We start from the raw sequence: 285410 nt of genomic DNA on the forward strand, positions 1-285410 counted from the left end.
CAACCAGCTTGGGTGACCTTGGCAGGTGGAGAGGGCTGCCCGCTCTCTGCTCAGATTCCCAAGCACCAGAGCCCACATAGGACTTTTCCTCTGCTTCCAAAGGGTCCCCTAAGCACAAATCAGGGCGTGAGTGGTCAGGGCTCAGGAAAATAGACAGACCAACAGCCTCCATGTAATGTGGCCCATCTAAAAGCTGCAAGGACTTGTGGTTACTGCTGTCCTTCCAATCACCTGACATCTGTAATGGCAACTGTGGGCGCGGAGCACAAGACTTAGTGTCTGGCTAGGGGCTGGCCTCAGTTTTCTTATCTGAATAATGGGCTTGATAGTAATCCAGTTCCCGAAATACACTGTAACCCTCCATGAGTGACAGCTGTTGGGTGTTATTTTATCCGTGTAAACAAGATCAGGAGAGCCCTTGAGAGCTCTAATTTTTTTATTTGGTGTGAGGCTGAGTCTCATATAGCCCAGGTGGATTTCAAACTTGCTCAGTAGTGACCTTGACCTTGACCTTGACCTTGACCTTACGCTCCTTTGCTCCTTCGCTCCTTCAGCATCCCCCTGCCTCAGGGTTGAGCCTCCAGGTGTCTGTGGCCACTGCAGTTCAGATGGCTTTGGGTGGAAACCTTCGAGTGCAAGGTGAGCACTCTACCAATTAAACCACATTCCCAGATCAAGAAAAACTATTTTCCCCCAAAAAATACTTTCAATATTTTGGGGATTCTGTGGGCTAGGGTGAATCCTGAGTCCAAGAGGACTCAGAGAACTGTCTGGGGGAGACGAGAGTACTGAATTAGTAGTATCTTCCAACACATATAGAGACCCAGAAACTGTCTAGAAATGTGTCCTCCTTCCCAACTTCTCTCTGTGAGCAGCTTTTCCTCATCTTTGTTACCGTCAGCCTACAAACCCCCCAATATCTTCTCATTCCCGGTTTAGTCCATTTCTACCACATCAAAGTGCAGTGGTAGAAATGGGCAGCAGAGGGCGTCGAAACCCACGAGGATTCGGCTCTCCGCTCTCGGCTCTCAGGACTGTAGCCTGGAACCCGGAAGCAGGAAGAGAGCGAGCTGCCTGTCACCTGTGCCCTCCTCGCCCAGTCTAACACGGAGCCCTAGTACCCTGGGTTCTTCTTGCTGATGCAGAAGAACAGTTGGAAGCCCCTGCACCTTTCCTGATCCTGACCCAAAGCGGTCCCTGACCTCTGGAGGTCTGTCTGGGTCATACCCTGCCGCAGGGCAGCCATGACCACGGTGAAGGGAAATTGCTCGAAGGAAGCTGCTTCTATAAATATTGCTTGATAAGAACTTCTGTGATGGGAGAGGTTGGAATGTTGCAGGTCCAAGGCCAGATTATCAAGGGCCATCTTTAGGCAGTCATAGCCATTTATTGTCCTCCTCTGGTAATTAGTTAAGTCGTTTGGAATGCATAAAGAGACCCCCTACCTCCTGACAACCCCAAAGCTAAGAATGAGATCAGCTAACATCTGGCGCCTCTTATAGACATGTCCCTGCATTGCGGGAACCCACTCAACCTGGTGTCTCCCGCAAAGTATTTGAAACATCGATCTGTGATTCTCCTTGTTCTGTTACCATAATAGCTTCAAGAAGCAGTTCCTGCCCTGCAAAATGGAATTTGGGTACCTTGAGTCTGCAATGCAGGCTCACTCAATTTTTTTTCCCCCAGAAATAAACAATTTTTCATTCCTCTTAAGGTGAAGGCTATATTTTTGATGTAGACACTACATAATAGATGTTCTTTTAAAAAATACTAGATTTATTAATTTTATTTTGAGTATATGAATGTCAGGCTGGAGAGATGGCTCAGCCATTGCGAGCACTGGTTGTTCTTTTCAGATGTCCTGAGTTCAATTCCCAGCAACCACACAGAAGCTCCCAACCATCTATAATGGATCGCTGAGAGGACAACATACAATGAATAAATCTTTTTTTTTTAACAGTATATGGGGGTCTGGAGAGATGGCTCAGTGGTTAAGAGCACTAACTGCTCCTCCAGAAGTCCTGAGTTCAATTCCCAGCAACCACATGGTGGCTTACAACCATCTGTAATGGGATCAGATGCCCTCTTCTGCTGTGTTGGAAGACAGCTACAGTGTGATATATATAGATATAGATATAGATATAGATATAGATATAGATATAGATATAGATATAGATATAGATATAGATATAGATATAGATATAGATAGATATATATAATGTGTATGTATATATTTTAAAAATGTTTTAATAAGTATATGAATGTCTCACCTAAGTGTATGTATGTGCACTGCATGAGTGAGGGGTACCCATGGAGGTGAGAAAAGGGTGTTGGATCCCCTAGAAGTGATGTTATGAATGGTTACAAGCTGCCTGCCATGTAGAGGAATAAACGCAGGTCCTCTACATTAGCAAGTACTCTTAATCATGGTGCCCCCCAACCCCCGTGAACATTCTTGGCTGTGCCCATCCGGTCAGTGTCAGCTGCGTTCGACTTGCAACATCCTCAGGTTTGAATCCGAAGTGGAGGCAGAGCAGCAAGACCAAGAGCCCGAGAGAATGTTGTAAGAAGTCCAGAGTCAGTGAAGTGTGCCAGACTCTCTGTGGTAGAGCTGGTGGGTGGGACAGGTCAGTGATGCTTCCGCAAGCTCTAGGCAGTGGAGGTCCTGGAGGAGTTAGTCACTCACACTCCTGGCAGAGTGACTTGGGTAGATTCAAGCTCAAAGTCTGATCACCCATAATGCTTCCCCACCTGGCTCGAAACTCTTCAGCCTGGATTTTTCTTTTCTTTCTTTTCTTTTTTTTTTAAATGATTTATTTATTTTATGTATATGAGTACACTGTTGCTGTCTTCAGACCAGAAGAGAGCATCAGATCCTATTACAGATGGTTGTGAGCCACCATGTGGTTGCTGGGATTTGAACTCAGAACCTCTGGAAGAGCAATCAGTGCTCTTAACCATCACTGAGCCATCTGAGCCATCACTGTAGCCCATGGATTGTTCTTCATTCAGCATTCACATGTCAACCTAGATGGGTTCTCACAGGACAAAGGTGCCCACTAAGTGTCCATCTGGAAGGGTGGGATGACCCCGGACCTTCTCCACTTATCCTATGCCCTGTTTGTATTTCTTATAGTCATGTCTCCATTGTGCCTGGGTTCAGTGTTCACTCCATTCCAGCCCTGGCTCAACTCAGTGCGAAAACCATTCCCTTGGTCTCCTAACTCCACACGTTGCCTTTCTGCTGCAGGCTGAATTCTCCAGGATATCATTCACCTGCCTAGCTCCATCGTTTCAGAAGCAGTGTCACACGATAACGCCAAAGAGAGCTAAACGGAAGGTGGGTCGCTATAAAACCCCACATAAGGCATCAAGTATCCTCCCACACACGAAGCAGAACTCAGATGCTCACCCTTTTTGAAGCTCCCCCGGGAAGGCAGCCACAGGTGTGCCCTGTGTGTGATTCAGACAGCAGAAGCAGAGAGGCCATCGGTGACGTAGATTTTCTAAAAAAGGTCACATCCAAATTCTCGGAGCCACATTCCCTCCCTGTACATGGTGACTGTACTGTAAAACTCAGAGTCACTCTTACAAAGGAGTGGGAAAAGAAAGCACATTTGTGTATAAAATGAGGTTGAGTTTTAGATGAGGGCCATGTCAAGTAGGTAGGGCTTGTGCCCACATGAACAGACGAACATCAATGTCCTAGAGGACTGTCCTACACAGCCCAGAATGTCTGGCCTTCCTGCCCACTGATCCCACCAAATGCCAAAAGCTCCCACACTTGTTCATGGTCGGGATAAATTTTCAGTGCCAAAAGGGATGATCTTGCCCCCAGGATGACAAGGGATTATTGGGTCAGGCACACTTCCAGCCTACCGCCTTCATGAGGTCTACACACAGTGTTCTCTTTCTTGGTTTCCAGTGGGCTGTTTCCTCTTTCCTCAGGTTTGGTGCATTCTTGTTTCCCAAGTTACATAAGCAGACTACTGGGGACCTGCCCACTGGCTCTGGTTGAGTACCCTGCAGGACAGAGCTGTGCTTGGGCATCTAGCTGGTTCAGTCTCCTGAGACCACAGCCTGTTCACTGTCTGAGAGGCTGGAAGTGAGTCATGATATGGATAGGTGCTGATATCCCAGGGCAGGCTCCCCCGCACCACAGGCAGGCAACATTGTAACTACTGATGTCCTGCTATCTGGAAAGTTGGTGGGAATCCCTGTGTACCAACCTTTTTTTGCACCACACACAAAAGATCGGCATTTGGTGCCTGGCTTCAGAACATTTAAGCACGAAGTTTCTAGTACTTGGGCAAGAACCTGGAGGCAGGAGCTGATGCAGAGGTCACGGAGGAATGGTGCTTCCTGGTTTGCTCAACCTGCTTTCTTATAGAACCCTGGACTACCAGCCCAGGGTTAATCCTACCCACAAGGTGGAGGCCCTCCCCATCAATCACTAATTAAGAAAATGCCCTACAGGCTTTCCTATAGCCCCATGTTATGGAGGCATTTTCCCAACTGAGGTTCTGGCCTCTCAGATGACTACACCTTGTGTCAAGTTGACATAAAACAAGCCAGCACAGTTAGGAATTCCTGTCTCAGAATTATTGCTTAATGTTTATCTTTTCATTTAAAAAACAAAATCAAGCTATAACATATAGACTACAGAGCCAAGGAGCCAGCTCTGTGAATGTCTGCATGTATTTACTTTGAGAGTCAAGCATTCAGATACAGTCAGAGAACTTGATTCCCAAAACTGAGTCTGAAGGAGTATATCCGTGAGGTAATGGTAGAAGAATCAGGAGATCAAAGCCACCCTTTGCTATATGATGAACCAAGCTGGGGTTCCATTTGAGACTTGTCTCATAAAAACGAAGGGGGTGGAGGGAGGAGGTAGGATTGCTTAGTGGTTAGAGTTCTGGCTGCCCTTGCAGAAGTCCCACACAGCAGCTCATAGTCAATTGAAATTCCAATTCCAGGGGATCTGGCACCGTCCTCTGGTCTTCAAGACCACTGGGTAGGAAACAGTGCACAGACATACATACACAGAAAATAAAAGTCAATAAAACTTGTTGTAAAAGTAGTGTTGGGTGAATGGAGGAGGGGAAGGAAGAAAGGAGCAGAGGGAAAGGAAAAGAGAGAAACAAAGGAAGAAGCTGGTTTAGCCCAACAGTGCCTCTGTTCTGATCTCCAGCGCTATAGCCTAGTCTTAGACTTCAGGCAAAGGGAATCGCACTGAGTGTCTCTTTGAGGTCTGCCATCCTCCCCTTGGCAACCAAGCCTCTGTAAAAACTGTCCCTGCTGAGCCAGGCAGTGGTGGCATATTATCTTTAACCCTAGTACTTGGGAGGCAGAGGCAGGTGGGTCTTTATGGGCCAGCCTGGTCAATACAGCCAGTTCCAAGACAGAGAGGGCTACATGGAGAAACCTTGTTTCAAAAAACAAACAAACAAAAAATAACAAAAACAGAAACCATCCCTGCCCATGTATCCATGTCTGTTCAGTTTTATTTTCATTCATTTTGAAATATGGCCATATAAAACAGCCCTAGGGGTTGGGGATTTAGCTCAGTGGTAGAGCGCTTGCCTAGGAAGCGCAAGGCCCTGGGTTCAGTCCCCAGCTCCGGAAAAAAAAAAAAAGAAGAAAAAAAAAAACAGCCCTAGCTGGCCTAGAACTTGAGCTCTTCCTGCCTCAGTTTCCCCAGTGCTGATGCTGTAGGCGTGCACCTTCACAACTGGCTAGTTTGCTTATTTATTTATTTTGGAGACAGGGTTTCTCTGTATAGCCCTGGCTGTCCTCAAACTCAGAGATTTGCCTGCCTCCCAACCGCTAGGAGTAAAGGCATGTGCAGCCAGCGCTGGGCTAGTGTGCTTGTCCGTATTGTATGTATTGTTGGGAGTGGCACTCCATCCCACTGCATGACCACTGATCTGTTCTATTCTGCTGGTGACAGAAGTATCCAGGCTCTTTCCAACCTGGGGAGATTATGAACAAAGCTACTGTGAGTGTCCTGGTGGACATTAAATTTACCCAGCAGAGATAGTAAAGTCATATGTTACCAACCACACCCAAATCTCCTAGAGCAACTCAAACACATTGTCACAAACTAGATGGTTTAGAACTGTAACAATTCGGGGTTGGGGATTTAGCTCAGTGGTAGAGCGCTTGCCTAGAGCGCTTGCCTAGCAAGCGCAAGGCCCTGGGTTCGGTCCCCAGCTCCGAAAAAAAAAAGAAAAGAAAAGAAAAGAAAAAAAAAAGAACTGTAACAATTCATCCTCTCTTTATCCCGCAGGTCAGGAACCCAAGATCAAGGTGTCTGAGGGCCATACATACCCTCTATTCTCTGAGTATTTTTTTTAGGGGGAGGGACTTACTGCTACCACTTCTGGTTTGGATTCTAGTGTCCCTTAGCTTGTGGCTGTAGCACCCCAAACCTTGCACTGGTTTGCATAGCTTCTCTTTTTCTCTCCATCTTTTTTATTTGATGCTTATTTTTTTTTTTTTTTTTTTTTTTTTTTTTTAGGGGTAGGGGATAGGGGACAGGGCTTCTCTGTGTAGTCCTAGCTTCCTGAAACTACCTCTGTAGACCAGGCTGGCCTTGAACTCAGAGCTCTCCCTGCCTCTGCCTCCCGAGTCTTGGGATTAAAGGGACCCAAACCATGGTAGCCTGTGGTAGTAACCATGTCTAGTCTGTGATAATAGTTGTTGTTTTTACGTTTTAGATGCATTTATTTATCAGCAAATGCTTTGCCAGCTTGTCTGTACACCACATGTATCTGGTTGCCTGCAGAGGTCAGAAAAAGGCATCAGATCCTTTCAAGCTGGAGTTACAGATGGTTGGGAGCCATCTGTGGGTGCTGGGACTTGAACCCAGGTTCGCTGCAAGAACAATGATTACTCTACACCACTTTATGATGTCTACAGTCACTCCCCATCTTTTGAGACCCAAGGCCAGCCTGAAATTCTCTGTGTAACCAAGGGTGACCTTGAACACCTAATCCCCGTGCCTTTAGCCTCCCTGAGTATTAGAACTGCAGGCATGTACCTGGTTTATGCAGTTCTGTAGTCAAACTAGGGCACTTCCTCTGTGGTAGGCAAGCATTCTATCTACTGAGCCACATCCTCAGCCCTCCCGCTGTGTCTCTGAGGATGGCTACAGGTCTTGAGTCATGGATGACTAGTATAGCCCAGCAGAACTGTCAGTGAAGGATCTTGGCCCTTCACATATCCTAGAACTAGGGGTTCCTGGGTGCCTACGTTTGGACCTTCCATATGGGATGTGCATACCACTCAATAGTTTCTCACCGGATTAATGGGTGACTCAGCTCCTGTTTATCTCTAAATTCTCACTGCTCAATCCCACAGAGGAGGCTGATGGTGCGCGTCCAGAATCCCAGCATCTGGGAGGCAGAAGTGGGAACCATCTTAACTTTGAAGCTAGCTTCATGGTACTGAAACCATGGCTCAAAACAAACAAGTGAGTGAACAGTAACAAAACTATTAGTAACAAAGGGCAAAACCAAGCAACAATGAAATCCCAACCCAGGTCTTCCCACTTTGTAGCAAGGTGTAAAAAAAAAACACCGGAAATAGTCTCGCAAGGGTGTCTCACGTTTAATCCCAGCACTGGGGACATAGAGGCAGGCAGATCTCTGTGACTTAGAGGTTAGCCTGGTCTACACGGAGAGTTCCAGGACAGACAGGCCAGAAACCCTAACTTGAAAAACAACAAACGAAAACTGGAAATAGCATAAAATGATTCTTCAATCCCCGTCCCTCTAAGCACTCACAGCTAGTCTTTGAGATCATAACCCAGGAACCCCTGGTGTCCTCATGTGTCCTTGAACCTTCTTTGGTCTGGTCTCACATTGCACTCTAGGCTCCTGGTCCCCTCTCGCTCATGGGGCTCCCCCATCTCAGTGGCAGGCTCAGGGGCTCAGGTAGGAGCCCCACACAGTTCTCTCTGATGTGTTGGCGCAGGAGGTTGGACGGTAATTTGTTTACCTTTTCGACTGCTGTTTGTTTCTTGGTGCTGGGCTCTGTACACCTTTCTGCAGACCACGGTGTTTGGCTGTCAGCTTCTTTCTGGGGCTTTTCTGTTCCTTTCTGCTGCTATAACATGAAAGATGGATCTGAATTCTCTGGTTCTTTATGAAACAGAAAATAGGGAGAGAAAATTACTATGTTGTGTTCTCTTTGAAGTTTGTGTGTGTGCGCGCGCGCGTGTGTGCGGGCGCATGCACACTTTCTAGAAAACACTGACAAATTGCTTTCTGTCCTTCTGTGCATGGAGAAATCACGTGATGTTTTCTCAGAGGGAGGAGAGTGAAGAACACTAGAAGGTGGCTAAGGAAACCTTAAAGTCAGTGTGGGGACGTGGCTCAACTGGTAAGGTGCTTGTCTAGCGTGCATGAAGAAGTCCTGGGTTCGGTTCTCATTAGCACATAACGGGTCTTATAATCCCATTACTTGGGAAGTGGAGGCTGGAGGATCAGGAAGTTAGGGTCATCCTTAGCTGTGTAGAGAGTTCAAAGCAGCCTGAGGTGCAAGAGACCCGGTTTCAAACTCTTTTTAACCTCTTCCTCCAGAAGAAGGAGGAGGAGGAGGAAGAGGAGGAGGAGAAGGAGAAAGAGGAGGAGGGAGAGGAGGAGGAAGAGGAGGAGGAAGAGGGAGAAGAGAAGAAAAGGAAGATGTATTAACCAGACTTTCTTAGACTCAATGTTGCAGGCTCTGCCCCTACTCAGTAGTCACTAAATATGTGCTGACTGGATGGATTATTTTACCTTTTGTGTATATATGTGGTGCTAGGACTTGAACCCATGGCCCTTCCACTTATTGTTGTTATTTGGGACGAGACTTATATAGCCCAGGCTACCCTCTAACTCTGTATGAATCCATGACTGGCTTTGAACTGAAAGCCCTGCCTCAACGGCGCCTGGAACTCACTATGTAGACCAGGCTGTCCTAGAACTCAGATATCCAACTGACTCTGTCTCTTGAGTGCTGGGATTAAAGATGTCGTTACCTGGCTTTCAGCAAGTCCTCTTAGCCAGTTTGGGACTGGCTATCTCTCCAGCCCATATGATTATAAAATTTGCATAAACACAAGAAATGTTGCAATTTACACTTGCTACTCTTCTCATCCCTGTGACAACCGGCCTGACAGAAGCCACTTTAGGGAGGAAAGACTATTTTTTTTTCTTTTTTCTTTTTTTCGGAGCTGGGGACCGAACCGAGGGCCTTGCGCTTGCTAGGCAAGCCAAGCGCTCTACCACTGAGCTAAATCCCCAACCCGAAAAGACTACTTTTGACTCACCCTCACCGTTAGGGCCCATGTTGGCGGGAGAGGGACTGGCTGTGGGTGTGCAAGCGAGGTTACTCCTCACAACTTGTCTTATCAGGAAGCAGAGAGGAAATTATCAGAAGGGCCAGTTTGCAGACATGACTCTGGGCAGTCATTGTGCCCAAAAGTTAGATCCTGTCTCCGGGGGTGAGGGGATGGGGGGTGAGAAACAAAAAAAGAGAACTGAAAGAATGAAAGAAAAAAAAAGAGAAGAGAGACAAAAGACATGAATGAAGGAAGGGGTAGTAGGGGTGTCCAGGGGGAATAAGCGACAGGGTTGGGGGTAAGTAGGATCAAGATACATTATATCCATATATGAAATTGTCAAAGAATAAATAAAAAGATACAGGAAGGGGAGAAAAAGAGGAAGAGGAGGGGGAGGGAGAGGCAGGCAACAGCTCTCAAGGCTGCCTCTGGTAGCCATTGTCTGAGTTTTCCTTCCCAGACCTCCACAGCATCGCTCCCAGCTAGGGACCAAGTGTTCTCACACATGGAGCTTGTGGGGACAGTTCAGATTCAAACCACAGCAGGAGGGGAGCCAAGACAAGGCTGTCTGCCACGTCCCCCCCCCCCCCAAGCTGGGGACCGAACCCAGGGCCTCAAGCGCTCTACCACTGAGCTAAATCCCCAACCCCGTCTGCCACGTTTCTTATGCACTTCAGACACCTCTCCTGAAGATAACCTCATCTAGTATTTTAATAACTGCTTGAAAGATTCACAATGTAGCATGATGTCAGTGATCGGAGGTTTGGAGAATTAGGATTTAGCATTGACACCGGTCACCTTGGGCGACTGCTTGGTGTTTCCAAAACGTGAATGAGATGTGCAAAGCTCCAGACTTCAGGTAAGTACATCCAGGAATTTGTCCCTCTTATAAGGATACTAACTGGGAGGCAGAGGCAGGTGGATCTGTGAGTTCAAGGCCAGCCTGGTCTACAAAGCCAGTTCCAGGACAGCCGGTGTTACACAGAGAAACCTTGTTTCAAAAATCAATCAAACAAACAAACAAAAAAACCAAAACCACAAAAGGACAGCGGTCTTATTGTACAAGAGCCCACCCACAGTCACTCCAACCTAACTGTCTGTAAAGATATTACATTTACATAAAGATGTGACTTCGGAGATTCAGGATTAAGCTTGCAATATCCTACACGGAACATAATTTAGCCCCTCCCAAAGACTGGTTGGATGGCTTCTGGTTTCTGATCAGCGGAGAGGATGCTCCCATGGCTGCACTCAACTGCCTCCTAGTTCAGCAGCAGCTCTCAAAGCATGAACCCAGGTCAGCAGCAGCAACACCAGCCGGGAGAAAAGAATGGCCCAGAGGTTGGAGTTGTAGCTCGGTTTCTTGAGTGCTAGCTTAGCATGCACCAAGCCCTAGGTTCCATCCCAGCTCTGCACAAACTAGATGCGCGTGGTGGCTCCCGATGGCAATCCCAGCACTTGGGAGGTGGAGGCAGAAGGTTCAGAAGTTCAAGGCTATTCTTTGCTACATAGAGCAGTCAAGACCAATGGGCAACATGAGACCCTATTTCAAAACAAGAATGGCAATCACGATGGAAAAACAAAACAAATAAAAAACAGGCATCCGCCAGTGCTTCCTAATCTGGTTTTCCCAATATCCATCAGCCAAGAGGGTCCTGGTCCTCCTCCTCTCAGTCGGTCTTGCCTGACTTACGTTCTTTCCTTTTCTGGCAGTTTGATGGAAGCACAGTGGCATGCCCTTGCTTGACTTGTATCCTCTCCCCAAATTTGTGTGTGTGGCACGTGTCCACATGCATGGCAGTATGTGCACGTGTGATGTGAACATCTGGCTATGCATGCATATGAATGTGTATGCCAATGAGTGACTGAGGACCATCTCCTATGGTCTTGTTTCGGCTCTGGGAAATCCTCGCCAACTTACTTGTCCATTTCACAGATAGAACAGACAGCCGACCTCATTATCCACTCCAGGTAAATCCTGGGTGCTCGCCCACACAGCACGATCTTCTGCTGGTCTTCAGCTCGTCTGCCTACTTGTTTATGGAATCCTGTGAGCCTCAGAGGCTTTTCTTTTTCTTTTTTTTTTTTTTAAGCTTCAAGATGCAAGGCTTATCTTGTAGAAGCTACCCTGTCCTACCCCAAGGTTATGAAAATACTGTCTTATATTTGCAACTAAATATTTTCAAGTTCTGTTTCGCCCATGCTGGCCTCTGGCCATCTGGAATTTGTTTGTGTGTGCCATGCATGAGAAGAATTTTAGTTTCCCAACTCCAAGAGCCAGTGGCTGCCCCCACCCCACTTCATGTTGGACAGAACCACACACCGCCTATCCCCCAGAGGTTCCCTTTGAGGGTGGGTCTTCCAACACAATGAAGCATCTGCTTGCCCCAGTGATGCATCCAGCTGCCCATTGTGGCTATGACCTTCTAGAAGGGGCCAAAGGATGGATGTTAGATTCCTGTGCCTACTGAAATACATTCTGCAATGTGTGTGTGTGTGTGTGTGTGTGTGTGTGTGTGTGTGTCTGTGTCTGTGTGTCTGTGTATTTGTGCGAGCTTATCTGGAATTTGTGTGTAATGTGTATTTGAATGTGTGTTTGTGTATGCATACATGTGTGTGAACAGGTTATGTGAGGCTCTTCTGGAATGACAATGGACAGTCTACACACACACACACTATTCACCATTCACCCTGGTTAAGGAACCCATTTCAAATCAAAGTAATGATCACACAAAAGCCCAAAATGGTGAGCCTGTTTACTGGAGTTCCCTACAGAAGGTTGGGCAAATCAAAGGTGACTGCATCTTCAATAGCTCACCCCAGCATGGCTAACAAAGGTGGGACCCTGGAGCTCTGTGTGTGATGGGCAGGCTGCTAACTTCTCTCCTTGGCAACTGCTGGCCAGAGTCTCCCCTCCCACCTCATTACCGCTTCTCTACGGGGTGTGGGGGGGGGGGGACTGTAGTGAATCTCCTCTGTTTCAGCTTTCCTGATGTGAAGCTCACTTCCTGAGCTTCATGATGCCTTCCCCCAGGACAGAATGTCACCATGAGGAGAGCGTTCCTGTATAGCAGCATATGTGTGCACGCCTGAGATCTTGTGTGTGGAAGCCAGAGGTCTCTCTCCTCTCTCCCCACTTGATTTTTTTTTTCATGATAAGTTTTCTACTCATGCTCAGAGTCCACTCATTGACTAGACTATTGGCCAGTGAGCTCTAGGGATTGGCCTACTCTTACTTCCAAGCACTGGCATTACAAGCAAGCCTGGCTTAGCACAGAGGTGCTGGGGATCGGACCTAAGGTCCTCACGCTGCACAACAAGCCCTTTACCAACTGGGCTGCCTTGCCAACTACCACCCTTTCTTTATTTGAAATTGGGTCACTGTCATAGTTAGGATTTTAGTGCTGCGAAGAGACATCATGGCCAAGGCAACACTTATAAGGACAATATTCCATTGGGGCTGGCTTACGGGTTCAGAGGTTCGGTCCATCATCATCATGGCGGGAAGCATGGCAGTGTGCAGGCAGACGTGGTGTTGAAGAAGTAGCTGAGAGCTCTACATCTTCATCTGAAGGCAGCAGGGAGAGACTGTGTGCCACACTGGGTATAGTTTGAACATAGGAGACCTCAAATCCCTTCTCCACAGTGACACACTTCTTCCAGCAAGGCCACACCTACTTCAACAAGACCACACCTCCTAATAGTGCCACTCCCTATAGGCCAAGCATTCAAACCTATGAATCTATGGGGCCATTTCTATTCAAACTTCCACAGTATCACATAGCCCAGGCTGACCTCAAACTTCCCGTGGAGGAGAGGAGGACCTCGAACTCCTGCTCCTCCTCCCTTTACTTTTCAAGGGCTAGGATTACAAACACGCACCACCACACCTGGTTACTTGATCCTGAGGACAGAACCCAGGGCTTCATGGATGATAGGCTAGTGTCTTGTCAAGATGGCCTGGTACTCTATGACAGGGTGACTTAAGCATCTCGGTAACCTTAACATCATCTTTTATTTAAAAAGATTTAGGGGCTGGAGAGATGGCTCAGCGATTAAGAGCACTGACTGCTCTTCCAGAGGTTCTGAGTTCAATTCCCAGCAACCACATGGTGGCTCACAGCCATCTGTAATGGGATCTGATGCCCTCTTCTGTATGTCTGAAGACAGCTACAGTGTACTCACTCACATACATTAAATAAATAAATCTTTTTTTTTTTAAAGGCTCATGATACCTGGGCTGGTGGCAGAGTGCTTGTCTGGCTTTTGTCAAGCTCTGGGCTCTCCCTTCAACATAAAACTGGGCATGATGCCGCATGGCTATAATCACAGCACTTGGGAAGCATAGACAGGAGGATCAGAAGTTCAGGGTCATCTTTTGCTACATAGGCTACCTGAGACACTGTTTCCAAAAATAGTTTCTTCAGTTTCTTTTTTTTTCCTTTACAATTCATTTATTCACTTGGGGTGTGTGTGTGTGTGAGTGTGTGTGTTAGCCCATGTGCAGAGGTCAGAGGTCAGAGGACAACTTGTGGAAGTGAGCTCTCTCTCCTTCCATCCTGTGGGTGCCAAGGATTAAATTCAGGCTATCAGGCTTGGCATCGGACACGTTTACGTTCGGACCTATTTTCCTGACTCCACAAAATGAGTATTTTTGGAGTGACAGTGACATTGGCTATTAGCCAGCCAGCCAGGGACCAAGGAGTCAATCTTTGCTGCTTGCCGGGCCTACCTGTTCAGTTAGTTATCCAAGGGACTTGGCAACCCTGAACGTTTATTTGAAGGTGGCAGGGCAGGGTTGTTGTGGTGAGAACCCAAGCACAGTCATGGCAGAGGCGGGACCCCTAGACTTCTCTGGGGCTCCAGATGGTGAGACCATCGGAGAGAACCCCCAAAATACAGGTCGAGAGAGCAGAAGCGCCAGCGTACCTCATCACAGAGAGAGAGAGAGAGAGAGAGAGAGAGAGAGAGAGAGAGAGAGAGAACAGCAGGGTCTCCAGGGTCTGAGGCAGATGGAACCAGGATAAGGTGAGCCTCCCCAAGGGACTGTCATCACTGACTTGGACAACAAGCAGACAGGTGAGAAATGCACAGGTTGCTGGTATAACCTCAGTGAAGCCAGAGGAAAAGACAGGAGACTGGAGAGTTTTTGAAGCAGGGATGCCAGGCTTCCCGTTTCTACCCATTACTAGAGGGTGTTGTTATCTTCTTCTCACTGATGAGACTTAATTTCCCCATTTGCAAAGTAGAAGAGATGAACCAGATTGCCCTCTGGTGTGTTCCCTCCCCAGCAAAGCTAATGTTCCATATCAGTGGCTGCTCTCTGAGAGGAAATGAAGGCAACATGTCTATTGGGATTTAGACGTGTCGATGGTGTCTGTGATCGATTGTTGATGTCTGCCCTGGCTGAAGACTAGGTGAGTCAGCTTCTGCCACCTTCACCAAGACTGGTGGTAGATTTGTCTTTAGGTAAAATCTGTTTGAAGTTTTTAGCCAAAAGAAAGAGAAAAATGAATAAGTATAGAAAGAGAAAAATTGGGCTGGAGAGATGGCTCAGCGGTTAAGAGCGCCCAACTGCTCTTCCAGAGGTCATGAATTCAATTCCCAGCAACCACATGGTGGCTCACAACCATCTGTAAAGAGATCTGATGCCCTCTTCTGGTGTATCTGAAGACAGCTACAGTGTACTTATATATAATAAATAAATAAATCTTTAAAAAAAAAAAGAAAGAGAAAAATTAATAAATATAGGGAAAAAGTGGGGCCAGGGACATGGCTCACTGGTTAAAAGTACCTGATGCTCTTGCAGAGGACCTAAGTTGGGTTCCCAGCACCTATGTGAGGTGGCTCACAACTGCCCATAACTCTAGCTCAGTGGGGTCCAACGCCCTCTCCTGGCCCTTGTGAGTACTGCATTCCCATGCGCATACATTCTTGTACATAGAAAACCACACATATACTTTTTAAAAAAAACAAATATTACAAAAAGAAATAAACTAGGGCTGAAGGGATGGCTCGGTAGTTAAGAGTGCTTGATGGTTTTGCTTGAGCACCAGATTTCGGATCCCAGCACCCATGGTGGGTGGCTTACAAATGCCTCTAAGTCCAGACCCAAGAGACCTAACAAGTCTTCTCTTCTCTCCTCTTCTCTTCTCTCTCTCTCTCTCTCTCTCTCTCTCTCTCTCTCTCTCTTTCTCTCTCACACACACACAGACACACACACACACTAACCCTCTCCCCCTCCCTCTTTCCCTTTTTCCCTCACTCCCACAAGTCTTTACATCTTTAGACATAAACTACCATATGACTCTCTGGTACAGACCCTACCTATCTGTCAGCCACAACTGCTGTCTAAAATTTATAGGGTCACTATTGCCCAAACTGAGTGAAATTTATTAATTCATTGTGAGCACTTCAGGTTCAAGTGCCTTTAAAATTGTCCTGTGAACTAGGCAGTGGTGGCACATGCCTTTAAGCCCAGCACTTGGTAGGGCAAAGGCAGGCAGATCTCTGAGTTTGAAGCTAGCCTCATCTACAGAGCGAGTTCCAGGACAGACAGAGCCACACAGAGAAGTCCTGTCTCAGAAAATGCTCACACAAACAAACAGTCCTGTGAAACCAGAGCATGGTAAAGACTAAACACAGTCAATGACTGTCCATCCTGATAAAGCCTTCCAGTGCTGAATCAGGAATTGAGTGACCTTCTACCAGGGGCCTCCCCGTGAGCCTAGGAAAGCATGAGTTTGCCCCGAGAGTGTTCTTCAGTGAGACTGGAGAGAGTAGGGCAGGCTGTGTCCATGCAGAGAACATCCAGGAGTGAAGTCCCTCAGACCAGGAAGATGCTGAGGGGATTGGTCTCTGCTCCCATTGAACTGTGCCCATCCCTAGAAGACATAACCCCCAGCACCTCTGAATGTGACCTTATTTGGAAGTGGGTTGCTACAGATGTCATAAGTCCATGAAGTCATCCTGGGTGGGGAGGAATCTTTTTTTCTTTTTTCTTTTTCTTTTTTTTTCTTTTCTTTTTTTTTTTCCGGAGCTGGGGACTGAACCCAAGGCCTTGTGCTTGCTAGGCAAGCGCTCTACCACTGAGCTAAATCCCCACCCCCACCCCCCCACCCCGCCAAGGAATCTTTATAAAAAGGGGAAGGTGGGACAGGGAGGATGCCTTGAATGTGAAGGCTGAGATGGGGTGAGGCTTCTGTGTACAAGCCAAGCCACAGGAAGCATTGGCAGCCGAGGCCTGAAACAGGTCCTTCCGGGGAAGGAATTATGCCACAGACACCTTGATGTTGATGTCAAGCGTGTAGTCTCTGTAACAAGGGTTTTCTGTGTAGGGTACCCTCACACCCGAGTGCAAAGTCCTTTGTTAGAGGAAAAATTAGGGAAGCACCTGAGGCAGGGGATGGCTAGAATGAGGGGGAGGTGGGGAGGGGGAGAGACTTGGCCTTCTTTGAACCTAAGTGACCAAAGTCTTAGTCAGGGGTCTGAGTGGATGGATGGATGTGAACAGGTGCATTCAGTTTCTAATCTGGTTGCCTGGAGGTGGGGACCACTTTGTCTGTGGAAGCAGAGCTGAGTTTGAGCAGAGCAAGCTGCCAGCCCAGACTTGGCAGAAGAGGGGAATGTGGCCCTGCCCCAGGCAGAATTCTCCTCAGAGCCTGGAGTTTTGGAATTCTCATCATCTACATTGTTATCTGTCTATCTCTAAGTATCACGTGTGCAGCCCCTCCCTTCTCCGTCTCCTCCCCTCCCTCTTCTCACACATCCCAGGATAACCTTGAACTCCTGACCCTTGTGCTTCTGCCTCCTGAGTGCTGGGATTACAGGCAGTGCTGGGGCTTGAACTCTGGACTTTATGTATGCAAGGCAAGCACCCAACCAGGAAAGCTACTTGTGCTATGACCTCTTTGTGTGTCTCTTGACCCCAAGGTGGTCTTGTGCTGTGGCTCTCTCAGTGATCTGAAGCCAAATTATGTGCAACTAGGCTTCATGTGACTGGCCCAGTGTCTTCCTCAATTCCTGGTCTAAATGAAAAGCAGCAAGGATGGGTGGCAAAAGATCCCAGGCTTTGTCCATTCTTGGGTGGGAAATGTCAGATCTCAAATTCTTTCACCATCTTCGCAATTTAAAAAAAAACATTTATTTTAATCGCTTTTATTTTAATTTTTTGAGACAAGGACTCATTGTAGTCCAGGGTGACCTCAGTCTCACTATGGAAACCAAGGATGACCCTGAACTCCCGATCATCCTGTCTCTGCCTCTCAAGTGCTAAAATGACAGATGTCTAAGCCTCCCCTCATGCTGCCCTTAGTCTGTGCTAGGGACTGAGTCCCAGACCTCGCTAGAGCTAAGCAAGCTCTCTCCCAAAGGAGCTACCTCCCAAAGCAATCCTTTTTCTCATTTTGAAAGGAAAACTATGGGGCTGGAGAGATGGCTCAGCGGTTAAGAGCACTCACTGGCTGCTCTTCCAGAAAACTCGGGGTTCAGTTTCCAGCACCCACATGAGGACTCATAACTTTCTATGATTCCACTTCCAGGTCTTCTGACACCCTCACACAGATATACATATGGGCAAAACAGCAATGCACACAATATAAAAATAAGTTATATATTAAAAGAAAAGAACTCTATTTTAAAGAAAGAAAAACAAATTAGAAAGGAAAAGACTGAAGTTAAAATAAGGCAAGCATAGGGGCTGGGGATTTAGCTCAGTGGTAGAGCGCTTACCTAGGAAGCGCAAGGCCCTGGGTTCGGTCCCCAGCTCTGAAAAAAAGAACAAAAAAAAAAAAAAAAAAAAAATAAGGCAAGCTGATGTGGTCATTATAAGAGAGGGTCTGAAACCAGTTTGGTCAAATTCAAGCTGTTTAGCCTCTTTTTGCCTCAGTTTCCTCATCTGTACAACGGTCATATTTTTCATTGAGTTTGTAGGGATTATTTAATTAGTGAGTGAATATATGCAAGTAATTACCCAGTGCATGGTAATTACTAGGCCAGTCTGAGTTCTATTAACAATATGGCGAAGCTGGTGGCATACTCCTGTAATCTCTTCACTTGAGAGGTGGAAGAAGGTAGATCTTGGGTTTGGTGCCACCCTAGGGGCCCTGTGCATTAGCGGCTTTTCCTCTTGCTTCCTGTTGCTGAGACAAAGTAACCAACGAAGCTAAGCAGGGAAGAGTTTATCTGGCTTACAGTCAGAGAGGATAACTGGCCAACTATGCAGGAAGGGCCTGGCTACAGAAGTGTGCAGCCACTGCTCACATTGTATCCATGGCTAGGGAGGAGGGGTGGAGGGGGGAAGGGGGTGGGGGATGGGGGGAAAACAGAGAGACTGAGAGACAGAGACAGAAAGACAGAGACAGAAACAGAGAAAGAGACAGACACACACAGAGACAGACAAAGAGAGTGATACACACATAGAGAGACAGAGATACAGGGATACAGAGAGAGATACAGAGATACAGGGAGAGAGACAGAGACAGAAAGACAGAAATAGAGAGACAGACAGATACACACAGAGAGAGAGAGAGAGAGAGAGAGAGAGAGAGAGAGAGAGAGAAGAGAGAGAGAGAGAGATCAGTTTACTTTTTCCCCTTTTTATTCAAACCAGCATCTTAGCCCCCGGGGGTTGGTGGTGCTCTCACATTCAGGACATATCATCCTGACGTAGTTAACTGAATTTAGAAACCCCCTCACAGACATTCTGGGAAGTGATTCTAGATGCTCCAATTTGGTAATCAACACACAAACACACACTTGCACAGATACTCATACACACACAAACACTCACACACACTCACATACTCTCACACACACACTCACACACACTCACACACACGGACTCACATAGATGCACACTCACATATGCACACACACACTCACACACACACAGTTGGGAATGTATCCCCCCCCTTGTCAGCAATTTTATTGGCCTGTTCTCATGATGTCTTAGCTCACATAGGGAAAGCCAGATGCGGGACTGTATCTCATGGTAGAATACTTGCCAAGCATGGGCAAGGCCCTGCATTCAGCCCCCAGCATTATTAAATTAAGTAAACTAACAAAGGAATAAAATAAAAGCATGCACAAGACTGGATCGCAGGAAGGAAGAAGTAGCTACTGTCTGTATTTGTAAACCTCTTTGGGGGTTTCGGGTCTACCCAGCTCACAGTGACTCACCTCCAGAGGACAGTCACCACCAACCATACACACTTCCACAATGAAGCTCAGACACTGACTGGAGTGGGTATTTGCTCCAAGCCGAACCAAGCAAATCCTTTCCTTGGAACTGAGCCAAAAGTACCCTAGGTCAGTTTGAACTCCTCTGTAGAATGCCAAGGCCACACTGCAGGGAAGGCCAGTCAGACAGGGAGACAGAAGGAAGGCCCCTTGATCTGTGATTCTGGCCACTGAGGCTCTGTGAGATACCTCAGGCTGGGTAAGCCATGCCTTCCCTTTGTTAAAGCTGCTCTGATTGGTTTCTGTTGTACTATGTGTCACAACCTCTTGGTCTTTGGGGCTCTGGTCTTCTCTATATCCCTGTATCTAGAGGCAAGGCTCCTCAGAGCTACAAAAAAAAATATTGTCTTCTTTCTCCCCCTTGCTGGGCACATGTTCATGAAGGTGAAAGAGAGCAGGGCTTGAGACCCCACACACTTTGCACATTTATTAAGCACCTACTAACACCCAAGTCTTGTCTTGAGCTCCTAAACACATTGTCTCTTGTCACAGAGCCTCGTTTCAGAGACATAGAAAGACTGGTTGCTTCTATCCATCTAAGGAGTGTGGAGAGAGAACTTCACCTCCTTTCGAAGTTCTTGCTAACCTTGTCTCCCGGATGGACTTCCTCTACTCTCTTGAATACTTAAGCTTCTTTTTTCTTTCTTTTTTTGGTTCTTTTTTTTTTTTTCTTTTTTTTCCGGAGCTGGGGACTGAACCCAGGGCCTTGCGCTTCCTAGGTAAGCGCTCTACCACTGAGCTAAATCCCCAGCCCCAAGCTTCTTTTTTCTAAAGTAGCCCAGGCTGGCCCTCAAACTTCCTACATAGCTGAGGTCGTTTTGGATGTTTTTGTTTGCATGCAGATGGTGAGGGTTGAACGTCTCATCCACCTGTGTTCATTTCCTGAGCGCTTAGAATACAGACACGCGTGTCTCTACCAAGTCTACAAAATACTTGGAATCAAATCTAGGGCTTCCTGTACGGTGGCAATCTCCAGACCTTGCCTCAGGTGCTGCTTTTACTGCTGCTGCTTCCTCTTCCTCCTCCTCCCCTTCCTTCTCCTCTTCCTCCTCCCCTTCTTCCTTTTCTTCTTCGTCTCCTCCTCTTAATTATTATTCTTATTAATTTGTTTTGTTGTTTGTTGTTTGTTTGTTTTTCCTGAGGCAGAGTTTCTCTGTGTAGCCCTGGCTATCCTGGAACTTGCTGACCTCAAACTCAGAGATTTACCTCCCTCTGCCTCCCCAGTGCTGGGTGGGATACAAGGTGACTGCCAGGTGCTTTAGCTTCTTAATATGCAAAATGAGTTCACAGCGTTCCCCTTGCTCATCTAAAGACTGTCTAGAGGGGTCGATGGAAGAGTAGGGTGAGTTTGGAAAAACAGCACACTTACCCTTCCGACCTTCCTTTCCTTACCCCTTAGCGACTGACTCAGAGGGGATGGAGGTGGAAAGGAAGTCACAACGTGATAAGGAGATGTCATTAATGTGAGGCACACAGAGGTCTTAAAAAAAATAAAATAGGGGCTGGGGGTCCCCAGCTCCGAAAAAAAAAAAAAATAAAATAAGCAAGCTGGGTTATGGTGTTGGCGGCGGCGGCAGCATACCCTTAATCCTAGCACTTGGGAGGCAGAGGCAGGCAGATCTCTGTGAGTTTAAACCCAGCTTCACTTACAAAAAAGAGTTCCGGGGTTGGGGATTTAGCTCAGTGGTAGAGCGCTTGCCTAGGAAGTGCAAGACCCTGGGTTCGGTCCGGGGGGAAAAAAAGAACCCAAAAAAAAAAAAAAAAAAAAAAAAAAAAAGAGTTCCAAGACAGCCAAGGCTACACAGTGAAATCCTGTCTTGAAAAAACAGATCTATATCTATCTATAGATAGATAGATAGATAGATAGATAGATAGATAGATAGATAGATAGGCAGGCAGACAGGCAGACAAGCAGACAGACAGATGTTACACGCGTTGAAGAGGTTGGGTGGTGGTGGATCAAACAATTGGGAGGCAGAGGTAGGCAGATCTCTGAGTTTGAGGCCAGCCTGGTCTGCAGAGCAAGTTCCATGACAGCCAGGACTACACAGAGAAACCCTGCCTCAGAAAGAAAAAATCACCGGTGACTGGTGTTTGTACTCTGTTCAAGAAATACCTGGAGTTAAAATGGGGAAAGGAGGGAGGGAAGAAATGAGAGAAGGAAGGAAAAGAAAAGGAGGGAGAGAGATGAGACAAGAAGGAAGAAGGGAGGGAAGGAGGGAGGGAAGGAGGGAGGGAGGGAGGGAGGGAGGGAGAGAGTATAGACTCCCTGGTATCCAGAAGGTCAGATGACACTGGGGCCGGCAAGCTCCATCTCTATTCTGAGACAAAGTCAGAGGAGGTGCCTGTTGGCGCTGTCTGTAGTGCATTTGAGAAATGGAAGATCCCACTGTAGTGATGGAAGGTAGATCAGGGACTGCTTGAGCCAGGAAGGGGTGGTTGGGGTCAGCTGTACAGGAGGCAGAGAAGCTTCCCTGGGGTGTGGGGTGCTGGCTGCATATCTGTATCTCAACTGAGGTCACGGTCACACGACTGAGGAGTCACCCAACTTAACCTGTCCTTTCAAAGGAGCTTTATCCCACGTGAAATTAGGTTTCAAGGGCTGTGGGTACGAGCTTAGTGTTAGGGTGTGTAAAGTCCTGGGTTCACTCCTCAGCACTGGGAGCAAAAGAAACAAACAAAACACTCCAGGAACATTTATATTTCTACTGTTTTTAATTTTTTTTTCTTTTTTTCTTTTTTTTTTTTTCCCAGAGCTGGGGACCGAACCCAAGACCTTGTGCTTGCTAGGCAAGCGCTCTACCACTGAGCTAAATCCCCAACCCCTTTAATTTTTTTTTAACTCGTGTGTGTGTGTGTGTGTGTGTGTGTGTGTGTGTGTGAATCAGTCAATCTATCTATTGATTGTAAGCCATGTGAATTCCAAGGCAAGAGTCAATCTTGTGTAATGTTTTTTCTTTAAGTCCACAGACGTCATTATGTGGGGAAGGGTTGGCCTCTTGGTCCCTGAAACCTGAGAAGGTGAGGAGGGATGCAGTGTAGTCAACATTCCGTTCACAGTCACGGGCACAGGTCGATACATATGAAATCATGCTCCCACCCCTTCCTGTCCTCTCTGTCCACTGATGTCACCTTGAAAATGACATGGGCCTCCCAGCAGCTCAGGAAAAGCAGGGAGGAGGAGATCCAGGCTCCAGGAAGCAAATGGACCTCTGCTATACTGGGGGAGCAAATAGGTGTATTTTGTTATCCAATAAGTAGATTAAATGCCATGGACACGGAGTGTGCGTTCTGTTAAGTGGGTGTCTGATGCTTGTGAGAAACGAGATTCTGGAACGGTGTGCCGGCTGATGCAATTTTGGTGAGAAACTTTTCAGACAAGGTTTCCAGAGAATTCCACCAAAGCCAGAGCACTGTGGGTACCTAGAAACTGAAACCACTTTGGGACACACATCTCATTGCCTGCATTCAGTGCCTGGTCTTTTTTATGCTGCTGCTAGCCAAACAAGACACCCAAACATGGCCTCATTCATGCCGCATGTTATGACATCCTGTGGCCCCCACGTTCGTCAACACTGAGGTAAATTTGACTGTGAGGACGTTTGCTCCCAGCTCTTCTATGTGGCTTCCTCTATGAGGAAGTTACCACAGCGTGAGTATGATTCCTCAGCCTGTGACCCACAAAATGGCTGAACAGAAGGTTGCTGGCCACCCTGAGGAGAGCTACGGGAACATCTGCCTTTAAGCCGGGTGTGAATTTTGCCCCTACCCCGCAGCAGGTGACATTTAGAAATGCCTGGGACCTCCTTTTGTTTGTCACAACTTGGGGGTGCTGGTGACACTCAAGAGGCAGAGGCCATGAGTGAAACAGAGCAGTTGCTTGCCCATCACAAAGAAGATCTATCCCGAATGTTCGGAATGATCAGAATCTGTTCCAGTTCTATGGAGATGCTGCGTCTAGAGGGTCAGCACCCCAGGTGAAGGGAGATGGATGGGATTCGGGAAATGGGGTTAGAGTACAAGGACATTCTAAGGACTGTGTCAATATGGCGTCTAAAACAAAAGCAGGGGCTGGGGTGGGGGAGGGGGCAGCCAAGATGACTCACTGAGTAGAGGACGGTGCAATGGAGCTCGATGGCTTGAGTTAGGTCCCCAGAACCCACATGGTCACGTCCATACGTCCATATACAGAAGCAACCAAATAAAGAAGTGTAAAGAATTAAAACAGACCAACTAGGGGGAACGAGAAAGGGCTAGTTCGTTTTGGGGACGCCAATGAACTCAACATGAGGTCGCAACGGAGTTTCTGTCTCCCAGGAGAAAGATGCGGTGGCCACCCTGCTCTTTGGTTCATCTACCTACGGCAGAGGCCAGGAGACACAAGGATTTGGTTTCTTCCTGGAAGGCTCTAGGGTCTAGTTTCCCACAGGTAACTGTGAATTCGACTGGTAATAGCACTCGGGAGGTGGAGAAAGGGCTGGGAGCTCAATGCCATCTTCAGTTACACACGACAAAAATAGGAATCTAATGAAATCAAATGAATGAATGAATAAAAGAAAGAGAGAGATCAACTTAACACTTGCTGTGGGCCAGAGGCATCAGACACCCTTGGAGAGCTGGAGTTGCAGGCAGCTGTGAACCTTCCAATGTGGGTGCTGGGGATGGAACTCCGACCCTGGGCAAGAGCAACATGTGCTCCTAACTATCAAGCCCTCCTTCCCGCCCCAAATGTTACCCTCTTTTTGCTTGTTCATTTCGGAAGAAGGTTTCTCCATGTTGTCCTGTCTGCTGGAGCTTGCTATGTAGACCAGGTTGGATTTGAACTCGCAAAGGTCCTCCTACCTCTGCCTCCTGAGGGCGGGGGTTAAAGAGTGCACCTTGTTACAATTTTTGTTTGTTTGCTTCTCATTCCAACGACTGAACTCATCCTGAATTATTTGTGTTCATGGTAGGGCTCACCAAGCTTTCTCCGTAGAAACTCCAGATGTGGTGGTCCACATGCTGGGTTTGCTATGTTTGGCCGAGCCCTGGTCCACTGTATACATTAGAATAGGGTGCATCTCTATCTGTTGCTTTCATTGTGATACTGGGGGATTGTGTGTGCCCTGCGAACGTTCTACCACGGAACTACAGCCCCAGCTCTTTTTATTTTGAAACAGAGCCATGCGACACGATCCAGGCAAGCCTTGAACTCTTGGCGCTGTCCACGCAGGTCTCAAACCCCTAGTCTTCCCGGCTCTGCCTTACAGACTTGTGCCATCACACCTGGCCATGGGGGTGCATCACTTCTGAACTTCCTGCTTAGCAATGAGCTCAATAGCTCCTAATGGGTCTCACCGGGAGTACTCACACCAGGGGAGTTGTCGCTGCGAACCGGGACTTTCTTTTATTTTTAGCAAGCTCGCTTGTTTGAACGCTGCGCGCGTACCAGTGGATGCAAAGGGAAACCTCTCCAGAAGGAACCCTGACTGCCTGGTCTGCCTCAGGATTTGCATGTCATTTCATGAGTCCTGCAAAAGAGATTGCCACTGGACATGGCCCAGAGCTTCATGTTCCCTTCCCTGGCAGGGACTTTACCACTTCACCAAAGTCCTTAGTAGAGTGGAGGATGCACACTCTTCTGTTTCTTATGTGGTCTCTACAGCGCTCGAAGTCAATGCAGGAAGGGAGACTCTTTGGGGTGTCTGTCCAGAGGAAACTCTGGAATCTTTTTATTTCATTTTATTTTTAATTTTTTAGTTTTTCGACACAGGGTTTCCTCTGTGTAACAGCTCTGGCTGTTCTGAAACGCACTCTGTAGACCAGGCTGGCCCAGAACTCACAGAGAATCTGCCTGCCTCTGCTCCCGAGTGCTGGGACCAAAGATCTGAGTCGTCGTCACACCCGGCACTTTTAAAATTATTATTATTATTATTATTTTTTTTGGTTCTTTTTTTCGGAGCTGGGGACTGAACCCAGGGCCTTGCGCTTCCTAGGTAAGCGCTCTACCACTGAGCTAAATCCCCAGCCCCTTAAAATTATTTTTGAAGACAAGGTCTCATGCAATTCAAGCCATACCGGAACTCACTATATAGCCAAGGATGACTCAGAAGTCAAGATGATTCTGGTTCCGCCTCCCAAGAGCCAGGATCACAGGTATGTGTTACTCTATTTCACTTCCTTGCAATGCCGTGAGCCTCTACCTCACTGATTCTAACTAAAACCAAAGGGTAGCATTACCTCAAGATGACAGAGCTAGGATTGGGAGTTTTCTGAGAGCTGTCCAGGAAAGCATAAAGGGCGTCTGTGATGGCTCTCAGCATGCCCAGAGGACTTGAGGAGCAACGCAGAAGCACAGAGCAAGTCGATCTCGAGTTACGCTTCGCTTCTCCATTTTTTCTTTTCTTTTTTTTTTTTTTTCCGGAGCTGGGGACCGAACCCAGGGCCTTACGCTTGCTAGGCAAGTGCTCTACCACTTAGCTAAATCCCCAAACCCTCATTTTTTCTTTTAATACTTATTTTATTTCACACGTGAGTGTTCTGCCTGCATGTACGCCTGTGCACCCCATAAGTGCCTGGAGCCCTTGGAGGAGGCCAGAAGAGGAGCTCCTCCAGTTATGCAGTTACAGACGCTTGTGAGCTTTCAAGTGGGTGACAGGAACCGAACCTAGGTTCTCTGTAAGAACATGCTGAGCCATCTCTCTACCCTCTCCCAGTCTCATGTAGCCCAAGCTGGCCTTGAACTTCTGACCCACACAAGGGTGGCTTCGATTTCTGGTCCTCCTGTCTCCGTGTCTCTTGTGCGGGGATTACAGACAGCTCTACCACCACGCATAGCTGATGTGGTGCTGGAGACGGGACCCAGGGTCTCCTCGTGTAAACCAGGGAAACACTGAGCTATAGCCCCAGTATTCAATTTTAGGTTTGAATCCTGGCTGGCCCTCTCCAGTTCATCAACTGACTCACTGTGAGCCCTAACTTCCTCTCTCTAAAGATGACTGCTTTCTGGGCTGACTGGGAGAACAAACCAACCGAAACCAACAGGATGTCTAAATACAGGACCTGCTGCTGGGCACCGGTTTGCTGCTGTCTTGACGTTTCTGCTTAATGTTTAAGGTATCAACCCAGTGACTACACTGAGCCTGTCTGGGCTAAATTCAGCTTAGTCACCTTTCTGTTGGAGCACAGAATCAGTAGAGGAAGTCTTCAGCTGTCCCAGACACAAAGAGCAGTTCTGTTTACACAGACGAACCCACCCGGTGATTTGGAGTTGGACCATCTTGCCTTCCCACCAGAGTGCCCTTGACAGATTCTTTGCTGGGCTCCTCCCGGCCAGGTTATGTGGCTGCTACCCTCAGCCACATCATGCTATAGCCGCTGACCTTGTGAAAACGCCACATGCAATTCACTCTGCTCTGTGCCTACTCCATGAGGTCACTCTCCACTACTCCAGTTTCCGGGCTTGCATTTCAGGGGACTGGCCACACACCTCATAGGCTTCTGCCCACTGCCTCTGCCTTTTTTTTTTTTTTTTCTTTTGGAGCTGGGGACCGAACCCAGGGCCTTGTGCTTGCTAGGCAAGCGTTCTACCACTGAGCTAAATCCCCAACTCCTGCCTCTGCCTTTTTTTAAGAAAATGTATTATTTTCAATGATGTGTGTGTGTGTGTGTGTGTGTGTGTGTGTGTACTGTGCATTTGAGTGCAGGCACTCTTTGAGTCCAGTAGAGGGCTGTGGCTTTCCCAAAGCTGGAGTGACAGATGGGTGTTTTTTTTTTTTTTTGTTTTGTTTTTTTTTCTTTTTTTCGGAGCTGGGGACTGAACCCCAGATGGGTGGTTTTGAGCTGCCTTATGTGGGTTCAGGAACCAAACTCTGCAAAACCAGAAAGTATTCTTTTTGTTTGTTTTGTTCGTTTTTTTTGTTTTTTTTTTTTTTTTTTTCGAAACGGGGTTTCTCTGTGTAGCCTTGGCTGTCCTGGAACTCGCTCTGTACAGCAGGCTAGCCTTGAACTCACACAGATCCGCTTGCTTCTGCCTCCCGATGGTTGGGAATAAAGACGTGTAGCATCACCGCTTTGCCAGAAACCATTCTCGACTACTGAGTACCTCTTGAGTCTCTTCATCCGACTTCTAAAGCTCTCTTGGAGCAGGGACACATGCCCCAGTGTCGTACTTACTCTATTTACCTGGGTTAGCTGCTCCTCTTTTATCCAGCCCCAAGCACAATGTGGTCACTGTCTGATGTTTGCAGGGCTCCTGGGCTCTGAGCCCATCCTGACTTAGCTGAGGGCCTCGACAGGCCTTTCAATCACTCCGTGTCCTTATCTGCAGGAATGCATGCTGAGAGTATCCTCGCAGATCTCAGGAGGTTAGGGGCCACTGTGACCGACAATAACAGCTACTAATAACCCATTACCTGGCTTAGGCTCACAGATAGCAAGAACTCAAAAGAGGCTTGCATGGACCTAACCCCACCTCTAAAACGGCTGGCGGGTGGTTCTTGATCACCACTGCCCATGTTCATATCAGGGGTTTGGGGCTAGGGTTTGCTCTTATTGGTCAATGGTTTCTACAAGCCTGTTGAAGTTTGACACTTGAATAAAATGCCCGACTAATAGTATCACCCTTGGGGCACAGGGAAAACTTTCGCCTATCTCCAGCACAGACAGATTGGGAGTTTTTTTAGAAGACATGTAGCCCACAGAGAAACCTTGTCTCCATAAATAAAACAGGAAGATAGAATACATAGCTTAGGTTGGCTTGTAACCCATGGTGCTCCAGCCTCAGCCTTCCTAAGTGCTGGGCTCACAAACTGGTGCTATTGGTGTTTTGCTTAGTGAGGGAGGCAGGCTGAGACCTGCTGCCTCCTTTTCCAAGCCCTTGATGGATGTTCTTAGTGTGCATTCAAGAGCCAGTGTGCTCAAACAGTTGCATCTCAGGGATTCTAAGAACTTTCTATGTCACTCACTATATACTTGAACATAGGTCAAACACACTTGTATTCATTACTGGGGCATTTGCTACACATAGGAGGCAGAGAGAGCGGCTGCGGCTCCTATGTGAGCATAGTACACTTGTGTGCATGTTCACGTGTGAATGCACGCGTGTGCATGCCTCAGCACTTGGGTAGGGGTCAAAGCACGATCTTGGGTGTTTTTGTTTCTCACCTTGTTTAACGCAAGGTCTCTGTGTACCTCAAGCTAGCTGGCCCATGGTCTTATGGGGAATTTTTTCTTTTCTCTGCTCCCATTTTGCAGCAGGAGCGCCGGGATTATAGTCACACGCCACTGACCTAGTGTTTGTGAATTCTGGGGATTTGAACTTGTGTCTTCATACTCTGCACAGCAAACAATTTTACCATCTTCAGAGCCCGGCTGCAGGTGTTAGAGGTTTGACTTGGGGAAGACTAGAGATGAAGCAGAGCCCCTCCCCAGCAGTGCCAGAAAGGGGCTTTTAAAAAACTGTCTCCAAGCTGTCACGCTGGCCCATTTGATGTGAGTCTCTCCTAGATAGGCATGGGAACTCAAGGCCAGGGTTGACCAGGTTTAGTCTGATACTCTGGAGTGGCCTGTGGTGTGGGGGGAACCTAAGGCAGCTGGATCACTCAGGGGGAGAGTTGTCACCTGAGGTCCCAGGAGTGGCTCTCCTCAGGATACTGAGGGTTTGTGTCTCCCAGAACAGCCCCCGCAAAAGCAAAGTCCGGGAAGTGTCAAAGACCAGAGGAGAGGCCTTCAGTGAGGCTATTTCAGAAGAGGGGGGGGATCTTTTCTTAAAAATTTATTAAGATTTTTTTTTTTTAAAACATATACTACAAGTTGGCTTTGAACGCCCAGTCAAAGATGACCTTGAATTCAAGTCTGCTTGTCTCTACTTCCTTAGTGCTTGTGGGGTTAGGGAGTGATGTAGTTACGACTCAGGAACCAATCTAGGGTTTTGTGCATGCCAGACACTCTGACAACTGGAGATACACACCAGTCCTATTTATTTATATTTTTACTTATTTCGTTTTTAAAAACAGGGTCTTCTGTCTTGACTGGCCTGAAACTCACTGTGTAGCTCAAACTGGCCTCATGCTCACAGCAATCCTCCTGCTTCAGCCCCCTGAGTACTTACTGGGCTTTGTAGTGGTGAGCAACCATTAATAACTCTATGGGAGGAACAATTTCAATCTCAAGAAACTGTTTTACGGACCAATCTGGCCAACCTTGAGGAAGCAGCTTGGGTTGGAGAGGCGGTGTCTGGGGTGCAGCGGGCAGAACCCCAGCTTTCAGCCCAGCCTTGTACTAGGAAGGGGAAGTGACAGTCGGCATCCTCTTGGTCATGGACAGACTTTATTTCCCAAGCCCGGCCCAGGATGGCGTGGTGGCTAGGGGCGCAGGGCTAGGGTTCAGCTGTGCACCCTCGGGGGCGCGGCCCGCGTGACGTCCCCTCGAACACTACCCACATTCCGGGGCGCGGCGCGGGGACTGTCGGCGCTTGCCCAACCCCGGCCCCCTCCCCAGAGGCTGCCCCTCCCGTCGGGCCGCGCCCGCCTCCACCAAGTCCCCGCCCGGGGCCCGGCCCATCCCCGACTCCGCCCGCCCCGGGCAGGCCGAAGCCGCTGTTGCCGCCATTGACGTCAGAGGGCGGGCACATGACCCCGCGGGGACCAATCGCGCGCGCCAGCCTCCCGCAATCTCCCCGGCAGCCGGCGCGGCCCCCGCCCGCAGCACACACTCGCGGACGGACGCGGACACACGCACCGCACAGCGCGCCCGCGCGAGGCCGAGACACGCCCGCGCCCGCCGTCCCCGGCGCCGCCCCCGCCCCCCCGAGGACCCGATCCTCTCTGCGCCCCGCGATCGCCCGCCGCCCTCGCCGCAGTCGCTAACCCCGTTCGCGCCGGCATGCGCCCCAGCAGCTAGAAGGAAGCAGCCCAGGAAGCGCCCCGCGCGCACCCGCCCGCCCCCGCGCGCTCCCGTCCGTCCCCGCGGGGCGCCCCCAGCCCACGCCCCCCCACCTTCCCGGCGGTGGGGGGGTGCGGGCCCTCCGCGGGGGCCACGCCGGCCCGGCCCCACGCCAGCCGCGATCGCGCGCGCGGCCCCCGCCCCGGCGCGGCCATGGATGTGACGAGCAGCTCGGGCGGCGGCGACCCCCGGCAGATCGAGGAGACCAAGCCGCTGCTAGGGAGCGACGTGTCGGCCCCCGAGGGCACCAAGGTGATGGGCGCCGTGCCTTGCCGCCGGGCCCTGCTGCTTTGCAACGGGATGAGGTACAAGCTGCTGCAGGAGGGCGACATTCAAGTCTGTGTCATCCGGCACCCTCGGACCTTTCTCAGCAAGATCCTCACCTCCAAATTCCTGAGGCGTTGGGAGCCGCACCACCTAACGCTGGCCGACAACAGCTTGGCATCCGCCACGGTGAGTGGCCCTGCGTGGCCGTAGGGCTCCCCAAGCTGGGGTCCCCCGGGACCGAGGCGCCCTGCTGGTTGTCCCCGAGAGCGCGCCCCCCTAGTCCCGGCCTGCGCCCGGACCTGGGCTGGAACATCTAGACTTGATCCTCCAAGGCAGGCTATGGGAGTCCTCCTTCGTGTCCTGGACACTTAGCCCACCCGGGCTGAGTGCTTGGGGACTTTTGCCTAAGCGCCTGCGTTTCCGATGGCTGGGACCCTGGTGAACCCTAGACTGGGCCTTGAGGATAGTGGTGTGTTGTTCCTTTTCTGAACTCGTTGCCCATCTGGATCTGTGCTACAGGAGAAAACAAAACGCAACCCTCTCCTCCATAAAAAACCGTAAACTCCCCCCTGCCCCCCAGCGCCAACAATATCCAGAAAGCAACTCCTGCGCTTGCTTTAGCCTGCCTTTCTTTTTTTCTGCCGGGCCTGGAAAGGCAAAACCGGGTGCCTGCCCTTTCTAAAAATCTCCTTCGCAGGTTAGGAGGTTGGAGGGTGGGGGGAAGGGGGGTCTAGGTCCTGGACCCGCTCAGACCCTGGGATAGTCAAGTTCTCTGGGTAGAAGAAGCTGGGCTGCCCAGCCTGCCCTTGCGTTGTCTGTGGAGCGTGTGTAAGCATGTTTTGTGGCTGCGTCCTGTTTTGTTACAGTTCTTTTTTTTTTTTTTTTTTTTTTTTTTTTGCTGTGTGGCCAGGGCCAGGTCAGCTGGATGAGATGGAGAAAGGAGGGTCTTACTAGTTGCTTTCGGAAATCGAATCTGCAAATGGTGGCCTTCTTCCTCCTGGGGACAGACAGCTGTGGTGGGGTCGAGGAGGGGGAGTGGGGGCGGTGGGCAGGGCCTAAACAGGATGCTTTGTGTTTTCCAACAAGGGCAGTTTCAAATACAGGCTCTGGCTGGGCCTTAGCCTGGCGCTTGGGGACCTATCTTTGTTGGGGCCCCCCTTCTTGTCTAGAACGCGCCGTACCCCCCATGGTAGGCTCCGTGGTGTTTACTAAACATCATGGGAGAGGGCAGAATGCACCGCTGTGCTCACACCTGTGCCAAGAAAGCCCAGCCAGGAAACAGGGTGTTGCTTACATGCATGCCACAAATGTGTAGCGTGTGTAGACACTGCTCGGCATCCGTGTTCCCTTGGTGGTGTGTCACGGACTGTGACACATGCTCCTAGGAATGGGGAGGGGGGAAAAAGTTAGCCTAGACACCCTACTCCTCGAGTCTACTTCCCCTACCCCTTTGTGCTACAGGAAGACGTTTATTCTGAATTTTGGCTCTGATGTACTCAAAGCACCTATTTTTTTTCTAGGCTGTGGGCATGTTGGTGCAGTAACTGCAGACTTTGTCCCCAGGAGGATTGAGGGTTGCCGGGAGGCGGCCGGGTCTTCTCCCAGACTGTTGTGTGTTCTTAAACCTGCCTTGAGTCATAGGCCTCGGCCTTGATCTCCATTTGATTGGCCAGTACCGAGGGTTTCAGGTCTCAGAGGTGCCCGGTAACCTTCCCTGGGCTTTGGAGACCCTGAGTTTGGCATTCGCATTAGTACCTGGCTGAGTTGGGGGGTGGGGGAGTGTCCTTTTAGGCTCTGTTCTTTTTCCTACCATCCCTCAAAATGTCAAGGGGTTGTCAGCAAAGCACAGTAGTTGTGAGGGACGGACAGTGACCCGCTATAGAAAGGAGAGGACATTCCTTGACCCTCTGGGGCACAATCACTGTGTGGCTAGCTGATCTTGGGCCTCTGGAGGTCCCCTAGTTTCCCTCAAGAGGTCTGTCTGTTGGGAGAGAGCAGAAAGGAATCAGCCCAGGGAGTCTCAAGCAGCTGGAACCCCTTGCCCATCCATGCCGGCTGAGGTGTGTGTGGGATACCTCGGAGGAACACCTGAGTCCCGTGTGTGGCCCCGGGTTATCTGAGGTGCAAGTCTGGTCTTGGTGGAGCCTTGTTGTGTATTAGAAAATAAGGGAAAAGGAACTGGAAACCAGGCCGGTGTAATCCTCCGGCCTTTCTCCTTCCTCACCTGGCATGAGGGAATTCCGTCAGTGTAACTCGTGCTTTGTGGGGGTGTCTGGCGGGGGAGGGGGGCTCCAGTGGAGGCCTCTAGTGGAGGTGTGGGGCTCCCCCAACCCCCAGGGCCTTTGTGGATGGAGGTGTGGCCACCAGGGCCTCTAGGGTCTGGAGCAGTGGCCTCCAGGCCAGAGGTGGGGTTGGGGTTTGCTGCTGGGATCTTGTCCCATGTCGAGATATTTGCTTTGTGTCCACTCCCTGGGAAGTGGAGGAGCCTCCTTGGGGTTCCCTTAGGCCTGGGCATTATGTAACCTGTCTGCATTTTATAGTGCGGCCCAACCACTGTATTGAGAAATATTTGCTCAAATGAAACAAAGGTGAATTTGAGTGCAGTTCATTCCCAGAAAACCATCTGTAGCCCCTGGCCCAGTCTTGAGTTGCCCATGTAGAAGTGTGTCTCACAGAGGGGTGAGGTGTACGTTGCCTATAAGAAGCTCATTTTAGAATTGCCCGGGGGTTATCCAGTTAATGGGGTGAACTTCAGGATCAGGACCCAGAGTGACTGGTCTGGATTTAAATCTGTCAACAAACAATCCACTCCTTTGCCCAAACCATCCACTGAGTCAGCTGTCTACACCTGAATCGTGAGGGACAGAGAGGCTTCCTGGACCCCAGCTGACCTGTGCTGGGGTGTAAGCCAAGTTTCTGGGGTCCTTCAGACCCTTCTGCAATGGCTTTCCAGCTGGTGACACACTGAGTGTGGAAGTCTCTTGGTTCCCTGGGGACGGGAGACCTAAAAGGGAGTCTGATGTCACCAGACCTGACACCCCTCCCCTGACCTGGCTGTAAACTTTGCCCTCCGTGGGGTCAGGTCAGAGCTTGCCTTGTGCTGTCTACTGCTTCGGTTACTGATTAAACCCTTGCAGAAGCAAGGCCAGGTTTGATGGACGTAAGAGACTTTGGATCCTTTGGAACCAAAATGCTTGTCAACAAAGAGGTCTCCAGCATCTCTAGGGGGTCACTCCTGAGGGACAGAGGCTAGACCTTTTTTGAGGAAGGGCCTGCCCGCCCCGGTGGTTTCTCACTCCTCACTTGTACTTGCCCATTCCTGGGCCTTCCTGGGCTCAGCGTGTCTGCCTACCTCCACATAGGTTGGAACCTACAACGAGCCCAGGTTTTTGTAGAAGTGTCCTCGTGGGAGAGGACAGGCATCCATCTTGCCGTTGGCTGCTCGGCTACATTTGATCACCTGCTAGATATGTTCGTCTTTTGTCTCCAGCCTTTGTTTCCACTGCACCGAAGAGGTACAAAAGGAGAATAAAAAAAAAAAAAAGCACCCCTACCTTTCATTCATCTTGCCCGTTGAAAACAAACCGGAACAAAACACAAACCAAACAAGCGGTTTCAGAATGGTGGGTCTGATCCCCAAAGCCCTTCCCCAAAGCCCTTTCTCCGTTCGCCGAGCCGGGATTCGGACACAAGGGATAGGAGGCGTCTTTATTCTCCAGTCTTGTTCCTCCAGGGCTGCCGGTCGGTCCGTTCTCTGCACTGCTGCTTGGCTCCTACATCTCTGGGAATCTGGTTGTTCCCGGCCATGGCTCTTTTCCCTCCAGGGAACTTGGGATTTTGTTTCAGCAAAACATGCTTCTGAGATCTACTATGTGGCCCCCTTTTCTAGCTAAGTGTCACCTCCAGGTGCTGGGTTTTTTTTTTCCTTGAGAATGAAAAACCCCTTCAGCCCCCAGGGATCCCATCTCTGTACACAGGAACGCTGGAGTGAGTATGAGCTAATGTTTTTCTATTTTGCCACGTAGGTCCCTCCTCTGTCCGCCCATCCTTTCCTCCTTTTATGATTCTGCCATTTAGTAAGCACTTTTTTTTTAAATGTCACGAGGTAGATAGCGGAGTACATCAAATTTGTTTCCTAGGTAGTTGTTGTGTGTTCAGAAATGGGGGGGGGGCAGGGACGGATAGGACGGAGCGAGCATACAGCGTTCTCTGTGGCCAGGCAGCGTGGCCTGCCTTCCACAGGCTGTAGGAAGCCAGTGCATTTTAAGAACCGCTCAAGCCACCGGTGCCCTTCCTGGTAGAAGGTGTTTTGCTGGGTGCTCTCCCGCAGGACTACAGGGGAGCCTTGTGCTTTTGGGACCCCTGGTGGCTTGTGTGTGGTCCGGTTTGCTCACTTGCTAGAGGGAAGGGACTTTCTGGGCATTTTGTGGGGAGCACAGGAGCTGAATTTTTCCAAAGGCAGAGTGCCCCAGGGTACCCACCACCGGCCACTTCTCCCTCACCTCTCTCCAAGGGGACCAGCCTGGCATTTCATTGGAATGGATATTTGAGATGGTCTAGTTACGCCCTTGATTAAAGGATTAAAGGAGCTCTTGCAGGGTAGCTAGCCTTGCAGTGCCCCCACAGTGGGGCAGAACAAACTTGGGTTTTATTGTAGTCACGTGAACCAGGGCTGGAGCCTGAGGTGGTAACTTCCTGACTGTGTAACTTTGTCCCCTGTGCAGGGTGACAGTTCACCTCATTGTTATGGTGGTCATTCAGATGTCGACACTGGTTCTGGTAGTAGGACAGCCAGCACACAGTCAGGGACAGGTTTCATGAGAGCCTCCTGAATGAGCTCTGTGGAAATGGAAGAATTATGGGCAGTCAAGATGGCTCAGCACTTGGTTGCTGCCAAGCCCTACTACCCGACTATGGTTCTTGGGACCACACGGTGGAAGGAGAGACTCCTGCAAGTTTTCTTGACCTCCACACACATAAACTTGTCTCCTACTCCCTCGCACCAAAAAACATTTTTATTTATTTTTTTGCTTGCTGTTTAAAGAGGGGACAGTCACCTGAGGTACACGGAGTACTTGGGAAAGTTAGGGGTCATTGCTGAACTCCTGTGTTGAGGCCGTAAGATTTTTTCCAAAGAATTTCTCCAGGGGTACTTTAAAAAGGATCATCTCTATGAGAGAGAGAGAGGGAGAGAGAGAGAGAATGAGAGAGAGAGAGAGAGAGAGAGAGTGTGAGTGTCTGTGTGTGTGTGTGTGTGTGTGTGTGTGTCTGTGTGTGTAGTTGAATCAGCGAGTACATTACCAAATGCATCCGAGATGCAGGAAAAGGCTGCAGCTTTACCTCATGCTTCTAGAGTCCTCAGTGGTCATCTTTCAAGGCCAACTCTGTGTTTTCTTGGGTTTCCTTGCAGGGCACTCTCTCGACATGAGCACACAATTCTGCCTGGTTCCTAGACTCTGTGTTTGGAGTTCACTTTAGATCCACGTATGTGTGACTGCCCTCTTCTCTTCGCCCTGCTATGTAATTTCCCCATCTTGAAGTGTATTGTACTAATGTCATGGGCAGATCAGTGTCGCCCCCCTCCCCACGCCTCCCCCTCTCCCACTCCCCGTCCCCTTCCCCGGTCGTTGGGCATTTAGCTTCCTCTCAGTTGTTGGCAATGCCCATTTTTATCAGCGCAGTTTGTAACTGTTTTAACAGTTTAAATGTTTGCCTGCTTTCTTGGGGGCGGGGCGGGGCATGCTTCAGTCTGGCAGAATGTCACCAGGAAGTGAGTTCCCACAGGGGTCTGTCTGCCAGCCCTGCCACCAGGAGCTGAGGGAAGGAAGATACTCTTGACAGCTACCTGCATCTTCACTCTGAGGATCAGAGTCTGGGCTGCTTAAACCGAGAGCCCCATTTTCTTCTGCCTTCCTGTTTTCCTCAGGATGAAAGTCAGTCAGGTGGCTAAGCCCTATGAGAGAGAAAGCGGGAGTGAGAATTTCTCTTCCTTTCTCCTCTCTCTGGTGAACACGTAGCTGGTGTATCACCAGGTGGTCTAGGAAGGGGCACACCTTTAAAAAGGACTCTCTCTCTCTCTCTCTCTCTCTCTGCTTTGTGTGTGTGTGTGTGTGTGTGTGTGTGTGTGTGTGTGTAGCCCCAGACTGAGGCGGGTGTTGAAGCAAAGGCTTCTGGGATTGAAGTTGTTCCTGTCTTAAGGATCCACCTCCTCACCTCTGCCATGTGTAAGCTATGCTGTGCATGGTAAGAGAGCTAGGAGATCAGACTCTCTGTGTGAACACAGACTTGACATCAGACAGGTGATCCGGAATCCTGCCTCTGCAGCTTCCCAGATGACTGCCTGCCTTATCTGTAGCGGGAGGATTGTGAGGACTTCCTTTCAGCCTTGATGTCTGGGGTTAAGGGAGGCAATTCAGCAGATAAATGCCACCGTTCTGGATTCTTGGGAGACGGCAAACAGTAAGGCCAGTAAGCTGGTGGCTTAAGGGAGTCTGTATGTCAGAGAAGGTGTGGCATGGCTCTCTGGGGGAAGGGCTCTTCAGGCAGAGGGACTGGACAGATGCAAAAGTCCCCTGAGGCCAGAGGGAATTTATAAATTACCCGGCTGGTATTTAATAACCACGCAGTGTTCACTTTTCCCTCTTCTCCTGGGGCCTGTTGTTTGTTTGTTTTTTCAAAACAGGGTTTCTCTGTGCGTACCAGACTGGCCTCGAACTCGTAGAGATCTGCCTGCCTCTGCCTCCTCAGTGCTGGGATTAAAGGCGTGCTGTGCACCATACCTAATTATTGTTTAGTTATTAAATCTTGTAATCTTAACACTTAAGGGAGTGAGACAGGAGGATTCACATCAATTTTGGGGTTAGCCTGGGTTACATAATGAGACCCTGTCTCCTCATCCCTCACCCTAATTTTTTTTCTTTTTTCAGCAAGCATCTAGAGTATTCTTGGGTATAGCCTGTTGCTTGTTCCAGGAAGTTTCAGTCTAGTTTTCCTCTCTCCTTTCCTCTTTCCCCACCTCCCCTCCTCTCTGTTTCCTCTTTGAGAGCTCGGCTCCTTCCCAGTAAAGACTGGAGAATAGCTTTGCGGCTTGGTAGTATTTTTGTTGAAAGGGTCTTAAATTACCCAGCCTGGCAGAATGTTTTTTCCTTTTTCAATTTAAGATTTATTTAATGTATACGAGTACACCGTCACTGTCTTCAGACACACCAGAAGAGGGCATCAGATCTCATTACAGATGGTTGTGAGCCACCATGTGGTTGCTGGGAATTGAACTCAGGACCTCTGGAAGAGCAGTCAGTGCTCTTAACCCCTGAGCCATCTCTCCAGCCCTCTGGCAGAGTGTTTTCTAAAGCCAACTCTGTTAGTGAATAACCAGCTTTCAAGAACCCCAGGTTCTAGTCTCCTCTGATTTAACGCTGGCTTCACAGGTGGGGAGGGGCTGATGGGAAGGAGGTGGTCCAAAGACCCTTGCAATGGTTCAGAACTGGGGGTGCCCCACACAGTTGCCTCCCGTCTTGGCCTTGGTCCCTGTTTTCCTGGTTGTTATCAGCAGGGAGAATGAGGTTGTGGAACTTGGCCGGTGAGTTGCCTCCTTCAGTCTGCTGGTGGGCGGGCCTGTAGGAATCAGGTTGGGAAGCAGGTGCTCGCTGGGGCTGGGCTCGCCGGGTCCAGCTCAGGAGAGGTCACCCGTGGGGAACAAGCACCTGGACTTCTGTTGGTTTTCTTGGAAGTCCTGAGACTGTCCTGGACTCTTGAGAGATCAAGAGTAGTTGAAGATAGCAGGTCTGGATTCTCTGTTTCTCACGTTAGCTCCCTGGCTGGGCTAAGTGAATAAACTTATTTGATCCAGGCCCACCTGGAGGATGTGTCAGCCAGGGCTGACCAGCCGTGTAACAAATACCCCCCACTCCTGCCCAGAGGCCTGCTGACTTCAGTGTTTTGTTTTGTTTTCTATTCTCTTTGTTCATCACGATTCCAGAGGAATCTTTGTTGGGCACTGTCCCATTTATCGCTTGGGTACCTGGCCTCCTTTGTCCTTTGCTCCAGCTTGGGCCTCCTCTAGGTCCTCTGTGGGGATGGTGGGGCAAGAGGAAAGGACCACACCTGAGCCCAGGTGAGGCTGGGAAATGGGAGTTAGAGGTGTGTCTTGGAGCTGCTGTGATGGAGTACACCTGTGGTCTCAGCACTTGGGGAGTCTGAGGCAGGAGGATCACCAGTTGGAGGCCAGCCTAGGCTACACAAGGGAGTTCTAGGTTAGCCTGAGCTACAGAGAGATCTAACTCAGATAAACAAATAAACCAAAATAGATGACAACTCAGGAAGAGGGGAGCCCCGGAGGAGTTGTGGCTCACCCACCTTGGCGTGCAGCAGTGGCCTTGAGGTCGTCCCAAAGGCACTGACAGCACAGCCACTTGGAATGGAAGGGTACTGGTCTCTCAGGAGGCCACCGGCAGGCTCGAAATTTGCTCTTCTTTGGTACTGAACAGTGGAGGGGAAGAAGCCTGCTCAGGGACGGGGCACAGTTGTCACTTCCCTCATGAGTGCAGGCACGGTGCTCCCTGGTTTTCAGAGTGACCCTGTGGAGGTGGTGATCACCAGAGATGGGAAGTCAGAGATGGCAAGAGGCAAGATAGGTGTGATTTCGTTAACGGATTGCCAGGTACCGAGAGTGTTGTATTTGGCGTGAGTACTTGAGACACACACTTGCGGGTGGGTGCTCCGGGGACGGTGCTTGCAGGGAGGAGGTATCCCAGGGACGGTGCTGGCGGTGAGTACCCCAGAGAAGGCCATCGTAGTCTCCTCTCCAGAGGGCTGCATGTGCCATGAACTATAGTGATCAGAGCGCATGGTCTCAGGTTTGTGTGTCCTCTAGCTATTTGGGGGATAGCGTTTCTGCCCTGCAATTAGGTGGCTTTAGGGAAACCCTTCGTTTAGTTAATCAAATATTTCCCGCTTTTAAAAAAAATTATTTTTTCTTGAGACGGGGCTTCTCTGTGTAGCCCTGGCTGCCCTGGAACTCACTCCTTAGACCAGGCTGGCCTCAGAGATTGGTTTTCCTCTGCCACCCGGGTGCTGGGATTAAATGCGTGCACCACTATTGCCTGTCTCTAAAATTTATTAATAATGATTATTGTGTCTGCCTGTGCGCGTGTGCGTGCATGTGTGTGTGTGTGTGTGTGTGTGTGTGCGCGCGCTCGTGTGAGCGCATAGGCTGTGGCACGTGTGTGGTGAGAAGACAACCTCTTTTACAGGTTGGTTTGCTCCTTTATCTTGTTTCTGAGGCAGGATCTGCACACTTGGGGTGGCTGGCCTGCAGGTTTCCAGGTGGTTCTCCCCGGATCACAGATGCACACTGCCGGCCGCATCCAGCTTTCTTCATGTAGGTTCTGGGGACCAAAGTCAGGCTATCAGGCTTATGAGCCAAGCGATTTTCCTCAACGAGCCACTTTGCCAGCCCTTAGGAAGGCCTTCATGGTAGGATTAGAAGTGGTAGAGAAAGGATGCTGGGTTTTGGGTGTGAGAGGACAGAAAGGAGGACAGGTGAGCCAAGGGCAAAGGTTGGAGGGGCAGGGGTTCATTTTAGGGGGCTGCGTGGTTCTGGATACCACTGTCCCACCATAAGTACAAGTGTGAGAGACAGACGGACAGACGCAGTGCGGTGTGAGCAAAGTCCACCAGGGTGGGTAGTCCCTGTGTGTGTTAGAGCAGGGGAGCCCTGATGCCCACTTTATGGGGCATGTAGGGTTTCACCAAAGAGAGATTGAGGACTCCAGGCATGTCTGAGTCACCAGGGTCAGGAAGTTAGTCACCACAGTGACAGGGCAGAGGCCACTCAACATGGCCAGCCCTTAATGACTCTCACAGCTCTGTCAGTTACAGTCACTCTCTCCATTTTACAGCTGGGGAAACTGAGGCAGCACTTCCCAGCCGACTTCCTTCCTACGGATGGGTGAATGGATGAATTGGTGGGTGGGTGGGTGTGTGGATGAAAGAATGCATGAGTGAAGCTGCTTACTCCCTAGCTGAGAGTCCTCTCCTGTTGAAAGAGGGTGGCCACACATGAGGAATGTGTTTGCTGTGTTTGCACCTCTAGCTCTCCACAGCCCTGCTGGCCTTGGGCCTCTATGGTCCTAGGATATCTGGGCCCTAGGGAGTAGCTGGGCAGTTCTGGAGATCACAGCCTTCTGTCTAAAGTGGGCTTAAAGAGTCCCCCTCACAGTGTGAGGCACCATATATAGCTCCCAAGCACCCATTCCTGTCCACTTTTAAGGCCTGGAAGAAGGGGAGGCCTAGGTCAGCCATGTTGGGTCGTGTCGGAAGCAGTTTGCAGGTGACTAAGGGTGTCTCTGCTTTGGGTGTGCAGTGGAGGAAGTTACAGGGGGTGGCTGGAGGTGGGGGGCAGGGCTGCCTGTTAGAAAGGGGAACAAGGACTTGTTTTGCTCCGTCTTGGTTCATCAGAATTCACCCATCTGCCGCTGAGGCTCTCTTCAGCGTTGGGCAAATGGTAACTGGCTGCTGGTTGGGGATCCGGTAAGCCAGGCAGATCCCAGAACGTACGAGCACACTCAAGATATCAGTGACCGAGGTATCAATACTTCTTCTAGCTACGCTGTGTCTCTTGGTCCCGTTTGGGCGTTTAATTTTGCATCAGTCCCAAAGGCAATAGGAGGAACTCGAGTGAGTGCCTCAGATACTGTGCTCGCAGAGTGAGTACCTCAGGTAATGTGCTCGCAGAGTGAGTACCTCAGGCACTGTGCTCACAGTGAGCACTCCAAGTACTGTGCTCCCAGGGTGTCTGTCTCTTGAGAGATTAAGGTTATAATCAGGCCACATGGCTTCAAAATCAGTGCTTCCATGACTCCACAGGAGCCAAAGTAGTTTTGTGGTTCGGGGTAGGGGCGGGGGTTCACAGCCTAGGGAGCTGTATTAAAAGGTCGCAGCATCAGGATGGTGGAGAACCGCTGCTCTGTAGGTTAAGCACGGAATGTAAGGTGGGCTCCTGGTCTTCGTGCTGCCAAGAGGATTATGTGGTAGGACAGGTGGACACCTGGATGATGTGGCTTGGGTGGAGAGGGACACCTGGGACCTCAGAGACTGCATCTGCCACCCAGACATCTCTCTGCAAACCTGTCTCAGTACAGTCATGGAGGAGGCTTGCATCTTTTGTCTCTCGCTGCTCTTGGGATAGCTACTCCGCCTCTTAGAGCCTCAGTTTGCCACCTGAATTGGTCAGCGGCCCCGTAATATGGAGCCAAGAGCCCCAGATGGAATCCAGGCTGGCCAGGGTGTTAGCAGGCAACTCCTACCTTGGCTGACGACTCAGGACTTTTTAGAGATGGAGAGTTGAAGAAGAGAGTTACATCATTGCCGCCAAAAAGGTGACCAAGGGCAGGGTGATGTGCGGCGACAAGATGGCAGACAAAGGGAAAAAGAAGAAAGAAAGCATCTTGGATGTGCCCAAGTACATTGATAAGATCATCCGAGTGAAGTTCCAGGGTGGCCGGGAAGCCAGTGGCATCTCGAAAGGGTTTGACTCACTGCTCAACTTGGTGCTGGATGGAACCATTGAGTACAGGTGAGACCCTGATGACCAGCACAAGCTGACGGAGGACGCTCGGCAGCTCGGGCTCATAGTGTGTCCTGGCACCTCGGTGGTGCTCATCTGCCCTCAGGATGCCATGGAGGCCCTCCCTTTGTGCAGCAGCAGGACACTTAGCAGCCGTGGAGGGCGGCCTGGCCTCAGTAGCCTTCCTTCTATAGGGTGAACTTCTTTTTGATGTTTTGGTCTTTGTTTGTTTGTTTGTTTGTTTTGTTTTTTAATAAAATTGCCCACGTGAGCATCCCTGTCCTTTACCCCCCACCCCCCCAAAAAAGGTGACCAAGAAGAATTTGCATTAGAGGGGCTAGAGGGATGGTTCAGTGGTTAGGAACACTTCCTGTTCCTCCGGAGGACCTGGGTTTGATTCTGGGTATATACACAGTGGTTCACAACTATCTGTAACTCCCGGGGATCTGACACTCTCTGCTGGGCTCCACAGGCACCAGACACATACATGTGGTGCACAGACATGTAGGTGAAACACCCATTCCCATAACATTAAAAAAAAATAGCATTAGAAAGTTTACCGTAAGGAAAATATCTTGATCTGCTTCTTGCCTTTTGAATCAGATTGGTGTGCGTGCATATGTGTGAATACGTGTGCATGTGTGTGTTTTGTGTGTCAGTTATGTGTATACCAATGGGAGTGGGTGCGTGTGTGTAGTGTGGTGGTGGTGATGGTGGCAGAGGAGTGAGGAGGAGAGGGAGTAGCCAGGGCGGGTGGCCTAGCTTCTCTCCTTCTCCAAAATCATCATAAGTTAGAATGGGATGGTGTAGGCTGCTCTTCCTAGCTACTCTAGAGGCTGGGGCAGGAGAGTGAAAAGTTCAAGGCTACCCCGTCAACTTAGTGAGACCCTGTTCTATTAACAACCCAAAACAAAAGGCCAGGGCTAGAACTCAGTTGGTGAAACATTTGCCACCCATGCGTGGGGCCCTGGGTTTCTCCTTAGTACCATGTAAACACCAGGAGTCATGATCTACAGCCACAGTCCCGGAGCTTGGGAGGCAGAGGCCTGAGGCTCAGAAGGTAAGGTCATTTATTCTCTACTACACAGCAAGCAGGAGGTCAGTCCCGGCCATAGGAGACTTTGCTTCAGCCAAACGAGTAGCAGTTAGGGAGGGAGTGGTCGAGAACTTGCCTAGCATGTCGGAGGCCCTCTATCCTTCGTACAGCTGTTGGCTCTAAGCTCTAACCCCTGCCGAGGTGGCAGAGAGTCCTACATCTTTGAAGGATAAACTGAACATGGAGGAAAGACAGCAAAAGGGAGATTCTGGAGTTGTGGGAAGGTCCCGTCAGCAGGCTCCATTACAGAATGAGGGGGTCTTAGTCCAGGGGGGGCAAGCTGGGGCTCTTCTGGTGTAGTCCTGGGCTACTTCGTGGCCAGGAGAACTACCACCCACCCCTGCTTGCTTATGGCTACTTGCTCTGCCCAGGCAGAGCAGCCTTGCATGAAGATAACGCTGGACCTCGGTCCTCTGGATATGATGTGACCCTTCCCATCTTACCAGGGAAGCGTGGTTACCTGGAGGAGACTCCTATAAGATCTGCTTATTAGCATTCCCCTTCGGAGGGAGTTGGGGGTTGCCGCCATCCTTCACGTGAGAGTCTAGCCATCGCTCCTCCGCTCCCTGACTGCACAGGGTCTCTGAGGTGGTAGCCTGTGGGACATTGACTGTAAGTCTTCATCTACACAGTCTTGCGGAAGTCATCCATGCCGGGGTGGGACTTTTTGGTGATGCAGCTGTTTCTCTCGGGGGGTTGGGGGGCAGTTGCCTGTAGCGCCTCAAAGGAAGGACAGCTGGCCCGTGGGTCATCGAGCTAGACTTGGAAGGGTTTGTGACTTTGGTCTGTCCATTGGTGGCCTCACCTGAGGTGAATTGACATCTATGCATCTGTTCCTAACAGCCGGGCTTTCTTCTGGGTATGTGGTCCGGGTGCCCAGAGAAGTGTTAGACACAATGTACGCTCGAGCTAGGGTGGAGGAAGGGTTCTAGTGCTGACGTTATCTTCCTGCCTTTGTATCATTGGCTCTTTTTTTTTTTTTTTTCTTTTCTTTTTTTTCGGAGCTGGGGACCGAACCCAGGGCCTTGCGCTTGCTAGGCAAGCGCTCTACCTCTGAGCTAAATCCCCAACCCCTTATCATTGGCTCTTCTCACTCTAAAGGAACCTGCTCTGATTTCCCTCACCCCCAGCAGTGGTGGAGGGTGGATCACCTCCCAGGGTTGGGAGAGTAAGGGCCAGTGGTCAGTGCTTCTTAAGGGTGTACCACGGTCACTCCAGCCTGTGCCGTGGATGATCCCTTCTGCCGTACTGCCAGCCTACCATGTTCTGTGGGTTGGTGAACTTGAAGGCAGTTTTGGGGTCCTTTCCTCTGTGGATGCCAGGGTCAGTCCAGGCCTTTGAACCCATGTAGTTATTTGTCAGGGGTTCATGTTGTGAAGGGATAGAAAAACTCCAGTTTTCTTAGAGGGTCCCACCCTGTCTGGCGGCTTTGGGGCCAAAAGACTCCGGTAGAGTATGCACGTGAGACCGTGCTGGGACCCCAGGCTCCTAGGATCTGGTCTGAGCCCCTGTTCCAGGTTCCTATCTCTACCCACCAAGTCTCCAGCTGGAGCAGCATGGAGTCTGAGGGTTAAGATGTCTCCACCTTAGCTTTCAGCGGCAGTGCTTGGTAAATAAGATTTTGATCTCAGAAAATACGATTTAAAAAAAAAAAACAGAATTGAAAGTTGTTTTTATTTTCTAAATGGTATTGCTTGTGACACCTGTGTTGGATCAGAGCAGTGGCCTCAGTCGGGGAGCATATGAACAGGAGAAAGCTGCTCAAGGCCCCATCATGCACCTGGGTCTCTTTGGCGCGCTGACTGGCCCCATGGAGAAGGCACTCTGCTCTTTGGATGACCCACCTGGAGCTGCTGTGTCCAGACCACCTGCCTCTATCCAACAGGGGCCCTTGGGAAGCTATTTCCACCGCCAACCGTGTGTGTGTGTGTGTGTGTGTGTGTGTGTGTGTGTGTGTGTGTGTGTACACACCTCTGCCTTACTTGGTGTTGGTGTCACTGCCAGGTACAGGAGACTGCTTTGTGAACCCGTCAACCCCACAATCCAAATTCAGTAGGCTTGGTGGATTCATAGAACTCTTGAGTCCAGCACACCAGTCATATCCGGTGGCCTCTTCCTTCAGGGAGGGAAGATTTTCTTCTTCCTGTTGGATGAGGGCTGAGGGCTGAGTCCCTTCTGAGCCTTGCCGAGGAGCCTCCTCACAGGTGAGACCCTGACCTCATCTGTCCCTGACACTACATCCTCTGTTCTCCCTGTCTGCCCTCCCAGGAGCTGCTCCCTCTGAGGCCTTCCATAGCTCCTAGGTTCTGGGACCACTCTCGGTTTCCCCACTGGGTCTCTCATGTCCCAGGAAACTCTGTCCTTGGCAAACAGCCATGGCTCATCTACCTAGGCAGAAGGACATCTCTGCCCCCACCCCTCCCTTCCACCCACACATTCAGGTCTCTTGTCCTTTGGTTTAAACATCTTTAAATGACACCATTTGGTGTCCACACTCTGTTTCCTCCCAGGACCCTGGGGACACCAGGAGCTCACAGAACATGTTGTTTCAGCTCCCTTCTGGTTAGAGTGCACGGCCACTGAACCAGTACGCAGTGTGTCCTGGGCTCACTCGAACATTACCTCTCTGAAGAAAAATGGTAGTGTTGGTGGCAGTGACAGGAACAGTAGCCCTCATTTGTTGGGACCGTCCGATGTCCTCTTGCATCGAGATGACTGTTATTGTCCTGGCAGGACTTTCTGGGCTGTGGGAAGCAGAGGTTCAGGTTGGGCAAGATGTCTGGCCAGGGTAGATCCAAAGATCTTTCCCGAAAGGTTTGTGCACTTACCGATGGGATGTCAGATAGCCAGAGCCACCTCAGGCCATCTGTGCATTTGCCGTGTCTGGGTGTCTTTCTGGGTATGAGGACAGTAGATGTGTGCAGGCATCCTGTGTTGGAAAGTGTTCATCTGTTTTCTGTCCCCTCCCCCCACTCCTCATTGGTAGGATCAGAGTCAAAGCTGGTCCGTATTGGAAAAGAACTCTGGAGTGGTACACGCATCACGCATACTGCCGCTTCTTGTCCCTTGGCCTTTGCTAATCAATTCTGATGCATTCAGTCTTCCCACGGAGCTCAGAGCTAGGCACTACTAATCAGTATAGGTAAAGCGTCCCGCCTCTTACTATGTGGACTAAAAACCCATTACTCAGAGTAGGCAAATGACCCACGGGGCGGCACAGACTTCTCCCCTGCCAGGAGGCCGGTTGCTAAGATGGGCCCTGGAGTTTTGGTGTTGGGCTGGTGAGATAGCGTCAGTTGGCAGTGTGATTGGTGTGCAAGGATGAGGACCTGGGTTGGAGCCCCAGCACCCACATGCAAAAGCCTGAGCCTGGCATCTGTAATCCCAGCACCAGGAGGAAACAGGGAGATCCTTGAGGCTCTCTTGGCCAGCTGGTCTACCAGATTGCTTCAATGAGAGACCTTACCTCAAAAAAAAAAAAAAAAAAAAAAAAAAAGAGTGAGAAGGGCTTGTGGAATGCACCTGGTATTGACCTCTGACCTCTACCGGCACGCAGACGCAGACGCACCTGCATGCGTGCACACCCACACACGTACGCATACTTGAATATCTGTATACATGCAAATGGTTTTCAGTCCGATGTCTAAGGGAGGGTGGTGTGGCATTCAGGACTGCACTGCACAGATCCCGGTTTAAATCCTACTTGTATCACTTCCTGGTTCTAACTAGGGTCAAATGACATGACTTCCCTGAGCTTCTGCCCAACTGGGAATGACCAACCCCCCATCCCTCCATGCCAGGCTGTGGGGGATACATGATACCTGGCAAGTATTTCATGCTAGGTACCACATATGTCCTCAGACAAAAGGAGGGGAGGAAGATGAGGCTGTATATATACACACACACATATACTACACACACACACCACATATACACACATACCACACACACACACACACACACACACACACCACACAGACACAAGCACAAGCACACATATACCACACACACACACACACACAGATACACACTTACCATACATATACACACACAACACACACATCACACACACACACACCACACATACTACACACACACACACCACATATACACACATACCACACACACACACACACACCACACAGACACAAGCACAAGCACACATATACCACACACACACACAGATACACACTTACCATACATATACACACACAACACACACATCACACCACACATACTACACACACACCCCACATATACACACATACCCCCCCCCACACACATACAGACACACACCACACAGACACAAGCATAAGCACACATATACCACACACACACAGATACACACTTACCATACATATACACACACACCACACACACACCACACATACTACACACACACACCACATATACACACATACCACACACACACACACACCACACAGACACAAGCACACACATACATCACACACACACACACACACACAGATACACTTACCATACATACACACATACCACACATATCATACATAAACACACACATACCACATACATGCATACCACACACACACACATCACATATGTACACACCACACACACCATATACACACACATACATACATACCACATGCACACCCCACCCCACACCCATAACCACACACACCATACATATCCACATCCACACACATCATACACTCACACACCACACACACCACACACACACACACACACACACACACACACACACACACACACACTCACTCACACTCTCTCTCTCTTACCTTCCTGGAGACCAGCACGCTGGCTTATTGTCATTTAGCTTTTGTCCTTAGGTTTTGTCCTGCTCACGTGGCGTGGCGTGTCCCTTTGTTCTGTTCCATGTCCTTCTTCATCCGGGGCCCAGGAGCAGCAAGTCTGTCAGTTGTAGCAAAAGGCAGAGGCATAGCCTGTCGGACAGAAGCGGGTTCTGGGGCGTCTTAAGCCTAGACACCTGAATTCTTATACTGGTAAGATGACAAAGTGTGTCCCTTCCTGACAGCGCTGCCTCATATGACAGAATGTAAGCGGGGGTGAACACGTGAAAGACAGGACACCTCAGAGTCCTGCCCATTCAGAGTGAAAGCTCAAGGCTCCGCTTTGGAGTTCTGTGGCCAGGGAAGCCACACTTTATCTGTGTAGCTTTCTGAGCTTGCGGTGCCCTGTTTAGTCTTCTGGGCTGTGGTGAAATATTTCGAGTCTGGAGTTTCAAGGTTGGTGCTCCTTGCCCCTCAAGTGTTTTTTTTTTTTTTTTTCTTCTCTCTCCCAAGGCATCTTAGCAGTGTCCGATAAGCAGAGAGCATCAAGGAAGCTTCTGTTACACAGGGCCTTATCTTCAGTCAGAGAGGTGAGGCTCCTGGCTAAGTCAGTACCCACCCTGTAACCTTCCCAACGAGTGGGGAGACCTTGGGCTGCTTCACATCCATAACCTGAAAGCAAAGTGACAGAATGTCCATGAACCCCATTGGTCAAGATTATATTCCACTGAGCACTGAGAACTCACATTCTAGCCGGGTGGTGGTGGCAGCACAGGCCTTTAATCCCAGTGCTTGGGAGGCAGAGGCAGGCTGATCTCTGAGGCTAACCTGATCTACAGGGAGAGTTCCAAGACAGCCAGGGCTATGCAGCCCTGTCTCATAAAACCAACAACAACAAAAAGCCCAACCAAAAATCAAACCAAACCAAAAACACCACCACCACCACCACCACCACCACCACCACCACCACCACCACCACCACCACCACCACCACCACCAACCAATCATGTCCAGAAAACTCAGTAGGCTGCAGTGGGCTTGTGTTTGAACACCTTGGCTTTGATTCTGGGGTGGGTCCCGTGTGCTGGGAGAGGCTGGCTGTCCTATTGAATCTGTCCCAGCCTGGCAGAGTCAGTGGAAGCCAGTGAGCTCCCTGCATGTTTGACTGTAATGCATTCCTTCCTGTGGAGTCTCCAAACACATCAAAGTAGCAAGGAGGACTAGGTGGCAGCCCTTTGCCACCAAAACACGTGAAGAGGTGAAGAGCCCCTATCAGCTGTCTCTCTCGCCTGAATCAGGTGGGCACTGATCTTTAACTACAACAGGGAGTGACTTTAAAAGACCCAATGACCGAAGTTCCAGGGGGCTTGTTGCAGGTACAGGCCTGCAACTTGCTAGGATGATCAATCCATTGATCTATCTATCCATCCATCCATCCATCATCTACCCTATCTATCTGTCTGTCTATCTATCTATCTATCTATCTATCTATCTATCTATCTATCTATCTATCTATCTATCTATCTATCATCTTTTTTTCCAAGCTAGTGGTTCTCTGTGTAGCCCTAGCTGTCCCAGAACTCTATAGATCAGGCTGGCCCACAACTCAGAGATCTGCCTGCCTCTGCCTCGAGAGTGCTGTAAATAAAGGCACTCTCAGCAGGATGAGCTTTTTAAAAATATATACTCTTGAGTATATGTGTGTTCCTTTGTTTCTGTGAGCATGTGTATGCCACAGGGTGTGTATGAAGATCAGAGGTAAAGAGGAGAACCTTTGGGAGGGTAGTCTATTTGTCTTCCGCCAGGCCGGACCCAGGAACTGAGACCAGGTCATTAGGCTCGGCGTGATCTTGCTTCTGTCTCCCTCTGCTTGGTGGCCTTGCAAGGGGTTTGGGGGTGGGGGTCTGGGTGCAGAAAGGAGGCTGTAGTGCCAGCACCCTTCGTTAGAGTGGGTGGGGTGCATGCACAAGCTGTCTGAGCTAGCCTGGAGTGTTTTAGAAGCTGGTTTCTGACCTCTTGACCTGGAGGCATGCTCCAGGGGCCTCCAGAGGCAGCTTGGACCTGATTTGGTTTCCAGCTAGAGATCCTTGAAGAGATTAAGGCAAGTACCACCCCCACACAAACCTCTATCAAAACACAGGTACCTGACCAGGAAGGAGGGGAGGGTTTCACGCCCATGCACCCACTCACCCACTCTGCTTCCGTTTTAGCGGTCAACTCAACGTTTATTTTTGAGGCAGGGTCTCAGTCTGTAGCCCCGGCTGGCCTGGGAAACTTGTACTCATAGGAGAGCTGCCTGCCTCTGTCTTTGATGTGCTGAGATTAAAGGTACGTGTGCACTTTTATTTGCTTTTCACTGGTGACACACACACACCAGAAAGCTGATCATAGCCATAAGTGTTCAGGGGAGGGCGTCAGCCAGTCAGGGTCGGGGGTGTGGTCTGTTGTGCTGTTTCTGTGGCTTGTCTCCACTCTCCACATCCCACACACACTTTTTATCCTCCTCAGCACCACACATAACTAAACGCTCCCCAGCCTCTCTGCTGCTTACCTTGAGAACGCCATTGGCTTGTAGGGACCTGGGTCAGACCAGGAGACTAACAGAATCCATCCTGTCCTGTGCATGCCACATAGCATGACGTTTCCAAGCTCCCTCTTTATCACGTAGCATGGATCGGGTGTCCTTTCGAACCACATTAAATTCGGTATTGTGTGTATGTGGGTATGTTCGAGCTTGTGTGTGTGGGGGTCAGTTCTCTTGGATCCTTGGGGTCGGTACCCACACCCTTGGTGAGAGCTTTTCTGCAAGTTGCTACCCTGGTTTTTCTTTTAATTTTTGATTAAAGGACTTCTCTCATTTATGAGCACTGCTCTTGGGAAGCCTGGGCTGACTTGTCTTTGTGGTGTATGTTGCCTGTGTTTGCTTTCTGGGTCACTGGGAAGCCTGGTAAGAGCCCATTCATGTAAACCTCCCTTGGCCTCGTGTTCCCTGCTCTCTGCAGGGTGCATGGGACTGTCAGCGGGCCTTGACATAGAGTGAATGGCTTTACTCTTATGTCACCCGGCTCCTCACCGGTGACATGGTGTTCGTATAGTTAGTAGGTTTGGGAGGGCAGCGTCTTTCCCCAGGATCTGTTGGCTGAACTCAAGCTGTGCAGCCACACTGTCCCTGGGTTAGTCTGTCTCCTCCCTGGGAACCAGAACAAAAGGGCCCCTCTTGAAAGAGGCCGTTGTTCTTCCTTTGGGGAAAAGCTCAGCTGGGGTTCGTGGTGGCTTGGCCAGGCCTTTTCCTCTTTTTCGTCCTCATTTTGGGCCAGATCTTCTGGAGAGAGGGTTGCAATGAACAGAATATGCCAGGAGTTAGACAGAAGGGCGAAGCCACCATTTGACACGCGCTGGCCCTGTCACGACAGGGCCTGGGGTCTTCTTAGGCTCTGAGAGGTTTTGTTCTATTTTATTTTATTTCTAAAGGCAGTCTTACGTGGTAGCCAGGCTGGCCTTGGACTCATTGTATAGCTAAGGAGAACTTCTTAGTTGGGAAGGTAGATCCTCCTGCCTCTACCTTCCCAAGTGCTGGATCTACCAGAGCGTGTCACCACGCCAAATTTCCAATTTCCAATTTCATTTTGGGGATGGAGTACAGGGCCTCATACTTGCCGGGCAAAGCCTTTACCAGTTGAACTACAGCCTTTGAGAGGTCTCTGTGTGCCAGAAGGGGCTGGGGAGTGTGGTGACAACATGGGCTTGATGGTCACTGTACTGGCTGGTTTTGTGTGTCAACTTGATACAAGCTGGAGTTATCACAGAAAAGGAGCTACGGTTGTGGAAATGCCTCCATGAGACCCAGCTGTAAGGCATTTTCTCAATTAGTGATCAAGGTGGGAGAACCCAGCCCATTGTGAGTGGTGCTATCCCTGGGCTGGTGGTCCTGGGTTCTATAAGAAAGCAGGCTGAGTAAGCCAGGGAAAGCAAGCCAGTAAATAACATCCCTCCATGGCCTCTGCATCAGCTCCTGCTTCCTGACCTGCTTGAGTTCCAGTCCTGACTTCCTTTGGTGATGAACAGCAATGTGAAAGTGTAAGCTGAATAAACCCTTTCCTCCCCAACTTGCTTCTTGGTCATGGTGTTTGTGAAGGAATAGAAACCCTGACTAAGACAGACAGTCACCTTGGGACTCAGGCAGGCCTTTTTGTGGCCATATGAGTACTCTGGCCTCTCTGGTCCACAAACAGGGTGCTTGATGAGTCAAGGAGGTGGGTGAAGCCACGTGCCCTAGATATGAACTCATTACAGAGGATCCTTGGCAGAGGGGACAACTTTAGTCTCCCTCTTTTGGGGGAGATGGGAAGACTGGGGTGTCCGCCATCAGTGTCATGTGTACCCGTGCAGTTAAGATCTGTGAAGGAAAGACTTAGTCTGCTTTCTTCGCCAGCTGACTCCTGTGCCCTTTTCTCTAATGGAGGTCCCTGGAGATCCTCAGTGTGTAGGAGAGGGGGCTGCGGTCCTTTGCATCTTGAGATGACAAAGTTCGCATCACAGGGCTGGGCTGCAGTGGGTGGGCCCATTGTCGCTCTTCCCCAGGTGTTGGCAAGGCTCCCCTCTCTTAGAGTGAAGTGTGAGGCTGTCTTGTTAGTTCCTTTATCCTAACTGTGACAAAACGCCCAACGGAAGCAACGTAAGGGATGAGGAGGGCGTCTGGGCTCATAGTCAGGGGTTTTTTTTAGCTCACCTCAGCAGAGGAGGCTTGGCTTCTGGAATGGCCTTGTGTGTGGCAGTAGGAATGGTGGGGGCTATGTATGACGGGCCACCAGAAAGCAGAGGACGTGAGTTACAACAAACACAGCTGGGTTATATCACTCAAGAGACCCAGTGACCTACTTCTGACAGAAGGCCTTACATCTGGAAGGTCCTATGGCTTCCCCAACTAGTGCCCTAAGCATTGGAGAAACAAGTGTGTGTGTGTGTGTGTGTGTGTGTGTGTGTGTGTGTGTGTGTGTGTGTGTGTGTTTCTGGAGAGTACTTCAGAGTCAAACCACAACAGGTGGGCTCACCCACTCCCACCCACCCCGTCTTCTCCCTGCCTGGCATCGAGTCTATATTCCTAGCCCTGCTATAGTCATCTGCATAACCTTGGCGGTTTCCCTACATTATTACAGAGGTCCAGGGTGGAGCCCTCCTGTAAGCTGGGGACAGTAAACAGGCCCTCCGGCCTCTTGGGAAATCTAACACTTCATCTTCCTGCCTACCTGTGTGTGTTTTCCGGCTTAGCATTGAACTGTGCACCTATGGAGCACCTGCTGGATACAGGCTTTGGAGACTGGGAGGGAGTGGGCTGGGAGGAGGGCTCGGTGGAGGGTAAGTTCTAGAGCCTTCTGTGGCTCTAACACAAACAAAGATGACTCAGAATGGGAGCTTGCAGGAAGCACCAAGGTCCCTGTAGGGAAGGCTACCTATCAAAAGCAGGGCGGCTAGGCCAGACAGAGAAGGCTGAGTGTGAGGTGTGAGGCGTTGGGCATTGGGGTGGGGGTGGGGGGCAGCACGCCACAGCCCAGCTGAACTGAGTGGAGTGGCACAGTGCGGGCCTGAGAGCTGTCTTGTGTGCTGGCTCTCGGGACTTTGGATGTGAGCAGGAGAATGGAATCCTGGGATTGCTTCCTTGGCATGTTCTTCCTGTTTGCATTGGGAAGGACCAGGTTCTTCACGTTGGTGTGTCCTCTCCAGGTCTGGGGAACTAGGAGAAGCCAGTGAATGGCAAGTGGGCCAACAGAGAGATGGCCACTTGCCCTCCACTCTGGGTGGTACTGGAAAACCAGAAGTGGCTGGGCTGGAAGCTATGCTCCAGCATCATGGGTGAGCACCCAACAATGGAAGGGAAGCCAGGCTCTGCCTTCTGTCTGACTTTTGGTGAGGAACTTCACCTCTCTGAGACATTTATGCTGACATACAGTTTCTCAGCTGTATGTCAGCATAGGCTTGTGGGATGGATCTCGCAGGCTTCTAAAAAGGACTTAGTGAGAATGCTTGCCCAGAGTCTGCCCCAGAAACAGCACCAAGAAATAAAGAATGCAGGGAGAAGTTGGACCCAAGAACGGGAGCGGTGGGTCAGGGCTTCCCACGCACAGTAGGCGAATCAAGCTCCAGAGCTCTATGTCCTGAGTTCAGGCCCTGTCAGTTTCTGTGTGGTGTTGACACGAGACAGAGAACTGGCGTCGAGCTAAGTGTGTTATTTACTCAGCGCTTGACTATTTACTCTGCCTGGATGGTGGACCAATAGTGCTCTAACCCACAGGCTGTGTGGGGCAGAGCTGCAGGGGTCAGTCTCTCTGTGTGAATGGCCTTATGATAGTCTGCAGGCAGGGGAAGGGACAGAGGGCTTCTGGGTATTCTTGACACAGCAAGTCAGGAGAGTGGTAGATGGTGGACGGCATTTGGTTAACATACAGAACACAGGCGCTGTTAGCTGCTGTTTTGCTTTCCTTTGTATTAAGAAATATTTTTTTAAAGATCGATTACTGGTCTTTTGTGTTGGAATGTTTCACCACGAACATTCCTGGTGCCCAAGGAGGTGTGGAGCCGCCGAGTTGCTGCTGGGAATCAAACCTGGGTCCCGGGCAAGGCCGAGTGCTCCCAACCACTGAGCCAACTCTCCAGTCCTGGGGTGTTAGCTTTTGCAGGGACTGGGTGTGGAAGGTCAGGCCACTTCCTCTGTAGCCTTGACATCAATCTGGCTAAAAGTATCTGATAGTGAGACAGCCTCTGCCCTGTGGCCTCTTTCTCTGCACTTCCACTTTTGGTGCCTGTTGGCCCCAGAGTCGCCTCAGGGTGGGGTTCTCACACACCCTAGCCTTCTCTTTTTTTTTTTTTCTTTTTTTCTTTTTTTTTTTTTTTTCTTTTTTTCTTTTTTTTTTTTTCCCCCCGGAGCTGGGGACCGAACCCAGGGCCTTGCGCTCGCTAGGCAAGCGCTCTACCGCTGAGCTAAATCCCCAACCCCACACCCTAGCCTTCTAACCAGGTAGCCTGAGTTCCCGGTACCTAGCTGGGGAGGTTTCAGAAGCCCCACCCGTACGGTTTTATATTTCCTCCCACGGCCAGCACAAAGGACAAAAAGAGCAGGCTTCCGGGGAGCGTCCAGGGACACCAGGCCACCTGGTGGCCAGGAGACCCTGATTCTCTGACGTTGGCCTGCCACAGTTGGTGACTAGGAGGCCTGGAGCACAAAAATGTTAATTTTGCAAGCCAGAAAAGACCTAGCCCCTTCACTAGTCTGCTCGGATGGTTTATAAGTAAACACAGTTCCTGACTTCCGGGTGTCAGTTCTGCCAAGACCTGGGTTGTTGTCTGAGTCAGCTCAGAAGGTAACCGAGGAAATATAGTCATTGGTATAGACACGTACCCCTGTGCACATGCGCATGCCCCTTTACACATAGAAGCACACATTCCCATATATGTGCGTGCACACTTGTACATGCATACGTCCCTGCACACATACATGGGTACACGCACTAATGTGTAAAGGTGTGTGCAGATGTGCACACACATGGTGTATACCCAGCACAATCATATTCATGCAGACACATTTAACGCACACATAGTGATAGACATATACACCTACACAGACTACAGGCATATATGTGTGCTAATACATAATGATGAAGGTATGCATGAATGCACACATGCATACATGATCAGGCACATGTTTACGTGCAACACAACCTGCATATGTACTTGTGTACACATGGTGGCTATGTATAGGTATTCATACACGGTGGATGTATATAGGTATTTACACATGTACCCTTGTTCACAGACAAATAACACACACACACACACACACACACACACACATTTATGTTGCCTAGATGCATGTGTGGCTTTGGTCAAGGTTTGAGCCTCCATGCTTCAGCACCCTATCTGTGACTTACAATGTGGCCTGATCAGTATAGACTGTAATTTCCGAGGTCTGGCACCCAGCAGTCTTCAGAGTGTCCCCCTGAGTCCCCACTCTCTGTGGTGTCCCCTCTCTCTCTGACACCGTGTAAATAAATGAGCGGATCACCAGACACACTTCAGAGGGCGTATGTGCTGGCCCATTGCTGGGCACTGAGAATCAGTGAAGAGCAAGACAGGGTGATACCCATGCAGGAGCCAGTTCTGTGAGCATCTAGGAAGACAGTCCCAGCAGTGGCACAGCAGATGCAAAGACTCATGGGAGTAGACAGAAGCTGCACCCACTGCCTGGCTTTGTCATCTGGTCCTTCCTCAGGCTCTCTTCTACACAGTGTTGGGGCGTGGATTTGCTGGACTGCTCACTATTCATCTGAGAACTTGGGGTCAGAGACATGGCAGGCCCTCTGAGTCCCCTTGGACTGCCCCACAGTGCCTGCCTCCCTTAGGTTCTGCTGCTTCGAGTGCCTGTGGTCTAGCTGAAAGTCTGTCTGGGTCTAGGCAGGACAGACATGGCCATCCGGTCACTGACTGTCCTCATCCTCTCGTGGGGGTAATTGCATTCCTGAGGAGTGAGTGACAGGTGAGACGGGGTAGGGGTGTGGGCTCTGCTGCTCTGTAATTTTGGAGTCTGGGCCGGTTTCAGTGGCGGCCGCTTTTCCTCTGTAACCAGGAGAGCCTGCCGCCCAGGTCCCACAGCCATGTTTGTGAGCGCGTCACCTCTGGCTGGCTCTCTCCTTTCTTCTTTTTGAAATCCTCCAGCCCCCCCTCCCCCACCCCCAATCCTATGAAATTAAGCTAGCGACTTGGGCGTGGTTGCTTACAGTGGTGGTTTTTCCCAGCTTTGGTGTGGGGCTCAGTACTAGGTGACTGAAACATTTATTTTCTATTAGGGGACCTGGGCTTGGAGGCTGGTGTTCATGTGGGATGATTCTTGGTCCCACAGGACTTGGGGATCTATGGAGGGATTGGCCTGCCTCAGTGTGAGAGACAGGGACGTGGTGAGCCAGTAACCCACTAGTGAGGTCCAGTCTGCGAGATTATATATATATATATATATATATATATATATATATACACACACACACACACACACACACACACACACACACACACATACACACATATTTGGGGGGGGAAGTCTCATTAAATTGGCAGCATTTAAAATTCGGGGTTTCTATTATTTTTGAATAATAATGTAAAAGCCAGAAACTGTGTGCCACTTGTGAGCCTTGTCTCCTTAAGCCCGAGTCCTTCGTTTGTGGAATCTAGCAGCTCTGGGCAGCAGTGGGTAGGATGTCCCCACTCTGAGGCAGTGATGAACTCCAGCTCAAACACCTGCTCCCCTCCTCATCCTCACCGTGGCTCCAGCTCCCGGTCACTCTGCATCAGCTTCTGTCTCCAGGATGCCCTGAGAATACGCTCCAGCCTCACCTCCCCCATCCCCATCCCCATCCCCAGATGATAACCTGAGGATCCCACATGGAATTCTGAGGTTGCGCCCTATATCCATACCGGCGTGCTGTTGTCTTGGGATCCACCACAGCTGGGGTCCTGGGCTTCCCATGTGATCGCTAAGACACCTGTCTTATCTTGTGTTAGCACATGCAGACACTGGGTGATTTGGGGCACAGCCTTCTGTGCCTACCCCACGAAGGGTCTTGTGGGAGCCTGGGCTTAGGACTTCCTGTCTGTTCCCCGATCCTGCCAGCATACCCTTCTCGCCCTTCTGGATATTAGAAGACCAACTAGGCTGCCTTGCCCCTAGGCAGTTCAGGAGAGGAGGATAGGATGGCCGCTGTCTGTGTCTGTTTCTGTGGCACTGGTGGTGGGTGGCTGTGCTTCTGGGGGTGGCCCAGCTTCGGGGTGAGTCATTTTAGGCTCTCTCTGACGTCATTTCACTTAAGGAAGCTTTGGTTACATTGAAGAGGAGGGCTCTCCTCCCTTCTGGAAGGCATGTGGCTTCAAGGATGGGTTGCTGTGGTTGGCATGGCCTGTGGAATCCAGGAGTATGGGCCAAGGTGAGGGGAGCTGGGTGGGAGGACTGAGCCCACCGTCCACTCTCCCTCCGCAGGTTCTGACTGACTCTCTCTCTCTCTCTCTCTCTCTCTCTCTCTCTCTCTCTTCTCTCTCCTCTCTCTTCTCTCTCTCTCTCTCTCTCTCTCTCTCTCTCTCTCTCTGTATGCTGGAGCCATCTTGAGGTATGATTGGCATTAATAAACCTTGTTCTCTCTTTCCTGCTTTTTATGGCTTTTTTCCTGCTTTTATGGCTTTTGATGCAGGAAAGAATTTCAGGACACACTGGTAGGAAGCAGAGTTGGAAATTATTGAAGACATTTTAATATATTTAATTTAGACTTTAAGCACAGGGGTCAGGAGAGGGAGAGAGAGCGCTTGCTCAGAAGGAAAATACAGCCAAGATCATGGAAACGGGCTTCTCAAGGGAGCGTCACAAGTGTCTTAGCATTGCCCATACAGATACGGTTTGTTATAAATAGCAGATCGCATCTCAGAGGGCTGTTAAATCTCTTTCTTTTCTTTTTCTTTCTTTCTTTTTTCTTTTTTTTGGTTCTTTTTTTCAGAGCTGGGGATCGAACCCAGGGCCTTGCGCTTCCTAGGCAAGCGCTCTACCACTGAGCTAAATCCCCAACCCCCTCTTTTTTTTCTTACTTCTCTCTTTTAAAACACTTAATTTTTAAAAGAGGTTTATTTATTTTTATTGTACATATAGGGTATTTCACTTGTATCTGTGTTATGTGCATATCTGTGCAGTACCCATGGAGGCCGGAAGAGGGCATCAGATTCCCTAGAGCTGGAGTTACAGATGATTGTGAGCTGTCTGACGTGGGTGCCGGGAATCAGACCTCGGTCCTCTAGGACAGCAGCAACTGTCTCTTAACTGCCGCACCTCCTCTCCTGTATGTGGGTATGCACAGTTGTGAGTACCAGTGCTCTGCGGAGTCCAAAAGGGAGTCAGATACCCTGGAGCCATTCCACTCAGTGTGAGTGCACAGAACCAAACTGGAGTCCTGTGCATGAACAGCACTCACCCGTAACCACTGTGCCACATAGCCAGCCTTCCCCCTTCCTCTCTTTTGATACGCGTGATTATCGGGTAGCTCTGCAGACTGGAGTCCATTAAGGTTGCTATAGGAGGGGTTTGGGGCATGCCTTTTCCCTGTGCATTTTCCAGTTAGACCCTAGAAAAAACATTAGGTTTACAAGGCTGGGAAGGAGAACAGCCTTAATCAGTTAGTTTCTAATGGTGCTGGGGCTTTGGCTTCTCTGCTGGTGAGAAGCAATTTTGCTGGCCTTTCCCAGGAATTCCAGGCTGATGTGACCGAAGGGGCCTAGAGGAGAGTGGCTGGAAGTTTGGTGCATGAACTGGGGTTGGTGCCAGGTAGTCTAAGGTCTTTTAAGACCCCCCACATGTGTTGGCTGGGGACCATCCTCGAATCTACTCCTCCAGATCTGGTCTCTGGGGGGGTCGCTATGGCTTTTGTTGTTGACTGGACAGAGGGGCTTACAGTTGGCTTCTAGATTTGTCCAGCTTGTGCCGTGAATGGAGATTGTGATGCAAACTTGAAGGGAATCGTCGGCCTCTTTCTACCCAGGCGTCTCATCTCTCCTTAAACTGACGACATCCCGAATTCTGGGTAAGGTATTGTGTCTGGTTCCTACCGGCATCTCTATTTAGCCCTTGAGAGGAGAATCAACCAGTCGGTATTGGTTGAGCTGCTACTGTGTGTTGGGTTTTCTGCTAGCCATGGAGTTTTGGGGCAGCCAGAATGGACGCACCGTGTCCCGAGTCAACGAGTTGACAACGTGTGTCAGGCTCTCGCCGGTGTGTCTTGACCCCAGGATACCCTGCGGCTTATCAACAGGATATCTTTCCCCAGGACCTCCTCAACTGTTTTGTCCTGGTCAAGCTCTGGCAAAATTGGCTTTGGTTTTGTTGACCAGCCTCAGGACCAGTTCAAGGAGGCCAGGAAGCAGCAGCTGCCTGTGTTGGCTTCTTGGGGACACCCAGCAATCCCTGGTTTGGACCCAAGTGTTGGGCTGTGTTTGCTATGGAAACCCATTATCTCTCCCTCACCCCTTTAGCCCAAACCCCACCCCTGGGCGTGGACTGAGTTGTGAGTCGAACTCCATCTTGTCTCTGGTGGAGAGAGGGTCCCTGGTTGGAAACAACTAAGGTGAAAGCAGGCTCCCTTCTCCTTGGACCATGGGAACAGATGGTGGCGTATACTCTTGATCTCTGTTGTGGTCGTGGATTCAGAGCCCTGATGGGATCTTGGTAGACGGGCAAGAGGTGGAGACATTGGGAATATTGATGAGATTCTGTGCTAAGGAGCCTCTAGGAAGGACCAGAAGACACCAGAGTTCATTCTTCATCCTTTCTAGGGCGACTCTTGGTTTCCCGTTCCATGTTCTCATGCCTTCCCAAGGACGTGTTGCAGTCACCCTCTCCTTTCCTCTACATTCCTCCTCATAGCCAGAAGACCTCTTTGTTTTCTGCCCCAGCCTTTCTTGGGGACTTCCAACAGCAACAGTTCCCCACTTTGAGTTGTACGCCACAGTGACCCCGTAGCTGACAAACCCCGAGCCTAGGCCTCACCCGAGATGAGGAACCTTTTGCTCTGACATCACTCTGGTTGAACCACTGACCACCCTCCTCTTGCTGCCGGACAGTGGGGTTTAATAAGCCACTTCCTTCTTGAGGGTCATCAAAGTCCTTTCTTAGCTTCCAGCCTGAATGAAATATGTTCTTTGCCTGTTAAGTCAGGGTGACCGAACAGAAAGGGAGGTGACCGGGTGTCGGCCCAGTCCACCTGTGCACACGGTCCTTTGTTAGAGCTAAGTATGCAGTGCTTAGCCTCGGCTGCAGGAAGCAGGTGGTCAGCAGTGTTGGCCACAGAAATGCACCAGTCCCTTGGCAGCAGTGTTGCTGCTGGGTAGCTCCTTGAGCCTAGGCCACTGTGAGGTGCAGCCTGGGTGGGAACTGGGTGTTGAAGATCAGAGGTGATTTCTGTGTTTCTAGCTTCCTCTTGTCCCTCTTGCCTGGGTGGGGTGGGGAGGTCCATACTGGTTTATTTTGCTCTTTTGAGACTTAGGGAGTGGGAATGAAGTGGGAACGTTTACTCTGTGTACACTTAGGTGTGCTTCGTTGAGAACGTTAAGCTATCAGCCTTTAGTCTCGTGGATCCTGTTTACACGAGTTCCAGAGGACGAAAGAGACTTTTAAAAAACATTTATTTGTATGTGATATGTATCAGTCTTTTGCCTGTGTGTACGTCTGTGTAAGGGTGTCGGATCCCTAGAACTGGAGTTACAGATGGTTGTGAGCTGCCATGGGGTGCTGGGAATTGAACTTGAGTCCTCTGGAAAAGCAGCCACTTCTCTGAGTCATCTCTCTAGCTCCAACACCTTTATTTTATTTTTTTCCCCTTTTTAATATGGTGGGTTTTTGGTTTTGTCTTTTTCTTTGAGACAGTGGTCTCAATGGCCTTGAACTTGGATGCAGCGTTCTCCCGCCTCAGCTCCCACAATGTTGCAATTACAGGCACATGTCACCGTCGGCAATACCTTTTACCCCCTTCAGTAGTACTAGAGGTGGAACAGAGAATGCTGGGAAAGTTCCCTGCCAATGATCTACTTCCCAGGCCCTGAAATACCACCTCCAGTTATCCCCCAAAGCCCGTGGAGGCAGGAGGCGTGGCTAATGACTCACTCATCCATGACAGATCTGACGGATCTGTGGTACCGAACTGTGGGCTCCACAAATCTCTCTGGGTTTTGTCTCCTCCTGGAGCCTGTTTCTCAGCTGCCTAATCCGAGTTTGCGTCTGCGGCACGGAGGCTGGTGATTGTGGCCCCCCCCAGATCTACTGTTCAGAGCTGAGAGGCTACCTCTGGGCCTGGCCGTCTGAGAGGGGCTTGGGAAGGCTTCAGTCCTGGCTATCGCTTTAGGATTTTGTCTGTGTTCAGACCAACCCAGCATAGAGGGCTGGTGATGGGAGAGGAGGGGCTTTTTGTTTTTGTTACTGTTCTTCCTCAGATGTGCGGTTTCTTTAGGCCAGCTAGCTGTGAGGTCTGGAATAAGGGGACTTCAAAATCAAGAAAGAGCCCCTTTCTCCTCCTCCTCCTCTTCCTCCTCCTCCCCCCTTCTCTTCTTCTTCCTCCCCCTTCTCCTCTTCCTCCTCCCCCTCCTCCCCCTCCCCCCTTCTCTTCCTCCTCCTCCCCCTTCCTCCTCTTCCTCCTCCTCCGCTTCCTCCTCCTCCGCTTCCTCCTCCTCCGCTTCCTCCTCCTCCTCTTCCTCCTCCTCTTCCTCTTCCTCCTCCTCTTCTTCTTCCTCCTCCTCTTCCTCCTCCTCCTCCTCTTCCTCCTCCTCCTCCTCCTCTTCCTCCTCTTCTTCTTCCTCTCTCTCTCTCTCTCTCTCTCTCTGTGTGTGTGTGTGTGTGTGTGTGTGTGTGTGTGTGTGTGTGTGTGTGTGTGTGAGCTTGTCTGTGGTGCAGGAGGAGGCCAAAGGACAACCTCCTTTCTTGTTCTTGTCCTTCATGTATTGTCCAACACCTCCCCTTTTTTTGAGACAGGGTCTCTCACTGGCTTGGGACCGGCCAAGTGAGCTGTGCGTACCAGAGCCAGTGAGGGCCTGCCTTGCCAGCGCTGGGATTACAAGAACATAATACTCTATGCCTGACTATTTTAATTTTTTTTAAAGTACTTTATTAATGTGGGTTCTGGACCTTGAACTCTATGTCTTTGTAGCAAGTATCCACTGAGCCAGCCATCTCCCCAGCCAGAGGGAGGGTTTTTTATTCGCCTGTGATGTAACGTATGCAAGTGTCCATCACATTCTACCTCGTTCCTATGCGTGGTTACCAGGTGTCACTAGCAAAGTAAATTGGGATGCAGGCGTGCACACACACTGCCAGGTCCTCTGTGATGCCTCCCCATTCAGCAGATGAATTCATTGAGGCCATTCGTTTGTTCTTGGGTGCTGTCACTCACAGCAGTTAGGAGAAATGCCTTCCATGCGCGTTGCCCCGCCTGGGAAGTCCTCCCAAGCCATCTTGAATGGGAGTGTGCACGCTGATTCTTCGAGTAGATCACAAAGTGCCTTTCCCTCGTTCAGACAGTTTCTGGGTGTCCTTGGCCCAAGGGGGTGTGCGGCTGGAGCAGGTCAGCCCCTCACCCAATCCCCAGAGAGACACAGGATCCCTAGGAACTAATTTCTTAAGAGAACTTTATGGCGCTTAACTCCCTAAGCGAATCCAGATGCGCCTTGTGGCCAGCGCAGCTGCAGATGTCCTGGCCAAAGCCAACTTGGTTTGGAAGCTCGGCTCCAGCAGCAGCAGCAGCAGAGCCTGGAAATGAAGCAAACGAGCAAGTTGTTCTTGGCCATTTTCCCTCAGCTGGGCTCACATCAGTGAGCTCTGACCCCAGGCATCACACATTCCACATCCCCAGCCTCCTGGGGTTCAGAGGTGCTGGGCTGTGAGCAGGCGAGGGGACCCGCGCTACACTCAGAGCGTGGGATTTGGGGTAGAGGCATCTGAGGTGGTGACGTTCCTTTGGACACCAGTCCTTGGAGAGGCAGAGAGAACTTTCTGCCTGTCAGATCAGGGTCTGTGGTCCTGAGATGGGGCCCTGTTGTGGCTGGGAATAGGCGATTAATGAAATTAATTAACGATTAGTGAGGGGCAGGGCCTGGCTCTAGCCACCCTCATTCCGCACGGAGCCTCTCTGAACCGTCGGAGAGCTAAGATATAGCTTTCTTAGAAACGAGGTGGCCTCAGCCAGTCAGCCTCCACAAACTGGCACCAGGATTCCTGAGGTCCCGGGAAACCCAGTTCAAACTTGGGTGGTCAGGGACTAGAACTGCCCTGGGACAGTACTGCCCAAGGCCTCAAGCCCCAACCACACAGGCCCTGCCCGGTGAATCACTTTGAAGTGAGGGGTTCCGGACCTGTGGTGGGCTCCGGGAGCCGGCTTGGCGGGAATGGGCAGGCTGAGCAACTTGTCCTGCTGGGTTTCCAGGCAACTCCTCCTCTCTGAAGAGCCACAGCAGCAGGGTCTGGAACTGGGATCAGAGCAGGCTGAGTTCTGACGACACTTCGTAGCTCTGTGACATTGAACATGGCACTTGACTCCTCAAAGCCCCAGCTTGATTTACATGTGAACTTTCAAAGGGTCCCGTGCGAGTGTCAAAGAAGGGAGCCATCAGAAGTGTTTGGTTTGGTGCCTGGCATGCATGAGACAGGCCTCAGAGCAGTGTTAGGACTTAGCCCTGGAGCCCTCAGTGTTCATTCAGTACGGTGAGATGGCCTCGGCTATACCAGGGCAGCCTGCACGGAACTAATGCCTTGACTGCCTGTTGTGTATGGTTTGGTTCGGTTCGGTTCAGGAGGCACTGTTGGGGTGCCTGTCAGCCATTTTTGGTCATGTAATCTTGACAGAAAGCTGAGAGTATTGCTTGCATACTTGTGTGTGTGTGTGTGTGTGTGTGTGTGAGAGTGTGAGAATGTGTGTGTGAGAGTGTGTGTGAGAGTGTGTGTAGTGTGTGTGAATGTGTGTGTATGTGTGTGTGTGAGTGTGTGTGAATGTGTGTGAGTGTGTGTAGTGTGTGTGTGAATGTGTGTGTGAATGTGTGTGTGTGAGTGAGAGTGTGAGAATGTGTGTGTGAGAGTGTGTGTGAGTGTGTGTAGTGTGTGTGAATGTGTGTGTATGTGTGTGTGAGTGTGTGTGAGTGTGTGTGAATGTGTGTGTGAATGTGTGTGAGTGTGTGTGAATGTGTGTGTGAATGTGTGTGTGTAGTGTGTGTGAATGTGTGTGTGAATGTGTGTGAGTGTGTGTAGTGTGTGTGAATGTGTGTGTGTGAATGTGTGTGAGTGTGTGTGTGAATGTGTGTGTGAGTGTGTGTGAGTGTGTGTGAATGTGTGTGTGAATGTGTGTGAGTGTGTGTAGTGTGTGTGTGAATGTGTGTGTGTGTGTGTGTGTGTGTGTGTGCGCGCGCGAGTGTTTGTGTCCATGCACTCATTCTCTCATATACCAGAGGTCAGCCTCTGGTATCTTTCTCTTTCACTTTGTACCTTACTGTTTCAAACAGTGTCTCTTACTCAACCTGGCACTTCCCGGTTTAGCTAGACAGATTAGCCAGTGAGCCTGAGAGAGCCTTTCTCTACTTCCTCACCCTTGGGATCCTCAGCATGTGATTTTTGTGACTAGCTTTTCGTGTGGGTGCTGGGGATTTGAACCTAGTTTCTCATGCCTACACCGCCAGCTCTTTACCTCCTGAGCCGTCCCCTCGGGCCTGTTACTGCTCTCGATGGACCGACGTTAGCCTCATGGTCTAAATAATAATGGATTAATAAACTTGAGGATATTGTATCCTAGTTGTCAGTTTTGACTTCACACTGAAGCTGAGAGGCGGTGACTGTGGTTGCCAAGAGTTGAGGTCCCGGAAGGAGTCTGTCCGAGTTTAGCTTCTCCTTCTAGCCTACCTGTGTGATCAGTTCTCTACAGTACTGCTACAGGGCTCCTGGATCCTTTTTATCTGGGAAGGCTGCACGGAGGGAGTGTTGGCATTGCCGTGGTTACTGCCATCCGGCTCTCATCCTGACCAGGGATCTGGCAATGCTGGTTTTCCCGGACTGTTATGAGGATGACATGCCGAGGCCCTCTGCGGTGGGCCTCAGTTTCCCTTGCTTCCCTTCTGCTTTGGCGAAGCTGCAGGTGGGTCCTCACTTTGTCCTGCTTGTCCTTGCAGGGGGATGGGAGCTTCGACAGAGTGGAGAATCTTACATATAACAGAAATATAATCTGTAATGGAATGGTGTAGATACTCTTGGGACTCTCTACTCTGTCTGTATCCCAATCAGGCTGCGTGGACCGTGAAGTTGAAGGCCCATCTGATTCCAGCCAGGCCTGGGGTTTTCTTCTCTTCCAGTGGGAGCTACCAAGCTGCCTGAGGCCCTGCAGAGACTGTCAGTCTCAGGAAGCCTCCCTCTCAGCAGGCAGCATCTTCCTGGACGCCCCCAGGGCAGAGGCTGAAATGGACCAGGGAGAAAGGGAGGTAGTGTCTTTACCCCATTCCCTACAAGGGCCTTTACAATGGAGCAGCAGCCTCCATGGCCACAGAGACAAAATCAAAGCCACCAATGTGCAGCTGAGGATGCAGACGGTTAGAGTGACTGCTGAGCCTATAGATGCTCTGACCTCAATTCTCAGTGTCTGGGGAACTGAGTGTGGTAGTGCGTATGTGTACCACATCAGGTCCATGTGTCAGGTACAGACAGGGGGATGAGGAACTTAAAGTCATCCTTGAACAGGGTCTCGTGTAGACTGGGCTGGTCTTGAACCATCTGTGGATCCCAGACTGACTTTGAGGCTTCCACCCGCCAAGGTGTTGATGTTACACAGTCGATGTTACAGTCTTGTGCTAGCTTGCCTAGTTGATGCCGTACATGGGATGGGGCTCGGCGCTTTGTGACTGCTAGGCGCCCTGAGCCACTAACTTTTCTTCTTGGTGGAAAAATATGGGCCACCCTCCCTGCCCTGCCCTGACTCTCTTTCTTGAGGATCAAGTAAGATTACATATGAGAAAGGCCTGTGTCAGCTCCGAAGCCCTGTGCACGAGAATCCTCAATTCCCTTCCCTTTATTTAGTTGCCAGCACAGTGTGAGGGGAATGTTAGAGGGAATTTAAAAGAAGGGAATGTCTGTGTACTTACAACTCTCCCTCCTTAACGTGACCACAGCCAGCCTGCACTGCACAGTCAGACCGGCTGGGATGTGTTCTGATAAACTCTTGGCTGGTCCGTCTTGCTGTCCCAAAACCTAGCACCAAGCAGCAGACCTTGGCCATTTGGCCTCCCTCCTTCCTTGTTGGAGCTGCGCTTCCTGGATCTGGCTGAGGATGCTTTCCAGGTCTCCGCCCATCTGTATGCATATTTTAATGTCATTTCGAGCATTCACTCTACACCAGTTCTTTTTCACTGTGTCCCCCTCCCCCCCCACCCCAGTGCTTGCTTGTTTGTGGTCCTCCGGGTTGGGTTGGTCATCAGCTCCCTGTGCCGAGCTCTAGGAAGCTGCCCCCTGCTAAGCCTCTCTTCCTGCCTTTTTTTCTTTTCTTTTTCAACCACTCGCTTGGAAGACCGTGCACTGTGAATGTCTCCACTGTGTTTGCTTTTCATTCTCATCGAGGACCAGTGATTTACTAGGGAAGCTCCCGGGAAGGAGACTGACTGAGGCTGGGTCTGGACAGCTTTTGCTTTGGACAGTATGAAGGGTAGAGCTGGCTCCTTAGAGGAGCCGGCCTATCCGTGATGGGTAGTGGCTACTGAGTACACTTGGTCTCCTTCCTGTACAGTCCGGTCGGCTTTGGGACCCCTCTTTCTCTTCACTTTACCCCTTTAGCTTCACATGCTAAATGCTTCCGCCTTTAGTGTCAGTCAACAGTTGACACAGACTCCAGTTTCTTAGCTCCTGGTGAGGCCTCAGCCTTCTGTCCCTGTCGCTCAGACTACTGCTGGCCATAGAGATGCTGATGGGACCTCCTCCCTACCGACTGCAGGAAGGAAGGCTTGGTGGCAGTGGCCAGGCCAGGTAAGCGGAGCCTCACAGCCACCTTTGTTGGGTTTGGGATGTATATACTTCTGAGGAGGAGGCTGAGGCAGTGAGAGGAGGAGAATCCAGAGGGAGGGAGACACCAGGACGAAGGCCCGGCCACAACAGAGTCAGAGGAAAGCGAGGCTTAGAGAGGTCAGAGAGAGGTCGGAGCAGAAATTACAGGATGAGTTGGAGCAGTGGTGTGTGTGTGTGTGTGTGTGTGTGTGTGTGTGTGTGTGTGTGTAGCTGAGACTCTGAATGAAATAGGATTGGGAGGGAAGGGAAGCCCGAGTCACATCCTGCCGTGGTCTTCCTTGGAAACTTAGTTGGAAGTTGGATCAGTTAATGTCCTAGTTGCTGTTGCAAAATGCTTGACAAGAGCGACTGGAGGAAATAGTGCACTGTGTCGGGAAGCCACAGTGGCAGCAGGAGCACGAGGCAGCTGGTCACAGCATCTGCAGTCAGGAAGCAGAGAGATGCTTGCTGGCACCCAGCTAGCTTTCTTCTTTACTTTAGCTTTCGGCCCAGGATGGGAAGCCCATTCACTTTTAGGGTGTCTGCCTTTCTCTCTCTCTCTCTCTCTCTTTTTTTTCCCCCGGAGCTGGGGATTGAACCCAGGGCCTTGCGCATGCTAGGCAAGCGCTCTACCACTGAGCTAAATCCCCAACCCTTCTCTCTGTTTTTGTTGTTTTGTTTTGAGGGTTTCTCTGTGTAGCCCTGGCCCTCCTGGAACTAGACCTATAGACCAAGCTTGACCACAGAGGATCTGCTTGCCTCTAGCTCCAAAGACCTGGGACCAAAGGTGTGTGTCACCATCACCTAAAGGTCTTCCTTTCTCTGTTAAGCAAGTGAGATAATCCCTCGTGGACATGCCCAGAGGTTTGTTTCCATGGGGATTGCCAATCTCATCAAGTTGACATTCAAGAGTAATTGTCACCGAAGTTCAGAGTCACACTTGGGTTAGGGACTAGGCCCCGGCTCCTACCTGGCAGCATCCTTTTACCAGATGTCCCTTGCAGGTGACCCAGAGTCATGAGCACAGTTCTGGCACGCAGATGTCCTGTCCTGGGCATGTCAGCATTACAGAGCAGCCCCACCCACTCTTTCCCATGGTTGCGACAGCTTTAGAAGACATCTTTAGAAGCGTCCTGGAGAGGCAGTTGCCCCCTTTAGTGGCCTTTTGCATGTAAAGTACAGGTAGGAGTCCATGTTGTCTGCCTCCTTGCCTACACCCCACCTCTGAGGAGGCACCACACCAGGGAGCTTCCTAGGAAGCAAAGGTCTGTCCTTTCTATAGGTCACTCATCTCTCTCTCTCTCTCTCTCTCTCTCTCTCTCTCTCTCTCTCTCTCTCAGAGGGCTGAGGGGAATGCTCAATGGCGGCAGGCTTGGTACTTGGTATAGGTTATACGAAGTGACTGAAGGTGGTGGCTTTGGATATTGGCTACAGTGTGAGGTGAGCCGCTCTAGATGATGTTCAATTACTTGTTACACATTGGGAAACTGAGGCAGGGGGTTAGTATAATGGTGTTGCCATGCTTCTCTGAGTGGCACGCACCAAAAGCAGGCCACTTTGACCCTCCACACGGGACATCCAACAGGAAACCAAACTCCACGAGGCTAAGCCCCTGCCCCAGTTCTGAGTGATGGCTCCCGGGTTGACCAGAGCCAGCCTAACCTGGTTCAGTTTCAGGGGTAGCCTATGGACTGGTAGTTCCTCTTAGAACGTCTTAGGAAAGATGACTTATTTATTAGCTGGCTTTTAATCTTTCAAGCAAACAAACATGAGTGTGCAAAAAAAAAAAAAAAAAAAAAAAAGATTGTCCTGGCTGGTTTTATGTCAGCTTGACACACGCTGGAGTCATCAGAGAGGAAGGAAGGAGCTTCAATTGAGAAAATGCCTCCATAAATAAGATCAGGCTTCTGGCAAACATACAGGACATTTTCTTAGTGATTGATGGGGGCGGGGGCAGCCCATTGTGACTGAGGTCATCTCTGGGGTCCTGGTGGTCCTGGGTTCTATAAGAAAGTAGGCTGAGCGATATGCAGTGAGAGTTCTGGAATTTTTGTCTCTTTAAAAAAGAAAACCAGAAATATTATGTGAATATGTTTTTATTGTAATCTCAGGTGTGATAGCCCCATTGCCACCGACTATGATTTGCACTGCTCTGGCAGGGGCATGGTTTTGCCAGCGGCAGATAGCTTCTGCCATTGTGTGATGCTTGGAATTCTGGGAACTTTTCAGAGGGCGTGTAAATGCTGGGGCCCTGAGGGGCGGGGTTGGTGCTGATTGGTTGTTGAGGGGGGTTGGATGGTTGTTGGTTTTTGTTGGTCACGGATTATTCAGTAGTCATGTGCAAAGAAGAAACAGCTCGAAGAAGAAGAAATTGGATCTCCCGCCGGCAAAGATCAAACTTCCCCCCAAGGGACTCTGATGCCCCCAATCAGCAGGAAATAGTCTAACAATAATGTTGCCCCTTTCCTGACTCTTCACTTTATTCAGGGATCTTTTCTTTTCTTCTCTATCCTTTTCTTCCTCTCCTATCTAGTGTTAGGGGGCTGGAAAAAAAGGGGGTGAAGGAAAGGGAAAGAAAGAAGAACCTACCAAGTAGCAAAAGGATATCTACAGAGTAAGCCATGAGGTGCAAGCCAGTAAACAGTCCTCCCCCATGGCCTCTGCATCAGCTCCTGCCTCCAGGTTCCTGTCCTGTTTGCGTTCCTGTCTTGGTCTTGAACAATGATGTAGAAGCAAAAACCAGATAAACCCTTTCCTTCCCAAGTCGCTGTCGGTCACGATGTCTCATCACGGCAATAGTAACCCTAACAAAGACAGTGGTTTAGCAGATAGTAGGAGATACCACACACATAGTATGAGACACCAAGGTCAGAAATGTAACAGTCTCGTCTACCTGGACGACGAATGTTCCAGAAGCTTCCAATGCCAGGTACCTCCTGGCTCTCCGAAGAGTTTTCTTGAGTAAATGAAAAGGGTTCGTTTGGTGGTAGGGAGTCGGAGACACCCCACCCTTTGTAGCCCAGGTCAAGTTTAATCTCAGATACGTGTTTATCATTCTCGTGTGTCCCCAGCCTGGTGCCGGGGACTCAGACCAGGGCCCGTCAATGGTTTCCATGCACGTGCTGAGAATTGAGCAGATGTGAGAGCTGGGATCCTGTCCCAGAATTAGCCTCTGTTGACCTAGCGGCTGAGAAAGCAGCCACGTGGCTGCTCTGGCTGCAGAGCGAGGGCCCCTTCCTCCTCACTCAGAACTGCTGGGCCTTCCTATGGAGTCGGGTGACCCCCGTACTTCTGAGAGGAAGGGACACGCTGCCTGTAGGAGGAAGGACATTAGGAAAGAGGACTTCTTCGAAGGAGGAGCTGACCTTCGATGGTGTGCAGTGTGTCAGTGGTCTGAGTACTCATTGTGTCCCCTTACCACTGACGTATCAGTAGTCACGCATGTTCGGGACCACATAGATACCCAGGGTTACACTGATGTTCAGAACTGTAAGGCTTTAAGCAAGCTATGTGTCCCGTCTGAAGTTTGGGTTCCCCTTCAATAGAATGGGTCCATGTAAACTGTCTGTCTGTCTTTAAATGACGAGGACTCATGGCTAGGGCTCATGGTAGATACCAAGAGTCACCTGTAGTCAGAGTGTGGGGTTCTCGACAGGGTTATTGTCATCACACAGTGAATGGACTTCCATGGTCCAAGAGGGACTTCTGGCTTGTGCAAAGGGAAGGAGGGTGGAGTTCTGGGAGGGGTGGGCAGTGTGGTGAATGGGAGAGAGGAGTCCAAGCGGTATAGCGGTTCGGATAAGCCCTGGCGTGCCCAGAGTGGACCCGTAGAGAAAAACAAAACAGCCCTGCCGGTAGCCACTCTGTTTCCTGAGAAGGAAGTTGCAGATTTCCTCCCTGGCGTCCAGGGAGGGATGGGACTGGCCATTGAGGGCGTGACCCACGTGGGGAGGTTGGTGGGTCTGGCTGGAGGGGCTCTGTACCCAGAGCACAGTCTTTCTGCTGTCAGCCCCTGCCTGGAGTCTCTGAGCTACTTCCCCCAGAAGGCTGGGGTCACTGTATCTGGAACAACTTGGATCCATTTCTTCTCCTTTTTGCTGGACAAGTAACAAAGAGACTAGAGGTCCAAAACACCAGTGAGATCTGTCACTTCCTCTTGGAAAACAACACCCTCCCTTTTGGAGTTCCCTTGTCCCTTAGGGTACCACTGGCTGTCAGTTTCCTTTCTGCCTCCTGTCCCGAGGAGACAGGGAGCTGCTATTCCTCAGGCTCCTTCTCCCAACTGTGTACACTTGTGTGATAATTGTCCTCCAGTCTCTTAAATGAGGGCACTGGGGAGAGGGTAGGATCAAGGAAGTGGGTGAAGTCATACACTGGATCAGACAAGTGGAGGGTGTGGCCTGTGCCCTTTCAAATCCAGGGCAGTGAGCTCGTTGTTGCCTCAGTTGTCTCATCTGTATTATGGGGTAGTAAGGAGCCCACCTTAGGGTTGCTGGGAGCAGTAAGAGCAGGACCTACCCACAGGGAACGCTATGGTTACTTACTGTGTTCGCTCACCTAAAGTAGACACATTTCAAACTTTTTGTTACATTTATTTTCTGTGAGTTGTTTGTGTACATGGAGGCCGGGGCCAGGATGTGCGTGCAGAGGTCAAAAGAGCTTGTGGGAGTGGATTCTTTCCTTTCACCATGTGGGTCTTGAGAATTGAGTTCAGGTTGTTAGGCCCGGTGGCAAGCTTCCTCACCCACTGAGCCATCCTCCAGGCCTTAAAGTAAATACTAAGCTGACGTTTGATGTATGCTGAACAAGCTTCGGGTTGAGTAATCAGACCTTCGCTTTTCTCTCACGGAGCCTGTGCACACTGGGGTGGTGGCTGCCCAGCGGCTCAGGCGCCAGCATGGGCGGAGTCTCGGCTTTAAATTGGACGGACTTTGTCCGGAGGTTTCCAGTGAACTTGTTGTCCTGTGTGTGTGGTGTGTGTGTGTGTGTGTGTGTGTGTGTGTGTGTGTGTGTGTGTTTACCTGACTCCATGCCTGAGGCCCTTTAAGGCACAATATCCAAGCTGAACTAAGTGTCAAGTCCCAGAGACCCCAAAGTACACTTGGGGGTGGGGGCAGAGCCCAGGGAATCCCAGCTTGAAATTATTCCACTTTTGGACTACTTCTTGGCTAAGTGTCATCAGACTGAGAAAGATGTTCTGCTCAACCGAATAGAGGAGGAGGGGCAGAGGGCAGAGTCAGGAGGGAGAAAGCAGCCGGAAGATGACGCATGGGACATCTCCTGCAGCCTGGCACACAGACCTGCTAACCTCTACTGGCCAGTGAACTCCTCATTTGGAAAAGGGTTACAGAGATGGCCCAGGGGTTGGGCCCCTTAGAGTGTCTGGGCTGTGTGAAGATCTCATGGAGGAGATAGCTGAGGTCCCTGGCTCCCCAGAGAGGGCTTTGGGGGCAGGTGGAGGTGGTGGTTTCTATTTGGAGGTCCCTTCGTGCAGTGGTAAAGCCTGCAGGGTCTGGCAGCATCTGCCAGGCAGAGCCAGGCCCTACCGTTTTAAGGAGAGTCTCCCTATGGGGGGCTCTATGTTTTGAGTATGTTTCTTAGACCTTAGCCTGACCTAGCTTCCTTGAAGTATAGTTCTCAGCAGATGATCTACCCCAGGCTGCATGAACCTAGGCTGGGCTGCTATTCCAGGTTTCCTAGAGCTGTGGTCTGACACTTGGACCTGCTTAGCTTGGCCGGGTGGGCTCCTAGCAAGCTCTTTCCAGAGAGACCCTGAGCCTAGCTGGTAGCTTCCAGAAGGGACTATGGGACTCATTGTTCCTTCGGGACCGGACGACACAGCACTCTCTGAAGTTCCAGCCATAAGTTTTCATGCTGCAGATATCCTGGCTAGGCTAACTCTGAGAGGGTATTGGACTTTGGCATCTGAGAGCCCGTTAATCTACAACCCCACGGGACTTGGGAGCTCAGGATATCAGCCTTCTGGATTTCCACAGAAGACTCCCTGGTGCCCTGACCCATATGAAGCCACCAGGCTTGAGCCCTGGAAACTCCTTCCATAAAGGGTGCCACAGGTCCCTCAGCTGCTGCAGCCTGACAACCATATGGCTGACTTCCTTTGCTTGTCTGGCATCCTGCTCTGCTCCAGGGGGGAGCTCCGTCCCCACCTTACTCCCGTGACAGCATCTGTCCCCCTCTGTTACTCCCCGTGTTTGATGGGCACTGGGTTTCAATTTCCTTTATACCGTGCCTGGCTCACTCATTCCCCGTGCTCCAGCATTCATCCATTCCTTTGTTCTCAGAGTAGATTCGTGGCAGGAGGAGATTCCAGGCTTGTACATGGGCCTGGAACCCTATGATCACTGGTTTTGGCCTCTGAGGGTGGGGTGGGGGGAGACTCACCTCACTCAGAACTCGATCTTGTGATGACAAGGGGGAGGAGGTTGATAAAAATCATGTAGCAGAGGCCAGCACGGAGCGTGTCCCGCGCTTGGGCCTAGTCACATGGTTCCCCCGTGTCCCTTGATTTTTGTCACAACCTCTTCTCCCTTCCTGTTTCAGCTTCTGTAAGAGAAGTATTCTGGGGGCTAGGGTAAACTTTTCCTTGAGTGTGTTCTTGCACACCCTTGAACTTCCAAGCCCCCGAGGGAGGGTGCACACTCTGCCCTGTCCCGAGTGTCTCTTTTGGAGTGTAAGAAGTCATGTATCCAATAGTGCAGGTGTGGGTTCGCATACACATTTATTGATTTTGAGGTCGAGTTTTTAGCAGCCTTCTTTTAAACCCCCTATGGATCTAAGATTGACCTCTCAACTTTTTTGTGAGACGGGAGGGAAGAGGCTTATTGGAAACCAACCCCAGGGCCTCATGCACTTATGCAAGCACCACCTCGAGCTACTATCTCAGGTCCTACTATCTCAGGTCCGTTTTGCCTGCTTTACAGATAAAGAAACTGAGGCCAGAGGGGTTAGGTCGCTGACTTGCAGGGAGCAAGGCCAAGATTCCATTCTGGTTTTGCTCCAGCACAGGCTTTCTAAGTCTAGCACAACGCTGTTCTTCTGTGGCGGTGGGCGTGCCTGCTTGTGCGTGCACACGTGCATGTGCTGAAACCCATCCCCATTGTAACACCTGCATGCACAGCCATGCCTATTTCATGTGCATATGTGACAGTGGGGTCCTTCTTTCCCATGCTTGTGGATATGCGGACCTCACACCCGTGGGGACTTGTGCACAGACTCCAGTGTACACCTGCCTCCATGGGTCCACACTCCATGCACACCTTGGCCCATCCCTGACTCCCGGAGCCCTGGCTGGATTTGCCCTTTGCTTTCTCATTCAGAGGCTGGGAAGCTACTCCAGGAGGCTCAGATTCTCCCATCCCACTATGCACTGTACACCTTCTTCTAGGCTTTTGCTTCATTCGGTTAGTCCAGCACCCATGTCTCTTCAGAGCACCCACTTGACATTGTAGATGGCTTAAGACCTCACACCTGGAATCCAGGTATATCTACATCGGATTGGGCCTGAAGTCTTCCTAGGAGGCCATAGCAGGGAACTGATGGTCACCCCCCTCCCCCGCCAACTGCTGCCCCAAGCAGAGGCTGCGATTAGTTCATTAGTTCGTGTGTGGCAGCCTGGCCTGGCCCTGCCCAACCTGGGGCCTGCAGTTGTTGTTCTGGACTCTCAGATTCAAGTCTGGGCTTGTCAGCTGCTGAAGTGCTATTTTGTCCCCATGTTGGAAGCATCTAGATTCGTCTGCTCTGGCCTGGCTACAACCCCAGCATACTCCGCACTGTACCCATTTCCTGTGTCTTTGGAGGTAGGGTGGGTTTGTTCTTCCGGCCTCCAGAGAGAAGTTGGCCCTTCATTCTACCCTGCTTCAGATTCATGCTCTCCCTGTGACTGGGGTTGTACCAGCTCTCTACCTTGGCGTTCCTACAGGAGGCCACAGCTGTGATTTAACTTGGTTCTTGGTGGATTTGGGAATCTTTTTCTTTGAAATATTTTTTTTTGGTTGATATTTTTATACACGATGTATTTTTTAGTCATATTTATTCCTTTTCACCCTCTTATTCCCTTCCCCCTTCTGACCCGTCCCCCCTTCATTCAACATGGGTGCTGGTGGTTCTGTGTGTGTTTGTGTGTACGCACGCTGTTTGCATCAGCATGGATGTGGGATTATTGACTAGATGGACAATTTACGGTGGCTACATTACTGAAGAAATGACTCTGCCTCTCCTAGCAACCACTTACTGTCAGTAGTTCAGCAGGAGAGATGGGATCCCGTGATGGGTTATTGACAAGCTCAGCGTTGCTCACTGCCTGATTTTGTGCCAGTGACGGAGTTGCTGTGAGTTCCTGAAAGCGAGAATTTGAGCAGTTCACAATCCCTCCCTTTTGCCCTTTTGCCTCTCCCCCTTCTTCACCTGCTTCTTTCGAAGGCACCACAGACTGAACTGACAGAAGAAGACTTAAAGGAGATAGGATATTGCCAGCTTGGGCATAAGTGCCCTCTGCCAGAAATGTTTAAGAAGTTAAAGGGTTGCCCCCCCCCCCCCCCCCAGCAAATCTGGTGGTATCCTTTGCAAAATAAACAAAGGTTGACCACTTCCTGCGGCTTCCTGGAGCTCCACGCCTGGACCTACCAAGAACCCAAGACTCCAGGCAGGCAGGCACCTCTAGTTTTTCTGGAGAACAAGGGACATCTGTGCTGGTGAAGTCCCACAGGCCCACTGTATGGGCCCAGGGGTGGAGGCGCTGCATTTCAGTCTCCTCTTGCCGAGGACTCTCTGAGACCAAGTAACTTGGCAGGAAGCAAAACAAAGACCATGGCGTTGTGACGCAAGGGCAGGCGATGCCCTTCCTATTTTGGGGCCTGTTCCTCTGATTTGTTTGCAGCGCGAAGCCTCAGGGGACTCTAGTTCTCCTTTGAGCCAGCCGCTCTTGGCCCCAGGGGGAACATTGGCAGTGCCCTGGCCACACGTTACTCTGGCCTCCTTCCTCCTGCTTGACATGTGTCCCACATTCCTGAAGGGGACATAGAAGGCTAGAAGCTGGCTGCTGTCATTCTGAATGGGGTGTGTGTGTGTGTGGGGGGATCGTGGGGCAGCTGTGCAGGAGGTGAGACCAAGGTCTTGAGATCCTGGGGTGGGGGTGGGGAATCTGGTTCTGTCATTAAGGTTAACATTTCCTTACCTGTGAAGTAAGATGACTGCAGGGCCTGTCCTGACTGAACAACTTGACTTACTGAGCAAATGCCCATGGGATATCTTCTTCCTGATAGATCTTGTTCTGAGCTGCAGGCCTAGCTTCACCATGCAGATGGGGAAGCTGAGGTCCAGGGTATGAGTCATCCCCTGTCTTGTTTGTAGGTGGCCAGGCTGGAGTTTAGATCTAGGAAGCTGACTGTAGTCTGCTCTGTGCTCACCAAGTCGCCCCCCTCAAGAGGCCCATCAGGGAGATAGATGATCCAGGATTCTGTTTTGACTGGGGCAGTCCCAGTTCTGACCGTGGTCTTGGTAAAATGGTCAACCAAGTGACATCTGGTTCCATCACTGGATCCCCTTGAGCCATGAAGAGGAGGGTGACATGGTCTCAGAACCTTTCCCAGGGTGCCCCAGTTACTCTTAAATTTATTTATTTATTTATTTTTTTAAGATTTTATTTTATTGTATGAGTACACTGTAGCTGCCTTCAGACACACCAGAAGAGGGCATCAGATCTCATTACAGATGGTTGTGAGCCACCATGTGGTTGCTGGGATTTGAACTCAGGACCTCAGGAAGAGCAGTCGGTGCTCTTAACCACTGAGCCATCTCTCCAGCCCCCCAGTTACTCTTAAAGAACGGAGGTGTCTTCTTCATTCAATCTTGGGAGGTTCTTGAGCATCTCCAGGCATTTGTGGGGAGACAGCAGACCAAGCCAACAGCTCTGGGAAGAAGTTGCACCCGAGACCCGCCCTTCTAAGAAATTCAAAGTATGGTTCCCCTTGCTTTGTTTGGCAAATCATCACAGTGTGGCCATTGATGACTTCTTGTTTGAATTGGAGAGAGAGAGAGAGAGAGAGAGAGAGAGAGAGAGAGAGAGAGAGAGGAAGAGAGAGGGAGAGAGAGGAAGAGGGAGGAAGAGAGGAGAGAGAGGAAGAGGGAGGAAGAGAGGAGAGAGAGAGAGAGGGAGAGAGAGAGACTGAGTTTTCTAGAGTGTGAGAACATGTAAGTGTGTGTGTGTGTGTGTGTGTGTGTGTGTGTGTGTGTGTGTTCATTCATGTTCTGGTGTGTGAGAACAGTTTTTCTTTTACTATGTTGATTCTTAAACAGGCCTTAAGTAAGGCAGGGCTGTCTCCAGGCTGTGCAGCCATTTTTCTAACCAGGTGCCTGTTCACCCACTTGTGCCTATTAAATGTCTACTGTACTGTGTCTCTGGCCTTGCATGCTTGTGCACTATCCCAGTTTTCCCCAGCAGTGATAAGCAAGGGAGAGCACCTCTGAGCCCCCCGTTTGTTCCTGTCTACAGACCTGCTAAGTACAGTGGTGGCAGAAGGTGGCTGAGATAGCCCCTTTGTTAAAGAGTGTCTGTCCCCTTTGTAAAATTGTCATCTCACACTCTGCAAAATCTTTTGAGCCTCAGGAAAAGCAGGCAACCTGTTCTGAAAAGAACCTATCTCTGGGTCACCATATGGCTGTAACTGTCATACTTAGCCAGAGCAAACATTTCTGTTTGTTTTTTTCCCAAAGTGAAGCATCCCTAATTTTATGAAAAGGGCCCAGCCTCAGGACCCTGCAAGTGACAGTGACTGAGGTCACAAAGGAAGAGATCACCATTCTAATCGAAGTGTCCAGATAAGACAAACTTTACTCTCGATCAAGGGGTTGGTGTGCTTGAGGGAAGAGCCGTGCACGATGACAGGAAGTGCCCTGGGTTTTTATTCTAGCTCAGTGGCTGTGTCTTTTCCCCCATTGGCTGGGGTCTGACCTCACAGTCTTATTCGATTGGCTAATCTGAAAAGAGCTGGTGCACAGGAAGGGGAAGAAGGTCTCTGCTCTAGGGAGGAATGGGTCAGCGCTTCAGGCCATGGAGTTCCTAAAACAGAGCAGGGGGACTTTGTGTAAACAAAGGTTTTAGTTGCTGGGGAGTATTGACAAACCTGTATAAAAATCTTACAAGGTGAGAGAGATAAAAAAGATGTTAATTCCTTTTCCTAAACACACGGTTGGTAACACACACACACACACACACACACACACACACACACACACACACACACACACACCCCAGCTCTGACTGTTCTGCAACTTGGACTCGACTATTCTCAAACTCACAAGAGATTCTCTTGTCTCCGCCTCCCAATTGCCGGGATTGACCACCACAGCTGGCCCTAAGTACAAATTTTGTTGTCGTTGCTACAGAAGACTCACTTGGTATTTCCTTACAATGGTGATAAATTGTGTTGAGATTTTTCTCCTTGTGGTACTAGACAATCTGGGTTATCCTTCTGGTCTCAGCGGCCTGTCATACATCACTCCTCGTTAGATGTGACTCTGGCCATCGTATGTCCAAGTGGGTGTGTGGAAATGAATTCTTAATCTCTGTCTTCTGCCTTGTTCTCTGGGGTTGCCTGAAGTCTGTGATCATAGCCCAGATGCCCGAGTCAGGCACTAGGCTTGCCTATGACATAGATGCCGCCATTACCGAGCGAGAGTAAGCAGCTGACGTTAACTGAGCGTGGCTCCAGACCATGGCATCATGTGGCGTACACTCTGTATTTAAATCCTCACTGGAAAACCCTCATTTTACAAACTAGTAGCAGAGCTTGCCTGGGTCAGTTATTTCCACAGGGTCAGAAGAGAGGTGCTGGGGACCTCAACTTGCCTCAGTTGCCTTCCAGACCTGGCAGCTCCTGGTCTGCATCTCCAGTGGACTTGCAAACTGCTTGTTGTTAGAAGAAGCAGGTCCAGGAAGCAGGAGGAAGGGTATAGAACCTTCTAGCAACGTGACATTACAGTGATGTTTTCTGCAGTGGATTAGAAATAGTGGACAAATCTGGGTTTCCCTGCCAAGAGTTGTGAGAAGCGATGCCTTTGACCGGGCTCTTGAACACTCTGGTTCCAGCAAGTTAAGCTGGGTTCTGCTGCATGACGGACAGCCCCATCTGTCAGTTCCTTGACACCGTGCCAGATGGTCCAGGGTCCGCTGCAGAGGGCTTTGTTCATCTGCTCTCCCGGGGACACATTGCTAGGCTTCCTTTGAGCATGCCTGTAGCTGCTCTTGGTACTTTGTGGGGTCTTCTTCCCCTTTCTGCCCTTTCAAGTCCCTAACCTTAGATGAGAGAGAGAGAGAGAGAGAGAGAGAGAGAGAGAGAGAGAGAGAGAGAGAGAAGAGGATGGACAGGAAAGGAAAGAGATCCCTGAATAAAGTGTCGGAAAGGGGACGGTGCGGTTATTAGACTGCTTCCTGCTGACTGGGGGCTTCGAGTTCCTTGGGGCAAGTTTGATTTTCATTATCAGGATATCTAATTTCTCCTTGCTGCTTCTTCTTTTCTAGCGACTCCTTAACAAACCGTGACCAACAGCAGCAACCAACAACCGACTAACATCCTCTTGGGGCCCCTAGCATTGATGTACTCTCTGAAAAGTCCCCAGAATTCCAAATGTCACACAATTACCACTCCCTCTCCCTCCCTCCCTCTCTCCCTCTCTCCCTCTCTCCCTTTCCCTCTTTCCCTCTCCCTCCCTCTCCCTCTCTCTCCCTCTCTCTCTCCTCTGTCTCTTCTCTGTCTCTGTCTCTCCCTGTCTCTCTCACTCCCTCTGTCTCTCTCTCTCTCCCTCTTTCCCCTCTCTCCCTCTCTCTCTCTCCTGTCTGTCTCTTCTGTCTCTCTTTCTCTCTCTGTCTCCCCCCTTTGTCTCTTCTCTCTCTCCTCTGTCTCTCTCTGTCTCTGTCTCTGTCTGTCTGTCTGTCTGTCTGTCTGTCTGCCTGCCTGCCTGCCTGCCTGCCTGCCTGTCTGTCTCTCTCATATTTAAAGAAATCAAAAACTCCAAAATTGTCACTACACATGCCTGTGCACATCCTGGGCCACCAGGCTCTGCCTGCTAGTGAGTGAGGCTTACCACCCCTCACCTGCTCTGGCCAAGGCCTGTCCTGTGTCTGTAAGCCCCGTGGGGAGGTGGGGGAGGGGAAGGATGGGCTCCTTAGGAGGGGCGGCTGGACTGTTGTAATCTTTCGGTCAGGTCCCTGGGCCTCTGGGCCAGGATGGGTTTCCTATACCCAGATAGCTGCTGGCTCCGTCTGCCATTTCCCTTCTGGTTTTAGAAGGTGGTGGAGCCCAGGCTTCCTTCTGGGACTGTGGGACTGGGGCTCCACACTGGTGGAGTTAATGCTCTTCTGGTTTTCTCTCCCATCAGGGCCTGGGAGGGAAGGCTTTGGGAAGAGTGTCAGAGCACTGGGAGGTTTTCCTCCCGCACTTCTGGTCTCCCTTTGCTGAAGCTTGTCCGGTTTGAGTCAGGGGTAAGCCTGTTGTTGATGGAGTGCTTACTAAGTGTTGGTCACCTCATTGTCTCTTCTTCGTCCTCTGACAACTTGAGCAGGTGGGGCCCCTTTTTTTAGCCCCATTTATGGAAGAAACTCAGAATAGCATTAATTTGAATGAGGCTCAGAACAGGTCCGAGTGAGGTTAAAGGACCTCCTCTAGGCCACACAGCTACGGGGTGGCCTATCTAGGATTAGATCTAGGTTTGTGCCATTCTGGGCTTGCAGGTGGAACCAGTCCATAGCACTTACTGAATTGGGCTCTGAGACGGCCATCAGGCAGAAAAGAGATTTGAGAGACATCCCCACTCCCACCCCCAACTCCAACCCCAACCCCCTTCAGAGAAAGCTCAGAGAGATCTTGACCTTGGTTTCTTGAGAACTGGAACTTGGCTGCTCAGTTACACTCGGCCATTTTGTTCTATAGCGAGATCTGATTCTTTAACTGCAGTTTATTGTTTTTTTTTTTTTTTAAAAAAAAGCAACAGAACAGAATTGGCCTTGTATCCTGAAAGGGTCATTGGAAACAGGAAGTCAGTGCCAGAGAGGGAATGGTGAGGTCTTCCCTATGGAAAGAGCACAATAAAGTTCAGCCTCGGAAGCCGAAGAAGGTGGGTTGGTCTTGTTGCTGAATGTTCCCCAAAGAAAGGACATTCGCGCCACCCCAGATTTCTGGGGGATTCTGTTTACTCTTTCCTTGCAGGCTTCAAAGAGGACCTGAAAGCCCTCCTAAACTGGGGTGCTGCTGCCTGTGGGGAGACAGGAGTTGGAGGGAGCCAGGTCGCATCTGTCCTGTCTACTTCACATGTTCATGTGACCTGCCCACCCAGAGGAGAAAGGTTGAGTGATTTAACTAATATGTAATATAAAACGTGGCCCGGAGACCTGGGCAGGAGGGGCTTTAGCTTCTCAGGAGGCGGAAAGGTGACTGAGTTTAACTGACGTTAAGAATGCGAAGCCCTTTTCTGGCCGCCTTTACTTTAGAAGATTTGGCCGAGGGGGCAGAGGTTAAACTGTTTAAACCGGGGAGCCGTTTAAAATATTATTTTGCTATTAAAGTAGGCGCAGATTTGGAGTGGGAATGAGAAATTTACAAGGCTTATGAGATTAAACAGGAGACCTGAATGGAATTCTTGGTTAGGTAGCTGTGTAGTACTTTGCTCTGTGTTGAGGTTTTGGGCTCAGTAGCGTGGCTGCTGGGGAATATTGGTCCAGATGTGGGGCTTGATTCTTCTATTGATGATTGAATGATTAATTGATTGATTGTGTGTATGTGTGTGAGCATGCATGTTTATATACGATTGTGTGCAGGCTGGAGGTCAAGGTTGGACATCATCTCTCTTTCTACCTTACTTTTTTGAAGCAGGGTCTTTCCGTGAATCTGGAGCGCACTCCTGCTCTCAGAAGCAAGTACGTGCTGATGTATCTGGCTTTTTCTATGTGGCTGTTGGGCATCTGAATCCAGGTCTTCATGTCGCTTTAGTAACTGAAGTACACGGTGGGACGGGCCTTTTTCTAACCCTGGGGCCCAGCCACCTGTCCCCTCCTCATAGAACACAGAAGCACGTTTTTGGGCCTCTCTTCCCAAGACAGTCTAGTCTTTAGTAGACAGAAGCGAACGCATACAAATTCTATTTCTTTTTCATGCTTGTTTAAACAGATGACAGAATTGTATACACACGTCCCAGGCCGTTTTTAGTCTAAACAATAACAACGGGTTGTTGCCGGCTTCTCTGTGGCTACAGACGTTCCTTCTTAGGGATTTATCTAAACATCTTCCTGGAGATGGATGTGTTTCCAGTCTTTGACTCTTTCAAGTGGCTGTCCTCTGCCCATCTTTGAGACAAATGCATGACCATCTCTGTCTCAGAAGTGGGACAGCCTGGTCAAAAAGGCGTGTTTCCAAGCTCCTGTGACCTTTGGCGCCAGTCGACTGCTCTGGCCTGACCCCTGGAATGCTGCAGGGTGATCAGATTTTGCTTCAGGGACCTGAGCAGGTGCCAGGGTGTGGGGGATCCTTCTGCCATGCCAGGGCCTTTTCTAGAATGTGCTTCGTCAAACCTGGCGCTCTAGGCTAGGCTATGCCGAGGAGAGCAGGTCGAGCTGAAGCTACCTCACTTAAGAGCGGGACTTGGGGTTTGGGTGTGTGGAGTGTGCGTCCCCCTTTGCGCCTGGTGGCAGTCTCCAGTGCCAGTAAAGAATTCCTGGGTGCAGTTTAGACCCTTTTCACTCTGCCTCTGAAGTGGAGACTTTTATGACAGGGAGGGATCGTTTGTGTATTGCTCTTTAGAAAAAGGGGCATTCTTCAAGGAGAAGAGTGACCCCAGTCCCCATGAAGGGCTTATGGGTAGTGATGCTGACACCAATCTTCCTATAGCATCTTCAGTGTATGTCACCCGCCCTGTAGTGGGCTCTCACTAGCCCTTCTCCGTAGCTGGTCAGATGGGGAAAGAGAACATTTTGCATAGGATAATCTGCTGGAGGTTCCCCCCCCACCACCACCTCAAGGAGTGATGGTGGTTTGTGTCATTCAGGTAGGGTGCCCTTGGTGTGGATATGACATGTGCACTTTAACTTGGGCTCCACGTAGAGGGTCTTGTGACCTTTCTCTCTCACCTCTGACGATCTGGGATTTGGGACCTCTCACTTGAAAAAACATGACTGTTTTAACCTGTACCTGGTAGCTGGTCAGGGGTTCACAGAGCCATGATCTGGGCTGCTCCCTCTCCTGCCCTTTTTTTCTACGGCTTCCATTCATCCTGGGAGTCTGGGGCAGTGAAGGCTACATAAACAGAGCTGCGCTTCCCAGATGGCCTGGGGACTCGGAATTCTGCCTGGACCACCCAAGGCTTTGGCCCTGTGTCTCTTGGGAAACCCTCGATCCCAGCTGTGCATGCCTCTGTCACTGTGCTGTTTTCCTGTCATCCGGAGCATTTAGGAGGTGACAGCTGGGTGCCATGGAGTGCTGGAAGTAGGAAGAAAAAGGCTTCCAGGCCAAATCAGTTTGATGGCCAAATGGAGCCTCGTTTTCAGATCGTTGGCATTAAAAGTTTGAGAGAAGGAAGGTGCTTTGCTCCTATCTCGGGAAGGCGTTTGGCAGAAGCCCCACTGCCTTTGCCTTTGCCTTTGCCTATGGCTAAGTGCCTCAATGGGACATCGACCAGTGTCAGCATTACTTTTTACCTCACTCGCCTCTCCTTCAAGCTACGACTTCCGATCCTCAAGGTCTGATGGGGACAGAAGCTCCTTACATCTGTCCAAGGGCTCCACAGAGGGACCTTTGTGCCCTTGGATGGGAAACCACAACTCTGGTCAGAGTGACATTGCCCAGGTGGACCCTATGATTGACACCTTCTTTACCGAAGTTGGTGACGCCAGTAACGTCACTTGACTGTTCCGGTGTCTGCATCAAAGCTTCATCCAGTCTGCTCAGACAAGTTTATTTAACCCTCAGGACAGTCCCGGGGGGGCAGTATTTTTGATGTCAGTCCCACCTCATGGTAAACTGAGGCTTTGAAGCTGGCAGGACATCCTCGACGTCACAGAAGGAGCCACAGAAGGAGCCAGGATTTAAACCTCGGAGGCGCCATTCCAGAATCCTGCCTCCACCGCCCTTTTTTGGGTGCTTCTTCTGGGGCAGCTGTTACAGAGGGCTCTCCTTAATTAAAAGAAGTGTAACTCTTCATTTGGGGGAAGCATGTGTGGAGATCCAGAAGTGTAAAGTAGCCCTTTCACCCACCTACCAATCAGCCGCACCAGCAGTTAACCCACTCCTGACCTGTCTTATGGCAGAGCTAATGGGTGGGCACCCCTCTGCCTCGGCCACTGAATTATTTGAGTTCGTTTAAGTGATCTTCTAAAAAGCAGAGCCGCTCATGTGTGTGTGTGTGTGTGTGTGTGTGTGTGTGTGTGTGTGTTTGCAATGTGTGCGCGTTTTGTGCCAGCGTGCACCTAACTTAAAGGAGTCGGTTTTCTCCTCCCACCGTGTGGGTTCATCAGACTTAATGGTAAATGCTCTTCTTCTTGGCTGAGCCATTCCATCGACCCCCCTCCACTTTTAGTCTTCCAGACAGGGTCTCCTGCTACGTCTGTAGCTCACCTATCCGGCTATAGCAGCCGGCTAGGGAGCCCCAGGCATCTTCCTCTCTCTGCTTCTCCAGTGCTGGACATGACCAGCACTAACTGCCACATCTGGCCTTTTGCACGGGTGTGGGGGATCGGAACTCAGTTCCTTAGACTAGTGTGGCCAGCACTTTACTGAATGAGCCCAGGTTCTTTAATTAATTAATTTTTTAATTTTTGAGACAGTCAGTGTCTCATGTAACCCTGTCTGGGAACTCATACAGACAGAGAGAGGGTGGCTTCAAACTCACACAGATTCTCTTATCCTTGCTTCTCTAGTGCTGGAATTAAAGGCTTGGCACTGCCACATCTGGCCTGGGTTCTTTAAGAGGCATACGGTCGCACCTCCCAAACAGATAGTCATTTTCTGTTATAAAAAGCCCCAGGCAATATTTTCATTCCTCTAATTGTCCCCTAAGTTATTCTCACTGTACATTTGTTCAGAGTCCAGACCCGGTTGCCCCTGCATGTCTGCTTATTAAGTCTCTAGAGGAATTTAAAAGATCTTTTCCAGTCAGGCATCCATCCTGCACGGTTTTCCATATGGAGGCTTGGCTGACCCTTTCTTCATGGTGTCAAGGATTCCCTCTGAGCCCTATATTGCCTGTGAATTTCTGGTTCTCAGCGTTCGTTGTGCTGTCCCCACAGTCCCTGGGCCCATGTGGCCTATGAACTCTGGAAATGTAGGTGATCCTAATGGAAATGTATCAACACATCAAATACACATCAGATTTTAGAGATTTTCTTTTTATAGACAAAAAAAAAAAACAAAAAACAAAAAAAAAACCCTAAACTGTCTTACATTTTTGTTTGTTTGTTTGTCTTTTAGTATGTTACATGTTTGGATGATAATGTGTTGGCTGTATTTGGTAAAAAAATGTTATTCTAACTGTCTTGACTTTGTGAAGAATGTAGCGACTAGGGGCTGAGGAGACGGTAGTCTGTTGATGTCTGCTATGTTAGCGCGAGGACCTCAATTTTGACCCTCAGCACCCATATAAAAGCTGGGCGTGGGGATACGGAACAGCATCCTTGGAGCTCTTGGTCATTGGCTTTTGTTAGATGGCTGCACTGGTTCAGTGAGAGATCTTGTCTCAAAAAGTTTGATAGCCATAGAGGAAGACACCTGTTATTCACCTCTGGCCTCTACATGTGTGTACACATGTGTTAATACATGAACACTCACCCTCCTACCACACACACACACACACACACACACACACACACACACACACACACACACGTATTAAAAAGAATGTGGCCACACAGAATTTCAAACTCACCTCTTACAATTCGTGTTGCCTCTCCATTGGAGATCGCTCATCCAGAGCATTGGCCAATGCGTTGAAAGACTAGGCTTGAATCTTCGTGGGGAGTCCTTCCTGTTGCCCCATTCCACGGAACTTGTGTCTCGCAGTCCTGTGGGTTGTGACTTGCAGTCCTGTGGGTTGTGACTGGTGACCCATCTGTTGCCAACTTTCCCATCAGGGCTTCTGCTAATGTTTTATCGATCGTGACCGACGGGTTGGTGTGCCTCTTCGCAATTACAGAACATGGTAGATACCGGAAGCCCACTTCAGGATTAGGTAGACTTGATCCTAAAACGAGCTTCCCTTGTCTGGATCCTTGGGCTCTCCCGTGCTCAGCAAGGAGACCCATTCTTCCCTTGAACGTCAAGTTTTCGCTTCAACAGCTGAGTCGGAAGGGCCCTCCAGAGGCCTGCTCTTGGTTTTGTGTTTCGACTGTCGACTATCGGAATGCGTTTGGGGATTTGTGTATACTGAGTTCTGTTTGTTTCAGGTAAAGCTGCTTCATAATCTCCACTTGGTTTTGGCCAGCGAGGCCTTTCTGTCCCTGGGCTCTTTACTCTGCTTAGCTGGCTGGCTGGGATTCTTCGGAGTTCTGTTTGTTTTGCTTTCAGTTGGGGCACAGTAACTGCACACTTATGGGGGGGTACACCGTGAAGCTCTCATGCAAATATAGGTGTAACGTTCAAGCCAGGGTCATGGGCACACCTGTTTCCCTTCACCCGTTACAGCTTCTTAGGAGTCCTTTGTGTGTGGGACTGTCTGCATTCATCACGGTCTGTAGGACCCAGGATGTGGGGGGTTTCTTTCCAGCAGGATAATTGTAGGCGACTCCTCCCCTCTCGCCTCATGGCCAATTCCCAGGGAGAGGCCCCTGACAAGGAGGCCGGCCAGATCTGCTGGTCCAAGCCCTACAACTAGTAGGTGTTCCGGAAACAGCTGTCGCCTGAAAGATGATCTGTCCCACCACCTGGCCAGATTGGATGCCTCTCCACCGGGAGACTCTCCAGGAGGCTAGCCCCACACAGGGCTGGCCTTTGATCCTCTGCTGCGGCCACCACCGGGACACCTCTGGGGTCACACACAGCACACTGACTGGGGAATAGAGCTTCCCACCTGATGACTGCTCTGTGGCTCCAGAGGTGCTATTGGCTGTTCCCCAGAGAGGAGCAGAATCCGATTTCCACGCTGAGGTGTTTTGCAGGGCTATAGTCATCTTCTGACTACCCCAGACCTCGTGATGTGATTCAAACATCCTAATCCTCTGGGGGCTGGCCTGTACTCCCCTGACCCGAGGATTTTGTCTTGCTATATCGGCTACAGCGTTTACTTTGCAATCCCTCGGACTGGCTAGCTATTCACTGGCTAACACGGTCATGGAGCTGGAGGAAGGCTCCTGGTCTTCTGGTCTCGAAACGGACGAGAGGTTTCTATTGTAGCTACCGGCCGCTAATTTAAAAACGGCAAGAGACAAACACCAAAGTCCCCGAGGCCAGTCCGCTCAGTGTTCTGAGAATGTCCACCTCTAAAATAACTGTGTTTATGGAGACGGATCTCACCCGCTTTACTAGAGACGAGGTTAGAATGTGGCGACAGTTCCGCTCTATTTGAGGAACGGATTTATGCTTGGTGCCGCGGTAGGCCAACAGGTGTTTTGTGTTGTGCATTTGAGGCCGAGGCTGGCACGGAGGAGTGCGCATGCCCACTTCCAGAGGATCAGGGTGCATTGAGCTTCTGGAATGTAAGGGTCCACGAAGCCTGAGTAACAAGTGGGCAAGCAGGCTGACTTGGGGGAGGGCACGGAGCTCTGGAAGCGGGTTATTCACAGCAGGTGCTATTCATTGGCCTGCTACCCCAGCAGTTGACTGGGCCTGAATGAAGGAAGGCTCAGTCTTGAAACACAAAGTAGGACTGATTTGAGGACAGCATGGGAGCTCCGGCATGGCTCCGCCCACAACCCGCACACCTTGGGAAGTGGCTGCAGGATTGTAGTCAGCAGTGCAGGCTCCTCCGTGGGAGCGTCTAGGGATGAGCTACAGTAGTACTATTACAAACAACTTTCCTGCCTTCAGGGCCTCTTGTGAAGATCAAGGATCAGTGAAAGAAAGTCCTTAGGAGGGTGCCTGCCTATGGAATGACTGGTGTCATTGATGCTTGCACCTGCCAGAGGAGGTACCACAGGCCCCTTTTCTAGGGCTAAGCTTCTGAGACCAGCACCCTAGGGCATTCTTGGCTGAGGACCCGCTGTGCGTCCCAACAGCCAGGAGCAGATCCTAGCCTTCTGCTTTCCAGCTGTGGCCCTAGATCAAGGAATTCCCCAGGGTCTCCTGGCTGATTCCTTGGCAGGGCCTTGACATCCCAAGATGTCTTTTCCTTTGGGCCTGTGTGCCTCCCGTCAGCAAGGCCAGAAACAAAGGAAACCTTAGAGGAACTGGTGTCTCCCTTGAACCCAGCCACAGGCTGTGTGAGGGGTGAAGTTGGATGGATAAAGGGAACCCATCTTCTTCTGAGCTGGGGAGGCCTCTTGATAGGCTAAAATCTCTTCGTCGAGACGTCCTGGTTAGTGTCAACACAGGGTTTGCACTGGCTCCAAGTGAGCAGCTGTCCGAGAGAACTCTTGTGTGCTGTTGAATGCTGTGTGTGTAGGGCCTAGTTGTGTCTGTGTGAGCATAAGTGGAGGGATGGTTCATCAGTCTGAAAGCTAGTCTCAGAAGATTCTAGGTGTGTGTGTGTGTCTGTGTGTGTCTGTGTGTGTGTGTGCGTGTGCGCGCGCATGTATTTGAAATGAAGCCCACCTATGATGTTTATTTTATTCCCCATTGTGTCCGTCCCCCCCCCAAGGCACTATTACAGCCCTGGAGATCAGTAGGAAGCTACCCTTGGGTCTGTTTCATGATCTTCTTCTGATTACCTCTTGTAGCCCAGGCTGGCCCGTGAAGTGTGGGTCCAGGCACCTGTGCTGCTGGGCTCAGCCTGAGCTAGGAGGAAGCTGGAAGAGTCTCAATAAGCCTCAGCAGCAGCTCAGACTCCCGTGGGCTTCCTCCCTGAGGTCTGGCTTCTACTGGTTTTCCAGGCCCCAGCTCCAATATCTTCCCCTGACCCCCGGCCCCCAACACACACACATCTCAGTCCCTCCAATACAGAAGTATGGGCAGCTTCCTCCACTGGCCTCCCATCGCTGGGATTCTCAGTGTCTCCCCTTTTTTGCATCTAGTGACTTCTGTCACCCATGTAACTACTTCTCAGAGTTAATGTTCAACGGTTTGGATACCCAAGAGGCTGTTTAGACCCTGGTTGACCCAGCCCGCGAAGATGTGTTGGCTGGCTTTCCCGAGGTTCGTTGTCACCTGACTCCAGCTGGGCCAGATGTTCCTTTAACCTTTCCCGCTTGCTACGCATGGAGGCTCCTGAAAGTTCTTGCCGACCTGCTGACGTGGCCCTCCCTTGCAGCCTGTCTTTGCAGCCTGGGCTTGCATCTCAGGTCGGTGGCTCATTCTGGACTCTCTCGGACTCCCTCTGAGATAAAAATCAAGCTCATGTCTCCTCACCTTCCTACCCTCTGGCTGTGGCTGCACTGCGCTGTGCCCTCCCCAGGGTGCTGGAACTTTCTGTGCCCAGATGAGCGACTCTGTTTACCTGTTGTTCTCTGTGGGGCATGTTGTATCACAGGCCTGGAATCCCTCACACTGTTGTTCCCCTTCAACATGCTAATGCTCTGTCCTCTCTTGTCTGGGGCCTTTCATTTGTGCCCTGGTTCCTCTTGGGTCCCAGCTGTGATTTGTCTCTTTCTGGCTTGATGGCTTCTTGAGTTGTCTTCAAGTAAGCTATGGGCTCCTTGGGGGCAGAGGCAAGACGGGCTCGTTCACTGATGTCACAGCTGTGACTGAGAGCCTGGACTTAGGTATTTGAATGTCTTCCTTGAAGATTCTCTCTGTGTGGCCAGAGAGGCATGCCCAAGGATGCTTACAGTACAGTAAAGGAACGGATGAGAGCATTTGCTGCTTTTACAGAAGCAGCCTAGGTTTAGTCCCCAGCACCCACGTGGTGGCTCATGACCACCTGTAACTCCAGTTCCGGGGGATCCGATGCCCCTTCTGACCTCTGTGAGTTCCTACATGCACACAGTGCACATACATACACTCATACAATCATGCACACAGCTAAAGCTAACCAACAAACATAAAACATACATACACACATATGTAAATTTTACATGGTATATGATATCATATTACACACACAGACATACACACACATTTGAAACAATGGGAAAGAAACTAGTTAAAGTTCTTATAAATGAAAGCACAGGTAGGTACATTATATGTGCATACCCAGTGGAATAGGATGTGGCCAGGACAAATGTTGCCACACATCTAACATGCCCTCTCTGCATAGGTCCCAAGGTCCGCCATTCTTCAAGACTTGTTATTACACAAGAGTGTTGAACAAAGGTATTGGACAGGCGTATAAATGCCTTTATAAAATAATCACTGGAGAGGACACCTTATGCTGTCAAGAGGGAGGATCCCTGGGGAAGAAATGGGTCTGAGAGAGGAGTTGGGGAGAGCATAGGGGGCCTCTTCCTGTTTTCTTTACCACTTGAATTTTACTGACAGCCGCCACACTTGCTGTAATTGCCAAATAAATTACAAGCTGCTCGGGGGAAGCAAAAGACCTTGGCGTCTCCCTTTGCCGCCTTATGGAGACAGACAGCATTTTCCCCGGAACTCCAGGGCAGCGGTGACTCTCTGGGGAATTGGTCGGAAATGATCCCATCCCTTGGGAATGGCAGTTCTGGAGCGCCAAGTCTCCCCAGAGGATTGGAAGAAAGATGTAGCCATGGCACAAAGTTGGCAGTGGCATGAGACGTCTATTTCAGGGCTGACCTCCTGGCCACGGGAACCTTTTATTGGTGGAGGATTTTCTAGGAAAATGAACGCGGGAGGAGGTGTGGAATTTCTTCGTAAGGCAAAGTGAATGCCAGGGGTCCCCATGTGCCAGCGTGGTTGACTGTGTGCACACATGCATGTGTTGGAAGTAGAAGGGGCGGGGCATGTGGCTGTTGGAAGGTGCCCCACTCTTTGGAAGGCTGGAGTCAGGAGGGTGCTATTTCTTGAGTCTGCTTTGAACTGTCCACCGGGCAAAGCTCGTGGATTACCTCATCCTAGCATTTCCTCTTCAGCGCTCTCAGATCTGAAGACCGTGGAGCGACAACAGATCTGTTTGTCATCATTTTGAAATCGTGACCCACCATTTGCTAAGGGTCAGCTCACCTGTCCCAGGGTGCTCGCTGATGTACAGAACTGAGAACTAGGAAGTGGCAGCATGGTGGCTGATGACCACGGCCTTGGGGGGGGGGAGATATTATTGGATGTCCTCACCTGCATCCTGACCTTCTTGGGAACAGACTGTAGGCTTGGAAGGAGCTGGCTTCCAAAGTTCCTTCAGGACCCAGGCTGGACTACATCTTGATGAAAGAAATGTGTAGACAAGGAAAGGAATGGGAGTGAGAAACTACCTAGGCCACTGGGTGCTCTGCCATGGAGGTGTGCTTACTACTAACCCCACCTACACAGTTGTGTGAGCCTCCTGTACTCTCCCCTAGGGAGCATCGGCTAACAACACTAAGGCAGATTCGGTGATGGTCCACTTGTGTGGACATCCGTTGGTATTGATTGAAAAACTTGATTGAAATACCCATGATTCCCCTCCCTCCACCCTTCAGTTTGGGGGCAGAAGTTGGGCTGCTCCCACACAGCTCTGACCTTACTCATGTCTCAGGCAGCAGAGGAAGCAGGTTCTCAGATTTGTATACCTACCCCATCACCCCCCATTCGCATCAACCCTGGCCTCCAGAGGTGAGAATCTGCGTGGGTGAGGGGAAGGGGAGGACCTGGGGCCCTGAAGCCAGGCAGGAATGAGCTTGAATCCTCTCAGTTTTCTCTTCTTCTCTTATGTTGGGGGTTTCTGAACTTCCCCAAGCCTCACTTATTATCTGTAAACTGGAGGTCGTTAGGAAGCATCGACATTGGGATAAACCAGAAACCGCCAGCATCTCACAATGGACAGTGGTGCCATTGCCCTACCAAAACCTTCACCACCTCCACCACCAGCAGCGACAGCAGCTTCATGTGGCTAGCAACATGGCGCAGTAGGTCAGGGCCCCTGTTATCAGACATAATGACCTGGGTTAAATCCCCAAGACCCATGTGGTGGAAGAGGGGCGCCAACTCCTGCAAGTTGTCCTTTGACCTCCACACACATGATGTGACATGAATGTGTGTCATGCACATACACACATACACAATAATGTAAACAGAAGGAAAGCTTCACACGGCCCAGCACATCACATGTACCCTGGGCATGCCCTCGTGAAGTGCTGGAAAAGGCTCTCAGAGATGTTCATGCCTTCTTCAGCCCTCAGAGCGATGAGGTGGGGACAGGAAGGTCTGCCCACATCCACATCGAAGAGGCCATTTCCAGAGCGGACGTGACTAAAGCTGGCATTAAGCTGGCCTTGTGGCTTGGACCACAGCAATGCAGCTACAATTTTGGAAGGCTGTGCTCAGGTACTTTGTGTGTGTGTGTGTGTGTGTGTGTGAGAGAGAGAGAGAGAGAGAGAGAGAGAGAGAGAGAGAGAGAGAGGTGGGGAGTGTGAGAGAAAGTGTGCGTGTGAGAATGTATGTATGTGTGTGAGTGTATGGGAGAGTATGTGAATGTATGTGTGTGTGAGAGTGATAGTGTGTGAGAGAGTGAGCGTATGTGTGTGAGGGTGTGTGAGGTGTGTGGTAGAGTGTATGTGAGAGAGTGTATGAGTGTTTGAATGTGAGAGTATGTGAGAGTGTGAGAATGAGTGTGTGTGAGTGAGCTTGCGTGTGTCTGAGTGTGTGTGTGTGAGCTTCTGTGTGTCTGAGTGTGTGAGCAAGCTTTTGTGTGTGTCCGAGTGAGTGTGAGAGTGTGTGTGTGTGAGAGAGAGAGAATGTGTGCGTGCATTGCACTGTTCCTTGATGCAGTTGCCAGTTTTCTAGGGATAGTGTTGGGCAATGGCCTTATCCAGTTTGGACTCTGTTACCTGCTGAGTGCCTGCAGCTTCTCCACATTCGCTTTTGGTCTGCTGTGCACCCTCAGACAGATTCACGTCTCTCAGGTCTCCATGTTCGCACCTGTAGTGGTTTGCACTGGTGGAGAAGTGGACGTGATGCCTGACACACAAGTCATCTCAGTGGAGAAGCCGTGGATGTTTAATTGAAATTAAGACTTATTAAGAAGTTAGCCCTGGCTGTTTTAAGTAAGCCTGGCTCCTTACTAGAACTTTTCAGGGCCTGAGAGTTGGAAAGAAAAACAGCCCAGCCTTTTATGCTATGTGCCCTCGGTCAAATCATTTAGGCTCTTTGAAATTTACCTTCGGACTGTTAGAAAGCGGGAAATCAGTTATATGAGGAGAGCCAGGAGGATGAAGTCAGGTACTCCTTCTGGAAGGGCCTAACTCGCCAGTGTTTGGTCTTTTAGAATGGCTGAAGCAGGTAACTGTCCTACCATCTCCTGCTACCATCTCCTGCTGGTATCGCAGCCATGATCAGAAGAAGCCCAGTGTCCTGTCCCATCTCCCAGGCCCCTAACTGATGCTTTTGCTTGGGAAAAGAGAAGTATTTGATTCAGGGGTAAGTCTTTAGCAGGCAGGAAGTAAGCTTTTAAATTCTACACTGCATCACTTGGAAGGCTCCTTACTGTCACTTCCTGGCCCCGTGACGGGGGACCGCAGGACACTCAGCACCAAGGCCTTGCACCAGCCTTCCTGAGTGGCCTCTGCATCATGACTTGCGAAGCGGCTGGTACTGCACGGTTGCCATGGTAGCGGCAGGATGTGGTTTCTATGGTGATGGTCTGCAGTGGCAGGAAGACAGCAGAGGTTTCAGTTATCTGGTGGCTTCTCATCCCTCCCATCCCCCCAACCACCTCCCAGCAACAAACTGGAGCTGTCTCCACCATAGCTGGAGCTGTGCATAGGAGTGAGCGCAGAAGCCAGCCGCCTCCCAGAAATTTTTACTGCCTGGTCTTGGAAGGACAGGCCCAACAGGATGGTTTCTGCTTCCATAGTGAAGGGGGACTGTTTACATGAACAAGTTTACCTTGCTCATGTTTGAGCCTAGCAGGCTGAATCTGTGGGAACCCGCTCCAAATGTCCCTTTCTGAGGGGCAGGCTTTTCTGACCTCTATATTGTTAACTTGCAAGTGGGCGTGAGGTAACGAGTTAGCAGAAATAAATGGCTTTTAAGCCCTTCACGGTTGCACCGTGATTTCAAAATGGCTGCAGTTAGGGTTGGGTGGGTCTTCCCGGGATCGTGTTTTTTTTTTTTTTTTTTTTTTTCCTTCCTCAGGAACTTATTGAGATCAAGACAAACAGCAGAGTGTAACCAGTTTACTCGTTCCTTAATGGCTCGATCAATAGACAGATGGTCATCTCTGTGGAAGGGGGGGGTGGAGGTCTGGCACAGAGCAGGGCAAGGTCCAGGGAGATAAAGCTGCCTGTTATCTCTGAGGGAGGAGGAGACACTGCAAGTTGAGGGGTCCAGGGTCAGTTGGCAGTGGAAGGGTGGAGGGTAGTGGATTTAGACTACCAGCTGGTCCCATGTCCCTCTGTGTCTCAGCCTCCAGCTGGAGCCTTATCAGTCCCTTGTGGCAGCAGGACTTACCCCTGGCCTATCAGTAGCTCTGATTGGTGATTGATGATGTCACTGGGCTCCTGCTGTGTGGTTGGTGGGTTGGACCCTGTCCTGAGCACCTCATCTAGATGACTCTGAAAGCAGGATACTTTGTGCTTGTCCCTCCCTTGAAGGGGATTGGACCTCCAGCGTGGTCCACTGTGGCTGAGACAGGTCTGGGCAGGGCATGCAGAAGCCACTCTGTGTCCTGGTGAGGTTTTTCCTTGGCCCAGGGGAAGCAGAAGGTGGGGGTTATGTTCCAGCAGGGCCGGGGCTCACTGCTTTCTCAGCAGGAGGGGCAGGGTTAGGCTTCCTCACCTTTACCAATACTGGAAGTTAAAGATACACAGGACGCCCATTATTTGAGCTGTTCAACCTCAGGTGTGGTGTTTCTGTGTTTGCTAAAGATTCAGATCCATCTGTGCCTCTGAACCCGAGTATCGGCTACATTCTGCTGCCTTTGATTTCTTTAACAATAAATGAAGCATCCATGGAAAAAGTAGTGTGAGCTCGATGTACACCTCTGCTTCTCTCCCTCTCCAGGGTCCCTTGAAAATGCACATTTTAGCGCTCCCCCCCACCCCGTGTCCCTTGAAAATGTACATTTTCAGTGCTCTCTCTCTCTCTCTCTCTCTCTCTCTCACACACACACACACACACACACACACACACACACACACACACACACACACACACACACACAGGGTAGGGGAGAGGCTATATTTTTTGAGACAGGTTCACCCTGTAGCCCAGGTTGACCCTGAGCTCACTGTATAGTCTAAATCTTACCGTCTGCGCATCGTTTTCTCCAGGAAAGAATTAAGCTCTGCTTTTCAGGTGTATGCTCAGCTTGCCCCAGTGCGAGCGTTGAAGACAGTCAGTTCCCAGGGATCTAGCTCTTTTCAGGATCTAACCCAAGGCCTCGTGCATGGTACCACAGAGCCGTAGCCGTACCCTCAGCCACTAGATCTTCACCATCTCCCTCCATTGCAAGGCTGCCCTCTATAGATCTATTTGGAGCTATCACAGAGGCCCCTGGGTGGGCTTGTCAACCTTCCTGTCTCCACTTCATTGGCTTCAAAACCAAGCTTTCAACTCCAAACCCTTCAGCAAGTGTCTCCAGCTGCTTTGGGCTCTGGCCAGGAGGTTCACATAGCTAGCCTGACATATTTACGTTCCTACAGCCACTCGCCCATGTTTGCCTCACGTAGGTTTTATGTTTGCCTCACGTAGGCTACCGCCAAGCCCCTCCCTCAGAGGGCACAGTGGCCTCAATGCTCAGCTATCTAGAAAAGAATTTCGAGGACACACTTCCGGTTTGGGGATGGCTGTGCCTGTTGTCCTGGCTGACATTTGGCTTCTATGGGGGAGCCCCGGAGGAGAGGCAGAATGTAGCTGAAACTCTGATTAAAGCCTTTTGTCTCCCTCTTTGTCTATAGTGAACACTTGTGCTCCCTTGCTATGGTGAGCCTCTCACACCCGCTGTCCTTGAGTCATAGGACAAGTGTCCCATGTGTGTATGCATGTGCCCATGCCCAAGGATAGACCTTATGCACAAACATCCTAGTGAGTTTGTCTGCTCTTTTAGCGGTGGCTTCTTTTGTCCCCACGGCTGTTAGGATACCAGGAGAACAATGGTCTACCACAGGCCAGGCCTGGGGACCAGCAGTAGCCCCCTGGAGAGGCTGCAAAGCTCCTCACCTATATACAGGCTAGCTAGTGTCAGCCCCATAGAGTTGAGTTAGTTACCCTGCAAACATGTATGTATGGTGGACCTACCCCATTGGTGGCTCTGGGGAAGACAGGAAGCTAGAAACCCGGGTTGTGGTTAGCCTACCCTACCTTGGGACAGACAGGCACAGAGAGAATTTCTAGGCTGAGGTCCTTGGCCAGCTGGACTCCGCCCACATCCCAGCCAATGGTCTTGGGTAAGTTAACCAAGCCGTATCATCATCTGTCATACTAACTGTGATTCAACCAACTTCTCGGGGTTGCCAGGATGTCTTGGGTCAGCGCGCCAGCCAGCACAGGCCGGCCACAGCCATGACTGCTACCCTCATTTCACAGATGTGGAAATTGAAGTCAGAGAGAAGTGACTTGCTCAAGGTGGCCCAGTCTGAACATGGTGCCAGCGGCGCTGAGGAGCTCCATCTAACAGGGTTCAGGACCCACTCTGCCCTCAGGTGGCCTCATCTGGTCCATGGTTCTTGGATGGTCAGATGTGCACAGCCCGGAGACGTCTATTTGCACTGTTGCTAGCGTTCACAGCCCCTTGGGCTTCTTATCACTGTTGGGCCTTATTCATATTTGTCCACAGGGCCCGGAAGCTTCCACCTGAAACTGTTCCACCAAAAGAGTGTGTTTTAAAATTAAAATTACTTAGTTTTAGAAGTAAAAACACCTCAGAAATCAGAGGTTGGTTGGAGGACGGCTTGTAGGCGTCCATATTCTTCCACTATGTAGGTCCTGGAGATGAATTCTAATAATAGAATTATTTCTTAGAAATAATCTCTAAGGGCTAGAGAGATGGCTCAGCGGTTAAGAGCACTGACTGCTCTTCCAGAGGTCCTGAGTTCAAATCCCAGCAACCACATGGTGGCTCCCAACCATCTGTAATGAGATCTGATGCCCTCATAAAATAAACAAACAAATCATAAAAAAAAAAAAGAAATAATCTCTAAGAAAGGAGAAGGAGGCAAGAATAATCTGGTTTATTTCTCTCAACAAAATGGCCTCAAGGTTTGTCTGTGCTGTACTGTGTGTGCTGGTCGTCTTCTTTTTGTTTATGTTTGGAAGCAGGGTCTCATGGAGTCCTGAAGCTTGGTCTTGAACTCTTGATATTCTTGCCTTTTCCTTTCTTCTTCCTCCTTCTCCTTTCTTAGAGATTATTTCTAAATAATCTTCTTCTTTCTTCTTTCTTCTTCCTGCTTCCTGCTTCCTGTTTTCTGCTTCTGCTTCTGCTCCTTCTGCTCCTCCTGTTTCTTCTGCTTCTCCTGCTTCTGCTCCTCTTCCTCCTTCTCTTTTCCTCCTCTTCCTCCTCTCCTTTGTTCTCCTTTTCCTTCCTTCTTCCTTGTTCTTCCTCCTTTCTTTTTCTTTTTCTTTTTTTCCCTTCTTTTGTTTGTTTTTGTTTTTGTTTTTGCTTGGCTTTGGTTTCAGCTTTTCTTGACAGGATTTCTGCCCTGAATTCAGAGATCTGCTTGCCCCTGCCTCCCGAGTGCAGGAACTGAAGGTTTAAGCCAACACTGCTCACCGGGCTGGCAACAAGCACGTTTACCCCACCTCATCCCTAGCCACGTCTCTGTCCCACTAAACACCACTCCCCGTTTGCCATTATTAGCCAAGGCCCTCCACGAGTCTACTTTTGGTTTTTTGAATGTGAGTCCTTTAAAGCAAGATTTGGCCTCTTGTAACTGGCTTATTTCTCTCAACAAAACGGCCTCAAGGTTCATCTGTGCTGTACTGTGTGTGCTAGTCGTCTTCTTTTTGTTTATGTTTGGAAGCAGGGTCTCATGGAGTCCTGTAGCTTGGTCTTGAACTCTTGATATTCTTGCCTCAAATGGCACTGTCTTAGGGTTTTACTGCTGTGAACAGACACCATGACCAAGATAACTCTTAGAAGGACAACATTTAATTGGGGCTGGCTTACAGGTTCAGAGGGTCAGTCCATTATCATCAAGGCGGGAGCACAGCAGCATCCAGGCAGGCATGGTGCAGGAGGAGCTAAGTTCTACATCTTCATCTGAAGGACTCTAGGAGAAGACTGGCTCCCAGACAGCTAGGATGAAGGTCTTAAGGCCCACACCCTCAGTGACACACCCACTCCAACAAGGCCACACCTTCTAATAGTGCCACCCCCTGGGCCAAGCATATGCAAACCATTACAGTCATCATACCTGATTGCATGTTCCTTCCTTTTTTAAGACTGAATAATACTCCATTGTGAATGAATGAGTGTGTGTGTGTGTGTGTGTGTGTGTGTGTGTGTGTGTGTGTCCGTCCGTCCGTCCATCCATCCATCTATCTGTTAGCATTTGGGTTGTCTCTACCCTCCGGATGTTGGCTGTTAGAACAGTACCGACAAGGGCTGTGAAGTAAACCTGCCCTTTATTAAACTCCCTGTGTTTAAATGCAAGAGAATTTTATTATCAGGAATAAATAAATAAATAAATAGATTAATTAGTTAATAGAAAACTCCAGCTTCTGAGATTGACAGTCTTGGGTCCTTGCGTAGAATTCAAGTGTCCGGCAGCCACTCAGCTGTAAGTGAGATTTTCTTGGAGGACAGTTGTAGGTGGTGTGACGTGATTACTACGATGTCATGGGGGCGCTGGTGACACCATTACCCTCACCACTGCCCCGAAGTCAGAGTCTTCTGACCCTTGCTGGATTGGGTCATCTGGTGGGTTAATAGAAAGGTCATCTGGTCCTCACGACAGACTTTAAGATAAATTCTGGTAAGCCTATTTCTATGTGCTCCACCCCCTGACTTCCTCTGAATGGGTTTTCTATATCAAAGAAAAAGGAAAAGAAATTGTTCTAGTTCAGTGTGGTACTACATGCCTGTAATCCGGGAGCCTGGGAAGTAGAGGGGGGAGGAGGATCAGGAGTTCGAGTCCACCTTAGGGTAAGTGAGATACTCCTCTTCCCAAATAAAGTGCATAATCTAAGAAAAGATACCCTTATCCAGCTGCCAGGGAGCCCAGCATGAGCAGGTTTCTAGACGGCCCCTGGGAGAAGTCCACTCCGGGATAGGTTGGTCCTGCGGTGTGTAGGTAGCACCACAGAGGCAAATGGCTTCCTCTGTGCTGGTCTCAGTCCAACTTCATTGTTCTTTCATAACCACTTGGGCTCTTGAGTTCTGGGATGGCTCTGGACGTGTCGGGAGCTGTTGGAACTCCCCGCAGTGAGCCAGCAGGGCGTGAGTCCTGCAGTTGGCTTCCTGGGGGGAAACAGTGAGGTGTAGGTACACTGCTGGTTTAGCCCAGACAGCGCGTGCAGCCCAGGCAGGTCTGAACCTGAAGAGGAATGTGTTTGCCCCGGTTCTCTTGTCATCGGAGCACCCTTGTTCCCAGCTGGCTTGCTCCGAATGTGCCAGGGAAGAGAGGACAGCAGTCAGTGGGGTCGTCGGGGAGTATGTCCCGCCTTGTGTGTCAGCAGAGCGCCTGGGGAGGGGAGCAGGCTGAACTGTGAGAATCTCCAGTTTTGTGTTCTTCCGTGACAGGAATCAGTAGTAATAAAGAAACGGGCGATCAGAGACAAGGTGGCTTGTAATGTGTTTATTGTGGAACCCAGGAGGTGAGCATATGTATCTGTCACCTGGCCTCACTATAGTAGTAGCATTATTTTTTATCTTTTTTATTTTTATTTATTTATTTTTTGTGGTGCTGCGATCAAAGTCAGAACCTCACTCCTGCTAAGGAAGTGTTCTATCAGTGAGCAGTATCCCCAGCTTTCTTATTTTTAGGTTTGTGTGTGTGCTCGAGCTTGTGTATTCTGTGTGGGGGTGTGTGGAGGTCAGAGGTCAGCCCCTGGTGTTACTCCTCAGGGGCCATCCATATTTGTTGTTATTAGTATTACTATTATTATTATCATCATTCGTATTAGTATTTTTTTTTTTTTTTTGGTTCTCTTTTTCGGAGCTGGGGACCGAACCCAGGGCCTTGCACTTCCTAGGCAAGCGCTCTACCACTGAGCTAAATCCCCAACCCCTCGTATTAGTATTTTAAACTTGAAAGACTTTCTCACTGACTTTGTCCTCCTTAAGTGGGCTTACACAAGCAAGCCAGTAAACTCTTGTCTCTGTCGGCCCAGCACTGGGGTTACTGGTCTCCACCAACATCCTTGGCTTTTTTTTCCCACCACACCCTATGGATTCTGAAAATTGAACTTGGGTCCTCAATGCTCCCAGACCTAGCACTTTGCTGACTGAGCCATCTCCCCAGACTTACTTACTTACTTACTTACTTACTTATTTATTTAAAAAGAGACACAATTGAATTTGACTATCGTTAGAGCACACTCCCTGTGTCTACCACCTCAGCCCACCATCCAGAAGCCCTCTGGGGTCCCCTTGCAATTACTGCCTTTCTTCTCTTTAATTCTCCTGACCACAGCCTGTGTCTATGTGGTTCCCTTCCGGGTTCAGTTTCACAGAGAAACTGACTGTGCATGATTTCCTAGCAGCCTCTTTGGCTCAGCGTGATGTTTCGGAGCATAGCTTTTTTTTTTTTTTTTAAATCTTTGTTACTATGTAACTATCTGGCATCTTTACCATCTGGCAATCAGTAAGATGACTCAGCAGATAAAAGCCCTTACTGCCAAGCCTGGTAGCCTGAGTTCAATCCTTGGGATCTGTGTGGTGGAAGGAGAGAACTGACCACACTTATTCACCCATGTCACCATCTGAGCTGGCCCGAAAGCCTCAGAAAGGAGAAATCTTTCTTAGACAAGGTGCTAATTCCCTAAGCCGGTTAATTTTTTAGGCTTTTAGGGAGCAATATTTCCGGGGAGCGGGAGGGCAAGGGACAATTGTAGAGCCTTCAAGGAACAGGTGAGGTTTTCTTGACTCAGGGTTAGGAGTGAACCCCCACTGGCTTCTGGCTGTGTACAGATGCAGCTTACGTAGTCTGCTAATGCCAGCAGTTAGACACATCGTTTTCACCCGCTTATACCCCTCCCCCAGAAACAAGTGTGATGTCTGGTCACATCACTGCCAACACTTGTCATTGTCTTCTGCTTTAGCCATTTGGGTGGTTGTATGACAGTGTTCAGCGTTCCTGGGTGGTTGAAATCCTTCACAATAAAAGGCTGGGAAACTGTTCATTCATCCTCCGGTGATGGTGGTATTCTTGTTGAACCAAAGATACTTGAAACTGATGCTTTTCTGATGTTGGGAGACAGACCCGTCCCTGTGCACACTGCCTCTGCCTGCAGCAGATCCTAGGACTAACCAGATGCAAGGAATCCCGGAGAGCCTTTATAAAGCTGGCTGTATATAGAAACTGGGTCTTAGAAGCTGGTAATTCCTTAGTCCATGCTTAGCCTTGGTCAACAAGATACAAGAAAGACGGCGAGGTGCTCACAGCTGGTGCCTGGCCAAAAGTAGGGCTGGCATTTATTTCCTGCTTGTTCCCAGAGAAGACTTAAGTATAATATATGTTTATTACATTCGTGTGAGATATGTTAGTAGCCCAGGCTGGTTTCAAACTCTGATCCTCTTGCTTCTTCTTGGCTGCTGGGGTTATGGGTGTGGTGGCACACACAGAAATCTGTTTTTGAGGCAGTCTAGGCAATCGAAACAGTTGTACTTCTTGCTAATTCTGGTTGGTCGTGACGCATTCCTGGAAACCTCCTGGTTCCTGGCCTGGGGTCACAGCTGCCTGACTGCTGGGGTTTTCCCCTGGACATTCTTCGAGCTCCTTTCTCACGGCTGTCCCCTGTTTAGCTGAGTTCTCTCCACACAGATGGTGGGCTTAATCCACGCTCCCTCCCCTCCTCTCCTTTCTTAGACTCAACATATATTTAGGGAGCTTGAAAATTTTGTCAGTCATGGAGCCATTTGTTTTCCTCCCTAGCCCCGTCCTTATGTTTTGCCTGGCCTGCCTGCCTGCTTGCCTGCCTGCCTGCCTGCCTGCCTTCCTTCCTTCCTTCCTTCCTCCCTCCCTCCCTCCCTCCCTTCCTTCCACTTGTCTGCCTATCTGTCCACCCACCTATTTGCCCCTCCCACTCATCCACCAATATATGTATCTCTCCATTCATTTATGTTATCCATTCACCTACTCATCTTTCCCTTCAACCACCTATTCACTCACCCTACCCATCTGCCAATTTATCTATCCATGTACCTACCCATGCACTTTCCCATCATCTATCCATCCATCCATCCATCCACCCACCCATCCATCCACCCACCCACTCACCCACCCATCCATCCACCCACCCATCCATCCACCCATCCATCCATCCATCCATCCATCCATCCATCCATCCATCCATCTATCCACCCACCCACTCACCCACCCATCCATCCATTCATCCGCCCACCCATCCACCTATCAGTCCACCCATCCCTTTCCCCACTTAGAGTACTCATTATAAGTCAAACCTTGGGTTAGATGCAAATGGATGAACGGTGGTCCTCACCTTTGAGATCCTCTACCCAGTTCACCTTTTTTTTTCTTCTTTTTTTTGGAGCTGGGGACCGAACCTAGGGCCTTGCGCTTGCTAGGCAAGCGCTCTACCACTGAGCTAAATCCCCAACCCCCAGTTCACCTTTGGACAACACAAATAAATGAGTAGATACATCAGTCACTCTTGCTGTTGATATGACAAAGTATCCGACCAGAACAGTTTTAAGGAAGGAATATCCATCCGTTCATGGTTGACGTAGGGGCCGTGGCAGGGTATCCTCGGTAGCAGGAGTGTGAGACAGTTCACATCTGCAGTCGGGAAGCAGAGAGAGCTGAATGCTAGTGCTCAGTTCACTTTCTCCTCTTTACTCCTGGCCTCTGGCCCATGGGTAATGCAGAGTCTAGCTAAGATGGGTCTTTTCCCTACATCCCTAGCTACAACCTCTCTCAGAGCGTGCCCATAGGTTTTCTTTCTTGACGATTTTAGAGCCTATCAAGCTGGCAGCTGATATTAATCATGGCAGTGGATGTATATGGAACAAATGATGGAGTGGGACTTGGGGGACAAGGGAGAGATACAAGGGGGAGAGGGAGAGGGAGATCAAGAGGAACACACGTGGGTGCTGTATCTTGACATTGTCTTAAGATATGGGCCCTTGTGGGAGGTTAGCAGATTGCAGGTATATGATCTCTCAAGAGAGGGAGACTGTGAGGTGGGCTTTGCCCAGGTCACTCAGGGATCCCTGGTCACAATGTGTGATAGGGAGGTGTGTGGGGCAGGTAGATGATGTCCTTGTGGGGTTCAGTAGGACCCTTTAACCAGTGGGGGACAGCCATACTCTGTAGTAGATGGAATGATGTCTCCTGAAAATGTCATCTTCCTAGTCCTCAGAAGGTGAATATTTACCTAATGTCACACAAGAGTTTTCTGTCTAGAGTCTTAAGATGCGGAGTTTAGCAGAGCTGGAGGGAGGCAGGAGAGTCCAAGCAGAGAGAAGAGTCATGAAGTTTCCGTTATGGCAGGAGAGATGGGGCCACATACCTAGAGAGACGTGGTGATCTCTGGAAAGACAAAGTCTCCCTTGGAACCCCCAGGAGGAGCCAGCCCTGCCCCTTCCACTACTGCCCTCCGTGCAACCCATTGGGCTCACTCTAGACCTCTGAGAGGACAAACCATTGGGTCTTTGGGAACCTGTTAGGTGGGCAGGTGTGGGGCTTTCTAGAAAACTGGTGCCAGCGTCTGGGTAGTGGGCGGCAACACCGAACTGGTTGTACAGAGGCTATAGAAGCTATTCTCTTTGACTCGAGAACCCCCTGAAAGGTTCACCTGTCAACCGGCCTGGGTTCTTTGAAGATGGCAGTCAGAAGGGTTGAGGTCTCATTTAGGATCAAGGGAAATCACAGATTGGTCCTTGGTGGGGTCCTGTGAGGTTGGAGCAGGTTTGCTCAGGTTTTCTGACTCTCTCTGTTGATGTGAGCGGGATAGGAGTAGGAGCCTGCTTTGGGGGAAGTCCTAGAAATGGTGCTGGGTCCCTTGGGACTCGTCTCCCACCTCCTGTGTAGAGCAGGAAGGTGGGGTGTGTCAGCAGTATCATGCAACCTGTACTTTGCAGAAGTCAAACACATCTCTTAGGTGGGAGGATCCGTCTTTTGTGGGATCGGCGTCTTTTGTGGGATCGGCGCGTGGCCCGTCTGCCTGGGTGACTCACCCACACCCTCCACTGACGCTCCTGACAGCGCCTGCGATCTGTCGCCTCCCGCTCACGACAGCTCGATCAGCCTCTACCGGAGCCTCCCGCCCCCCTCCCACGCCTCTCCTCTCGGGGCCTCCAAGACGCCCGTGTCTCCAGGAAGGGGATGTATCACAGATCATCCGAACTGGGAGCCTCCTCTGTATGCTAGCCACTAAAATGTTGGTGTGTGCCAAGCGACTTGTACCCGTCTTTGCAGCCACGTCCTTCTGGGACATCCAGGTCCCAGTTCCAAGTTTTCCCCCGAGTTGCCCAGCATTGGCCACTGGGCACTGATCAGTGGCAACTTGTTTGTCCATGAGCAGAGTTGAGTCAGCTGTCCCCTACTGTATTAACCGACGTGAGACGACTCAGCTTAAAAGGGATGCGGGCTATCTCTGCTCACTGGTTTGGAGGTTTTTAATCTCTACCCTTTGACCCCGTTTCTCTGGGCCTCTGGCTGCACAGTACTTCATGAGTAGAGGCAGAGGAGGAGACAACTTAACGTTTCAGCCAATTGGGATGGGCAGAAAGGGGAAACATTGGGGGTTCCTATGTCCCCGTAAGTAACCCAGGACATCCCACCAGGTGTACTTCATCAAGGTTCCAGCACCCCACTGAGGGGCCAGTCTTTTTAAGCGCACGGGCCTTCTGTGAGACAGTCACGGTCTTTACTGTGGTGACCACTATACGCGCCGAATGGTATCCCCTAAGATGTATATCTGAGTGTGTGACCTTGTGCACCTGGGAGTCGACCTCGTCGGAGCCATGACGCTGTAAGATCTGGGCGGTGTCAGGAGTTGAGACAGGGCCTGTGAGACAGAGGGTGCTCTGGGTGGGGCTGTGAGGGTTGGCGAGGCTCAGAGCAACTGGTCTTGAGAACACCCAGAAGAAGCCAGCTTCACTGGCACATGCAGCCTCAGGAGAGCACAGCTTGTTTTATTGTTCCCTTCAGCTGTGAGGATCGAGCTATACCACTGAGCTATACCCCCAGATGTCTCTTTACTATTTATTTTGGATAGAGGTCTTACTAAGTTTTGTAGGCCGGCCTTAAAACTTGGCATCCTCCTGCCTCCGTGTCTTCCGAGTAACCTGGATGACAGGCCTTACACAACCAGGCCCAGCTACTTCTGTTACCGGGCCTGTGAGTTTTTCTGGGGACAGCTCTGGAACGTGACGGTTCAGTCAGTCCTGGTTCTTCTGCTGCCTCCCGTGCCTGGTCTTTTCCCCCTTGGGTAGTGCTCTGTCTGCCTGCTTAGTGATGGCTCAGAGTGGGTTGGGAGACGGTGGCCTTGCAGGGGCTCGCTCAACCGGCTGTCTGACCTTTGCCTGGGGATCCTGGGATCCTGGTTCACTGGGTTCAGAGACTCTCCACCCCCTTCCCAGGTCTCAAGGTCTGACTGTGCCAGGGTTTCTCTTAGGCTGGCCGATTCCAGCCGTGCCCTTGGTAGGCAAGCAAAAAAAAAAAAAAAAAAAAAGAGCTGCCTGACTGAGGAAACCTGTTATCGGTTTGCAAATTACTACTTGGGGGCCGGTCGTTGAGCTCACCTGTGCCGCCCTTTGCATTTTGCTTACACTGGTCTAGCCCACCCTACCGGGTGAAGCCTCAGCACTTCGGGTGGCTCTGGTGTGTGCTTGAAGCCCCGTGTTCTCTGGGGTGTTCACAGTAACCCGAAGACAAGGAAATGGAGACGGGGAGGCTTAGATACGCCCAAGGTCACAGCTCACACCTGTTTGAGCCGGGCTTCAAAGTGGAGGCTTCAGAGTTCTGCGCTCACCGGCTTTATCTAAATTTATGCTGACTGCAAAACTTCCTAATTATTAGACGCCAGTAAAGCAGTTCACCTTTGGACTTGGGTAGAAAGCCATGCTCACGTGTGCGCTTGTGTCAACATAAGGCTTTTACACACACACACACACACACACACACACACACACACACCCGAATGACCTCTCCCGTCAGGCCAATAAATTGAGAATTGAGCCCGACCAATGGATGACTAGCTCGTTTGTAACCTCTTAAGTCTCTTTTTAAGTCCTGCTAATAGCTGTGAGCCTCCCCAGGGACTGGGGCCGGCTGCCCTCCGTCCGCTCTGTCCTGCAAGCTGCACAGGCTTTGTGGAGTTAGGGAGGGGAAACCCGCACGGTTTCCAGTATGAAGTGAGCAGTATGCCAGTGGGGGCTTCCAACGCAGGTATCCTGGGAGACAGGGGCTGGCAACCATCTTCCAGACAGGATGGGGGTAACCTGCAGCGGCACTGGGGATGAGCGTCGGGTATGTCAGCCCATGCACGTTTCTGTCCCCTTTCCCATCCTGCACTGCCTAGCCAGTCTCTCAATGATTAACCGTGAGACCTTGGTACCGCGTGTCGCCTCCCAGCGACAGGCAGTTCATTGCTGGCAGTAATGATTCCAAACACACTGCCCTCCCCCCACCCCACTCCCGGGGCCCCAAGGCCTCTGCCCCTTCTGAGCTTCCTTTGTTCCCTACCTATTTCTTCTTAGAAGTCATCTTCTTAGACCGTCACGTCCCGATCCTCTAAAAAGGCTGCCCCCTACCCCTGACCCCTGCTCCATTTATTTCTTGCTTCCTGCCTTAGCACTCCAGGTGAACAGGCTTGGTGTTTTTATTTTGTCCCTGTCTCCTCCCACTAGGAAAGCTGGGCTTTTTTGCTCGTCATCCGTGTCCTCCCCACCCCCACCCCGGATGACACATGTTAGGTGCCCGTTGAATGGTTGCGCTGTGAACAACTGAATCCGCAGATCTCTGCGGGGCTGTGCTTGTTGAAGTCGCCTGCTGAGTGCAGGCGGCCACTGAATGCCTGGCTGCTTTTTACTGATGTCATCATGCACTTTCTGTGTGGAGGGGCTTACACCAGAAGGCTCTGGAGCACGGAGAGGGGACATGTCTGTGCAAGACAGCAAGGGCGCTCGTCTGAAGGAGGGGGAGGGCAGAAGTCTTCCCGTCCCTTCCCTGCCTGTCACTGGGAGACTGGGACATGGGGTGAGGGGTGGGGTGGCATTTTTTTATCTTGCCTCCTGACCCCTGCATCCCCCCCCCCCCCAGCAGAGTACGAGAGGTGCCCCATGTTAGCTAACTGCCACTGTCCCCTTTGTGGATGAGTAGGGGCGTTCCTCTAGTCTGCGGCCGCATGTCTGAGTCTGGCTTCCTGCACCTGGGCACGTCCCAGGCAGTCTGTGGCCAGGCTGTGTCTCCTGGCCAGGCCTTTCAGGAATGTGTCTTTGCCAGGCTGGCTCTGAGAATAAGGCTGTGCCTGCCGGGTCATTCTGACGAGTGTGGGAAGGTGCCTGGTGGGCCTCCCTGGCATCCCTCCTATCCGTTCTCTGCAATTCTTTGTTTTGTTATTTATTTATTTATTTATTTATTTATTTATTTATTTATTTATTTGCCTATCTTTTTGAATTTGTATGGGTGCCTTTGTTGAAAAGCAGTTGGTGAGGCTGTCTTTTTCAATAGACAACCTGCCGGCCTGCAAGTGTGTGTGTGTGTGTGTGTGTGTGTGTGTGTGTGTGCCCCTGAGTGTGTGAACATGCACCATGTACATTCAGTATCTGCAGAGACCAGAAGTGGGCATCAGACTCCCGGGAACTGGAGTTAGAGATGGCTGTGAGCTGCTGTGTGAGTGCTGGCTACTGAACCCAGATGTTTTGCAAGAGCAGACAGTGCTCTTTAACTACTGAGCCAGCCACTCTAGCCCCGACTACGGCAAGTTTTAAGGTCAAGCAAACATTTCTTGTTCCTAAAAAATGGATTCAGCCGCTGTTGGTCTAGAGTTGGTTTACTGTAAACAATGGGGTGAGGGACCCCCAGTTAACTGAGTCGCTCATGTTTCCTGCTTCTCCGCGTCTTTCAGTCCCCGATACTGTCTGTCCCACACGGTTCTCCCAGGACTCCTGGGGACTGTTAGGGCTCGGGACTCACTGGTCTCGCTTTGACACGGTGCTATTTTGCTTATTCCGAATTTACAGTTTTTTTTTCAGTTGTATTCTTTCATGAATTCAACCCAAATGGTGAAGCACAGAGAGGTCAAGTCACTTGCCTGAGGTCACACAGCTAGATGGAGAACCACTGTGTAGTGGCTCCTCTCCCTGTTGACTGTGCTGGACCAATGGAGTCCCGGGGCTACTTTTTTGGTGTTTTTATTTTATTTTATTTTATTTTATTTTATTTTATTTTATTTTTTATGGAATGCTTTTTCTATTTTTTTTTTTTCTGAGTTGGGGACTGAACCCAGGGCCTTGCGCTTGCTAGGCAAGCACTCTACCACCGAGCTAAATCCCCAACCCCTGCTTTTTCTATTTTTAAAAGAAATACTTGCAATATTTGTCTGTCTCTAAGAAGAGCTAAGTACGAGTTGGAGCCGTGGTAGAGCCACCAGCAAGAAGAGATGGGACACGTACCTCACGGTGCACCGTGCTAACACCCTAAAACTCAGAACCCGTTGTTATATTCCTCAGTGCTTTCGTCAATTGTGTCTTTATTTCAGACGGCCAGTCAGTGTTGTAATTGATACTTGGTTGTTACAAATATTTTACCATACTCCCCTGTGTGAACTGAGATCCCGAATGAAGCAGGCTGAGGAGTTCTCACAGCTACAAGACATCTCGAATACCTATTCCTCTGAACCGTCAAGTTGGTCCGTGAAGGTCAGTTCCCATGTCCCAAAAATCTGGAGGAATTCGTCTGCTCTGACACTGAGGCGAGAGACCACCAGGGGTCCGTTCCCAGAGAGCTGCCTTACCAAGGGTCCCAGACCTCAGAGATGAGTGTCTAGGTTTATTGGTTCCTAGGTCCAACTCCATCGTGTCTGCAGCATGAACTTGTGAGCAGGGGCTCCCGGGCAGTGTGTCTCCCAGCCTGCATAGCAGGCCGCTAGGATCAATTTCCCTGTAAAGACCTGAAATCAGGTAAGTGTTAATTACCTAAAAATTAGCCAAGGAAAGGCCTGTGTGGAAGCTGGGAAGTGGGTCCTTGTCATTCATTGTGGAGGTTAGATGACTTAACCCATCTGACCAGGCCTGGAGCCTGTACCTCAGCGGCCCACTGGTGGTACCCGGCACCATCTTCTCCTGAGTCCACGCTGTTTGTGTACTGGAGTCTGAGAGTTGAATGTTCCTTTTGAATTCTTGTTTATTACTTTTATAAAACCGTGGTAAAATGCACGTACTATAGAACTGATCGCTGTGTCAGTCTTTCTCTGAGACAGTGTCACTGTGCAAGCTGGCCTTGAACTCATGATTTCCCCGGCCTCAGTCAATTATAGGTGTGCCCCACCACATCTGGCTACGATGTCTTCCCCAAAAGTCTTTCTAAGCGTGTAGGTCAGTCGCTAATTCTGTTTGTGTCATTGTAGCCCTGATCTCTGAAACTTCCAAGTCATTATTAGCACAGCCTAGGGCTGCTGCCAGGATGGGCTCTGAGCTCATGACTTTTGGGTGAAGTGGGTGGAACCTTCCAGAGGTAGAAGCTATGAGATGTAATAGGAGCCTTTTAACAGGCCACCAAACCTCCCATTTTACAAAGGAGAAAACCTAGCAGACTGACAACAAGCGTTGCAGACTTTATTGTATCCAGCAGCACACATGGGTCTGACATTAATGTATCCAGTAACACACATAGGTCTGACATTAATGTATCCAGCAACATGCGTAGGAAGTCTGCCTCAGCAAGTTTTCACAAGGGATAACCAACACTTGCTTAGGGCAGATCCACAGCAGAGTAGTGTAACCCATACCCATGCCCACACACTAGGCTGCTGTCACTGTCCCCAGTTCTGTCCTCTTTGACCTGCCCTGTAGGTGTGGTCAGATGGCGTGTTGGTTCTCTTTGAACCTTAGGTTCTTGAGTAACTGATTCTTTAAAAGGAACGTGCTAGAGACCTCAGAGCTGATGGGGTGGGACTTGGTATAACTTGCCCACCATCTTAGTTCTGTCTGGCCTTGAGAGCATGAGTCTGGAGTTGAAAGCACAGGGATAGCATAGCATTGGTAAGGACCCAGGTAGTGCTGAGATATACTGAGGGGTGTGTGTGTGTGTGTGTGTGTGTGTGTGTGTGTGTGTGTGTGTGTGTGTGTCTGTGTCTGTGTGTGTGTCTGTGTGTGTGTGTATGTGTGTGTGTGTCAGAGGGAGAGAGGGAGAGAAGGAGAAAGAAATACACAGACTCACACATTCAGAGAGAGGCAGAGACAGAGTCGGAGAGAATGAATTTGCAGATACCAAGTTAGTCAGAAATGACCGATATGGGGTGTTTTAGCAAAGTTTAGCAGAGGCATTAGACAGACATGAAGTGATAAGCCATCTCTCGCAGTATTCTTTTTCCTTTTCTCTTCCCAAGACAGGGCTTCTCTGTGCAGCCCTGGCTGTCCCAAAACTCGCTCTGTTGACCAAGCCAGCATAGAATTCAGAGACCTGCCTCCCTCTGCCTCCCTCCGAGTGCTGGGATCAAAGGCCCTCGCCGCCATGCCGGCTCTTGGGGTGTTCTTAAATGATAGCGAGACTCTGAGGTGATGAAGAGTTGTGTGGGTGAAATGAATGACAGGGAGACATGACAGGAGGAGCAGAAAGCAGGCTCAGTGCCATGGGCAGTTGGCAGATGTGGCATGCATGGGCATCTGCGAGCCGGATACAATAGATCAAGTGTTCTGGACAGTGGTGATCTAGCAGTGTCCTGTGCTGGGTTGGACAACTGCTCTCCCCACCTGACTCCCATCTCCTCATATCCTAAAACATTACCCAATTAGGTAGATGCTCTCTCTGTAACTGTTTTACTGTGGGAAACCAGATATTTGGGTAGCTGGAGTGCTGCTCTTGAGGAGGCCTCAGGAGTAAATAATGCTAAGCCAGGGCTGAGTGTGTCTGCTCTCGGGAGGGTACCCAGCGTACTCCATCATCCCTATGGGCAGTAAGGAAGCAGAGACACTGGAGAAAGACACAGGGAACTAGGGATGGTGGCTTGCGTGTGCACCGAGGTAAGGCAGAGTGTTCACTGGTCCACATGCTGTGTGTTCCCCATCGTCTGTCCTCCCTGGTGAGTCCGATCTGGGCTGGATGCTCCCCGTGTATTCTTACCACTAAAAGCCCAGGGAGTCGATACCTACAGCTCAGAAAGAGCCTTGTGTTGGAATGGAGAAGTCTCTCTTGCAGGGGACCCGAGTTCTATACCTGGTTCTCATGGAAAACAAAGTTGGGCATACATGAACTCCCAGTAAACCCCAAGTCTCCAAGAAGGACAAACAAAACAAGGTTGGCTCCTAAGGAATGACAAGTGAGATCGTCCTCTGAATTCCACATCTATTCATACATGCTTACACACACAGGCGCACTCATACACTTGCAGGAATGCACGAGCGCGCTTACACACACACACACACACACACACACACACACACACACGCAGAGAGAAGAGAGAGAGAGAGAGGGAGGGAGAGAGAGAGAGAGAGAGAGAGAGAGAGAGAGAGAGAGAGAGAGAGAGCGCGCTAGCTCGCTCCTGGTTTTGGCAGAGAGGTGATTAGATAATGGTTTTGTGCGTTTCTTTAAGCTTTGCGATGGTGATATGTCTCCGACAGTTCAGCCAGGTCACATTGGTGTTCTGTCCATTCCAAAGAACGTAGGAGAGTGGCCTCATTCTAAGAACCCACAAGACAGCATTAAGGTCACAGCCCACACGTGACATTAGAAACCCAGACTGCAGCGATCTCTTGGGCAATAATAACGCACCTATTCCTCTCACAGTCAAGTTGATCCCTTCTACGGCCATTAATTTTATCGCTGTCCCGTGGAAATTGAGTCCGCTTCCAATTGAAGTAAAAGTAACAGTGTCCTTCCGCTCTTGGAAAGCCGGTCTATTACGGCTGATACCATCACGCTGTTTACAAGTTCACTGTGGGTCAGACAACAGTGTTTATATTCATACACACAGGAAATTCGATTAGACAGCTGGCAAAGAACACACACTGGTGAGACGTGACTACCCCGGGGTTCAGGCAGCCCGGAATCTCCAAATGCTGCATCAGGTGGGGATCCCCCCTGCTATCGATGATGATGCAGTCTTGTTCACAGTTAGCACTGTTGGGGGCAGCCACCAGGGGAAAGTCCTTACTATAGCGATTCTCTAGGCAGGCGCCTGCAGTCACAGAAACCCTGTGAGATTATTTTCTCAAGCCCAGCCGGGTCGGTACCCTATGGTGAGAAGCTTCAACCGTTAGCCTGGGGGTTGGTGACGACGTTTGCAGGGCCCTTGGGGGAAGGATGTTTTCCTCTAGGGTTGTTTTGGAAATCCAGGTTGTTAAGTCATTATTAGACACACGAAAGAATCAAGAAAGATGGTTTGTTTGCTCAGGAATGGTACAGTAGTCTTCTTGCTTTTGGAAAACACTTTTTTTAATCCTGATATAAGACCTCAGGGCAGGGATGGCTCTGGGTGAGCCTGTTTCCCTGACCTCTTGCTTACATCACCTGGGTGCCGGCCCCTCCCCACTCCTCCACCCCCTCCACTGTTTCACATGCTGGATGAACTCCTGGATGAACTTCTCTGGTCTAGATTGGAGCAGCAGGCTGTTCTTGCTAACGCTGACCTCTGTGCCTGCTTTCCTCATTCGAGCCTCACCCTCTCCCCTTCTGAGTTTTATGGCCAACTTTGAGGGGAACAGCAAGAGCCCGTCACCAGTGGTTGGGCAGCAGGATAAGCAGTCTTCCCAGTGGGTTGTTACATTTGACGTTTGTTAAGTGTCTTAGTTCCCTGTCTCTGGAGCTCAAGGGCCGGAACCACATGTTTACAAATCAGTCTTTGGCTCTAAGCACAGTGTCAGCATAGAGTAGGAAGCTGCCACCCATTGGTACATCTATTATTGACTTTCTTGTGGACAAATACCCCACCAGAAGCGACTTACAGACAGAGGGTTTGTTTTGGTTCTTGTTCTGCAGGGGGTGGGGGCCGGGGCCGGGAGGTTCAGTCCGTCCTGGTAGGGAAGTTGAGGCAGCTGTTCACACTGGGTCTGCAGCCGGGAAGCCCGAGGATGAGTTCTGATTCTCAGCTGGCTCTCTCCTCTCTGTTCAGACCGGGTTGCCAGCTCACGGAATGTGCCTTTATTTTTTTCCTGTTTCTGTGATAAAGTACTCTTCTTACAAAAGCAACTGAAGAAAGCAAGAGTTTATTTTGGCCTACGGTTCAAGGCTGCCGTCCTTGAGAATTGGCAGTGGCAGGAATGTGGTCACTTTGCATTCCAGGTCAGGGAGCAGAGAGACGAAAGCTGGTGCCCAGTCCACCATTTTTTTTTTTTTTTTTTTGTCTACAGTTCAGGGGTCCCAGCCCAGCGAATGGTGCCACAGTGGTCCGGTCTTGTCACCTCAGTCAAATAAAGATGATCCTATACACCCATGCCTAGAGGTTCATCTCCCTGGTGATTCTAGATTTCTTCCGGTGGATGCTTGAGATTAATCCGGATTAGTGTGCTGCCCACACTCAGGGTTGGGGCTTCTCACCCCAGTTAACCTAGACTAGAAAGCCCCTCACAGACACCCTACAGGTTCAATCCCATACATGGGTCAAACCAACGCTATTCACCACAGTGTGTAAGGAGGGTTACAGATGTCAATGGATGAGCTGAAAGCAGTTCTCTGATTTCTAGAGTGTCTTAGTTACTCCAATAAGACGGTATTACCGAGGCTTCTGATAGAAGAAAAAGTTTGTTCAGGGCTTACAGGTTCAGAGAGCGAGACCCTGATCGAGATGATGAGAAACATGGTGTCAGGCAGGCAGGTATGGAACTGGAGGCAATAGCTGTGAGCTTACATCCTAATGCACAGACATGAGGCAGAGACGCTAACTGGGAATGACACGGGCTTCGTAGACCTCAAAGCCCACCCTGAGTGAGACATCTAGGACAAAGCCACATTTTCTATCCTTCCCAAACTGTTCCTTTCCCTGGGGACCAAGCATTCAAATATATAGGACTTTGGGGGCCATTCTCATTCAAACCACCAAGGAGAGTAACCTCTACCATGTTGAGAGGTCCCAGTGCTCAGCGTCTCTGTCTAGATGAAGAAACAGAACGAGAGCCAAGTAGTTGACCACCATGACAACCAGGTGATTGAGACACCAGCCTTCATATGTGGTCAGAATGCCCCGGGTACAAGTCTACCTGCTGAGGGATTCTGTCCCTTCGATGTCCATGTTCCCTCAAACCTCAAATATTCCTTATTTTGTAAGTTTTAGGGTTATTTTGCTGTGTGTGTGTGTGTGTGTGTTTGTGTTTGAGCATGTGGCACACATGCGTGTTTATGTGTACCACATGTATGTGGAGGCTACAGGCCAACCTCTGCATCCTTCCTCCTTTTTTTTTTTTTTTTTTTTTTTTTTGGTTCTTTTTTTCGGAGCTGGGGACCGAACCCAGGGCCTTGCGCTTCCTAGGTAAGCGCTCTACCACTGAGCTAAGTCCCCAGCCCCCCTTCCTCCTTTTTTTAAAATTGTGTTTATTCATTTACTTATTGTTAGGGTGGGGTACTCATGCCATGATGGGCAAGAGAGTGAGCACACTCTCGTCTTGGACTTGTGAATTCTCCATTCCTGGCCTAGGCAAGGTGCCCTTTTATAGGTCTGGGAAGGAATATTTATCTTACCTCTGCCTAGTGGAACTCTAAGCCAACTCAGGTGCTCATGCCTGGTTCCGTGGCCATCCTTGTCCTGAGCAGAACAGGGTCATCTCCACCCTGGTTACATCCAAATGTCAGATGACCGATAGAGATCCCTCTTCAGGGGCCCCATGCTTACATGCATGTAAGAACATAGAGTTACACATATAGCTCTTGCCAGGACATCACGTTGACCCCTGCTTTTGATGTTCAGGGCCACCTAATATTCCACCCCTGGCCTCCCAAATTCTGTGAAGCATTCGTGGGGTGCCTCATTGCAGAAAGGCAGTGGGACTGGATGTGCCAGGAGGTCAGAATCTTGGGGTGAGTGTCTGACCTTGAGCTCAGATAGGCCAATCACTTCCTCAGTGTCTCAGTTTCTCCACCTAGAGTTGAGGTGAGGATAAAATAATTCACTGGATTTCTGTGGACACCATGACTTCAAGATGGCATCTCTCATGCCATTGAAGGAGAAGAAGCTCATGGAGGTTAAACTTGGAGAGCTGCCGAGCTGGATATTGATGCAGGATTTCACCTCCAGTGGCACATTGCAGGAGCCTTTCGGAGAGGGTGTGACCAGTATTACAACAAGTACCATCAACGTTCAGAAAGGCAGCATCAGGGATTAACATGGTACTGGCAGCCTAAGTGGTTTTTAGCTAGTGCATTTCGTACAAGGAACTTAAACATGAGCGGTGACACCAGTACCACTGAAGAGGGGTCACTGTGGAGAGGGCACTGCCTGGGCGAGCATAACCGCCTGGCCCGCTCCAATCTAGGAAGAATTCAACTGGCTGAATCTTCATACCCTGACCAAGAACTGGTGTTTAATAAAAGGTGACTGACTGGTTCCAAAAAAGAAAAAATTCACTGTCTGAAACCTGCATCTGGATCAAGATGGGCGAGCTTGTCCCTGCCGGAGACAGGTTCCTGTTTTACTCAGGGCTTTCCTTCTCAGGAAATAAGTGAACATGACTCATTGTTTATGCAATTGACACACACCCATCTTTAATCCAGGCACATGTGAGGCAGAGGCAAGTGGATCTCTGTGAGTTCCAAGGCAGCATGGTTTACATAGTGAGTTCGAGGACAGCCAGAACTACATAGCACATAGTGAAGATCCTGGGGGTCGTGAGGGGAGGGAGGGAGAGAGACTTTGACTCCTGTCACCTTGTTGTGACCCCTGAGTCTTCACAGCGACAGTCCATCTCCACTTCTGCTTTCTTCCTAAAGAGGAAGTACACCAGGCTCTTACCACTAGTATAGCCAGCCACCCTGAGGAAAGACACTTCACATCCTAGCCGGATGTGGCTACTTTAAGGAGCTTTTAAATCACACCCACTCAGCACAAGAACAGTGTGAACAAGCCTCCATCAGGAAATCCATTTCTCCTTTCTTGTAGCCCTTGGTTCCCTGGATTGGTCATGGGTAGAATTAAGTGCTGGCCTTGGCCCGGGTCAGCTGCCTCGGTCCAGCCATCATAGGCTTTGGACTTACTTCTGCTCTGTCCCACACAGTCAATCCAAATTCACAGGACGGGTTTCTAAGTCTGTGTGAGTATCTTTTACACAAGAGGAGGAAGTTGGTCCTTAAATGGCACCAGGGGTGGAAAGTTACAGACATGGAAAAGGAGGGGCTCTTACAGCCAAGTCCGCAGCGCCGTGTGAGGTGGGTGCTGGCACACGAGGTCTTTCAGAGAAGACGTGGTGCTGCTTGAGCTCAGGGTGTGTGCCTCAGGCGTGTGAGCCCTACTTGTTGGTGAGCAAAGCATTTCCAGGCTCTGTGAGTGTCCCCAAACCACTTCCTTTTTATTGTGGCTTGGATCCCGGAAGCCCCCATTTCTGCTTTGGGTGCAGCACAGGCCGTCGGGCCTATGCAAGGGATATTTGCTCACAAGTAAACAGGAATTCAGGTGTATGAAGCTGCGTACTTATGTGCATGTGTATACAAACATACATTATAATGTTCAGTATTGTATATACATGTGAGTGTGCATTATACACATATATTTTTTCTTTTTTCTTTTTTTTTTTCTTTTCTATTTTTTGGGGCTGGGGATTGAACCCAGGACCTTGCGCTTCCTAGGCAAGCGCTCTACCACTGAGCCAAATCCCCAACCCCATTTTTTCTTTTTTCTAAAAAAGATTTATTCATTTATTATATATAAGTACACTGTAGCTGTCTTCAGACACACCAGAAGAGGGCATTGGATCTCGTTACAGATGGTTGTGAGCCACCATGTGGTTGCTAGGATTTGAACTCGGGATCTCTGGAAGAGCAGTCGGGTGCTCTTAACCACTGAGCCATCTCTCTAGCACCATACACATATATTTAAATGTGGAATATTGTATATGTGCGTACAAACTGCATATGCACAGAGGTTGCACGTGTATGTATATGTTTAGCGGTGTGCGTACAGGCACACAGCATGTGCATATTTTGTTTTTGCAGGGGTGTGGTGTGTATATACATTGATACACGTGTATTCCACATTGATGTGTGTAGGGTGTTCTATGTGTGCATATGTGAATGAGTGTTAGTCTGTAGATATGTGGGTGGAGGCATTTTGTATGCTAATGCGTGAATGTTTATGTAGATGGGGGTGTGTGTGTATGTCTGTGGAGGAGCATATGAATGTGTGTGCTGTATGCATGTGCTGTGGTGAATATGTGTGCCATGTATGTGCCATATATGAATGCATGCTATGTGTAACTATGTGTGTGCCACATGTCTGTGTGTGGATATATGTGTCATGTGTGAATGTGTGTGTGCCAGGTGGGTCTGAATATGAGTGCCTATGAACATACGTGTGAATGTGTGTGAACGTGTGTTCCAGGCTGTACTTCCGCCCCCTGGAGCTGGTATTTCCCATTTCCACTTTACTCTTTAGATTCTTTGCAAGACAAAGTTCAACTCCTCATTTTCCAGTCAGCAAATCCAAGTTTGGCTCAGACTTTTTCATTCTCCATGCCGACCAAGTCCTCTTGGCTCCCTAGACCTTTAGACAACATTTTGCTGGCACCGTAAAAGAGCCTCCCTCTTGCACACTCCTAGACCGCTGCAGGATCAGGCCACCAAAAACAACCTCTTCTTTTCCTATGTCCTGTCGGAGGCCTCCCCACCCAGCTCCTTGACTGTCTCATCCTTGAAGACAGTGGTCCCCACTGTTTGATTTCACACACCCATCATCCCTGTGCTGGGTGAAACAGTGAGGGCTTGCCCGTCCGACATGAGCTCGGCGCTCCAGCCAGGCAGAAGAACAGAGAGTTAGAAGGTAGGGCTCTATTGTACCCCTGGCCAATCAGTTTCTGTTTAGCTCCCCTCCCCCCCAGTCCTTAAATTGTTTCTCTGTGAAGGTGGCTTTTACCCACAAGGGACATGATTGTTAACCCCACAGGCTGGGAGACCTCTGAACAGATTTCCAAGTGTGGTGACAGTCTGGGTCTCAGTTGAATGAGAGTGCACAGGGTCCCTACGTGCCTGTGAGAGAACTTCTAAATTTGTCTCCGACGGAGTCACACCCTCACCGGAGGCAGATCTAGTGAAGGCAGGAGAATCCAGCGTGACCTACATTGGCAGGAAATGGGACGAGGCGGTGGGTGGGTGGGTGGGACGTGGCGATGCTCACGGTGGTGAGTAAAGGCATCAGGGAACATCCCAGCCAACAGCCAGGGATGAAAGGCATTCGTTTGGTTTATAAAAGACTCCAAGTTCATCCTTACAAGTTACATATATTTTGTAAACTCCTGTAGGGGACTCCATTGCCTGAGCCGAAGGCAGAGAGCCAGAGCTCAGGGCAAGAGGGAGAAGGGACCAAAGTCTGGTTCTCTGAGTGAAGGGAAGGCAGACTCACCCTCCGTTTTCCTCTGTGACTCGGGGGGAGGTGGTGGTATGGTGGTGTGGTGGTAGTGTGTCTGGGGTTGGGGAGACCCCACAGGACAGGGTGCTTGGCTCACGATGGTGCAGGTGGAGGATGGTTGGTTGCAGGGTACACTGTCCCCTTAGCAAGGGGAAGAGAAGATGTGGCCAAGGGTGCTTGTGTTCCTGAGGCTTGGTGAGGAAGAGACAGTGTCTGAGTCACAAGTCGTTCATTGGTTCCTGTCTTCCTTTCTTCAGCTGATATTTACAGGGCAGCACAGAACGGAATAAAAAGCCCTGTGCTTCCAGTCCTCAGAGTGTTTTCAGACCAAAAGAGATGGAGACCGTGGCAGTCAGCTGGTGATCAAGGACAGTCAGTAGGTTGTCAAGCACAAGTTCTGTTTGCCAATCATGTACCTACCTGCCCTGCCCAGTCCAGTAACCATGGGGCAGGGTGAGGTGGGGCACACAGTAAGTCTGCCTGTGTAATTAAAGGAAAACAGACAGAGAAGGTGCAATTCAGACTCATAAGCCTCCTTTCCAGGGCTTCGAGCTCCCTGTAGGTGCCGTAAGTCAGATTGCACCATGTGGTACCAAGCACCCCACCGTGGCAGAGTTCTGCCGCACAGACCTGGTACCAGGCTGCAAAGGCCCTGTTTGGTAGGGCACTTGTGATCATGTGAGATTGGGTCAAGACTAGCACATGTCCCTTTATGATGTGGGAGAGCCAAAGCCAGTGCCGGGCCTCGAGAGGTGGAGAGGAGCAGAATGATTGGATCGCATAGGCGAACAGTTTCCTGTGCCCATGGAAGAGTTGTGTGGTAAGGCCTAAGCTTTGGAAAGATCTGGAGGGACAGAGAGGAGTGTGTGGTTGGATCACAGTTTAGGGGCAGCCAGTGTGGGCTATATGCAGCATGGTACGAATGAGGGGAAGGAACTGCAAATCTTTTTTTTTTTTTTTTGGTTCTTTTTTTCGGAGCTGGGGACCGAACCCAGGGCCTTGCGCTTCCTAGGCAAGCGCTCTACCACTGAGCTAAATCCCCAACCCCACTGCAAATCTTCTTGAAGGAGAAAGACACCTGCCTTCCCTGCTCCTGCTGCCTCCTGGCCTGATGGTCTTTGGCCATCTCTAAGCACCCTGGTTCGCTAGGTAGAGGGTCCCCATGGCCAGAGACAGATGCTTATAGGATGGCAAGGCTGGACCTCGCTCTAAGAAGAAAAAGCTGAGGCTTGGGAGCACACCTTTTGAAGAAGGAGGAGAATAAAGAAAGAGGGGGTAGTCTCCAGGGTCTAGAACCTTGATTCTGTCCATCTGAGGCCCAGGAAACCAACCCAGGAACATCTTTCTGCCATGGATGGCAGGCAGAGACAGGTCGTAGAATATGGGGACATAGTGGCTATATGGAGGCTTTAGATCCTGGGCCCTCTTGTGCATCAAGGCCAAGTGTCCTTGGGGGGGAGGAGGGAGCAGACATGGAACTCTGCTGTGCCCTCACTGTCACCTGAGTGTTGTGACTCTGATCCCAGCCTCTTCTGCAGCCCTGGCATTGTGAGACTGCCCCAGCAATGTTCTTGGGTGAAGGGATTTACCTTGACCTGTGTCTTACGTGGCACCCTTCATACTACAAGGCCTCAGCGCTGTGTCAGTGGCATTTCGTATGCGTTGATCCATTTATCCTCTCGGTCTCCTGCCCCCTGGCGGATGTGTTTATGTGTGCATATGTTGATTTGTGTGTGGGAGCTTAGTTGTTGTGTGTGGGTGTGAGTGTACCCATGTGTGATTGCATGAAATATCTAGAGGTTTGGTGTTTTTTTTTGGGGGGGGGTGTCCTGGAGCTTGTAGAGTAGGCTAGCCCAGCTGGCCTGTAAGTCGTAGGGATATTGCCTGTTCTCGTTTCCCCAGTGCTGGATTTTAAGTGCACACTTCCACATCTGGCTGGGATCGAGATTTGAACTCGGGTCCTCATGCTTGCCTACCAGATCTTAACTCACTGAGCCCTCAAGTATCCCACTGGTGTCTGAGCTTGCCAGTCTTTGGTGGGATTTGAATCCAGGCCTGTTGCTTGGGCCTGTATGCTCAGCTGCTAACTTCTTTTACCCTTGGCTTGGATGAGAAAGGGCAAGGTCATGATTGGATTGCCTGTCGGCACTTGGGTGGCAGAGACAGGCAGATCTCTGTGAGTTCAAGGCCAGCTAGAGCTACACAGTGAGACCATTGCCTCCTAAAGAGAAAAGCCTAGGATAGGTGGTTAGCGAGGAGGGATTCTCAATCGCTCAGTCATCTCTCCAGCCCCAGGGAAGAGGGATTCTTTGACAACCTGGCCAATACTTAGTCTGAATCAGGACCCCGAAGTGCGGGGCTTTGACGGGTGCCAGAGCTCAATGCTTGCCCGTAAGCTGGTTGCTGATTCCTTGGGCCTATGGAGTATTGGCTGGCCCTCCCAAGGCAATGATTAACCCTGCCGAGTTGGTTGAGCTGTCTGCAGTAGACCTTTACCCTGGAGAATGGCAGCCCTGCCAATGTGGGTGTTTCTCTCCATCTTTCTTCATCTCCCTTTTATTACCAGGCCAGGAGCCGGTGGGGCGGGCGGAGAGCCGCTAGGAGACTCGACAGCTGACTTCACCCACTGCTCCTTGCCAGCATCAGTCAGCCCTGCCCTGAGATCCCCCTCGCCCCAAACCTCCCCAGGAAACCCATCCTGTATAGAGGATCCTGCAGGGATGAGTCTGTTGTGCATATGTGTGTGTGTGTGTGTGTGTGTGTGTGTGTGTGCGCGCGCGCGTGCGTGCGTGTGTGTGTGTGTGCGTGCATGTGTCCATGTGTTTAGATGTTCATGTATGCTCATTGGTATACACACACACACACACACACACACACACACACACACACACACCTGTTAGGGTGTGCATATGAGTGTACAGTGAGTCTGTTCTTCCCCATTGGACACAAGCAATCAGCACATGCCCATGTTAGCTCTCTTTGCCCTGTCCTTCCACCTTGGTTAGGCGCCGCCATCTCCAGCTGCTTGCTGTGTGGCCTGAAGCCACTCATGCATGCACAATGCCTCCTCAATGTCCTCCTCATCCGTGACATGGAAGCTTCCAGACAGCTGCTGTATACAGCGTTGACGAGACTGGAAGGTGGATGTGTACTCTACTTGTGACAGGGGTCCTGGAGAGGGTGGTGGATAACTGAGTGTGTGTGCCCTGTCCTCTGCCGTATGGGAGGGCAGCAGGGAGTTAGTGGCTTCTCTCTGTTTATCTGTCTCTGCTTTGGTTCTGTGTCCATGACAGCGCTGGATGGAACAGTGTTTGAGGGTCTTGCTGTGTCAGTGAATGTCTACCTGGTCTCTGCCCGCAGCAATGTCATGTGACTGCCGTTGCCAGGAGAGGAGCTAGCTGTTCATGCTTCCACAGCTCAGCCTGTGAGTTAGCAATGACTTGACTAGAAAGCTGCCAGCAGGGACTGCGAGAACCCTGGCTTTTGGTCAAACGCTGTACTGAGGTGAAGCAGCAATCCAACACCTTTCCCTGGGGACAACCCTAAGGCTATCCGAATTTGCCCAGAAGAATACAAAGAAAACCTGAGCCTTATTTGCCCCCCACCCCCCAAGCTCCATCAGTGACAGCCAGAGGGTTCTGAGTAACCACGGGCAACAGAAAGCCAAGAACACCGGGAGTGTTTGCTCCATGCCACTGTTTTCTGATTAGTCACTCCTGGCTAATTAGCCAGTGACAAATGGGACAGTAAAGCTCTGAAAATACCCATCAACCGTCTAGAGTCCTCACGCCACACGGCAGACTGGGCCTGACCTTTGGTCCTGGGGACAGACGTCCGGAGGTGAAAGTTGAGCGGGGCATGTTGGGTAGCAGTTTCAGGTAGATGCCTCCTAGACACACATGGGCCTTGCGTATGTAGAGCCGCTTTACCATCCTTCCCTTCTGACAGTGTATGGAAACAGTGACGTTATCTGTGGCTATTCTGTGGCTCAGGCTCGCAGAAAATTCTGAGCATTGGTGACTTAAGGCTGATGTAACAAAATTCTCCCAAGCATATCCTCTTATATCCCTGGGTGGGACAAGTCCGAAATGGGTCTCGTACGCTGAAGCAAGATGGAAGGATGTCCCTGTACTGGCAGTTATCAGCTGCAGGCAGTGCCACTGCGGGGTAGAGAGTGGGTGGGGATTGTGGCTCCTTTTCTACGGGCAGAGTGGTCTCTGCTTCTTTAACGTGTATCTGTGACTTCACATCATTCTTGGTTCTTCCTCTCTGTCTCTTTCTCTCAGGGGCCCCGAGATCACCCTGTTAATCAGGCCTCTCCCTTCCTTGTTTCACACCCACAGAGGCCTCCTTGTCACATTAGACAGATTCTGGGGATTAGTGAAAGACCATTGTTGAAGGGCAGGTCTTCCGCCTCATCCCGGAGGCATTTGGTCCTCAGGAAGAGGAGCGAAGCAAGACGTTCTCCCGCTCCTCACCACCCATCTCTGTTGCAGCTTTGGCTTGTGTGTCTCCCGCTCCTCACCACCCATCTCTGTTGCAGCTTTGGCTTGTGTCGTGACTTGCTAGATCTAACAGAGGCAGGTTTCTTACTGTGTATCCTCTGGTCCAGAGCGGGAGCTGAGACCTCAAAGAGGTGTAGAGGGCAGGCAGAGTGTTGGCTGCGTTTCTTTGGGTGGCTCAGTCCCCAGGAGGGGCAGGAGAGGTCCTCTGGAGACAGTGATCCATCTACTGCTGCCTGGGGAATGAGGAGGTGTTGGCATAAAGGTGGGCTGGCGAGTAGGGATTGCCAAGGTCACTTGCTTGGCTTCTAAGAATCCAGGACCCTGAGTCTGGACCTCGATCCGTTTGTTAGTGGAAGCTATCTCTATCTTTCCTGATTGTAGCTTTTACACCCAACTCTACTCTTTTGGAAGGTGGGGGTTTGGTGATCTCCGGGCACCAGAGTAGGTTAGGACTCTGGGAGACTCACTGGCCTTGGCCCACAGCGATGCGGGAAACAGGCCTCCAGCCTCTGGGCAGCCATTTGCACTGAGGAAACCCTGGCTCAACATGCCTTCCTCCTGTTCATCCAGAAAGGGCAATTGTTTTAGACTTTTCTGGTGAACACTCTACATTCTCTTACTGCCCTGGCTGGTGCCAGTCTCAAACAGGGCAGGTGACTGTGACCACGGTGGCTCCCTCTGGCCCAGTGATGGGTGAGGTTGCTTGGGCCAGCAAGGAGACTTGTCGCTACAACCTAGACAACAGAATTGGACATGCACCCCAGCCTCAGTCAGACGGACACACTGTGAAGGCCTACCATGTTTACTCTGTAGGCAGCACGGCCAAGATTCTTCCTTGGAGTGGAAAAATCAAAGGATGAAGCATGAGCTTTGAATTAGCAAACAAATCACCGGAGGGAGGACCGCCCTCAGCTTCCTGTGCTAGAGCAGTGGGGCCTCTTGGGGACCCTTTGTATCATGGACCCACATCCCGTAGCTGTCCAACACCCTTCTAGGCATCAGGGCTAGTGTGCAGGCATCTCCAGTGGACTGAGAGCAGAAATGTTATTCTCCACACCAGAGTTCAGTCTCCATTAAGGAGTCCAGGCCACCCAGCACCGGCTGTGCCATGGCTCTTGTGCTCTCCGTTTAAGGCATTGACAATAACACTTGATGGCTAGATTATCTTTTCTTTTAAAGATTTATTTATCATATATAAGTACACTGTAGCTGTCTTCAGACACACCAGAAGAGGGCATTGGATCCCATTACAGATGGTTGTGAGCCACCATGTGGTTGCTGGGATTTGAACTCAGGACCTCTGGAAGAGCAGTCAGTGCTCTTAACCGCTGAGCCGTCTCCTCAGCCCCAGATTATCTTAATTGTCCTCTTTGCTGAGGAAAATGAGAACAGTGACCCTTGTGTAAAATCAGCCCCTAAAAGTTTACATCAGGGGTTGGGAAAGTGTTCGGTGTGCCTGAGGACTCAAGTTTGGTCCCAAGAATCCATGAGAAAAAGTTGGATGTGGTGGCATATGGTTGTCATCTCAGTGTTGAGGAGACAGAGATGGCAGGATGCATGGAGATGTGTATTGGCCAGGCAGCCTAGCCTAATTGAGATCAGGCCAATGAGAGACTCTGTCTCAGAAAACAGTGTGGACGGCTCCTGAGGAAAGACAACTGAGGTTGACCCCTGGCCTCCAAACTAACATGCATGCACACACACATGAACATGTAGACATAGTCACACATACACACCGGGGGTGGGGTAAGGAGGGAGGGAAGAGAAGAGGAGAGGAGAGGAGAAGAGAAGAGAAGAGAAGAGAAGAGAAGAGAAGAGAAGAGAAGAGGAGTCTTTCAAGTACAGTTTCCTTTGGGAGAATTTAGTTTTGTCTTTGAATAACAAGTACCAGCTGTGTGATTTAGCGTTAGGGCAAACACTCCCTCCACAAGGCACTCCTGCTAGTTATCTTGCATTCAGTTAGTCTGAACATATTGAATGCAAGGGGGAAGCTAACAGATATTCAGAGAGGTGCCATGATATGTGCATACAGTGTGTGCTGCCATGTTCTCCACTGTTGTACCCAGGGCAGACATCAATAATCAATCGCTGCTCTTTCCCATAGAGCCATATCTTTCCCATAGATGCAGCTGCTGAGTCCCTCATAACACACCTCTCCCAGGAGGCTACTACTAGGCATATCAGAAATTTGAAGACACCCAGAGGGATGAATCTGTCTGATTGCATTTATTTTGATTTTCAAAATCTGCTTTCTGGCCCAGGACTGTCACTTTGCTTCTCGTTTTCCTTAGTCATACGCTTCAGTAGATATTTTCTACCATTGGTTACTTTCCTGACCTGGGTAGGCCACTTCAGTTTTCCTTAGGCTTCAGATCCTGTCTGTAGGGTAGAGATCACCTGACTATGTGGGCAAAGCTAATAATGGTGTCGCCAGCCCAGCTGGGGCTGGGAGCATCAGGTCTGGTACTTGTCATGATCAACAGGCCCTGGTAGTGAAGTCATGGTGGCTGGAGCATGAGGTAGTTGGTCATCCTTTATCCCCTCATCAGACTGATAGATATTTGTCCTAAATGCACAGTCTCCTTTTATGGACTCCATCCACATTAAGGTTGGATTTTCCCTCCTCAGTGAACTCAATTGAGAAACTCACTCACGGACATGCCGAGAGATTTGTTTCTGCAGTGATTCTAAATCTTGTCAAATTGACAATCAAGAGAGACCATTGTAATGGCGGGCTCTCCGTGTACCCATGTATGGGGTGGGAACCCCTTCCGAACGTCCTGGTTCCTCACCTCTGCAATCAGTGCTTCCAACTATGGACTGTGACCCCACAAGATCCCATCTCAGATCCACAGCATCTGATGAAAGCCAGAGGGGGAGAGAAGCTTCCTCGGCACAAAGCTTTAAGAAGTGTTTCTGATGCTGTCCTGTTGCACCACTGGATAGACAGGATCCTCCCATCCCAGCTAAGATTTCCTTCTTTTTTTTGGGGGGGGGGAGGATGAGGTGGGTGAGGGGCTAAGGAGACAGATGGTGACCTGCCCACTACCTGGCACATGGTACCAGACTTGGGGCCTAGAATCCCAGCCACAAGATACCCTGCAGGCTCAGGCAGACACAGTGATAGATAAGTAAGGGCCTGCTCTGTAGGCAGTAGATGGATCAGGCGCAGAGCTGGGAGAAAAGTTATCTGGTCTACCTTGGCTCATAGAAAGAAGGCTGGGCTGTCTCTGGGCAGGTGGTTTGATAACTTCTGTGCCCTGCTCATGGGTTCTGCGAGTGACTAGTCTTCAGTTTAGAATGGCCACGGTCATGGCTTTAAAAGCAACTGACAGTGGGTGCTTAAGTGTGTGACTTAAGCTCATCTCACTTGTGGAGAATTGGTCTTCCAGGTGCATTACCGTCTATCCAAGATCCCACAGCTTCCCGGTGACACAACCACTCTGATGCCAGCTAGGAGACAGTGTCGCGTCTCTTTTGGACATGTGTTGGATGTTTGCTGGAATCTTCCATGGATGAGTTCAATGCATGCAGTGACAGGGGAGGAGCTGTGAAGTAAGGCTGGAATTGTAAAATCTAGGAGGAGGTGGTTTGTGTTGTGGGTTCCGCCGGGGAGAGGGCCTTCCAGCCTTGGGGCTCTATGGCAGGGTTGTGGTTGGGAGATGAAAACTCTCTGCAGACATAGTTTGAATGCTTGTCTTCTGGCTGGTGGCACTATTTCGAGAGGCTGTGGGACCCCTTTGGTATGAGGCCTCACCAGTATAAGTCAGTCATGGGGCAGGCCTTTGAAGTGGATTGGCTCACCACTGGTTTTGGCCTCTTTCCTTCTCTCCTTCCTGGTCTACAAGTTTCTCAAATTTTCCATCCCCCTACTTCCACCCACTGTCTTTGCCATGTCTCGCCCACTGTGGTGGACCATGTCTGTTGAACCATCACTTTCGAAGGCTTCCCCTCAGGTATTTCTGTCAGAATACCCAGTGTCCGTGGAGCCCCTCTGGCCTGCCCACCTCCATGGTAAAACGTTGACGTCTTGTCCTGCTGAGCTCTCCCTGTACCTCAGTCTCCTCAAGTCTACAAGTCAGTGGTGACACCCCTCTGTGGGACAGGCAAGCGAGACACTGACAGCCGGGAGGCAAAAGTGATATCCAGTGAGCACAGAATACATCAATACAGCCTAGGTATCTGTCACGGTGCCTTCTCCCCTATCTAGAGCCATTCCTAAAGAACACAGAGAGACCTGCTCCAGAGGACTCCAGAAATGGGCGTTCCCCCTGTGGCTGCCGTCCCATCGTGGATGTTAAAGGATCTGTCCTATCTTTTACATCATGGAGTATGAATCTGATGGAGGCCACGATAGTAACGGGTACACGTGCAAGTGCTTTGGCCTTTTGTCTCCTTTGGACACACACATTCGAGTCTGAGGTCGTGTTTTCACGTGTAGTACTAGAGGAATTGTGGGGGGTGACCCAGTATCTCCATTACCTGTCTTTGTGAGACCACTATTGTTTACCATCCCTATCTGCTGACCCCAGCTGCTCCGTAGCTTTGCCGACCCTTACTAGTGGCTCTCGGTTGGTGGCCACCCTAATGATGTGCTGTGATACTTCATTGGGTTTTACTCGGGCATTGATGGTGACGGAAAGAAGCAGGGGCTCTACAGGGCAACAAGATGTAGCCATGGCAACAAGATGCCCGTTTCAGAGGATGAAATAATTCTCTTAACAGACAGCGGTGATTGGTTGCACAATTGGGTGGGTGCGTGCTTAATGCCCCTGAACTTGGCACTGAACAAGTTGAAGATGGAGATCTGGGGATATGGGCCCGGTGGCAGAGTGTCACCTAGCACTTGCAAGGACATCGTCAGCATCACTTAAAGCAGGCATTGTGCCATGTTGGGGGTGGGTGGGAGGGGTGGAGGCAGCAGAATCAGGAGTTTAAGGTCATCCATCCTTAGCTATGCAGTGAGCTCAAGACAGTAACAGAGCTACACCACCCCCACCCATACACACACACACACGCACGCGCGCACGCATACACACGCAAGCACGCACACCACACCAGAGAGAGAGAGAGAGAGAGAGAGAGAGAGAGAGAGAGAGAGAGAGAGAGTTAGTTTGCAATAAAGAACTAGTTTGTTGTGTGTTTTCCTCACACTCGGAAAGAAAGCTTCTCACAGGAGAATCCTAAATAGAGGGATGGGTCTTCAGAATGCTGGCCAGTGCTTCCCCCAACTGGCAGGCTCCTGAAAGGACAGATAGTGTGAGCAGTTTCAGCCTAGAGGTCAGGAAGTGTGGACCTCAATGAGGTGGCTTGGTCCTGGAATCAGAGTTCAGAGAAGGACAAGGAATACTTGACAGGCTGTTGTACTGGATAGACTTTTCCCGCTTTCGTAGCCAGTGGAAGCTTTTCTTCTTTTTCTTGAAGGGCTTCACTGTGCCAAAGTCCAGAGAGCTTTTCCTGGAGGTTAGGTAGGGTATGGGGCCTCTGCCTGATATGCTAAGGAGAACCGCCTAGAATATGGCTGCTAGAGGCCAATGTGATATAGGGGAGAGGTGCTTAATCTAAAAAGGGCTATGGAGCATGGAGTAGACAGGAGTGAAAGGCCTTGGGCCTCCTGGAGACATTTTGTAAGAATCAGGGGCATCTTAAAAAGTGGCGGTAAAAGACACACCGTATCAAAGTTAAGACACACAGTATCAAAGTTAAGACACAGAGTGTCAAAGTTAGGTCTTTACTTCTAAGGGCGCGTGGCTCTGTGGCATTTCATTTAATCTGTTCCCACTGAGGGCCACTAAATGGGAACGCCTTGTTCCTTCTTCCTAGCCTTGCTGGTTCTTCTACTCTCTGTCTCTGTGAATTGACCCACTCCAGATATTCTGTGGAGAATCAAAGGCCGTTTGTTGGTTGGTCTCCCTGAGCACACTGTCCGCCGTGTCCAACCATCTCGGAGCATGCATGTACCACGCTTTTGGGTCTTGTGGCTTGGTGCTATTCTCTTGCGTGTATGTGCCACGTGGCCGCGTCCATCTCATTGTCAGCGGCATATATGTTACTTCCACGCATTGCCATTTAACGTGGAATGTTGCAAGAACAGGAGATCTGTCCTCCGCTTCTTGTCCCCGGGCTCCTGAAAGCGGGGTTAAGGATCACACATAATTCTATCCCTCACCTCCCGAGGCACCTCTACCCTGGCTTGGGTAGCCACTTTGCCCGCATCACCCTGAGGATGATGTCCTGTGGATCCAGGCCAGCTCCCACTACCATGAAGCTCCTGTGTCTACAGTGCCTGCACACGAGCCAGTCCCTTAGATTGAGTGTGTAAAGCACAGAGCAGAGGACATGGGAATGTCACCAGAGTGGAGCTGCCCATAGCCAGCAGTAGGTCATGCCATGCTTGGGGCATGGGCACCGCCAAAGCGCCTTTCTTGTTACATCTTTGAAGCCTACCACACCTCAAGGCTGCAGAAGGCACTAATGGGGAGCTGTACACAGTCAGCCTGTCTGTTCCTGGCCCTGTTGCCTTCTACTGTTTGTTCCTCAAGGTCCTTTGCCCTTTTGAAATCGAGGCCTTATAAATGCAGATCTCTGAGCCCAGCAGATAAGGAGGCCCCGTAAACAGAGCGTCTTTGTGTTGGTAAATGACAGGGAAGCAGTTACCTGGCAACCTGCTGCCCAAGGACCAGGGCTTCCTTCTTGTGTATTGAACGTCTGGTCCTCTGGCATACCTGAATAGAGGGTGCTGGACCACCAGAGAGGATATGCTTCCTGTGCTTGCCTTGTGAGGACTGTCTGGCTGATACCCAACTCTAGCCCCTCACTGGCAGGGTGACCAGCTTCATAGAAGATGACAGATCACCATTATCATCATCACCACCATCACCATCATCATCACCACCATCACCATCATCATCACCACCATCATCATCACCATTATCATCACCATCAGCACCAGCATTGGCACCTTGGGTTCTTTAAGGGCTCTGAAGCCATGGTACTGCGTAACGAGCGTTACCACCGCTTTTCAGCTCTGCTGTGTTAGAGCCTGTGAACACAAAACACACGTCAGCAAGGCACACCGTTTCCATGACTACTACCTTTTGGAGGCAGCAGAGAAACAACATGGAAACAGACACCTTCCAGAGGTTCTGGTGGGGTCTGAAGCGTGCCTGGGCCGCAAAACCCAAGATGTACTGTCAGCCATTGAAACTCTGGGAGCCCCAACAAGAGGTCCGTAGGAGTCCCTGCGGGCAGGGACTGACGCCGCGCCCACATCTACTTGCCTGCATCTTCCGTTGTTCTGTCCCTCCTGTAGAACTCTAGCTTTAGTAACCTCAGTGGCTACCTCACAGCCTAGAAGCAGGGCTGGGTCAGAGGCTAACCTGGGCCAGCCACCATGAGGGCCAAGCAGAATCTGGTAGTCTACCATGGTGATAGACAGCCTTCAGCCAGTGGTGGTGAGTGGTGACCCACCCAGTCAGTAAGTCATTCATCTGCCTCACCCAGAAAGAACCAGGTACCCTGCTTGACCTACTCCCAGACCCCTCCCCTCCCCTCCCCCATCCGTCTCTTCCCTTCTAGGTCCTACCTACAGAGTGACCTCCTTCAGGACACACTGGCCCTCACCCATCTTCTTCCAGTTCTGTCAGGGAGTGAGTGCTCTCAGGTCACAAAGGGTAGACATGTCACTTGTCCCATTGGTTTTAGCGCCAAGGCCAGAGAGCTCTCCCTGGCCTCGCACAACCAGCTGGGGACGTGTTAATGAGAAACTCAGGAGACCTGGGCAAAATAGTTGGTTCTTTGAGCTGTAGCGATCAGTGGGGGACCGGGGAGACCATGGTGTGACCTGTCATTTGTTTGCACAAGCTAGTCCTCTGCCACCCTGTCTCGGACCATCCGGGGACAGACAAAGGCGCTTCTGAGCAGAGGCTGTCCTTGCCTTGAGGAGGAGGGCGCATGGGGGGTGGCTGGACGTGCTGTCTTCCAGATAAAATTATGTGCTTGGGGTTTGTCGGACTTAGGCCTCATTCATGCACTTCTGTTTGCTCAGTCAGCCGGCCCCGTACCTTGTCTCCAGTCTCCTGGGACAGGTGGGGCCTTGCTGTTCTTCCAAGGAGCGATGGCAGAATCTTCCCTCACACCAGCTCCTCTGTCTTTTCCTGTTCACAGTGTCTCCTCCCGTGAGACTGGGACCGTGCACACATACATTTAGTACTTTGGCCTTGCTGGGTGCTCTGGGGCATACATATCATTAGGCCTCTCTGTTTCCTCAGATACCATGAGCCTTTCATTGTCTGCTTCTTAGGTCTAATATGATCCTCCCAATACAGCCCTTGAGACTCTGCTGCTGGTTATATGCCCTAGGTGCTTCGTTCTACCGAAAGACATAAATATAAGCCATGTTCAGAGCAGCCCCCAATCAGAAAGAATGGATGGGGCTATCCCCAGGGGCAAGTTAAGTAAGAGTCACACAGCAAAGTACTATAGGGCCATGAACAGCACCACAGCCTGGCCGCCTCTCACAAAGCAGCATTGCTGAGGGAAGTTAGACCAGAGGCATTAGCCCCATCCCGTGAAATTCAAGATCAGGCAAAACTGTTCTCAGTGATAGATCTCAGGGGAGACACCAGGCTGGTGAGCAGAGACAGAACTCCTCCAGCTGTCACCATCCTTGTCCGCTCACAGGGTCCTTAGAGGTGGGCACCTAGCTGGGAGGGGTGGGAGTCTGAAGTGAAATTCCAGGCCTATTTTGTCGGGGGAGGCCCTGCCTTGGAAGCACGTGGTCACCGGGAGGGCCATGCCTGTCTAAGAAGTACGCTTGTCATGGACACAACCAGTGTCTTGCTAGGTAGAATATAGTAGATATGAATAGTGAAGCCGGGCCTTGGACATGAGGGTCAGACAGGGTTGTGTCAGGGTAAGAGAGTGGATTTTCATTGTGCTTCCCTCAGTGGGCAACTTTGGACAGGGTAGCATATGAGCCTCAGTTTCCACTCCTGGGAGGAATGCATGTGTATAGTGCAGATCAGACGAAGTGTAGCCTTTCCCAGCCCAGAGCAAAGCTGTGATTCTCCCTCCTAATCCCCCTGCTCCTGGATTGCACCCCCACAAGCCTCTCCTTGGCCTCTCAGTGCCTGGCCCTTCTAAATGTTCTCATGGGCAGAACAGAGACCAGAATATAATTCTGTACTCAACGCAGGGATACTGGGAGCTGACCTCTGTGCTGTTATGATTTATTCAGTGCTAGATGACTTTTTAAAGCTGGAAGTTACAGGGAGGCCCATTTTGCAGATAAGAAGACTGAAGTCCATCAGAGGCCTGGCCCCTTCTGATGGCTGAGTTCCTGAAGAGTCTGGAAAGTTCCTGGCAACTACAGAGAGAGAGTGAGGGGGAGGGAGGGTTCTACCTCACCATGACTCTGACCATAGGTTCCCTTCTGTGGTCAGTGTGTTTGACTTTCCCGACACTTTCTGACTCCTTCTCCCCCACTGTCTCCGGCTGCATGCCTGTCTTCTGCAGGGCCACTGGGAGCTACCTTGTCGTCCTCCCAAACCCCCAGGAAAGGAGGGCTCTTCAGCATGGGCCCTGCCATCTACGTGAGGACTGTGTCCTATCGCCATATGGCATGGGCCCAGGGCAAGGACACCATGCCTCAGCAGTGAGTCACCTTCTCTGTGTGCCAGGCAGGAGCTCCAGGGAGAGGGGGTGATCCCACCAAGTGAAGGTCCAGAGGGAGGCATGGCCCTTAGCTGGCCAGGGAAGAGGGGGGAGAGCGGAAACTTTTACATTCGTTCTTGGCTTTCCAGCAAGTTAGTGGTGATCAGCTCCCAGATCAACAACAGCCCAAACCGTGGCTTTCTCTATGTGAGGAGACAGAAGCCACAAGTAAGGCAGGGCCAGATTTGGCTACATTAACAAAGCGACCTTTGAGCACAGGAAAATGGACAAACAAACTGGTCTTTCCGTCACTTAGACTGGAAGGCCCATGACGATACCAGTGAGGTTCAGCATAGCTGGCAAGGGATGGGTTAAATAGCCTTCATATAGAAAGAGCAAGGAAAGTCAATAAGAAGCTCTGACCACCTCAGGGGGAAACACACACAGAGCAGGAAGACAAGGGTCTTACAGGCCTTGGCAGTGTGAAAGACTATTCAGCTTCCCAGTAGCAGTGACTGACATAGGTGAAGCAAACAGGAGGTACAGCTCTCTGTGGAAGCTAGCACAGACTCAGTGTGACAGTGAGCTTAGCCAGGAAGGGGCTCCCACGGTACTTCCAGTTATAGCCCATCATCGAGGGAGAGCGAAGGTAGGAGTTCAAGCTGCTGGTCACATCGGCAGAACAGAGAGAAATGATGCCTATTTGCCAGCTTTCATCTGGCTGCCTCATGTCTCATAGAGCTCAGAACCCCCTTGCCTAGGGAATGGTCCCACCCACAGTGATCAGGGTCTTTCTACATCAATAATTACGGTAAACCTCCACAGACATCCCTGTACACTAACCTGATCCTGGCAGTCCTCAGTCTCTTAGGTGGTTTTAGGTTATAGCAAGTTGATGTCCTCACATCCTCCCAGTCCCACTTCTTGTTATCTCTCCTCCTCCCACCCAGGCCCCTGAGAATATAGAGCATATAGAATATGGTCAGTGAACTTAGTCTCGTGAGGGATTTTCTGTTGTCTGTAAGGTGGGAATGTGTGTGTGTGTGTGTGTGTGTGTGTGTGTGTGTGTGTGTGTGTGTGTGTGTCTGTCTGTCTGTCTGTCTGTCTGTCTGATCACAGTAGATACTCATAAGTGTGCATTGAGTCCTTCCCTGCCCACTCATTCAGGGCCTCTGCATCCATGCATTTAGGGTTTTCAGGACACCATGTTGTCCCCAGCATCTCCTCTCCTTTCTATCACACTGTAGGGGGCTTACCCCATTTGATACTAAGGGTGCTTGTGCCTCTTCATCTGGTTAGGAATTTTCACTTGGGTAAACTGCCTGGCTCTGCGAGGCCACAAGTGGAAAAGTCCCACTCTTGATAGCTGTGTGTATGTTGGTGGCCCATTCTACAGCCCCATGCTGTCAACGTGGGGGAAATGACAGGGCACTTAAAGTAGACTGCAGGTGGGTTCACTGTTGTGACAGTGACAGGGTTCTGGGTCGAACCTGACTGGGCACCTTGTGATGGGTCACCCCAATGGGCACTGTGGGGATCCTGTGGATTCTGTCCCCATCTTCTCCATGTGTTGTCCTCCTTTAGAGACATGGAGGTTGTCTTCGAAGAGCCCTAGGCTGCATTGGCTTGTTCTCTCTGTGATTCAGCCACATTTCCCTAAATAACCAGGGCTAGTGGGCACCCCACAAAGTGGTATATATTATTTCCATGTTGATCCAGTCCTTCCGGGAAGGAGGGAAAGAGGGGCAGGGGGTTCTTCATGTAAACAATGCCCTGTCCAATGGGCTCCTTAGAAACATGGCTGGGCAGAGAGACCCTCATCTCCAGACCCCTTCCCACCATCACACCTTCAGGAGCAGAGTGATTTGTGTCACCTGGACCCCTCCAGGGAGCCTGTCCACACAGCCTGGGGACCATTTGGTAAACAGGAATAGTATTGGCCACCTCTCTAACTCCAGGCTCGTCAGTGACGCTTGGCTTCCAAGAATACAGGAGGAAGGGGAAGAGGAGGAGGAACTTCATAGTCAAATCCCTGCTGGGCATGACCTTAGCCAGGCCAGGAGCTTGTGTCCTTGAGAGGATGTAGTGAGAGAACGCTTGACTTCTGAGATCTCCCACCCAGTAGCTCCCGATCCTGGTCAGAACCCTGTGTGTTTGGGGGGGGGGGGCAGTTGGGGGTTCAGTCTAGAACAGGCGTGACCAGCACTGCCAAACCCAGTCAGGGTCATCCCCAAACAAAGGAAGTCTGAACAAAACAGCCATGGCTCAGGATTCTGGGGAGGAGGGAACTCCTGCTCTCTGGATTAGGAAAAGCGCCTTAGAGAAAGACTAGGGATTCTGTCTGTGTTTGTGAAACAGAGGGACCTGGGGCTGTGGCTAGGAACTTTGTGTTGCTTGTAGATTTGCTGTGGCTTGAGGCTTGGTTTGCATTGACTGCAGTGCATGCACAGAAGGCTAGTTGTGTGACTTCCTGAGGGAGGCATGATCCACTTAGGGCACACTGGTCACAGACTAGTGGACTACTGAGTTTATTGGGGTCACTTACGGGAGCCTGGATGATTCATAGGCAGCTGCGTCACTGAAGAGCCCACATGACTACTCGTGCGTGAGAAGCCCCTGCGTAGCTACTCATGATAGCTGTATCCCTCGAGCCCTTTACAGAACTAGGAGGCAGCTGGACTGACTGGGGAGTCTGCTTTTTCCAGGAATGATTACTTGTAAATCTCGTCGCTTTCAGGAACTTCCTGAGCCTTATAAAGTGTGGATTACTTCCTGGGCTTATGAACTAACTACTCTTCCACATCTAGGAGGAGGTTTCTGGTCCAGGTAAATAGTGACATACACATACCCCATATTCCATTTGCTCCATGCCAAGCTTAGCCCACTTAGTAGAGGGGGGTTGTGTGGCTTGTGTGTATGTCCAATTCAGAGAAATGACTAACTGTCTTGGCATCCTGAACTCTCAAAGCCAGGAGTCTCTGCATTTCTCGGTAAGGCATCCCTAGCCTCTTAAATCTAGCAAGGTGTGGATCTGTGTGTAACTAATCCTTTAGGGTTGCTGCGTCCCCTGGTCCAGCTCCCACAGTTCTCGCTAGCTGCATTGGTTTTCCGTCTTCCTCTGGGAAGAGTCCCGCTCCTGGGTCGATGTGCAGCCAGTCACATAGCCTTCTCGACCTCTAGCCTCCTCTCAGTGACTTTGAGGTTCATTCTACCTAGCCTTGGGCAGGCTCCCTTTTTTTTCTGGATTCCCTGACGCACTCTTTCCTCAGCTCCAGGGACCAAAGTGTATGCTCTCTCCAGGTAGACACTGTCTCCTTGGATCTCCAGAGCTGGGGCTCTGGTTCCCAGGTCTTGCTTGCCTGGAATAACAAGATCTCCATGTTGTGTAGGACTGGAGTCTACCTTGGAAAAAGCTCCTTTTCCCCTGAGACTCCTGAGCTGGTTGTGTGTGCTACAAACGGTCTCAAAAATCTCTGCTAGCTGCCTTCTCGCTTCAGACAGCACAAAGCAATTGGGGGCCAGTGGTCCTTGAACACCATGCACGTCCATTCTCTTTCTTCTTTGTCAGCAATGTTCCTGCGCAGTGGGCCTTTTCTTACTGGAGCTGAGCTTAGGTGTCCCCTGGCTGAGGATGCCCCACCTACCCAGGCCAAGCGGAATTTGCCCCTCATGAATCTAATTCCCAAGGCATACTCCTTTTCTGATGACTGCATGCCTCATGGCTTTTAGGATTCCAGAGTTAGCAGAAGCCAAGGTCCCTGACAGTGGTGGTGAAATGCACAGTAATTCTCACAGAAGGTTAACAGCAGCTCTTGTATAGAAAGGGAGCGACCAGCCCAACCCAGTTTGCCTGGGACTTCCCTGCTTACTGTGCAGAGTCTTGCTTTGGGAAGCCCCTCAATCCCCCACGTACCGATGCGTCAGTCTCCCTCCCTCATGTCCGAGTGCCAAATGGGAGGAAAAGGCAAACACACAACTTAGAATCCAGTGGCCTCTGGCCCTCTTTATCAAAGCAGTATCGGTGAGGCACAAAGTAGTCAAGTTGGAACTGCTGCCTTTTGGAATGGAGCCACAGGGTCAGCAGGGTCCTCTCTGTAGCCCAGGCTGGCCCTCAACTTGCTCTGTAGCCAGGGCTGTCCTTAAACTCCTTTCCTGCCTCTACCCCTGGAATGCTAAGATTACAGGCGTGCTCCAATCCTCCAGAGGTAGAGAGGAACTCGACCTCCGTTTGGGGTCAGACTGAGGGCATCTGCTCTCCACATTTCATAGTTGGAAAGAGGGCGTGGCTCGTAGTTTTGGAAACCAGTGCAAAAGCTACCTGTTGATTTTACAGAATCAATCAATCTGTACAGATTTTATCAATCAATCAATGGGTACAGATTTTACAGTTCTGTGGATTGGCTTGTGGGGTAGGGTGGGCCAGGTGACAGGCGGGTATGGCGGCGCCCACTCACCTTGGAATAGGCTGAAGGTAGAGAGAAGTAGACCCACAGACTGCATCTGTGGGAGGTCTTGTTTGTTTGGGGGACAGATCTTGTGGAGGAGGGACAGAGGGGGAGGAGCTAGAAGGGAGACATTGGGAATTCACTTTTGACAGCATAACTGGGCTGATTGAATGGTAAATTCCAGGACTGTTGGGCAGGTTGGTCACGCAGCCCTCAAGCCAGTGCCCCCTGTAGACCACTCAGGGAATAACCTGGCACTCTAGCTGGGAACAGAGTGCGTGGCACTCCTTCAGAGATGTCTGTGGCAGACAGAGAATGGTCGGCAGTGCTGGTGGCCATGACATGAGTCAGCGCTGTCCCCTGTCCCTCAGGCAAGTGACAGAGGCTCCGGCTCGCCCAACTCCAGTCTCCTGCTTTGTAAGGTGTGTGTTGTTCCTGGTGATGACCGTGACAGTGAAGTCGGTTGATGTCATCCAAGCCTTCTGTGAGCGCCTGGCCTGGGATTCAGGCTGAGCACTGCCTCCGCGACAAGCAGGGCCTCTGGCTTTGATGCTCCTCTTCCCTTCCTGGGGTGCAGTGTAGTAACCCCAAACCCTGGGCTTGGCCTGAGACAGTGATCCAAGCTGCAGAGGGTGGCCTTTAAGTTAAATAAAAATCAGCTGAACTGAGGGGTTCCGTTCCGCACGTCACAAACGGCCACATTCCAAGTGCTCCGACGTGGGCTGGGGGAGGTGGAGAGATTGATGGGTACTCACCCGGCATGCATGAGTCGCTGGGTTCCCTCCCAGCACTGCATATAAATTGAGCATGGTGGTACGCGCCTCTAAAGGTTAGCTCTTGAGAGGGGCAGACAGGAGGGTCAGGTATGAGGATTCATGGTCATCCTAGGCTACGTAGCGAGTTACATTGGGGAACACATATAGGACTCTCCCACTGTTCTAGAAAGTCCCTGGGCAGCACTGATCTGTAGGCCCCACCCTGCTCCTGCAGGGACCGAGAGCACTGACCTTTACTGTCTCCTGGTGGCTCTGCATTCTTTGTTATCAGGTCTGCTGGTGACTGTGTGGTCCCCTCGGTCCAGACTGCCAGCCCGTCCTGGGACTGCCCTCGCTTGGCACCAACAGCCTTCACAGCCCCAGGAGTCCCGCTAGCTGGCAGGAGGAGGTGGCAGGGATTCCAGGCCTGGCACCTGGCATGTCACTGAGCAAGACCGGCTAAGCCTGAGATAGTTCCGGCCCCGCCCTGACAGCTCAGGATGTCGGCTAGTACTTCAGGGAAAGGCAGTGACTTAGCGGGAACTAGGAAGCTGGAGGAGGCTTTACTGGACAGCAGGACAATTCTAGTTGTTCATCAGGTGACAGGGGGAGGGAGATGGTGGAGATTCTCTTAGAACATGGCATTGATGTTGGCTGAGGCCCCCCTCTGGCTGTCCATCCCTTATACGCCTGATGTTTTACTATAGGGACACTGTGGCTCTAAGCCAGGTCCTGTCCCTGTTCTTGGGGCTCACAGAGCAGCAGGACAGAGAGATGCACAAAGAGGCCATGCTCTAGCTGGTGACACTGAGTGCTAGGACCAGCACACTGACCTACAATAGAGGGACCATGCCAATCCTTTAAGACCTACACGGTGGTGCCCGTGACATGGCTACTGGTGCCAAATGCAGGGCATCATCATATATATAATGGGGTCCTCCTGCTCGTCGTTCCTGTTTCTCTCGGTCCTCTGAGAAGGGCGCTGTTCCGCTTCCTTTTGATAGCGATGTTAGGAATGGCTACTGCTTCTGGAACGTTCTCCGAGTTACCACCTGATTGATGGCTAAGATTAACTGAGCTCTTAACTCTGAGTTGGACACATGCCTGACGCTTTCCCCCGACACGGCGCCTTCCCCACCACGACCATCCCTGTTCTTCGGAAGAGGGAAACTGAGGCAAGCCATCAGGCCGGTATCACACAGCAGCAGACTGGGAAGCTGAGAGCCTCCTGGGAGTTCTGCCAGGCCCAGAGCATTGCGAGGGGACAGGACTGAGTGTGTTACCATCCCTAACCGCTATGCAGGTACAGGTTCCACACTGGGGATAGGAACAAATTCAGAGGAGAGAGATGGGGCCCCAGAGGAACACATGGGTCTCTAGAGCAGTGATGTCAACCCCAGAGGGATAGTTCCCCCAAGACTGACTTCATCGGAGCCACAGTAAACAGGTGAAGCCCTTGGGGCTGCAGCCAGGGTCAGCTGATCATCCTACCCCACTCATTTATTTGCACACAGCTCCATGGATGTGCTTATCGCCTGACGTGCCAAGCCAGGCCACAGTCATGACCTCTGTCATGCGCTGAGCGGGATCGGGTCTAGGGTCCTGTCTAGAGTGTGGGCTTCGGGTCTGACGGGACTGTGGTGTTGGAGCAGTGCTGGTCTCTGAGGATGGGGGAGGGAAAGTTCTTACCCACAGCTCTTGCTCCACGTATACTTAGGTAGGTTATAGGGGGGCTGGGTCAGCTGCTAGGTTGAGAAAGGGCACATTCTTCGCTAAGCCAATTCCCTGTGGTGCCAGGCTGAATGCCACCATGTAGCAAGCCTCTCCTCTAACCTACGGCGGCGTCACATGCTATATCTATCCACTGTCAGCCGAGACTGCCGGGAAGACGCCTGATTTCAAGGGAAGTTGAGCGCATCTCCAGACTGGCGAAATACAATAAACTGTACTGGATGTGGCTCACGACTGTGAATTGCTCAAGGGCACACAGCTGGAGAGAGACTAAGCCAGGAGGATTTGAATGTGTGCATGGGTGCCTTGTTGTCAGAGCCTAGTGTCTTTTAACACTGTGTGTGTGTGTGTGTGTGTGTGTGTGTGTGTGTGTGTGTGTGTGTGTAGTGTTGGCAGTCTATTTATTTGTGTGTGTGTGTAGAAGTCAGAGGACAGCTTTTGAGGGGTCGGTTTTCTTTGTCCCACAGAAGCCCAGGAATTGGAACTCAGGTCATGAGGTTTGGTGGCCAGGTGCCTTTGTCTACTGAGCCATCTTGTCCTGGAACCACAGCCTCTCGTCTCACCTCTGAGGGCCCGTGACACCACTTGCATTGTCTTCTCTGTCTGAGGTGGTAGAGTAGGCAGGACCTGGGTGGGGAATCAGAGGTGTGGGTCCCCACAAGCTCAGTACAGCGAGTTCTGACTCCTCCCTTCCCCTTAGACCGACATCTTTGATCCCTGCACTCTGCAGGTGGAGGCCGGAGGATCAGGAGTTAAAAGTTACCCTCATGTGCATAGTGAGTCTGAGACCTTCCCTTGGCTACATGAGGCCTTGTCTCAAGAAGCAAACAAACAACTCAGGTTTCCACACAGGAAGTGAAGGTGGTACTGCTGCTCCCATGGGAAGGTCCCTGGGTAGTGGATGCCATCTGTCACCGACCGTAAAGGTAGGGGTGGTAGGGTCAGTGCCAGGCCTCTGGGTTCTGCCCCTTTTAGATGGCTTTGGGGACTCAAGAGTCTGTATCTATCCCTTTGATAGCTATGGTAGACCCTGATGGCGAAACCGCAGACGCTGAAGGATAGAACCACCTCACATCAGACTGGCCACAGTTGAGGCTGGACCCCAGGAAATCTAGCCCCCAGAGCCCTTCCATTCCGCCCTTCGCTTTTCTCCTCAGGGACCCCTTCCATGTTCGTGCCCCAGCCAGAGTCCTAAATCTATCTAATTGTATTTTCTCCTGGGGTGTTTGCAGCTGGCCCGGTTCTCCCATCCAAGGCCAGCTCTAACTAGTGGTGTGAAGGCAGTGCTTGTAAAAGCCTCTGAGTCAGTCAGGCTGGAGGAACGGGTACATAGAAGCCCCCTCCACATTCAAAGCCTGCCTGAAAAGCACCTGTTACCTGCTCCCTGAGCCCCAGCCTGGGGCCTTGCTCATGAACAGAAATCCTCCAAGGCAACTACTTTCTAGCAGGCTTACTCCTAAGGAAACATGGCCCAGGGCTGCAGGAAGCAGTGTCTCCAGGAGGAATCTGCCCCTAGCAGGGTGGCCATGGGGCCCCTTCTCCCACCCTGAGCACTGCCCTACATGGTTTGAGTATCCCAGACAGTGGAGCTAGGCATGGGGACTCGAATGCTGTCCTCAGGACAAGAGCGCTTGGCAGCTGGAAGGTGACCCAATGCTAACTCAGAGCAGCAAGCTGGGGACAGCAGCAGCTCTCTACTGCTACAGAGCTCCTGATGGTGGCAGTGTGTAGCAAGCAGTGCTCCAGGGGAGAGCTAGGAAGGAGCTGAGGCTCCTCTTCCCTCATCGGTTTAGTGGTTTAGAGGTGTTTGGGTTAGAACTGATTTGAAAATTTCTGCCTCTAGGAAGGTCAGTGCTGGCTGTCATAGCCTGTGACTTTGGCATTCTGATCAAACAGTGAAGGAAAGGATGGTTCCTAATGCTGTGTTCTTTTGTCTTCACGTTGATGGTGGCAGCCTTGGGAAATCCTCGGGCCTGTGTGATTGTCCCCTAATCTCTCAGGTTGGTCCTTGGGCCATCCTTCCAGTTGGGGACCCTATAGAGCAAAGAGCAAGTCCTGTCCTGATGCTCTCACTCAGTTCAGGAATAGGTTGGTGGCTAATCAGGGGCGGGCTGGGGAGACAACTCCATTGGTGATGTGTTTACTGCGCAAATGTGACGATCCGAGTTAATCCTGGGGACCAGCAGGACCCTGGCACTGAGGCATCCACTTCATGGGGGACATTGAGTGAGCAGCCAGGTAGCAGATGTAGCAGGGAAGAGAGAAATGCAGGGAGACAGCAGAGGTTGATTTGGGGTTCAGCTCATGTGTTGGAGGTAGGGAGCTCTAGTGTATGGATGTGTCCCTGGTGCCTGGGTCACACCAACCGTGCCCCACAGGAAGTATTCAATAAATATTTGGCAATCTAGCCAACTACGCACGGAGAGAGGGAAGCGAGCTCTCAAGTCAGCAAGTGGGTGACTGATGTGAAGCCAAGTGTGAGGCAGCTTTCACATACCCATCCTTCTCCGTCACTGAGAAGACTCTGGCTAGAGTGGCCACAGAGGTTCCTGTGGACACCATGAGGCCTCCGTAGTAGAACTAGAATCAGAGTGGGCTGATGACAGATGCACCTGATGACACAGGCTCCCCCAGAGCCTACGTCTTTGAAATCGGTTTTGTGTCACCTTGTGGAGACGCCTCCTAGAGCCACCCCATCATCTAACGACTCACAGGAAGTGGTCTTCGAAGACACATCCTGAGAACTTGGTCCTCTTCTGTTACTCAAGAGGTGCTGGTGGCTGCGCTCAGGGCCTGCTGGGTCTGGACCTCATGGCTATTGTCTTCTGTGATCTTCAGAGTTCAAGTTCCAGAAGGGTGATTTTATGGGGGTGGATAGCGGAAGCTAGCAAGCAGAGGATGCAGGAGAGATGGCCGGATTTAAATCCCTGGTGGCCTGGACTTCTCTGTGTTCATTTTGGTCTGTTGGGATCTGTTACTAATCCCGGCAAGATGTGCAGGGGGGGAGGGGGTCATGTGAGGTAGCATGTGTGACTGGCTGGGTTTTTGTCTTTTTTTTTTTCTTTTATGTCTTCCATTAGACTGAATAATACCAGTTACCTGCTCTTGATTCCAGATGACTGGGGCTGGGTAGAGGGGTTTTGTATATGAAAAGGAAACCGTGTAACTTGGTCCAGGGGCTACGCCCACTGCCTTGGTTCTAATTGGTACCTTCTCGTACCCTCTCAGCCACTGGGTAGTTTTCGAGTGTGTGACTGTGTTTCTGTGTCTAGAAGGCTTTCAGATAAATGGAGAAAGGTGACTGATCTGAGTCTTGGTCACATAGCTACTACCTCTCGGTGGCTGGCCCTGGGTCCCCTGAGCTACCACCTTCAAAGTTCTTTCCCTTTCAAGCTATGACCGGTCCTTCTAGGTTGCAGTGGCCCCGTGATGCGGACACTCTTATCCCCACTTCACTAGACAAAAATTCAGAGAGTTCAGAAGTCAGGGAGAGCTGTCAAAGGGTGCTGAAAATCTAAGCCGTGTGTACCCACATTCTAGAACTTTTCCCAAGCCAGCCCCACGGCTTCTTGACATGCCCCCACATATTTCTACGTGCCTTGCCATGAACTTTCTTGGAGATGGTCCCAGGGTCTCTGCAGGAGCACCCCACAGTGTGTACACCTCACAGTGTGTACACCTTCCAGTGTGTACACGGGCTCAGTTCCCTCGGCACCCATTGTCACTCATCCTGGAAGCCCTGGCTAGAAGCCTACAGCTCGAGGAAAGACCCGCCAAGGACTTCCCATGCATGAAACACACACGGGCTCCTGAATCCAGCTCAGCTCTGCCAAGAACCGTAGAGAAACACTGAGTTTATTTGTCTAAGAGTCTGCCCTGCTGGCCTCGGCTTCCGGAGAACCCAGCTTTGTAGAGCTAAGGTCCTGTGAGACAGAAGGCTACCAGGGTCAGACAGAGGGAGGCCTTTGGGACATGAGAAGGGACTGGTGGTGCTTGTGGGCTGTGAGAGCTGACAACCCCCATGACTGCTGTCCAGGTGGCAGAAAAGGAAGCACCCATGGTATTTCGTCTCTTGTAGGCAGCATCTCATGTAGCCGAGGCTAACCTTGAACTTTGGGCTCTCTTGTCTCCTCCTGAGAGCCGCATTACAACCATGCACAGTGTACAGTGTGCAGTTTGTGTGGTTTGAGTGAGCACACAGCCCAGGACTCCTTACATGCTAGTGGACCATTCTACTCACCAGCCTTGACCTTGCTGCTTTTTATTTCAGCCAGGAAAAGCCCAGCCACCATCCTTCTAGATGCCTCTCCTCTCTCAACCTGTTTCTTCCTTATTAAATCTGAAGATTCTTTGGGGCTGACATGGGGGTAGCAGGCTGCTCTCTAAGGTCAAAGGTTTCCCTTCCCAATCTTTACATCCCTGACACCTCAAGGTTCCAGAGGTGGAGGCAGGAGGATTGAGAAGTCTTCCTTGACTACATACCGAGTTCAAGACTAGCCTGGGTTACTTGAGATTCTGTCTTTTTGTTTGTTTGCTTGTTTGCTTTTGTTTTGTTCTTGTTTTTATTCTCAGTACAAGGTTTCTCTCTGTGTAGCCCTAGCCGTCCTGGAACTCACTTTGTAGACTAGGCTGGCCTCAAACTCAGAGATCCTCCTGCCTCCATTGCCCCCAACCTCCACCTTAACAAAACCAGAATACATTCTTGCTTTTTTTTTTTTTTTTTTTTTGGTTCTTTTTTTTCGGAGCTGGGGACCGAACCCAGGGCCTTGCGCTTCCTAGGCAAGCGCTCTACCACTGAGCTAAATCCCCAACCCCACATTCTTGCTTTAAATGGTTTGTGAAGTTCTCTTTGGTTTCAGCCCATGGGTGGGGCAGTCTTGTCCCGTGTTGGTGGCTGGTTGAGCTTTCATCAGAGCTACTAGCCGTGAGCTCTCTGTTGTTGTGGTGAAACACCATGACCCAGAAATACACTTGGAGAGGAAAGGGTTTATTTCTGCTTACAACTCTCAGACCACACTGTCACTGAAGGAAGTCAGGGCAGGTACTCAAAGGAGGAACCTGGAGGAGGTGAGGCCATGAAGGGGTTCTTCTTACTGTCTTGCTCTCCATGGTTTGCTCAGCCTCCTTTCTTATACACCCCAGGACCGCCGTGCTCAGGGGTGGCACCACCTACAATATGCTAGGCCCTCCCCCACCAATCACTAATCAAATAAGATGCTCTCTAGACTTGCTTACAGGCCAATATGATGGGGTGTAATTCCTTCACCCCAAAGAGCTCTGTGGCCAGCTGACAGGAAGTGAACCAACAGGCAAAGATGGTTTCTATCTCCCTTAGCACTCCTGGTGGAGCCCCTGGCGGCCCCCTTCCCTAAGAACGTGAGTTCCTCTTTAACCTGCCTGCCCAGCTTCCTGCCTCTACCTGTCACCTTACTCATTTTCTCGCTCACATTTGTCACAGTTTTTGAATGTTCCACGTGCTTCGCATAGTTAACCTCTCTATCACCACCATTCTACAAGGAATCCCACCAGGGGCAGGCAGGGCTGTGGACCTTCACACACACACACACACACACACACACACACAATCTGGAAACTGACGTTCCGAAAGACTGGTCTAGCCAGGCCCCAGCCAGCCAGGGTCAGGACTAAGGTGGCATGTTGGGTTTTTTTCTTTGCCTTGCAAGCGTGTGTTTGTTGCCTTTACCGTCTGAGCAGATGTGGAGGACGGCAGAGGATCATTGGCTGTCAGAATGTTGGCTTGCGGTGCTGCAGACATCTATGTGCGGGGAGGTGACCGGCAGTTCCTGTGTTTTGAAAGCAACAGAGACAGCCGTGAACACCCGTGTTCTTGGCCGTTCTGCATGTGCTTCATGTGGGCTCTGTGTAAACTGGTCCTGGCACGCACACGGGGAAAACACAGTGAGGCTGAGAGCCCCTGCTCTAGCCACGTTCCATGTCTATCCAGAGTAGTAGAGCAGCTTGATAAAAATCAGGAAAAGGGTGCATCTTTTCCAGTCATCAAAACTTGCCCAGGGCCTTCCTTCTGTTTACGTAAAATTCCAGCAAGGAGCCAGAGAGATGACTCAGTGGGCAGTTTTTGTTGGAGGATCCAAGTTCAGTCCCCAGCACCCATGTAAAAAGCTAGAGGGGGAGGGAGAGACTCTGTGGCTCACTGGCCAACCAGCCTAGCCTACCTCCTAGGTGACCAAGGAGAGACCCTGTCTCAGAAAGCAAGGTGGGTAGCTGGCTCCTGAAGAGGAAGGTGGAGCTGTCCTGTGGCAGCCACACATAACCACACACAGGTACCTGCCGTCCACACACACTCAAAATTTCAAAGTGAAAAAGTCAGTTTGGCCGTGATGACATGGGTGACTAGAGGCTGGCTTTTGCCCTGGGTCTCTTCCTTGTGAATTGCTCTCAAGTGAGGGCAAGCTATGAGCCTTGAGGCTTTTCATATGCACAGTGCTTGTCAGCTCTGTCCTCAGGCTGAACTGAGGGGCTGCAGTACTGCTGGGCCCCAGCTGAACCCTGGAGTCCCCACACCTCCCAGAGCCTCCAGGTCTAGACTGTCATCGGGCTGTCATCCGTATCCTCCCCTACCCCCACCCTATTTTCTAGCAGGCTGTCTTGCTGGAAGGCTTTGCTCCACCCCCATCCCTTCTGTGATGACGTGGGGCCTGTGAACAGGCTACGAGGTCTGGCACGCTGAGGAGAGTAAGGGATGTGGACCTGCCGCTGGAGTTCCAGGTCGCACATCTGTGTCATCTGAGCATCCCTGTTTTTCCAAAGGGACGGGGATGGCTGTAGGAGAAATCTCCTATGCCTTAGAGGCTGAGCCTTATGGCTTCCTTTAAGAACCAATGGGCCTGGGGACTTTCCCCCAAATTTGTCCTCTGGGAAATTTCTGCAGAACTTGTGTGGTGCTTCTACGGAACTTCAGGTTACAGCCAAGGGCAGCGGTTAGACATTCTTAGAAAGGGTGGTGCTGGAGACAAGGCTGAAATTCTCAGCACCTCTCAGCAGGACCCTGCGCGGGTGGATGTCACAGACAGCAGCTTTATTCGTGCAGCCCCCTTCCCCGAAACTCTTGTGCCCGCCACTGGGACAATCCACTTAAAGGAGAAAGGGTTCGTTTGTGTGTTTGTGGACTTCAGTTCATGGTCACGCAGCCGTGTTGCTTCTGGCCTTGGATGAGGCTGAACAGTGCAATAGCATCTGGAAAAGCAAATCTGCTCACTTTGTGGTGGCTAGCAAGCACGGTGACAAGGGACAAGAGCACACCCCCAGTGCCCTCGAACTTTCTTCTTACAGGCTCTCTTGCCAGTGTGTAACAGTGTATAGGTCCTCCTGGTCCTGCTGTGGAGGAACGGTTCAAGGTCAGGGTCTCCCCCAAGTTTGTGAAAGTCCAGAGCAGGGTTCTGTGTTCCTGTACCGTTGAGAGCTCACTTTGCTGTGCATAATGTATGCCCTGGACCCCAAACCTTCTTCCTTTTCTTCTTTCTGAAGAGGATCCAGTGGGACCTCCCCCAGGGTCCCTTGGAATGGTGGTACCTGTAGGCAGTTCCAGTCCCACCTGCCTGGCTGTTAACTGTTTTTAGACAAGTCCGAGGATTCTGGGTAGAATGGAGCTGACATGGGGAAAATCTTTGAGTCACTCATCAACTGCTTCAGTGGCAAAGGCACGTGTTGGGACAGATGCCAGGCCCGGGGACCAAATTCCCACCTTTCCCATGCTCGCAGAGAAGACAGGGCTTGGAAGGGTCGGGATACGGAAATAGCCAGTCTTGGCTGTGTTACTAAACTTCTTGAGGCATTTAGCCATAAAAGGGGGCAGCTGCCAGGGCTGGCTTCCTGATTGATGAGCCCTCTGTATGCCTCCTTACTGTCTTCATGCAGCCCTGGGATGGCCCTGCTGCAGGGTCTTTTTCTTTTTAAGAGAAGGGTCCAGCTGTAGTGCAGCTGTTGTTACAGGTGGGCAGGGACCCCCACAGCTGTGCATCAGTGGGAGGCCAGACCCTCGAACCTGCTGGCCTTAGCCCCATTCTACATGATGCACACCACCCTGGAGTTGATAAACGGACCAGGACCGTCCAGGTCTCTATGTTGGTGGTTGCAAGAGATTGGATCATGGTGGGAAGCAGGCAGCCTGTGACCTGTCATGGCCTCTCTCTCCATTTCCTCCGAGTGACCACAGCTGCCTTGCTTGCCGTGGTACTGCAGTGTGGTTGAGTGAAGTCCAGCGCTCAGCTGGGGCTAGAGTGGTCACGGGTTGCGGGGAGGATGGCTATGCTTAGTGAGGGTGGGGCTTGTGGTGGGTGGGATTTGGTGGGGTGGGTAGGGCTTTGGACATAAGGCCTGAGAGAGTGGGATCCGACGGGTGGAGTCTGTGTTTGTGATGTAGGTATCTTCCTGTCACCCCATGGGAAAGGCAATAGGACAAAGGCTTTTTCACAGTAATGGGAGGATAAAAGGTCCAAGTGGTAGACCATGTAGTTGGTCCACACAGGGGGGCGTATCCAGCCACAAACAGGGGTAAGGCAGGGCCTCAGCTCTGAGCCTGTGTAGCAGTGTTCTCAATAAACAGATTCACACAGGCAGAGTCTAATGGGCAGGTGATGGTGGTTTTCTGTCAGGTGTTGGCTTCTTGGCGTGATGGGTGTCTCCTGCATCGCAGAGGGATCTTTACGAGTCCCTGGCAGTCCAGCCATCGGGAACACAGATGCCATACTGTCTGTCCTTGACCTTCTCAGTGTGCCCTGGCCACCTGCGCTGGAAGGGGCTTCCTGCCATGCCATGTGGCGTCCTCCTGTAGACCAGAGCAGGGCCTCCTGACTGCCTTGCCACCGTGATGGCACCAAAGGACCCTGCCTTGCGTTTCGGCTTCCCTGGAGGGGATGACTCAAGTCCCACTCAGCCGGCTGCCAGAGTGACAGCCAGCCTGCTGCTTACAACCCCGGGCCAGCATGAGGCTTCTGCAGCACTCAGCGGCTCCAGTCTGGAGTGGTTGATAGAGGGACTTTCCAGCCAGATAGCTTTTCCTTTTGGGGTGTGGGAGCCCCCCCATCCCACTGGAACGCATGTCTTGAGTCAGCCTGGAGCCTCGTCCTGGGGGGCTGAAGACTCATGAGTCATGTGCTCATCACCATGGAAACCAGGGATAGGCTGGGATGGCGGAGCTGATCTCTGAAAGACAGGATGGCGAAGGCTGCCAGATGAGCACCCCTCTGGATGAGAAGCCCGAGAGAGCAGATAATTAATATAAGCATTAGCTCGGGAGGTCTTGGGGTTCGGGGAGGGGAACACTGGTGAGGGACCCTCCAGCAACCTGCTCTGTCTCCTGTTCAGGCCTTGGATGCTTTCAAGCCAGACTTATCCCAGAATCCTCTGTTTTCTGGAAAACGCAGGCCCTCTTACACTAGCCCATAATAGTCCCATAGCAGAACACTGCGGCAGCTCAGAGATTTGTCCCCACCTCTCACAAGAAGGCAGTGTCCCCAATGCACAACTCGCAGTGTCCCAGAAGGCTGCACCCCAAGAGCCAGGACCCTGGGTGGTGGACGTCGGTGCCCTCAGCACCCAGCACATGCTGACTCAACATGGCGCTCAGTTCAGAAACTCTAGCGACAAGCCCACCTTGTTAGAGTGTGGCCAGAGAGTAGCGCCCAGCGGAGAAAGCAGTAGGTCCCTCATTCCTGGCCAGGGCTCCCAGGACTCCTTAATATCTCTCTAATGAGAGTAATTTGGCAACAGCAGAAAACATGCTCTAACCCTTTGTCCCAGTAATTCCATTTCTGGGAATCTGGCCTAAAGAAATAAACCTAAATATAGGCTAGAAAAACAGGCTTCACAAGGATGTTCACTTCAGAGTTGCTTATCACTCATGCAAAGCAGGACGGCCGCTCAGTCAACGACAGAGAGGGCAGGCGCAGAGGGAGACTCGGAGTGGATGCTCCTAGGTGTATAGCACAGGCAGATTCTTTGATTTGGGACTCAGCAAAAAATTTTGTTTAGGGCCAGCGAGATGACTCACTGGGTAAAGGCGGCAAGCTTGCTGTAAAGGCTCGATGACCCGAGCGTGATCCCTGGGTGGAAGGAGAGAACTGACTCCCACAAGTTGATTGCCACATATAAACCGTCTGTGTGTGTCTGTGTGTGTGTGTGTGTGTGTGTGTGTGTGTGTGTGTGTGTGTACACGCATGCATACAGGCACGTGCACATTAGAGAGTAATACAAGTTATGGTTAAGAAGTCAGGAGAGCCTGGTTTAGTGGGTAAGAGACCTCGTTTTACAGAAGGACACGGGTTTGAATCCCCAACATTCGTGTCAAGGCCAGGCATGACTACACATACCTGTGACTCCAGTGTCTCAGGAGACAGGTTGAGCCCCATAGGGCAGAAGCCGAATCAGTCTAGACAAAAGCAGGCCAGCTGCAGGTTGAGTAAGACCCTGACTCAAGGGGGTAAGCAGAAAGTGATAACTTTATCACGGGGCACCCGATGTCCTCTGGCCTCTGTGTACCTGTGCGTGGCGCATGTGCACAGCACACACACACACACACACACAGATGCAGAGTTACAGACATTAAAAATTAAAACGAAAGAAAAAAATACTTTGACGTATTAATGAATGTGTGTGGAGAGAGAGAGAGAGAGAGAGAGAGAGAGAGAGAGAGAGAGAGAGAGAGAACGAGAACGGGAGGGAAGGATGGGTGGGGAACTGAATATAGGTTCTCAAACATGCTGACCAAGCACTCTAACACATGGCGGTATCCCTCGCCCTCTTAACATTTTATATCGTGGCCATCTCACCTGCCTAGGCTGGCTTTGAACTCACTCTGTAGCCCTGGCGGGTCCTGAATTGGTGATCTTACCTCAGCCCCCTGGGTTTATGGGCTTGGACCTTCAGGCTGGGTTCCCGAGTGATCCTGATTTAATTTTACCCGAATGCTTAAACTCTGTCCCTCACCTTCCCACGCTGCATTTGTTAGTCAAGTGTGAGTTGTCATTTACATATAGTGACATCCACCCATGAGCGTGCAGCTCCAGGAGAGCCGATGGATGGTACCACCAGGAGGAGCAGGCATTTGGGGTGAGCCGGTTCCAGATCACCCCAGCAAATATGCCCCGCCTTCCTTCCATCAGCCCAGTCCACCCCTGCAGCCCCGAGCTTCCCGTCTGATTCCACCAGGGCACCCTGGAACCTTGCTCGCGCTGTGAGCCTGATTCTTAGTTGTGCCCGAGAGCTGCGTTTCCCATTTTCCCTTGGGAAGTCTCAGTTGTCCTACTTTCTGATTCCCCTCTTGTCTGCTGGTGACTCTGGCTCCTGTGTCATCATTGCTGTGGGTAGCATGGTCTCAGTGGGTGTGACACATCTGTCCGCACATGTCATCGAGCTTCCTGTCCCCGTGAGGACCCTCTGGGAGCAGAGGCAGCAATGTAGCTTAGCCTGCGGTGACCACAGAGGAACCTCGTATGTAGAGGAGAGCAGGGAAGATGAGAACAGTATCCTTTGAGCCACACCGCTTTGCCCATCTGTAGTTTTCCACACTAGTGTGCCAAGGTGGCCCTGACCCGAGGACCCAATACTTCTGTGCTACTGCTGTGATCCAGGCCCTGGTCGGTCATCTTAATTTCCCATTGGCCCCGTTGTGTCCCCAGATCCCATAGCAGAATCGCTCATCCTGGGCCCCTAAAACCTCTTCAGCTGGGCTCAGACATTTCTCGTCCTCCATGAGTGCTGGATACCCCTTTGGTTTTGGACACACAGACTGGTTAGCCCAGGCTGGCCTCACGCACTCAGCCCTCGTGCCTCCAATGGCAGGTGAACCTCAGGATGTCTGGCTTGGGCACATGTCTTGAGGAATATTTTGTTTTCACTCGGGTTTTGGAGTTTGGGGAAGAGGGAAGAGGACGCTGGAGATAAACTATATCTTCAGTATTGTTCCAGATGCTGAGCTAAGTAAGCCCTTGGCGAATTAGATCCCCTGGAATATTCTCCGCAGTTCTGTTTTATGAAATTACTCTCAGAGGAACCAGGTTCAGAGAGGTGCTGTAACTGACTTAATGACACACAGCAAGGGGTTCAAACATAGGTCTTTAATGGCTCTGAAGACTACTTTGGGCCAGGTGCTGAGTCAGACAGTGGAAAAGCGATCAATCTGGCTTTTAAAAACAACGCACACCTATTTATACCCAGCCCTTTCCCAGAAAGCCTTGCTCACAGCTTCAGCCACAGGCTGCTTGTGGACGACCAGGCCAGGTTGTACAATGGAGGTGGCCTGCAGCAACCTCCACGTACCGGGTGGTTTGCACAGGTGGACACCGTGCTCTGCGGGTCCTGCTGGAGAGCAGTGCACTGGTCGGAAGGGCTTGTGGCCAGCCACCTCCCACCAACCCTGTCCTCCTGGCTCTGTTCTCGGTGGCTTCGGCTTCGGTGATGCTGCTGGAATTTCCTGCAGCACCTTCCCCCTTGCGGGGTGTGATCCTTACACCCGGAAGTGCTACCTGCTACTTGAGCTGCGCCTGATTGACCTCTCCCCTCAGCCCTCTCTCTCTCTCTCTCTCTCTCTCTCTCTCTCTCTCTCTCTCTCTCTCTCTCTCTCTCTCGCTGTTCCCCAGGCCTTTGCATGCAGGCCTTGGGTTCATGCTGTGGCCCCTGTCACTGTGACTTGATTGCGTTCGATACTCGCTCTTTCTCTCCACCCCATCCCCCATGATTACTCTTTTTGCGGGGATGGTCTGTTTGTTGTCTCTTCAACCACACTGGACTCTAGTTTTATGCAATACCCACCACAACTCCTAGAATATACTAGAAGCTCAGTGGATATCTGTTGAACCAACCTAAGTTGGTCATTCACTTAACTTAAGGCTGATGACCACCCGCACCAGGGGGGCCGAGGCAGTTTAGCCATCAGCTCTCCCCACCGCCACTACGGGTCGGTTGGAAAAGAAGAAAACGATCAGAGGCCTAAGCGTCTGTGGTAAACTGCTCCCCAGGCCATAGACTTCAGTTGCACCTTCCTCTTTCAGCATAGCATAGTGCACACATTCATTCTGTCTTAGCTGTGGGAAGGGCACAAGACCTCTGTGCTCCACGGATGACCCTGCCACCTCCTCCCTAAAGTCATTGTGAAATTCCACTCCTGGAGTTCCCGGAGCAGTACGTGCACACGAAGGGGTCTGTGGGAGGTTGCCGTTAGTATTAGCTTGTTATAACTTTTCACTGACTCTTCCGACCCCTGGCATTTTGGAGGTGGGTTGTTGAAGACCCTAGCAGGGCCTGATGGCTTCTCTGAGACAGCAGGACTCTCTCTCAGAGGCAGTGTGGATGGGTGGCTTCAGGCCTGTCTTGCCTTCCCCTATCACTGATTCATGCTTGCCTTTCTCATGCTCTCTCACATGCAGCTGAGCCATGTGGTGGTCCAGGCACCGAAGAAAGATAGCATGTGCTCTGTGGACTTTGGGGGTGAGGAAGCAGGATGGGTCAGAGGCTGCCGCTGTAGGGAGTGACCGTAGGAGCCTTCGAAGGATGCTGCGCTGGGGAGGGATGCTGAGATTCAAGCTGTGCCCTGTGCTGAGTCCTGTGGTCATCAGGGGATGATCCCCCCCTCACCCTTGACTTAGGGGTTCCCTTACCTGCTCTTCATTCTGCACCCTAGGTGTGAAATGAGTTCCCTCCACAGCCCCTCTCCCACAGTGGAATGCCGCCAGCTGAGAGCTGGTCCTTCCTTTGGTCCCCGGGTAGACTCATTTCTGTACTTATTATGCTGTCTGCTCACCAGCTCTTGTTTCTCTCTCTCTCTTCACCACAGCCGTCTGGGTACATGGAAAACTCGGTCTCCTACAGCGCCATTGAAGACGTTCAGCCACTGTCCTGGGAGAACGCCCCGAAGTACTGTTTACAGCTCACAATCCCTGGAGGGACCGTTCTGCTGCAGGTAGGGAGAGTAAGCATGAGCCAGCAGTTTCCTGACTCAGGAGGGCAGGGGGAGGACTGTGCATGGATTAAGCACCTGCTGCATGCTGCCCACCCCACCGTCTAGGAGCATGCTCGTTCTCCTGAGCCTGTGAAAAGTGAATTCTGTAGCCTCTGTTTTGGAAAGCAGGGAAACTGAGTCCCCGGGCCGGTTGTCAGGCCTCAGAACTTGTGAGGATTGCCTCGTCATGAATCCTCTCTTTGCTGGACTTTAGTGAGGATTGTGTCCGGTATCTTTTTGGTTAGTTCGGTTTTGTTTTTGCAAACGACGGAAACACCGGCTCTGTGTGTCTGTGAGCACATGAGTCGGAAACGACGCGACATCGTTCAGACCGAAGGTTGAACGGGAATTGGCCGAGCTATTCAAATTGCTGAGAAGGCCAGGAGAGAACTGCAAAGAACAGCTGAGTCCAGGGTCAGGTGACAGATGATGTCATCAGGACTTAGTTTTTGCCCCTCCCTCCATGGTGAGGTACATTGTCAGTGTTGTGGCGGGGAAAAGGGGAGGGTAGCCACCCTAAGGAGCAGCTTAGAATTTCTAATTCTATTAAAAGTAAGAGCTCCCCCCCCCCCCGCCCCCAGCCTCATGGGAGGCCCAGCTTGGCCCTGCTAGCCTTGGGAGTATGTTGTGCTCTGCCCTCTGTGACCCTGTCCTCATCCTGATCTTCCCGGGTCTGTCTGTTGTCTCCTTGTCTTTGGAGGGGGGACAAACCAGCCTCTGCTGTGCCTCCCTTGGCCTCTCTGCCTCCCTTCTGTTTCCCTTGCCCGGCTGATGAGTCTAATACTGGGTCTTTGCAAGGCTGGGCAATGCCAGGCCGTGTGGGGCCGATTGACCCCATAAGCAACCATGGCCAAGACAAGGGGGACCCTGAAAGGCAGCAGGACAGCCCTTCTGGAATGCCTTTTTTGTTCAGTTATGTGGCTTCAAGCCTGCCCCTTTCTCTCTGGGCCCTACAACCCCATCCTCATCCTCCTGTCAGCCTCTGGGGAGACTGAGCCATAAACACATGATTATCAAAGCTGCAATTCAGACATGGACATGTCCCATGTCTCGGGGGCCTAGGAGGAGAGGGGGAGAGGAGGGTGACTCACTGGGTCTCGGGGAGACAGCTGCGCCCCAGGGATATGCACTGATGTGAGGGTGCAGGGTGATGAGTATGACGGTGCCCTGGAGGGGGACACACCTAGTATGGGGGACATGGGGCTCTCTGGTAGGAGTGAGGTTGATGCCCATCACTGTGTCTAGATATGGTCTTGTCAGCTTCCAACTATATACTGAGGGCATTGGCGAGCTATAGAAAGCCTTTGAAGGGACCGGACACTAGACAACAGATCAGGGGCTGAGAGGCAGAAGGCTGAACACTGGGAAATAGCCAGGGAGCCCTGTTTTCTCTGTTGATGGTGGCTCCCATGTACTAGCAGAATGGCCTCTTGTTTCCGAGGCTAGAGCATCCCCATGGGTCAGAGGAGTAAGATGCTGGCCAGCTCTGGGCATGTCCCTTTAACCTGGCCATGGCCCTTGGCTGGTGGTAGTGATGACTCTCCCAGGCTGCAGTGGGCTGAGTGACGCGTCAGAGCTCCCCCTGCGGGCTGACAAACCAGGCTGCCCCAGCGTCCTCCACACTTGCCGCCCCTGCTTGGTGGCTGCTCAGCCAGAGGCAGGAGCAGCAGAGGAGGAGAGAAGAAGGAAGAAGGAGAGAGGAGAGGAGGCCGCACCAGCTCCCGCTGTGATCCGGAGCCTAACTCAGGGAAGCAGCGCGGTCTCCCTTCAGAGAGCTAGGTGGGTGCAGTCTTGCCCCTGCTCACCCCTTGGGTCTCTCTCCTGCTTGTACCTCCATCAGGCCAAGGGAGGCACATTAGCTTGGCTGCCTGTCCCTGCCTCCTCCCTTGATTCCATAATTGTGTATGACTCCTCTGTTCCCCAGGGTGAGGCCAGAGCTGCTGGTTAGGGTCCCTGCTGTGAGTTCTGGTCCTCGTGATGTGTGTCAGGAAGCTCAGCCTTGGCTTTGTCTTAATTCTTGAATGACATACTATTACGAACCAGAGCCCAGGTGTCACTAAGAACATCCTCAGTGCTAGGGACAGATCTTCCTTGTCCCACTGTGGGAAGGGACCTCGGGAGCAGCCAGTTAGGCTAAAGGGTCACAGCCCGGGGGTCGTGGCCCAGCGGAAGCTGTTACAGAATGGCAGAGGTCCTGGAATGTTTTGCAGTGAATGTGAGCACTGCAGCCACCAGTCCCCGTGGTGGTGACGTGAGTTTGGGTTTAATTGACGCTATTGATTGGAAACAGTGCTTTCTCCGTCCTGAGCCACACTGAGTGCCAGGGCTCTGCTCTGCTCTGTTTTCTAGCCCTCCGTCACTCTCCTCCCATCATCCCCCTCTGTCTCTGTGTCTGTCGTTCCTTCTTCCGCCCTCCCTCCCTCCCTCTCTCTAGCTTTTATTGTTTGCTTTTTTAATGTCTCCTTAGCCTCAGAGCATCCATCTCTGTCTTCCTCCTCCAATCCTAGTGTCCTCCCGGTTTGCATTCTGGATCTCTTAGATCAATAGCCTGTCTTACTGGAAGTCCAGCCCCTGGGGCCTGACTTGCAAGTTCCAGAAAGGCTGAATGAACCTTCCTATGGCGTGCCTCTTAAGTAGCAGAGTGTAAGCCTCCAGTAGGTGCAGGAGACAAGGTGCCAGTGCCCAGCATGGGAGCCAGTCAGTGTTCCTGGGCTTTCTGTAATTTCATTGTGAGCTCCCTAAGCACATGTTAGATCCCCCCACTCCCCTCCTCCCTCAGCAACAACAGAGGCCTGCTAACCTTGTGTTTCCCTTACTGTCCTCTTATGAGCTCCACTGTGAGGAGGGCAGCTTCTAAGTACCTACCTTGTGTGTCCTGTTTGAGGCACCTTGCTGGTGGCTTCTGGTTAAGTGTTAAGCACTGAGGAATGATGCAGTTCTAATTCCCTTGAGGAAGAGCAGACAGTTAAATAAGGAGGGAAAGTAGCCCCTCCTTCCTGACAGTGTCCCCACTCATCATCACTGGTCACGAAAGCCCCATCGGGGGGGTTGGACAACTGTTTATCCCACATACAAGTAACTGACAGGGACAGGATGGGTTCCCTTACTGCAAGTGAAGGAGAGAGAGGGGGGCGGGGGGGGGAAGACAGAGACAGAGAGACAGAGAGAGACAGAGACACAGAGAGAGACAGAGACACAGAGAGAAACAGAGAGACAGAGAGAAACAGAGAGACAGAGAGGGGGAAGAGAGAGACAGAAACAGACAGAGAGAGAGAGAGAGACAGAGAGACAGACACAGAGACAGAGAGACAGAGAGAGGGGGAAGAGAGAGAGACAGAATGAGAGAGCACTTTCCCGCTGCCCTTTGCTGTTTTTCCTGGAGATTGGGCCAGGAAGCTGAACTTGGGAGCAGTCCCTGCAGGCTCCAGGCTGTTTTTCTCACCTCGGACAAAGCAACAATGAACTGGAACTTGGCAGCGTCTGCTGAGGAAGTTGGGCTGGCTTGCCTGGAGCCAGCCCTGTGGGAAGTTTATCACCAGGTTCTGGCAGAGAGCTACCAAAGCCAGCCTGGGGCCATGGGGGCAAGGCAGGCTGAGGACTCCCTCTGGGGTTTCAGGGGATTCTCCTCCAAGTCACCCTCTGGCCACTCACTGTACCTGGCGTTCCCTGGGATCTGGGTTGTCTTGGTCCCTCTCTTCTGCCACCCTGGCTGCCAGGGAACTTCACAGAGAGGCTCTCCTGGCTGCAGCACAGCCAGACAAACTTGTCCTTTGCCAGAAGCTACCTAGGGAGGCCTGTACTGGGATTCAAGAGTGTCGCCTGTCATCCTCTGCTGAGGGAGGGTCTCACCTTTGTCACACACTGCCTGGCTCACCCTGTTTTCCATGCTGGCCAACAGGTGCCATGTTTTTCATTGGCTGTCAAGGGGAAGAGCAGCTCCTATATCTACAGGAGCCTGCTTACCTGCTCCCTAGGGGGTACTGGGGCCAACAGGCTAGGAGGGGGATGGGCCTGAGGGCCATCCAAGTCTGCAGTGCTAGAGTGTCCCGAGCTGTTGGGAGGAAGCTTCTGGGCTTCCTTTTTTCACCTATAACCAGACTTTAGTATTTGCCTCCTTGGTTACAAGTCCCATAGTCCAAGCGTGGTACTCAGGTGTCTGGGGACATCCCACCACCACCATGCGTGTTTCTGAAGACTCAGCAAAAGCACGGCAGTCAAGAGCGTGGTGCGTCAGAGCTGAAGGGATTGTTGTGAAGTTTCCAGGGAATGGGTGCATGGATGCTGTACTTACTGTGATTTAATCAGTCATAAGATTTCCCTCCCTCCCTCCCTCCCTCTCTCCCTCTCCTCCCTCCCTCCCTTCCTCCCTCCTTTCTTCCTCTCCTATGCCTGTGCATCCATCCATTTGAGCAAACCTATCCACTTGCACATTTATCTGTCAACATACATACCCCATCCATCCATCTGCGAACACGCCTACACATCCATGTATATACATGCACACCTACCTATCCATCCATCTGCATACATGCGCCCTATCCATCCATCCATCCATCCATCCATCCATCCATCCATCCATCCATCCATCCATCCATCCACCTACTTTCCCATCTGTCTACTTACCTACTTCATCTATTAGTCTACACACTCACCTCCTCATCCACACATTTACCCATCCGTCCATCTGCACGCACACCCACCCACTCACCCACTTAACACTCTGTGTCCCTATCCATCCTTCCATCCACGTAGACACCTAACCGTCTAACCACTTAACCCCTCCCTACACAATGCATCTGTGTATCCACTTATCCACTCATCTCACCCCTGTCCACTTGCTTGTGTATCTACATATTTATCTCTCCACCCACCTCACCTCCACCTACGTACTTACCCATCTACTCATGCACCCATCCACCTATGTACCGACCCAACCATCTACCTGCACATTGCTCCAACCATCCCCTCCTTACTCCCCATGCACCCATCCACGCTTCCTTGCCCTATATTTATGGACGCGTGCGTCCACTCAGCCGTCCTCTCTCATTTATTCCACATGCCAGCCGTTTTTCTGTTGCTCTGGGTTTCAAAAACACGGTGGTGCTCACGTACACGTAATTTACAACCTCACAGAGCTGTAGCTTGCAGGAAGGACAGCTGAGCAGGGCAGAATCACGGTAGACTAGCACGGGCAGAGGGAAGCCAGCCTTGAGACAGTCATCCCAGAGAAGTGGCATTCTGGGTATGACCCAGGTGGCTAGGAGTTGTATGGGCATTGGGGGGAGCAGATGAAGGTGGGGAATTCCCAGTGCAACATTAGGCCATGCTAGAACCGGATAGGCAGATTAGACAAGCTAGGATCCCCTGTACCGAGGAAGCAGCCCTAGTCCTGTGTAGCTCAAAACAGAGCTAAGTATTTCTACCAGTGCACACTGCCTGGTTCCCTGAGGATGCCGGGCCTCTGCTCTGGAGTACTCATCACGTCGTTTGAGATGTTTCTGCAGTGCCTGCATGGGACAGGGCTAAAAATCATGCACTGACTCTTAAAAGCAGAGCTTCTGCCCACGAGTGAAGGGTCCCTTTCGTGCCACAACAACTCACGCTCACTGGCCATGTCACCAAGCTGTGTGTGCTTGTACTGTGCGTCAGAAGGAGTGTGGCTGGGGAGGAGATTGTTGGCAACATTGAGACAGGTAGGTATCAGGAAGGTGGTAGCAGCGGACTGGGGTAGGCTGGGCTTGACTCTCATCCCAAGATCCATTGGATCTTCTTGAAGTTGCCTGCTGGGATCAGAAGAGAGGGGTGTCTAGGAAAGAATCTGTCTCCTTTCTCAGATTCTGGATATTCCTTGGAGACTGTGGCCTTGATCATCTCCATGCTTCAGTCTGATTGGCCCTCCTGCCTCCCTCTTACATGGGTTATGGGATCCCGCCAGGCCACCTTGATAGTCCAAGCTGGTTTTGCCATCACAGGAGCCTTGATGGTACCACATGCAGAGCCCCTTTTACTACCATAGGTGGTTGGCCTGTGACTCCTCCCCAGTACTGTGATATGTTAAAAGCATAGACAAGGCTTTTAACCAAGACTGTGTTGGAGCTGGACCAGCCTGGTTTACACTTACTCATGAGAACTGTGAGTCTCCTCGACTGAGCTAACTGTAGAGATTATTTATACCCGAGATAACACATGCCGAGGCTGGGGCTGTTTTACTCCAGAGAGCCTTTGATGAGCATCTGCAAGGTATTTGCACCATTCACTCATGGCTCAGTGTCATGAGACCAGATACTGGGTCAGTGCTGAACAGGGCTGGGGTGTGGGTGAGCCACAGACCATCAGAGGGTGCTTCTCTCTCTGAGGCCTCTGAAGGCCTTGTGTTGCTGGGTGGCTGGCTCATAGTGAGGCTGTGATCAAGGCCAGGACTTGAGCCTGGGTCTTTCTGAGGCTGAGCTCTGGTAGATATGGGCAAGGAGTTGGAAACTTGTTGTAGGGATCGTTGAGGGAGTCCTGGGTGTGATGGGGTTCCTGAGCAGTGCTGGCAAAACAGAGGCACTAGTCCAGTCAACTGTATCACCTTCTGCCAATTCCCACTATCTATCTAAGTTCATTCAGTATGCATAACCACAGGGAAAGTGCTCCAGCCAACAGGATGAGGACTCTTATACCCAGCAAAACTATCCCATACCAGCGGCCATGTCTTCAGTTCTGATTTTGCTCTTGATGGGTGCATAATTTTCTAGGAGGCAAACCAGGGCCTCAGGGCAGAAGCTGGTGGTTAAGGACTTGTGTGAAGTCCAGTTAGATGGTCTGAGATGTTCCAGAAAATGATGACCTGCCATTCTGTTCTTGTCATTCCAGGCTGCCAACAGCTACCTGCGAGATCAGTGGTTCCATTCTCTGCAGTGGAAGGTAAGTCAGGCCCCTGATGTTGGTTTGCAGTGGCTGCATGGGGGCTTAGAGAGTAATGGCTGAGAACCAGGCAGGACATAGGCCTGGTGGTAGGGAACGCTACCTCTTGGGTAGCTCAGCAAAGGTCCTGCTTTTGCTGGAAGGAAGCTCCTGCCCTCTCCCCAAGGGCCATGCCTTGTGATAGGAGCAGGTTCCTGGTAGGTGGCTGCTCAGCTTGGAACCATCCAACTGTTCCCTTGCTTCCATCAGAGGGAGGGCAAAGCCAGGGTTCCAGGGAGGCTGGACTCCGGGTTCCAGAAAGTTCCTTGAACAAGTCGCATTGAAAGCCATGCAGAGTGGGAATTTAGCAGGGGTTGAAAACACTGGCTATGTTCATCGGCCTTGATTCCTTTTGGTGGGCTGGCTCTCCGCCCTCACTCCTGTTATCACTCCTTATAGAAGTGTCGAGCTTCTGGCGTGTGTGGAGAGCAGATTTCTACTATGACTTCCTAGGCCCGGGCCAGCTCTCCTGAAGAGTTAGGTTATGTCCAGTGGCATAGGTGATGAACAGGTCGCAGGGCATAGTCATTCTCTCTTTATGCCCCTGGCGCCATGAGTCATTACAATGAGACTGCATTTGTTGAACTATTATTGCAAGTTCAACAAGACTTCTGCTGGGCAAGACTTCTGCTGTCCATTTCCCCTGTGAAGTTCATTCCTGCCTGCATCAGGCCTACTCTTGAGAAAATCGAGGTTCTAGTGTGTAGCTCAGCCTCCGACTGTGAGAGCCGAGGAGGGATTAGGGGCACTTCCTTTTCGAGATGATGCACCCCAGGCACACCTGAAAGGCTGTGCTCATGACGCTTCAAGAGGTAACCAAGATAAAGGTGGGGAAATGGAATTTTTAGCTGAGCTCAGTGTCACGTGCCTATATTTCTAGCACTTCGGAGTCCGAGGCAGGAGGATTGCTACCAGTTTGAGGCTTACAAGGAAATGAAGTTTTCAAGAGACTTTGGTAAAAAGATGATTTGGGAGATCTAGCCTGGGATGTGGGGTTCATAAAATTAACCCAGAGCTAGCTGGGATATCTTTGAGTTTCTAACAGTTCTGGGGACCTGGATATCTAATCTCGGTTCTGATGGCATCTTGTGTCTTTATCATCACTAAATTCAGTCAGTGGAAACTTGTCTTTAAAAGCACCTGGGGAACCTAAGCCAGAGGTATCAAAGGATGACAAAGGCCTCTTCAGTCAGGCACTGTCCCTTCCTCCGGGGTGACCTTCCAGAATGATTCCCACCATATAAGCTTGTGTGAGATGTTAGTTTCCTTTCCCTGGGGCAGTTGGCCCCCAATGATTTGGGTATCTAGCCACCAGGTGGCAGTGGTCTCCCGCTGTAGCAACTTGATTTAGTTATGGCTCTTGGAGATTTAAATGTGGTGAGAGTTAAGATCTGCCGTCCGTCCATTGTTGCAAAATGACAAAGAATCTTAAGATTTGGGGGAGCCGGGGGGTGGGGGTGGGAGATACTCCAGCTAGCAATGTCAGCTGTCAGTCCTGAATTCGAATCCTTACTTTTTCTTGTTCTGGTCTGGTCCAGACAGGTCTGGGTGTTTGTTCATTTGACTGAATACAGTTACTAAAGTCTGTAAGTGTGCAAGACCTGGCTTAAATACTCGTGTTTGCCGTCCTTTAACCAGTGCGGGCACTAGAGCTAAGAAGGGCCAAACAGTTTGCCCAGAAATGAACAGCAACTTCAGTTTAGACCTGTGGGTCCATCCTGCCTCATCCGTCTAACTGAGATTTGGACTCAGCGGCCCATTCTGGGTATGGTTCTCTCCCTCCCTCCCTCCCTCCCTCCCTCCCTCCCTCTCTCTCTCTCTCTCTCTCTCTCTCTCTCTCTCTCTCTCTCTCTCTCTCTCCTTCTCTTGAGACAGTCCTGGAACTCTCTCTGTAGACCAGGCTAGCCTCAATCTTACAGTGATCCCCCTGCCTCTGCCTTCTAAGTGCTAGGATTAAAGGCGTGTGACTACTCCACAAGCAAAGGAAGGTAACCGCTGTGGGTCTGTTTTATTTACTTGCTTCTTCTTTTTTTTTTCTTTCCATTTTTAACAGAGGTAGGGGGAGTAGACAGCAGAACATCAGAATTTAGGACATTTAGCAATCCCACAACCACAGTTTGAATTTGTGAGTTTTCTGCACACGGCCTGCGACAGGAAGTATATATACAGAGTGTGCTCTTTTTGTAGTGTTGTGACGCACGCCTCTCGGATGCCGTGTCTCCTGGCTTACTTTGCCTGGACTGGCTGGCCCAGGGCAGTGTCTTTCCTCAGGAGGGCAAAGCTGGATCTTAAGAAGACTTAGCTGTAACCCACAGCATGTGACCCTCAGAATGGCGGGGTTCCTCTGCCAAAGGATGCCGGCGAGTCCACCTCAGGCTGTCCCGACCGGGTGTGACTGAAGGACTCTTGTAGTATTCTTGTCATTTTCTAAAGTCAGGGAGTTTCTACTGGGGTTTCCTTGTTTGCCCCTCTTCCCCCCACAATGCCCCTCCCCCACCACCATCTTGGCCATCTTGACTGAGGGGTCCCCTCACCCCTGTTTTCTCTGCAGTTGCTCTGAGGAGACATGAGGCTGGCATAGTAAGCTTATCCACCCTGAGTCCTTTCTGTCTCCCTCCTTCTCTTTCCCTCTCTCCCTGGAAAGAGCTCTGCTCTTGCCCACAGTAGCCTTGGTCAGGGGAGTCCAGGGATGCCTGTGATTCCGTGACATGACAGGATGGAGGACCAGTATCAACTATAGTAGGAAAGGGGTGGGAAAGAGATGTTCTGCCTTACTGGAGTCCCCTGGGAGCCCAGCCTGCAGTCCCGAGGGCTCCCTGGGGAAGCTGTCTGTTTGGTTTAGGCAGTAGGCCCTTGAGGCCAATTCCCTGGGGTGTGGAACATAAACAGTCATACAGAGTTAATGAGGCCTCAGCTCCGACTCAGAAGCTCCTCTTTTCTCCCGCCCAGGCCCTCAGAGGCCCGGGTCTGCAGAGATAACCAACGTGTGCACGAGGGTTCGAGGGAACTGCCTGTTACACGTACAAGGTCACCCGTGCACGGCCCATTCTGCGTACAGGGAGACAGACCCGTCTGTGAGGGGACAAGTCTGAGAGGATAAATCCTTCTGCGTGTACAAAGCTCTGAGGAGACAGGCCCGTCGTGTTGCGTCGCACAAGGCCATAAAAGGAAAGGCATAGCTCGTGTTCAAGGCCAAGAAGAGAATGACCCATCCAAATATATGCTGCTATATATGCTATATATATGAGTGGACAGGTCTATGATGGGCACTAAGCCATGTGTGTAGCAAGGCTGTGAAGGGACAGCCTAGGTTGTGTGACACTGACCGTGTTCCAGCCTGCGAGTGCATGGCGTGTGCTATGTGAGAAAGTGAGCCAATTCTCTCTCTCCGCTCTGAGGACGAATAGGTTCCAATGTACATAGCCAGGAGAGGCAAGCCTGCCCTGACACCTCGAGGAGTAGCCAAGGCGGGTGGCGATCCCCTAGTCAGGTCTGTTGCGATCCCTTACACATCTGGGACCCTGCCACTCAGTCTTTGCTTCCTGCTGTGGTTGGAGGCCACTAAGCAGAAGTCGTAAAATCCACAGAGACTGCGTTCTCCAGGGAAAGTGGGTCATTGAAAACACAACCGGCCCCAGGGGACAGGGGACAGGCAGGGTGTGACAGAAGCTGGCCAGCCACAAGCGCATTTGGATAGACCTGGCCAAAGCTGCTTACTTCTCCCCAGCAGACTTTCCCGTGTCCCTGGGAGGTGGCATGACCTCGAACCACTCGGGTTTGGACCTCTGCCCCCCCCCCCCATTATTTCAGGTATTGGTGGTGGAGACACCTCTGTTTTCCTCTCTGTGAAATGGGATAGCAGTAGCACCTCACCTACTGTGCCTTTGTGAAGACTGTAGAGCCTGTTGTTTCTGAAGGAAGCGGAGTGGGTCCTGGTAGGAGCCAATGTTCCTGCCACCTCACAAAGAGGGGTCCCCTGCCAGTGTCGTCCATACATATACAGGGTCTCCCGGGCTCACAAGTACTTTATGTGCACTTTTCTTTTCTTTTCTTTTCTTTTTTCCCCCAGCGCTGGGGACCGAACCCAGGGCCTTGCTTTTACTAGGCAAGCGCTCTACCACTGAGCTAAATCCCCAACCCCTATGTGCACGTTTTATACAAATTTGTCACCTTGAACCTCAACAGAGGTTTTTGAAGCCTTTGTCACTCGTGCCTAATGGGAGAGGGGGCAAGAGCCCAAGAGAACGATGACATCTCCAAGGACAAATGAGTTCTTAGAAGCGCACTAGACAGTTGCCATGCAGAGAGGATTGCCCCATGATGTGTATGGACAGCCACCGTCCAGATCCCTGCGCCACCATCTGAGTCTCTGCACGACCTCTTGGTCGCTCATACTGTCAGGAGACAGGAGTCCTATCCTACCTTCTCCACAGGGAGGGGACCAGGTCAGAATGACAGAAGGCCCTGAGGTGACCGCCCAGCCTGTACCCCTTGATGAAGGCCAAGCCAGAGCACTCCAGGCTTGGGAGTACAGGATGCTCCAGTGATGCTGTCACGCTGGCTCTGTCTCTCTCTGGTCAGGAAGTCACACTTTGAAAGGACCTTCCCCCCTGCCTCCCAGGGTCCCTCCCAGATCCTGTGCCGTAGCCTGAGTTCTTTTTTCCACTCTGATCTGTGGAACCTCTCCTGGGGTATCCAGATAGACTCGTCCCCGGTCACAGAGCGGTTGATAGGCACTGTGTACTCATTCCAGCACCGAGGGTGACTGAACCATCACAGCTGCAAGGAAGGGGCTGCTTCTCCCAGGGTTCCTGTCCGGGTGTGACTGAGAAGTCACACCTGAGTTCACCCAGTCACGTGGCCTTTGAACAGAGGCCTGACTTGAGTCCAGAACCCACTGTCCCATTGTCCCTCCCCCTCTCCCCACTGCTCCCGTCCCCCATTGGCCTGGAGCATGGCTCTAGACACTTGAGTATAGAACACACACGTAGGCAGGCAGTCAACCACACTCAATGCTTATCTGTCCCATGGATTGTTAGTAGAGATTTTAGGCTTGGATCCTGGGCACAGACAGCAGCAACCCAGCAAACACCCCCACCCCAGGCCAATTAAACAGACAGGTGATATGGAAAAACAGGAAGGAAAGACCAGAGTCCATCTTCTGTGACGTGAGGCACAGATACAGGGACTACAACTCTCTGTCACTGACACTGACCCACCATTTTCTCAACCCCGACTCTCCGGTGAGGTGATCTCATGAGCCGGAACCGTGTGTATTCTCTTTGAGGGATCCAGGTTCCTCCCCTGACAGACACTCAGACCCCAGCCTCTTCTTTCTCAGCATGGATTCCTTGGCAGAAATTCTAGTTGCTAGTCCAGTAGTCTGATGGCCAGAGGGAGAGGGTCCAAGGTATCTCCCACCTTCCCCAAAGTTAGCATTTGTAGACCCCGGCCCGAGTCCTCAGTCCAGATTGTCTACAACACACATGGGAGAGAGCTTTACATATTGAGACCCGGAATGACTCACGGGTGGGGTGAGGGTTAGGGGTGAAGGTGGTCTGGCTACCCGTTCCTGGCTGCTTGCTGGGATAGCCACAGTCATACCCAGCTCCCACGATACACCACACCACTTTCTTTTATTTGGTGCCTGGCCTGGCCGTTCACTTCCCAATCGCTGGCTCAGTACTCTTGCTGGGCAAGGCCTTGGTTTTTTTATAGCCCGGCTGTATACCTGCCTTGCCTATCCAGGTTAGCTCTGCATCCGGCCCCAGAAGGATCAGAGGGACTCTTGGAGCATTGTAAACGTTGAGCTGCCCTCACTCTGCAAGAGGCCGCCCTACTCCCAACACTACAGGAAGGCCCTGTGATGACCCAGAGAACCAAGATGGCTGACTCTGGGGACCCAAGGGTAGCGGCCTTTGGTGGCCCAGGCTACTGGTCTCCAGTGTCTTCCGGCCTCTGTGCGGCCCCTCAGAGAGTCACTGGGGTCCCCGTAACTAACAACAAGGTGAGCCCCTGGGATTGAAGCTAAGAAATGGCTGAGGCTCTGTGACCTTGGGGATGAGAGTCACACTCTCGGGCTTCCTTTGTGACAGAGGAAAGAAAACAATTATTAGCCATCTCTGGTCTTGGGAGACTTGAGGGGATCATGTCATGGAACCTCAGGGTTTGATGAGGCCCGTCTCAAAGGATGAGCAGAAGGAGCACAGGGGTTGGTTGAGTGTCTCTCTGCTGGACACCGGCAGGACAGGGACGCAAACCGAGACGTGTGGCCTCTGGGTTAGCTTCGTCCCCTCCCTCCAGCTTCTTCCGCCAGCATTTGGCAAAGTTAGACACAGAAGGGCATGGAGGCAAGGGTCAGGACCCCCACCCCAAATGTACAGTCTCTCCACTTCCCCACATGGTACATCTGCCCTCTTCCTCCCGCCTTTCCTCCTTTTCAGCCTCTGTTTTTCCTCTCCAGTGCTGGGGATTGAGTCCTGGACCACAGAGCTGCACCCTCCACCCTGAGTTTTGTTTGTTTTGGAAGCGGGATCTAGGTCAGCTACTAAGGCCTCCCCCGCCGGCCGTGATACGGTGTGCTTATGGACTTGAGCCCCACACTTGGCTTATTACCGGGTTTATATCAGTTTCTCTAGAGAGAAGCATACAGATCAAAAGAGGTAGCCCGCCCCAGGTTCCCTGGGGCATGACCACACACACTGGCTCTCCAGGGCACACACTTCTCCATCTCTTTGGCCCACTTGAACTCAGAATTGTGAATGGGCTCATTTGTGCCTTGGGCCTGTACTCTGAAAACTATGCTTGCGAGGCTTAGATGTGTTCTTTGTGTCGTGACGCTGTATTCTGTCAGGGCTGGGTGGTGTTTGTTCTGCTCTGTGTGTGTCTATGTCTCGGTGGTTTTTTAATCCGGCTTGGTACAGACCATCGGGAACGCTCTGGTGTCTGTGCCCACATTCCTCTTGTGGGTGCGTGGAATTTCAACCCCAAGGCTGTGGGGCACACTTAACGGTCACCTTGAGAGAGAGCTGACCACTCTTTTTCCAGAATGCTTGGTATATGTCCCACTTCTGTGGCAGGAATGAAAGCCCTAGGGCAGGGGTACTAAAAAGAGCATTTCCTGTTTTTGTTTGTTTGTTTGTTTTTAAATACTGAAAAGGAAAAAGGACTTCACAAGAATTAACGTTTGCTGTGAACCTGTTCCCACTTCTTATGGTCTTAAAAAAATTGAACATGTAACAAAACACGCATGCCCTGTCACATGTAACGAAACATACATGACCTCGTTGCCGAGTGCAGGGTTCGTTGGCTGTCATCTTCACTAGACCCAGAGAAGATTTTGGCAGAGGAGACAGAAAGATGGTCCACATGTTAGACAGCATGCTTATAAACATGGCGGGGAGCTGGACCCACAAAATTTGAATGATATAGTTGTCCAAACCAGGCTTACATAATGGTACCGGTTGTCTTAAGCATGTGAACAGAAGAAATCCTATTATTAGACAATTAGTGACCACCAAAAGAGCGAGAATCAATTCCATTCAGGGACGAGCCACCTGATCCCATAATGGTCACCCTGAGCACACTGAGATAAGACCAATACTGAATGGACTCAATGGGCTCTATTACATGTATATAAAGTTTATACTTGTAATAGATGTGTGTAGCAATAGTCACTAAGTTATAGTTTGAGAAGTAACGGCGGACGTGGGAGGAGCTGTGGGGGCGGGGCGGGGGGGTGATACAGATCCGGAACTCGCGTATGAAATGCTCAAATAAAAAATTAAATCCCAGAACAGAGCCATGCACAGGCCGTTGGCAGTCCCTTAAAGTCAAGGACAAGTGGAAGACTTAAAAGCGAGTCTCCCTTCTCAAGTCTGCTGGCTGTCCCTGCTGCTGCTGGCCTAAAAGGCCGCTCGTGCCTTGTTCCTCTGAAAACACCTCCTGATTCTCCTCCACTCACCTTGTTCCTCTTACTTATGGTGGGGTGTCTGTAGATTCAGGGGGAGATCCACCGAAGCCCAGACGGTCCCTGAGCTCTGTGTCTCTGTGATGCTTTGCTTCCAGACCACCAAGTTCCAGGGTCCGTCCGTCCGTGTGTCCTTGTTTGATGCCCTCCAGCTGTTCCTCCTGCACCCGGAGACCGTTATCGAGTCAAGGGTAGGCAGGTTAAGTGCAAAGCCTGATACCACAACAGGTGATTGGCTAAGAAGATACTACTGACAGGCTAGTGATGTTTACAACACAGACGTACAGCGTCTGACCGGAAGTGAGAGCGGGTTGTTACTAGCCTGCCTTTTATACTGCTCACAGCAGTGCTGAAATGGTAAACTTAATGGGCAATGTAATTCTGGGACTTCCCATTAATGTTTTTATACCACCGTGCTAAGGGTTGAGTCTGAGATATCACTCAAAGGCTCATACATACACGGAGGGGTTTTACCAGCTGGTGGGCTTTTTGGAAATAAATGGTTCCTGGGGCATCCTGAGTGGATCGATACTTTGACAGACCCAAAAGGGATTTGATAGCATGATGGAGAATTGATTACTGGACACTTTAGGAGTTGGGGGCCTCCCTGGAGAAAGGAAGTCCCTAGAGGTATCCCTTTGAAAGACGTATTTTACCCCCTAGCCTTTTCCTCTGTCCTTCTCTTTGCTTCTTGGCTGCTGTGAGTTGAGAGGCCTCCTCAGCTTCCAGCTCACCCCATTGTTTCAAGCCCAGAAACAATGGAGTCTGACAGCTCTGAATGGCAAACTTTGAAGCTGTGAACCAAACAAGAACTTCCTTCTTGCAGCCATTTCTCTCGGGCGTTTGTCCAGTGGGAAGGCCACTGGCCGATCCTGCAGAGCCTATGTAACAGGGATCGCTGGGACCACAGGTAACAGGGGCGGCCGGTTCAGCTCAAAGCGGCCAGACGGGGCTGCAGATCTTTAATAATTCACCACCGTCCATGTTAGGCAACAGGGTTCCTGAAGGGACCAAGAAAGAGGATTTGAGCTGTCTACAAACAGCACAAGGGGCTTTGCTAACCAGTCCTCACCTGGGGAACTGGTCTCCCTATTCCACAGACCAAACATCTGGAACCCAGACTAAAGACAGTGACCTGCCCCGAGCAGCAAGCCTAGAGAGTGGGGGAGAGGAGGGGAAGATGTGCTGGTCCTCAGGACCAACCCCCCTCTTTTTTTTTTCTTAGTCAGATATGGTGGCACATGCTTGTAACCTCAGTACTGGCAGGGCAGAGAAGATAGATTCCTGGGGCTCACTGGTCATCCAGCCTCACCTGACCAGCAATTACCACATCCTAATGAGAGACCTCATCTAGGATAGAAGATGAGAGAGGGAGGGGGAGGGATAGCCAGGTGTTAGCTCCTGAACTTACACACACACACACACACACACACACACACACACACACACACACACTAAAAGACAGAAGAGCTAAGTCTTAACGTGCTCTTGACTGTCCTCGAACTCTCCTGTTTTTCCCCAGTCCTCCTAGAGACCTGACTTTGAGCGCTGAGATCCCTTCCCTTCGATGTGACAGCCTGTCTGCACCTCTGGAGCAGCATGGTGGCTCTCTCAGCATTCTGGAAAGAAGCAGCATCTCTGGGTTGTTTTTTCCTTCCAAGCAAGGAGGGGACTGGGGCTTCCATGTGTCATGAGCGCACGCTTTGATGGGGACCGATGAGTCACCAAGCCGCACAGGGAAGGTTTTCACGTACATGGTTTGTGGGTAAGCCCTCTTTCTGCCCTTTAAAGCAGGGTTTTATTTGATTCCCCCCCCCCCCTTCTCTCTGTGGATGAGTTTTCCAGACATAACCAGGAGGCAGTGTCGTCATTTAACATGACCTCCGTCTCGGGAGGCTGCGGTGGGCAGCAGGGTGCTGTCTTGCTTTCAGGGTGGTATGGTGATCGAGTAGCCACTGGAGGAGAGGACCATGGCCCACAGTTCTGGGTTGGCCCTTAATGCCTCCTGCCTGCCCACTGGCTTGGCTCAACAAAAGACTTAAAAGAGCAGCCATAGTTGTCCACATAGAGGAATTCACTCCAGCTCTTCCAGAGGTGATCAGACTTGCCCAGTGGAGTGGTGGCACAGGTCTGGGGAAGGAGAGGCTTGGGGAGAAGCTAATTGGCCAGAGTTGGTGTCAAAAGCCTGAGGCCCTTATAACATCGGGTGCTTTGAGTTTTCAGAGTGGCCCTAGCGCATAGCAAGACCCACAGACAGACAGAGATACTCAAGGGGACACAAGTCAGCTCCTAACAGAGCCACTGTGTGGTAGCAGCATTGTGCCAGGGGCATGTGTTCCTGGAGCAGTAGAAAAACCAGTGCAGATCTACCAAGGCTTGGGTCAGACTCTTTGCAATGGGCTGTATCTGTCCTTAGATGGGATAGATTTCCAGGACTGTGACATTAAAGGATACCCAGAAAGGTCAGGGTCCCTTCACAGTGGCCAAGATGGCAGCGGGTATCCATAGCTGCTGGCTTAGAAGAAGGCTCTTGTCAGAGTCTTGAGTTAAATTCTCTACACAAGTCCCCTCTGTCCCAAGCCTCCCAACCAGTTCAGACAAAGGATCTTGAGTCCGTGTCTTATTAATTCTCAAAGAGGCTCACGGGCCTGCCTCTCACGGCTGCTTGAGAGAGTCAGACTGTGTCATCCAGGCCTCTGTGACAGGGCCTCATGCCTGCAGCTTAGTGCAGACTGCTCCACACCCATAGGGTGCTGTGTCTCTAACTTCAGTTCAAAGGATCCAACTGGTACTGTCTCGCGCCCTAGACAGACACATGGAGCACGTGCATGCATGCAGGCAGAACACTAATACACATACATTAAGTAAACCTTTTTTTTTTTAAAGCAGTTTAAAGAAGTGTTTGCGTTGGCTTATAGCTTGAACATAGAGTCCACGATGGCAGGGGTGGTGTTAGCAGCAGGAGCACGAGGCAGCTGGTCATGTGATATCCTCAGTCAGGAAGCGATGTTCGGTTCCATTTTATCCAGCCAGGAGACGGTGCTGCCACAGAGAAGGTCGGTTTTCCCATCCCAGTCACATTTTCACAGACATGCTTGAAGTGTGTCTCCCAGGTGGCTCCAAATTCCGCCAAGTTGACAGTGAAGACAACCCCCACCACGTGTCTGTCTGTCTGTCTGTCTGTCTGTCTGTCTGTCTGTCTGTCTCTCTCTCTCTCTCTCTCTCTCTCACACACACACACACACACACACACACACACACATTCATGCTGAACATCTCCACCTGCCTCTCTCTCTCTCTCTCTCTCTCTCTCTCTCTCTCTCTCTCTCTCTCCCTCACACACACACACACACAGACACAGACACACACACTCACACTCACACACACTCGTGCTGAACAGCTCCGCCTGGCTTTAATACTTAGCAAGTGGCCGCTGTAGCCTTTACTGTTGTCTTACAAGGATTTGTCATGGGTAGGGTCCTGGTCAGTTGGGAAGACCTGCCACTGAGGTCACCAAGCGAAAAGCTCTGCCAGAGTGATCCCTGAGGTTGGGAGGCAGGACCTCAGTGGGCCTCGTTTTGATGTTCTAGAGGAACTATGGGGAATGGAGGGGGGAGGATTCCACCTGGCATCGTCCCTTCACAACTCCACCTCTGGCAGTGTGTGTGATGGAGCTTGCAGAAGCAGGCAGGAAGGCAAGCAACAAGAACTGGTTTGGATTAGTTCCCAGCAGGTGTTGAGAAAGGAGAGCCAGGTACTCAGACCTACGTATGGTGGAGCACTAATGCTGTAACTGACACAGGACCGCAGATCGCCTCAGCCAGTCTGAGTGCCACGGCTCGCTAGTGTGAAGAGGGTGGGAAGTGACGCCGTCTGAGAGTGCACTCTAACTGTCATGTTGCCAAGACCCCCCCCACCTTGTTTTCCCAAACTTGAATCCTGTCTCCATTACAATTTAATGCCCCATTTCCCGGTCCGAACCCCAACAACTGCCATCCTCCATCCTGTACCCATAAAGCTCACTACTTCAATACCTTAACACAAGTGGCATCACATGGGCCTTGGCCACACGTCACTCAGCAAAATGTCTTTCAGATCATGGGTGCTGTAGCACATGTCAGCGTTAATTTCCTTTTGAAGGCTGTGTAATATTCCAATGTATGCATGTATGTGTATGTATGTATATATGTATGTATATATGTATGTATGTATGTATTACAGTTGGTTCATGAGCTTGTGAACTTGGGTTGTTTCCATCTCTTGGCTGTTGTAAACAATGCTACAGTGAACAGGGATGTACAGATAGACTCCTTCAATATGCTGGTACCCACAAAAGGACCAGTGTCTGGGTACCACCCATCTACAATACACCAGGCTGGTGGAGTAAGTCCACATGAGCATGGAGTCTCTCAAGCCGTAGGTTGCTTCTGATGTGTACCCAGGACTGAGCATCTTAACAGGATTGTCAGGGTGGGTGTTAGTACCGGGGGAAGCTTGTGGGAAGAGACTTGATTTGTGGGTGGTTTGACAGTGTCTGCTGTTGTGAAAGGAAGATGCCGGGTAGAATCCTCCCCCGTGGCTCCTCTTTGCCAAGGACCGTACGTCAGCCGTGGCTGACGTCCCTGTCTGAATTCTCCTGGAAGTTCTTCCTGCAGCCTGCCGGGTCCCCAGGTAGCTCTCTCTGACATCACCAATGATGCAGGTGTGCAGGGTTGCGGGTGGCTGGGCCCAGCCTGCTTGAGGCCACACAGGGCTAGGGGCTTGTGCACTGTGGCAAGGGCCAAGGCAGGCTTTGAGGTGGTAATGCAGGCCTCGTGGCCCACTGAGGAGTCAGGGAACAGATTTCTAGGATGTCTAAGGAAACGAATAAACAACATATTCCAATGGAGAATGAGCTAGGGGTGGGAGGGGTCTCTCTCACCGTGACCCCTTGGCGAAGTGGTGGGGCCAAATGGATCAGCCTGGCTCAGGGGACAGCCAGGTGTAAGGAGCCAGGGCCCCAGGCCAGCTCTCACCTGCTGCTCCCTAGGCATTGGGCTTCCCAAGACTGCCCAGCCAAGTCCAACCGTCTTAGAACAACCAGGACTTATTGTCTCAGAGCTCTGGGGCCAGAAGTCCAAAGTCATGGTGTGAGCAGATTCTTTTTCCCTTGGAGGTTTCTGAGTGTATCTTTGTCTGACTTTGTCCAGCTTCTGGGGACTGCAGGCAACCCTTAGCCCTTCTTACTTTTGGCTATGCAACTCTGCTTCCTCTGTGTGTGTGCACATGTTGTAGTGTGTGTGTGTGTGTGTGTGTGTGTGTGTGTGTGTGTGTGTGTGTGTGGTCCCATGTAGCATTTTCTGCATGGGCACCAGTGTGTGTGTGTGTGTGTGTGTAAACTTCCATGTGGCATTTTTGCATGGGTACCTCTGTGTGTGTGTGTGTGTGTGTGTGTGTGTGTGTGTGTGTGTGTGTGTGTGTAAGTATCAGCTCCCATGTGACATTTTTGCATGGGCACCAGCTCAGGACCCAGCCTAGTCCAGCATGATGTCGTATTACTTGACTCCATCTACAGAGACCCTGTTTCCTAATAAGAGCGCAGTCAGATGCCCAGCGTTAGAGAGCTGGGATATAACTTCTGGGGAGACACAGTGCAACCACACTGCCAGCAGGGCGTCCCTAGACAAGGGAATGGTCCCTTCTATCACTCCCCGATCTATGCCACAGATCTATGCCTACAGCTAGGCAGCAGGCATGGGGGTTGAATCTTGCTTCTTTTAGGGCTTTTGAGTCTCCAGGATTTCCTGGAGGCCCGTGGTGCAGACTGCAAGGCCAAGTCTTCATTTGGCCCAGACCCCCCAGAGTTCCCCGTCCATGGCAGTGGTGGGAAGGATGTGTCTCTGATGTGGACGCTGAGGTTTATGATTCTCCTCCTTGCCCTGAACAAGCTGCCAGCAACAATTTCCTTACTCCAAACTGCTCCGGTACCTTGTACGAATTGTGGAGAAAGCGGACGGCTCATCCCTGCCTACAAGGAACATGGACTCTGTGGGAAGCACACGGTTCACCCGTGTGATGGTCGGTTTGTGCCTGGGAGTCAGTACAAGTGGAATGTGGTACCCAGCTGTGAGCCTGACACCTAGGTGGGTCATCCACTCACCAGCCAGACTCATGGTTACCCAGGCAACCAGCTGATGCCCAGAGCCAGTAGAGCAGGACACCCACCTGAGTCCTGCTGTTTCCTTGGTAGCAGTAATAGCTGCGGGGAGGCAGCCTATGATGGTCACTTAGGAGGCTGAGTGCCTGAGCTCTGTCCCTTTTTCAGAGTACCCATCTCCCCAGGAGCTGGCTTCTCAGGCACATAGAAGCTGGGCTTTCTAACTTGACAGGAAGGCACCACAGACATTAAGGAACAGAAGACACAGGTTTTAAAAGTTGCTATATTTATGTGTATGGGTGTCAGCTCCGTGTATGCCTGTGCCTGGTACTCAGGCAAGCCAATAGAAGGCACCAGTAAGCTCCCCTGGGATTGTAACTATAGATGATGGTGAGCTGCCATGTGGGGGCTGGGAGCTAGGTCCTCTAGAAGAGCAGCTCTTAACTCCTGAGCAAGCTCTCCAGCCCCAGCTTCACCCTACTTGACGATGTGAGGTCAGGTTACAAACACGGCTACCCGGTTCTCTCTGGCTCTCGCTAGCTACGCGGCTTCAGCTTCAGTTTTCTCATCTATAAAGTGGGGTTCACCTCCCTGGGGTACTGTTGAGATTTCAGAAGTTAATGTGTAGGTCTGGGGGAGGGGTAGCTTAATAAAGCAAGCCTTGCAAACTTGGAGACCCCAGAGCCCATGTGAAAAAGCCAGGCGTGGTGGTGCACTCTCGAAATGCCAGCGCTGAGAGGTGGAGACAGGTGGATTCCCAATCGCTGACCAGCAAGTTCCAGGCCAGTGAGAGACTCTGTCAAAAAAATGAGATGGAGAGCTCGCGAAGAATGGATTCCTCTACTGGTGGGCGGGGCCAGCGGGCGACCATGCAGTGACTGGTGGCCAAATCTAAGTCGCCCGAAAGACGCACACGGTTCACTGATGGTCACAGTAGCGGCCATCCAGATGTTAGCAGAGGCAGAGATGGGAACAGTGCGGGGCTTGTCTACGGACAAGCAGCTCAGCAACAGTGACCTGGCCACACGATGACCTCCATCATGAGAAGGAATAGAATACTGGGGCTCGGGAGGCTGCCTGGCAACTCCGAGGCCATCGCGCTGAGCGCAAGAAACCTGGCTCAAAAGACCGTGTGTTTATTGTCTGACTCCAGTTTTATGTCCAGAAACCAGAAAGAGGGGAGGTGTTGGAGGAGGCTGTTGGGTGTCCCCAGTTCTCTTTGGGGTGACAGCTGTACATGACGTATGTGCTAAGCGCCACGGGACTGTATGCCTTGAGAAGACTGGTGTTTCAGTGACGTGTGACTTTCACCTGGATAATGGGTGTGTATAGACAACTAAGACCGCAGGGCTGACTCTCGGGCTTGGAGTCCCCCTCATAGACAGGGCCACAGAGTATTTCTATCTTCGTGTGCTTTCTGTTGCCATGATTAACACCGTGACCAAGAGGAGTAGCTTGGAGAGGAAGGGGAATATTTCATCTTACAGGTTATAGTTCATCCTTGAGTGAAGCTAAAGGCAGAAACCAAAGCGTGTTTTCTTACATAGTCCAGATTCACCTGCCTGGGGGATGGCACCTCCCACAGTGGGCTTGACCTTCCTCCATCACTAGCCAATCAAGAAAATGTCTCATAGACCTGACTTGTCCACGGGCTGGTCTGATGGAGGCAATTCTTTATAAGAGAACCTACATGAGAAGCCACACACCCCTACACACCCCTACACACACACACACACACACACACACACACACACACACAAGTACGTACACAGAAGCACACATACAAACACACAAGCCCGCATGCCCTTTATAAAGTTGAGTAAGTTAACACTTTTACATTGAGCCACATTCAAGAGGTTCCCTCTTCCTGATGACTCTAGGGCTGTGCCAAGTTGACAGCTAAAGCTTGACAGTTGCAGGGATTGGGGGATGAGGATCTCTTCCGAGCCTGTGACAAAGGAAGGCTCCTCGTAACAGAGCAATCGTTTCGCCTTAATCTCTGAACATTTCTAGATGAGATGGGCCCACCCTGTGACAAAGGCAGCCTGCGTTTGCAGTATTTCAGTGCTTTTATTAGCGTGCTAATTATGCTCAACGGTGGGTTTCCATTACGACATTTTCATAGGTGTGTATGATATGTTTAGAAGGCCGATTGTCTGCCCACACCAACATCTGCAGCCCGTAGCGAGGACAGAGTCTTGATGGGCATTGTCAGTCTGCTTGCCTTTCTTGCTGGGTGTACAAGGGACTCTGGGGGGACAAAACATTAATTAGTAACTTTTCTTGTCACTGATAGAGCGTCTGGCAGAGACAGCTGCAGGGGGAGGGGAGGTTTGTTCATGCTTATAGCCCATCGTGGGGAAGCAAGCATGACAGCGGACAGGTGGTAGCAGCTTATTATATGAGAGCAACTAAGGAGTAAAGAGGTGGAGCCAGGGCGTTGGGGATTTAGCTCAGTGGTAGAGCGCTTGCCTAGGAAGCGCAAGGCCCTGGGTTCGATCCCCAGCTCCGAAAAAAGGAACCAAAAAAAAAAAAAAAAAAAAAAAACAAACAAACAAACCTCAAGCCTCAGCCTTACAGCCTGCTTGCAACAATTCAGCTCCACATGGAGAAAATCCCACCACCTCCCAAAACCACGCCAGCAGCTGGGGACCCAGTGTTCAAACACATGGGATATTTCACTGTGAAACCATACCTTGGAGGAAAGAACTCAAGGAGGGGTCCCTGTTTAGGCCTGTTCAACCTGCACCCCATAACTCAGATCCGAGAGGATTGCTTTGAATGTGGTCCAGTGCAAAACTGTTAACCTCGTAAAGGGGATGTGTGTGCGTGTGAGTGCGTGTGTAGGTTCCCATGTGAACTTTGTCGGTGGCAGCGTCAAAAGGTTGGACACACCCACAGTGGGGGCTTAAAGAAACTCATGTCCCCTGTGGAAGATTCTGTCCTTGCGCTGGGCACAAAGCTGTCTGCTCTGTGGAGCAGCAGATGTGCTGGACCTTAGGCATGGCAATGGGGGCATAGCATTGCCCCATAGCTCCTTCTGTGGTGACAGCAGGGTCCTCTGTCTAGCAGCTGCAGTGACATTGGGTGGCTGAAGAGCTGGACGTCCACTTAAATTTTCTTCTAATTAAGTTGACTGTGCTGTCAGAAGCCCCCTGGGTCCAGTAGCTTTTAGACAGGCCAGGCAGCTCCATGCCAAACCTAGAAATAAAGTGTCAAAACCATCCTCCCTAGCTCGCTTGGTTCCGTCTCCTCAGGGACGCCCTCCCCTCCGCAGCTCCTCAGAGTACCCGTGACAAGTGACGAGGAGCATGCGTACTTGTGTGCACGAGAGCCTTGGAGGCTGCAGCAGGCAGCAGAGCTGTCGTCCCCCCCTCCCTCTTCCCCAATCCTAGGGAAGAGCGTTTCCAGTACATTCCGAGCCACACCTCCTGGTGAGGGACACCCACCTGATGACAGCTAGTCTCCTGTGGAAGAGCTAAGAGGCTCCACACTCTCAGGCTCGGGAACCCCAGTGTCTTGTGCCTGCTCCTACCGCAGGAACAGTTTCCAGAGAGATGGCTGGTGTTGCCCAGGTAACGTCCCTTCCCTGACAAGCAGAGAGGGTGAGGACAGCCGTGGAGTTGACTGGCTCTGCCAGAGGGGAAACAGGAGACTCTGCCTGCTGGTTCTGTTTATTGTTGGCTGGTTCGGCTTTGCCACAGATGCTGGGAGCCTTTCTTAGTCTTGCCTGCTCTGGACCACTCCCTCCTAGGATTGGGTAGGTGATGTTATCCACAGTTGTGTAGTCAGGAAGTAGATGAGACGCCTCATGCCTGTCGTTTCGCGGGCAGCACAGCAAATCCTTGGTAGTAGTTATTCTTTTATTGCTGTGCAGATGAAGGACTACAAACAATAGACTAAATCCCAGGGCCCGTCTGCCCTTCTTTCCACAGTCTCCTCAGGGCTTACAGCGTAATACCGGGCGCGTTAGAGTAGAAGGCTTCACGTGGTCTTAGTTAGGTGCGTGGTGAGTACGTGGGCGGTAGGTGAGTGGCAGACGGGCAGTGAAGAGATGGGTGAAGGATGGATAAACCAGAAAGCGGATGGGTGAGGACCAGATGGATGATGAGTGGATAAACTCTTGGGTGAAAGACTGGTTAGATTAGTGGGTGGGAGATGGATTGGTGAATGAGTAGGGAAATGGGTGGATGAATATGGATGGGCGAGTAGAGGAATGGGTAGATAAATGGAGGTAAATGGGTGAGTAGATGGGAGACAGGAAGATGGGTGGATGGATGGATAGATGGATGGATGGATGGATGGATGGATGGATGGATGGGTGCATGAACAGCTGATGGTCAAGGACTAGAGAGATGGCTCAGTGGTTAAGAGCACCAGATGTTCTTCCAAAGGACCTGGCTTCAAATCCTAGCACCCACATGGTAGCTCACAACTGTAGCTCCAGTTCCAGGGGATTCCCTCTCACATACAAACACAAGCATGCAGAACACCAAGGTACATGAAATAAGAATAAATACATATTTTTCTTTAAAAAAAAGAGCTGATGGTTAGGTGGATGGGGAGATGATAGAAACAGAACTGAGATTTGAAATGAAGTCTGCTTATTGAAAAACCCATATTCTTAACAGGTCATGCTGCTTGTGGCTTTGTCTGCCGCTGTCTTCCTAGGAAGGCATTTTATATATTTTAAAAGAGCTCGTTTGAGGTATAAGTTACATGTCATTAAAGTTTAGCCATCGTAAGTGTACTACTCGATGATTTTAGTAAACTTACAGGCTTGAGCAGCTGTTACCCCAGTCTGGTTTCAGGACATGGCTACCCCCCTAAAGATGCCCTTTGTGAATCCCCGCTTCCCCTTTGCAGCCCCAGCACTGGCTGCTTCACTTTCTGTCTGTAATTGGACTTTTTTTTCTAGGAATTTCACATAAAAGGAATCCTACAGTTTGTGCCTTATATCTGACTTCGGTCACGAGGCACAGTGGCACAAGATACGTTCACTCTTTTTTTTTCCCCCAGTACTTGGCTCTGCACATCCTGTTCAGCCATGAGCTCCTTCCTTGAAAGCGATTGACCTTGTCTTGGGGGAAACTCACGGATTTGCCTCTGTGAGACTTGGCTTTTCTTTTGGGAGCAGGGAGGGTGTTAAAAACAATTACTGAGCTATGCTGTGAATGCGCGCTTAGCATTTTTCTGTCAGACAGACAGAGCCACAGCTCAGTGGTAGGAACTCCTGCTGGGTTTGAGCCCCAGGACAAGAGGATGGGAAGGAGGGGCTGTTGAGTGATTTTGCTATGTAACGGTCCATTAAAAAAAAGATTAATTTATTTATTATACAAGTACACTGTAGCTGTCCTCAGACACACCAGAAGAGGACATCGGATCTCATTACAGATGGTTGCGAGCTACCGTGTGGTGGCTGGGAATTGAACTCAGGGCCTCTGGAAGAGCAGTGACTGCTCTTAACCACTGAGCCATCTCTCCAGCCCATAACTGTCCATTTTTAATCCCCACCCCCATCCCCACTCCCACCCCCCACCCAAGAGCAGTGCGCTAGGATTAGTTCAACCACATCCTCACCGACACTTAGTATTGTTTGTCTTTTCCATCCCAGCCATCCCAGAGGTATTTCTGTACCATTGAACTGTGTATTTCCAAAGTAGCTTGTAATGGAGAATCATCACTCCCACCCCCATCTTTGTTTGTTTTGCTTTTTTGTTTTTTGTTTTTGTTTTGTTTTTTGAAACATAGGCTCTGGTAGTTCAGGCTGGGTTTGAACTCTTACACATTCAAGGATGACCTTGAGTATATCCGCCCCGCCCCGCCCCGCCCCGCCCTGCCCCATGTTGGCAGCTGTGAGCGTCTTTTCACGTGTCTTCTCCCAAACTGGGATCTGAGTCATGAGCCACGGCTTGGCACAGCACAGTTGATGAAGGGCCAGATGGCAGCTCTTTGGGGCTCTAAGAGCCCCACTCGCTCAAATTTCTGTTGCATGTTCTGTTTGCTTTGAATTTTACAACTCTTAGAAAACCCCCTTTTGGGGGATGGGGTGTCATTGTGTACAAACAGCCGGGTTTGAACACAGGCCGCATGTTGCTGGTCCCACACTATGTCATTATCAGATCTTCTAACATCAGTCATGTGTCCGGCCACAAGACAGCTCCAGGACCCCTGTCCCCTCTTCCCCAGCTCAGGTCAAGGACTCCAGTGGCCCATGAGGCACACATTGGACAGAAGCCACTCGTGGTTTCTGGCAGGACAGGCTCAATGGGAAGACTGTGTCACCTCCAGAGAGCTAGGATTCTAGAAGTGGCTTCATCTTAGCCCCATTGGTGACTCATTGCCTGCTGAGCTCTTCAGAGTTCCTGGGATGATGCTAACGTGTCACCTGGGGTGTGGCTAAGGACCTGGAACCCTGGATGTTCTGCCCCACCCAACTCCTCTCCTATGTCTCACCTGCTAGTCACTGGTGTCCAGCCCATGGGTTTATTCCTGGCCCTTACCTGCCACCGAGCGTCCTCGACACCACTGGTCCTGAGGGACATGACAGAAGGAGTGAGCCCTTTAGAGCTTCATGACTGCCTAGCTTTAGCCTGGTTATTTCCCCCTCCTGGCTGGGGCTGTGTTGTGCATCAAGATCCCAACAGTCCTGCAGCAGCTGCTGTGGCCACTCCACCCCACTCCTGGCACCATTTGCCTTTGCAGGCTGCTCACCATGGGCACCGTGGAGTAGTGTCCCGAATGCTTATGGCCTTGAGAACATCCTCAAGCCAGCTGTGAGGAGTCCTTGAGAAGTGACTTACTGCTGCCCACATAGATGGCACTGTCAGGTTTCCATAACATCAGGGTAGAAGGTGCTGCCTATTGGCTGCTCACCCATCTCATCCCCTGTACCCGACAAGGTCTTCAAGTTTTCGGTTTCTTTAAAATTTTTTTTCAATTTGTTTTTAATGTACAGAGATGAGCATAATCGGTTTGGCTGGGTAGATAGATGGTCTGGAATAATTTATTCAAGGTCACTTAGCCCAACTTAATGAAGCCTGTGTCCCCCACATGCCGGTAGGAACACGGGTGGCTCTTGTTCAACCCATGCCTCTAGATCAGACTGTGGCCGTTCAGAGCAGATGAAACAAGAGTGAGAACCCTGGCTGAACTTCCCCGGGTGACTCCAGTAGAGCTGTCGGAGAACTGTCTTGCCTTCAGATGGCCAACGAGAAGAGGGGTCTCCCCGTCTCTTCCTCACTCTGCCCGCTGTTTCTTTTCATTGATCTGCCAGTCAGATGTTACTTGAACTCAGTCCGGTGGCTGAGTGGCTGCTTGCAGGGTAGTCTAACCTTGGGCTAAGACTCCAGCACCCAGGGTTTTACAACAATGCTCAGAGCGCCTAGCAAACCATGTGCCTTCTCCTACCCGGTGTTAGGTGAATGTTAGCCCTTGTCACAGCCTTGGCGTCGTGTCTGAACACTGTCTCTGAAATCAGGTATCCTGGTTATACAATAGTCATCCCTCAGCGCCAAGGGGGCATGGGGGGGTGGGGATCAGTCAGTACCAAGGCCAGGTCACTGAAGACAAGGAACTGGTCTCTGAAGCTGGTTTGCGCAGGCACTGAAGATAGGTCCTGTTTGCCTCTAACTCCCTTCCTCTCTGTCTCAATGATAGTGGTTCTCAACCTTCCTAATGCTGCACCCCTTTTACTGTGGGGACCCCCAAACCCCTGCCCCCAGTCATAGAATTATTTCATTGCTACTGCCTAATTGTAATTTTGCTACTATTGTGAGTCCTAATGTAAACATCGGATTGCAGGATATCTGATATATGACCCCCTGTGAAAAGGTTTGTTTGACTCCCAAGGGGGGTGTGACCCACAGGTCAGTCAGAGTTTGGTGTCTCCCTTAGTTACTTTCCGTGTGTTTGAGACGGGTTCTTTCACTGTGGCTGGAGCTCGGTGACTCAGCTAAGACTAGCTCGCCATTGAGCCGGAAGGACCCTCCTGGCTTCACCTCCCCAGCGCTGCATACTGCCACCCTTAGCTTTTCTACGTGGGTGCTAGGGATTCGAACTCAGGTCTTCATGCTTGCCCGGCAAGCATTTCCCTGGCTCAGCCACCTCATAGCAGACCCATGGTCTCTGGCACCCAGATGAGTATTGGGTTGTAGACAAGTGCCACCACGGCCAGCCATGTTTGCAGAGTTTACGTGAGGGGTGGCGGGGGACCATGTTTGCCACATATATTAATGATAGTTATTTCTGGATGATAGGATTTTTGAGGTTTTTTTTTTTTTTCTTCTTCCCTCTCCTCTTTGTGCTTTTCAGTATGGTTTCAATTTTCTTTAATGTGAGTGCATAACATCTTTATAGAAATAAGTAATTCTTTCAAACATAATAGCTTGCAGCTGGCTACCAAAATGGCTCCACGTTGAGAGCTGCCACTGTGCACAAGTAGAGTGTGCAGTGAGATACCCTGAGGATGGACTGTCCTGGCAATTCTCACCGCAATGGAATTAATAATGATAATAATAATAATAATAATAATAATAATAACAACAACAACCAACAACCTTCTGACAAGGACATGGTTCTCTAGTGCACATTGAAATCTATGAGACCAGAGCTCAGGGGAGGTTCAGTCACCAGCAGCCAGAAAGGCACCAGTGACAGGTTCAAAGTGGCCTGTTTGGATCCGGGTGCATTTTGTCATTAAAGTAATAGAGTTAGGGATAGCACTCCTGGCCACCCTCTTCATCAGCACAGCCAATTTAATTGTCTCGGGGGCGCTCGGCCCCAGCATAACTTGCCAGGACTTTTCTGTCCTCAGAATGTGCAAGTTTGCACCTACTTGGTCCGGTTCTCTTCCCACCCCCTGTGCTGTAGCCAGTGTCAGCCTCAGAACATCAAGGATCGCTGTGGAGAATAGAGGGTCTCAGCATAGAGCCATGAGGTCAAGAGAGACGGGGTTGGGGGTGGGGGATGGGGCAGGCAGGCCAATGAAAGGAATAGAGTTAAAACAGAAGAACTAGATGAGGGGCAAGAATTTAAAAGCACCACAGGGCCCTGGCACTCGTCTGTTTTCCCAGCACTTGGGAGGTGGAGGAACACGGGACCACACAGCGAGTTCCACACCATCCCGGGTTGCCTGACACCCTACCTCAACGAAACAGAAAACACCTTACAAGTAAGGAGTTTCGTGGGTGCGATGCTGGCCGCAGCGGGGAGTCAGCCGCAGCGGGGAGTCAGCCGCAAGCAAGTAGCACCGGGAAAGCAGAGAGTGCATGATAAATGATACTAGGTATGCCGTTTCCGTACTGTGTCAAAGCTTCATTCACATTGGCTCTGCTCCCTGGTGTGACTTCATAGAAGAAATGAACTATGTGGACCCAAGGTTGACACAGGTCCCACTGAGACTGGGACGAATTTCTCTGCCCAGAGATGTGGGACCTACGGCTCTAAAGGTGAAATGATTTCTTAACGGAGTCATTCTCATCCTGGTTCCACCCCTATCTGTTCAGGTTGGGATATGCCCTCTAAATACTTCCTTTTGAGCCCAGGTCATGAGTTCATTGTCTAATTCTTAATTCAGAAATGGCCCAGGAAGACCCCAGTGGCCTTCAGATTGAGCCTGGGTTATCGGTGAGGGCCCCTCCCTTTCTCTTTCCCTCTCTTCTCCTTCAGTCTTTGGCTCAGGGGTTGTGGCCTGTCACTCACGCTGGCTGCTGGTATGGGGTGCCGTGACTCTAAGATTAGGCTGTCCCGGATGGACGAGCAAGGAGTTTAGCAGTAAGTGATGAAACTCATTCTGTTGAGAATCCCAGCAAGCCAGGCGGCACAGGGCCAGGCAGGCAGCCACAGAGACAGAGACAGGAGGGGAGCTCTTGGCTTGGACCGCCGCCCTCCATGGCCTCTGTTTCCATGATGTCAGAGAGGCGGAACTAAGGGTGCCTCAAATCCAGGAGGCCACAGCCCTGCCTTCCATTCGGGTTTGGAGGCAGCACTGAGCCGAGGTGAGCATGCCTCTGTTTTCCTCCGGCCATCCTGGACTCCGGTCTCTACCAAGCAGCTGAATTCTGGCCTTCATCCTGATCATCCAGCTCTTGGTCTGAATGCTACTTGCCAAGAGACCTCATAGGATCTGCCTAGGCAGAAACTCAGCTCACAGAAAGCCTTCCGTGGGCCAGGAACGCCCCTATTCTTACCGTGCTTGGCGACTTGGGGACTGAGCTTGGCAGAGGACTCCATGTAAAAAAGCAGTTTCCTAATTCCTTTTTATGTGTCACTGGGAACAGGGTGGGAAACCGCCGTTCCGGCGTTCGGAGCCTGCCCGTCTGCAGACGCACCCTTGACCTTGGATGGAGTCTATTTCTTTCTCCGTGTATCCATTTCCTTTTGGGGAGAACTCAGATCAGGTTGACAACTTCCCAGGGCCTTTTCACCCCAGCCAGAGAAGTTCTTTGGTCATCTTGAGTGGTTTGCTAAATTGATGATAATATTCCCATATCTCCTCCCCATCCCCTCTCTCCACCCAGAAAAAGATTTACAAATACAAGAAAGTCCTGAGTAACCCGAGCCGCTGGGAGGTTGTCTTGAAGGAGATACGGACACTGGTCGACATGGCTCTCACGTCCCCGCTGCAGGATGACTCCATCAACCAGGCTCCACTGGAAATCGTCTCAAAACTGCTCTCGGAGGTAAGATGCGCACCCCAACCTGGGCGAGCTCCCCCACACTCCCACCCACTTTAGGTTGTCTGTTTTTACCTCCTTCTTGTACTCAGCCCCTTCGGAGTGAGCAGGAGAGATCTACCCGTGGTGTGCCGTCCTGTAGTGGTTACTAAGGAAGCCAGTGTTTCTCACCAAACCATTGAGAGTGGGCATTGAGAGTGGGGTTTGCCGGTTCTAGTTGCCTCCAACTTGTCTGGAGGTACAGGGGTTCTGTCACCTCTGCTAAGCCCTAGATCAAACCTAGGCTCTGACGGCAGCCACTGCAGCTCCCAGAGTCAAGTGTCAACTGTGTGGACCTCTAAAGACACAAAGTGGTGGGTCTCACCCTTCCTGACCATTCAACACTTTAATAATATGGTCCCTCAGGATATAGTGACCCCCCCCAGCCATTAAATTATTTTCGTTGCTATTTCTTTTTTTTTTAAGAGATTTATTTATTTACTTTATGTATATGAGTACACTGTTGCTCTCTTAACACACACCAGAAAGGGGCATCAAATCCCACTACAGATGGCTGTGAACCACCATGTGGTTGCTGGGAATTGAACTCAGGACCTCTGGAAGAGCAGTCAGTGCTCTTAACCACTGACCCATCTCTCCAGCCCTCGTTGCTATTTCTTAACTGCAGTTTTGCCAACGTTCTGAATCGTGATGTAAATATCTGTTTTCCAGAGGTCTTAGGTGACCCCCATGAAAGGGTTGTTTGGTGACCCCCCTCTCCCCCCGCAGGGGTCAAGACCCACAGGTTGAGAACCACCGCCTTAGATGAAACTTTCCATTCTGCTCTGTCCATCTGGGACAGAGTCTCGTTCCCGTTTTGTTCAGTCCTCGTCAGCTTTCTGTCCCACTCCCCCTTAGCCGTCCACCGGTAGGTGTTGTTTGCCTTGCTCCAGGTTTAAAAACCAGACATTGTATGCGTGATGCAGGTGGCGTCAGGAAACTGTCACACGTGTATGAAATTGCCAAACAATAGAACAAGGCAAAAAGGTTTAAAAAAAAACGCATTGGAACTTCAGCACAATGGCCATTTCCAGGTTCTCTTTGAAGACGGAAAAATCTGCCTATGTCGGGCAGCTACTGTTACTTAGCATCCTGTCCTGGGAAAGGCCGGCACCATCCACTTGGCCAGGCAGCCCTGTGCCAGAGGGTGTACCAGCTGCTAAGCAGGGTCGTGGGCAGGAGAGTAACCCCAATCCCCAATTCCCTTCCTTCCCTCCCGTAGCCCATGTTTCATCAGGGGTTTTAGCAGAAACAGAGCGGAATCAAGAATCAGCCCCAAGTGAGTTGGCAGGGGATGGGAAGGAGAGATAGTCCCAAACCTCACTGTCACCCCCTGGGATCCGTGCACTGTCCTCAGCACAGTTTCTTATACCCTAAATAGCCACGCTGCTCTTGTGTGTGTGCCTGGCTGGCCCGCTGGGGATGCTGGGATGGCTGGCTCCCTATTTGAAATAGTGACAACCACCACCCAAGCCATGTTGCCCTCCCCCTCTCTGAAGAGTTTCGTCCCCTGTGTCCCAGCGCACTCCTGTGCGAGCTTCTGCAAGCTCCCATCATCCCTTCTCAGATCCTCTTTGAGGTGGAATGCTGGGGTCCCTCCCCTGGAAGAGCTGGGTGGCGGTGGCAGGGGCTGACACAAGCAGGGCAGATGGATGCATAGCTTCCCTCTGCAGAGGGTGGTGTGCTGGTGTAAATCATAGTCAAGGTTCAGAATCTCAGGGCCTCCTGCCCAGTGCCCGGCCCTGATGGCAAGCTTTTCACCCAGGGTGAGGAAAGGGAGCTCACCTTTGAAAAGCCAGGCAGATAGATTTCCAGTCGTGTGTTTTACTGTCGGTCGGACTTCAGGAAGTGTTTGACTCATAAAGAAACAACTCAGGGATGCAAAAGAAAAGCCCATCCTGGCCTAGAACTTTTACTCCAGGGCCACCTGACTTCTTGCATCTGGATGTGACATTACCCAGTCCTTCAGTTCCAGTACAAAGGGCTGTCCCCCGGAAGGTCAAACATATCCAACATTGACCTGTGGTAGGCCCTCTTACCCATCCCAGAGATGGTTCTGCCCGTGTAGAGTGGGCCCTCCCACCTCAATTAACCCAAATTCAGAAAATCTCTTACAGAGAGAAGTCCAGGTTTGTGTTTCCATGGTGATTGTAACCTACCAAGTTGCTAGTGAAGATCAGCTATCATAAGGAGTTGATAGCTTTGTTAAGACACCGAGCTACATAGCCGGCCACATACAGGGACCGCCCCCAGGTTCGCCCGTCGTTAGCTGGGCTCACATTCTGTGACGCTAGATTAGGGAGACAGCTGACTGAGGTAGGGCACGCCTGTAGTCTCAGCACTTGAGAGGTGAAGAGGCCAAAGATCAAGAATTCAGAATTAGGGCTGGAGAGTTGGCTCAGTGGTTAAGAGCACTGACTGTTCTTCCAGAGGTCCTGAGTTCAAATCCCAGCAACCACATGGTGGCTCACCATGGCTCACTCATCTGGAATGAGATCCGATGCCCTCTTCTGAAGACAGCTATGGTGTACTTATATATAATAAATAAATCTTTTTAAAAAAAAGAATTCAGAATTATTGTTAGTGACGTAGCGAGTTGCAAGCCAGTCTGGGGTACCTGAAACTGTGTCTGAAAAAGAAAAATTAAAAGAGAGATGGCTCAGGATGCCTCTGTGGTTAAGAGCACTTGCTGCTCTTGCAGGGAACCCGGGTTCAGTTCCCAGCCCCTAAGCAGCAGCTCACGACCATACGGGTACAAAGCGTGCACCTACACGGACATGCATACAGAACCCTAATACATAAAATAAATACACCTTTTAAAAACACCAAACCAGCAAAATCCTATGTAGGGGAGAAGTTTCCCTGTCCAGCAAACAGGATGTTCACAACAGGGACTTGTATGGGTTCCCACACAGCCCAGCATAGGGAACTGCCCCAGGATTGCTTGCTATGGCTCCGTGCAGAAATGAAAGCTTTGGACCTAGGCCAGGCAGAGGTTCAGATCCCCACTCCAACTGTTTCCCTGTGCATCGGGTTAGTGGTTGTGCTGCCATCAGCTCCAAGTAACTCAGTTGGGCAGCAGGTGGTCCATAAAAACAACCCCACAAAAAACAAAACAAACAAACAAAAAAACCTGTGTCATCCTGAGGCAGGGGCTGGTGACACAGCATAGAGGAATAAAGGATTTTGTTGCCAAACCTGATAACCCAACTTAAATGCCCAGAATCTATAGGGCGGAAAGAGAAAACCAAATCCTGTGAATTGTCCTCTGACCTCCACCCGATTGTGCCTTGACATGGGTGCATCCACATACTAGATGGATGGATGGGTGGATGGATGGATGGATGGGCGGATGTAGCAGAGAAAGTTTTCAAAGTTAAAAAAAAAAAACGAAATAGAATCCATATACTAAGAGGAAAACAAATTCTTTGAAGCTCTAAAAGCTCATTGCCACCGTAAGGGAAGAGCAGAGCCGGCTTTCATCTGCCGTGACTCAAAGTGACTAGCATTTTTAAGAGTCCTCTAGAAATAGGCCCCACAGAAGGAAAAAGGTATTACAGTCAAAGAAGCACACTCTGTTTGTACTTTACCCTTAAGATGGTGGGCGGCCCCTGCTTGGTGCTTAGAGCCTTTGTCTCCGTTTCCTGTACCAGGAGGGCTGTCTGGTACAAAGGCAGATGTCCAGCATGGTACCAGTCCAGCATAGCACCTTTACTTTGGCCTCAGCAAGTGCAGAACTGCTAAATGCGCCTACTCCCCATTAGTCTGTTGTGATGGTGGGGGCAAGGGTCCTTGCATCGTGCCAACTCTGATTGAGTCAGGAGTTGCTCTGAGCTTCAAATGTGGCTGTTACAAAATGCAAGTAGGCTCCGGTGACAGCCTGGATCCGTCAGAAGAGACATAGTAGACTGGCGTAAAAGAGAACAGCGAGTACTTTGAAATTTCCCATGATTCTTCACACACTCACAGGAAGGCAATAATACAGTCAGTTTAACAGATTCCAGATCCAAGAGGAGGGAAAAAAAAAAAAAACAACCCAAACAAGTTTATTAACCTAGTTCTGTTTTAGAGGTCTACTGCTCAGATGTTCATTTAGCTGGAACAACTGAGGGGCGTCGTGGTACACCAGTGTACCTTGGGAGCCTACTCTGAAGAACCACCGAAATAACATTGATCTAAAATAAAAGGTTCACCCGGCACCGAGTGTGAACTCACAAAAGGTCTGATTTCTTCCGTGTTATGAGCCTGCACTCTGGTTCTAAGGAGTGTTGTTAAAACTAAGTCAGAATCCTCAGACCACAGTCCCATGAGATGCTGTTATCAGAACCCCCATTTGCCAAAGTAGTGACTGAGTCTTAACAAGACATGAGTCACCCCAAGCCTCAGAGCTGTGAGACGTGGGTGGGGAGCTCAGTTTTCCTTTTACCCTCTGTTCTGGATTTCTCTGTGTTGTGAGGGGAAAAAAAAAAACACCCTGACCAAAAGTAACTTAGGAAATGGAAGAGTTTATTTCCACTTACAAGTCACAGTCAGTCATTGAGGGAAGTCACGGCAGGAACTTGAAGCAGACACCATGAGGGAACGCTGTTTGCTAGCTCACTCAGGCTCATGCTCAGCTTGCTTGCTTTCTTATTATACAGCTCAAGACCAGCTGCATAGGGCATGGTGCCGCCCATAGTGGGCTGTGCCCTCCTGCATCAGTCAACAATCGAATCTTGATAGCCCCTTCCAGACACGCCCACAGACCAATCTGGACTGTTTTAAGTTGGCAGTTAACAATAACTAGGATGTAGCTACTTTCCTGGTCTGTTGAGTGAAGAGAATGATCGTTGTATGTGGTTGGGGGTGAGGGTTGGGAGCACTGGAAACAGTCTGCAGTGCTGGGGATACTCAGGATCAAGTGCCCATTTCTGTTGATCGTGTTTTCCTTCTTTCTCCACCCAATTCTTTAGAACACAAACCTGACCACTCAGGAGCACGAGAACATCATTGTGGTAAGTTGCCTGATACCCCCTAGCCTACTTCCCCAAGCCTCAGCTTGCTACCCAGTCTGAGATTCTCCCCAGAGCACAGTGTGTGCCATAGCCACAGGCCTTGAGTCACTTGACTCCCCCCACACCTCCCCCTCCCCACTGCAGATCCCAGCTACCTGGCGGTGGCTGTGATGGTCAGTCTTTGGGGTTCACTACAAGCAGGTCTCCATTGCCCTCTCATTTCCAAGTCTCCACCTTGACTTAAGTCAAGGCCATCACTGGGCAGGCAAACCTCCTCTTTCTTGCCCCAGATATGTCCCATAAAATTAATCCACTACATAAAACCAGGATTATACTGCTCTGGTACATACGGTAGGCTAGTCTTTCTCAGAATTCAGCAGTGTTCTAAGTACCTTGGGTGTAAAATATTTCCCTGGGCAGCTTTAAGCTCTGAGAACTTACTGGAAAAGAGAGAAATGGGATTGCACCAGTTGTGGGTCTTTCTTCTCCCTGGGGTTGTCGGCCACTGGCCCACAAGGATGAAGGTTACGTAAGTTCATGAACGGAGTTTCAGACGGCGGTAATAACGACACAGAGGGGCCAGCTTTGGGGAGACGGATCAACTTTATTCAGGTAGATCAAAGGTTATTAGGGAGTTTGGGGAAAGGGGTTAGGAATATCCAGGGTGGACAAAGGTCACTGGCTAAAAGCTAAGGTACGGAGATGCCTTATTAGCATGGGAGGCATTCCAGGTGTGAGCTGAATGGATTCATATTGGGAGAAAGGAAGTTGAGCCTGTAATCTAACTAAGGCTGCATGACATTCTTCAGGCAGAGGTGTGTGTTCTGAGCTCGCCAGACAAGGTCAGAGAAGGAGAATCCCTGCTGGTAAAGGGAGTCCGCCATTTTTTGTGGAGCCCAGAAGGCTATCCAGACAATGGTAGACTTCGACTTTAACTAGAAGGGCAGCAACTGATGACACAAATTGTAGATCCATCTCATACCTGAGTCCACAAATGGTGGACACCGCCCTGCTTGTAAGAGTTCGTCAGTCGTAGGAAGACACACTGCAAAACAGAGGTACACAGTGTGCAGCGACAGAACCTGGGAGACGTGGCCAGAGAGCTTCCCAGGGCGGGTGGCATCTAAGCTGGGCTTTGACGCATCCATAGGAGTTTGCCAGATGAGTGAAGCATCCGGGGAAGAGCAAACCATTTATTCGGAGCCGCAGAGGCTAAGGCGACGCCGTGTGGGCTGCTGAAGCTTCAGCGGTGCTGGAGCCTGAAGCACACGGAGGGTGCGGGAAAGCTGAGAAATAGAACCGGAAATGGAGATGTGAGGAGGGGCTGTGGCTTTGGGAGTGACAGGCCAGTTCCAGTGCCCCTGGGGCTCATCCAGCTGAGATAGACCCCTGTGTTTGCACCAGGAGGTGAGCTGCTGGTGTTTCACAGCTCAGTGGGGTGGGTAGAGCCTCCTCCTTCAGTCCGGCACCTACTCTAGCTGCCTTGACTGCTCTTGACAGGATGGGGTCAGCCAGCCTGGGTGCCCCCGAGCACTTCCCAGGACCTTCTCCCGGTTATCCTGTCAGTGAGTTAGCTTGTGTAAGCAAGCCTTCACTTCCCGTGGTGGTGAGTTCACCAAACCCCGGCCGTGTCCCACCAGAGGTCAGCCCTGATAATTGAGGACTTGCTTAGTCCATTCCAGGGCCCCCAGCAGATCAGTCAAGGGCAGGGGTGGTTCTGGGTGGTGGGAGAGCACAGGGGAGAAGCAGCTGGTCTCTTCTGCCCAGAGTGAGGGTGGGGCTAAGAGGAAATGACAGCGGGGCGCTTCCGGGGCCTGGTTGCATGAAGGGTGGGGGCACGTCACCTGAGATAAGATGGTTAAAGAATGGACCAGTGTGCCCAAGGCAGCGGTGAGACCCTCTGGGTCAGTGCCAGTCTGAGAATGTTGTGTCCCCAGGTCCTGCTGGACACCATGGTCTAGAGGTGTCCAGAAGAAGTTCCAGCATTCTCAAAAGCCTTGGGGAGAAGTTTGTTCTGAGGATCCTGCTAAAGTGGCCACATTAAGACCCATCCTTACCTCCCCCGCTACCGTTCTAGTCTCCCCCTCCCCCCATGCATCCTCTCACTGCCATAACCACCATCATTAAGAGATCACATCCTAACCACATCTGCTGAGCCTCCCCCTTCGGCCTGGAGTGTGTCCTCCTAGTTAACCTATTGACAGTCAGTCTCCTGTAGCAGCGCTGGGCCCTTCTCTGTGTACCCACTTTTCTATCAGAACTTGAGTGAGCTTTTCTCATTCCACCAGCCAGATCCCCCAAACCATAGAAACCGTCAGTGGGTACCATTTGGGTATCAGCAGAGGCACATGGGCTGACACACACACACAGGACAGGCCCGTTTCCCACAATGGTAGAGAGAGCAGACTTAATGCTAACACAGGGGGCTCAAGCTAACAGAACCTAGACCCAGCTGTGACAATTACTAGAAGAAGAAATTTAATTAATATTTTCTGTGTGGGGGTGTTTTTCCTGCACGCATGTCTGCATACTGTGTGCCGGGAGTGCCATTCGAAGTCAGAGGAGCCCATTGGCTCCTCTCTACAACTGTGGAGAGGGATAGTTAAGCGGCCATGTTGGTGTTGGGACTGCACCGAGCCCTCTGCAAGAGCACCCAGTGCTCTTACTGGCACAACCATCTCTTCAGCCCACCTGAAGAAATTTTAGCGTTATTGAGAACAGTTGTCCCTGGTCTGGAATGATGGTTCAGCAGCTAAGAGTACCTGTTACTCTTGGGGAGCACTCATGGTGATTAGCCACCGTCCCTGACTCCAGGCATTCACATGGTGCACCTTCATACACATACAAGACAATGTCTGGTACCTGGGACACCTAGCTGGCAAGTGCAAGGTCCTGGGTTCAATTCCCAGCACCGCCCAAAAGAAAAAAATCCCCTTCAGGACCTGTGGGTGATTTGAGGACCCCCGAGGGTGTCAGACACTACTAAGTCTCTGGGAGACAGGATGTATTGATAGAGCCTCTGTGCATCTGAGTGTAGGTATCCAGTGCAGTGTGAGCAGGTGCCAGCTGTCCCGTGGTAGAGCCTCGGGAACATTAGCAGAAGTCTCTGCTTTCTGTCCAGAGACTGGTTTTTGTTGTTGTTGTTTTTTTCTTCCAAATAATTTTGAGCCAGGGTTTTTGAATACATAGGCGAGGAGTCCATGAAGAGAGCTCTGACTTAGCCTTGACGTTGCTGATATCTCTTTGTGGTGGTTGTTGATGATGAGGTTCTGAGCCAAGCCTGCCGTCACAGGTACTTAGGAGACTGAGGCCGGAGGATCACAACGTCAGAGCCTGCCGGGGCTACAGAATGAGTTCTGTCCAGCCCCAGCCAACTTAATGAGACCTTTTCTGGAAATAACAAGGGGGCTGCAAGATTGCTTCAGCGGGAGATCCCCCTGCCTACAGTCCCCCTAGTGAGGGGCTGGGGATGTGGCTTGGCGGCAGAGCATTTCCTCCCGCTAGCGTGGGTGACACTTGGATTGTCTAGTCTTAGAATTGAAAAAGGGAGGGAAGGTGATCTTGCCTTCGCCCATCGCCATCCTCAGAGATAATTCATCTCCAGCAGTAGCTTCTGCCATGTCTCTTGTTCTTCATGGGAGCAGGGTAACAAGGACGTGTTCCACATCTGTCACTCCGCCTGTCAGTGTAACCCGGAGAACCTTCCAGGGCTTTCTGTGAATTTCTTGCTCAAATGCCTCTCCTTCCTCATAGCGACAGTTGCAGAGAGTGGATTCTCCTTTTGAAGGTACCTTGGGCATTGTCAGAGTGTCACATCCTTCCTCTCTGGCCTTTACTCTCAAGAGGACTTTGGGACAGAAATATCTTTTTTTTTTTAATTTATTTATTATGTACACTGTAACTGTCTTCAGACACATCAGCACAGGGCATCGGATCTCATTACAGATGGTTGTGAGCCACCATGTGGTTTCTGGATTTGAACTCGGGACCTCTGGAAGAGCAGTCAGTGCTTTTAGCCACTGAGCCATCTCTCCAGCCCAGGACAGAAATATCTTGACCCCTTAAGGCCAGTTCACCCTCTCACAAGACATACTTTATAAAGATGTCTTCTGACATAATGATACAACTTGGTTATCTGCAGAATTCGTGCTCAGGAGCCGTGCCCTGGGTTACCAAGATAATTACCAAAACCCCTCAGTGCTTTGAAGTTTACTTATTGTGTATGTGCACGGTGTGTATGGGTGATGATGGGATCAAGGAGCATGCGTGTCATGGTGTATGTGTGGAGAGCAACAGACAACCCTGTGGAAGCAATTCAGTTGTCCCTTCTGTGTGGTTCCTGGGACCAAGCTCAGGTCACCAAGCTTGCACAGCAATCCCTTAACTCTCCAGGCACCTCACCAGATCTGGTCGTGCTTTTGTAAGTTCGTGGTTTTATGAACTGCATTCATGGCAATCCAAAGGCTGCAGGTTGGACATGCCTGTTATTTTTCTTTAACTGTTGTTCTTTCCGGTCCAGTGACTTCAGTGCTCCAGGCTCTGTAAAATGCCAGTTTGGTTCTTTTCTCATGGGCTGGCTCAGGATTCTCCGTGAGCCATCATATCTAACATGACAAGCAAAGGGCACGGCTTCTGGAAAGATTCCACGAAAATTATTATCCGTTTATATCAATGCATCTTTTGAATACAGTCATCACTTTATGACCCAGCAGAGGCCTGGAGGTTTCCCTGACCCACCGTCTATCTGTCCCTGTGGGCCTATGGGTCAGTGAAGGGATGACATGAATGGGGCACTTGACAGCTGCTGTCAATGCTAAGCCTGCCCCCCTACACAACGCTGTAATTCACATCCATTAGGAAGGAGACCTGGTAGGAACTAGAGGGACCCAACCCAAGGGGACCACACCCTGCCCTGCACTGGTACCCGAGAAGAGCTAGGGAAGGGGCCTCCCATCCTGTTGCCGCCACTGTGGCCTGAAACCTTCCTTTGTTTAACCCAGGCGTTGGCTGGGTTGCCTGCCTGTGCTGGGTCTCCTGGCTCTGGAGTAGAGAACTGGGCATGGTGTGCTTCCAGGAGGGGGAGGAAAGGGTGTCCTGGCTGCTTAGGTCACTCAGAGGCTTACCCACTGTCTTTTGTACTGTCCCTCGCTCTCCTTCAACGTAGTCATTGTCCCCAGACTTGTTCCTCGGTAATACATAGAATGAACAGTAACTCAACATGAGGTCACAAACGTGGCTCCGAGGCCCGGGTCTGCTGCTGGCTTTGCTGCATACCCTGGGCTGGTGCTTTCCCCACCCCTCCAAACTCAGGCTCCCGTTCTCAGCAGACCAGTTGTCTCCTTGCCCGTGGACAAGTCACACAGTTCTAGCCACGTGGACTGCTAGAGGACCACTGTTGAGATGTTGTCATTTCATCAGGTGGGATGGTGCGAGGTGGGAACCTGCCTTGCACTGGGCTAGGAACCCCTGACCTAGGTTACTTGGGACTGCCCAGCGATAGAAATGGAACCAGAATGAGAAGGTGATATCTTTTTTAACCTTCTTCCAAAAACCATTAGTTTTGTTCCAGTTGAAATTGAAGGTGTCGCCTGTGGCCACTCTGTTGAAATGACTTCATCTCAGAAGACCGCCCACTTGAGTTACCTGGTCACCCGCAATCTCCATGTTTTGGACTCTTCCCCACGATCCTCTCTGGGACTTGGCATTAAACCCAGGGCCTCACACACACTTTGTAAACACCCCATCGCCGTGCTGCATGATAGCACTTTTCTCTCATAACGTGTTATTTGAAAATAAGGTCTCAGTACACACTCAGAGACCTGTTCCGGGCCGTCCTGGAACTCATTCTGTAATGCAGGCTGACTGTCCGATTCCAGTTCCCCTGTCTCAGCTTCCTGAGCGACTGGATGACTCCTGGACTTGGCTTAATCTCCTTTATACAGTCTTCTCCATGATACCCCCCTAAAACCAGCCTCTGCTGTTACACGGCGAGCCCCAAGGAGACTTTCCAAGCAGTTGCTCAAGGAGTGAAGGGGTACCCCACCCTGCTTTAATATGACCTGGAGTGTGTTTAGAGGCCATTGGGTTGTCACATGCAAGGAAGCTACTGTTTATATTTAACAAGACAAGGCTCTAGCTATCCTGGGCCTCCTGTGGCACACAGGACTGGCACCCCACAAAGCACAATCAGCTGATGGATAAGGAACCCCACTTGTTGATGACTGCGCATCCGACACCTGCAGAGACTTTTCGGACCCCACTTTTCCCAGGGCCAGCTTAAGGATCGTTTGAGACAAAGCCACCTATTCCAGCACTCTTGTTACTAGGACAGGACAAGATCAGAATCATCCAGGGCTCCGCCCAGCCTGGATGCTCAGCCCCTAGTTTGCTGCCAGGAGCCCAGCTCCCCACAGAGCTAGAAACGTAGAAGGTGCCAAGATCCCTTATTGGAAATAGCATCATGTTCACCCAGTAAGATGTCCTGCTGCTTAGTCAGAAGTTGTGGGCTTGAGGGCGGTATGGATAAATGCCAGCTAGTCATGAAGCCCCTAAAGTTAGCTGTCTTCACTGTGGGTCTAGCCTGGAGACTTCCCGAATTCTGGAGCTCTGGTCTGTACCTTAGAAAAGGCGTTCTAGGGGTTGGGGATTTAGCTCAGTGGTAGAGCGCTTGCCTAGCAAGCGCAAGGCCCTGGGTTCGGTCCCCAGCTCCGAAAAAAAGAAAAAAGAGAGAAAAAGAAGAAAAAAAAGAAAAGAAAAGGCGTTCTAGGGGTTGGGGATTTAGCTCAGTGGTAGAGCGCTTGCCTAGCAAGCACAAGGCCCTGGGTTCGGTCCCCAGCTCCGAAAAAAAAAAGAAAAGAAAAAAAGAAAAAAAAGAAAAGAAAAAAAAAAAAGAAAGGAAAAAGAAAAGGCGTTCTACCTGAAGGAGAGTAGAGGGTTGTTCCTATCTTTTAGAGTGGCTCTCTTCTGCAGACTGCACCCCTCCCTCCCTTCCTCCCACAACACCCCCACCCCCACCCCAGATCCCGCTGACTGATGGCTGTTTGTTTTCTCGTAGGCAATTGCGCCTCTGCTGGAGAACAACCACCCACCACCAGACCTCTGCGAGTTCTTCTGCAAGGTACAGTATCACCGCCATGGGCTGCAAGAGGCCACCGCCACCACGGTGTGCCAACTAGATGGGTCTGAATGCCCCGGCTGAATGCCAAGCCTACCTGGCAACCTGGTCAGGGTGCCAGATGCAGGCAGAAGGCGTCCAGGTGCCCATTCTTGGGGTTGCTGTCCTCTGCCAGACAGGCTGAGGAAGAACCGGGCGTCTGGCTTTTCTGTGCACTATTCCTGGCTGTCTTGGGAGGCAGCTTGCAGCCAGTCTTCTAGATTCCTGACGTCAGAGCTGGGTTATTCTTAGCTGAGGCTCCTCTGAGCACTGACTGGCCCAGGGTAGGGGCCCGGCAAAGCAGGGCTTTTCCCTGGACAAGGGAAACTGGCATCATGTGCCAGGTCAGCTTGGAGGAGCTACAGACTAGGGCAGCATGCCCAGGGACCTGGTGCCAACCTCCCAGCAGAGTTTGTCTGCAGCATACCCAGGCACACCAGGGGACAGGGCCTTCCCAGAAAGCACAGCTCAGCAGCTTGGGGGCTGGACTGGCACACAAATCTGTCCTTTGCACACACGCTCGAGCGCTCCCCCCCCCCCCCGTTCCTCCTCCCCTCTCTCTGTGAATGTGCGTGCGCGCGCACGTGTGTGTTTGCTCTAATAACTTGATATCCTTAGAAAGACACAGGCTTGCTTCTTTCGCCTCCCCAGCACTGCCATGCCGTAGCCCCGCCGACTAATTTCCTTTGTGTTCTCTCCTTCCTTGGTTCTCCTGGGTACCATGTGGGTCCCTGCCCCCCTCTACAACCTCATGCTGCCTGTTGGAGACATTGGAAAATGGGGCAAGACTGTGTTCTGTTTGACTCTGCTTCTCCTATAAGGTGACATTTCCCAGTGACTCACACATTGGCCAGCCCATGGCACCCAGGGGGCAGTTTAGGACCCAGCACACAAGTCCCTTTCTTCAAGTGTTATAGGTGATGGGCCCTTTGGTCCAAGTAGGCAAGCAACTACCCGCACAGCAGTCCCACACAGGAGAGGAGCTTCCGCCTCAGAGCTCAGTGTCAGCTCCCAGGCAGATGAAGTAAGGGAGCCCCGCCCGGCCTTTCTCCCGGTTTCATAGTTAAGCAGTGTTTATTCCAGAAAAGTTGACCTTTGTTAAAGTCTTTTAAACGATTTATTTACTTACTCTGTACGCTTGTGCACACATAAGCCATGGTGAGTGTATGGAGGTCACAGGAGAACTTGTTAGAAGCCATGTACTCCTTTAACCTTGTGGGTTTTAAGGATCCAACTCAGGTTGTCAGGCTTCGTGACAAACACCCTTACTTGCTGAGCAACCTCACTAGTCCCCCTCCACAAGTAAGTCTTTCTCTGGGGTCCCTGCTAGCATAAAACAAAGTAGGAGAAAATGGGCCCTGGGCAGTCCCTGCTGGGATCTAAATGGAGAGATAAGAACACGACCAGGGCCATGGGGCTTCAGGCTGTCTTTGCTCTGGTGGCTAAGCCCTGGGAGAGGAGCTTCATTGCTTCAAAGCCCCCCTCACCAGCTCCCTGGCGCCTCTGAGCCTGTCTGGGGAGTTTCTAGACAGCCCTTCCAGCTGGACTTCCAGATCTCAGACACAAAGGTTTGAGGAAATTTTGCTGCTCTGGTTTCCCAGGAAAGCCCTGGGCTCTTTCTCCTCAGGTCCATTGACCTTACTAAGAGTTGCAAATGGAACTCTTTCTGGGGCAAGGGGCTCATAGGTGCAAGCAGGTCAGTGGGGCAAGGTTACTGAAGGCCTAATTCAATTTCAAAGCAAGGTGTAGTGGTAGAATACGTGCCTAGCATTAACTCCACTGAGTCTCTGCATTTGATTCCCCATCACTGCTTGAAACTGTGTTTGATGGCTGAGAAGTCAGAGGCTGCTCTACATCTAGAATGTTCTCCAGCTTATCAGACCAGCCTGCTGAATCTTACAGAAGGAATGAGATTGGAGGCAGAAAATACCTTTCTGAAATGGCCTTAAACGGTCAAACAAAAACCAACAAAAGATTCTATCTTGTCCATTTTTTTTTACCTTACTTTAATTTTAAAAAAACAAAAAAACCAAAAACCACTCATCGAGTTGAGTTAGAAACCGAAATCCACCCATAGACTCAAATAGCAGATTCTGTCAGTTGCCAGAATTTTGAGGCAATCAAGGTGTTCCTCGGTTAACTGTGGCCTGCTCACCCAGTGGAATCTGTGCATGTATGTATGTGTGTGGGTGACTATCCATGCACACGTGTGCACATGTGTGCAGAATTCAGAGGACAACCTCGAGTGCCTTCCCTTCCTCGGACAGGTTTTATATTTTGACACAGGGCTTCTTCACCGGCCTGTGGCTTGCCAATTAGCCCCACTGCTGTCTCTCAGTCTCCCAGTGTTGGGGTCACAAGCATGTTGGTTTTAGTTTTATGTACTTACAAATGTATGTCACAGGGGCTGGAGAGATGGCTCAGGGGTTAAGAACACCGACTGCTCTTCCAGAGGTCCTGAGTTCAATTCCCAGCAACCACATGATGACTCACAACCATCTGTCATGGGATCTGATGCCCTCTTCTGGTGTGTCTGAAGACAGCAACAGTGTGTACTCACATACATAAAATAAATAAAATCTTTAAAAAAAAAATGTATGTCACATGTTAGATTTAGGTGGGTTCCCACAGAGGCCAGAAGAGGGTATCCGATATCCTGGGATTGGAGTTTATAGGTAGCTGTGAACTACCTTTTTGGAAATTCCCACCCTTTGCAAGAACAGCAAGCCGTGGTAACCATGGAGCTACCCTCCCCACTCATTCCCGGTTTGTTTTAAGATTTATTCATTGTGATTGATAGATGTATATGAGTACACTGCAGCTGTCTTCAGAGACACCAGGAGAGGGCATCAGATCCCATTACAGATGGTAGTGAGCCACCATGTGGTTTCTGGGATTTGAACTCAGGACCTCTGGAAGAGCAGTCAGTGCTCTTAACTGCTCAGCCATCTCTCCAGTCCATGTCTGTTAGTTTGTTTTTAACATGGGTTCTAGGGATGGAACCCAGCAAGCACTTTTCTGAGTCATCTCCAGGGACCCCCAAAGAAGCATTGCAAAGAAAGGAGTTACCAGCTGTGGTAACTCACACCTGTGATCCCAGCGGTGGGGGAAACTGAGGCAGGAGGACCTTGATTTCCAGGACAGCCTGAACTACTTAGCGAGACCCTGTCTCAAAAAAGGAAGGGACGAGAAGCTGTGAGAACCCTGCAGGGAGCACTCCCGCACACCCTGTGAGAGTTACCACCACATAAGAACACCCCATACTGCACAGGCTTCGTGCCTTTGTGGTTTCAGCCATGGGTTGAGCATCTGTAGTACCCAAGTCTGAAATTCAAAATGCTCCAAAACCCCAAACTTCAGAGTGCTGACAGGACACCCTGAGTAGGAAATCGTCAGAATAGGCATGCTGAAAACATTGCGTAAAAGTACCTTAAGACTCTGCATAAAAAAGGACCTATTATTTCAGGGCTCTGCATCTCAGTCAGTGCCAGTTAACCTGAGTACAGAGCTCTGGGAGTGCCAGGCTGCTAGGAAGGGTCAGAGCTCAGTGCTTGCAAAGGCTCGGGGAGGGACGGGATGCTATCCAACAGAGCTCAAGGCAAATCTACTATATACTACTGTCGTTGGTGATTTGAGCCCTTAACCTTGGGTCTAGACCCCTAGAAGGGACACTCAGAGGCCAACCAAGTGTGAAATGTTGGAATGAGAAAATAAATGCCTGCAAACAAGTATGCTGTGGTGCTGTGAGCAGTCGACCGCTGGGGAGGCTGGAACACATCCCCGCTTGGCATTTGTGCTCTGAGCCTAACTCTGCTCTGAAGCATGAGGTCTTCCTCAACGAGCTGCATCATTCAGCAAAGCAAACCATCTTCTTAGTGGGCTTGGTATCATCGTGTGGCCTCTGGAAGCAGCAGGCCATGGGTGGGGCTCCCCCAGCCTACACTGACTGGCTGCACCCTTCTCCCGTCCCCAGCACTGCAGAGAGCGGCCCCGGTCTATGGTGGTCATCGAGGTGTTCACGCCAGTGGTTCAGAGGATCCTTAAGCATAATATGGTGAGTACCTGGACAGCCGTGGGTGGCTGGGTGTGGCCTGTCCTTCAGGACCCTCTGTCTCCAATCGAGCAGACAGCAAAATCCCTTGTAGGTCAGGATAGATGTTGTTACTGGGATCATGGCTTCCATTGAGTGGTCCCCACTATGGGATGCAGGCAGTACTCCGCTCTCCGGGTTGTGGAGTGGGGCTCTTCACTCTTGAAGGGATAGCCTGGGCTCAGCGAAGGGTGTGGTATAGGGGGTGAGAGCGGGATTCAGGGTGAGAAGGCCTTCAGCAGTTGTGGTCTCAGCTGGACGTAAATGTCAACATCTGAGTGGTGACTTGTGGAACCTTGCCCCGGGGATCTTTCTCCCTCCAGCTTGTCACCTCAGTCCAGCCAGGACTCAGGAAATAACATACCCTTCAACTCTACCCAAATAGGACCCTAACACAGACAAAGGACATTTCGGGGTCTGGAGGTGTTGCTTGGTTAATAGTATACCTGTTCAGCATGCATGAGACCCCAAGTTCTGTCTCCAGCATCACGTAAACCAAGTGGGTAATGGACCCTAGGGAAGGTGAATGGGAGCAGGCAAGTCAGTTCGAGGTCACTGTCAACTGCGTAATGAGTTAAAGGTCAGCTTGTTCTACATGAGAGCCTGTCCCGTGTAAAGGCAAAGGTGACCAGGGGCACACACAGTAGGGGGAAATCTAACCAGAGTCGAAGTTAGTCCGTTTTTAAAAACCTAAAGACACAACTTAATCATCCCCTTTAAGGACCTGCCGTTCAATGTCTGAGGCACTTCCTGTGAGAATGGCAAATAGTACTGCATGTAGAGACTCAGGGAGCAAGACCTGCTGGCTGACCACAGGTCTCCAACACGGACAGCGCCTGAGAAGAACGGGTGTGTTTCTGGACATTTACCGGATACCTTTTTTCGGAACCAGATACCATGGTGCGTCGTTAAGAATTGGAAGAGACGTTTTCTTGCTAGAAGAAGTACATCGAAGGATGGCTTGGGAGGTGGCCCGCTGAAATGAGAGGTCACTTCGCACATGCAAGGATAGGAACGCAAAATCCCCAGGGCCTTGTATGTGTTCTTAGCACTGAGCTATGCCCCTGCCTGCTTGACAGTCTGGTGACGTTGGCCATGCACTCACTGCATAGCTCTGGGAGGATCTTGACCACATACATGCAGGTTGATTAGGGAGCAGGAGGCAGGGTGAACAGCAGGAGCTATGAATGGAGCACAGTGGGCCTCTCCCTAGATAGGAAGGCAAGCTGAAGTATTCCAGAGCCTCCCATCCTGCAGGACCTCATTCCTAGCTGAGTGCTGCATGTGTGTATGCCCACTGTGTGCACACGTGCTTGAGCATGAGAGTATGTCTGCACATTTCTTAAGCTCCTCTCTGAGTTCTGTCCCTCTCCTGTGTAAACAAATGACCTTAAGGGACACCCCGTAAGTAAAACCACCCCTACTCCTATGCTGGGGGGGTCAAATCCAGAACTCTGCCCCTGAGCCTGCCAGTTGATTTTTTTCAAGGGGTCCCATCGAGTGGGGCAGGATGAGTTCAAGTGTCACCCGTGAGACATCTTGCTGGCCAGATAGATTTTTTTCAGAGTTGGAACACCAGTGTGTCTTCCTCTCGCTGAGCAGACGACACCAGTGGCAGGCCGACCAGTGGGGACCGGTACCTGACAGCCCTTAGAGTTGCATCTCCCACTGAGCGTGGGAATAAGCACAGTTGGATAGCATTTGGGCCTTTGCTAAAAGTGCTTCCTCTTTCTTGTTGCCCACTTCTCCAGAACAGGGCAGAGGCAAGAGAAGACCCTGGGCCACTCTGGGTACTCGGCTTGTACCTCCTGGTCGGGCTTTGTTTGCCTATACCCATTGATGTCAGTCTCAGAGAATGCCACTCCACTAGAGCAGTAAGAGTCCCTTTGTCCTTGCTCGGGGCCCATAATTAAGCCTCAAGTGCGGCCACAAATGGACACCTGTGAGCTCTGGATGCAGCTGTACCCCAGGCTGGGAACACTACCTTTGTTAAGTGGCCATCTTGCTCCTCATTACCTCAGCTTCCTCCCTTCCCCATCTTCAGTGACACAACCACGCTGCCCTTCCCTGGCTGTGTTCCTACACACTGGCTGCCTCCTGCACGCCCACGCCTGACACCCACATCGCCTTCCAGTTCCCACCAGCATTCTCCTTTGAGCGTAGGCCCTCGCTGTGTAATCCAGGCTAGCCACGGACTGACGAATGTCCTGCCTCGGCCTCTCAAGAACTAGGATCATAGGTGTGTGCCATTGTTCCTGGCTTCCGGCTGTGCCTTCCAGGGTGGCTTCTCATATTCAGACACTCTTTTTGGACTCGTGCCGGAGACTAAGGGGTGTCTGGGGTCTGCCAAACCAAGAGAAGCCCCTGAGGAACTGTGTCTGGGCTCATCCCAACTCAGGAGGAAGCTGGTGTCTCCTCGATGTCTGTGGCAGGGGTACTCAGAGCTATGCTTGCCCAGAGCCACCTAATCCCAACCCTAAGAGATGAGTTTCCCTTCTCACTATGTATACTTCTACACTGGCATCTCTCAGACTGCTGACTGGCTACCTTAGACGCCAGCTCAGGGAATCGGTTCAGGTGGCTACCTCAAAAGAGCTTGTAGTTTCCCGGGTGACCAGAGGCCAAGCAGAATATCTGACCCTCAAGGGTCTGACAGAGGACAGACCTAGACTTGATGAGCTCGGCCTGCCGGCAGGTTCATGCAGTAGAAACATGCAGCCTGCTCCAGGACTCCTCCTCACCATGGGAAACGTTAGAGGTGTGAGTTCATGTGTGGCGTCTCCCTCCACCAGCTCCTCCTGGCCATGCCTGCTGAGCTCTACCTTTGCTCTCTCTCCAGGACTTCGGGAAATGCCCAAGGCTGAGGCTCTTCACCCAGGAGTACATCCTCGCCCTGAATGAGCTCAACGCAGGCATGGAGGTGGTCAAGAAGTTCATTCAAAGGTGTGTCTTGCCTACCCACCCAGCCACCCCCTCCTCTCCCTGCCCCACACTACCTGGTTTGTGACACTCAGGGAAGAACTGTGCCTCACCTAAGACTCTCCGAATCGGGCATGGTCCCAGCTGCTTGCTTGTTTTGTGACCATGAGCCTGTCTGCCACTGTGCCTCCACGATCCCGCTTCCTTTGATGTCCCCAGGAGATTGTTATTATAACTAGCTAACACATGAAGAAACCCTTAGCGGGGTGGAGGGGAGCTTCTGAACCGTGTTCCTGTCTCTGTGGCCCCCTCCCCAGGGGGCTGTGGGTATTTAGGGTGGAGCAAGGACCAGGGACAAGAGCAATGTTGACCGCTCACGTTGGCCTGTATTCTGCAAGGTTTCCTCTTCAAATGGTCTCCTCGTGCCTCAGTTTCCTTATCTATGAAATGAGATCTCCAGTGCCCATTCGGGTCAATGACTATGACAACCCCAGTGAGCTGAAGTGTACAATTTCTCCTTTGTTTAAAGAAAACCTGGCTTGGGGGCTGGGGATGTGGCAGCAGGCAGATTGCCTAGCATGCTTGAAGCCTGGGATCCACGCCCAGTACAAGGGAAGCCGTGCATCCCAATGCAGTTCTATGGTCCCCGCCCTCGGTAAATGGAGTCAGGGGAACCAGAAGTCCAGACTCATCTTGGGCTACGTCGCAAGTTCATATCCAGCTTGAGCCAATTACAAAACTTTGATTTGTGTGACCGGTGCCCACTGCAATCCCACAGCATATGACTGTGCTCAGGCAGTTGTCCTGCAGGGTCTGGTGTCAGCTCCCCATTCCCCACCACACACACGTGCATGCATGTGCACACTTCTAACCTTGACTCTGGTTTGTGGGGTCAGAGCAGGACAGACTTGTCTCAGTGACACCAGCCACGATGGCAGTTTCCTAGAGAGGTTCCGTGTGTCATCGTAGACACACAGGTCAGCCCATTTTACAGGTAAACAACCATGGCACAGAGGCCTCCATAACAAACAGTACAGTGACACCTATTAAGGGCTCTGTAGTGCTGCTTGCCCAGTGCTCAGCTAAGGTGACCCGAGATGACATTGTTTTTAGCAAAGCACACTTTTAAGACTAAAACCATCGTGAATGGTCATTTCCGAAACACCTGTGCAGATGGCGCTGTCCCAGGCTAGAGCTGCACGGTCACAACTAGGTTTGATCCTCTGTCACTGGCTGAGGAGAGTCTGTCTCTCTTCACACAGCTCAAGGCCTAGGGGTAGAGTCTAAGCAGTTGGCTAGGCCACTGAGCTGTCACCCATCTTGGCTAGGAGCTCAGACCTGAGTCACCAGCCACGTGGCACAGGCTCTCCTCCGCCTCATGAGGGCTGACAGAAGAGGTGGCCTCCCACCTGGCGCACCTCCCTAACTCCACCTCTGGCCGACAGCTCCTCCACAGCCTCCTTACCTCCCTGTCCTCTCTTTCAGCATGCATGGCCCCACAGGGCACTGCCCACACCCCCGGGTCCTGCCCAACCTCGTGGCTGTGTGCCTGGCTGCCATATATTCCTGCTATGAAGAGTTCATCAACAGGTCAGTGCTAGTGTGCTGCGTGGGTCCGGGTGGGAGCACAGGGCCACCCTGTCCTGGGATTGTGTCACTGAAGAGGACAGATTGTCATCCCTCTCTGCAAATGGCCGTGGGGTGTGGAGCCAGCCCTGGGTTAGGGCTGAGAAGAGAGCATGAGGCCCAGCATCAGAAGCCACAGGGCAGAGGCACCTAGGCCCTAGCTACTGGTGTCCTAGGCTGAAGGCTGCTCACTATGGGACAGGTAGCGCTCAGGGAGTGAGCCAAAAGGCTGCTCAGGAGTGCCAGGGTGTGTGGCACTCGGGTGTTTGGATGAGCGCCCGTCTGTCCTTTTAGGCTAAGGCAGGAGGGTAGTGACAGGTTTAAGGCTACATAGTGAGGACTTGAGGGGGAGGGGACGGACGTGGAGAGAGTCTACGTGTGTGTGTTTACGTGTGCGTGGGGGAGGGGATGTTACAGCATTTTCCAGACTTGCCGTTTGGATCTTGGGTCTTGGTGAATGGGGTTTGTATGCCGGCTGCAGAAGAGTATATTTTCAGAGCTAGGAAGTGATTGTTTTGTGCCTGTGGTCACCTCCCCTCCTGAAGCAAATGTTCTCAGGGGACTCATAGATCCCTGACTACACCAGAGCCTGTCAGGTGGGAGACAGGCCGTGCACATGGTAAAGCCCAAGTAGTGAGGGGACCAGAATGGGTGTTTGCTTGTGAGCAGGGGGAAGCTTTAGGGCCTAGGATTTAGGTGGAAGCCGGTGTCTGCTGACCCAGCTCAGACACCTGACCCAGGAAACGAGGTGTGACTCACTCAGTTGTATATCTCTTTACCCATCCTCCAAGGTTTGATCCAGACCCATCTGTTCTGGTTAAGGCTGTTTGGGGGATGCCGGAGGACACGGGTGCTATTGATCTGTGAGCTACTTCCTGTAGTGTTGTAGGTCACGCAGGACATGGTGCTGCAGCTGCCCAGTTGTTGAGTTGAAACGCTACACAGCTCTGAGGGGCCCCTGCTGTCTAGGCACCGGTAGACCTGTGGGGGTGGGGGGTGGCGCTAGGCACTAGTAGAGCCAGGGGCTGGGGGTCAGGTGCAGCATGTACTGAATGAAGTATTCTCACAACAAAAAGGCCCTAGTGCCTTTGGAAATCTCTGACCTTGGGTGGATGGAGCTACTAAAACCAGAAGGCAGAGAAGGATGGGGCTGTGACAGATCAGGCATGTTTCAAGGTATCAGGGCATGAGAGAGGAGAGTTGGTCTTCTACCCCTCCGTCCTGGTCCTGACATTGAGAGGAGTCCTCTCAATGCAGTGACCAACCATGTCCCTGTTTTTGAAAGATGGCTGGATCCCAGGAGTCTGCTCAAAGACTGTGCTGCCCCTTCCCCTAGGAAGACAGCTCCTGTCTGTCTGTCTGTACATCCCCTCCCATCCCGCAGTTGCTGGTGACATCACCAATCAGAGAGCCTTTGTTCTGGAGACGTAGCTGTTGGACTTTTGCCAGCACAATACAGGGTCTACTCAGCTTACAAAAAAGAAAAGAGGAACAAATACCGGGGCTCCCCAGTGCCATTCTGAATTAACTGGTGTGGTCTCGGTGGAATTTGGAGTCCCTGGACTAGAGCTAAGAACTCTTGCCAGTAGGAACTTAGAAGGGCCCTTCAGGGAGGTCCTATTAAAGACAAGACCACCAGACTTAGGGAAGCAGGAAGAGGAGCAGAGGAAGCAGTGTATGCAATGGCCCAGTGGTGACGGGACTACCGTTGATCATAGCATTTTTCTATCCGTGTTCCCCGAACCAGAGCCACTCAGCCTGCTGCAGTTCCGTGCAGACTTTGTCGGCTGGGGATTCAGGAGTCCTCTTGCCTTACCTGCCCAGGGTCTACTCATGGACAGAGCAGGAGCCCAGGGAAATTGGTGCAGCTAAGACTAGAGAGAGAGAAGCTGAGGACGAAGGGACTCCCCGGGGCTGGTGTTGAAAGCAGATTGAGCTCAACAGGTAAAGTGCCTGCCGTACAAGTGTGAGGACCAGAGTTCAGATCCCGGGAACCCACGTAAAAGCTAGGGTTTGTGAGTAGGCTCCGTAGCCATTTATAATCCTAGCGATGTGGTAGATTTCCTAGCTACTGGCCTAGGGAAATGGTCAAGCTTTAGGTTTGACTGCAAGACTCTGCTGCCATAGATAAGGTGGAGAGCAATCAAGTAAGACATCTGCCATCAACCTCTGGCCACTGCGTGCATGTGCCCACATTCATGCAAACAGACAGACACGCCCACACTGCAACACACACACACACACACACACACACACACACACACAAACACACACACACACACTATAATATGAGTAAGAAGTAAGCTTAGGTTCAGCATGTAAGTGTGGGACTCAGATACTGAGAAAGAGGAGGCTTTAGAGGAGGCTGGCCTGGCTCATGTGTTCTGAGAACATGGGCGAGCCATCAGACAGTTTAAGAAGGGGAGGGTTGTCATGGGATTGCCCTTCCAGCCACCACCCTGCTACTGCTGCAGGGTGAGAGAGAAGGGCTTCAGGGCTTCCGTCATGAGGGGCCGTCAAGATGAAGGCACGAGGAGGATAAGCTAGATCGTCCTTCCTCCCACGCAGTCTGGCCTTGGCTCTCAGCAGTGCACAGCTGAGCCCCTGGAAGCCCTCGAGTTGGGGGTCCCAGCTGATGACATGGCTCCCTCTTCCTCCAGGCCTGCCAAGTTGTTGTTTCCTTTCGGCCCATTGGTCAGTCCCTCCCCAGTGTCCTCCAGGCCTCCGCACCACTCCCGGTGAGCACACGATGTTCCCACACTTGAAAGAACAGACAGCCTGACCCAGGTTAACGTGGCTGTCTGGAAAATCACCGAGCAGGGCCAAGAGGCCTTGAAAATCCACTCCTCGGCTAGGGTCGAGGCAAACAGGGAGCTAGAGAGCTGAGCACAGGGCCCCCCGAATAAAATCTGAGCCCATGGAGATCCACAGGCCCCGCCTCTCAGACCACATGCAGCTTCCGCCCACTATGGAGTTCATAGGTTTATAGAACCAAGTGATTGCCTTCCCCCAGCAAAGCCAAAATGTGTTTATTAAGCGCCCTCAGTGGGCTGTGCTCAGTCCTGGCTCACGGTGGGTGCAAAATGGATTCAGACCTTCCCTGAGCCTCTTCGCAAGTCTTGCACGTAGTCCTGGAGCTGCCACTTAGACCACAGTGCTAGGCCCAGCCCTGCACGCCAATACACAGTGCCCGTGCTTGCTTCTCTGTGGAGACCTGGCACACGTGGCAGGTGTGAAAGGGACATGTGCAAATAGCTCTCCTTCTTCTTCTTCTTCTTCTTCTTCTTCTTCTTCTTCTTCTTCTTCTTCTTCTTCTTCTTCTTCTTCTTCTTCTTCTTCTCTTCTCCTCCTCTTCCTCCTCCTCCTCTTCCTCCTCCTTTTTTAAATTACTTTACATTTGTTTTTCTACTTGCTTTATTTACTGTGGAGAGGCTCGAGTGGTCGGAGAGCAACTTAAAAGAGTCAATCTGACCTTCACCCTGTAGGGCCTAAGGATCGAACTCAGGTTGTCTGGCTTAGGGGGTAAATCTTCCTACCTGTTGAGCCATCTTGCCAACCCAGGAAGCAGCTGCTCTGGTCACCCCTGGTGCTGTGCTTAGTCTTGTGGAAGCCCTGACCATTGCTTATATCCGCCTGCCCTAGAGCCGATGAGCTCCTTGAGTTTGGGTGGGGAGGAGGGGTTTGGGGGCGGTGTTTCAAAAGTTCCCTGATTCAGGGGAATGGCCTAGTATCCACCGGGGTACAAAAGCTATGGTTTTGGAGTTCAGGCCGGAACGTGTTCCTGGCAGGAAGAGGAAACCAAAGGGGACTTCCTAGAGGAGAAACCTACAGAGTCTTGGGACCTTAAACAACAGCCTGGGGGGTGGGAATTTAGCTCAGTGGTAGAGCGCTTGCCTAGCAAGTGCAAGGCCCTGGCTTGGGTCCCCAGCTCTGGGGAAAAAAAAAAAAAAAAAGACAGCCTGGTTGGTACTACTTAGCCTCAAGAGCAGAGACTTAGCTTGGGATCCAGCCGCTTAGGTTCATGAGCCGTGACATCCAAGAGGTCACTTGACCAATGGAGTCTTACCTGGAGGCGAGGACATCAGCCCCGGAACATATAGCTCCTGCTACCGTGCCTGGGGATGCCGTCCCGGGAGTTAGGGGTAACTTTGGAAGGGGCTTTATCAGGTCAAGACTCCCGACAAGTCCTTCTGTGAAAAAGCTCTAAACACCAGTGTTTGGCTTCACATTTTCTAAGCAGCCGTTGCCTCAGTCACCACCTTGTGACACCTCGTGATACCAAGCACAAACATCATACCCTCCAGGCGAGTCCAGAAAGACCCCGGAGATTCCAGGCTTGCCAGAATGTGGGTCTTGGGTGCTATAGGAGTGGGCTGTGGGCTCCCAGGAGGAGGGTGGATGTTTTGTTCTCTCACCTGGCTAGGGCACATGAGGAATGTCATCTGAAGGATGTGGTGGCATCAAGGTAGGAGGGGCGGCTTCACCTCAGGAAACAAGTGGGAACAGGCATGGACTCCTCAGTTGTTAGAGGTGTATCAGGAAGGATCCGGGGTCGGTGTTGGGATGGCTGTGCCAGGGCTAGGTGGCTGTCCCAGAGAGGGATGGCCTTGATACGGGTGTGCCAGTGTTTACTCCTTGAGCAGGTATTTGCTGAGTGCCTACTGTGCTGGGCTATGGTAGGTTATGGAGACGGGCAGCGGGGTCCGGACTCCAGATCCAGTGCTCCTCATGCTGAGCTGTGTCCCCCAAGCCAAGCCTTTACTTCTTTGTTTCTAATTGGACTTCACTACAGCTCCACTCTATTGTGGCCCTGTTACAGAGGTTTTAGGGAAACCGGCAGAGCTGGTTTGAGTACTGAGGAGGTAGGGGCTTGTGTCACACCAATGACCTTCTGGTTTGTCGTCTGTTTTGTTTTGTTGTTGTTGTTATGTGTTTTCAGTTTGCTTTTCTGAGACAGAGACCTATCAGGTAGTCCAGACTAGCCTGACACTTGGCAAGCATCCTCCTGCCTCAGCATCCCAGGTGTAGAGAGATTTATTCATCTCCGTTCAGTGTTTCCCTTTCTGGCTTTCAGGGCGGACCCTTCACTCACTTGCTATTTCTCTTCTCCCCGTCCAGCCGCGACAACTCCCCCAGCCTGAAAGAGATCCGGAACGGCTGCCAGCAGCCGTGCGACCGGAAGCCCACCTTACCTCTGCGCCTGCTGCACCCCAGCCCGGACCTGGTGTCTCAGGAAGCCACATTGTCTGAGCCACGGCTCAAGTCGGTGGTCGTGGCCTCCAGCGAGGTCCACGTAGAGGTGGAGCGCACCAGCACTGCCAAGCCGGCGCTGACAGCCAGCACGGGCAATGACAGCGAGCCCAACCTTATTGACTGTCTCATGGTCAGCCCGGCGTGTGGCACCATGAGCATCGAGCTGGGCCCCCAGGCAGGCCGCACGCTCGGCTGTCATGTGGAGATCCTCAAGCTGCTGTGAGTACCCTGGAACCCGCTGTGGGGAGGGCTGGGTTTGGGAGGCTGGTCCCGCTGCCATCCTGAGCCCTATAGGGGTGCGTGCGCACATGCTCGAGTTAGGTATGCAAACTGTGCAGAGACAAATGTGTCCTGGTTCTAGGGCAGGAGGATGGCTGCAAATTCAAGGGCAGGCTGGGTACAAGGTCAGCGTGAGCTACTGAATGAGACCCTGTCTCAAAAACTAACAAAAAAGCAAGTGTGTCTGTGAACCGGGGTCAGGGTTCTCCAGCACCCTGCCATGTCACCGGCCGTTTAGCCTTTGTCCTCGGTCATGGGCACACGGCAACATGGTTAGGGTTCAGAAGGTGGAGGGGTTTCCAGCCACCTGACCCGTAAACCAGAACAGAGGGTGGGACATGTTGGGGTCTTCCATGTTCTCAGATAAGCACCGTGGTGTCTAAAGTTGAATGTGTATAACATGTTATACATGGTTACACATGGAACTAGGTGTATGTCCCCCAGGGGGCACTTACTGTGACATAGTTCCTCCTGTAGTCTAGTGTCTTAGGAAGGCGGCAATCATCTGTCTGTACTACCTGTTGCCCTTGAAAAGACTAGAAGGCCTGCTAAAGCCAGTGCCAGACTCTATGCCCCTCAGTTGAGGCCAAGGGAGGGCATAACTCAATCTGTGGACCCTACAGCCAAAGGAAGAAAAATCCCAGAATTCATTCTGAGCATCTGAGAACTGAGCTCAGATCTGGGCTTCCACGAGGCAGGGAGGAATCTCCTTTCTTTGCTGGCAAAACCCACAGCACTCCGAGCCTCCCCGGGCTCTTGGCTATGGACTCCCGGGAGCTACATTTCCTGGTAGCACCCTTCAGGCCAGAGCTGCCTGCCTTGGTCTGTTTCCCATGGCCCCAGGCCCCTTGCCATCTGGGTTCTTTGCAGGCCTGAGAGACATCACACTGCTGACAGAAGTTAACTCCCTTACAACCATTCATGAGTGAGCTATTCTTTCCTGTTCGGCCAGACCTCCTGCTTGCTGTAGCTCCCAGGGTCAGGGGTCATGTCTGGGTTAAGAACAGTCTGATGAGCCAGGAAGGGTCCCACCAAACTGGTTATTAGGCCTCTGATCGCTAGGCCCCCAGACTTGGTAGATCTCAACAATCACCTGCAGTCCAGAGGGTTCCATTGTGTTTTGCATCAGGAAAACAGGTTTAGAGTGCATAGATCTAGATGCATGTCCCTTGGGTGCCACTAACTAACCCATGACATGAATTGGTCACATGGCCTCTCTGAGGTCAGCCCTGTAGCTCCAGCCCAGAGCAGACACGACCACGTGCAGATGGACACCCAGTGCGTGGGAGTCACCAGTCATAGGGTAGTGTTTCCTACCTTAAGATAAGAGTCAGGATAAGGTACATTGCTAACGTCTTGACAGCTTAGGAGAAGAAAACTGTGGCATTCCACACGCACAGTGTCTCCTCTAGGCCTCAGCTGCCTTGTCTTGCACCCTATGGAGGGCTGCTGTGAGATTTTAGTAAGGGGACGGTTTTCCCCATTGTACTGTGGTTCTTGGTGACAGTGGACTATACTGAAGTACAGTCTAGATGAGAGCTAAGAAAGAGAAAATGGAGCCAGGTGTGGCAGTGCAAGCATTTATTTAGCCCCAGTACTCGGGAGGCAGGGGCAGGCTGGACTGGTCTGTGAGTTCAAGGCCAGCCTGGTCTACATAGTGAGTTTCAGGACAGCCAGGGCCATAAACAGTCCTCGTCTCAAAAAAGACAATAAAAGAAAAAGAAGAGAAGGTGGTATGCTGTGGAGTTGAGACACCACTTCACAGGACGTTGTGAGGTTGAAGAGAGTAATCCTCAGAACTCTGGGCATGTCACTGGCTGCAGGGAGAAGGGAGAATGTTTGTACGACCGATGCACTGTTGTTGTCTGTTACAAGCTCTCTGAGACCAACTTTTACATCACTGGAATTCGACACCTCTAAAAAGTCAACACAAGCCTGGAGACCCTCAAGAAGGGATGTATTCCAAAGACACATCAGGATTGATCTACTTTGGGCTAGCCTGGAATAGGTCGAGTTGGCCACGACCAGCTTGGGATCTGCAGTGGGGAGAGTTTGGAGTTTTTTTCAGGTTCCTCGTCCATCCATCCACCATCCATCCATCTGACTAGCCATCATCCATTCATCTATCCATCCATCCATCCACCTATCCATCCATCCATCCACCTATCTATCCATCCATTCACCTACCCACCCAGTCTAACATCTATCCATCCATCTATCCATCCATCCATCCATCCATCCATCCATCCATCTATCCATTCTCCACCCATCTGTCTACCCATCATCTATCCATCCATCTATCCATCTATCCCTCCATCCACCCTTCAACTGTCTGTCTATCCATCCATCTGTCTGTCTACACATCCATCTATCCATCTATCCCTCCATCCACCCTTCAACTGTCTGTCTATCCATCCATCTGTCTGTCTACACATCCATCTATCCATCTATCCATCCACCCATCTGTCCATCCATCCATCCACGTATTCATCCATATACATATTCTCCTTTTTAATTATTAAATTTTTATTTTGTGTGCATTGGTGTTTTGCCTGCATGAATGTCTGTATGAGGGTGTTAGATCCCCTGGAACTGGAGTTACAGACTGTAGTGAGCTGCCATGTGGGTGCTGGAATTGAATCTGGATCCTCTGGAAGAGCAGCCAGCGCTCTTAACCACTGAGCCATCTCTCCAGCCCCATCCACATACTCTTTGAGCATTTGTTCACACATTTAAGCCAGGGTCTGTGCTTGAAGCCAAAGGTCACTGCTGTTTTTCCTCACCCTGTCTCTCAGAATATGAGGTGTACTGGCTACCCAAAACAGAGACAACAAGAGCAAGGTGTGGCAGGGTGTAGTACAGGAAACCATGACAGTGGGGTACACTTCCATCCATCCAGGAAGAAAGAACTGCTGAGGTGAAGGAGGGAGGGGCGATGTCCCTGCTTCTGAGGTCCCCAGCAGCTGCACGTCCATCCCCCTCAACCACCTTCTAAGTTGAGTGTGTCTCAATCTCTTCTGAGTTCTCTAATAGCCTCTCTACACAGAACAGACTGTACTGTTTCATGTGCATGTGGTATATGTGTGTGGTATGCATGTGTCATAAGCACACGTAAAGGCGAGAGCATCCTGCCCTGCCCCTCCCTACTTATTCCCTGAGACAGACGAGTTCCACTAAATCTGGAGCAAGCCTCAGTGTTCCTACCCACCACAGCACTAAAGTTCCAGACACACACTTTTTACATGGGTTCCGAGTTCTCGAACTCAGGACCTCATGCTGATTCGGAAAGCACCTTAGCCACTAAACCATCTTCCCAAGCTTCCAAGTTTTATTTTGTTAAGCTATTTTTTAAAATTAGAAAAAAGGCCCGGGTATAGCCTTCTTCCACGGTATGAGCTTGGCGACCTTCCTGTGAAGTACTGAGGCTGTCTAGTGGGCAGAACATAGACAGGAGCCACAGTGCTGGGTTCAAGGCTCGGCTCGGACCCGAGATCTAGGCTGAGATGCTGACATGTCAAGCATTTGTGTTTTGTAAGTTGGCAACAGTGACACCCACTGACCAGGAGGGCCTTGGAAGGCCGCAAGTGGTGTGCAATGAATGCTACATAGGAAGTCATGTTTCGATGGGCTGGATACCATGAATCAGTTAAGGGTCATGGGAAGGCAAGCTAGCTGAAAAAAAAAAAAAATGGAGGACCCCACCCCCACGCCCCAGGAAGGAACCAAGGGAAGCAGGCACATGTATTCCTGTAGCCTACAAACTCGGAGACCCTCAGTTGGCAAAGTGTAGTGGGCTTGTGCCCTGTCATGCCCACCCTCACCTCCTGCTACCTAAACCCAGACATCCCGTCCCTCCCTCTTCGTGTGGGTGTTCCGGAGATGACGTGAACAGGACAGGGCACAGTGCATGCCTAGATGTCGGCCACAACACTGCCCAAGCTTATCTAGCACTACCAGACTCTTCTGGCAATTCTTTTTCATGATGTTGTCCAGCCCCTGAGCCTTTTCCTCAGAACCTTTCCAGGGTGTGTGATCTGGGTCCTGAAGTCTTTATTGTGGGTTCATTTGGAGGGCGGTATGTCGGGAATAGTCCAAAGCCAAGGGTTATCTAAGCCACACTTGGTTAGAAGGAAGCATTTGTTTGGAGGGTTGAAAAACAGTAGGTTTTATTTCTGTGGGAAGCCCAGGTGGATGGGTTGGACATACAGGCACGCGGGAGCTCGGCAGTGTTAAGATTGGAAGGGTTGGGGGGTTGGGGATTTAGCTCAGTGGTAGAGCCCTTGCCTAGGAAGCACAAGGCCCTGGGTTCGGTCCCCAGCTCCGAAAAAAAGAACCAAAAAAAAAAAAAAAAAGAAGAAGATTGGAAGGGTTGGGCTGGCGTGACTCGGTAGCGAGCTTACCTAGCATTCACAGAGTCCCAGTGTCCACTCTCATCACTGCATACACTGAGCGTGGTGGAGCATGCCTGTAATCTCAACACTTGACAAGCAGAGGCAGGAGGGCCAGGAGTTCAAGGTCCTCCTCAGCTACGTAGCAACTCTGGGGCTAGCCTGGGCTACACGAGAGCCCTATCTCAAAATCGAAACCAAACAGATTGAACGAAACTGGAAGAACAAAAAGGAAAAATGATGTGGGACCCTCATTAATGCAGATCGTGGCAGGAAGCCTTGAATTCCGAATGTAAGCGTAGACCGATGATCCAGCTTAGAACTCAGGGCCAGCCGTTCCCCCAGCAGCTGAATCCAGGAGCATTGTGATATGAGAACAGGCTACCTTGAGGTTCACTCTTCAGCAAAGCCCCTCAAACCCACGGTGTTGGGGACTTGGGTACAAATCCAGTGTAGGTGCTGGGGGTTGGGAATATAGGTCCTGGCCTTAGGAGTCCCTCAGTCACACCTCAACTACCAGCGGGGATTTGTAGAAAGTCACAAAGCATCTCCGAGCCCCGGTTTCCCCACTTTCATCAGACTGAGACCTTGTTGAAATCTCTCCTGCGATGTCTCCGCTCTGCAGTCCCCCTCAGCCAGCCTCAGAGCAGCCTCTTCCTGGGGCCTGAAGCGTGTTTATGCACAGCCACATTTGCACAGTGGGGCAGCAGAGCCTGCAGCATCTGTCCTGCATCACTTCCTGGTCCTTTATTCTCTGAGCAATAGCTTCACTCTGCCACCAGGGTGCACCTCTCAGGAGGGAAGGTTCCATGAGGCACAGCAGGTCTGGCCCTCCTCTATGTCTCTGCCCGAGGTACAAGCTCCTTCTTCCCACACAAATGTCTGGTTTTGGTAAGGTCTTGATGGTGGTCAGTTAGCTCAGGGAAGAACCAAGGGTCTGGAGTCGGAAGCCTGAAGACCGTGTCTCGGTCACGGCTGTGTTAGCTCTAGCAGGCTGCTTAACCTCTCTGAGCCTTGAGTTTCCTCTTCTGTTTAAATGGCGCAGATCCCGTTTACTTCGTTACGTGTTTGCAAGGAGCAAACAAGTGGAGCTCTAAAGCTCTCGGCACAATGCAGGTGTGCAGGAGATGCTGAAGAAATACATACGTCACAGCCTCTTCCGTATTGGGACTGCCAGCTGGGTCCAGGGGAAGGAGAGAGGTGGGGGTCTAATAGCAAGAAAAGGAGTGTGTGTGTGTTAGGAGGATGTTTGCCTAGCATGTTGAAACCCTTGGATTACGTCACCCTCTACATGGACACGGCACGGCGGCTCAGGCCTCTAATACCAGCACTCACTCAGGGCGAGGAAGCAACCTCAGCTATGTATCAAATGGCCAGATTAGGCTGCATGAGGCCCTGCCTGATAGAGAGAGAGAGAGAGAGAGAGAGAGAGAGAGAGAGAGAGAGAGAGAGAGAGAGAGAGAGAGAGAGAGAGTGTGTGTGTGACCAGACTAGGCTACATGAGGCCCTGCCTGATAGAGAGAGAGAGAGAGAGAGAGAGAGAGAGAGAGAGAGAGAGAGAGTGTGTGTGTGTGTGTGTGTGACCAGACTAGGCTACATGAGGCCCTGCCTGATAGTGTGTGTGTGTGTGTGTGTGTGTGTGTGTGTGTGTGTGTGTGTGTGTGTGTAATAAGCATTCAAATGTCGTAGAATACATGTGGAGGCAGGGGACAGGTTACAGGGCTCAGTTCCCATCTACCATATACATTCTGGGGCTCAAACTCGGGTTGTCAGGTCTTGGGACATGCGCCTTTACCCATTAAGAGCCAGCTCACCAGCCTAGTGACCCTGTCTACAAAGAAAAACATTCTGTTACCTGAGGACAACGGTCCAAATTGTGGCTTGTTGCTCTTGGTTGGTTATTTGTTTTTGTTTTTGTTATTATGGTTGTTGTTTGTTTTCTTGAGTCATTCCGTAGGTTTTCCCTTGAGTTTGGTCAGTCACAGACAAGGGGACAGGTGTGCTTTGTACTGCTGTGACGCCACCACAGGCCGTGTGACTGGGATCACAGTGTCCTTTATACCACAGAACAGGGCCTTTTCTGTGCACAGATTCCTCACGTCATTTGAATTGGTTCAGGACCCAACCTAGTGGCCCTGTGTTACCCTCCTTAAAGGCTCTGTCTGCAGATGTGTCCCACTCTGAGGTCATAAGGGGCTCCGACATCAACCTGGATTTAGGGATAGGAGACCCAGAGTAGCCCCTCACCCTCTGAGAAGAAGTCTCAAAGAGTAATGAATGGAGACAGAAAGTCTCTGTTCTAAGCAAGGAAGATATGCAATCCTGGGGAGCTGGATAGTTTGCCCCCGACTCTGTTGTCTGGAAGTCTGGAATGTTCTTTGTTGATTCATGCTATGCTATAGCTACTGTCTCTGAAGTAGGCAAAGTGGAACCCATATTGGGTGCTAACCCCAGACACTCCTAGTTTAGCCTGAGATAGCAAGGGGAAAACCTCTCCCTGCTGACTACCCCTCACTGGTTTCCTCTCTCCTTCTAGGTCCGACTATGATGACTGGAGACCGTCTCTGGCCAGCTTGCTTCAACCCATTCCATTCCCCAAAGAGTAAGTCCCACCAGGGCTTGCCCAAATGGGAGGAGAACCACAGGAGGGGATGATGTCATTTTAAGGGGCTCACAGTGCCACGGTGGTAGAGAAGTAGGGGTGAGGAGGGTGGTGGGACCCACAGCCAAGACACAGATGTGACCTAGCTCAGGGCCTCCCTGAAAAACCAAGAATGTGATAGGGACAGCTTCAGGCCTTGTGGCAGCAACATAGGGACTCATTAAACTCAGAGGAGGCCAGGGCTGACTCTACCATGCCTATCCTATAGTCAGTTTATTAACAGTTTTTATTACACAGTACGTGGGGACAGCAATACTCCCCATTCCCTGGAGAACAGTAAAAACTGAGTTAGCATAACCACTGTGCTAGGCAGGGTGGCACATACCTATAAAATTCAGTAATTCTCCACTTTCCTAATGTTGCGACCCTTTAATACAGTTCTTCATGTTGTGGTGATGTGACCATCCCTCAACCATAAAGTTATTTTTGTTGCTACTTCATAATTGTAATTTTGCTACTGCTATGAAGCGTAATGTAGATATCTGATATGCAAACCCCTACGAAAGGATCTTTCGATCCCCACCCTGGGGGGGTTACACACACAGGTTTAGAACCACAGCTTATAATTCCGGTTTTGGACTACCCTGAGCTACGTAACAAAGCTGTGCCTGCAGAAGGGAGGGAGGGAGGCAGGCAGGCAGGAAAGAAGCCGGAAACGTTGGTGAGGTACTCTGGTGACAGAGCGTGTACCTAGCATGTGCACACCCTGGAGTCGATCTCCAAGCACCAAGAAGCACCAATAATTAAAAAGAAAAAACGCATATGGAGCCGTTTCAGGACTGTGCCCCGGAAGGCTGGCTATGCTTACTGAGCCTTAACGGCCATTAGCTAACAGCACTCTGAATGTGGCCAGAAACGGACCCTACTTTTCGCCTACCCTCATACTGACTTGGAATTCATCCTGGGAAGCATCGCTGTGGGGTGGGTCCCGACCTGCTTCGGCTCAGCCACGGGCCTCACATGCCTGCAGGTCTGTTTTGACAGATTAGAAGCTACTGGGCCTTGGGAGGCACTCGGGGCTCTCTGCAGAGCCCATTAGTGAGCCTGTGTTTATGAATGCGGCTCCTCTGAGGGGGGCATTACACCCAGTAATTGCCCCATTTGCTGGCCGGCTAGTTCCCTCAGGGCTCCCAAGAATGGAGACCGGAGAAATCTGACTCCTCAGAGCCTTCTCTGTCTGTGGCATCATTGGCCACAGCAGCTGTCCCCACAGGCCCTGGGACCCGCTTGACAGTGGCCCATGATGCAATTCACTTGGAACAATGGTCCCTGATTGCCTGGCAATGTACGCTGGTAATTACTGCAGCCTCGCCTTAATTGTGGAACAATTAACAAACACACCTGGGTCCCTGGAGCCCATGTGTGCCTGAACGTGTTCATGCACTTCTGCCGTTGACAGGTGTGGGCCTGGTGTTGACTTTGGGGACACCGTGAGGTGGCTCAGCCTGTTCTCGTCACTGTGATCCTCAGCCTGTCAAAGGAGGGACACATTGGATGCCCCCCTTGTTTCTTTGTCAGTTTTCTCCGCTTTCTTTGAATCAGAGCTAAAGTTTAGAGGAGGAGACGCGATCATTGGGCATCAAAGGCCTCTAACTGCCTGTCTGTTTTTGTTTTTGGTGCAGAGCTCTCGCGCACGAGAAGTTCACAAAGTGAGTATTCCAGAAGCACCCAACCCACCTTCTCCCGCCGTGAGTGGCCCCTGCACCCAGTCACCACCACACCCCAGCCCCCTTCTGCCCCATTCTCTGGTCCCCGTGCATTTTTTGGAGGCTGTGGGGGCATCTCCTGAGCTGTCCCCCATGACACACATCCAAACCCTGCTAGGAAGTCTCCCATGTGCTTGTCTTGTCTACCCCCACCTGCTCCTGGCCTCTCTCCCATCCCTCTCCAATCCCACCCTATCCACTCAGGCCCGTAAATGACCCACCCTATTCTTCCTTCCAGGGAGCTGAAGTACGTGATTCAGAGGTTTGCAGAAGATCCAAGACAGGAAGTAAGCTTTTCTCTTTTTTACTTTTTCTCCCCACTTGTTTACTGGGGATGGGACCTAAGCAAACACTGAGCCGTGCCTCAGCCCAGTGAGCCTTTTTATCTACAGTAGGAGAGGAAGGTTTGGGGCCTCCTAGGTCTCCTTGCAGAGGCCACTGTGTCACCAGACCCTTAGCACAGACTATGCAGGCCCTGTGTGCAGACGCAGCCTCTTTGCCTGATGTGGAGCCTCCCAGATGTGGTCTTGGACTGTCATTTGGCAGGCAGTGTCCCCATGCCACAGAGATTCAGTGGCTCCTCCATGGAATGCCCCACCAGCTTCCAGTCAACCTTGTGGTCCTGTGTTTGTGCTGCTAGTGTGGGGACGTGCGGAGGAAGGAATCATTGCTAAACTCTGAGCTCTCACAAAAGCTCTGCGTTTCAGAAAACCAGGGCAGAGTAAGCTCTTGCCCCTTGTCAGGCACATGCATGCTCCCTGTTAACCCTTACAACCCCAAGAGGAAGTCATTCTCTCTTTTTTTTTTCTTATTTTTTTGAAATGTTACTTATTTTATGTATATGAGTACACTGTAGCTGTCTTCAGACACACCAGAAGAGGGCATCGGATCCCATTACAGATGGTTGTGAGCCACCATGTGGTTGCTGGGAATTGAACTCAAGACCTCTGGAAGAGCAGTCAGTGCTCTTAACCGCTGAGCCACCTCTCCAGCCCAGAGGAAGCCATTCTTGTCCCTCCGTGATTTCAGAATCACCCCCCAAGCCAGACAGTGGTAGTGCACACCTTTTAGTCCCAGCACTTGGGAGGCAGAGCAGGCCTCTGAGTTCAAGGACAGCCTGGTCTACAGAGCCTAATTCCAGGACAACCAGAAGAAACAGAGAAACTCTGCCTCAAAAAACTAAAAAAGAATCGCTGATATCCCCCCCCACCACCACATAATCAGATGTGGTAAGGGCACACTGGCCCTGCCCAGAAGCATACATTCATGACCTGAAGTCCAGTCTCTCAGGTCCCGAGTCTAGATGCTGTAGGGAAACCATCTCCAGACTTCCAGACCTGCCTATAAGACAGGCCCCACTAACCCTCATGACTCAAGGTCCCTGGATCTGGTTGAACCAAGACCATGTGTTGTAAGCATCCTTCCTGCTTCTTATGTTGTCTGCAGTGCAATGGGAAACTTCATTCTAGAAAGTTCTAGCTCCATCTCAGGTTTTCCAAGCCATCTTCAGATGCTGCGGGGGTGGGGGTGTCCATCTCAGTTTTCTTTAAGCCTGAAGCTGTGCGTATATGTGTGCATGTGTGGGATCACAGTGGGTAGGTGTAGGTGTGTATGTGTATGCATGTGTGGGATCATGGTGGGTGTGGCTTTGTGTGCATGTGTGGGATCACAGTGGTTAGGTGTGGGTGTGTGTGTGTATGTGTAAGAGTGGGTGTGTGTGTGTGTATGTGTGAGAGTGGGTGGGTATGTGTATGTGTGAGAGTGGGTGGGTGCGTGTATGTGTGAGAGTGGGTGTGCGTGTGTGGGATCACAGTGGGTGTGTGTACATGTGTGGGTACCTGTGTGGGATCATAGTGGGTGTGGCTGGGTGTGGAATCTCTCCCAAACATGCACACACATGTACGGACCCATGCACTTGTCCCTACCCACAGCTCTGAGAAGGAGGGACAGAAGACTTGGGGGCACTCTGCTGGGCAAGGCCACTCTGTCACCCTCAGAGTGCTTCCCAGCCTACCTCAGGTCTGTCCTAGAGGACACATGGCTGGACTTTGCAGTGTAGAGGCTGATGCCTATGAAGGGAAAGGAAGTTCACACATTTCCTGACTGCCTGGCTTACACACCATTCACACTACCTTGGTACCTGAGACTCTTTGGAACTGACGATGTGTCTGTCCCGCCCCTCCGCCTACAGGTCCACTCGTGTCTGCTGAGCGTGCGGGCAGGCAAGGATGGCTGGTTCCAGCTCTACAGTCCTGGAGGGGTGGCCTGTGATGATGACGGGGAACTGTTTGCCAGCATGGTACGTGGGGTCCCCACAGGAAGCCGCTGGTGGGCGTTGGGCTGTTTCCATCCTGAGTTGCACAACAGCCGGCCCGCTGTGGCCTGCCTGCAAGTCTTCTGGCCAGCCCAGTGTCAGCCATGAAGAGGGAGGTGACCAGAGGAAGAGGGTCTTAGTTAGGGTTTTACTGCTGTGAACAGACACCATGACCAAAGCAACTCTTACAAGTACAACATTTAACTGGGGCTGGCTTACAGGTTCAGAGGTTCAGTCCATTATCATCAAGGTGGGAACATGGCAGCATCCAGGCAGGCATGGTGCAGGAGGAGCTGAGAGTTCTACACCTTCGTCTGAAGGCTGCTAGCAGAAGACTGGCTTCCAGGCAGCTAGGATGAGGGTCCTAAAGCCCCCGCCTGCCGCAGTGACACACCTACCCCAAGAACACACCTCCGAATGGTGCCACTCCCCCATCCAAACGTACTCAAACCACTACAGAGAGTGTCACTGATTCCTGCTTACCTGGGCCAAGAGCCTGTCCCTGCTCTAGGAAGTGCAGAGAGAGGAGGTGACCTACCCAGGAGGAAACATAGAAAGCAAATATAGAGACAGGGCCTGTTTGGAGGGTGCTCTGCCCTGTATGGTCCCAGCCTTGTCTCTTGACAGTGTACGTGTGTGTGTACAAATCATTATCAGATGTGGTTGCCATGGTGACAGTCAATGCAAGGGACAGGTGCATCATGGCTCAAGGTACTCCAGACCCACCTGCTTGGCTCACAAAGAGAGGCTTGGGAGCCAGACTCAGGGTGCTCATCCCCACCTCAGATCAAAGTATTGAGGTCACTAAAACATCCACAGTGGCTTCTGGTACTTTCTTACCACAGAGCAGTGGTTCTCAACCTTCCTAATGCTGTGACCCTTTAATACAGTTCCTCATGTTGTGATGACCCCCCCAAAACCATAAATTTATTTCATTGCTACTTCGTAACTAGTTTTGCTGCTGTTATGAATTGTAGTGTAAATGTCTGGCGTGCAGGATATCTGATGTGACCCCTGTGAAGGGGTTGTAACCCACAGGGTGGGAACCATTGCTGGAGAGCTTTGTGTCCACTAAGTCTTGCGCTCAGCTCTTTCGAGGAATCCATGTAGCAGCCCTGCCACAGAGTCTCGCCTGGACCTAAGAGAGGCCCAGGGAAGTCTAGTGGCTTGCTTGACAAGACTTCTTTTTATTAAAAAGATGTATTTATTATGTATACAGCATTCTCCCTGCATGTATATCTGCGGGCCAGAAGAGGGCACCAGATCCCATTACAGGTGGTTGTGAGCCACCATGTGGTTGCTGGGATTTGAACTCAGGACCTCGGGAAGAGCAGTGCTCTTAACCTCTGAGCCATCTCTCCAGGCCTTGACAAGACTTCCTTACAAGCCCTTTGTAGACCAGATTACTGCCTAGAGGTAGTGGCTTCTTCTGTAGAAAAGAGACACAGAATTCTCTTTTCCCAGAACAGAAGGTCTACCCAAGTAACCAGGGACCTGGGACACTCTGTTTCCTGACATACCCAACCCCATTCACAGATCACACATTCTTCTGGGGTCATGTGATGTGGAGAAAATGCAGGCATCCGCGAGACCTGGCCCACAAGTCACTGCCCAGTGTTCCAGGAGTTGGCCTTGCATGCTAATTTACCTGCCTAGGCTCCAGCTTCCTCTTTGGTAAAACAAGACAGAGAGGCTTCTTCACCAGGGCACAGTAGCAACTGTGTGTAGAGACAGGCATGAGATACTCACTGAGCTACCCAGGGACTCCTGGACCCCAGCTTGGCTGAGGCTCTCTTTTTCTCTCCTAGGGACTCGTTTGCAGAGTAAACGGCTACCACCGTGAATTTGGCAGAGAGATCTGTGCAGTGATGATAGACTTGTTTTCTCAGACGCCACCTCAAGGGCCTTATTTTTAGCTACTTTTCCTTACGCATTTGCTCCAAACCCCTTGCCTGCTGCCCTAGACCTGCTTTCTGAGTGTCCTGTGTCCCTAGAAACACGCTCAACCGCCTGCTTGTGCCACGTCTTGCTTACCCCTCGCCTCTCTGGCTTCCTCTGACGTCACAGATTCACCATGGCAATGTGCGGGGTTTTCCTCCCCCAACCCCTTCATGTGGAGACTCGGTGTGAGAGAGAACTCAGGGAGTGAGCTCCTGCCAGGGTGATTTCGTTTGTACGCCAGAGTTGTTAATGATGGGGCAGAAGAATAGATAGACAGGGAAGGAAGCAGGCAGAGTCGATGGGGATGCAAGCGTGTTGTTTCCATGGAGACACATGGCAAGAAGTGGTCCTTGGATTAGGCTGTCTCTTCCTGACAGCCTTTGCTTTTACATGAAGTTGTAGGATGCTCCCGTGCTGTCACCTCTAAATACAACACACACACACACACACACACACACACACACACACACACACACACACACTCAGTCCCAGCATGTCTGAGATCTGAGGAGGGAGGAGGGTTTGCTGGGTGGGTGATCTTGCAAAACAATTTTTGGTTTGGTATCACAGAGAAAGCAGAGCGCAGAACAACCTAATCGCCATCTGAGTCAGGCCTCTTATCCCCCACCTAGCAAGGACTGCCTAGAAATTTCCACTCAGTACCCTTGATGCTAGGAATTTGCAGGACCTAATAAAGTATCCCCTGAAGGGAGCTGGGAAAAGGGGACTCCTTTTATTCACTGTAGTAGAATAGAGAGACTACGAGTGCTAACACCTTGTCTCCGAGCATCCCAGCATTCTGGTACACAGCTCTGCCTCTATCAGCACCACCCATCTCTGGAACACTCTATCCTCACCAGCTTTACCTCTGAACCCTTTAATGCTAATCCTCCGTTCCCAGGGACAACTCCAGCGGCCACTGTCTCGCCTGCCCGGGTGACTGTGCCATCCCAGTGTAGTCTCGTGTATGCCCTGTGTCACTCAACATGACATCCTCCGTCATTTTCCACAGGGGACGGTCTGCTCGCCACTGGAGACGAGGCAGTTGGCATAAGCAGGGAGGGTCCCTGTTTTCCTGGTTTCCACCTCTTCCTGCCCATCAGGGTGCAGGGGGGCGCCAGTGCTGAATGTCATAGCACTGTAGCGGTATCATGGCTGTCTGTCTGGATGCCTCACCTGAGTCTTCTTGCCTCCCAGGTGCATATCCTCATGGGCTCCTGTTACAAGACCAAAAAGTTTCTGCTCTCACTGGCTGAAAACAAACTGGGCCCCTGCATGCTCCTGGCACTGAGAGGGAACCAGACCATGGCAGAGGTAAGGCCCTGGTCCCCAGGTACCGTTGCATAGCATCCGTGTGAGGAGTAGGCAGTGTGGGCAAGGCAGATGTGGTTGTAGCCTTTTGAGTGTGTAGCTGCCCTTCTTGGGCTGCTGCTGGTTCGTTCTGGTTGGGATCTCCCATGTTGATCATAGCCATCTAGAAGTTTCTGTTCTGACTATCTAGTACTTTAGAGCAACTGTCTGCACATGGAGCCCATAACAGGTCAAGGGGTAGCCATGCTCTCCTTGACTGTTTTTGCTTGGGGTCTCCTAGAGTTATCATGGGGGTTGGAGCACATGGGGTCCTTCGCAAGGGCTGAGGCAGCCCCAGCCTCTCTCGGCTTTGTGTGGTTTGGGAGTCACTGCCCAAGTTTTCAAGAGCATGAGCCCAGGCGCCTCATGCCACTTCTAACTGTTCCTCCTCTGTCCTCTCTTCCCACTACTCCACAAAGCCCCACAACGCCACACACTCCCACGAGCTGCAGTCCCATGAGCAGTAGGGTTTTATAAAAGCTGTCAGAATAGGGGAGCAACACCTTGCCACACTCTACCCTCTGCAGAGCAGTCACCAAGCTGCCCACAAGTCAAGGGGGTGTGAACAGGGCTCCACCTTACAAGAAGTAACAGGCCCATTGGAAAAGCCCCTAAGTTTTCCTGGAGGTAGGATTGAGATATTAGCATGGGACCAAAGCAGAAAATGACAGACTTTGGAAACAGCATGTGCCAAGGTCCTGCGGCCGTTTCCTGACACACCCTCCATGACTCCCGGCAGATACTGTGTTTGATGCTGGAGTACAACATCATCGACAACAACGACACCCAGCTACAGATCATCTCCACGCTGGAGAGCACAGACGTGGGCAAGCGCATGTATGAACAGCTTTGCGACCGGCAGCGGGAGTTGAAGGAGCTGGTAAGTCCTCAACGGCCCGCCATGGCTCAGAGCGTGAGACAGCCCCTTCCGTGGGACTGCCGCTCCACACCCAGAGAGTTGGGGAGTGGTCCCTGTACTTCTCACATGACTCTAGATGGACACAGAGAAGTAAAGCAAGTAAGCTGAAGTCACACAGCCCACCTCCACTTTGGTGCAGGGACCCGTGTACGTCACTGTTGTACCTGGTCTAGCTGAGAGGCTGCCTCTGTATATGCATGCATACTTGGGCCCATGAGTACAGTCCTTTACCCTAGAACCACCCTTCCCTCTCCACTATGGCTCTGAGCTAAAGGTGTGGACAGTTCAGGTGTAACCAGCCTTACCAAAGTAGGTGCCACTTACCCCAAGAACTGCATGGGTGACATCGCCTCCCACCAGAGCATCTACACTTCCACCTCTGCCGGTGGAGCTTGGTGTCACATAGGCCATCAGCTGCCTGTGCTGCGGCCGCCATGGCATCTTCTGCCCAAGGAAGTAGCCGTGGCTTCATGAGGCTGGTGACAGAGTGGACGTGTGTCTCAACTGGCCTCATTTCTTTTTGCAGCAAAGGAAAGGCGGACCCACCAGGCTAACACTGCCCTCCAAGTCCACGGTGAGTAGGCTTTAGTCTGTGTGGGGTGGGGTGAGGTAGGGCGAGATGCACGGAGCAGGAAGGTGGACTGTCCAGCCGCTGGGATGAGGGATGACGGACAGGGGGAACACAAATGCCTACCATGGGACAGGGAGACCAGGCCAGGTTTGTAGGAGGTAAACGGACTGAAGGGGCAGGAACAAAAATCAGACTCAAGATGCTACGTGCTAAAGCTTTCTGTTGATACAGAGGCCGGGGCTGCAGCCGGCTGGTAGAGCACCCATTTAGCTAAATGTGTGAAACTCCATCTCCAATGCCTGAGAACAACAAAGACGGCTGGTTTCCTCAGCAAGGTTGCCTAGGGGTTGCTGGTAACCATGGTAACAGTAGCCAACGGGCACTAGACTGTTCAGTCTGTTTGATTCTTCACAACCCTGTACGGTCTGGTGTGCTCACCATTTTCCCATTTTTCTGAAGTCTTTGGGGATCTGATTTCCTGCTACCCCCCTGTCCTTGAGGCACGGCTACCCCCTCATGGACCAATGAAGCCTGCTCAGGCTCCAGCCACTACGTGTCCATCCCAGACAGCAGGAAGGAGGAAGTGGCAGGGAGCAGCCTGCCCTTCTCTTCCTTGGAGAGTCTTCCTAAGTTTGGTCAGGCTGGCCATAGTTAGCTGCAAAGAATTCTGGGAAATTGGCTGTAATTGAGGGAACTGCTAAAAGTCAAAGACAAGACCCTCACAGCCCAGGGCGTTCGGCATGTGAGGCTCTCTGCCAGCTTAGAGCTGAGGGTGGTGGCCGGCCATTCACATGGAAAACTGCTGGCAAGTGGGCCATATACACACACACACACACACACACACACACACACACACACACACAGGACACGCATGTGCATGTGCGAGCTCTGCTTGGGAGGGTGTCAGCCTTGGTTACAACCCGCCCGTGACTCAAAGCTGTGAGTCACATCACAGGCCGAGCCGTCACCCCCTACAGCTTCTGGGGACACGAAGCCCTCGGGGCAGTCAGAGACATTGTTGACTGCAGATAAGGCAGAGGGATGAGGCCCACCTCCTAGAGACCCCGGCCTGCCCTGAGCGTCATCCCACCCACCCACCCACTGCAGGACGCGGACCTGGCCCGCTTACTGAGCTCCGGCTCCTTTGGAAACCTGGAGAACCTCAGCTTGGCCTTCACCAACGTCACCAGTGCCTGCGCCGAGCACCTCATCAAACTGCCTTCTCTCAAGCAGCTCAACCTGTGGTCCACGCAGGTGCCCGCCCCACCCTGCCCTCTTCTACCCAGGGTCCAGGGGCCCAGCCACTTGCTCTACACATAGAACCTTAACCCACTGTCCCAGACAAGAGGGAGGTCGGTGGCTTGTGCCCATTTCCTAGTTGGGAACACTAAAGCCCAGGGCAGTTCCTGCACAGACTCCTGAGTTGGGAGACACAGGGCTGAGGGTTCACCTCAGCTCACCTTATGCCTCTCCAGCCTGCCATTGAGAGGAATACACATACCAATAGTCTCTTAGAGCCTGCCAGGTCCCAATCCCAGCTTCGTACATTGGCCTAGCTCTTGGATAGATGCAGGTTTCTCTATCTCTGGAAAAGACCCTTCAAGCACTGCCTTCAGGCATAGGAGCCTTAGGCCAGATACTCACAGAAACCCTCTCCTGGCCTATGTCCCTAGGTCTCTGTCAGAAACTAGATCTGAAACTCTGAAAAGAAGGCCATGGCTAGCCAGATCCCACAGCACTGCCCACTCCTGCCCCCAGCCTTAGGTCCCCTCCTCTAGACCCAGAGAAGCTAAGAACCCATGTACCCCACAGTTTGGAGACGCCGGCCTGCGGCTCCTGTCGGAACACCTCACTATGCTCCAGGTGCTGAACCTGTGTGAGACCCCAGTCACCGACGCGGGCTTGCTGGCCCTCAGCTGTGAGTACCGGGGTCTGCAGCAGGTGGGCTGACCCCAAGCTGGGCACCCTGGAAAGGGAGCAGTTCACTAATAACTCTTCTGTAGAGACCTGTTGCATGCTGGTACAGGCCAGGCACCGAGAACAAGCAGAGGGGTGTCCTCACCCTCAGGGAGCTAGAAGTCTGGAGGAAAGGGGGATGTTTGTGAGATTAGCCAGTGCCTTCCATCCAGCTACCACAAAACCACTTGCAAGGAAAGTTCTCTAGGGAACAACACACACACACACACTCCTACACCCCAACAACTTCAGCCTTGCTAGCTATGCAAGCACACCTCTGTGCTACTGGGTCCCCAGGCACTCCTGGATCTGTCTTGAGAAGCATTTAGTAACAGGGGCCTAAGGGAGAGACTGGAATGCTGGTTTCACAGAGCTGATCAAAGGGCGTCGAACCAGGGAATCTCCATGTTCCAATCTCCCTGTTTTCTAACCCAATAGCTTAGACACGAGGCCTCTGGCACAGCTGGGAAATGACCTAACAGACTTTTGGGAGACAGCATCCAGTGGGACAGTAGGCCTCAGAGATGGCTGTGCTGTGACATTGCAAGATTGTGGACTGGTTCCAGGAGGTGGGAGCTCTGAGATAGGAGAAGCGAGCGATACGGGGCAGGGGGGGGGGGGGGCTTCTAATCAACACTGCAGAATCCCCATGTGTCTGTCTGGTCCCCTCATCGTCTCAGCAGAAGCACTTGGATGTGTCTGCAGCAAACACCTCTTTGCTCCATAGTGAGCCCCAACTTGATGCTTGCTCTTGAGACCAAAAGTCAGAGCTGTGAGCCAGCAGTGCCAGGGAACATTCGAGATGCCCAGGCGGGCAGGACCAGATCCGAAAAGGGAGAGAAGGTCAGAGGTCAGGGACCAAGAAAAGACCCCAGAGCGTGAAGTGGGCTACATGTTGGTCATGATAGCTGAACCCACACCCATCACAGCTCCTTCACACATCCACACTGAGAGTTGGCCTAGGAGTCTCTGTCCTGCCCTATCTTAGATGTTGGCTCACTGTCTGTCTGTCTGTCTGTGCTTACCTAGCCATGAAGAGTCTTTGCAGTTTAAATATGAACAGCACCAAGCTCTCGGCTGACACCTATGAGGATCTGAAGGTAAGCCCCTCCCTGCTGGTTCCTTCCTTCGTTCCCCGCCCGCCACCCGTAGAGAGGCTTCTCCAGCACAAAGGCTGGCATACCAGAAGCAGACAGAGATAGGGAAGGGGAGGGGGGGGGAGTGGCATAATCAGCCTGGGGTTGACAATCTAGAAGTGAGACTGTCATGTCTATATGACTTGGAGAAACCAAGGACCATTCCTTCCAAACAGAGGCCACCTCATGTTGGATCCGAAGGATTAAGAAGCATGGGATGTCCAGGGGTGAGAGAGGGGCTTTATATGCAAAGGTTCTGAAGCAGAGAAGACAGGCAGACCCTGGCCTTAGCAAGCCTACCTGTAAAGTGAGGACAGGGGGCTGCATAGAAAGACTAGATTTTATCCAGTGCCAGAACAGCCCTGGGGACTCTTGGAGGGGTACCAAGTCCTAGTTGTAAGACCTCAGCTGTTGTCTGAAAGATGACCTGTGGGAGCAGGAGCCAGGGTAGAAGCAGGCCGTGTGTTCACTTGGCTGGGGCAGCGCCCCTTGCCCCCGGGTCCTGTCCTGGCAACTGGGCAGGGAGAGGAGAACTTAAGTGTGGCATCTGGCATGTGTCATCCATCAGAACACACGTGCTTCTTGGGGAGGTGGAAGCAGGGCCTTCGGCAGTCCTGTCTTGGGTCCCAGAGACAACCTAGCATCCCAGAAGCCACTGTCAGAGGGTCCCCATAACGCCTTGGTCGGGGTCCTTCTTCACCAGGATCTCCTAGTGGCCTTGCAGTTACTACGGACTGCTGTCTGGTCTTCCCATAGCTGGGCTTGCTCTCTGGTCCAGGCATGGACATAGCACCTGTTGAGCCCAGTGGTCAGACTTATGCCACTTCCGATGTCTCTGAGGACACCTGCCCTGTGTTCTGATAAACCCAGATGGTTCACTCTCTAGTCCAGCCCAGTCTTTCTGTACCAAACACCGTCCGCCATGATTTGTGACCAGAGAGGCCACTGAATCCCAAAAGGCACAGAACTTAGAGGGCAACAGTGGGAGAGTAGGGGCCCACACCCGTAGAGCTAGGCACATTGAAGATGTCTCTGCAAACCAGTGCTCGCAGCACTGGGTCAGGCCTGGAAGGAGTGTGGCCCCAGGACACACACACCTATATATCCGTGTGTTTCACAGACACTCTGTGCAGCACCTGAGCATAGCCATCAGGGTGTCCTGCGTGCAAATCCCCAGGAGCCACAGAGCCCCTGAAATCAGATAGGCGAGACTGCTTATGAGGAAAACTCACTCTTGCTTTCTGTTGAGAGAGAGAGAGAGAGAGAGAGAGAGAGAGAGAGAGAGAGAGAGAGAGAGAGAGAGAACACTAAGAAGACCAGATTTTGTGGGGCTGGAGTTACAAGTGATCGTGAACCATCTGACATGGGTGCTGGGACCCTAACTCAGGTCTCTAAGAGTAGCAATGGCTGACCTCTCTAGTTCCCACTATCTTTTAAAACAATTATTGCTTGTTCCCGGCGCGCGCGCGCGCGCGCGCGTGTGTGTGTGTGTGTGTGTGTGTGTGTGTGTGTGTGTGTGTGTGTGTACATGGAGATGCATGTGTATTGCTGAATGGTACTAGTGGGTGTGCAGGGATGATGTTGGGGAGGCAGGAAACCATTAATGAGTTAGAGGCCGATGTACAGTGAAAGAAGAAGACAACTGTTGAGAGAATAGTCTACCAGCAGGAACGAGGAGGAGGAGCTAAGAAGAATCTTACAAGTTGATTGGGCCATGGGGTAGGGCTCAGTTGGTGTGCACAAAGGCCTTTGTTCCATGCCCAGTACCATATAAACCCCATGAAGTAGGGCATACTCAGGCACTTGGAGCTGAAGACAGAAGGATTAGAAGTGAGGGGTCATCTTTAGCTCCTACCTGTTCGAGGCTAGCTCAGACGGGACCATGTTGCAGTTTAAGGGCAGAGGAACCTAAGGGAGGAGTGCAGGCTGGCTAGGTGTGTCCTGGTCCCTCACCCACTCTGACCATTCTGTGAAGGGACCTAGGAAGTATAGTCTATTTCATGACGTTCAGGGCTTTCTCAGAATGCTACGGTCGATCCTAAAGGCCACCTGGGAGCGAGATGGGACTCGGTTTAGCTGTGATCACCAGAAAACAAGCCGCTGGACGTCAGATGTGTAGTCCAGTCTCACACGGCAATTGTAATTGCATCTACTCTAGGGCTGGGGTTCCTGTAAACCACTTTCTCATGTCTCAGAGGCCGCCTGCCCTGCTCTCTGTGTAAGGTCACCAGCCCCTTCCAGGGCCCTGAGAGCCCACAACTTTACAGTAGAGAGAGTATGGGTTGGGTGGTCAGAGACATTGGCTGGTATTTGACCTGGTACCTTTTTTAATCCCCTGCAGGCCAAGCTTCCTAATCTAAAGGAGGTTGATGTTCGCTACACAGAAGCCTGGTGAAGCCCCCTGTGTGCACAGGATGGCGTCGCACAAAACAAAAACAAAAAAGAAACAAAACAAACAAAAAAAAATGACTCTTGACTAATAGCCGTAGAGCAGTGGGTCCCGGGGTGGTCCCAGCACCTGGCTGCGGGATAGATGGGGGAGTCTTGGGGGGGCCGAGGGAGGAAGGGTGGGGAAATCCTCAGCACGCCCAGACCCCCCGCCTAATTCTTAGAGCTTCATATTGGAACCTTTGACCTTGATCAAAAGCGGCCTTGGTGGCAACAAGAGGAGGAACAGCGGGCAGGCAGGGCAGGGAGGGGTGGGCGGGAATCCCTGTGTGGAGTTTCTTTGCCTTTGTTGTGTTATACCGTGGGGAGTGGGGAGGGAGCATTCATCCAGCCTGATGCTGTTGACTCGGGCCAGAAGGAGGAGTCTTCTTCCTGGAGGTGCACCGAGTGGAGATCTCACCCCTACCATTGGGGCAGGAATACCCAGTCACGTCACCCCATCGTCCTGTGTCCTCACCATCGCTATGCAAAGTGGTTCTTGTTGTACATAAGATTTAAATAACGCACCTATTTAAGAAACGTTGACAAATTGCGGGTCTGGGACCCGCTCTTATTTATGAAGTCTTTCACCGGCCCTCCCTCCTCACCTGCCCCCACTTGCCCGCTCTCCCTACCTTCCCCCACACACAACCCCCCCCCAGCCCCTGGCGTGTAGTACTGTCTGAACCAGTCAGCTGTCGGGTTAGTGCTTGTAGTTCAGGTTTTTAAAGGAAACAACAACAGGGAAAAAAAGACCTTTGGAAACTTAATTGCTTTTTTCTTACCAGTCTCTGTATGGTAATATTCTCCTGGTCAGTCAGTCTGCCCACTTGCTACTCTGTATTATTTCCAGATGTCTCCAGCTTCCTCGTGGGTGGGGATCAAGATGGGGGGGAGGGGCGGGGAGAGGAAGAAAGAGGTTCTCCGTATTGTAGCTCACACCTCCCCTTCTCTGCTTCTGTGACTCTGGAAGGGCCCTGACCTTCCCTCCCTGTATACCCCTGTAGGAGAGTTGGTCCTCCAAGGTCCTGCTGTCGTTCCTTACCCCCTTTTATGCTGTCCCTGTCCCCTACTGAGACTTGCAACCTGTGGCTTCCCCACCCTGTGGTTTTAACGCATGCCCCATGCCCACTTCTTTGCATGGTCTCTTGGGAGAGAAGAGCAGCTACGTCACCCAGCCAGCCTGACCCGACCCGACCGTCCACACCTCCCCTCCACCGACGTGGTCACTGCTGCGGCATCCCCTCCCCCTTGTGCCCGGAGGCAGACCAACCTCATTTCTTTTTACAAACAGTTGGCTTTTTCTTACCAAGCCCTCACTGTACAGAAACAGCCCTTTGACAGTTCTTTTGGGGATCCCCCCCCCTTTCCCTGACTCCAGCCCTTTTTATGTTAGTTTAGCACAAATCGTTCCCCTCCCTGGCACCTCCAAACCAGACCCACCAGTCGACGTTAATTGTTTTTTATCTATTTAATCTTATTCGATGGAGACCATGCTTCATTTGTTTTATACTTTGCCAGGTAGACTTTATTACCCACCCTGCCCCCAACTATGCCCTCATTTTTTTAAAAAAGGAAAAAAAAAAAAAAACACACCAAAAAAAAAAAAAAAGGAAAAAAAAAAAACAAAAACAGAGAGACTTCGGGTTCGAGTCTCAGTCTTAATTCCCCTTCCGTGGCAGGTTTTCTTCTGTGCGTGTGCCTGTGTGTGTGTGGAGTGAGTTCTGGTTTGTGTTTGTTTTTCTCTGTTGATTTCTGTTGTTGCTTCCTCCCGACCCCGAGACCCCGGTTCCGAACTTCACAGCACCCCGGTGCAGAGAGAAGCAGAAGCAGAAAAAAATATAAAATAAAATAAAAAAGTAAAAAAAAAAATTAAAAAGTTAAAAAAAAAAGGAAAAAAAAGGAAAAAATTTTAAAAAGGAAAAAAAAAAAAAACGAAGAACTAAGACATGCCACCCCCACCCCACCCCCACTCCCACCCCGCAATGTTGCTTTTCTTGATGGTTAATAATAAATACTGTCACGTAGCTGTGTACAAAGAGATGTGAAATACTTTCAGGCAAAAATAAACTGTAAGTGACTCATGAAAGTTGGCCTTGCTGTGTGGTTAGAGGGGGAGATGGAGGGGGGGGTCCCATGCAGCGGGCCAGGACGCACCTGAGGACTGGCTTCTCGCTCTGGGTGCTTGACCATGGCGCCTGAGCCTGTCACACAGGGCTGCCCTATTGAGTTCATTGTGGGACCTGAAAAAGCCGAGTCTCTGGCCAGCACCCTCACCCACTGTGACAGCCAAACCAACCTCTGAATTTCTATTGGAAACACCCAGGCCCCTGTTGAGGGGGTCGTAGTGGGCCCTAGCTCAGCACCTCAGCAGCCATTTGCTGCTTCCCGGGTGTGTCTCCTCGAGCTCACCAAGCATGATGGTACACACTGGTAACCCCAGCTCTTAAGCAGGAAGGCCTGGAGTTCAAGGCTAGTCTAGGCTACGCAGACCTATGACAGAGCTGGATCAAGATGGGAGAGTGTGCTTGGTACATTCGCATCATGAGGACCTGGATTTGGATTCCCCTCAACCACGTTCAAAGCCAGACACTATATAGTGTATGCACTTGGAATCCCAATACTTGGGATGAGGGAGACAGACTTGAGGAGTTTGCAGGCTGCCCAGCCTAGCTGAACCGGTAAGTTCCACGTTCCGAGACCCTGTTTCAAAAACGTGAGGGGCAGGGGGGGAGAAATGAGACTTGATGTTGTCCTTCAGTCCCCATGTGCGTACACATACACGTGTCAGGAATAATTTCCATCCTTTCCCAAACTGTTGGCCTTCTGTGGATGTCCCCACTCTCCTGAGGTTTCATATGCCCCTGTCTCTTCCCTCTGTCCTCCTAGATAACCCAATGTACTATGTGACTGCCCTAGTCGGTCCCAAGGCCTGACTCAAAAACTGGAGTATCCTGGCTGCCCCACACACAACTCCTCTCCTGGGTGGCCTCTTGTCCCATGAGTAGAAAGGCCAGGGGCTAGCCACCCAGCCAAGGCCACACAGCGTATGTGCTGTGGGGAAGAAGTTTGAGCTTCCATGGAAACGGGACACAATCAAAAGGTGCTCTCTCAAGAGCTGGACCGCCTCCACATCACAGTAGCCCACCATGGGCACACTGGGGCACGCCTGTGTGTGACGTTTCACGCGCTTCTTCTCAGTCTAGGCTGGGTGGGAGGAATGGATGGGCAAATTGTAAACTGCTCCGATAAGAGAGAGAAATCATGTTGCGATCAATCGGGGGAGCAGGTGAGAGGGAGTTGGGATCAGGTGAGAGGAAGAGCCCCTTCCAGGACAGTTTAAGAAATGCCACCCAAGAGCTGTGCTGTCACCAGTCCTGGTGGTGCCTGGCCACACTGGAAGGTCTGAGCCAGCTAGCTGGTTTTCAGCACCGATGGGAAGCGAAGCTAAGAAAACTTGGCCTTGGCAGGTGGAAGCTTGGAGTGGACGAGCTGCCTTTGCACGCTTGTCTGCTAAAAGCAAACCAGTAGGCACACTGTGGCCAGCAGCTCTGTCCCCTGGGCAGCTGTAGAACTGCGCTCACACATCCAACACGCAAGCGAGGTTTATAGCGCGTGACTTAACGGGAAAGCATGTCTGCCAGTGGTAAACGCCCGTGGGGGCAGATAGGCAGTAGGACCGGCCAAATGTCTGGCTAACTCAGGGTGCACACACACAATAGTATATTCACATACAGTTCTACAGAGCAAGAAAGCCATCCAATAGAGTGACATAAGTCACTGGGGAGAGAACATGCCAAGGGAAGGGAGCCAGGCACACCGGGACAGCAGTGCGGTTCACTTCCAGAGAGTTCTTGAGCAGGTGCAAGCCCTGTGTAATGACAGAGTGCTCCATGGTGTTATGGTGGAGAGGCTTGTTAAAGACAAGGAAGGGACAAGAGGAGATCTGAGGACTCTGCAGCCAGTCGGGTCTGTGTGATGTGGGCAGCTAGACACTGGAGACGCTGCCCACTGCAAATCAGTGTCATGTAACACGTCACGTAACAACTTTTTAAATTAGCATTGGAAGGAAGCAACCAAATGTGAGAGATGTAGCACAATAATTAAGCACTTGCTTAGGGTGTAGGAGACCCAGATAGATGATGGGATTTTTGGTCAAAAGGGAAAGAAGGAAGCCAGCACGGTGGCTCAGCAGGTAAAAGTGCTTGGTGTGACGTCTGAAGGTCTGAGTTCTATCCCTGGTACCTGTGTGGTAGATAGAACCAACTCCCACAGGTTGTCCTCTGACCTCCCTACCCATGCACATGGCATATCCACACATACAAATGAATAAAGTAATCGTTTAAGAAAAAGAAATACTGGGGTTGGGGATTTAGCTCAGTGGTAGAGCGCTTGCCTAGCAAGCGCAAGGTCCTGGGTTCGGTCCCCAGCTCCGAAAAATAGAAAAGAAAAAAAAGAAAAAAGAAAAGAAAAAAAAGAAAAAGAAATATTGAAATATCTATACCATAAGTGTACCTCCAAAACCAGGATGCTGAGGGAAAGAAGCCAGACACAAAAGCCCGGGTATGATGATTTCATTTATAGGAAATGTCCAGAATCAACAAGTACAGAGAACTGAGAAGCCCCCCGATGTTCATCAGGGTTTGGGTGAATGGAACGGACTGTCTGCTGATGGGTGCAGGGGTTCCTCTTGGGGATAGCAGGATTCTGGAGTTAGACACAGAGAAGTTTCGTTCATGGCTTGGTGCTGGCTCCATGTGCCACAGGAAAGTGCACTCTAAGGTTTACTAAGGGGCTGGAGAAACAGCTCAGCAGCTAAGGACATTTGCTGCTCTCACAGAAGACCAGAGCTTAATTCCTGGTATCCTGTTGTTTGGCTTGCAGTCCGCATTACTTCATTTCCAGGGGGAGGGGCTTATCGCCCCCTCCTGGTCCCCTGGGGTATTGCACTCATTTGCACATACACATATCCATACATTTAATTAAAAATAATTTGTAATGTTTATTGCTGTCACAGGTGTTTGCAGCTCAGTTAGGAAAAAAAAAAACACCAGCAGCAACAAATTGTGCATCAAGCATGTTGGTTTATACCTATAACTTCAACTGAGTCAGAATGGCCCTGAGTTCAAGACTTGGACATCCTGCTGAGTATCGAAGTTATTGACATGTTCCCCAACCCTAAATACAAAACAGCGCAGTTGATTGAGGGCAGAGGTTGAGAGGCAGTATTTGGGGGATTTTCTTTTGCATTTTAGTGTTGTCGTTTGAGACAGAGTCTTACAGGATCCTCCTGCATGACCTGGAAATCACTATGCAGACTAGGCTGGCCTTGAACCGGCAGCAATCCTCCTGCCTCGATCTCCTGGGTACTGAGATTACAGGTGTGCACCATCCTGTCCTGCCAAAGAGGAATATTTTAAGGAACAAGGCAAATGCTCTTCTCAACACCATCCTGATATCTATAGGAAGCCAGGTAGTCCTCGTAAAGTCACCTCTGAACTGGTGGGTCTTTAGTCTCTCTACTGCCACCTGCTGTGTAAAAGTCTCTTTGCAATGGACAACCTGTCTGGATGTTCACGGCGGGTGGGGTATGTGACTTTGGGTTACCTCTCAGAAAATTCTAGCTGTATTTGGATACCATCCTAAAACGGATGCTGGCTTTCTTCTCTGACCCCATTCTAATTTGGACGATGCTAGCTGAGAGGCAGTTGGCCTCTACAGCCTTGCTGTAGTCCAGCCATGAACTGTACTACGGTGCTGGTAGTTAGACCCACAGACTCTGAAGGCTCATAATCTGTATTTGAATGAGGTCCTTCCGTGAGCGATTTCTGTTTACCTTCCTTGGAGAAACCTCAACTGGGAGGTGCTGCAACCTTCGTGGGGTCAGCTATGAGATCAGCAAGGTTTGGAAGTCAAGAATTTGGGACCTGGATAGCAAAGTGTTGAACCTGGGTTTGGGTGAACGCATTGGTCCTTGGTCTGCGTAGGACAGACACAGGAGCTGCATGACCAGATGGTGTCCCTGAGACCATCCGAGGTAAAAAGAATGGCCCAGCTCCACACAGCAGGCCTGCCTCCCCTCATTTGTAAGGAGGAGAAGGGCTGAGGATCCAGAAAGAAGCTGGGAGGCCCTGGGGAATAGAATGTCCCCAATGTGGCCACTGCCTTCCATACACACCCTGGCTGCTGGGGAGCTCTTAGGTGGGGTGTGAGGTCACTGACCTCAAAGAGCATTCTGAGAGCACCAGCATGCTTGGGGGGTTCGGTCTCCCCTGGGGGCTCTGTAAGCAGAAGGAGAATAGAGGGGACACTTGTCACTTTAGGTGGTGACAGAAGAGCTGGGTAGGGTACAGTGTCGGGGCACCAAGAAGTTAAGGATTTCCCTAAGCCCAAAGCTAGATAGGGCTACATAGCAAGACTTTCAGAAGCACCTTTTCCAGTAATTTCATTTTGGGAAGCAAAAAGAAACAGGATAACTTGGGATAATTCTGAGACAATGGTCTCTTATGTAGCCCAGAGTGGCTTTGAACTCAAGATGTTCCTGCCTCGGTGTTCTAGTATGCTGATGTGCTCCTCCGCCTTGGTTATGGTTTTATTACTGTGAAGAAACACCATAACCAAGGCAACTCTTTTTAAAAGATTTATTTATTTATTTGTATTTTATGTACATTTGGTATTTCGCCTGCATTCATCTATGGAACAGGCGTTACAGACAGTTGTGAGCTGCCATATGGTTGCTGTGAATTGAACCTGGGTCCTCTGGAAGAGCAGCACGTGAACCCAACCACTGAGCCATCTCCCCAACCCCTCAAGGCAACTCTCATAAAGTAAAACATTTCCTTGGGGCTGGCTCACTGGTTCTGAAGTCCAGTCCATTATCATCATGGTGGGAAGAATGGCAGCATCCAGGCAGGCATGGTGCTGGAGAAGCAGAGAATTCCACATCTTGATTCGAAGGCAGCCGGGAAGAGACTGCAGTTCACACTGGGCACATCGGAGACCTTAAAGCCTGCCTCCAATGACACAGTGACCCGCTTCCTTCAATAAGGCCACATCTCATAATAGTGGCACTCCCCACGAGCCAAGCCTTCAGGCACATGAATCTATGGGGAGCCAAACCTATCGAACCACCACAGCCACCATGCCTGGCCAGGACTGATTTTAATAATGTGCTTTCTTTATCCACAAGCGTCATCCTTGCCACACGTAGCCGATGTAAAGATAGCCTTGAACCATTTCGCATACTGTTAGTTCCCAGAAGAGGCTTCAAGGCACAGCGGTGTAGGATTAGAACACACCTGGGCTGGAGAGATGGCTCAGCGGTTAAGAGCACCCAACTGCTCTTCCAAAGGTCATGAGTTCAATTCCCAGCAACCACATGGTGGCTCACAACCATCTGTAAAGAGATCCGATACCCTCTTCTGGTGTATCTGAAGACAGCTACAATGTATTTATATATAATAAATAAATAAATCTTTTAAAAAAAAAAAAAGAACACACCTAAGTTCGGCTATCCACGTTTTAAGGACTCAGCAGATCTGTTACGGCCGGTTCTAGAACTTCTATAAAGGAGGAGTCCAGGACGCGGCTCTGAGAAGCAGAGGCTCTCGATGGCTGGAGAGTTCAGACGTTGAGCCACTGAGACATGAGAGTTGGCACGCAGATAAACAGACTTTGTGCAGCTTGCCTCGGTGTTCCAGTATGTCTCAGCAAACTCCAGAGAAAACTGATAGGACTCCTGGGAGGGTGATGGCAGGGTTGCCTGGCAGAGTTCAGGTTCCCAGGCCTAGCCCAGGCCTTGCTCCAGAGAAAGCATCTCTTTTAGTTGTCAGCGACAGCCCTTCGTCTTTCTGAATTCACAGTTTCCACCCCACCCCACCCTCGCCAGGATACCATCCCCCACAGGATGCTCAGGTCTCTCAAAGTGGTGGTGTGTTTTCAGATGACCCACACGCATCCGCCATGCGCTCTAAGCAGATCAGAGTGTCTTATAATACACGGTACAGTGTAATGGAAATGGTTATATTTTAAGGGGTAGGGCAGTGGCTGGGGTTGCAGCCGTACAACCACTCCACTGTGACTGGCTTTATTGGTGGTGACCTCAGGGTTTCTTGCATGCTAGGCACAGCTGGCTGGATCCAAAGAATGAGACCATCACGGAGATGGCAGCCTCCTGCCTGTCCGTTAGGAGGGAGAAACAGATCTGACCCAGTCATTTGCACAGCATAACTGAACGGATACTGGGTGAGTGGGGTGCGCTGGAGAGCGGAGTCAGTGACTCAGATGTATGAACCGTATCTAACAGACAGGATGGGAGGCTGAGGCTGGGGTTTGGGGAAAATGCAGGGACCTAATTATTTGAGCATGCTGAGCAAGTTGTCTAGCACCAAGACACACCCAGACCCTAAACTGGAGTGTTTGGGTTTTTTGTTGTTGTTGTTGTTTTAGCTTGCATTTTGAACGAACAATCAGGTGGGTCCCTGGGGGCAGTCAAATCAGAGATTCCTCAGAATGCTGGTGGTCCCTCCTGTGGCCACTAGAGGGAGCAGCCTCACATTGGCCCAGTTAGTTGACTTGATGCAGGTGATTTCTTTCTTTCTTTCTTTTTTTTTTTAAGATTTATTTATTTATATGAGTACACTGTAGCTGTCTTCAGATACACCAGAAGAGGGCATCAGATCCCATTACAGGTGGTTGTGAGCCACCATGTGGTTGCTGGGAATTGAACTCAGGACCTCTGGAAGAGCAGTCGGGTGCTCTTAACCACTGAGCCATCTCTCCAGCCCCTTTCTTTTCTTTTCTTTTTTTTTTTTTAAAGATTTTATTTATTATTATGTATAAGTACACTGTAGCTGTCTTCAGACACACCAGAGGAGGACATCAGATCTTATTACAAATGATTGTGAACCACCATGTGTCGCTGGGAATTGAACTCAGGACCTCTAGGAAGAGCAGTCAGTACTCTTAACCGCTGAGCCATCTCTCCAGCCTGATGCAGGTGATTTCTAAGACAGAGAACCCATCCAGGGATCCTGGGGATGGGTTGGGTGTGGGTGTGGGTGTGGGTGTAGGGAGTGGGGGAGCTAGGGAGGGGGCGGGAGAGGCGCAAGTGCTAACACAAACAGGTTTCATTCGAGACAATGAAGACATCTGAGCTCGACTGTGGTGTCTGTGTGACTCTAAGACACTATAAACATTGGCGGGTGTGGACCGTAGGTGTATGTAGCTGATCTGTGTATGAACTGAGTCTCAAGGCTGTGTGAGAGTCTATGGGGTGATGGTGGGGGACCTCCATGTGTGGCTCAGGGTGAAGCCCTTGTCTAACATGCAGGAGACCCTGGATTCCATCCCCACCCGAGCTACACACAAAAAGTGTGATTTAAATTCATTTTATTATATTCATTTACTGGGGGAGAGGTGGGGGGGGGTCAAGGAATGAGCTTGTGGGAGGGAGTTCTCTCTTTCCACCTTGTGGCACCTGGATTGAACTTAAAATGTCAGGCCTGGGGTCAAATGTCCTTACTCACTGAACCATCTCACCCGTGTGTGTGTGTGTGTGTGTGTGTGTGTGTGTGTGTGCGCGCGCGTGTGCGACTTTGAGAGTAGAGGGGCAGGAAAAGACAGGGAGCAAAGGAGAGAGCACAAGCACACACATCTATTGTTCACAAGGCACCTTGAGGAATCAGGAATGTATAAAACTCGTGCCATCTGCGACCTCAAGCCACACCGGGTCTGGGGAGGGGGGAGGCGCTATTGTAATCACAACAGCCAGGAGGAGAGTGGATAAAAAGTACAGAACCTCTGAGAGGAGCCTGGGTTCAGGGGCTGCCTAAGCCCAGAGGGGAGCCGGGAATGACTCCCTAGAGTGGAGATGAACCAGGTCTTCTAGGCAGAGGGAAGAGCATGTAGGGCCAGGTTCTTGGGAGGGGCTGGAGAAGCAGCAGGGAAGACCTCTGGATCTGCACAGCAGAGGGAGGGTAAAGGCCTCTTGGGTCTTTATCCTAGAACAATGAACTGGGGTCGGGTATAGAGAGGGGGATAAATGATAAGCTGGAAATTGCTTGCCTTCTTGGCACCTTCTCCTGCCCCAGTCTCATTAAGTGCGCATGCGCCCTGGGAGGGGGCTGCGGATAAATGGAGCAGGAAGCAGGGTCTGTTAAGCAAGCAGCCAACTGAGGGCACTTTGAGGACAAAGTGGGGGCTGGAAAATGAGGACAGGCAGCAAGGCCCACCAGGATGCTCACACCTGTCGAGAGCCGCTGGCTTCCCTGCATCCCGCAATGGGTCAGATCCGAGGGCAAGGCCAGCGGCTTCAACACTCTGGGGTCGCAGCTGCTGCAGATCAGGGCTGAGGCTGGGCCGAGCTGGCCACCGGGGGCGGGAGGCCGCATTCCCAACCTGAGCCCCTGACGTCAATGTTGCCATGGAGACCCAGCTTCCCTTACAGGAGGCAGCTGCTGCAGAGCTCCCCACCACATACACACACACACACACACACACACACACACACACACACACACACACACACATATCAGGCTGGGAAGGCTGAGGAGAGCAGAAAGAGTAGGCTGAGGCCCACAGGCTTCAGCTCAGCCTGGAGCACAGCCCTTCGAGGAGTCAGGGTACCAGGCCCAGGAGGGCTCCCTGCCTGCCCACCCCTGGGGCTCAGATGTGGCTGCTTTCTTGCATTGGCTTCTGGGGTAGAAGGATGGGAAACTCTGTGAGACAGAAACCTGGCTGTCTGACTTTGGGATCCAGAGATTGTCATCTTAGAGGCTGCAGTGTAGACTCTGTGTATCCTTGCAGCATCCTCCTTTAGAGGTGACCAACCAAGGGCAAAGAGAACTGGGCTAGGGCTAAAGCCCTGGGTTCATTCACAAAGTACCTAGTTCTAGTTTTTCTTTCTTTTAAGATTTATTTATTTATTAAATATAAGTACACTGCTGTCTTCAGACACACCAGAAGAGGGCATCGGACCCCATTACAGATGGTAGTGAGCCATCATGTGGTTGCTGGGATTTGAACTCAGGACCTCTGGAAGAGCAGTCAGTGCTCTTAACCGCTGAGCCATCTCTCCAGCCTCCTCTAGTTTTTTTTTTTTTTTTTTTTTTTTTTTTTTTTTTTTTTTTTTTTTTTTTTTGAGCTGGGGACCGAACCCAGGGCCTTGTGCTTCCAAGGCAAGCGCTCTACCATTGAGCTAAATCCCCAACCCCCCCCTCTAGTTTCTTAATAACTGCTGAAGAAGGCCAGTTGCTCACTCCTTCCCTGTTCCCCACTATTTCTTCCCCAGCGTGGCCGTGAGGGCAGATAAAGGGCACGATGTCATTCATGTTGCTGTCACTCTTGACCCTGGTTGGTCACCGTGGTCTTTTCTGGATGCTGTTCTGATGCTGGCCCAGGTGTGAGCTTTTGACAATCTGTGTGGAAGAGAGACAAGGTAAGGGTTGGATTCCTGACCCCAGTCCTCCACTTCACATTCTCCAAACTCCTGCAGTGTCTCAAGGGTCCCCCCTTTCCAGTAGGATCTGTTTCTGCCCTTAAATCGGTGTGACTTTCTGCAGCTACCAGCTCTCTAGCTTCCTGCACATGGGCGTTTTGGCCACAGCTACCTCTCCCTGCTCAGGACCCGATGAACACATTTCTCTCCGGTGAGGCAGGGACAGCCTGGTGGGAGTTCACTTCTGCCTCTTGAAGGCACAGTGTCTGCAGGTCAGTCCATGGAGGTACTAGCTACTTGCCCAGGGCATCAACACCTGAGACGAGGTGGGAATTAGCTCTGGTCCTTGGCTGCATGGGAAAGCAGCCCCTCAAACATTTTAAATTACCTGAGCAGGAGATGTGAAACATTGTTGCTTGTGGAAATACATTTTGTTTCTGTTTGCATGTGGTTCGCAAGCACCAGGCAATGAGATAGCTCACCAGCTGAGGCCACTTGTCACTGTCCTGGTGATTTGAGTTGAATCTCCAAGACCCACGTGGTGGAGGAAGAAAAGCAACTCCCACAAGTTATCCTTTGACCTTCACATGTGTGCTATGGAATGTGCATGCCCCGCACCCACCCGTTCCCGAGCCACTAAATATAATATAAATTAGTATATCCTAAATGTTTCATTTTAACCTTCTTGTGTGTACCAGGTGGAGCCCTGAGCTCCACCCATAGCCCCTGTTTGAGTCATTTTTTCCTACATACGGGTTGCTAACTTCTCCCTTTGATCACCCCTCTCAGTGCCTGACAATGTCTTTCTGATGTGAGTCTCTAACTGCTCCGTTTAGGTACTCTGTGGATCTTGGATAAGTGGATTCAAACAATGTATGTCCTTTATGTCTGGCTTATCTCATTGAACACGTCTTCCAGGGCCACCCTTATCGCAGTGTGGGTCATCACTGCCATCCTTTTGGGGCTGTATAATATTCCACTGTCTATATATACCCAACTTAAAATCGTTTATTGTGTTTTGTGTAGACATAAGTAATTGTGTCTGTGTGTGTGCAGGTACACGTGCCCCACAGTGTACAAGTGGAGGTTAAAGGACAATGTCTGGAAGTTTGTTCTCTTCTGCCATGAGGGTCCGAGGGACTAAGCTTAGGTTGTAAGCTTGGTTGTAAGCACCCTGACATGCTGAGCCATCTCACAGGCCCACAGCCTACACTGGGCTCACGTGTCCATCCATTGTCAGCTCATTGCTTTATTTATCCTTCCTTGTTCTTTCTCAGTTTTATATTTTGAAGTCAGGACCTTGTGATTGCCTGGGAACTCTTTAATTGTGTTTTATATAAATTGGCTTTTAAAGTGTCCCTAAGAATGTAAGCAATGGGGGTTGGGGATTTAGCTCAGTGGTAGAGCGCTTGCCTAGCAAGCACAAGGCCCTGGGTTCGGTCCTCAGCTCTGAAAAAACAAAAACAACAACAACAAAACAAACAAACAAACAAAAACAAATAAAGAATGTAAGCAATGGATCCACTTTGACTGAGGAAATAGCACTCCCTCGACCAAGAGCACATGCCTAACAGACAGAAGGCCCGGGTTTCCATCCACCGGACCATTTGAAAAGCAAGCCCCTAACTGGGTAGGCTACACAGAGAAACCCTGTGTCAAAAACCAAACCAAAAACAGCACAACAAACAAACAACAAAGAAAACAAAACTCTTACTAGTTATGCTCTGTAATTTTGTTTGCTTTTTTGTTTGTTTGTTTGTTTGTTTTTAAGAAAGGGTTTCTCTGTGTAGTCCTGGCTGTCCTGGAACTCTCTCTGTAGATCAGGCTGTCCTCAAACTCAGAGATCTGCCTACCTCTGTCTCCTGAGTGCTGGGATTAAAGGTGCATACTTTTCCTTCTTTCTTTCTTTCTTTCTTTCTTTCTTTCTTTCTTTCTTTCTTTCTTTCGAGTGTGTGTGTATGTGTGTGTGTTTTTAGAGAGAGATAGAGATAGAGATAGAGATAGAGATAGAGAGAGAGAGAGAGAGAGAGAGAGAGAGAGAGACTTGAGTTCGTAGAGGACAATTTATGGGAGTTGGGTTTTTTCCTACCATGTGGGTCCCAGGGACCAAACTCAGGTCATCAGGCTTGACCACAGTCCCCTTCATCAAAAGCCAGGTTCTCTTGTCTTGGCAGCCTTAGACTCACAAGTAAATCAAGAGGAAGGTAGTGAGCCCTCCTCAGTTCCCATCACCTATACACACATCAGAACCTCTTTCCTTTCACCACCTTGTATATATCACATGTGTGTGTAGATTTTTAGCTTACAGCCCTCGGGTCACTGCTACACAAATGGTGTCAAAAGACACCCCAGAACCTTGAACCTGTGTTTTTCAGCCCTGTTTAGGAAATAGAATCCCACTCCCAGTGTCGTGTGCCCCCGACTCCTGTGCCCCGGCAGCTTACAAGCCTGGTGCCTTCCTAGATCAGGAGTTGGGGAGGGAGGAGCCTGCAGCCACTTCCCAGTCTCTGCTGCCCCCTGGTGGCGTTATCGGTAACAGTCTAGCACATCAGGTAGTGTCCAGTGCTGGTGGTGGTGTGAGGTACCCGGGGACACTGGAGGGCTCCACCCTTCTTTTCCTGCTCCTTCTTTTCCTGGATACTCTCTACACAGCTCCGTGTTGACTTTAGCAGGGAGAAATCACAGCACGAGACTGCAACAAACGGAGACACGGCACCCTTGCCTTGGTTTCCCCGACTTGACCACCGTGCCTTTGGATGTGGTCCTGAGAATGCTGTGGTTTGTTTAGTCACGGGGTCCTGTAGTCTCATCATTCCTGCCACCTATGCCTGGGTTGTTCTCTGCCAAGGGAGCCCCTCCCCACTTGATGCCATCTGTCTCCAGAAGCATCTTCAGTTGGGATAGATATGTCTCCAGACAGGGAGATGTCCCTAGGCATAGAGCTGACATGGTCTGCCCATTTCATTTAACTGCAGATAAACAGCTCATGGCTTTTTGTGTCACTGTGTCCCAAAGATCAGGTGTTTTTACTTACTTGGCTCTAGGAAGCTTACCTAGGGGTCACAGTCACCCTGACTGACAGCCAGTGCCCTGGTGAGTTTTGGGTGCCTGTTTAGATAAGAATGTGTACCAGACCGGTGCAGAGACCACAGACAGGGAAGTGAAAGTTAGGGCAGAACTTGGTGGGGCCTGGAGGGGGTGAGGCACTGCCTCAAGATGCTGTGTGGTACTGCCCAGCAGTGGAGAAAGCGTACCATTTAGTCTAAATGTCCTGTGGTAACAGCTTTTAGGGTTAGACTGGGAAAGGGAGACCTCCAATTATTTTAGCACTCGGGGGTGCTGCTGGATTCCAGACAGTTTGGGGCTCATCACAACCAAGGCTATAATTCCCCTCTGTTTTTCCCTAGAGAGGACCCATGACCTGAGGGCCACTAGTCCATATTCAAGAGGTAGAAAGAGGCCCAGAGAGGGGCAGCCACTGGCTGAGAGTTGCACAGCTGACAGGGTAGTGAGGCAGAACTGAGCTTCAGGCTTTCAGGCTAGGATCTTCCCCTGGGGCAGAGCTCAGGAGAATTCATTTCTGAAAAGTTCTCTGGGAGTCTCCAGAATTTTCCAAAGTATCCTGAAAGCAAGAAGCAGACTAACATGGAGTCCTCCCAAGTCAAGACACGCTCAGTACTGTTCTGTGAGTGGCATGACCCCCTTCTCAGCCTCTCCTAGGATGGCAGTGTCGGTCTCTGTCTGATGGAGAGAGGCAGTGCGGGGTGATATGGGGATGTGGAACCTTGTCAGTTCCCAGTTCCTGGTTAGCAATTCTTTCTGTGTTTCATTGCCTGATATCTACCCTGACAGAGAGTAGGGCACAGTAGAAAGACCTGTGTGGCCAAAGACCTGGAGGCTAAAGGAACAAGGCCCCTTCAAACAGGCAGAGCCCTGAGGGGTTGGTTGATGAGGTATATGAAGTGGTAGAAAGATAGGATGGAGGTGTTGCATGACCAGGGTTAGCCAGCAGGGGCTAGAAGCCTTGGAAGATTCAAGATGACAGAATGTTACTTGATATAAGTTCTGAAAGCCTTTTCTGGACATTGTGCCCAGTTCCTAGTGGATGCAGGGCTATGCACTGGAAGGATCAAAGCCAAGGTGACCAGAGTGTCCTGGAGCTCACTAACCACCCAGGAGAGTCCCTCTGACAGTAAGGAGCAGCTTCACACCTCTGTAACTCTCATCACAGGGCCCAGAGTCCACCTCGAATGAACTTTGGATGGCTGAGAATGGCTGTAATGTCCCTGTTGGTGTTGGCTTTGAACAGAGTGTGCCTATCTATCTCTTCAATGGGTCCTTCAAGGACAAATGGGCTTTTCCTGCACAGGGAAACTGAGGCATGGTTCTCTAAAGAATATTTTTTTTTATTTTTTATTTTTTATTTTTTTTAAAGATTTATTCATTATATGTAAGTACACTGTCACTGACTTCAGACACACCAGAAGAGGGCATCAGATCTTATTACAGATGGTTGTGAGCCACCATGTGGTTGCTGGGAATTGAACTCAGGACCTCTGGAAGAGCAGTCGGGGCTCTTAACCGCTGAGCCATCTCTCCAGCCCCTCTAAAGAATATTTTGAGAACATGGGGACCCATTCTCTCCCATGTCCCTTATGTAGAAGGGTACATCTTTACCCCTGACTTTCACAATTCCTGTGTGCAGTAAACCATCTCTAGCTTCTGTTGAAGATCTAGTGTAGTAGCAGCACTATGCAAATCAGGTGTGTGTGTGAGTGTGTGTGTGTGAGTGTGTGTGTGAGTGTGTGTGTGTGTGTGTGTGTGTGTGTGTGTGTGCGAGCACTCACACAGAGGCCAGAGGAGGACATCAGCTGTCCTGTCTGCTCACTCTGTACCTTAGTCCCTTGAGATAGGATCTCTCACTGAGCCTGGAGTTAGGCTGGCAGCCAGGAACTCATAGGTATCCTCCTGTCTCCCACCCCTACAACGCTGGGTTTCTAGGCACATGCACATCCAAACCCGATCTTTTGTATTTTATTTTTAAACATAGGGACTAGGGATTTGAACTCAGATCCTCATGCTTGCACAGCAAGCACTCTTTCCCACTGAGCCATCTCCCCAGGTCCAATAGTTCATACACTTTACAAAACGATTACCAGGAGCAGTGATTTTCCTTACTTGTGATCCTAAATTTCCAAAATGGTTTGGTATTCTATAAACAGGACTATTGGTGGTGCTGAGGATGGGAGCGTGCTTGGGAAGAGAGCTAGAATAAACATGAACTGTCTGGAATAACATCAGAAAAGGTTATGACAGTGCTTATTTTGAAGACAGGGTCTCGTGTAGCCCAGGCTGGCTTAGAACTTAGGTAGCAGAAGCTGGTCTTGAACCTGTGATCTTCTTGCCTCCAAAGCTGTAGTGCTGGGGTTGTAGGCATTCGGTGGCATGCCTGGCTAGGAAGTATACATTTTGAAAGACTCTAGGACAGAAGAAAGAGGAAAAGACAAGATTGGATTCCTCCCTCGCTGGGTGTGTGGTGCAAACCTAGTTCAAGGCATGCTGAGGCGGGAGGATGGTAGGTTACAAGCCAGCCTGGGCAGCTTGGGAAGGAAAGAGGAAAGAAGAAAAATGCTGGGTTTCCTCAAGCGAAAATGTCTTGCTTTAATCTCAATATTGGTATGTTTTTCCAAAGAATGTTCTGGAACCTTCCTGTTGCTTTGTAAGCCTTCAGGAGAGAATGTGAGAACCACGGAGTGCTTGCTGTAATGAACCCAGGCACATGACTGGGTTTCACATCCTGGTCACTCCAGGACTGTGAAAGGGAAGGCTCTCTGGTCAGGATGCTGTTAGGAGGGTCCATCCTAGTGGATCATAACTGTTCTAAGCCAGTAACCACTTTTCCTTCAACTCCCACTCATTGGACAGGACAGACACGTCATCTATTGCTGACCAATGCCCCAAAGCATAGGAAGGAGGGTGGCCCTATCTGGTGACTCATGACCACTGGATCTCTCTCTCTCGCTCTCTCTTTTAAAAAAATATTATATTTGATTATTGTTACTGTGTGTGTGATGTGTATAAGTGTGGGCAGCATGACCTCTGTGGAAGTCAGAGGACAACTTGTGGGAGTCAATCCTTCCACTGGGGATTCAACTCAGGAGACCAGGCTTGCACAGAAAGTGCCTTACCCACTAAGCCATTTCACCAGCCCCAGGCAACCTCTTAAGACAGAATATCCTCCTGTTAGGTTACCTCTTGTCTTTCCAACTTTGAGCTCTGTTCAGGTGCACTTGGAAATAAATGTAGCTCAGAGCTGTGTTCAAAATAATATTGGCCAGTGGCTTAGATTTTTTTTTAAAAATCTACTTTTAATAAGTGTTCTCAAATGCTTTGATCCCCCCTTCTAGTCCACCATCTAAAGATAGGGGAGAAAGGATAGTAAATAGGACAAGGGGATGTGGACCTATTTAGAAGTAGTTCCTTGGAGCTATTCCAATCTCCATTTGTCAGGATACCAGCAGTCCAGTTCAGTAGTGTCAGGATACCAAACAGGAATCAGCAGCAATAGAACAATCCAGCAGAAACCACCAGGCCTCCCCCAAATCAGCATGGGTCAGCATGAGTCAGCGTTTGCAACCAGGAGCAGCTGGGACAACAGTTCTCTGTTGTGCCTCTCTCAAGAAAGCGAAGATCAGCAAAGACAGTACTTTGAGACCAACAAAATGTTGCAAGGCTAACCAAGCAAGTGCACTGTCACTGTCTGCTGAGTCCTATTTAGACTCTCTCCAAACATCACGTGTCCTCCCAAGTGGTCTTGCCTTAGCAAAACACCTTGTGAGTCTGTATCACCTGACATACCCAGAAACTTCATGGACCACTGGCCACAGACAACTGGTTATGTCGTGAATACTTCAAAGGCATCCCAGTTTGGCCTGGCATGTGGCTAGGTTTCAAGGAAAGAGATGAATATGCACATCTCCTGCTTGCAAGGTGGTGTAATAGCTTTTATAGCCCCACGTGACCCAGAAGTGGCTGTAAATAAAACCAGTCTGTAGGCTGAAATGGGATTCAAGGTGCCTCTGGGTCCCCCAGAGTCTCCAGGTTTATAAACACATTTGTCCACATGAGGCCCGTGGGTTTCTGCCTCTAGTACAGGCGGAGACCACAACTCCCAGAAGTCACCAGGTTCAGAAATGAGGCAGCAACAGGACCTCTCTGCATTCTAGGAAATGTAGTCCAGAGTGGTGCATTCTGGGGAAGGTAGTTTATGTGGCTTTTGGAGTTTCTGAGTAGGCTTTGTTGGTGTGACTCTTAAGTCCCCACACCCAAACATACATAGTGAGCTGCACACAGCTGTGCAATGGCACTCTCTCTTGACTAAACTGACTCCATCCGGGGAAGCAACAGGACTCTGCTCCACCCCCCCCCCGCCCCCCGGAGGCCATGGAGGTATTTGGTGAATAGGAGATGTAGTCAAGGGGCTCAGAGTAGATCGCTGCAAATAAAGAGGTTATTCATGCTTGTCCTTAAGGGTTTCTGTAGGGTGGAGTGAGGGTGGAGAGAGAACTCATTGAGTAAAGTGTTTGCTGCCCAAGGATTAGGACCTGAGTCTGGATCCTGAAGCCAAGCACGGTACTGAGTGTGGTAACGCATGCCTTTAATCCCAGCTCTCTCGGAAGGCAGGGGGATTGCTGCGAGTTTGAGGCCAGCCTGGGTTCTGTGGGTTTCATAACACATTCCAGACCAGCCAGCATTACAAGGTGAGACCTTGAGGCTGTCTCCAACCAAAAAATAAAGGGTGTGTGTGTGTGTGTGCGCCAAACATGAGGGTACAGGGCTGTAATCCCGGCACCGAGGAGGCAGAGTCAGGAAGATCCCTGGGTCTCACTGGAGAACTATGTAGTTGAATCAGTGATCTCCGGGTTCAAGGAGAGAGCATGCATGGCTCAAAATCAAAAGTGGAGCATGACCTAGGGGGCCAACTCTGACCTCACGGCTCCACGTAAACCTTCATACATATGCACCTGGACACGTATGTGTACACAACCCATGTGCAATTCTTGCTACACTCACAGTTGCTTTTTCTCAGAAATTCTCTAAACAGGCAGAGCCCTCACTTCAGGGTCATGAAGAAAAGAAGTTGTGAAGCCCAGACTCCAGAGACGCTCTGGGTATAGAACAGCACTGACATTTATTTAACTCTGATTGCATACCAACCAAGGCCTTGAACATGTTGTGTCTGCACCTCAGGGGCTCTCACCTTAGCTATTAGCAGAAAGGACTCTGCCAATGCCACTCCTAACAACCAGCCAGGATTCCAACACCCGGCCTCAGAGGCATAGTCCTCACTGTTCTTCAGGGCTTCATCCTCAGGTCTCTGGGCCTGAAGAGTGCTGGGTGTTATTTTGGGGGGGGTTCTCATCCCGCTCCCCTACTCTGGGGTCTGGAGGCCTGAACATCAATGTTGGAGTTGAGTGGGTTCTGTCTTTCCTAGTGGGGAGACTCTGGGAACCCCAGCTCAAGTCCACTCTTCCGCAGCAGGGTGGGGGTGGCCTGGGTTGGGACACGTCCTCTTTCAGGCTCTCCCTTGCTGGCCTCTGACCACTTCCTCTTCCCCTGGGTGGAGGGAAGGAGGGAGGTGGCTGTGGCTGTGTGCAGTAGCCCTGGCCAAGCAGAGGGGCCTCAAGAACTCTTGGGAGTGGAGCGGCTCCAATGGACTTTTTTCATGAAGATATGTTGGAGTTTGTCGAAAGACCTTTCTTTATGGAATGAGATGACTATGGGGTGCTTGTCCTTTAGTTTATTTATGTGGCAGATTACATTTATTGATTTATGCATTTTCGAACCATCCCCATGTCTCTGAGGTGAAACCAAGTTGAACGCGGTAGATAATATTTTGATGCATTCCCGAATTCTGTTTGCCTTATCGAGAATTTTTGCCTTCGTAGTCATCAGAGAGGCAGGCGCATAGTTTTCTTTTGTTGTTCGAGTGTATCTGGTTTTGGTATCAGGGTCATATTGCCTTCAACAACAGAAACAAAAAAAGAAATTGGAAATGTTCTTTCGGTTCCTATTGTTGGTGTTAGCTCTTTCACAGAGTCTGGTAAAATTCTGACCTCAGTTCATCTGGCCCTGGGCTTCTTTGAGAGATGTTTTAAATTATTGGGGTTTGTTTGTTTTTCAAGACAAGGTTTTTCTGTGTATCAGCACTGGGATTCCCTCTGTAGACCAGGCTGGCTTCAAATTCAGAGATCCATCTGCCTCTGCTTCCCAAGGCTAGGATTAAAGTTGTGTACCACCACTCCACTGCTTAAATTGTTGTTTTTATATCATTGAATTCTGTGTTTTGTTAGAATTATTGCATTTATCTTGATTTCAATTTAGTAGGATATATATATACATACATACATATGTATATATAACAATTATATATTATAATACATATTCCAGATTAGTAAAATACTGGTTTTTCTTCACTTCTTTTTCTTTTCTTTCCTTTTTTCTTTTCTTCCCTTTTCTTTCTTTCTTTTCTCTTTCTTTCTTTCTCTCTCTCTCTCTTTCTTTTTTTTTTTTTTTTTTGTTCTTTTTTTCGGAGCTGGGGACCGAACCCAGGGCCTTGCGCTTTCTAGGCAAGTGCTCTACCACTGAGCTAAATCCCCAACCCCTCTCTCTTTCTTTCTTTCTTTCTTTCTTTCTTTCTTTCTTTCTTTCTTTCTTTCTTTCTTTCTTTCTCTGAGACACAGTTTCTCTGTGTAGCTATGACTATTCTGGAACTAGATCTATAGACCAGGCTGACCTTGAACTCACGGATCCATCTATGGTGAATTAAAGATATGCACTACCAATGTCCAAAGCATTTGGGGTGTTAAGCAGGGCAGGCATTGGGAAATCGCATCCTGCCGGCCGTACTGTGGACGGGCTGTGGGACATCAAGAGACACATAATGAGGTCAGACCCTGGCTCCATTACTCCTCTGTTTTGGGGTATAATGAGTGTCACAGGTGTGCAGTCCCTACAGTCTGTGGATCAGCACTCAGACACAAGCGTAGGCGGGTTCCTGGGCTCTGGGCAGGGACAGGACTGGGACTGGCTCCCTCCCTACCCCTCCAACCCCATCCCAGTGGTAGCACACAGATCCCATCTGTCCAAGCAACATTCTTTGGAGGTTGGCCTTTGCCCCTCGCAAGGACTCAAGTTTTCCTCCTCAGTTTCTCAAGTGTCTCTTCACGTCACCATGCTGCTGCTGAAGATCAAAGCTAAGGACCCCGAGGGCCAACCCAGGGCACCAGCAAGGCTCAGGCCCGGAGGATTCCCTCTCACCTTTGACCACATTCATTCTCTGTGACTGAAGCACTCTGGAGCCCAGTTTATAAACAAGCGAGGCCAGGAAGTGGGCAGCTACGGTTGGGATGAAGGATGGGTGGGAGGGCTGATGAGTGCAGGTGAAGGGCTGTGCCTTTGGTCCTTTCAGAGATATGAGTGCAATTGGAACTTGGGAAGGGAGGCGTTGGCAGTGGGCCTGCCTCCGAGCCTGGGCTGGGACAATTCCCCATAGGTAGCATTAAGCTGATAGGAGGACAGTATCCCCATCATATCCTTGTCCTCCTGACTTCAGTAACTGCAAGAAGAACTCAAGGCCTCACCCACCAGGGCTTTATTCTTTGGGCATCATGCCGGGTCTATGACCCAAGGGCCTCAGGTTTGCTACTGTGCCTGAAGTGCTAGGGCTGCAGTCTCCGCCCTGCCCCCATCGCCTCTCTGACGTCACCCCACCCTCCCACTTCATGCTCTTCCTTTTCATCTTTGGCTTCCCTGCTCCTTTTCTCTCACAGCAAGCTGGGAGTGGTCCGTCTGGAAACCCACACAGCAGTGTTCTTCTTTTGACAGTATGTTAGCATCAGGATCTGGGAAGGGGCTACCATGTAGTGGTTGCTTCAGTGCAGGGTTGACAGAGCGCCTGGGGTGAAGCTTGTGAATGTGGACCCCCTGATCTACCTAGTGCTTCCTGTAAGGGGGCAAGACCAGGTACACGGTGACACCTAGGGTACGGTACTAAATAGAATGAACAGGGTATGTCATGAAGCTGGGCGTGGCAACCCACAGCTGTCAGCCCAGCATGCTGGAGGCAGAGTCAGAAGGCTTCGCGTGACTCAGCCTCCTCCTGTCTTGCTATTATGGGGTACGTGGGGACTGGAAATCTGCTTTGCTGTTTTGTTTTGTTTGTTTTGTTTCGTTTTGTTTGAGATGGTCTCATTGTGTAGCCCTGGCTGTCTTGACACTTGCTATGTAGATCAGGCTGGCCTTGAGCTCACAGAGATCTATCTGAGGCTGCTTAGAGTCAGAGGGATCAAAGGCATGTGCCACCATGCCCAGTGCGTTCCAAACCCATGTCCTCATGCTTGTAAGGCAAATGCTTTACTTTTGGGCCATCTCCTCAGCCCCCCCCCAGTGTTAATTTTTTCAGCCAGGCGCTTTCTTTGTTTCTTTCTTTCCTTGCTTCTTTGTTTCTTTCTTTGCTTATATTTTTTGTTTGTTTCTTTTTTTCTTTCTTAATGGTGGTTCCAGGGATCAAACAGGTCTGCATGCATGTGAAGTAAGGGTTTTATATTCTGAACTATCTCCCTGGTCCTCTTTAGTTTTGAGACAGCATCTTGTGTAGGGCTAACTTCAAACTTGCCATGTAGCTGAAGCTGGCCTTGAACTCCTGACTCTTCCAAGGGCTGGGATTACAACGGTCCATGTTTACCTGTTTGTCTTTGTTTTACTACATTTTAAAAAGAGCTTCATGGAGTCCTTTCCCACGTAGTGGTCTTATAAGTGTATAATTCCATGTGTTTAGTGTGTTAACGGGGCTATGGCGCCCTCACCACAGCCTTTGAACCTTTCTATCACCATCAGAACACCTTCTCCACTGAGCAGTAGCTCCGTGTTATCTCCTGCCTCCTGCTCCAGTGCCAACACTGTTTTCTCTGTGGAGAAAGGTGTGTGGCACCATTCTGGGCACTGCATGTAAAATGGAACCACCTTCTGTTCCTGACTAATTTCTTAGCTTTGTGTTGTTAGGATCAGTCCGTGCTAAGGTATGGAAGCACACTTCCTTTTTTTTATGGCCGAGTAATCCTCCGTTATGTGAATAGGTCACTTCTCATTGACCTGTCTGTCAGTGGACGGAGGACATCTGGGTTCTTTCCAGTCTGGGCTACTCTGAATAGCACAGCTCCTCATGACCTGGTCTCTGTGTGGACATGCCTTGATTTCTCTGGTATTTACCTAGGAATGGGATGGCTGAGTCACACAGGAGTCTGTGTTTAGCCTTGGAAGAGCTAGCAGGTGCTTTGACAGCAATGTCACCACCTTTCCTTCCCATCCCCCTCAACAGCACTTTGACATCTTTTTTAAAAAAATTTATTCATTTTACGGAACCAAAGATCAAACCCAGGGCATCATGTGTGCTGGGCTCTACCACTGACCTCCTTTTACTTTTGACCTTGAGATAGGAGTTCACTTGCTCAGGCTATCCTTGCTTGAACTCACTCTATAACCAAGGCAGGCTTTAAACTCATAATCCTTCTGCCTCAGCTTTGAGAGTAATTGGGATGACAGGCCTGAGCCACCAGGCCCAGCTTCTGGGTTTTTTGTTTGTCTATTTGTTTTTTACAGTTAGCTATTTTATGTGGGTGTGGCAGGTTATGGTTATCAGTCATTGTACCTGGGAAGGTGAGGGAGGAGGATAGAGCGTTCAAGGCCAGGCAGGGCTACACAGACAGACTTTGTTACATCATATAAATATACATCATATATATACACATAAACATACATCATATACACACACATATACACATATGTATATATACATCATATACACACATGCATCATATACATACAAATATACATATATATCATATACATATACACATATAAATCATAGACACACATACATAAACATCATACACATACATAAACATACACATAAATATATATCATATATATCATATACATACACATAAACATACACATCATATACATACACATATGCATCATATACATATACACACATATGATAATATACACACACATATATATCATATACACACATATCATATACATACACATATACATCATACACATATACATATACATCATACATACATACATACATAGACACATATACACATACACACATATATATACATCATACATAGACACATATATATCATATACATACACATAAACATACATATATATCATAAACATACATATACACACAGACATATACATACACACATATATACATATACAAACACATATACATATATATCATACACACATACACACATATACATTTTTTCATATCCTTACAGGTGTAAAGTGGCCTCTCATTTCAGGATGCCATTCCCTAGCCATCTTTGTGTGTATTTTTTTGGCCATGTGTCTATCTCCAGTGAGGAAACATCTCTTTGAATTCTTTCCCCACACTTTATTGTGTTGCATTTTAATTATAGAATTCATTATAAGCCAAGTGTGATGACTCACATTCATAATCCCAGCACTGGGAGACCGATGCTGGAGGATTGCCATGAGTTGCCAGCATAATCTGCATAGCAACAATGTAACTTGCCTGAGACAAACAAAAGAGGTCTTGACAGGAGTCCCTTATCTCTCTTGTGATCTGTAAGCATCTCTCACCCAGCAGTGCTGGCTGGCTTCTCTCTGTGCTACCTTGTCTGATGATTGACCCCCCACATATCCAGACACTGATGTTTGAAAAATACAGAAATGTAGATGGAGGTGGGAAAGTTACTGTCTGGAGAACTTTCTTCCCAATGTTTAATAACTGTCCATTTTTCCATTTTGTCTTCTTAGCACATTCTTTTATATTTTTATCTTTTATTTTATTTTATTTTATTTTATTTTATTTTATTTTATTTTTTCAGAGCTGGGGACCGAACCCAGGGCCTTGTGCTTGCTAGGCAAGCGCTCTACCACTGAGCTAAATCCCCAACCCCTTATTTTTTATTTTTTAAAAGACTTATTTATTTATTATGTATAAGTACACTGTGGCTGTCTTCAGACACACCAGAAGAGGACATCAGATCTCATTACAGATGGTTGTGAGCCACCATAGGGTTGCTGAGATTCGAACTCAGGACCTCTGGAAGAGCATTCACTGCTCTTAACCAGTGAGCCATCTCTCCAGCCCTACATTTTTAATTTTTTTTGATGGGTAAAATCTTCACAGATATAAACAAATTTTTCTACTGGGAGGTGGTGGCAGGCAGATCTCTGAGTTCGAAGCCAGCCTGGTTTACAGAGCGAGTTTCAGGGCAGCCAGAGCTACACAGAGAAACTCTGTTTCAAAAAACTAGTATACAATCTGCCTATATTGCACGTGTGTGTGTTTACAGACACCATGTGTGCAGGTCAGAGGCCAACTTATAAGAGTCAGCTCTCTCCTTCCACCATGTGTCTTCTGAGTGATCACCTTTGGCGGCAAGCACCTTTGTGGGTTGAGCTTTCTTACCAGCCTCTAGATTTTTTTCCTTTTTGGGAGGGAGGAAGGTGGGATGAGGGGGAGTGGTATTTCATCTTTCCGAGGCTGGCCTGAAACTTCTTGTGTGTCTGAGGATGACCTTACATTTCTGATCCTCCTGTCTCCACCTGCCCAGCACTGAGATGACAGGTGTGTGTTACAAGTCTGGGTTTATTCAGTGCTGGAGATCTAACCTAAGGCATTTGCAAGACAGACAAGAAGTCTGCCATCTGAGCTACATCCCGGCTCCCTGTTTATTTTACCTCTTTGAGTATGTGAGTGCTTTGCCTGCATGTATGTCTGTATACCGAGTTCATGCCTGGTGCCCCTGAAGGTCAGAGGAGTACATCAGATCCCCTGGGACTAGAGTTCTAGACAGTTGTCAGCCATCACGTGACTGCTGGGAATTGAACCCAGGTCCTCAGGAAGAACAGCCAATGTTCATAACCGCCATCTCTCTAGTCCACCAATCCCCATTTTGGTTTTGGAGGTTTTGTTATGTAGCCCAGGCTGGCCTCTAACTTGTGATCTTTCTGCTTCATCCTCTAAGCCGGAGTGACCACGGCTGCTGACAGCTTACAGGTACGTTTTTAAAAGTTAAATTTGTTCTTTGGCGACATCATCCGTGTAGACGTGCATTCTGGTAACTCTCACTCGACCTCTTTTATCCCCTTCCACTCTCATCTTCTGCCCTCCTCCCTATGTGCTCCTTTCTCACATTCTCCTTGTTCCCTTTTGTGACCCATGGGCTTAAACCAGGACCATCTGTGTGACCTTGGGTTTGGAATTGTCCATTGGAACCTGGTGGGCTCAGCAGTGGCATACCAATGAGGACAATGGCTCTCTCATCTCCAGTAGTTGAGTGGGCTGGGATATGGTCTGTGAGTCCTTCCCTGAACCCCGATTGACTCTTGACCTGTCCAGTTTTGTGCAGGCCCCACGGCAGACAGCTGCGGCTGGGGTGAGTTCTTGATTGCAATGGCTGATCCGTTTCCAGAAGCTGGCAGTTCACAGCCCATCCCCCCACACTCCACTTCTTACACTGTGACAGAGTGCCCTCTCTCTTGATGTTCCCTGGGTCATAGGGGTTTGCTACAAATGCCCTGTCTAGGGCTATGCGCTCAGCCATCATTCATCCTGAGTATCTTGATCAGCAGAGACTCTGCATGTTGGGTCCTGGAGGCAGAAGGATCAGGTACAGAATCTGAAAGGTCTGTCTTGTCTCCTTCTGTCTGGAGCCCCCAGCTATGGACAGCTACTGCTAACAACTTAAAAAAACAAAGGAAACAAACAAGGCATCAAAAAACCAAATCAACAACAAAACCCCAAAACGTGTGGAGCTGGAGAGATAGTGTCTCAGTTACTTTTCTATTGCTGCGATGAGACACTATAACCAAGGCAACTTATAGAAGACAGAGTTTATTTGGGATTGCTGTATCAGACCCGTGACCATCATGGTGGGGAGCATGGCGGCAGACAAGCAGGCATGGCACTGAAGCAGGAGCTGAGAGCTTACATCTTGAGGTAACTGCTAGACAGGGTGAACATACTGGGAATGGCTTGGACTTTTGAAACCTCAGAGCCCTGGGCTGATACATCTCCATCAATCATGTTACCCCATCAACTCTGTATCCGTTATGCTAAGAGTTTACCTTTAAGCAGTTCCTTCCTAGTCTTGGCTTTGCAAGGGGTTTCTTTGTAAGAATTGTTTTGGAAATACAATGTATCCACCGGTTGGGAAAAACGAGAGCAGGAGGTTCTTGAAGTCTTACCAAAAATGACGTATTAGAAGACAGCAATGAACCAAAAAAAAAAAAAAAAAAAAAAAAAAAAAAAAAAAAAAGGTGGAGAGTGCATCGCTGAGCCCTGCACTTGGGAGGCAGAGGTGGGCAGATCCCTGTGAGTTCAAGGGCAACCTGGTCTACAGAGCAAGTTCTAGGACAGCCAGGCCACATGGAGAAACTCCGACTTGAAAAAACAAACAAACAAACCCTAAAAGAACAAAACAAAACATACAAAAAAACCCCAAAAGATAACAATGACGCAGGCTGTGACTCATTGGTAGAGTAATGGCTTTAGCATGTGCAAAGCCTGGATTAATCCCCAGAAAATCGTAAAAACCATATGTGAAAGTTGCAACTGTGATCCCAGCGCTTGGGAGGTGGAGGCAGAGGTAATCTTGGGCTACAGATGGGGATTAGCCTACGATGTAAGGTACACCATCTCAAAAAATAAAACAGGTGCTAGGCAGATTCCGGAGGTCTAAGGATGCTATGACCTTTGGTCCTATTGCCCTCTCCAGATGACAGGTGGCCCTGCCCTACCTTCTCCAGATGTGTGCCTTCTTAGCTGGCTTTCCTTCCTGGCTTCTGAACAGGAACCTAGAGCCAGTGCCTCAGGCTGATGGAGCAAAGTGAGCACTGGAGTTGGGAAAGCAAGAGGCTGGCTCCTGCCTTAGCCAGGTGTGTCCTCTTATGGAAGGATGCCCAAACACCGGAAGGTGATTTTGCTGACAACCAAACATGGCACAGCTCATATATGCTAACGAGTGTTTCAGAAGCGTGTGATTGTGATTCTTCTTCTGGTTAGAGAAGCATTACAGGAGTACGAGGTGCTGTGTGGAGACAGCTAAACATGTCCAGCTTACCATCAGGTAACATCCCTTTCCCTCATCTGCCCGGTGATCTTACTTCTGGCTCCGTTTCATCATGCCGCAGTGGGCCTGATAGATGGGCGGACGGCCACCTTAGACCTGACTTAGAGGCTCAACCCATAATGAAACATCTCCTGTAGACACTGGTGGTGACGCCCCAGGAGGGTCCCGACTGAGGGGTCAGGGAAGGGGATGGCCCTGCTAGCAGAGAGGATGCAATGAGAGTTGCTTTGCCGACTTAACTGTGGTTTTGGGTTGTGTGGTTTCAATCTGAATGTCAGGCTTGCTTTTCCAGGTGCGTCCTGAAGCCCATGTGATTGGATCAACATGGGTTCTGTTTATGATGGCAACAGCCACGACCTTCGGTGCCAAGAGGAAACTTTCCGGTTCTGACTCAGGCGGTCCCTCCGCTTTGGCCCGATACTGTTATTCACCCCAGCCCGGAGGCCTGGAGGGAGGTGCAGTGCTCCAAGCTGCTCTACCAGATCTTGGGTCCAGCTGCCTCCTCCAGCTGCTTGGTGCTAGACAAATGGCATCTTGTCCAGTAGCCTTGACTGGCACTGTGCCCAGGATTCCTCCCTCAGCCACCTTATTCACCTGAGATAATTATTTCGTGTCTGAGCTTCCTTGTTTATGGTCTGCCCTTCCCTGACAGAATGGAAGAGCTACAGGGCTAGTCCTCCCTCACCCCTCTGTGTATACGCGAGTGTGTGTGTTTACTTGTGGAGACCAGAGGTCACATTGAGTATCTTCTATTTTAAAGGTTTATTTATTCATATGAGTACACTGTCGCTGTCTTCAGACACACCAGAACAGGGCATCAGATCCCATGACAGATGGTTGTGAGTCACCATGTGGTTGCTGGGAATTGAACTCAGGACCTCTGGAAGAGCAGTCAGTGCTCTTAACCGCCGAGCCATCTCTCCAGCCCCCATGTTGAGTATCTTACCCAACCCCATTCTACCTTATTTTTTTCTTTTTTTTTTTTCGGAGCTGGGGACCGAACCCAGGGCCTTGAGCTCACTAGGCAAGCGGTCTACCGCTGAGCTAAATCCCCAACCCCTCTACCTTATTTTTTGAGACAAGGGTCTCACACTGTACCTGGAACTTACCAATTCTGCTAGTATGGCTAGCCAGCAAGCCACCGAGAGTCTTCTATCTTACCTGCCTTAGTGCTAGGATTACAAGCATAGGTGGCTATATCCAGCTTTTACATGGGCCCTGGGGATGTTAACTCACGTCCTCACGCTTGCACAGTAAGGGTATCACTAACAGAGACATCTCCCCAACATTTTTTTCTCTCTCTCCTTTCTCTGAGACAAGGTTTCCCTATGTGGCCCGGACTGGCTCAGAACTCAGCCCGTGGCCCTCCTGACTCAGCTGGGTACTAGGTCTACGCCACTACACCTTACTTTGTGTCCATTTTCAAATCTCAGCTTCTAGAGCAGTGCCCTGCACGCAGCTGCCAACAGGTTCATGTTTGCTGCTAACTGCATGACTGGCATCCCCCTTTCTCTTTACAAAGTCCTTTTTAAGTTGAATTCTGTTCAGTGTACCCATCTGCCTTAAGACTAGTGTAGCTACCTATCCCCTTAGGTTCTGCAGATGCCTGAACCAATGTCTGGTTTACCAAGCAGCGTGTCTTGGCCACAGACACCTTTCATTCCAGCCCCGATGAGTCCCTTCCCAGAGTGCGACATGCTTGTTGCTCCTGCTTCATGGAACACTCTTGTCACCTCTTAACCCCACTCAACCCACATACTCTGTCCTTTGCCAGGCTCAGATTAAGGTCACCGCCTCCAGGAAGCCTTCCTTCCTCTTCCCAGCCTGCTTTGGCCCTGTTCTTTCCCCCTTTCCTTGACTGTTATCAATTTATTGCAATCATCTTAAAAAAAAAAAACTGCAAATCTTGTTGTGTAGCTCTGGCCAGATGGACACTTACTACCTAACCCAGGCTGGCCTTGAACTCATGGTAATCTTCTTCTGCCAGCCTACTGCATTCTGGGATTAAAGCTGAGTGGCCATTGTGTCCAGATTAATCATTTCCCCCTTAGAGAATGTGGTCTTCGGGTAGTAAAATGCATCCTATTGGGTATTATCCTATGAGTCAGGGAATCGGGGCAGGAGAGGCGGCTCCGAGGTTGAGAGTGTGTACAGCTCTTACAGATGACCGAAGCTGAGTTGTCAGTGCCCAGGTTAGGTGCTCAGAACTGTCTGCAACTCCCACTCCAGGGGCTCCTATGGCCTCCTCTGACCTTCCTGTGCATATGTGGTACATATGGACACACTACACATAATTAAAAATCATAAAGTCATAGGAAACAATTCCATCACTTCCCCAGAAGTGTCTTACACTGTTTGATTATCAGTCTTCTTCCTACCCTGCCTCCAGGCCATCACTGGCCTGTCTTCTGTCTCTATGGTTTTGCCTGTTCCAGAGTGTCATAGGAACAAGATGTTGACCACCCTCAGTGGGCTTTGGCAATCAATCTCCTTGCTGGGTGTGAATAATTGTTTGCCCTTCATTAGTTGAGAGACGTGAGGACTGACCCCATGATTGCCAGCAATTATGCATGGAACTCCTGCAGACAGTACTGTTTGGATTATTTCATGTATACGTGTATGTGTATGTATATGTGTATGTGCATGTATATGTGTATATATATATGTATATGTATATGATGTATATGTATATGATGTACATGTATAGGTATATGATGTATATGATATATGTATATGTCGTATATGTATATGATGTATATGTATATGTAATGACATATATGTATATGTAATATAATATGTATATGTAATGATGTATATGTATATGATGTGTGTATATGTATGTGTATATGTATATGATGTATATGTATATGACATACATGTATAGGTATATGATGTATATGGTATATGTATATGTATATGTCATATATGTATATGTAATGACATATATGTATATGTAATGACACATATGTATATGTAATGATATATATGTATATGATGTGTGTATATGTATGTGTATATGTATATGATGTGTGTGTATATGTATGTGTATATGTATATGATGTGTGTGTATATGTAATGATGTATATGTATATGATGTGTGTGTATATGTATGTATATATGTATATGATGTGTATGTATATGTATATGTATGTGTGTGTATGTGTATGTGTATGTATATGTATATGTATATGTACATGTATATCCATTACCTCATGATGGATAAGGACACAATCAGAACTCAGGATCAGCCTATAACTCTCAAAGGCCTGCCCTCAGTGACCCACTTCCTCTAGCCAGGCCTCACCTTTTAAAGGTTCCACAGCCTCCCCCAAACAGTGCTACCAGCTAAGGACCAAGGATCAAAATAGGAGCATGTAGGCTCCTAAGTTGCTTTTGTCAAGATATAATATCACAGCCACAGGAAAAGAAAAATAAGACATTGGGTTTATACAGTGCTGGGGACTGAACCCAGGGCTTCTTGTACGCTAGGCAAACACTCCACCAACTGAACCACACTCCCGGCCCCTCTCTTTGATTCTTAGGCACCATTGTATGTGTGTATGTGCGTATGTGCGTATATGCGTATGTGTCATGGTTCATGTGTGTAGATCAAAGGACAACTTGTGTGTGTTGTTTTTCCTATCATGTAGATCCAAGGAAGTGAATTTAGGTCAGGATTAGAGGCAAATATTTTTACCTGCCAAGTTACCTTATTTTATTATTTTTTAAAGACTTATGCATTTCTTTCTTTTTCTATGAGTTCACCACACCAGAAGAGGGCATTGGATTCCATTACAGATGGTTGTGAACTGCCATCTGCTTTCTGGGAATTGAACTCATGACCTCTAGAAGAGCAGTCAGTGCTCTTAAGTGCTAAGCCACTTCTCCAACTTCTTCTTTTTGATATTTTTAAAGAAATATTTACTTTATTTATATGAGTACACTGTAACTGTCTCCAGATACACCAGAAGAGGGCATCAGATCTCATTACAGATGGTTGTGAGCCACCATGTGGTTGCTGGGAATTGAACTCAGGACCTCTGGAAGAGCAGTCAGTGATCTCAACTGCTGAGCCATCTCTCCAGCCCCCTTCTTTTTGATTTTTTAAAGAAAGGTTCTCACACCTTTAATCCCAGCACTTGGGAGACAGAGACAGGGAGAGCTCCTTACGTTTGAGGCCAGCCTGGTCAACAAGGAGAGTTCCAGAACAGCCAGAACTACAGAGCGAGACCTTGTTTCTAACAAAACAAAATGAGGCAAGTGAACAAGCATGAAGGATCTTTGTGTATACCCCAGATGGACTTTGAACTCATCATTCTCCTGCCTCGGCTCTGGAGTGCTAGGGTTACTGGCACGTGTAAGCATGGTTGGCTAAATAGTTTTCCTTAATGGCAAACCATTGACCTTGACTTCACAGGCAGCAGCTTGCATCGTGACCCAGCAGGCCAGCGTACTGATTGCACCTACCCTCCTGTGAGGATTGCAGTGCTGTCCATCCCTAGAATCCTGTAGGAGCAGGAATAGTTCCTGGGATGCGCCCAGCCAAGGACCTCCTCACCTGACTCATCCCCCAACACAGCAGCCAATGGGAAAAAATGAGGCCTACAAAAGTCAAGAATTGGGGCTGGGGATTTAGCTCAGTGGTAGAGCGCTTACCTAGGAAGCGCAAGGCCCTGGGTTCGGTCCCCCAGCTCCGGAAAAAAAGAACCAAAAAAAAAAAAAAAAAAAAAAAGTCAAGAATTCATGTCCGGAGGAAACTCTAATCCCCTGAACTCCATAAGGCAGTCATGGGCTACAGGGGGATTGTGGGTGGTTAGACAAAAGCCAGCCAGCCTTGGGAACTTGTGAAGCCTGGTCCCCTCTACAAAAAGGAGCCTTCTGCTTATCACTGGCAGAAAGGACAACAGGCTATCCATAGTGCCCATTAGCATACCAAAGCCTGTGCTGGCCTCCGGGCTCCCTAAGTAAAGCACCTGCTGCACTTTTCAGAGTTCATGCTGGCATCCATGTTCTCACCTTAAACATCCTCTACTTTATCCTCCCGCCTCCCACCAGCTACTCTTTCTCTTTATAACCCTGCTATATTTGATATACTTTCTCTCTGGGTCCGTCTTCATTAGGTTTCACTGCTGTGAGCAGACACCATGACCAAGGCAACTCTTACAAGGACAACATGTAACTGGGGCTGGCTGACAGGCTCAGAGGTCCAGTCCATTATCATCAAGGTGGGAACATGGCAGCATCCAGGCAGGGATGGTGCAGGGGGAGCTGAGAGTTCTACCTCTTCATCTGAAGGCTGCTAGGAGAAGACTGACTTCCATGTGGTTGGAAGGAGGAGGTCTCATTGCCCACCTTACCACTGTGACACACTTCCTCCATCAAGGCCACACCCACTCCAACAAGTCCACACCTCCTAATAGTGACACTCCCTAGGCCAACCATATTCAAACTACTACTGTGTCTCTCTCCTTTTTTCTGACTCCCACTTCCTCTTACTTTTCCTCTATGCACCCCCACTCCGTTCCCCTATGTCTTTGTGTACACACAAACACACATGCACACACACACACTCATACACACACACTCATACACATACACACACTCACACACATATACTCACACACTCATATACACACACTCATACACACACACACTCACACACTCATACACACACACACTCACACACTCATATACACACACACTCATAATACTCACACACATTCACTCACACACTCATACACTCACACACACTCACACACACTCACACACACATATGTACACACTCGCTCTGCTTCTCTCAAGTCATGTTCTTTCTTTCTCTGCTCTGGACTCTTCCAGATGTCTCTGGCTGTTCTCTCTCTTCCCTTCCCTTCCCTTCCCTTCCCTTCCCTTCCCTTCCCTTCCCTTCCCTTCCCTTCCCTTCCCTTCCCTTCCCTTCTTCCCTTCCCTTCCCTTCCCTTCCCTTCCCTTCCCTTCCCTTCCCTTCCCTTCCCTTCCCTTCCCTTCCCTTCCCTTCCCTTCCCTTCTTCCCTTCCCTTCCCTTCCCTTCCCTTCCCTTCCCTTCCCTTCCCTTCCCTTCTTCCCTTCCCTTCTCTCTCTCTCTCTCTCTCTCTCTCTCTCTCTCTCTCTCCCCCCCCCCCCCCACATATCTACAATAAAAACCTTTGCTTCAACTATACCATGGAGTGGTCATGCTGTCAGTTTATGCAGGGCCTTACAGATGTGAGGACTAGAACTTGGGTTTGAAACCTAACTCAGGGCTCCCTGTTGTGTTTCCCTTTAACCTGCTCTGAGCTCACCAGATCGGGCTGTGGTGATAGCTGCTGTACCCCTAGAGCCCTGCCTGTGCTGTTTGAATGGCTGTGTCTCAGCAGGATCCCTGGCTTGAGAAACTGGAGGTTTGCAAGGAGAGACACAGAGCCAGGGGTCCTCCCTACACCGCCTCAGTTGCAGTGTCAAGAGAGCTGGACTGCCCTGCTGTAGCAGCCGCCAGGTTGGCAAACCAGTTCTGGGTGGCACTTCCTCTTCCAGAGGTCCAACGCTAAGCAACTGGGCCTCAGCCTGTCCCCAGGGGCTATGTACTTTGAACAATGCCAGGAAAGGAAACCAGACTCAAAGGCACTTGGGGTTTTTCTTTGTTGCTCTTGGTGGCGGGGATGGGGGTTTAAGATTGCAGGAGCAAGGTAAGCTTGTCATTTTGTCTGCTGTGAGGGAAAGGATGCCCGGGTTGGACAGACCCTTCCCATCTTCGATTAGCAACTGTGGCTCACTGGCGTGTTTGTGCTGGGTCAAGCACATCGCCCTTTGAATCTGTTAAATTCATAGCTCTTGTGTGACCTACCTGTCATATGGTTTCTCAGTTAAAAAAAATATGCAATGTTCCAGAGGTTCTCAACCTCTGGGTCCCAACCCCCATGGTGACCCTCCATCTCTAAAAAATATTAACACCACGATTCGTGGCAATAGGGAAATTATAGTTATGAAGTAGCAACAAAAATGATTTTATAGTTTAGGGGTCACCACAACATGAGGAACTGTATTAAAGGGTCAAAGCATTAGGATGGTTGGGGACCACCGCTCTACAGCGAGGAGAGAGGTGTGGCTTGCTTAGGTGTGGCTTACCTTGCTCCCCCATCCCCTTGTCTTTAGCGAGTTTGAGTCTTTTTTTTTTTTTTTTTCCTTTTCTTTTTTTCGGATCTGGGAACCGAACCCAGGGCCTTGCGCTTGCTAGGCAAGCGCTCTACCGCTGAGCTAAATCCCCAACCCGAGCTTGAGTCTTTTTTGCATTCATTTTTTTCATTTATTTATTTGTTTAGTCATTTATTTATTTCATAAGGCAGTCTGGGAGTGCCCTGGAGCAGCTGTGGAGGTCAGAGGACAGCTACATCGAGGCCAGTTCTCTCCTTACCACCCCGCGGGTTCCTGGAACACAGCACCAGTGGGCAGGTTCGGTGGCAAGCGCCTTTTCCCTCTGAGCCATCTCGCCCTGCCTGAATGGAAGACGGGTAAGCAAGTAAGCAAGGCTGGAAATGACTGTCCGAGGGCTTCTGTCCCCTCTCTAAGGGAAGAGGAGGATGTGAGTGAAGTCCAGGTGCTGCAGCCCAGCTTCTCTTTGATGTTCGAGATGCCCTGCTCAGCCACTGTGGAGAGGCTATAGCCTACACGTGCTCAAGATCCTCGTGAGGTTGTCTGTCAGGTAGCGGCCAGACATGTCCAATCGTGGAGTGAGAGGTGGGGAGAACAAGATGCATGCATGGTGCGTGCATGTGTTCACACCAAACAAAACCACCAAACAAACAAACAAAAACAAAAAACCAAAACCACGTGTGGTAGCTCACAACTGTAATTCCAACACCCAGGAGGCAGAGGCAGGAGGATCTTTGTGAGTTGGAGGCCAGCCTGGGCTACGCAGTGAGTTTCAGGTTGACCAGTGCTAGTCTCAAACAAACACAAATACAATCCCAATATTGTACAAACACAATATTATCCCAAAGATAATATAACCCGAAGTTCTTTTAAAAAAAAAAAACCCCAAAACACCAAAGTGTCCTAGAGTCATTATTTCTGAGAAGAGGCCCATGATTCAGGTGTTTGATGTCGTCATGATCTCTTTCATGAACAGTTAAGTGTGAGCTGGGCATGGTGGCTCATTCTGTTAGCCTCAGCACTAGGGAGGCAGAGGCAGGCAGATTTCTGTGAGTTCAAGGCCAGCCTGGGCTACATCTTGAGCTGCAAGTTAGCCAGGACTACATAAGGAGACCCGTGTCGGAAGGGACCCGTGTCGGAAGGGACCCGTGTCGGAAGGGACCCGTGTCGGAAGGGACCCGTGTCGGAAGGGACCCGTGTCGGAAGGGACCCGTGTCGGAAGGGACCCGTGTCGGAAGGGATGCATATTCACGGCGGTGATTGATGACTAGAACAAAGCCAGTGGGGACCCAGACCTGTTCAACGTTCATGTAGGTCAAGAGCTGCTGTCACTGAGCCACTCAGAGTGAAACCAAGGCCCTGTAAGGGACAGCTGTAAGGTGGCTCTCAGCCTGAGGCTGGTAGAGTGCTTGCCTGCACGCAAGACACCTACCTGGGTTCCATCCCCGCACAATGTAAACAGGGAGCAGTGAGTTAGAGGCAGGAGGATCAGAAGGTTGTCCCTCTTAGAGGTTTGAGGTAGCCTGGGCTACATAAAGTCTTTGTTGTTGTTGCTGTTGTTTGCTTAAGTATTTACTTATTTTTCATTCAAAACAGGATTTCTCTGTGTGGCTCTGGCTGCCTTGGAAGTCCCTCTGTAGACCAGGCTGGCCTTGAACTCAAGAGATTCACCTGCCACTGTCTCCTGAGTGCTGGGATTAAAGGTGTGCACCAGTACACCCAGCAGAAGTCAAGTCTTTTTTTTTTTTTTAAATGTTTATTTATTTATTATTGTATACGAGTACACTATAGCTGTCAGACACCAGAAGAGGGCATCGGACCCCATTACAGATGGTTGTGAGCCACCATGTGGTTGCTGGAAATTGAACTCAGGACCTCTGGAAGAGCAGTCAGTGCTCTTAACCGCTGAGCCATCTCTCTAGCCCAAGTGTCTGTCTGTCTGTCTGTCTGTCTCTCTCTCTCTCTCTCACTCTCTCTTTCTTTGGACAGGGTTTCTCTGTGTGGCTTTGCCTGCCCTGGAATTGTCCTAGTACTGGCCTTAGATTCACAGAGATCTGCCTACCTTGACCTCCTGAATGCTGGGATTACCAGCCAGAAATCAAATCCTAAAGGTGTAAATGTGTGTGTGTGTGTGTGTGTGTGTGTGTGTGTGTGTTGGGGGGAGGGGGATGAAGAATGGAGAGATAGATTAGCAGTTAAGAACTATATTACTGGGGTTGGGGATTTAGCTCAGTGGTAGAGCGTTTGCCTAGCAAGTGCAAGGCCCTGGGTTCAGTCCCCAGCTCCAAAAAAAAAAAAAAAAAAAAAAAAAAAAAAAAAAAAAAAAGAAAGAAAAAGAACTATATTACTCCCACAGAGAATGTGAGTTCAGTTCCCAGCAACTCCTGGCTACCTTTATTCACAGCAATGAATTCACACACGAACACACACATATACACATACTTTAAAAATAATACTAAAAATTTATTTTTGGACATAGGTGTCACCATATAGCCCTGGATAGCTCTGAACTAACTCGTAGATATCATTCTGCCTCCCAAGTGTTGAGACTAAAGCAAAAAGTACATTTTTTCCCTCAGAAAAAAAGCAACTAGTTTTAAAGAACACATTCTTCTAATTTAAAAGTTACTCTTTGAAACAAACTTTTGGGGGCTGGAGAGATGGCTCAGCAGTTAAAAGCGCTGACTGCTCTTTCAGAAGTCCTGAGTTCCTAGCACCCACATGGTGGCTCACAACCATCTGTAATGGGATTGGATGCCCTCTTCTGGTGTGTCTGAGGACAGCAACGGTTTACGCACACGCATTAAGTAAATAAACAAATCTTAAAAACAACCAAACTTTTGGGCAAGTCACTGTTTTGCAGAAAGGGAAACTGAGGCTGGAGCATTTAAGGTAGGAAGAAATGTACTACTAAATTCAGCTCTGTCAATCCCGAGTGGGTGAAGATAGTCAATGCTTGCTTGGTATCTGTATGCAGTAGGCGCCTATAAACTCTGACATCTTGGGAAATTTCTGTTCACCTGACTAAGCGATCGAAGCCAGGCAGGTAGTACTGGGGCTGCCTCGGTTTCCTCCTAGTTGGGCAAGGCATGACTCGGGGCTTGCGCTTTTGGGATGCTCTGACAGATCGGGACCCGCCTCGGGACAGGGCGGCGCGATGAGGGGGGCGGCCCCCGAGGAGTCACGTGGCGCGGCCGCCTCCAAAGCAGAAGTAAGAGCGCGGCTGAGCAAGACGTGCCCTGCCGGACTGCCTGGGACCCAGGCGGTTGCTGCACGAGGGACCCCTGAGTCCCCCCCACCCGTGGCTGGCAGGCCCAGGGATTGTGCGGGTGGCTGTGCTCCGGTGGTACCGCCAGGTAAGTGACCCAGAGGGATGGAGCCCCCCGGGAACCTGCCGGTGTGCGGGAAGCCTAGAGTTGGCACCGCGTCGGGCGGGGACTGCGATGGAGCACAGCGGGTGCGGGCAGGGCTGGGGTGCGCGATCCGGGCAGGTGGCCGGGTGTGCCCTGGGGGACCCTGCTTAGGGACAGCCAGGCCCGGCCCAGTCGCTGGCCACTTCCTCCCCCAGGGCTGGCGCCACCTCTCCAGGGTGTGCAGTGGCCAACTAGGGTTTGAATGAGAGACGCGGCTCCGGGTGCTGGGGTGGCCGGAGCGTCCGCCTTCAACTCTCGCCACTGTGAGTCCTGCGCGAGGGGCGCGTCCCTGCTTGTGGGACAGCCTTAACCCCTTGATTTTGAACTTGGGACAGGACTTCCCAGTAGTACACAGGTGGCTCCAGGGTGGGGCTGAGCAGCTCTTTCTCCACACGCGATTCTGGGACCCGCCCCTCCCGCAATTCGACTCAGAAATGGGTTTTTCTGTTCAGTTTGGGAATCTCAAAGGGGTCATTTGCCCCACGGGGAGCCAGAATTCGAAAGGAAAGTGGGCTGTATACTGACCTAGGAGGTTGATGCCTGGAGAGTCAGGGGCAGGCCCTTTCGGTACCCAGATCTCGAACTAATGAGAGGCTGGCCGGGCTAGGGGACGACACGCCCTGGAAACAGGTGGCCTCCTCTCTGAGACCTAAATATGAATTTCAGTTCCATTTCTGTGACACAGCACACAGCGAGGAGCCCCTCTGAGTTCGGGTTTCTCTCTTGGGCCCCTGTACTAACTAGCCCAGAGCCTGTTTTCCGGGGCATGAAAGACACTCCCCCGCAGTTCCTGACCCCGGTGGCAAAGGCCCTTCCTGGTGGGCACAGGTCATGGCCTCGGCTTTTGCTTCTGCGGGACTCTTACAGGATGTTGGGGTCGGGACTAACCTAACCCTAGGCTGTTACCCATTTTGCACGGTTGTGAGCCGCAGTGTAGCAGTCCCTGGGGATTTTGGTTGTGGATTTTATCGATGCTTAAAATTACTGGGTGCTGTGGCCTCCCAGGCAAGGTGGGGATGTATGTGGGTCCTCTGCAGGAGCCCCAGCGGGGACCCCTTTGCACCTCCTGGGCGGAGTTGGTAGGAAGTTACTGGTGGGAAAACTTCTGTAAATATTTAATTTAAAAAATGGGCAACCCTCTCCCTGTCCTACTCCTCCCCTCCCACAAAGGGCTTTTCCGTTTCAGCTAACATAAAATGCATCCATCCAAGGTGTCTTTGCCTATCCTCTCTCAGTGACCCCTCTAGATTTACAAGCAACATTTTCCGATACTTATAATTTTTTAAAAATATATTGCAATAACACTTATACTTATAACTCATTGATTTGTGGGTTTCTTTTTATCAAAATAGCTCACCCATCTCCCAAGATCAAATTGTTTATAATGATTTATAAATTCACCCGTTTTCCTAGCTCCTGCACATTTTAAGTGTTTTTTATTATTTTTGAGGCAGTCTCATGTATTCAGGTTGGCTTTGAACTTTTGATCTTCCTGTGTGTGTCCACCTCCCAAGTGCTGGGATGACTGTATGTACCAGTACTCTTGGCCTGTAGGGGATAACCCCCCCAACCCCACTTCCCAGAGAGGAGGAGCCCCAGTGTTTCTGGTTTTATGGTCCTGTGAGCATGTTTCCGGATGTCTCGCTTTGCACATGAGTGCTTGCTGGATCAACTTTGTATTTTAGAGATGGTTACAAGTACCCTTAAAAGAAAAAAGTCAACCCTGTTTTCACTTCCATGTGTACAGGTGTGCACTGCTTGGTTCTTTGATCGGACCTCCCCATGCTTTAGGCTGGGTGTCCAATGAACCCCAGTATCCCCTGGTGCAGTGGGAAGGTTCAGCTGGGCCAAAGTCTAGTGGATTCTTTCGTGGGTTTTTGGCTGAAATCCAGCACCGACCCACATGTGCCGAGAGTGTTCAAGAGACGGACAGTCCTGTTTCCTGTTTTGGGGTTCACTATGTGTGAGAAGTTGGTTTCCAAGTGTGAAGGACATAGAAACGTGAAAAAGGGAGTTTCTCCTCACCCTCACCGCCAGCCATGTTTGTGCTGACTTCGTGAGTTGATCAGGTTGCCCATAGAAGGGGTTTGGGGGCGGTGGGAGTCCAGGCTAACTCGTTAGTTTGGAAAGAACAAAACAGGAACAAAGAGGAAGTTATCCTGATAGCTAGGGCCCTGCTCTGGAAATGCAGTCATCTGGAGACCTTCTTGTCTTGGGCATCGAAGCTTGGAACTCGACCTGAGCAGCTGCCATCTGGTGTCCCGACCAGAATCTGTTTCCAGTGTGGTGGTGCTTCAGGGCTCGGGATCTTACTGGGGGAAACCTTTCCTGGGCACCTGGCATTGGGGAACAGTGGGGATGCCTGGATGGGGCATTCTGTTAAGGGCAGAACTGTGGGACGGGGACCCGGGTCTTCCACTGTATAAGCTTTGAGACCTTGGACAAGCCAGTCTCCCTATTCACTCTTCAGAGAGCCAATCAGTTTTGTTGGCATACGGCCAAATACTGTCAGAATTCTAAATTACAAAAAGCAGGCACTGAAGTATCAGACTCATATGACTGTCCGTCTGCATGTGTGACCTTGGTCATGTAATTTCCTCCTCTCTGGATGGATTTTGATTTTTTTTTTTTTTGGTTCTTTTTTTTTTCGGAGCTGGGGACCGAACCCAGGGCCTTGCGCTTCCTAGGCAAGCACTCTACCACTGAGCTAAATCCCCAACCCCGGATTTTGGTTTTTAAAACTGAAGGCTTTCTTCCCTCTTTCCCCAGTGCTGGGAATTGAACTCAGGATTTGACTCTTGATGGGGGGGCAAGAGGCTGAGGCAACCCTCCTGCCTCAGCCCCTCAAGTGCCAGGATTATAGCTGCGTGCCCTGTTGTGTGTTTTATCAGCAGGGCTCTAGTATAACGTGGATGACCTTGGACTTCTGTTTCTCTTGCTCCCATCTCCCTTGTGTTGGGCGTATAGACTTTGACCCCCAAACTCTCTTTCTGTGGCGCCAAGAATCAAACCCAGGGTTTCATACATGCTAGGCAAGCTCTCTATCTACCTGAGCCACATCCCTGGCCACCTCATCATTTTACAAGATGGAATTCAGAAGCCTTCCTTCCTCAGATGTTTTCATTGAGCCCTTTAGGCCTCAGGTGAGGGGGGAGGGCAGGGGGAAGGGGTGGGAGGAGAGGGCAGCATTACACCGGACTCTGCACTGCTGTCTCCCCACCTGCTTCCCAAGCAGGGAACAGGTGTTGAGAATGTCTCCCATAGCCAGCACTCCCACAGAGGCACCTCTCTGCCATGGTGACTTAGCTGAAGGAAAGAGCAAAGGGCAAGGTCTGAGCCTCTCCCTGCTCACTGGTATTTGCATCCTAGCTCCCAGTCCAATCAGCGCGTTGATACTCAGAGCCCCGCCCACCTGGCTGATGGACAGATGAGCCCTGGGTTAGCATCCATTAGTCAGCTCTTAGATCCTGAAATAGAACCGTCCACACGCCAGGGTAAATTGTACCCATTTTGCAAGTGACAAGGTTGAGGTTCAGAGCGATTAACCTGGAGATTCAGCAGGTTGGAGGCCGGATGGTCCTAGTCCAGGGCCTGCCTCTCATTTCCTGTTCTCTGGCTTGGGATAGCTCTCTGGTGCTGCCTGGTAATCTTGGTAGACATAATAACAACTGTGGGACCTCACAGGAGGAGCTGAGGTCACACAGTTCCCCTGAGCACCCTCTTAGTTCATTAAAAAAAAAGCATTTACTTACTTCTTAGTATTTATTATATATTGTATGTATACAGTACAAATATGCATTGTTGTATATGCAATATAATTAATTTTATTATCTATTTATGTACATTGATGTTTTTGCTTTTGCCTATGTCTGTGTGAGTTTGCCAGATTCCCCCAGAACTGGAGTTAAACAGTACAGTTGTGAGCTGCTATGTGGGTGCTGGGAATTGAACCTGGGTCCTCTGGAAGAGCAGCCCGGTGCTTAGTCTCCAGCCCCTTAGTTGATTTTTTTTTTCAAAAAAATATTTTTAAAAAACGTATATGAGTATTTTCCTGCATGTGTGTGCGTGTGTCCTGTGTGTGTCTGGTGCCTGTGGAGGTCAGAAGAGGGTGTCAGACCCCCTGGAGCTGGAGTTTGGTGGTTGCTTGTAAGCTGCCTGACGTGGAGGTGAGAACTAAATCCTGATTCCCCTGCAAGAGCAACAAGTGCTCTTAACTGCTGAGCCATCTCTCCACTCAACTCTTTCTCTATTATTTTTTTTTCTGAGATACTATCTTGTGTAGCCCAGGGTAGCCCATAACTTAATATGTAGCTGAGGCTGACCCTGAGTTGATATTCTTGCAACCTGCTTTCTTCACTGCAGCTGGGGCCTGGGACGATAGGTTATCTCGTTTAGGCTTAACAAAATCTTTATGAAGTAGGTAATGTTACCTACCTTTCTTTGCATGGCTGGAAATGAGGTCTAAAGGGCGTGGTGTCTCTGGTACAGGTGCACCTAGCTTCGCATCCGGCAGGCTCAGGGGGCTATAGATAGGGCTTTGAGCTGAGGAGTGATGAGACTGGGTTTGCATTCTAAAATGCTGCCAGCCACCGGCTGGGAATCTCAGGGGCTCAGGGTAAGAAGCAGGGCCCGGTAGAGCGCTCCTCGGAGAAGCCAGGGAGACGGAAGGATGTTTGGATTCTGAATTTGCCGATTGTTTTGGGGATATGAGAAAGTCCAGACAATGACTGGGACACTTAAGTACTGCCTGCCTGCAGGAGTGCGCTGCGCCTGAGAGAGACCCTCTGCATTGCTGAAGACGGGAGGTTAGGAAGGGCCAGAAGTTTCTCCTTGAGGAGGGATGGAACGGAAGCAGAGGTGTGGAGAAACCACTGTCAGCAGGATTTGTTGGGGGAATCCTAGGTCTCGACGTTCTCTAACTTTTTGATCTCATTGTTATGCAGAGGAACCAGTTGCTCTCATTTTGTTAATGGATGGTTGGGTTCCAACAGGTTAGGTGCGGGCTGGAGAGAGTCCTGAGCCTCGGGGTACCGAACTGCTTTGGTTATTCAAATTTGGACAAGAAGAGAGGGTGGAGATTTGGTTATTCAAAGTCTGTCTAACGGTGGGGGGTCAAGGAGGCCAATAGCCCCCCTCCCTTTCTCCACCCAGACTTTATTTAAACCTGCGCCTTCCACCTGTGCTCTCTAAGTGGCCAAGGGCTCTCAGCGATAGGACCTTCACCTATGACTCAGGCATGAGACAGGGTCTCGGCTCCTGATACTGACGCCCCATTCACTCAGCCACCTCGGTTAATTAAAACCAATCCACTCTTTTATCCCACCTGCCCCTGCAGCCTCCGGATTTCTCCTGCTTCTTCCCTCTCCCTGGAGCGGCTGACAATGACCACCATGGTCAACGTGGACACCCTTCCAGAATATGAGAAGAGTCAGATCAAGAGAGCCCTGGAGCTAGGGACGGTGATGACCGTATTCAGTGCCCGCAAATCCACCCCAGAGCGGAGGACAGTACAGATGATCATGGAGACCCGGCAGGTGGCATGGAGCAAGACAGCAGATAAGATCGAAGGCTTCTGTAAGTATTTGCTGGGCAGGGCAGAGGGGGTCCATCTGCCCTGCGCACCAGAATAGCACATGTTGATCCGCAGGCTTTATTTACATGTTACATCTGTCAGGATGAATGTTGATTTATTCATTTTTTTGAACGATTTTTTAAACAAATGTTGAATTAGTTCATTTTTTTAAACGATTTATTTATTTTATGTATATGAATACAATGTAACTGTCTTCAGACGCATCAGAAGAGGACATCATATCCCATTACAGATGGTTGTGAGCCACCGTGTGGTTGCTAGAAATTGAACTCAGGACCTCTGGAAGAGTAGCCAGTGCTCTTAACCGCTGAGCCGTCTCTCAGGCCCTGTTTGGTTCCACTTTGTATGGGTGGGGGTGGGGTAAGGTTGAGAGCAGGTGGGGGAAGTTGATCCAGGGAAGTTCTTGTGAAACGACAGCAACCCCAGTTGGTCAACTTGGCCCTGATATTGAAACAGCAGCAGGGGTCATCTGGTCCTCAAGGTAGCAGAGCTGTCAGGCTTCTGAAGGGCTCACTGGCTGTGGAGCCTGGGGAGGCTGGAAGCTTGGTAGCCACAAGCCTAAAGATTTATTTATTTTGTTGCAAACGGCAGCAGCAAGGAGCTCTTACCTTGATGCCTGAAGGTACAGGGAAGAAAAAAAAATCATTGTTTGCAGTCTTCAGATAGAATTCTGGTCCTGTGCCTTCTCTTGTCACCTTAGACCGGCCTGTTGGCTCAGTTCTGGGACTTTCTGAGGAGATTGTAGTAAATAGAGTTTTTAGTTGCAGATGCCTGCTTTAATTTTGTTTCTTATTTAATTAGTGTGTTTGTTTAAAATCTATCTATCTATCTATCTATCTATCTATCTATCTATCTATCTATCTATCTATTCATTTTTGGTGTGCACGTGTGGGTGCATGCATGCTCACAGCATTTGTATGAGGGTAAGGGGACCACTTGTGGAAGTTGGCTCTCTCCTAAATGTGGGTTCTGGGGACAGAACTCAGGTTATCTGGTTTGGCAGCAAGCGCCTTCACCCACTGAGGGATCTTTGCCCGTCCTCTTTGTTTTAGAAGGGTCTCATGTAGCTCAGGCTAGCCCGAAACTTGGAACATAGCTGAGGATGGCTTTCGACTTACTATCTTCCTGCTTTTAGCTCTCAGAGCTGGGATGAGAGGTGTGTACCAGAACTGTATGTATGTATGTATGACTGTATGTATGACTGTATGTATGACTGTATGTATGTATGTATGTATGTATGTATGTATGTATGTATTTTCATGCTGTGCCAGGAACAGAACCCAGAGCTTGTGCATGATGAACAAGCACTCTGCCAAAGGAGCTAGGTCCCCAGGTCCCTGTTGAAGAGTTCACGTGATTTTTCTTCATGGTCACTTCTTTCTTTGTGTGTTCACGTGTTATGGCATGTATGTACAGGTCAGAGGACAACTTATAGGAGTTGATTCTTTCCTCTTACCATGTGGGTCCTGGGAATCAAACTTAAGTCATCTGGCTTGGTGGCAAGTGCCTTCACCCACGGAGCCATCTTGGCAGCCCCCTGAGTAGCTTTTCATTGAAAAATTATAATGAAAAACTTTTGGGATAGCAGGGCTAGGAGCTGAGGCAGGAGGATTGTGGGTTCAATGGCTACCTAGTGAGACCTTGCCTTTAAAATGAAGTACTGTTAGAAGCTGGGGAACTAACTCACAAGGGCCTTTCACCTCTGACCTTTCACCCATATCCTACGGAAGCTCTGACCTAACTTGTTCTCTGTATAAACACCATGACCAAAATGGCAAATAGGGGAGGAAAAGATTTATTTCAGTTTACAGGTCGCAGCCCAGCTTTGAAGAAAGCCGGGCAGGAACTCAAAGCAGAAATGAAGAGACACCAGGCTAGAAGGCTGCTTACTGATTTGCCTTGCTCTCTCTGGCTTGTTCAGCTAGCATTCCTAGGGATGACACCGCCCATGGTGGGCTGGGCCCTCCTATATCCATTAGCAATCAAGAAAATGTCACACAGGGCCACCGGACAATCGGATAGAGGCAATTACTCTTCCCAGGTGACTCTGGGTTGAGGAAGTTTTACAGCTAAGGATGACAAACTCCTTAGTAGTTTATTTAGTCTCCTGGTAATAGTCTACGTCCATGTGATAGGTGTGTTTTAAATACTTTTGTATAAGTTCTGCTCCTTGGTTTCTTTTCACCTGATCTGCCTCTTGCTTTCATGGGCCTGGCCACACTGTAACAGTTTAACCCAGAATGGGACATGTGCTGTTCCCAGGCATTTGTCACTACTGCAGCAATGGGTTTTCACAGTCTTCTTAAAAAGGAGGTCATGGTTTTATTGAAACGAGATTGACTTAGCATCCAGTTTACGGTTTAAAGAGACAATGCAAAGTCGCGTGTGGTAACTCAAACCTCTGGAGGCTGAGGCAGGAGGATTAGAGGATTATGGGTTGAAAAGAATCCTGAGCCAGGTTTAGCAGCACACATCTTTAATCCCAGCACTCGGGAGGCAGAGGCAGGTGGATCTCTGTGAGTTCGAGGCTAGCCTTTCTATATAGAGAATTCCAGGACAGCAGGGTTATGTAGAAAGACCCTAGAGAGAGGGAGGGAAAGAGGGAGGGAGAGAGGGAGAGAAAGAGGGAGGGAAGGAGAGAAGGAGAAAGGGAGAGAGGGAGGGAGGGAGAGGAAGAGGGAGGGAAGGAGAGAAGGAGAAAGGGAGAGAGGGAGGGAGGGAGGGAGAGAGAGAGAGAAAGAGAGAGAGAGAGGGAAGGAGGGAGGGAGGGAGGGAGGGAGGGAGGGAGGGAGGGAGGGAGGCAAAGGCCGAGTTACATAAAAGTCAGGCATGGTGGCAGACACCTGTAGTCTCAGAGCTGGGGAGGGATACAGGAAGGTCCTTAGAGCTTGTTTGTCAGCCAGTCTAATGCCAATCGGTGAGGTGCAGGTTCAGTGAGGAACCATGACTCAGAATATAAGGTAGAGAGCAGTGAGGAGACACCAGCACCAGTCATGGCCATCCACTTACAAGTGCAAAGGGGCAACATGGTGGTTTGCATATTTAAACATGTGTTAGCTCACCATGGTGAATTCTGGGACATTTTCAATGAGTGGCCCTGTCCCACTGACCCCCTTCCTCTGTCTCTCTACCCCCCCACCCCCAGCCCTGAACCTATTTTTTGTTTCCACAAATGCCGTTTGTAGAATGTTGTGTTGTGGCCATTTCATGGACAGGGAATCCCACTTGTTCATGGCCTTTGTACGTTTCCCTCTGCTTCGTGTCTTAAGATTTTTCCACATTTTAGTGTGAAACAGAATCTGGTTCCTTTAGATATTTAGGTAGTATTGTACAGTAGGGCTTATTAGACATAAAATTAGACTGTTCATCTGCTGATTTTAGGTCACTGGTCTGTTTTCAGTCTCTCATCTATTTGAGGAGCTTGGCTCTGAGCATTTGTCTACAGGATTTTTTACTTTTAAAGATTTATTTTGTTTATTTAAAAATGCTAAATTTATCCATGTATGTGTGTGTGTACCTGTGTGAGTTTATGCACACGTGTGTCCAGGTGCCCAATAGCACCTCGAGGGTCACCTGATGTGGGTGCTAGGAATTGAACCTAGATCTTCTGCAAGAGCAGTGAGTGCTTTTAACCACAGAGAGAGCCTTTTCTCTGTTCCTGGTGTAGAGGTTTTGGTGTAGGTCCCCCCGCCGCCCCCCCCCCCGTGAAATTCAGGAGTCATATGCTTGTGTGGGGGGATTCAGTCCTTGCTTTGTTTCTGCATGCAAGTTGTGAGTGCCTGAGGTCAGGGTACAGTGTGTTTTCACCTTACAGGGGGCAGGGGTTGGTGTCACTCAGCAAAAGAAGCAACTTTACTTTGCACTTGAGCCATGAAGTCTGTCCCACACCTTCCCCCACACAGCCATAGGCTTCTTCTGTACTTGTCCATTCAGTGGTCGATTTGAGTGACTCTGCATAGCTTGTAATAAAATATTTTAGGAAACAATTCATTTTTACAATCTTTCTCTGTTTCTGTCTGTCTCTCTCTCTCTTTGTGTGTGTGTGTGTGTGTGTGTATAAGCGTGTGTGTCTGTGTGTATGAGTGTGTGTGTCTGTGTGTATGAGTGTATATGTCTGTGTGTGTGAGTGTATGAGTGCGTGTGAATGTCTGAGTGTGTGTCTGTTTGTCTCTGTGTGTGTGAATGTGTGTGTATCTGTGTGTATGAGTGTGTGTCTGTATGTGTGAGTGTGTGTGAATGTCTGTGTGTGTGAATGTGTGTGTGAGTGTGTGTCTGTATTTCTCTGTGTGTGTGTGAATGTGTGTGTGTGTGAATGTGTGTGTGAGTGTGTATCTGTGTGTGTGAGTGTGTGTGAATATGTGAGTGTGTATCTGTGTGTGTGTGAGAGAGAGAGAGAGAGAGAGAGAGAGAGAGAGAGAGAGAGAGAGAGACATAACATGTACTGCCTCTTTCCCTTTCAACCTACCTCAGTTTGGAGGTAGCTTCAAGCCAAGCTCTGTCTGGTACTGGAGCTGTGGCGGTTGCTAAATTAGATGCAAATCTTCTGGAGCCCACAGTGTCCTGCTGGAGACCAGCAGGTTCCTTGACATCTGCTAGCTTGGCCTTTCTGTGTTTGCGTTGCTTTTCCTGCAGATGGGAACAGTACTGGTTGCCACTGAATTATTGGTGGTGGAGGAGGTGGTAGAAGAGACTCTGGTGGTAAGGACGATGGTGTCAGTTGTGATGGCATTGGTATTGGTGACAATAGTGATAGGGATGATGTTGGTGAGAGACGTCTAGTGTTCACTGCTTGCTGGTCCCTGAGAAAACATATCCTGTATGAGAGAGATTATGAAATCAGTCTTCATGGTGATTGAACAGTAGGAATCACTTCGATTATGTATGAGGAGATTAAGTCCTGGGGGACCTGGTGACATGTCACACAGTGCAAGAGTAGGCTGGAGGTCTTGAATCTTCCTGCTGTGCATTGCCACTGCCTTTGTCCCTAGCTCAAGCATGCTTTCATTTTGCATGCAGAGTAAGAGTTTCCAGGTGGGACCCAGAGTGGTGATCTCAGGCCACAATCCTTGTGTGCAGAAGCCACTCTGTTGAGTGCCTGATGTGTGGGGAGACTGGATGGAGGAGGAGGGGGAACCTGGACCAAGTGTGCAGATGGGCTGTTGAGCAAGGGGAGAAAGTGATATTTTCACGTATCCTGCTTCATCCTGAAGTCCATCGTTGGGTGTTGGACTGGTCAGGTTTATGTCAACTTGACAAAAGCTAGAGTCATTGGACAGAAGGAAACCTCAACTGAGAAAATTACTAAGATTGGGCCGTAACATGGCTATTGGTTGCTTCCCTCAAACTGATAGCGAGGCCCAGTTGCTGAAGACAACGCCTACATAACTCACTGGGAGTGGAGAAATGGAACTGGTGCCTCTCCAGAATCTTCCCAGACTCTACTGGTTACTAAGTAGTGTTTGTGGTACTGGAAGGGAAGAAAGGCAAACATCAACGCAGTCAACGAGTCCTTTCATCTACCATGGTTATCTGCCTAAAAGATACACGGGCGCAGTAGCGGCACAAAAGTCGTGGGTGTAACCAACCAACATCTGACTGGATTTAAATTCACTTCCTGAGATGGAACCCATGCCTGATAACTGTTTGGGTGGCTAAGAACCTGAGATTAGATAGACCACAGACCTCGGGTAAAACAAAACGCTACTGTTCTGTTAAAGGAATGGAGCACAAAATGACCACCCGCTTTTTTTTTTTTTTTTTTTTTTTTTTTACAAGTCTGTTTGTTTTGTCTTCTTCTGTTTTGTTTGTTTGCTTGTTTTTTGAGACCGGGTTTCTCTGTGTCGTTCTGACTGTCCTGAAACTCACTCTGTAGACCAGGCTGGCATTAAACTCAGGAGAGATTCACCTGCCTCCCCCCTCCCCCTGTCCCCCACCCAGTGCTGGGGTTAAAGGCATGTGCTTTTTATGTTAGTTAATTATTATTGCTTGTTTGTTTTCTAATAAAAGAGAAAGAAAAAAATGTGGATTTGGGTGGGTGGGTGGATAGGATCTGGGAGTAGTTGCTGGAGGGGAAAGAAACTGTTATCAGAATATGATGTATGGAAAAATATACTTAAAAAACAAATGAAATTGAAAACAATAAAAGATTAGGCTGTAAGCAAGCATTTTCTTAATTAGTGATTGATGGGGGAGGGCCCAGCCCATTATAGGCGGTGTCACCACCTGGGATCCAGGCGCTGTGAGAAGAGAATGAACAGAGTTGGGGATTTAGCTCAGTGGTAGAGCACTTGCCTAGCAAGCACAAGGCTCTGGGTTTGGTCCCCAGC

The 285410-nt window shown here is 50.4% G+C and overlaps 2 protein-coding genes, 2 long non-coding RNA genes and 2 pseudogenes across 10 annotated transcripts in view; 5 read left to right on the forward strand and 1 right to left on the reverse strand.

Moving 5' to 3' along the window:
* Window positions 1-30640: 30640 nt before the first annotated feature.
* Cmip (c-Maf-inducing protein) lies at window positions 30641-236398 on the forward strand. 5 transcript variants are annotated; one of them, NM_001163273.1, is given in 21 exon segments: window positions 30641-30940; window positions 154696-154821; window positions 161716-161766; window positions 186431-186592; window positions 191578-191619; window positions 198674-198736; window positions 202746-202826; window positions 205702-205805; window positions 207267-207371; window positions 212526-212879; window positions 219864-219929; window positions 221612-221638; window positions 221934-221982; window positions 223887-223994; window positions 227148-227264; window positions 228040-228180; window positions 228746-228793; window positions 229898-230044; window positions 230603-230708; window positions 231776-231846; window positions 234224-234453. In NM_001163273.1, coding segments are annotated over 21 exon segments (2322 nt in total). In that variant the 3' UTR covers window positions 234278-234453.
* On the forward strand, window positions 42157-42591 carry Lsm7l1 (LSM7 homolog, U6 small nuclear RNA and mRNA degradation associated like 1; annotated as a pseudogene). Its single transcript, XR_015644187.1, has one exon. The product of XR_015644187.1 is annotated as an LSM7 homolog, U6 small nuclear RNA and mRNA degradation associated like 1 (transcript).
* LOC134483650 (ATP synthase subunit f, mitochondrial-like) lies at window positions 116374-116742 on the forward strand (annotated as a pseudogene).
* Window positions 137932-139564, reverse strand: LOC102548350 (uncharacterized). The gene is made up of 3 exons (XR_015644188.1): window positions 139407-139564; window positions 138341-139121; window positions 137932-138298 (listed from the first exon to the last, which is right to left on the reverse strand). It is a non-coding gene; the product is annotated as an uncharacterized LOC102548350 (long non-coding RNA).
* LOC120098622 (uncharacterized) lies at window positions 139111-141112 on the forward strand. Its single transcript, XR_015644189.1, has 3 exons — window positions 139111-139228; window positions 140159-140457; window positions 140952-141112. It is a non-coding gene; the product is annotated as an uncharacterized LOC120098622 (long non-coding RNA).
* Window positions 236399-273280: 36882 nt separating the features above from the next.
* The window catches only part of Plcg2 (phospholipase C, gamma 2), a 136731-nt gene continuing 124601 nt past the window's right edge, over window positions 273281-285410 (forward strand). For both annotated transcript variants that reach the window (NM_017168.1, XM_087594329.1), the window contains 2 exon segments: window positions 273281-273434; window positions 278827-279065. In NM_017168.1, the coding sequence (NP_058864.1) occupies window positions 278873-279065 (193 nt within the window). In that variant the 5' untranslated portion in view covers window positions 273281-273434; window positions 278827-278872.

Source organism: Rattus norvegicus, chromosome 19 (genome assembly GCF_021556685.1).
Source record: "Rattus norvegicus strain SHRSP/BbbUtx chromosome 19, alternate assembly SHRSP_T2T, whole genome shotgun sequence".
NCBI lineage: Eukaryota > Metazoa > Chordata > Mammalia > Rodentia > Muridae > Rattus > Rattus norvegicus.

Bases quoted from the DNA above. Each gene is read 5' to 3' on its own strand.
- Cmip (XM_087594257.1), top strand. From the start codon at position 186,254: ATGGAGTCTATTTCTTTCTCCGTGTATCCATTTCCTTTTGGGGAGAAC. The intron at 219,930-221,611 runs GTAAGTCCCACC...TTTTTGGTGCAG, and splicing joins CCCATTCCATTCCCCAAAGA to AGCTCTCGCGCACGAGAAGT. The intron at 221,639-221,933 runs GTGAGTATTCCA...TCTTCCTTCCAG, and splicing joins GCGCACGAGAAGTTCACAAA to GGAGCTGAAGTACGTGATTC.